General features: G+C 44.2%; 2 protein-coding genes and 2 long non-coding RNA genes across 9 annotated transcripts; 3 read left to right on the top strand and 1 right to left on the bottom strand.

Annotated features, from left to right (window-relative positions):
• The first annotated feature begins 83,118 nt into the window (after positions 1-83,118).
• LOC136568494 (protein ARK2N-like) lies at positions 83,119-182,637 on the top strand. 6 transcript variants are annotated; one of them, XM_066568496.1, is made up of 6 exons: positions 83,119-83,227; positions 101,767-102,574; positions 127,278-127,394; positions 129,359-129,541; positions 174,158-174,284; positions 182,363-182,637. In XM_066568496.1, exons 2-6 carry the CDS (start codon positions 101,860-101,862, stop codon positions 182,439-182,441), a joined length of 1,221 nt encoding a protein of 406 aa, XP_066424593.1. In that variant the 5' UTR covers positions 83,119-83,227; positions 101,767-101,859; the 3' UTR covers positions 182,442-182,637. The 6 variants fall into 6 exon arrangements, with proteins under 6 accessions (XP_066424593.1, XP_066424595.1, XP_066424592.1 ...); XM_066568498.1 differs by lacking the exon at positions 182,363-182,637 and adding an exon at positions 178,810-180,428; XM_066568495.1 differs by lacking the exon at positions 182,363-182,637 and adding an exon at positions 177,488-180,428.
• Positions 182,638-186,123: 3,486 nt separating this feature from the next.
• LOC136568547 (uncharacterized) lies at positions 186,124-198,003 on the top strand. The gene is made up of 3 exons (XM_066568562.1): positions 186,124-186,213; positions 186,670-187,372; positions 195,324-198,003. The coding sequence occupies exons 1-3, from the start codon at positions 186,124-186,126 to the stop codon at positions 195,407-195,409; spliced, it is 879 nt and encodes a 292-aa protein (XP_066424659.1). The 3' UTR covers positions 195,410-198,003.
• Positions 198,004-222,309: 24,306 nt separating this feature from the next.
• On the top strand, positions 222,310-224,465 carry LOC136568567 (uncharacterized). The gene is made up of 2 exons (XR_010785256.1): positions 222,310-222,420; positions 224,189-224,465. It is a non-coding gene; the product is annotated as an uncharacterized lncRNA (long non-coding RNA).
• Positions 224,466-243,843: 19,378 nt separating this feature from the next.
• On the bottom strand, positions 243,844-250,435 carry LOC136568525 (uncharacterized). The gene is made up of 2 exons (XR_010785234.1): positions 250,267-250,435; positions 243,844-246,064 (listed from the first exon to the last, which is right to left on the bottom strand). It is a non-coding gene; the product is annotated as an uncharacterized lncRNA (long non-coding RNA).
• Positions 250,436-288,358: the final 37,923 nt, after the last annotated feature.

The raw sequence follows: 288,358 nt of genomic DNA, 5'->3' as shown, positions 1-288,358 counted from the left end.
TTCTACTAATGTTGCCACCTTAACTGGATTCTCTTTATATTTCCCCACACTAGTCTTCCACTGCTCTAACTTGTTCTGAGTAGAAAAAGCTGCCCATTTTTTTAAAGGTTGCAGAGTTCAAAAGTTAAACCAATTGTTGCCAAGTTCTAACTATTGTTAATAATTTCATGTTGTAATCTCCTGTTAACAGTTTCCTTTTTAATTACCTGCTCTCAATAGTGCCTCAAGCCGGCCCGCCGCTGTTCCGGCGGGGCCCCACCCCTACCTTTTGGCATGGGCCCGCCCATGCCGGGGGTGACCCAGGACTGGCAGGGCACCCTTTCCCTCAGCGCGGGTCCTGGCTGGGCCGGGGGAGCCCCGTGGGTGATGCCCCCAGGGTGCGGACCTTCCCCGAGGAGCAGCGGGGGCGCTCCCCCTGCCTTGGTGCGGGTCCCGGCTGTGACAGGGGTGCTCCGCGGGGACCGGCCCGGGTTGCCGTGTCCCGTGGGGGCAGCTTCTGACCGGCTCCCTTAGTCAGGCGTCGTCCTGCTGCTTCCTGGAAGATGGCACCCAGACAGTGAAGGGGAAGGGACATCGAGTCGGCATGCAAATGACATCGGATCCAGCATTCAATGGGAGGGATCCCTCACCAAACCTAGCCAAAAATCCCTAAAACAATGAGCCAACACAAAATTGATGAATCAAAGCAATGCCTAGATGTGAAGAACAGAATCTAGTATCCGCCAAGACCTTTTTACCCCTCACCCTAACCTAAAAAGATGTCGGCTAGACAGAGGACCTCGAATGTTGAACCAGAAAGCAAGGGAATTTCCTGATGCTCTTGTGAAGACGGAACCCCCAGCTCTGCCCACAGACCAGTGGACAATGCTGCACTCTTCCTCCTCCTCTGAGTCACGCCTGGGACCAGTGGCGGCATGAGCGAGGACCCGTCGGTTCTCCCCACCCGAGCTGATCACTTTTAATAAAGGCATTAAAAAGGAGAAAGGTGTCCTGCCCGTGTTTATTTCAGCTGGGGACTCGTCTGGGATAGCCACGCCCAAAGAGGACACCAGGACTGGCCATCTTGGACCTCCAGGACAGCTGGCTATCAGGACCAGAGAAAATTGGCTTGGGACCAGTGATGCGGAGGAGCGTCGGACTGGTGAGAAGTATCCGGTGGCGAGAGTAAGGGGCAAGCAAGTGTGTGTGAGTGAGACGGGGGCTGGCAGCTCGGACCCTCGGAGCGAGAGTGGACCTCCTAGTACCGCGGTTCCAATCCCCTGCAAGGGGGCCAGCCGGGAACGGGGGGGAAGCGCGTGGAATTAGCGTGAGTGAGTCGCCTCCTAAGGGGTAAAGAGGGCCCCCCTCCGGGCATGTGGAGGAAATAGTGTATGAGTGGCACGCACCCCCAGAAGTCCTGACAGAGGGAAGTCAGGCAGATTGCAAGTCCCGAGAAGGATTCGGGCAAGCTCACAAGCCCTGCAGGCAAATTAAGTCCTGACAAAGGGGTCAGGCACGAATCCCAGTGAAGAAGGCCAGGGTTTGTTTTTAAGTCCTGATGGGTAAGTTAGGCAAACTAGAAATCAGGCAGTGGTTTTTCCTGACCAAGGAAGTCAGGCACGAATCCCGGCGAAGGAGGCCGGGGTCTCGTGTTTTTAAGTCCTGATACGTAAGTCCTAGCATTTGGGGAAGTTAGGCAAATGAGAGATCAGGCAGTGTTTTTTTTTTTAAGTCCTGAGGGGTCAGGAAAATCTGAAGTGCAGTGGAGGAGTCTGGAACTCCTCAAATAGGATTTTTTCTTGAGATTACCTGCCAGTACATTTTTTTTGAGCAAAGGCACCTTTGTGATTGTTTTTCTGTTGAGACCTGAAAAAATGGGAGGATGTAATAGTAAGAAGAGAGGCGAGAGATTGAAGAATATACCCCCCCCCACAGTCCCTTAGGTGAACTGCTAGAGAGATGGGATTCTATAGAGGCCACGGAGGGATTGGATAAGGTTAAGATGATTCACTACTGTGTAGAAGTCTGGCCAGAGTTAGATGTGCAAGGAGGATGGCCGTGGTGTGGGACAAAAGACAAGTGGATGTGTCAACAATTGAGCCACTGTCTGACAGCTCGAGGAGATACCGATCCCGAGCAACTATTATATGCAGCTTGTTGGTTAAAGAGTGCTATTGGAGATGAAGGTGTGTGAATTTGTAAGGTGCAGAGGAAGAAAGAGGGGAATGAAGGAGGGGATGCTAGAGTTAGAGAGAGTAGTAAAAGGTGGGACCCCCTAGACTATTTGCCTCCTGCTGCCCCTCCAACTTTTAATCCTCTTCCTCAGGCACCTCAAATGGCAGATCTGGCTTTTCCCCTGGCTGCCAACCCATTACTGCCCCCCTCTAATTCCTTCTACCTCTTTGGCTTCCTCTACCGTAGACCTGGTATCTACCCTAGTAGCCATTCCCTCACTACCCCCTTCGGCTCCTCCAGTTGCTTCTGCACCCCCACAAATGCCTACTCCACCTGTTGCACTCTCCACCCCTTCTCCAGCTCCAATTAACATGCACCCAGGCTCCTCTCTCCCTCCTATTGCTGTCCCCTTACCCCCTCCTAGCTGGGACACAAATGCCTCCTTACCTGGCAAACTCTTATCACCAAATACAGCTGTTGACCTACAGAAAGTCCAGGGTAATGCTAATACCCCTCAAATGAGTAGTTTTGGGTCAGAGGATGGGCCATACTGAGGTATCTGATCCAAGACCTCCAGGGTAGAGACACTTTTTCCCCTCAGGGAAGTTCCTAGGGGAGGAGTAGTGGGAGGTGTTTGCTTTGTGAATGCTCCTCTAACCGCTTCTGAGATGAGAGGATTCAAGAAAGAGTTAGGGAATTTAGTTGAGGACCCAGTGGGCATAGCCAATCAAGTGGATCAATTCTTAGGTCCAAATATCTACACTTGGGGGGAGATGAATTCTATTTTAAATATATTATTTTCCCCAGAAGAGGTCCGAATGATTAGAGCTGCTAGCATAGGAATTTGGGAGAAAGAGAACCGTCCAGAACCCCAAGTGCCATCAGGTGAACAGAAATTGCCACTAACGGATCCCAATTGGAACCCTAATCAGGAGGAAGGGAGGAAGGCCATGATAGAATATAGGTCTTTGGTAATTCAGGGGATTAAAGAGTCAGTTCCCAAAAGAACTAATACCAAATTGGCATTTGAGGGTGCACAAGAAAAGGATGAAGCTCCTGCTACTTGGCTTAATCACCTAAAGCAGAACTTCCAATTGTACTCTAGAATAGACCCAGACACCACAGAAGGTCAAGTGTTACTAAAAGTCCAATTTGTTATCAAATCTTGGCCTGATATACGGAGAAAACTGGAAAAGATTGAAGATTGGCAAGAGAAAGATATTAATGAGTTATTGAGAGAAGCATTGAAAGTGCATTTAAGGAGGGAAGAAGAAAGAGCAAAGGCCAAGGCTAGGATCATGGTTGCGGTATTTAGAGAAAGTGTGGGGGCAAGCAACTCTATCCCACAATCCAAGGTAACAAAAGAGTGGGTGGGTCCACTACCAGGAGGAGGCAAGGATAGGCCAGTTCTGTCAGGTACAAGAGGGATGGAGAGACCTCAAGTCCCTTTGAGTGAAAGGCGCTGCTATTATTGTGGAGAAACTGGACACGTTAGGAGGGTTTGTAAAAAGCTCAGTCTCTATGAGGCAATAGCCAGGGAACAAGAAGCCTTAGAAAGGGTTCTTAGAGGTGACAATTAGGGGTGTCAGGGGCTTTACACTTTAGGGGACCCGATGCAACATCTAGAGGAGCCCTGTGGTAAACTTTGAGGTGGGACCTCTAAATGAATTTGAATTTTTGGTTGATACAGGAGCAGATAAGTCCTGTCTCAACAAAGTACCAGAAGGCATGGTAATTGGTAGAAAATTTTGTGAGGTATTAGGGGCTGAAGGGAAACCATTTAGAGCCTCAGTGATTGAAGATGTAAAAATAATTGGAAACTCAAGACAGTGTAAAGCTAATTTTATTTACCTACCTAAACTAGAAAAAAGTTTGTTAGGAAGAGATTTACAGGTCCATTTGGGGGTTGAGATTGTCCCAAGAGAAGGGAGGATGGTGGTACAAATAATGAAGTTATCCCAAGGAGATGTCACAGAGATAAACCCTGAGGTATGGGCTGAAGGGGGAAAGCAAGGCCTATTAGACATTCTGCCGATGACAATAAAAATGCAAGATGATACGTCACCCATACGGGTTAAACAGTATCCGATTTCCCTAGAAGGAAAGAAGGGGCTTGCCATAGTTATTGAACAACTGTTACAAGAAGGAATTTTGGAACCCTGTATGTCACCGCACAATACCCCTATACTGGCAGTTAAGATAGTTGAAGGGAAATATAGGCTGGTGCAAGATCTGAGAGGTCAACAAAAGGACCATTGCTAGACATCCAGTTGTGCCCAACTCATATAGTCTTCTAAGCCAAATTCCAAGAGAACATGCTTGGTTCACTGCTATAGATTTGAAGGACGCTTTCTGGGCGTGTCCCCCGGCAATGGAATGTAGAGATTGGTTTGCCTTTGAATGGGAGGACCCAAGCACAAAAAGGAGACACCAGCTAAGATGGACCCGATTACCACAAGGGTTCACTGAATCCCCCAACCTCTTTGGACAAGCCCTGGAAGGTTTGCTAGAACAGTTTGTTCCTGAAGAGGAAGAACATTCTGCAATATGTTGATGACCTGATGGTGTCAGGGAAGAGAAAAGATCAGGTCAGAACAACTAGTATTAAGCTTTTAAATTTTTTGGGGGGAAAAAGGACTAAAGGTTTCCCAAGAGAAGCTACAGTTCGTACAATCAGAAGTAACATACCTGGGGCACATAATAGGGGAGGGATATAAGAAATTAAGCCCTGACAGAATTTCGGGTATTTTATCTCTCCCAGCTCCAAAAACAAAAAGGGATGTGAGAAAACTCCTGGGCCTGTTTGGATATTCCAAGTTATGGTTGGATCAATACTCGCAAAGTGTAAAATTTTTATACAATAAGTTAGTAGCTCCTGATCCCATAATTTGGGCAGCAGAAGATGATCAACAACTGAAGAGCTTAAAAGACAAGTTGTCTTCTGTCCTGGTCCTAAGCTTACCAGACCTCAGGAAGGGCTTTGATTTTTTTGTGAGTGCAGAAGGGGGTATAGCCTACGGTGTACTAACTCAAGAGTGGGAAGGCTGCAGGAAACCCGTGACTTATATCTCCAAATTGTTAGATCCAGTGGCTAGAGGCTGGCCAGTTTGTATACAAGCAGTAGCAGCTACTGCTATCTTGATAGAAGAGACCCAAAAATTGACCTTACAAGGAAAAATTAAAGTACACACTCCTCATGATCTTAAAACAGTGCTGAACCAGAGAGCTCAGCAGTGGCTAACCGATGCAAGAATATTAAAATATTAAATAATACTAATGAACACAGATGATTTAGAATTCATCACGTCAAATGCCCTCAATCCAGGACAGTTCCTTATGGGAGAGCCTATAGAAAATTTAGAACATAATTGTCTTGAATTGATTAACCTTCAAACAAAAGTTAGAGAAGATTTAGAAGATCAGCCTCCAGCAACTGGAAGAATCTTGTTCATAGATGGCTCTTTGAGGGTAGTAGATGGAAAAAGAGCTTCAGGTTATGCCATCATAGATGGAAAAACTTTACAAATTAAAGAAAAAGGGAAATTACCCCCAAACTGGTCAGCCCAAAGTTGTGAAATATATGCCCTGAAAAGAGGATTAGACTTACTGGAGGGAGACTGGGGAACTATTTTTACAGATTCCCAATATGCATTTGGGATAGTTCACACATTTGGGAAAATATGGGAGGAGCATGGATATCTAAGCTCAAAAGGAAAAAGCTTAGCTCATAAGAACCTGGTCAAGTTTGTATTAGAATCTTTACAGAAACCAACAGAAATAGCAGTAGTCCATATAAAAGGGCACCAAAAAGGAGACAGTCTTGAAGTTAGAGGAAACCGACTGGCTGATCAGATAGCAAAGGAAGCAGCTTTAGAACCAGGAGATCCAGTGAAAGTTTTTAAAGCAGAAACCACACCTGAGGGGGGAGAAAGAAGAGAGGAACCCATATTTAGTGAAAAAGAATTGGAAGTTATAAAAGATTTAAAGTTACACCAAGGGCAACGAGGGGAGTGGTTAACCTCGGATGGACGGGTGTTTTTAAACAAAGCACTTGCTCGGACAGTGCTAACAGAACTACATAAATTGACCCATTGGGGAGTCCAAGGATTATGTGATCATTTCTTAAGAAACAACCTATGCATAGGCATATATGGCCTGGCAAAAGCAATTACAAAAGGGTGTTTAATTTGTCAAAAAATAAACCAGAAGGTTATGAGAAACGTAGCACCCAGAGGGAGAGAATTAGCCCTAAGACCTTTCCAGAGCATACAGATAGATTTCACTGTGATGCCCCCAGTGCAGGGATACAAATATTTACTGGTTATAGTAGATCATCTCATCCACTGGGTGGAAGCCCTCCCAACTAAAAGGGAAACAGCCCAAGTTGTGGCAAGAGTAGTCCTGGAGAACATTATCCCCAGATATGGAATGGTGAACACCATAGACTCAGACTGAGGTCCACATTTCGTGGCCCGAACATTGCAAAATATAATCGAAACTTTAGGAATGGAATGGAAATTACATACTCCGTGGCACCCCCAGAGTTCTGGGAGGGTAGAGCGGATGAACAAAACTCTCAAAAATGTATTGACTAAATTGATCGAAGAAACAAAAATGAATTGGCTAAAGTGTTTGCCCCTAGCACTTTTGAGCATCAGAACAAGATCCCGGTCTGATATAGGGATTTCACCCTATGAAATGATGTTTGGACTGCCATTCTTGTTAACACCCTATAGCACAGGAGACTATTTGGAAGGAGAAGAAGCTACCAGAAAATATTTAGAAGTCATTGGAAGAACCCTGGAAGGACTTAGAAAAAGAGGATACCTCCCCCAAACTTCCCCTCTGGACACAAAAGTACATAACATTAATGCAGGAGATGGGGTTTTGAAAAAATCCTGGAATAGTGGACCATTAATGCCTAAATTTGAAGGCCCCTTTCAGGTACTCTTCATCACTAATTCAGCTGTGTGGACCAGAGAAAAGGGTTGGACCCACATCACAAGAATAAAAGGACCAGTCTCATCTCCGGGCACTGGACAGGACTCAACATCTGTTTCTCCCTCTGGCATTGGGCCAGAGTCCACACCACTCTCACCCCCTAACTCAGGACAAGATTCAACCACATCACGAGTTAATTCACGTGAGTATACCATTATAAAAGGACCAAAAGACTTAAAGCTGACTCTCAAAAGGAAGAGCCAAAAAGACTGATAAACTGAATAAGAAAAGAATTTAGTATCAGAACCATACCATATCTTAAAGTGTTATAAGACAGTTCTGTGCTTAAAATAAGTTTGTAAAAAAGTTAAAGACTGTTAATAAGTAATTCTGTTTAAGTTCCCCTAATTTAGTACCAAAGACTCCAGGTTAATCCTCTACAGAGCACTCTCCTAGGAGAAACAAAAATTAGTAAGGACGGACCAAGAGAGGTTTAACCAGAGTGTTAGCGTTCAGAAACATATAATAACGAAAACGATCATATGTCGGTGCTTCATTGAAGAGCTCTGGGTGTCAGGGGTATTCAACCCAAATCTGACTCCGACCATACATTCAAGATGAACATGTTTTTATATTCTATCATTATATAACTTTCATGTTAATTATTAAAGTTATCTTGTTCTATTTTATACATAGATTTCAGCCAAGCATGGCTTCTCATGGCCCCCTTAAATTTCTAACATAGTTTCTCATGATTCTTCTTAGGATTATATAATAATTATATTTAATTACTAAACAATCATCACATCTAACAATTATATCATTTATCATACTGCTTACACAGGTGCAATGATCTGGGAAAACACAAAGCCTAATATTTTCAGAGTCTATTTTTAACATTTTCCAGGGCCCCACTATCATTGTCCCCCCTTTGAAAGCATTTTCACTTTACTATAGGTGTAAATGTTTTCACTTGATACACTTGATACAGTCCTTTATTTCTCAATTTATACTTGACATTCTTCAAATCCATGGTTGATGTAAACGTTGTCGTGGATGCTATCACGAACTGGAGAACTAGAAGATGGTGGGCGTGGATCTCATGTCAGTGCCTTTATTATTTTCTGGTTCCAGGACGTTTTCTTCTGCATCTCTCCTTTTAAGATGCTGTAAACTGACCAAATTGCTAAGAATACAATTAGTAAGATTATCACACTCTCAAGAACAGATTTAATCCATGAACTCACATTCCACCCTAACCCTTTAAAGACTTTTTTCCCTAACCAGCTTGTAGTCAAGTCCTTTTGCTCTTCTTGTGCTTCATGCTCTATTTGTTTCAATTGATCGATGTCATATTCTACATCTGCAGTTACATTTGGGATGTGGACGCAGCAATGATCAATCCGTCCCTTTAAAAATCCACATACTCCATGCTCTTTCAGGAGTAACAAATCTAAGGCTAATTGATTTTGTAAAGTCATTTTTGTGGTGGCCTGTAATTGTGCGTTTAATTCTTTAAATCCTTCCCGGGTGACTCTTGCCAGTCTATCTACCTGACCTGTAAGTTTGTACAGCATCTCCCTACTCTGATAGTTTGCTATAGGACCAAGTAATGACTCCAGGGCCCACCCAAATTTCACTCCACCAGAGGGTTCTTGCCAAGTGTCATCTGGATTTTCATTGTCTAGAACTTCTCGTCTTTCTCTTATCTGCAGAAGTTCATGTTTTCCGTTAAATGGGGACTTTTTCTAAATTGGACATGAGGTTGGAAGGCCTAAAGTAATCTCCTTTACCTGACACCCATCTACAGGCAGATGTGTTGTCCAGGTGCCATCGCTTCTTGCCCATACAAATTGTCCTGGACTTCAGACTGTACTCCTGGTACATCCTACAACTACTTTATAATTCACTCTGCCTTGTTTATGTTTGATCCCTCTGCAAGCACAACCAATTTGTAGGGCTATTGCCAGGGGTGGCATCTGTTTTATTTCTGCATCATCAGAAGTGCAGTCATAAGTTTTATTACATGCCCACCAACTTACTTTGTCTGCCCTTGTTCTGCTACTAGTGGCAGTGTACATTACTGTTAGATCTGTTTCATTCTCGGAGCCTTCCCACTTTATACACCAAGGGGTGTTTGCCATATATTGGTGTCGCAGACATCTTTCATGAAAAATCCTTTCTTAGGATTTTTCCTTGTGAGAAGCTGCAGTTTCAGCAACCAAAAGTAAACAATAGTTATCTGCTGCTGTGGAATGCAACAGGTAGACCCGTGATTGGTCTCCTGTGGATGTTTGGATTTCCTGACAACTCATGGCAGAGCTGGCTCTTGCTCTGTCTGAGACACAGATCTTTGTTATTCATTCTTTTCTATTCTTAGCTTAGCTAGCTTCTGAAGAAACCTTTTCCTTTCTATTTCTTTTTAGTATAGTCTTAATGTAACATATATCATAAAATAATAAATCAAGCCTTCTGATCATGGAGTCAACATTCTCGTCTCTTCTTCATCCTGAAAACCCTTGTGACCACGGTCACATATTGGAATCTTTGAAGAATACTCACAGACCACACACTGTCCCAAGGCTCTATCTGATCTTTCTGATCCTTGGCCTCACACTTCCATACCAGAGTGGTTTCTGTAACATTTTCTATGATCTTTTTATAGTGTGGCAAATAGCATTGCCATTGTGTGACGCCTCCCAACTCTCCCATAGGGGTTCCTAGTATGCCGTCACTTAGAATACAGACTTTCTGGCCCATGGGTCTCATCCATGGTCCTATTTTCTCCCAAGTTGCCTCGACTTGCCTCGACTCAGGTACCTGTTTGCATGCAATTGTTTTGTTCTTTTGTATTTCAGGTAGTTTTGATGTTATGATTCCCCAATTTACTGGGTCTCCTGCTGCCTTTGGTATTGGCAGACAGGCAGTTATTCTACTGGTGTTTTGCATTTTGGCAAAATCTTTGACTAATCCAATCATTACATTCTCAGCCCGAACTCCATTAGAAACTTTTATCACCTCTGTTTCTGCTTGTACCTCTGTCTTCATTCTAGAATGAAGAGTGATTAGTTGATCATTTTGCATTCCACATCCCAAAGACATTAATGACCATAACGTTAGCACAATTTCTGATAGCATTCTCAAAGTAATTAAACACATCTTATCTGCAGCCTTGTTGGTTCCACAGTTTACACAGTCCGTGATTCAGGATGGATTTTCTTCACCTTGGTATAGCGAATCCAGGGGTCCACGCCGGCTACTTTGACTGCTGTAAAGGTGGTCAGCAGTACCTGATGGGGTCCACTCCACTTTTCTTTCAGCGGTTCTTCGTTCCAGTTCTTGATGTACACCTCGTCTCCTAGATGTATGTTACGAACTGGGTTCTCGAGAGTCAGCAGTCTATTCCACACGAGGATGCTCCGGAGCCAAGTAAAGTTTTCCCGAGAGACAGAACATAATTATACACTTCCTGCTTTCCTGTGACGTGTAAATTAGGGTTAGGCTCAGGAGATTCAAATGGTTTCCCATATAATATCTCATAAGGACTGACTGACATCCCACTCCTAGGCTTTATCCGAATCCTCAACAGTGCTATTGGCAAAGCCTGCGGCCACTGCAATTTGGCTTCTTGGCATATTTTACTGATTTGCCTTTTTAGAGTTTGATTCATCTTTTCTGCCTATCCACTTGACTGGGGTCTCCACAGTGTGTGGAGGTCCCAGGTTATCCCCAGCAATCTACTTACCTCTCTTACTATTGTAGCTATGAAATGGGGCCCCCTATCTGATGATACCCCTAGGGGTGCTGTCACAGACATCTTTTTGTGAAAATCTTTTCTTAGGGTTTTTTCTCTTCTGAGAAGCTGAGGCCTCAGAAACAAAATGTAAACAATGGTTATCTGCGGCTGTGGAATGCAACAGGTGTATCCGTGATTGGTCCTCTCTGGATGTTTGGATTTACTGACCAGTCACAGCAGAGCTGGCTCTCGTGCTCTGTCCGAGCCAGCTGCTTTAGTTATCATTCTCTCCTTTCTATTCTTAGCTAGCCTTCTGAGGAAACCTTTCCTTCTATTCTTTCAGTATAGCTATAATGTAATATATATATATCATAAAATAATAAATCAAGCCTTCTGAACATGGAGTCAACATTCTCATCTCTTGCCTCATCCAAGAACCCCTGTGAACACTGTCACAGGGTACCTCGAACCTGGGAATAATCTCCTGTAGGAACCACTTAACTGTTTCCTTTGCTTGGTTTGTGCGACAGGGAAGGGTTCTGGCCACACAGAGAATGTGTCAACCCCCACCAACAGGGATTTGTATCCTCGAGTTCTTGGCAGTTCTACAAAATCTACCTGCCAGTAGTCTCCTGGCTCTATTCCTATCCGAATTCTTCCTAGCTGTGCCTGTCGCCTAGCCACTGGGTTGTTTTTCAAGCAGATATCACATTTTGACATTACTGATTGTCCCATTGTTAACATCCGGACCGAAATTAAACTCTGCTTTAGCAATTTTACCAATGCCTCTGCACCTCAATGACGTTCGCTATGTTTAATTTGTAGAACTTCTCTCATTATCAAGGGGGGTACCACTATTTGTCCTTGTGCAGTCACATACCATCGCTTTTGAATTCTTTTGTGCATTTAGCAAACGTGCCAGTCTTTCATCTTCTACTGAATATTTTGGTTTTGGAGGCAAATTGAATTGGGATACATTAAGCTTTAAAGGTATCATTGCCATTGTTGTTTGCATCTCTCGAGCAACCTGTCGGGCTGCCCAGTCTGCCTTTCGATTTCCCTCACAGATTTTGGAGTATCCTGATTGGTGTGCTTTACAGTGTATAATTGCCACTTGTTCAGGTTTTTGTACTGCTTTTATCAATTGCAGGACTGCATCCTGATGTTTAATGTGCGTACCTTGAGAAGACAATAGTCCTCTTTCTTTCCACAGTGCTCCGTGTACATGCACCACTCCAAAAGCATATTTTGAGTCAGTCCAGATATTTACCTTTTTTGCTTCACTTAATTCTAGTGCCCTGGTTAAAGCAACCAGTTCTGCCTTCTGGGCAGATGTATTTGGTGGTAATGCCTTTGCCTCCACTACTGTACTGATTGTTGTTACCCCATATCCAGCGTATCTGGTTCTGTTTTCCACGAAGCTGCTCCCATCTGTAAACATCTCCCACTCTGGCTGCTCTAGTGGGACGTCTTTCAGATCTTCTCTTGCTGAGTAGGTGTACTCTATTACCTCTACACAGATGGTGCTCTAATGGGCCTTCTTCAGTCGTGGTACCTAGGAACAAAGCTGGATTCAAAAGGTTAGTTGTTTTTAATGTGACATCATCCTGCTCAGTCAGGACTACCTGGAATTTCATCATCCTGCTTGGAGATAGCCAATGGCCCCCCTTCTGTTCTAAGACAGTGGTTACCATGTGTGGTACACAGATATCCATGTGCCTTCCCATAGTAAGATTCCTGGGTTCTTGTATCAGCATCACAGTGGCTGCGTCTACCCGCAGACATGGAGGCCACCCGGCACTTATGTTGTCAAGTTGTTTGGAAAAGTAGCCCACCGGCCTTTTCCAGCTTCCCAGATGTTGGGTCAGGACTCCTAGTGCTAGGCACAGCCTTTCATGTACAAACAGCTGAAAATCTTTAGACAGATCAGGTAACCCTAAGGCTGGAGCAGTTGTCAGTGCTTTCTTTAATTTTAGGGAGGCTTCTATTCTGTGGCTTGCCCCAGGTGAATGGCTGCGTCTTCTGAGCTTTATACAGGGGCTTTGCAATCAGTCCATTGTCCATGATCCACAGGCGACACCATCCTGCCATCCCGAGGAAGACTCGCAGCTCATGTAAATTCTGGGGCTCTGGAATAGCACAAATAGCTTGGATACGGTTAGTACCTAGTTTTCATTGCCCTTGTGAAATTTCACATCCCAGGTAGATCCCAGTCTGTTGGGCAATTTGTGCCTTTCCTCTGGATACTTTGTAACCTCCCATTCCCAGTAAATTTAAAATCTCAATGGTTACCTTTATGCAGGTTGCTTTTTCTTCTGTAGCTATTAGTATATCATCAACATATTGCAACAACAGGTATTGGTCTCTTGGTACTTGCCCATTTTCGGTCCAAATCTCCAGCTCCTTTGCCAGTTGGTTTCCGAATAGGGTCGGCGAGTTCTTGTTGTGTCCTGGTGAGCTGGGTCTTTCTTCCATTTCCTGGGTTTTTCCAGTCACAGGCAAACAGTTTCCTCCTTTCTTTGTCAAGGGGTATGCAGAAAAGGCATCTTTTAAATCAATTACAGTAAACCATTTATATATCTCTTTTACAGATGTCAGCAATGTGTAAGGATTTGTTACCACTGGATAAATGTCCTTTGTTATTTTATTTATTGCTCTCAAATCCTGCACTAATCTAAATTCCCCATTTGGTTTCTTTACTGGAAATATTGGTGTATTAAATTCTACTGTATAATTATGACAGATTCTTGAACCTGTTTTACAGATTCCATGTCTAGTCTGCTTTTATATTCGCCTAAGACCATCGCCTTGGCAACGTTTTCCTGCTGGAACTGATTGCCCTGGTGAAAACCGGTTGTTCAAGTTGCTTGGGCATTCCCTTTTCCAATGTCCCTCCTGTTTGCAATACACACATTGATTTAGGCTTAACCCTTGCATAACTGGTCTTCTACCACTACTACCTCTGCCACGTCCCCTGAAATTTGGGTTCCCTTTTCCTTGTATTTACTGCCAAAAGATTTTGCTGCTGCCTTTTACTAGCTTCTCTTTCGTGATTATTATATACCTTCCAGGCTACCTCAAGTAGTTTATCCAAATTCCGTAATTCCTCCCCTTCTAATTTTTGAAATTTCCTTTGGATATCGTCCTGTGACTGGCCCAAGAATATGAGAGCGAGCTGAACCTTTGCTTGTTCTGTGTCTATTTGGAGATCTGTATATTTCCTTGCTACCTCCTTAAGCGTCTCCAAAAACGCAGAGGGAGAGTCTTTCTTTTCCTGTCGAACCTCATATAGTTTAGATCAATTCATAGTTTTGGGTACAGCATTCTGAACTCCTATTTGGATCCACTCCTGATATTTCCGTAGTCTCCTCATACCCCAAGGTAAATTAGGGTCCCATTTTGGATCTTCAATTGGGAAATTCTCATCTAAAGTTCCTGTTACGAGTCTGTTTCTGATGTCCTCCCTTGCCCTTTCTTTGGCTGCCTTAAGTACCAACTCTTTCTCAGTAGAATCCATCAAAGTATCTAATATTACTTGTATGTCATCCCAGTCAGGATTCTGAGTTTTTATAACCATTTTTACTACTTGTGCCACCTTATCAGGATTTTCTCTATAAGTTCCAGCTGATTGTTTCCAAATAACTAAATCTGCAGGAGAAAAAGGCACCTTTACAAACACTGGCCCTTCCACTCCTACACCTTGTCACAAGGAGAGCAATCACTGTCCGTTTTTGTTTGCCTGTGTGTTTTCTACCCATGACCGGGGCAAGCTTTGACCAATTTCGAGTTCTGTGGGATATCGGTGTCACTGATTCATTACTATTGCTATCTTTTTCACTTGCATCCTTCCCCTTCCTTTCTATCACAGTTAGGTTTTGCTCATCTTCCAAGGAAGAGGGATCAGGTGACGGTGGGAGAGGAGGATAAAGAGAGAAAGGTGTACTAGATGAGACAGGTTCAGGGTTAGGTGAGGTAGGGGCAGACGATGGGATAGGGAAAGGTGAAGCAGGTGGAATAGGGCTAGGTTCTCTTGGTCTTATTGGAGCTACCTGTAAAACAATATCTGTATAATTTTCCCTACTCAGACTTTCTTTCAACGCAAAGTGTTGTAGACAATGTTTCTCACAAACCCTACACTTATCACTTGCAGATGCTCTAACCACCATTAATCCACATTCATCTTGCCATTCTGGCTTTCCCCGTAAATAGAAAAACAAATCAACATACGGAACTTCATCCCATTTTCCTTCTTGTTTACAAAACGACATTAACTGCAAAATAGTGTTATATTGTAGAGTCCTGTATTTTGGCCATTTTCGCCATTCTCCAAGACATATTCTGGCCACCATGTATTACAATAATCAATCAACTTAGCTTTACATAATTCTTCCCCAAAATTACCCTGTTTCCAATGTGCTAATAAGCACCCCAAAGGAGAACTTTGCGGAATAGAGGCATTTCTGCCCAAAATCCCTTTAAGCTTCTCCATCCAAATATACCACAAATGCCGTACCTGTAACGCTTACGGAACAGCGCCTAGGCTTGTACCACCAGGAATTCCTTTAGCCCAACCAAGTGTAGCTTTTGCTACATCTTATTGGCAGGCACCCAAACCAATGTAAAAGCACTTTACCTCTCTCCCGGGGACGTTGTGAGCGGCAGAGGCGGGTCGCGGCCGATTAGCCCCCCCAAGAATCCCTCGGTGCTGGCTTGGAACGTGATCAAGTCGTGAACTCGCTCAGCAACACTCACAAGGTCCCATCTGGGTCGCCAAAATGTTAGCGTTCAGAAACACATAATCATGATTATATGTAGGTGCTTTATTGAAGAGCTCTGGGTGTCAGGGGTAACAACCCAAATCTGACTCCGATATGCATTCAGGATGAACATGTTTTTATATTCTATTGTTATATAACTTTCATGTTAATTATTAAACTTATCTTGTTCTATTGTATACATAGATTTCAGCCAAGCATGGCTACTCGTGTCCCCCCTTTAAATTTCCAACATAGTTTCTCATGATTCTTCTTATGATTATACAATAATTACATTTAATTACTAAACAATCATCGCATCTAACAATTATATCATTTATCATACTGCTTACGCAGGTGCAATGATCTGGGAAAACACAAAGCCTAACATTTTCAGAGTCTATTTTTAACATTTTCCAGGGCCCCACTACCAATAGCATCCACTTGAATATTTGCAAAAGCCAAAACTATGCGTTTATCACAATTCCTTTTTCATTTTCTATCATTGCATGAATTGTTAGATTGAAATCTAAAGTTAATATTCCCCATTCCAAAGGTTCTTCTACTGATTTTGGTAACAGTAGGCATGTGTATTGGGTCTGGTTGAGATAGAGTTCATTTTCCCTTAGCAGCCCTCACAGTGCTGTGCTTTCTATCATGTGAGAAATGGCTGATCACTTTTAAAATTTCAAAGGTTTCTTAAACTTTAACAAAAAATACAACAAAAGGACTAAATACGGAAAAATTACAGTCCTGGGTGCAAGGATTAAAGCACCATGTGCTCATCTACAAAATGGATGCTCCGCCTTTTATATCTCTTGCCCCTCCCAAAGTCTTGACAGTCAACTACTTCCTTGTCGTCCAGTGGTGGAGATCATTTTCTTACATCTTGATTGGAGGTCAGGGGCTACCATAGTGTGAAAAATGCCAATCCTTTGTTTTAAAATTTTAAAATATTAATAGTAATAAAATGGTTATAAAGATAGTAATGCAAATTAGAGCAATAAGAATTTGGACAATCAGAGTTAGGACAATAAAGAACAATAAAATCCAAAGAATAACAAACATTTGGATGCTTTCCTCAGAAAAGCATGTCCGCTAACAAAGGATTAACCCTTAAAAGCAATAGCCTGTTGCATATTCATTTATCTCATACATGATCCAAACATTCCTTTCAAACTAGGGATTTTTCTGTTTATTGTCAACTTCTCCCTCTTCATCTTGTAAATCATGGTTTGGCTCCATGGAGTCTGAAAGGAAGTAGAAAAAGTCTGGTTCTTCCTGATAAGGAGGCAATAATTCTTCTCTTTGGGATTTTAGTGTCTTGTTCCTGTTATCTCTGTGCGAAGAATTTCTTGATTATCTTATCTATTCCTTGAGCTAGTTAGAAAAGTATCTTACATAGCATAATTTCTATTTTAATATTATGTTGTAGCTTAAAACTATATTTAACACACTACTTAAAAGGATTCATACAACATTACTTTCTAACATAACACATATAATATTCATTTTAATATTTGCAAAAAGCCAGTCGTATAATACGCATTTTTCACACATAGTAACAAGCCAACCCTCCCCAAATGCCTCAACTACCAAGGCCATCCTGTGATAACAATGCAAGGGGGAGGACATATTACAGTAACATAACTATACATCTACAAAACTCCTCTTAACATACACATAATGTTCACCCCTTAATTGTGAGAGCCAATCATCTCATTACTCATCTGTAACAATTAGTAGCTAGAAATGTGTTGCTAACACACCAGTGTTTTGGCTACTGCTGAGCAGAACTAGCACACCATCAGTTTTGGCTCTCAACATCCCCCTGTCAGAGACTGAAATAGTTCATGCCTCAAACATTGATATAAAGTTTTGCTTATTATAACAAAAGCTGTATAAAGAAGCTACAACTAAAGAAGCCTTCCTGAAAATACCTGACTGGGACTTTGGACTGTACGTTAAACCACTAAGCTTAGATACAGGGAAAACCCATTCTTTAATCATCTCAGGCCTAGGAAAAAACAAACAAAGCTGAAGGAGAGGAATGTATCCACAAGAAAGCCAAACACAACAGAGATTCTTCTCTGGCTGAGTCTAGGATGGGGGAGACCACAGCCCACAGAAGCCAGGTTTACACAGACTCCCCCCCTCTGGAAATGAGGTTGCGGGGGAGGAGGTTAAAGGTGTAACCTCTGGTCAGAGACAGTGAACACCCATTCTCCCTTACACAAACTGGCCCAGCTGTGGAACCCCCAACCCCACAGGCCACATACACAGGACATTCATGTGAAAGACAGCTGAGGGTATATCATAATCCATCAAAGACCCTCTGAAGTGGGCCCCCCTGCGAGTCATTCCTGAGGCCTTGCACCACAGGACTGCATGTGATGCAACAAAACCCAGAGTCTGTTGTAAGAGACAATGGAAATTTCTCCCCCCCCCCCCCCCCCCCCCCAGAGTTCCCTGGATTTTCATACCTTCATCCCTGGCCTGAGCATGTATTAACCCATCGGATTCTAAGTTTTTGGGAGGACCTTCACCACAAAGACCAGGAAGTGGCCAGATATTGCTTGCTGATGGGAAGTAGTGAATAAAATTATTGTCTTTTCTCTTTGTGTGAAAAATGCATATTATATGATTGGCTCTTTGCAAATATTAAAATGAATACTATATGTGTTATGTTGGAAAGTTATGTTGTATTAATTTTAGTAGTGCTGTATTAATCTTTTTAAGTAGTGTGGTAAATATAGTTTTCAGGCTATAGCATAATATTAAAATAAAAACTATGTCATGTAAGATACTTTTTGTAACTGACTCAAGGAATGGAAAAGATAACCAAGAAATTCTTCTCATTATCCTTTCTGGATGGAGATACAACAGAATTCCAAGAAAAGAATTATTGCTTCCTTGTCAGGAAGGCCCAGACACCGAGGAACCAGAGAAGATTGATTTACAAGAGGGGAGGGGAAGCTGAAGTTAAGCAGAAAACATCCTATGTTTGAAAAGAATTTTTGAATCATGTACGAGATGTATGAATATGCAACAGGCTATTGCTTTTAAGGGGAAATCCTTTGTTAACGAGCCATGCTTTTTGGGGCTTAATTCTTTGTTTTTATTGTCCTTTATTGTCCTAACTCTGATTGTCCAAATTCTTATTGCTCTAATTTTTATTACTAATTTTATAACTATTTAATTATTATTAAACTTTTAAAATTTTAAAACAAGTGATTGGCATTTTTCACACTTTGCTTGTGTGTGTGCCACCTTTTGCTTCAGTAAAATGCCTTATTTCAACCTCTGAGTTGTTTTCAATTTAATTTCTCTCCCATCCTGATGGAAAGGGGAGTGATAGAGCGGCTTAGTGAGTGCTTAGCATTCAGCCAAGGTCAACCCACCACAGTTCTTCTCATAGGGAAAATCACACTATGAAAAACCAGCGTCCATAAAGGAGACAGAGGAGTCCTGCAACTTTATTCAAATGAAGGGAGTCCACTGGGGCACATGCCCACAGGGTTTTCTCTCTCGAGGTTTTGGACGATGCAGCCTGCTTTTATCCTAAACTCCCGGCCACATGTTGCACTCTCCCTTTCCCCATTGGCTGAGGTACTAGGAAGGTATAGCGTTCCTGAACCGCCTACCACGTCCCCCTTTGAACCTGGCATTTTACACCAAAGTTCAGACACTCAAGTTTGCGTAGACCCACTTGTCTGTTTCAGGAGCCAAGCTGTCTGGGTTCTGTAACAAACCTGCTGCTTGAAGTTAATAGAGACATTAAGACCCATTTCAAAGATGTTAACACCCATACCCTCACTCATAGAATTGTTTGTAAAGACATAGAACACACCTTCCCTATCATTTTTGATGCCCAATGTGGGAAAAGACAAAGGTAGTTTTATACATATATATATATATATTGCATGCTATAGTAAACAGTAGTTACTGAGTACAAGCTCCTGTGTAGGACATGGAGTGTGTAAACTGCACTGCTTATCTTTTGCTGAGTTTGGGAACATGTTAGTACAAACAGTAGTTCTGGGCTTTGCCATTACGCTGATGGCCTTGTCATGTTGGGGGAATTATCCTCTGTGAACGATGAGGGAATACACCTCCCTCTGCCTGCCTGAGATTGATGTAGATGCTTTTATAATGCAGGCTTCCATGGTCATTTCTCATCCTTACTGTCTTAGTTTAAGACAATTTAAAGGAGAACACTCTGAAATTAGGTGCCTCCCTTTATAGCTTTGAAGCCCAAAACTGGGCAAGAAAATAAAACTTTATAGTCAGATGGCTACAGAGCAGATATTGGTTTATTTAGCACTGGGAGTGAGGGGGATCTCTCAGCCACACACTCAGTCTTCTTTAGCCTTCAGTTACATTTTAAAAGTCCTTCTGTGCAACGTCACAATTACAACATATAATTAGCATACTCATATTTGCATAAAGCTGTGTCATGGTTTTACAAGTTTGTTGCTTTCACACACACATCAGTTCCTTCTGTGGTGGTCTTTTGATGAAGGCTTCTGTAGTCTTCCTCACGTTTCAACTTTTTATCTCTATCTTCAGCGCGTGCTGGGTGCTTCTTGTTTTTCAGTCTAATCTGTTTTAGCTAATTTTGCAGTTTACAAGTTCCATTAAAACTTGCTATCTTGCTCTTGATGGTGTTTGTTATCTCACTGGCTTTGCTATCTTGCTTTCTTTGCTATCTTGCTTGCTTTACCTGCACATCTTGTTACAATAGTACTTGTGGTTAACCTTTTGGTACATAGCACTTAGGATTCAGGTTCAACCAATCCCTTTCAACCAATAAGGAACGAATACGAGTAGATTTAAGTGAAAAAATCCCAGTTTGTTAACAAGCAGAACAGCAACAGTCAAGAAATAACAGTGAATAACTACCCGATTTAAAAAGGGCTATATCTCGCGACTCCCCTGAACAAAGAGACACCTAAAAATGCTGGAGGCACCCCTCCCACCAAGATGGCGCTCTGCAGCCGAGCATGTGGTTAGAAAGACAAAGGGAAAGGCAGTGTTAGTCTTCCCCCCACCATCCTGCTTATCTCTCTGGTAGCAAAGTTCTGCTGAGAAAAGACAGCTGGCACCTCAGTCAGGGCCCGAACCTGGGGAGGGACTTCACCCTTCTCTCATCAGGAGACAACAGGGGCAGTCAAGGCAAGGCAGCTGGGCTGAGGTGACTAGTCTTCTCAGCTGGGCACCTTGGTGAGCTAGATTGGCTTGCTGGAACAGGTTTGCTGAAGCGAGGGCCATTGGTGAGTTGGGCGATGCCAGTGGAATTCATCTCCAGGCAGCTCAAAACCACTAAGTGCAGTCTCTCCTAGATGAGAAAAAAACTGAAAAGAGAATCCAAAAAGGAATGTGAGAAACAAGGCTCACTCTTTAAAATTTTAAAAAGTTTAATAAGGGATAAAAGGGACAGTAAACAGTGTGCTGGGTGCTTGGCAACTGCTAGAGGCATGTCACTTGGCTTAAAAGAACTTTCTTATATACTTTTTCATTACATTGGTCAAATGCATATTCATGAGGATTATACATATTCAAACATTCCTTTGAGTTTACATGTTCTGGGAATTCTTTTGCTTGGTTCAAGCCTAGACCCATCTTCTTAAAGTACATGCCATACTGCAAATGAAATTTGTATCTTTTATTTCCCCTGCTTTGTGGTTTGACAGTTCTTGATAACTGAAGGATCAGTTGTAAATTCTTCCTTGCATTCTTTCTTTTGATGTCTAATTACTTGGTTCTTTTCAGTGTTATCTTATTATACAGAAAAGATACCCCACAAGTACATTAAATCAACATGAGCCATTTCAAGAAAAATTATCCGAGTTATTCTCAATATTGTCAGTTAGTTACACAAACAATAGCATTAACTACTTCTGCAAAAGTTAACATTACAATGCTCAAAACATAGTCTCTATTTTAATATTTTGCGAAAGCCCAAACTATAATATATATGTCTAGCCCACTAATATATATAAGCTACACAGGGCATTGGCCACAAAAGCTGACAAATTATACTATATTAAAGCAGTTAAAAGTGATTATAAACTGTACTATATCAAAATCGTTGTGATTAATAATTATTTTCAAAAGCCAATACATAATAGCAAAAACCAACAACTGCATAGTTATTTATAACAGGAAGAACCTCTGCCTAAGGCAAAGAAACCAAGAAGCCGGCGAGGCAAAAACCACGCTACAAAAAAGCATGAGCTACCTTCCTGAGTTGACTTTAAAAGCACCTGTGGTACCATCCTACCCCCAGTTACCTTGCTGCATGGTCTTAAAGACACAGTAACAATTTTTGGCACACATACATATGGAATACAATAACCTTTTGGGTTACCCACAACACTTTTGCAAGTTGTTTAATACTGTTAATAATATTAACTAATATTGTTGGCACACTATGGGATTTGCGTAATCTGGTCTCATTGTGGTGTAAGAGAAAACAAACTTTAGGTGAGGAGATATTGAAATATGCCCTGAGGTGTCCAGTTCCTGGGCGGCAGGGTGTGTAGAAGGATTGGGGCAGGTTTCTAGGGCAGTTATCACCTCCCATAGCCTGAGACTTTACACCTGAACAGGTAATCAATCCTGACAAACTGATGGATCACCTGATAGAAGGCTGCCTTGCCTACCACAATGAAAACCAGAAGCTTCTCACCTTGTACTAGGGCCTGGTCTGTGCCTATCAAGCCACAGTTCAGTACTCTCAGAGGACTGTGGCTGAGGCAGGGACCCAAACTGCATTTGAGGACACTGTGGCTGAGATAGGGATTCAAACCATAGCTACAGTAATTGCCCAAGTAGTGAAAAAGAGAAAAAATGGATAAATCATAGAATATACTGAGTTGGAAGGGACCCATCAGTATGACTGAAGTCCAACTCCTGACCCTGCACAGGACACTCCAAAAACCACACCATGTGACTGAGAGCATTGTCCAAATGCTTCTTGAACTCAGACAGACTTGGTGCTGTGACCACTTCCCTGGGGAGCCTGTTCCAGCACTCAACCACCCTCTGGATGAAAAACCTTTTCCTGACATCTAACCTGAACCTCCCCTGACTCAGCTTCATGCTGTTTTCTCCAGTCCTGTCACTGGTCACAAGAGTGAAGAGATTGGTACCTGCCTCTCTGCTTCCCCTTGTGAGGATGTTGAAGACTGCAATGAGGTCTGACCTCAGTCTCCTCATCTCCAGGCTGAACAGACCAAGTGACCTCAGCCACTCCTCATAAGGCTTCCCTGCCAGACCTTTCACTGTAGAAGCAGCAGCCTGCTCAGGGCATCCTGACCATTTTTAACAGCTCTTCTCTCATGGGAAGGTGCATACCAAAGGATCAAGTCCAGCTATAAATACCTGTGCTTTGACATACAACCCAGAAAAGTGGGCTGTGAATGTGTGTGGGATGAATTATAAGAGGCAGAAACATCGGCTCTACTCTTCTTGTTTTTGTGTGATTGGTCTCTCTTCTACTGGCTGGCTGTGTAGTTGATCCTAAAACTTGTACACAGAAGAAACATATAAATACTCATGTGTGTTTAATAAAGATGATTCTGCTAGATGACAAAGTGGTGGTCTGTTATCCTCAATTGCTACAAAATGGCACCCTCACAAGTATCGGATTTACAAGGCGACCCCGAGCAGGAAGAATGATGTGCAGAACTCCATGATATCAGAAGGCTAATTAATTACTTTATTATGCTATATTTTACTATGAATACTTTACACTGTATTACACTAACAAGAACTATATTAAACTGAAGAACTTGTGACTGTCTGCTGACCAGTCGACACAGCCTGGACCTGATAGGCTAATTAACATAAACAATGTCCACCAGAATCCAATCAAGCAATCACCTTCAGGTAAATAATCTTCCAACACGTTCAAAAACACAGGAGCAGCAAATGAGATAAGAATTGTTTTGATCATTCTTTTCTCTGCTTCTCTCTGTTCAGAGGGCATGTGAATACCACACACAAGGGACTCAGGTAATGAAGGGACACAAACAGTGAAGGGACTTAGAGTGAATCTCCAGGAGCAATGCCCTGTTTGAACTGAGCTGTGTGGCAGGGGATCCCTGACCCTTGTGTCTACCCACTGGACAGGTGAGACTGCGAACGAGGAACTATGGGACAGTGTATGTCTCCCGAACAGAAGCGTTATTTAGAAATTTTGCATAGAATTTTAAAAGAACAGGGATTTAAACCCCCAGCAGTTAAGTTAGCTGCTTTATTAATATGGCTGAATAGCAATTCTAATGTATTCCCCCTGCCATGGTTCCTACAATGCTAAAGTGTGGGAAAAGGTGGGAGCTGAGTTAGAGACACAGAAAAAACAAGGGCAACTGATCACTAACTATATGTTAGTTACAAAGAAGACTGCATATACTCGTCTAAAAACTTTGCAGCCTGCTGAGCAAGTTTGTGAGTGCCCTGTCACAGATATTTTAAATTAGGAGACTGCTTCAAGTGTTAGCAATGTTCATGCAGAAGTGCCTGCTGAATTGGGCGATGAGTATTCTCAGAGGCATGATGATCCTTTTGATCCTGGCCCTATTAATACTGAGAAAAAGCCTGATCTTTATCATCCTTTAACTCCCGTAAAAAATTCGGCTGCTGTGCTTCCTGCTACAGCTCAAGTGTTAGCTAATTCTTATCCCACTCCTCCACTACCCCCATACCTGGTTTACCGCTGCAATCTCATTCACCCTGACATTTACAGAAAAATGCAGGGAAGAAGACCTAAAAAACAGGAGGTATTTCCATGTTCCTAGCCATGTGTCTCAATTATCAGCCTAAGAAATCTGCTCAGTATGTACAACCTCTGTTTGAATTATTAAAAGAAGTTTGTAAAGCTGTCCGAGATTATGGACTGCAAATGCAATATACTATGGGATTGATTGACTCTATTAACCAAGGGAACACTATGGCTCCTAACGATTAGCGAATGCATTTTAAACTTATACTAACATCAGCACAATATATGTTTTGGCTGGCAGAATGGAAAGATCTTCCTACTGTACAAATTATGGATAATATTGCATATTTAGAAGCAGGTGGTCTTGATGAACTGCCAAGACAAGGCGCATATGGTGACCCTGCAGCCCAAGATAATTTGTCTTGCGCAATAATACAGCAGAGTTCTGAGCTAGCCATAAAGGCTCCTAAAAGAGTCCCAGAGATGGGACAAAAGGACTCTTCATTTGCATCCATTTGGCAAGGCCCTCAAGAATCATATGTAACACTCATTAATAGGTTGCAGACAGCCATTAGTAGGCAAATAAAAAATGAAGAAGCAGCCACTATATTGTTATTACAACTAGTCTTTGAAAATGCTAATGTGGATTATCAGAAAGCACTGCTCTCAGTAAGGAATGAGCATGCTAATTCACCCGTGCTAATTCACTTGCCTGACGCTGCGTTCTGATCGCGGGAGGAGGGGGTGGCGCCAGTCTCCCATGTGCTCTGATCTCCTTTCCCTCGGCGCACGTCAGGAGTGGCCGCACCCTGCCTCAGCCACCAGCAGGCAGGAGGTCAAGGTTTGGCCACAAGCTGGGGTCCCGGACCAACAGAAGTGGCCGATAAATGTGGACCCACGTCGAAGGATCAGGGTAAAGGAATGAAGGAAGGACTCCTTGTTTGCGTCTTTGAACTGTCTTTATTCTTTCCCTTGACGGGAATGGTGCAGGTGCCGCAGCACCGCAGCTCGAAGGGGAGGCAGAGGCAAAAGACCGCGAAACAAAGAAAAACGGCAGCTTTTAAGGGGAGGGCTGCCTCCTGGGGGGAGACTGACTAACAATGAATAAAAGGCTAAATAGGAGGGGTATGGGGGGGATAAATGTAAACATAAAACCAATAGAGAAGAGGAAGGGAATGGTGCATACCAATGAGTGAAGGGAAATATCATAACTGACAACAAAGCTTCTAGATAAATGGGTATAGCAAATTATGACAGACAAGCTGCAGGGGCAGGATTTTTGAGGATTGACAGGGAAGGATCTGGAAATATCATAACTGCCGTGAAGAAAAGGTGGGAAGACAGGTGGTAAATAACTTTAGGGAGAGACCATTAGGAAAGCTGAACAGGGTTGAATAGGAACAAACCATTACAACATTTTAAACAATTTCTTGAACAAATAAACTTCAAAACCCCACTGCCACATTTGCCTACATCAAAGTCTGTCAGAATGTGGGGACAGAGGAGCACAGAGCATGTGTTTTAGCTGCTCACTTACAGCGAGCCTCTAATACACATAAGAAAATGGGCCCCTGCTGTTTGAATTGCCACCAAGAAGGCCATTTACAAAGTTGTTCCACTTGAGGGAAGGGAAAGGAGGGCTTCTGCCCTGCCCTTCCCCCCCATTCCCCCCCGTGTGTCTGTGATGCAAAAAAGGTTATCACTGGAGTAGAGGTTTGGACTTACCCCTCTCAGACGATGCCCTAATTATAGATTCAGCTGTTCATGTGCTAAATGCAGGGGTTTATGGACCTTTAGAAGAAGGATTATTTGGACTTTAATTGGTAGATCCTCCACCGCAAAGAGCAGTCTCACAATACATGTTGGTGCAATTGATTCAGACTATTTAGGGAAAATTAAAGTGATGGTTTTAACTAACACCCTACCTTGTTTTATCTCAAAACCTTAAAAAATTGCACTGTTGCTATTACTTCCATTTTTTGTTCTGGCAGTCCAAGGGGCCGGTGGGTTCAGTAGCATCAATGTCGTCCATGTCCAGTGGATCCAGCAAATTACAAGTGAAAAGCCCTCACTAACTTTACAATTAAATTACATATCTTTTACAGACTTATTTGACACCAGTGCAAATGTTTCCATCATTTTGGCATCTTCATGGCCCCCACAGTGGCCTCTTAAAACAGCAGATGCCTTAGTGAAAGGCATTGGAGGCCATACAGCCCCTAAACAAAGTGCACTTATTCTTACAGTCACAGGGTTGAATGGATGCCAAGCAACTTTACAGCCATTTGTTTTGCCTTCTCAATTTACGCTGTGGGGCCGTGATTTACTTTCTCAATGGAATATTACTCTTGCGGTGAATGTGGCAAATTTAGCAAATCGGTAACTGATGTAAATCCCCCGCTCAAATTGAGGTGGAAGACAGACACTCCCAGTTTGGTCGACCAGTGGCCATTGAAAGGGGAAAAATTGACAGAAGCTGAAAAGTTTGTTGGTGAACAATCAAAATTAGGACACATTGTACGGTCTGCGTCTCCGTGGAACACCTCCATATTTGTGATACTGAAAAAATCAGGCAACTGGACTGCTTCAAGATGTCAGAGCAATAAATTGAGTGATAGAACCTATGGGTGCCTTGCAACCAGGGTTAACCACCCCTTCAGTGATTCCCTGGGATTGGTCAATTGTTGTAATTGATCTTAAGGATTGCTTTTGTATGATTGCATTGCATTCAGAGGATTGTTATTGCTTTGCATTCTCTTTACCCAGCGTAAACTGTGAGACACCTATGAAAAGGTATAATTGGGTTGTTTTGCCACAAGGTATGAAAAATAGTCTGATAATTTGCCAGCTTTTTGTAGCCAATACCTTGGAACTGATCAGACTGAAGTTTCGTAATCCTTTGATATATCACTATATGGATGATATTTTAATTGCTTCACAACATCAACCTGAGCTTGACACCATCCTTTCACATATGATTCCGAGGCTGGAATTTTGGGACTTACAAATACCTCCTGAAAAAGTACAAAATATGGCACCTTGGAAATACCTTGCATGGTATATAGGTGAGAAATCTATTTGCCCACAGTCCCTGAAATTGGTGCCTTCTGTAAAACATTACATGATTTGCAAAAGTTTTTGAGCACAATAAATTGGGTTAGGCCTATGCTCAGCATCACAAATGAAGAAATGAGCCCTCTGTTCAAATTGATGAAAGGTGATGCTGAATTGTTGTCTGCATGAACACTTACAAACAAGGCACATCTTGCCCTTGAGATAATTGCTGACAAAATCAGCTCCTATAATGGGGCTCATTATGTTGAGGATTTACCTGTGACTCTTTTTGTAATTAATAACACTTTTCAGCATTTTGCCATTCTTGGTCAGATAGCCACAGGCAGCAAAGATATTTATTTTTTAGAATAGATATTCCTCCCCCATACTTCTAAGTGAACAATAACCACTTGTTTAGAAATGTGCCTTGATGCTGTTACCAGAGGCAGACAATGCACCAGTCAAATATTAGGGCGAGATCCTGATATCATTGTCATTCCTTTACAGAGGCACAAATTTGATTCTTTACTGAGACTCAGTAGCTTGTGTTGTCTCTTTTGTTTGATTTCCTAGGGAAAATTTAATTTAATTTACCATCTCACAAACTCCTTCAGTCTCTAAACTCTCTTCCATTAAGCATTAACTCCTTTGTCACCTCAGCCCCAATCCCTAATACCTTAACTGTGTTTATAGATGGATCAGGAAAAACTCACAAAGCTGCAGTGACTTGGCATGATGGAGTCTGTGGCAGCTGTGACTTTAAAGGTCCGCCTGAGCCCATCGTCCCCGCCAGCCAGCAGACGGAGCGGGAGGAGTGCGCAGTTTCTCGGCGCGGCACGCGGGAGCCGCTCCGCTGACAGGGGCGCGCCAGCTCGGCAGTCAGCTCTGCCAGAGGCGGACAAAAAGGCACGGGACCACAGACAGGGAATGGGAGAGCGTCCCCCCGACCGGGGCAAGTCCAGGTTTTATTCCAGAACGCGGAGTAACACCCAGGGGAAGCTGCCGGACCGAAGGGTGGCGGGGGGAGGGAATACACGTGTTATATAGGAGAAACAGGAGGGGGAGAGCTCAGACAGGCAGCGAATGGGGGCCCATGGTGAGCGCGGCCTTTATTAGAGTGACAGAACGGGTAGCCAACCGAGGGAGCTCAAAGGTGGGACCCCGGTCCCCGGCCCAATAATTCCATGTATAGCACCGAAGATGCTGGATAAAAGGGGGGTATTTGGGGGTGACAGAAAGGGCGCGAGTTTCCAGGGTAACCGGTGATGGACAGATAACTGGGAAAGAGGAGGAATTCCAGACAGAACCACTATACAGAAAAAGGGGGTAACAGAACATTCCAGCTTAAACCGGGGGAGCATAATAACACAACACAACATCTCCCCGTTTTTTGTTTTAAAAAAAATAAATAAATAAAAACTTAAAATGAGGTGAACTGAGTCTGACTAAGGCAGCCTGAGTCTGGGATGGAATCTCCGAACCAGGGGTGGCTGAAAGGTGCAGAAGCCCATTGGTCGTCATCCACGGCTGAGGAGGCCTCCGATCGATCCGATTCCGAAGCTTCTGCTTCGCTGTATGGTCCCGGAGCCACCACCTGGTTTACCTCGAGGGTAGGAACAATCCTACCCAGCAGTCTCTTCATCAGACTCCAAATTATAGAACAAGCAACTAAAACAACAACTAAAATAAAAAGAACCAGCAGAACAGTTTTTAGAATTGGCCTCATCCAGGCTGAAAAGCCCCATCCTGAAAAGATGTCCCCCAGCCAGTCTGATGTTTCTTTGGGCTGAGGGACAATCCAGGTGCCTGAAGGTGGAAAGTGGGACCCGAGTGCTGTCACCAGCAGCAGGATGGTAGATGGAGAAAAGGCCATTTGAATGGGTGTCACTGAAACATCAAAGAAAACAGGGTGAAAAGGTGAACTTAAAATTTTGGTTCTGCCCAGAGGGAAACTTAGAGGACATCAAAGTCAAGGGAAAAGGGTTTCTGCCTCCTCCTCCAACAAGCCTCCTCAACCTGTGCCATGCCTCCAACCTTTGGTGCCTTTTTCGGAAGGAAGGGCCTGACCCACTTAGATGGTACCCACTAAAGCCCTGAGGGAGTGGACACGCAAGCGTATCCCCTCCCCCAGGTGACCAGGTCAAAAGGCCCTTCTGTTTTCCAGGTCTCCGGGTCCTTAACTAGGACCGGAGGCCTGGCTTTCAGCTGCAGCTGGTTGTGTTGCCCGAAGTGTCGCACTATTGGAGGATTTAAATTCTCAAAGGAACAGTTTAGAAAATTCATAGTAAAAAGTGCTTTTGCGAGACGGACATGGGGAGATTCTACCTTCACAGCCGTATGTTGTTGCTCTAAAACCCTCTTAAGGCTCCGGTGGGTCCTCTCCACCACGGCTTGGCCTGTTGGGGAATAGGGGATGCCTGTTTTGTGCTCTATTCCCCATTGCTGCAGGAAACTTCACAGTTCCCTGGACTTGTATGCTGGGCTGTTGTCGGTTTTGATGACCTTGGGGATGCCCAGGACAGCAAACGCCTGCACAAGATGTTTTTTGGCGTCAGCTGCCTTCTCACCTGTGTGGGCAGAGGCGTAGACTGCACTGGAGAAAGTGTCCACTGAAACGTGTATGTAACTCAACCGGCCAAAAGAAGGGATATGTGTAACATCCATTTGCCACACCTCGCAGCTAGAAAGACCTCGGGGGTTAGCCCCGGAGCTGAGTGATGGGAGCTGATGGGACTGGCACTGGGGACATGTAGCCACGATCGCCTTGGCCTGTTCGCGTGTGAGCTGGAACCGACGAACCAGGCCAGGGGCGTTCTGATGGAACTGCTGGTGGCTGATCTTAGCTTGACCAAACAGATCTGGGAGCAGGGCCATCTGAACAGGAGCAGCCAGGGCATCAGCTCTTCGACTGCCCTCTGCAATGAACCCCGGCAGATCAGTGTGTGACCTGACATGCATCACAAAGAAAGGTTGCTCTCGGTGGGAGATCAGTTTTACCAATTTTGAGAGCAAGTTAAATAGGGGAATGTTGGACACCTCTTGAAGAACTGCTTCTTCAGCTCTGGACACTACACCAGTGACATATGCTGAATCAGTTACAAGATTGAATGGTTCGGAGAACCTCTCGAAGGCCCTGACGACAGCGTCCAACTCAGCTACTTGTGGAGAACCTTCTACCTTGGCAACATCGGCCTCCCACCGCTGAGTTTGAGGATCCTTCCAAGTCATTACTGACTTGTGGGATGCTCCAGACGTGTCGGTAAACACAGTCAGTGCCTCCAAAGGGGTTCAGCTCTGAATTCTTTTTAATGATAATGAAAATTCTTGATTAAACAATTTGTGGGCTGGCCGATCAACTGCAATTTGGCCGGTGTAACTGTCCAGTGCAAATTGCAACATTTCATTAATCTTGAGCAGTTCATCAAAGGTTTTCTTTTTGAATTGGCCCGACTCTAATTTAATTGGAATGTGGATGCATTCAAAGTCACACCCCGCCAACTCCCTGATCCGCGATCTTGCTTTTCTGATCAATTCTGCCATCAGCTCTGATGGCCGTGTCATCCTTTTGGACCTGTGGTGGCTGAGGAAAACCTACTCTATGATCAAGAGGCGGTCCTCCGAGCCTAGGTCTTTGCCTTTGATAGAATCGTCCCATTGAAAAATCACCCCATGGAGGTGTGGCAATTTCCCTAAGATGATAAATTTGAACGGCCAGACCCGGTTGGTATCTGTGGGCCTGCCTGGCCAAAATGGATTGCTGGATTTTTTCCAGTGCTGCCTGAGCCTCTGGAGTAAGGGCCCTAGGAGAACTAAGCTCCTCTCCCCCTTTCAATAAATTGAAAAGAGGGGCTAGGACATCAGTAGGAATGCCCAGCCAAGGCCTTACCCAGTTCAAAGACCCACACAGCTGATGGGCATCTGCCAAGGTCTTGATATTTGTACGAATAACCAATTTTTGCGGAACAGTGGTCCGCTTATTTATCTCCAAACCCAGATACTTCCAGGGTGGCATCCTTTGAATCTTGTCCTGCTGAAGCTCGAACCCTGCAGCAATCAATGCATTGATTGTCAGGTCAAGCGCGTGTGTGAGTATGTCGTCGGTCGGAGCACAAACGAGGATGTCATCCATATAATGATATATTATTGCATCCTCAGCAGCTGCACGAATGGGGGACAGCAAGGAAGCGACATACCACTGGCAAATCACAGGGCTGTTCTTTACTCCCTGAGGGAGAATACGCCAATGGTAGCGCTTGCTTGGGGCCTCATGGTTGATGGCAGGAACCGTGAACGCAAAATGCGGGGCATCGTCCGGGTGAAGTGGAATATGGAAAAAACAATCTTTGATATCTATAATTGCCAGATTCCAATTTTGAGGGAGCATCGTCGGGGACGGCATCCCAGGTTGGAGGGGACCCATATCTTCAATAATATTATTAATTTGTCGGAGGTCGTGAAGGAGCCGCCACTTATCTTTGTTTGGCTTTTTGATGACAAACACTGGGGCGTTCCACTCTGACATGGTCTCCACCAGGTTGCCTTTAAGTAACTGCTCCTTGACGAGCTCATTGAGCGCCTTCAATTTTTGTATATTGAGCGGCCACTGCGCTACCCGTACTGGTTTGTCCAATTTCCAATTCAGTTGCCAGGTAGAGCGCTCAGCAGCGACCGCTAATTGAAAAACCTGAGGAGCCACTGGTAGGTCAATTCGGGCTCCCCACTGGGCAAGGAGGTCCCTCCCCCACAGGGGTTCCGTATAATCCAAAATGAATGGGCGTATAGACGCCAATTGCCCATCTGGCCCCTTAATTAGCACAGTGCTCTTTGATTGTTTGGCCAATTGAAGACCCCCAACACCACGGACATGACCAGCCACGTCCTGCAATTCCCAATGCGACGGCCATTCCCGAGAAGGAATGATCGTCACATCTGCCCCTGTGTCCAAAAGACCCTTAAGGGGTATTTGGTCTCCTCCCCTCGAGAGTTGACAAGTAATTTTTGGTTTCTCCCGCCCAAGGATCTGAGCCCAGGCCACCGTAGGATGTTCGTCTTGTGGTGGTGTAGAGGGTGGCCTTGGAACCCAGGTTAGCTCAGGCACTGGAATGGCCTGAGCAATAATCTGTCCCTTGGGCAGGAAGAGGGGAGGGCGGACACAGTACAGCCCCATTGAGAATTGCCCCCGGTCTGATGTCAAGAGACCCGGGACAATGTTTACCTCTGATGGTGTGAATTTTGTGTCTCCAACAACTACATACCCACAGTTGATCCATCCCCAGTTACCTGGGCACTCTGGGCACACAGTCACAAGATGAAAATCGGAGTCCTTCAGATGGAGTGGCCCCGTCAGCTGCAGCCTGAAAGGTTCAATTTTGGAAAAGGTGGTTAGAATAGGCATAGGTCGGAGGCATGATAAGCATGACAAGTCCGGTAAAAAAAAGTCACATTTGGTTGAGGTGGCAGGCGGTTTTCCCTTTTTCCCCTCCCTGCATAATGTGTTGAACCCACCTTATTTATTTCTGCACACAAGGGGGAACTGCGCTCAGTTCCTAGTTTTTTGGCGGGGGGTTCCCTCAAAGTCCCTGCCCCCTTTTAAACTCATAAAACTGCTTCCGCAGGGGGCAGTCAGGCATCCAATGCCCTAACTGTCCACACAGATGGCAGGGGGAAGTACCCCTGAGGACCAGCCCAGGGATACTGGATGGTGGTGGATGGCTCATCTGGGAAGCAGGAGCAGGGTCAACTGGAGTGGCATCCCAGGTATCAGCAGCAGCGACGCGTCTGGGCGGTGGTCGGGCCCTTGGGTCAAGGTCCCCGGAAGCCAAGGAGACTGCGGGTGCAGATCTCCAGCATCCGCTGCAGGGTTGGAGGAGGGTCCAGTGGCAGGCTCAAGATAGCATCCCTGCAGGCTGGATTGGCATTGGTGGAGGCCACTTCCTTTAGGAGTTCTTTCCTGGTCTCCTCCCCCTGCACCTGCGATTCAATGGCTTTCCGGAGACTCTCAACAAAAAGAATGAATGGCTCGTCAGCTTGCTGCATGATCTTTGAATAGGAAATTTGGGGCACCCCTGATGGCAACCTTAAAAAAGCCCTCTCTGCTGCTCTCCGGCTCTCCCTTAATACTTCAGGTGGGATGATTCTGGCCTGGAACTGCCCATCAGCAAAAATTCTCTCCCTACACAGGTGTTCAAGCGAGATGCCTTCACCATTACGATCGAGCCCCATGTGGGGGTTCACCCACAAAGAGGGAAGGATCCCCACCACCTCCCTTCTCCATGCCGCCTCCCACATCTCACATTCAGTGGGGTTGAGGAGGCATGAGAAAAGGTTTCAGAGGTCATAGGGAGTGACTTCCGTTCCTGCTAAAGTGGCCCTTAGAATCCCCTGGAAGTATTCACTCTCCCAGGAGAAATCCTTTTGGGCCTTGCAGAATTCTTTAATTTGGTGGTGGGGAAAGGGAGTCCACTGGGCCTGGGTTCCCCCCGCCCCCTCAGGGTGGTATGAGACTGGAGCCACTGATGAGATAGAAACCGGCTCCGGATCCCGGGTCCCTTCCCCCCCTCCCCCGGATGCCGAAGAGTGGGAACCAGAAGGGGGAGCATGGGAACCGGAAAGGGGAGGGGAGGGGGAGTGGCTGGAGGACTTGTCGGAGGACTGGGCAGGGGCATCAGATGACGAAGGTGCCGCCCCAAGGGAGGAGTCAGTGGTCGTGGTTTGCTGGTAGAGAGTGGGAGGAGAAAGGGGAGGTGCTGATGGAGGGGGGGGGAGGGAAGTTGGGAGGAGTCTGGAGAGAGGAAAGGGGTTTTTTTTGACCGAAAAGGATTGTGGGGAGAAGATGGAAAAAGGGCAGGAAAAGCCATGTGGCCCCCTCCATCTTGTGCTCCACAGGAGCCATCTTGGGAGGGGAGCTGAAAACGAACTTGAGAGGATTTAACTGGGGATTTGGGAACCGGGAGAAAGGGAGAAGGAAAAGATCCCCTAAGAGTCTGGCCAGGACTCCTAGGCCGGGGGGATTGGGATTTCTGAGAAGAGCCAGGGGAAAGATGACCACCCTGCGCCCTGCTGGAGCAAGCTGCTCTTCTCAGAATCCCAGTATTAGGACAGGCAGGGGAGGGAAAAGGGCTAGGATCAGGGTTAGAGGGAGAACTGGGTTGCAAACTCGAAGAGGACTGTTTTCTCAATTTAGAACCTGATTTTAACGTTTTAACTTGGGAGGACCAAAAGCTGATTTTTGCCAGTTTTGTCTCTCCATTTTTTACAGAGTCGTGCAATTTCTTAGTTATAAGATCCCAAAAACTTTATCTAATTGGTCAGTGGAAACTTCAGGAAATTGAGAAAACAGCCACTTTATTAATTTTTTGGACTCCTTTTTTGGAATATGAACCCCCCCCCCCCCCCCAGCAAGGATATCCCCAACTTGGATAAAGGCTCTCTCTTGAGCTGCTGACTTCTTTGCACCCATTGCAGAGATGTTAAGAGCAGCTCAAACCACCCACCACTTCAGGAAAAGGAAAAAGAAATCAAGAATAGCTCCACGCTGGCCCCTGTTTGAAAAGGGAGTGGCTGCGCAGCCGAGGAAAGAGGAAAATTGCCTCTGCCCACCCAGGGCAACGAGGAATAAAAGGGTTAAAAGGACAGGGGGGAGAAAAAGACTCATGGAATTCCAGTGAGGGCGAAAAAAAAACGTCTGGAGTGGTGTCCTGTCCCGGGACAACTCCTGAGGTGCTTCAGAGCTGCCGTCCCGTCCCCGGGGAGTACAGCGTGCTAAAACGCCGCCGCATTCACCCCCGGGGGGATTTCGCGACCAATTGAGACTGTTTGTCTCGGTACGTGGGTCCCACGATTCTCTTCGGCGAGGCGCTTACCGGCGCTGCGAGTGCCGAGAGAACACAAAGGGGCCCCACGTTTGGGCGCCAAAATCTATGGCAGCCGTGACTTTAAAAGTTCCGCCTGAGCCCATCATCCCCGCCTGCCAGCAGACGGAGCGGGAGGAGTGCGCAGTTTCTCGGCGCGGCGCGCAGGAGCCACTCCGCTGACAGGGGCGCGCCGGCTCGGTGGTCAGCTCTGCCAGAGGCGGACAAAAAGGCACGGGACCACAGACAGGGAATGGGAGAGCGTCCCCCCGACCGGGGCAAGTCCAGGTTTTATTCCAGAACGCGGAGTAACACCCAGGGGAAGCCGCCAGACCGAAGGGCCCGCGGGGGGAGGGAATACACGTATTATATAGGAGAAACGGGAGGGGCAGAGCTCAGACAGGCAGCGAATGGGGGCCCACGGTGAGCGCGGGCTTTATCAGAGTGACAGAACGGGTAGCCAACCGAGGGAGCTCAAAGGTGGGACCCCGGTCCCCGGCCCAATAATTCCATGTATAGTACCGAAGATGCTGGATAAAAGGGGGGTATTTGGGGGTGACAGAAAGGGCGCGAGTTTCCAGGGTAACCGGTGATGGACAGATAACTGGGAAAGAGGAGGAATTCCAGACAGAACCATTATACAGAAAAAGGGGGTAACAGAACATTCCAGCTTAAACCGGGGGAGCATAATAACACAACAGGAGTCGAGTGGAAGGATCATAATACACAGACAGGCTCTGCACAAGTAGTTGAGCTCAGAGCTGCAGTGGAGGTGTTCCATCTTTTTCCTAACTCACCTTTTAATCTCATAGCAGATAGTGCATATATTACTGGAATACTTCTGCAAATGCCTGATGTTTCTCTGCACTTTATAAATACTGCTGATATAACCCTATTACTTGTTGATTTAATACCTCTCATTCATTCTTGTTGTACACCATTTTTTATCATGTGTATTCGCTCTCATACTAACTTACCAGGTGCCCTAACAGAGGGGAACACTCATGCTGACCGTTTCATGATGACAGTCACATCTAATCAGACATTTATAGCTGATTCAGAATCTCATGCCTTTTTAAATCAAAACACTACTGCTTTATCTAAAGATTATAGTATTTCAATGTCCCAGGCACACATGATTGTTAAGGCTTGTCCTGACTGCCAGCGTTTTTCTTCTCCTAATGTGCCCAATGGAGTAGTACATACAGGGCTTGCAGCCTACTAGTTATGGCAAACTGATGTTACACACATTCTGTCTTTTGGTCAGCAGAAATGTGTTCATTGTTCTATTGACTTATTTCCAGGCTTTTTAGTTGCCACCACACATACAAGTGAATCTGCAAAGGATGTTTGTCACCACCTTCTCTGTGCATTTGCGGCAATGGGCTGGCCACAGGAAATTCACACTAATAATGATGTAGTTTGGTTTTTGCCTTTTTTTCTTTTATATATTCCCTGTATTCTTCACACATATATTTGTAGCTCTGCAGCCTATTGTATTAGTGGCTAGTTTTCCCAGTACTTTTCCATGGCCTTTCCCTAGGCAGAAACACAAATTCCAGAGCTCCAAGCCCCGGGGGGTACAAGGCCCCTATGCTATCTTGGTTCTTCCTGGGAACCAAGGTTGAGAAAAACTCTTCAAGATACATTTTCATGGACAAAGTACAGCTAGTGGTGAAGAGGAGGGACTCCAGAGAAGGGGCTTGACCTGGGGGGAAATTGCATCACCACTTGTCCTCCTAACTGTTGCTTTTTATCAATTATGCTAATTTCCTAAAACCTATAAAAATGTACTCACCCGTAGGGGAGTGGGCTTTTGTAGACATCTTTCCATAAGTGCCACTGAAGGCCTTCAAATAAAGATCCGCTCTTATATTACCTCCTTACTAAAATTATCTCGAGTTTCATTTCCAGGTTGGGAAAAAGGCAACAATGATGGCCCTGCTTATCAATCCAATTCTGTTGCTATGTTTTTACAGGCCTGGGGTATTCACCACTCCTTTGGAATTGCCTGCAACTCCTCAGGGGGTTGTGGAATGGATGAATTGCACACTCAAAAATCTCCTTGTCAAACAGAAAAGGGAGAACTCTGGAGTGGCACTGCAGGATGAACTGGATTTTGCTTCTTTTACTTTAAATTTTTTTAATCCTTTTATTGACCCTTTTGCCCTTACAGCTGCAGAATGTCACTTTAAAATCCCCAAAGATAGGCTGCAGCATCCTAAGGTATTATATAAATTGCTTCCTGATACAACCATCTGGCACAGACCCATTGATCTATTAACATGGGGCCTGGAACATGCTTGAGTTCTATCCCCTACAGGTCCATTGTGGGTACCGACTAAAGCTGTCAAACCGTACCATGAGCTGGAAGGACGCCCAAGAGAATCCTGTACAGGAGATGATCAAATTGAAGCTGACCAGCTCCTCAACAGGGAAGAAGAGTAATAGAAGTGAAAACATAACATGGGGTGATCTCAAGGTTCTGGATGCTGAGACGTCAAGAATGATGCAGCATGTGGGGGCAGAACCCAGTGCTGCAAATACCTTCTTGGCCTATCTGGCCATTGTATTGGCTAACTAGAAAGTAAGACAGTAAGAACTTTGCTTTATGTTTTGCTGTTTAGCTCTTGTGTTATGGGGGTCAACACACAAATTTACTGGGCTCATGTTTATGACCCTCTGGTGTTTCATCCAGTAACCTGGTGGGACGTGGAAATTCACATTTCTAATTACAACTCTAAAATGCTAGGAGGGGCATGGCTCCCTCCATCTGGGTCATTAACTAACAGGACAGATTGGCTATTAGTTGAAGGAAATCAAACTTTTGTAGCAGACTCTTATCCCCTATGCTTAACTCCTCACAGTGACAGCACTTGCACCCCTTTCACATTACACATGAATTTGATAAAAAATTACACTGGCAAAAAGACCACCCTACAAGCAATTGAAATTGCAGGGGTTAATACATCACATAACCCTATAAACACCACCATAGCTCTGAATAATATTCCCATATGTCATCCTAAAGTTGTCTCATCCTCAGTGCATATTTCATGGTCTCCATGCAGGATGGAAAAACCTGAGCAACATCAGATACACTCCCTTAATATATCAGTATCAGAACGGGGCCCAAAAGGTTATTTTTTATGTAACAATGCCAGACTTGATGTGAATAGCTCCTGCTCAGGAAACTTTGGCTGGAGGAATGGAGGATTCTCAGGGTCTGTCACACAGATCTGTGATGCCAATGGTGAATTCCTCCCTCATACAGTTCATTGGGAATTAATGTTCCCCTTCCTGCCTCCATGAATATGGGCTTTGTGTTATTCTTGTGTGTCATCTACATACTGGATGAATGCCACATATCAAAACTCTTGATACCATGATCCACACAACACATCATTATGCATTCTTATTAACAACAAGCATGACAGTTGAGCCTTGTAATCAATCATTTTGCATCACAGCTGTTAATCTTATGTACATTTCCTGCATGACCCCTGAAAATGTAGTGAAAAAGAATTTTACTTCTCTTGTAGTGTCTCAATGTGAGACTCAAAAGCTGAGAGCAAATGAATCTGTTTATTGCAGAGGTAAGACAGCACATATACTCTTAGTGTGAGAATCTCTGTTCAGTTCTTTGCACACAACCCAGTTGCAGGCCTATAATAAATCCATCAGCCTGGCAGTTTGTTTTTTTTTCTCAAGGTTTGCAGGCTTTGAAGAAACAAGATGCCTTTCCTGTTTGTCCTGGTTTAGGGCAAATTTGGGAGAAAACCTCCAAAGGGGCCCCCTCCAGAAAGCAAATCCACACAGCCCCTCCCCCCAACCAGTTCAGGAAGGATTCCTCGGAGAGAAGTGGAAAGAACCTGTTTATTTAATAGGCAAAGCACCCCCCAGCACACAAAATGAACAATACCGGATGACAAAACTCTTTCAACTCTCTGAAAAAGATGACAAATTCAGAAAGTCTCTCCTGGGAGTGGTCGCTCTTTTATCGGTCCCTCTGGTGCTGGGAATAGCTGCTGCAGGCCACAAGGTGCAAACTCAGTGTTTCCCAGGTCCCAGTCTGGAGCAGGTTCGAGTGGTTCCAAGAAAGGGAAAGAAAAACAGTCCAGGGAAAATTCGGACTGCCTAGCTAAGCTAACTAACAAGCAGAAGCAAAAGCAAGAGCAAAGCAGGAACAAGAGCAAAGCAGGAAAAAGAGCAAAACAGAAAAGCCGCACTATGTACTGCCCCATCTGTGTACCGCCGACTTTTGGGGGAGCAAGCAGACTGATAACAAAACAAAACAAAGCTTCGCTCTTCAGAGCCAGTCTTGAAGGCACAGAACATAATATCCAGCATAAACAGAACACACAAATGGGGATACAAGCATCATAACGTCACCCTAGGACACTTTTAAGATTTTGCATATTCTGCTTTCTTCTGTGTTTCCCAGGGTTTTTCTGCAGCGCCAGGCTTCCTGTACCTCCACATGTCCTCCCTTTCATTTTTATTGGGGTCATAGATTAAGATAACCATGAATTGTTTTTGCATGCTTTTAAAAGCTCTGATTATGTTAAAAAGGTCAAGACAGAATATTAAAAAGGATATAATTGCCAGACCACCCAGTGCAATAAAAACCCAAACTCGTAAATTTATCCCAGAAAACCAGTTTTTCAGATGTATCCAAGAAAGATAATTTTTCAGATATGTCAACACCTTCTGTTCCTGCAGAGTTTGTAAAGTTCTGAGTTGATCTTTTAATTGAGTGTGAAGTGACTATATTCTGTCGTAAGGTTTTTTCAAAGGCCACTTGGAGGTGGTTTTTAACTGCCTCCCAATTCTGTTCCGTGCCATTCCATAGAAGAGGAGTGACACATAAAGAATTATGGGTATGTTCCCAATCACAATGCAGGGATAGACGAGTTTTTTGGGCCTCAACTCTCTCACCTACCCATAAAGGAGCACTTTCCAAGGTGTCTAATCCACCCATTAGTTCTTTATCAGTTTTCTTGTGTTTGTTATTCTTTTGTGATATTAGTTAAAGCCTGTCCCACGGTATGGGCAGTTTAACTGAAATTAGTTAAGGCAGAGACAGACACAGAGGCTGCAGTTAATGGTATTGTGGCAGAAACAATAGCAAAGATTGACCAACCCAGAAATTTGCAAACTCTTTTCTTACTCATTTGGATTTCCTCTTGGACTATTCGAGCCAATAGCGAGGGACCATCTTGGCCTTCCCAAGTCTGAGTCAGATTTGCAGGTATCCAAATTTTAGATCTTCTTTTAAATGGAAGAACAGAATAGTTATGCATATCTTCATAGGTTATGCATGATTTGAAAATAAAAAAATCAGTAGATAAAAAATACAAACCATTTCTATAATCTATCAAAAAAATCATTAGCCAAAGCAAAACCATCTGGGTGTGAAGTACAAGTCATTAGTAATTGCTCCTCCAGCAGTGTTACATTAGAAATTGTAGCATTCTTATCTAATTTGATTTGGTATATACTATTGCCAAAAGCAGTTAATGATATTTCTCACAAATGTTTTTGCACATGGGACTGATTATTACATAAATAATACCTGAATTAATGATCTGGCCATCCCACCATCACGCCAAACAATACTGCGGTTTGCCTTTTGGGACAAGAGGATGGTTGTATCGGTCCCACTTTCTCTAAGGATACCATGTGGTCCCCAATCAGTTACCCTCCCATACTGTAAGAATTGTTGTTGTGGCCGTTGTCCTATACATGATTTCCATTCCAAATGCTGTATATTGGACATGGGTGTAAAACAACATTTGGGGAAATGAGGTGGAGTGGCATCCACAGATTTGCTGAAGATAGAATGGCCGGCAATGTAATAGCATTCAATTTTCTTGCATTCTCTGAGTGTACATTTATTAAATGCAATTGCATAGAAAACTTAGCACAAGGTAAAGAGGTACTTGTTTGATTCCATGTTAAGCATATAGGTGGTAAATCATTAACAAAAGTAGTGTTAATACTATATGTATCTACAATATACTGATCTAGGGGTGGAAACCAAGTTCCACCTACATATTTTGTTCCATTGTTGCTTAGGGAAGGCTCTGGATCCCACCAAGTCCGAGGCTGAAACAGCAGAGGTTGAATCATGTGGGCCCAGTAGATTCCTCCTTCTGCCACTTGAAAGCAGTATAGCAGTAGAAAGAAAACAAGATTGATTGTTGTCGTCCTTAGCTGGGTTTGATGTATCTTGCTGGCAGCCAATATGGTCCTGTAGGTAAAGAAACATCCATAACCTCTTCTGCAAGCTAAGAGTAAAAGTGGACCTTTCCACTGACCACTATGTACATCTCTGTATGTAATTCTGGGTAAACTCCTTCTCCATCAGCAGTCTGACCTAGGAGCCTTTTACGTGCAGTTAAGTCGTCTCTAGTGGAGAGATTAAAAAAATTTAAAACATAGGGTGCTTTGTCAAGCTGCTTTTGAGGGAGCATACCTGATAGTGGAGCCCTGGAAAATGTTAAAAATAGTCTTTGAAAATATTTGGCTTTGTGTTTTCTCAGATCACTGCACCTGCGTAAGCAGTATGATAAAAGATATAATTGTTAGATGTGCTGATTGTTTAGTAATTAAATATAATTATTATATAACCATAAGAAGAATCGTGAGAAACTATGTTGGAAATTTAAAGGGGGCTATGTTTAGCTGAAATCTGTGTATACAATAGAACAATATAAGTTTAATAATTAACATGAAAGTTATATAATGATAGAGTATAAAACACATTCACATCGAATGTATGGTCAGAGTCAGATTTGAGTTGAATACTCCTGACACCCAGAGCTCTTGAATAAAAAGCACCGCATATAATCACTTATGTGAGTATGTGTTTTTGAACGCTACATTTTGGCGACCCAGATGGGACCCTGCGGGTGCTGCTGAAGCGAGTTTCGCAACTAGACCATGCTCCAGCCGGCACCGAGGGATTCTCGGGGAGCTCGATCCGCTGCAACAGCTTCTGCCGCTCGCAACGTCCCCGGGAGAAAGGTAAGGTGCTTTTTACTTTGGTTTGGGTGCCTGCCAATAAGACGCAGCGAAAGCTATGCTTGGTTGGGCTAAAGGAATTCCTGGTGGTACAAGCCTAGGCGCCGTTCCATAAGACAATTGCGAAAGCGTTATGGGTTAGGCAATTTGTGGTATATTTGGAATGGAGAAACTGAAAGGGATTTTGGGCGGCAACACCTCTATCCCGCAAAGTTCTCCTTTGGGGTGCTTATTAGCACATTGGAAACAGGGTAATTTTGGGGAAGAATTACGTAAAGCTGATTGATTATTGTAATTCATGGTGGCCAGGATATGCCTTGGAGAATGGCGAAAACTGGCCAAAATATGGGACTCTGCAGTATAACACTATTTCACAGTTAATATAGTTTTGTAAACAAGAAGGAAATGGGATGAGGTTCCGTATGTTGATTTGTTTTTCTATTTACAGGGAAAGCCAGAAAGCTTGCCCCAGTTGTGGATAGAAAAGACATAAACAGACAAAAACGGACTGTAATTGCCCCATTGCGACAAAGTGTAGGAGTGGAAGGGCCAGTATATGTAAAAAAGCCTTTCTCTACTGCAGATTTAGTTATTTGGAAACAAACAGCCGGAACTTATAGAGAAAATCCTGATAAAATGGCACGAGTAGTAAAAATGGTTATAAAAACTCAAAATCCTGACTAGGATGACATACAAGTAATATTAGATACTTTGATGGATTCTACTGAGAAAGAGTTGGTACTTAAGGCAGCCAAAGAAAGGGCAAGGGAGGACATCAGAAACAGACTCGTAACAGGAACTTTAGATGAGAATTTCCCAATTGAGGATCCAAATTGGGACCCTAATTTATTTTGCAATACAGGGGGACTACGGAAATATCAAGAGTGGATCCAAATAGGAGTTCAGAATGCTGTGCCCAAAACTATGAATTGGTCTAAACTATATGAGATCCGACAGGAAAAGAAAGACTCTCCCTCTGCGTTTTTGGAGACGCTTAAGGAGGTAGCAAGAAAATATACAGATCTCCAAATAGACACAGAACAAGCAAAGTTTCAGCTCGCTCTCATATTCTTGGGCCAGTCACAGGACAATATTCGTAGAAAAATTGCAAAAATTAGAAGGGTAAGAACTGAGGAATTTGGATAAGCTACTTGAGGTAGCCTGGAAGGTATATAACAATCGCAAAAGAGAAGCTAGTAAAAGGCAGCAGCAGAATCTTTTGGCAGTAAATACAAGGAAAAGGGAACCCAAATTTCAGGGGACGAAACAGGAATGGTCAAGGTAGGAGACCAGTTACACAGGGGTTAAACCTAAATCAATGTGCATATTGCAAGCGGGAGGGCCATTGGAAGGGACAATGTCCAGACATGAACAACCAGTTTGGCCAGGGCAATCAGTTCCAGCAGGTTACCAAGAAGATCGTTTTGGGGGAGTATACCAGCTGACTAGACATAGAACCAGCAAAACAAGTTCAAGAGCCTGTTATAAATATACAGTTAGGGCATAAGGAGGTCAGATTTCTAATAGATACAGGAGCTACTTACTCGGTATTGAATGATTTGCAAGGACAAATTGGGGACAAGGAAACAACAATAGTCGGCACTACAGGGGAAGAGGAAAAACGGCCATTCTTGCAACCCCTAGATTTGTGTTTTGGAAACAAGGTTATAAAACATGAATTCTTATATGTACCTGAGTGTCCAATTCCACTTTTAGGGAGAGATTTGCTAGCGAAACTTGATGCGGTAATAACCTTTGAAAATGGGGAGCTTATAATGAAAATACCTGAATCAAAGACGGGACAGATATTAATGATCAAAGAAAAACCTGTTCCCTCTATCCCTAGGGAGGTTGAAGATGCAGTGATTCCCTCTGTATGGGAGACAGATATACCAGGGAAATCTAAATTGGCACAACCAGTGCATGTAGATTTAAAAGAAGGGGCGAGGGCTGTACAAGTCAAACAGTATCCCATAAAACCAGAAGCATGGCAAGAATAGTAAAATTATTGAGAAATTCTTGAAATACTGAAATTTAGAAGAATGTGAATCAGAATTTAATACACCAATATTTCCAGTAAATAAGCCAAATGGTGAATATAGATTAGTGCAGGATTTGAGAGCAATAAATAAAATAACAAAGGACATTTATCCAGTGGTAACAAATCCCTACACAATGCTGATATCCGTAAAGGAGATATCTAAATGGTTTACTGTAATTGATTTAAAAGATGCCTTTTCCGCATACCCCTTGACAAAGAAAGTAGGAAACTGTTTGCCTGTGACTGGGAAAACCCAGGAAATGGAAGAAAGACCCAGCTCACCTAGACATGATATGAGAACTCGCCGACCCTATTCGGAAACCAACTGGCAAAGGAGCTGGAGATTTGGACTGAGAATGGGCAAGTACCAAGAGACCAATACCTGGTGTTGCAGTATGTTGATGATATACTAATAGCTACAGAAGAAAAGCAACCTGCATAAAGGTAACCATTGAGATTTTAAATTTACTGGGAATGGGAGGTTAAAAAGTATCCAGAGGAAAGGCACAAATTGCCCAACAGACTGTGATCTACCTGGGATGTGAAATTTCACAAGGGCAACGAAAACTAGGTACTAACCGCATCCAAGCTATTTGTGCTATTCCAGAGCCCCAGAATTTACATGAGCTGCGAGTCTTCCTCAGGATGGCAGGATGGTGTCGCCTGTGGATCATGGACCATGGACTGATTGCGAAGCCCCCATATGAAGCTCAGAAGACGCAGCCATTCACCTGGGGCAAGCCACAAAAAGAAGCCTCCCTAAAATTAAAGGAAGCACTGACAACTGATCCAGCATTAGGATTACCTGATCTGTCTAAAGATTTTCAGCTGTTTGTACATGAAAGGCTGTGCCTAGCACTAGGTGTCCTGACCCAACATCTGGGAAGCTGGAAAAGGCCGGTGGGCTACTTTTCCAAACAACTTGACAACATAAGTGCCGGGTGGCCTCCATGTCTGCGGGTAGACGCAGCCACTGTGATGCTGATACAAGAAGCCAGGAATCTTACTATGGGAAGGCACATGGATGTCTGTGTACCACACATGGTAACCACTGTCTTAGAACAGAAGAGGGGCCTTTGGCTATCTCCAAGCAGGATGATGAAATTCCAGGTAGTCCTGACTGAACAGGATGATGTCACATTAAAAACAACTAACCTTTTGAATCCAGCTTTGTTCCTAGGTACCACGACTGAAGAAGGACCATTAGAGCACCATCTGTGTAGAGGTAATAGAGTACACCTACTCAGCAAGAGAAGACCTGAAAGACGTCCCACTAGAGCAACCGGAGTGGGAGCTGTTTACAGATGGGAGGAGCTTCGTGGAAAACGGAACCAGATACGCTGGATATGGGGTAACAACAATCAGTACAGTAGTGGAGGCAAAGGCATTACCACCAAATACATCTGCCCACAAGGCAGAACTGGTTGCTTTAACCAGAGCGCTAGAATTAAGTGAAGGGAAAAAGGTAAATATCTGGACTGACTCAAAATATGCTTTTGGAGTGGTGCATGTACACGGAGCACTGTGGAAAGAAAGAGTATTATTATCTTCCCGAGGTATGCACATTAAACATCAGGATGCAGACCTGCAATTGATAAAAGCAGTACAAAAACCTGAACAAGTGGCAATTATACACTGTAAAGCACACCAATCAGGAAACTCCAAAATCTGTGAGGGAAATCGAAAGGCAGACTGGGCAGTCCGACAGGTTGCTCGAGAGATGCAAACAACAATGGCATTGATACCTTTAAAGCTTAATGTATCCCAATTCAATTTGCCTCCAAAACCAAAATATTCAGTAGAAGATGAAAGACTGGCACGTTTGCTAAATGCACAAAAGAATTCAAAAGCGATGGTATGTGACTGCACAAGGACAAATAGTGGTACCCCCCTTGATAATGAGAGAAGTTCTACAAATTAAACATAGCGAACGTCATTGAGGTGCAGAGGCATTGGTAAAATTGCTAAAGCAGAGTTTAATTTCGGTCCGGATGTTAACAATGGGACAATCAGTAATGTCAAAATGTGATGTCTGCTTGAAAAACAACCCAGTGGCTAGGCGACAGGCACAGCTAGGAAGAATTCGGATAGGAATAGAGCCAGGAGACTACTGGCAGGTAGATTTTGTAGAACTGCCAAGAACTCGAGGATACAAATACCTGTTAGTGAGGGTTGACAAATTCTCTGTGTGGCCAGAACCCTTCCCTGTCGCACAAACCAAGCAAAGGAAACAGTTAAGTGGTTCCTACAGGAGATTATTCCCAGATTTGGGGTACCCCTAGGGGTATCATCAGATAGGGGGCCCCATTTCATAGCTACAATAGTAAGAGAGGTAAGTAGATTGCTGGGGATAACCTGGGACCTCCACACACCGTGGAGACCCCAGTCAAGTGGACAGGTAGAAAAGATTAATCAGACACTAAAAAGGAAAATCAGTAAAATATGCTAAGAAGCCAAATTGCAGTGGCTGCAGGCTTTGCCAATAGCACTGTTGAGGATTCGGATAAAGCCTAGGAGTGGGATGTCAGTCAGTCCTTATGAGATATTGTATGGGAAACCATATGAATCTCCTGAGCCTAACCCTAATGTACACGTCACAGGAAAGCAGGAAGTGTATAATTATATTCTGTCTCTCGGGAAAACTTTAGCTTGGCTCCAGAGCATCCTCGTGTGGAATAGACTGCTGACTCTCGAGAACCCAGTTCGTAACATACATCCAGGAGACGAGGTGTACATCAAGAACTGGAACGAAGAACCGCTGAAAGAAAAGTGGAGTGGACCCCATCAGGTACTACTGACCACCTTTACAGCAGTCAAAGTAGCCGGCGTGGACCCCTGGATTCATTACACCCGAGTGAAGAAAATCCATCCTGAATCACGGACTGTGTAAACTGTGGAACCAACAAGGCTGCAGATAAGATGTGTTTAATTACTTTGAGAATGCTATCAGAAATTGTGCTAACGTTATGGTCATTAATGTCTTTGGGATGTGGAATGCAAAATGATCAACTAATCACTCTTCATTCTAGAATGAAGACAGAGGTACAAGCAGAAACAGAGGTGATAAAAGTTTCTAATGGAGTTCGGGCTGAGAATGTAATGATTGGATTAGTCAAAGATTTTGCCAAAATGCAAAACACCAGTAGAATAACTGCCTGTCTGCCAATACCAAAGGCAGCAGGAGACCCAGTAAATTGGGGAATCATAACATCAAAACTACCTGAAATACAAAAGAACAAAACAATTGCATGCAAACAGGTACCTGAGTCGAGGCAAGTCGAGGCAACTTGGGAGAAAATAGGAACATGGATGAGACCCATGAGCCAGAAAGTCTGTATTCTAAGTGATGGCATACTAGGAACCCCTATGGGAGAGTTGGGAGGCGTCACACAATGGCAATGCTTTTACCACACTACAAAAAGGTTATAGAAAATGTTACAGAAACCACTCTGGCATGGAAGTGTGAGGCCAAGGATCAGAAAGATCAGATAGAGCCTTGGGACAGTGTGTGGTCTGTGAGTATTCTTCAAAGATTCCAATATATGGCAAACACCCCTTGGTGTATAAAGTGGGAAGGCTCCGAGAATGAAACAGATCTAACAGTAATGTACACTGCCACTAGTAGCAGAACAAGGGCAGACAAAGTAAGTTGGTGGGCATGTAATAAAACTTATGACTGCACTTCTGATGATGCAGAGATAAAACAGATGCCACCCCTGGCAATAGCCCTACAAATTGGTTGTGCTTGCAGAGGGATCGAACATAAACAAGGCAGAGTGAATTATAAAGTAGTTGTAGGATGTACCAGGAGTACAGTCTGAAGTCCAGGACAATTTGTATGGGCAAGAAGCGATGGCACCTGGACAACACATCTGCCTGTAGATGGGTGTCAGGTAAAGGAGATTACTTTAGGCCTTCCAACCTCATGTCCAATTTAGAAAAAGTCCCCATTTAACGGAAAACATGAACTTCTGCAGATAAGAGAAAGACGAGAAGTTCTAGACAATGAAAATCCAGATGACACTTGGCAAGAACCCTCTGGTGGAGTGAAATTTGGGTGGGCCCTAGAGTCATTACTTGGTCCTATAGCAAACTATCAGAGTAGGGAGATGCTGTACAAACTTACAGGTCAGGTAGATAGACTGGCAAGAGTCACCCGGGAAGGATTTAAAGAATTAAACGCACAATTACAGGCCACCACAAAAATCACTTTACAAAATCGATTAGCTTTAGATTTGTTACTCCTGAAAGAGCATGGAGTATGTGGATTTTTAAAGGGACAAGTTGATCATTGCTGCGTTCATATCCCAAATGTAACTGCAGATGTAGAATATGACATCAATCAGTTGAAACAAATAGAGCATGAAGCACAAGAAGAGCAAAAGGACTTGACTACAAGCTGGCTAGGAAAAATCTTTAAAGGGTTAGGGTGGAATGTGAGTTCATGGATTAAATCTATCATTGAGAGTGTGATAATCTTACTTGTTATAGTGTGTTTTTATATTTTGTAATACTTTGAAGTAGTTTTGTTTTGTATTCCCATATTTTTCCCAAATGGTTTATCCCAAACTGTACCCCCCTCCCTTTACCTGTGTTATCCCTCTCCCGGGATGAGATCATCCCCAAACCCCAACCCTGCCTCTCTGTCAATCACTCAGCATCCCATCCCTCCATCCAGAAGTTTCGGTCCAAGTCGTCGAGTGATTAGCCAGAGGCTAGGAGTCAGCCCCCCCAAGCCTTGCCCCATACGCTGTCCTAAATGTCTATCCCCCAGTACCCATCCCTTAGGGTCACTTATTGGTTGGTAAAATGTTATCTACTTTTGGTTTCCACCTCCCTTTAAATGTAACCTTGGCACGTCTCCCGGGGCTCTTGGCAGGAGGCCCCCTGAGGTGCAGGAGCTCCTTTGGGACTCCTAGAATAAAACCTTGGATTAACCCTTGCTCAGAGTCGTCCCTTTTCTCTTCTACTGATGACTCTGGTGTCTCTTCTGCTGCAAAGGCGTCCAGCCTAGGTGCCCTCAGTACCCTCGGGGCACAGAGAGTGTCTCCCCGCTGTCGGCCGTGTCGGGGCTGCCCCCCGGTGTCTGCCGACTCGGGACTGGCCCAGGGTTCCTGAGAGGCTCTCAGAGGGACCGAGACACTTACTAATTGTATTCTTAGCAATTTGGTTAGTTTACAGCATCTTAAAGGGAGAGATATAGAAGAAAACATCCTGGAACCAGAAAATAATAAAGGCACTGACACGAGATCCATGCCCACCATCTACTGGTTCTCCAGTTCGTGATAGCATCCACATCAACCCTGGATTTGAAGAACGCCAATTATAAATTCAGGAATAAAGGACTGTATCAAGTGAAAACATTTACACCTATAGTGAAGTGAAAATGCTTTCAAAGCAGGGAGAATGATAGTGGAGCCCTGGAAAATGTTAAAGATAGGCTTTGAAAATGTTAGGCTTTGTGTTTTCTCAGATCACTGCACCTGTGTAAGCAGTATGATAAATGATATAATTGTTAGATGTGATGATTGTTTAGTAACTAAATATAATTATTGTATAATCATAAGAAGAATCATGAGAAACTATGTTAGAAATTTAATGGGGGAACCATGAGAAGCTATGTTTAGCTGAAATCTGTGTATACAATAGAACAATATAAGTTTAATAATTAACATGAAAGTTATATAATGATAGAGTATAAAACACATTCACGTCGAATGTATGGTCGGAGTCAGATTTGAGTTGAATACTCCTGACACCCAGAGCTCTTAATAAAAAGCACCGCATATAATCGCTTATGTGAGTATGTGTTTTTGAACACTAACATACTTACTGAGTTCCCCTTTTTTATTTTTGCTGCATGTTTTTCAGTGTATCATGTGCCCTTTCCACTGCAGCTTGCTCTGTTGGGGAATGGGCAATACCTGCGACATGTTTGATCCTCCAAGTGTGGAAGAATTCTTGTGTTTTATGAGATGCATGTGCAGGTCCCTTTTCTGTTTTTATCTGTTGGGGCACTCCTATCATGCTGAAGGCATGGAGCCAGTGTCAGGTGGCATCTCTTGATTTCTCACCTTTGTGTTCTGTTGCTACTATAAATCCTGAAAAGGTATCAATGGAAACATGGACATATTTAAAAATCCCAAAGCTCGATATCTGTGTTACATGTTTGCCAGATGTCATTAGGTTTCTATCCTCGTGGATCTGTACCTAACATTTATGGCAAAGAAAGAGTCCGCTGACATTGTGAGCAAGTGTTCACTACATCCCGTGCTTGTGGCAAAGTTAGATTGAATAGTTTAGCTAGCGCTTGGGCATTTTGATGGTAGAAATAATGAGAAAGTTTTGCCTATCCTAACTTTTGTGGTATAATGACTGCCACGGTGAGGGCATCCACCCTCGCATTGCCTTCCACTATAGGTCTAGGCAGAGTGGTGTGTGACCTAAGGTGCAGAATGTAATATTCATGAGACCTGTGAAGTAAAAAGTTGTAGAGAGTGGTTAATAATACAAAAAGAAAAGATCTTTGTTAGATACTTCCATCAGGTATGAATGCTCAATTCTCTCAATGATTCCTGTAACAGGTTGAAAGGTTATAGAATGTTCCCACTGTCCCTTACCATTTTTCTACAGGGTGACAGCTCTGTGTCTTTCCTGATCCATCAGTGAAAGCAGTCTTTGCATCAGGGATTGGAGTTTTCATTTGCAGTTGCCGTTGTTGAAAGGCAAGTTCCATGAAGGATTGTAGCAGGACATGTTGAGACATCGTGTGAAAAAATTGTCCATTATAGTCCGCAAGGGTAATTTGAAATGACAGTGAATCCCTGAATAGATTCTCTAATTCTGCTGCAGTAATAGGGACATGTATTACTGCTGGATCATATCCTGTCAGGCTCTGACATTGGAGTCGTCCCACCGACAGCAGTCGAATAAGTATCTCAAGTTGAGTGGTTATAGTTTTTGAAAAGACATGTGGCAGAAAAACCCATTCTAATAGCCAGAGATGATGTTCCTGTTCATCACATTGACCAATAAGAGCATAGGGTTGGAAAGATTGCAGAATCACGAACAGCCGCTAAGGCAAATCTGGGTTTCAACGTGTGGCAAAGGACTTATTGATTTTATCACTTACGGTCTCTAAAGCCTTTTGGGCAGTTTTTGTCAACTGCCATGGGGAAGAGACGTCTGGGTCCCCTTTTAACAATTGAAATAAGGGGGATAATCCCTCTGTGGTGATTCCTAATAAAGGGTGAATTCAATTAATAGTGCCTAATAGCTTTTGCAAATCGTTCAATGTGTGTATGTTGGCTTTTAGGGTTACTGGCTGTCAGGTGACTGTTGTCTCTAATAATTTGAAACCAAGGTATTTCCAGGGAGGTTTTGTTTGGATTTTTTCTGTGGCTATGCACAAGCCTCTTCTGGCAAGGGTTACCTTTAAAGCAGCAAGACAGTCATGCAATAATGGAGGATTGTCAGAAGCAATTAAAATATTGTCCATGTAGTGATACATCAAAACAGACAGATATTTTTGCCATACTGGTCATATCACTGAGTGAACAACGAATTGACAGATAGTAGGACTGTTCTTTTACTCTGAGGTAGCATGACCCAGTGTTATCATTCCATGGAGGTTTCATGATTGACAGATGGTAAAGAAAAGGCAAATTCAGGTGCATTGTCAGGATGCAAAGGAATTGTTAAAAAGCAGTCTTTTAAGTCAATTATCACTAATTCCCAATGTTCTGGAATCATTGTGGGGTTAGGTATTCCTGGTTAAAATGCCCCCATAGGTGAAATGACTGCGTTGACTGCCCTGAGATTCTGTAAAAGTTTCCACTTTCCCAATTTCTTAGGAATAACAAAAATAGGTGCATTCCATGGGCTGGTGGAAGGGACTATGTTACCCAAATGCAATTGTTCTTGCACAAGGATCTGGGCTTGCTGAAGCCGCTCATTTTTCAGGGGCCATTGGTATATCTGTTTGAAAGCCAAGTCAGTATAAGAAGCGGCTTTTCATCAATGACCCCTATCAAAAATGTGTTAAAATGATTGAACCCCATTGCATCATCAGGTCTCACCCCCACAGAGTGTCTGGGATCGGGAGTACATACATTTGCAAGGTGGCAGTCTTGCCCTACAGTCCAATGATTTTCAGTTTCTTTGTGGATTGCCAAGGAATCTGCTGACCTCTGACACCTGCTTTGATCACAGTTGAGGGTACCAGAAGCCACTCTGAGGGCCAGTTCTTTGGGGATATGATGGAAACATCTGCTCCGGTGTCGACCAAACCTGTACAAGACTTAGATTCTATTTGACAAGTGAGTAATGGTTGTTTTATCGCTATAATTTTTGACCAAAATATTTGTGGGGTGCCTGTGCTCCCAAATCCTCCTGCATCTCGTTGTTGCAAAATCTGTGCTGAACAGGGAATTGCTGACAGAAGTATTAATTGTGCCAGTCAGCTCCCCTGTGCCACAGTACAGGGAGGATTAGGTGTCCAAGAAATGATTTTAATTTCCCCTTTACAGTCAGCATCAATAATTCCTGGTAATATAAGTAGTCCTTTGTGGGTGGTAGAGGAGTGACCCAGGAGTAAAGCATGTGTTTGAAAAGGCAGTGGCCTGCACACAGAGGTGGGCAGCAGGTGAACTGAGGTATCATTCAGGGTTGTGGTAGCGCTGATGGCCACGTCCAGGCTGGCACTCCCAGGGGTGCCCCTTGCAAGGCTTGTGCTTGTATTGGTATCTGATTGAGTGTGGTCCCGTTGGACTGAGGGGCACCAGACCCTGTACCCCCCTTCAAGTTTCCCTGCTATGGGTGAAGGTTGCCATGTTTGTCATATTTAGACTGGCATTAATTGCTCCAATGAAACCCCTTTTGGCAGCGAGGACAAGGTTTACTGGGCTTTTTATTGTCTCTTTGTCCCTTTGGACATTACTTCCTCATATCTCCTAGTTCCCTGAATTTAAAGCACTTAATAGCTGCCCTGGACATTTGCAGTTGTTGGGTTCTTGCAGTACCAATTTGTTCTGCTTTAAATTGTTCTGAGGCAATATTAGTGCATGCCTCGATATAATCAGAAAGTTCAACATCAGCAGGATTACGAATCGAGTCCAGGGCTTTTTCTGCAGTCATTTTTATCATTTTCATAAGCAAAATATTTTAAGACAGCATCAGCTGCTTCCTGCATATAAGTTTGCCGTCTAACGGCGGATTGTAATTGATTGATAAAGGTAATATATGGTTCCTGAGGCCCCTGCCTCGCAGCAGAAAAACTAGACTCCAATTTTTTTTTTCAGGTACCTTTTGTAGTGCCCGTATGGCAATAACAGTAGACTGATCCCATGCTTGGGGGAGGGGGGGGGGGGGGGGGGAGTCTTAATTGAGCCCAAACAGTAGTGTACACACCTGTGCCAGAGAGTTGCGATGCAGTGATATTCATCGGCTGTTGTGGATTACTGTTATTCAATGCCCAAGTTTGAGCCAAATCTACAAATTCCATCCACCAGAGTACTGTCCTCTAGGAGAATAGGAATGGGGCTGCAAGCATCCTCGCCTTAATGAGTTACAGCTGTGTCTTTGAACAAGACAGGTAAACAACTTTGAGGGAGAAGCAGAATAGAATGCAGATGTGTGTTGACATTTACAACGAGAAACAGAGAAATTTATGACCAATTACAAAAGGGTAGAAGGTGCATGCCCATAGTTTGTTAGCCAATTATAATGCAAAAAGGAGCGCATGTTATGCGTGTGATATAGAGAAAAAGTATAAAAAGTTGTACTGTGGGATAATAAACTGCTGATGTGTCACCATGATATTTTCTGAAAAATCCCTTCGCCAGGATTTCTTGTCCTGGGAAGCTGGGAAGCTTCAGCTTCTCCATGTTTTGCTGCTCTGGCATGTTGTCTGGAGATTGTTTATCCAAACATGTGAATTGTTTTTAATTAATGACCAATCACAGCCAGCTGTGTCGGACTTGCTGAGTCAGTCACGTGCTTTCATTATCATTCTTGTTAAGCTTTCTGATGTATCCTTTCTCTATAGTTTAGTATAGTTTTAGTTTATAATTTCTTTTAATATAATATAGCATCATAATATAATAAATCAGCCTTCTGAGAACTTGGAGTCAGATTCTCATCTCTCACCTCGTCCTGGGGACCCTCACAAACACCACACTGATGCTTGCCACCATCATCAGCAGTAAGGATGGGTTTACATTCTCCATTTCAGGGGAGGCTCCTGCCTTCCTTAGCAGACTCCTGTCTTTCCAAACCAATTAAGATCATAGGAAACATCTGATGGGTACCAGGGTGTCGTGGTTTGACACTGGCCCAACACCAGGCACCCACGAGAGTTGCTTGCTCACTCTCTCCTGCCACAGCTGGGCAGAAGAGGGAAAAAAAGAACACTTCATGAGTGATATAAGGACCAGGAGAAATATTTCAAGGGCAAAACAGGCTTAAGTTGCAAAGTGAATTTATTACTAACAGAATCAGAGGAGGATAATGAGAATTTAAATAAGCCCTTAAAACACCTTCTCCTCCCCAGCCCCTCCCTCCTTCCCACTGACACTGGAGGGAGACAGGGCATGGGAGTTTTGGTCAGGTCATCAACAAGATTTTCTTCTGCTGCACCGGGAGACAAGTCCTTCCCCTTTGAGATGATGGGGTCCCTTCCCATGGGAGACAGTTCTCTGTGAACTTCTCTGACATGGGTCCACTCTCATGAGCAGCAGCCTTACCACACCTGCTGCAATGTGAGCCTCTCCCACAGGCACACAGTCCACCCAAAACTGCTGCGAAGTGGGTGTCTCTTTCAATGGGGTGCAGTCCTCCAAGGACAGGCTGCTCCAGCTTGGAAGCAGGGGTCCTCTCTCTCCACCTGTTCTTCCACTGGATCACAGCCTCCTCCAGGCATCCAACCTCTCAGCATGGGCACCTCCCCCACAGGCTTTGGATGGATCTCTGCATTCCCTGTGGATCCATGGGCTGCAGGGGAACAGCCTGCTTCACCACGATCTTCTCCACAGCCTGCAGAGGAATCTCAGCTCCGGTGCCTGGAGCACCACCTCCTCCCACTCTGTCCTGGGTTGTAAGATATGTGTGTGTTCTATTGGCCATCTGTTAGAGGTGGGGCAGTTATCTTCTGTTAATTGGGCAGTTTTCATTATCTCTTCCACAACCAATCCTCCCTCTGGAGAGATATCTTCTGTTAATGGACCACTGAGTCTCACTTCATGACTGATAAAATTACATCATCCCATTGTGAGAAGCTCCGCCCAGGGGGAGGACCCAAGCATTCCGACCTGGATAGAATCTGAGATTTAGAACACCAGAAGCAGCCTTTCCCCACTGGATTCCAAGAGAAGCAGCTTTCTTTTCCACTGGATTCCTAGAGGAAGGCCAGGCCCATCTAAAACACCACTGGACCTTCAGAGGAAATCCACACCCTTCTACAGGATCACTGCTTCAACTGAACCACACCTGTCACTACAGGAGGAATGCAGCCACCATTCAATCAGACTGCTACCAACACCCTGACCAACAGGGTGTCAGGTTGTATTCTTACTCTGTCAGAGGTTTCTTTTTTGTTTGTATTATTGCAGTTGTATTTTTAATTTTCCCAGTAAAGAACTGTTATTCCTATTTCCATATCTTTGCCTGAGAGCCCTTTAATTTCAAAGTTATAATAATTCAGAGGGAGGGGGTTTACATTCTCCATTTCGAGGAAGTCTCCTGCCTTCCTTAGCAGACACCTGTCTTTTCAAACCAAGACACCCTCCTTCTCCACTGACCTTGGTGTCACCATGTTGTTTTCCCTCACATGTTCTCATCTCCACCTCTTCTTTGACTAGAAGCAAACCCCATGACATTTGCTTTGATTTTCTTCTTAAACATGTAATCGCAGAGGCATTACCAACCTCTCTCTTTGGCCCAGTTTTCGCCAGCAGCATGTCCATCTTCAGAGCCATCAGCCATTAGCTCTGCTGGACATGGTGGGAAGCTTCCAGCACCTTCTCAGAGGAGCCACCTCTGTGGCCCCCCCGCTACCAAAAACCAATATACAGGGACAAAATTGTCTGACCCATAATTATCTGGGTGAGGCTTTGGGGTTGGAATTTATATCTCTGTTCCCTGGTGATGTGCAACAGACAGTCTTTAAGCAGTTTTTGGGATTTCGTTGTGACTTGCCCCATTATAAGAAATGCTTCCTGACGGCTCACAAAGGCTAACCTGTTCTATAGCCAGTGATGAAAGGTGCTCCTTGGTGATCAGCTGAACACACACATGCTTGGTTTGGTCAGGCTATGCCACCGGACTGGAAGACATCCGTAGTAATGATGTCCCTGTGTCAAGGTTTAGGGCAAATTTGGAGGAGAATTTCTAAATTAGGGCTCCTCCAGTAAGCAAACCCACACAGCCCCTCCCCCCAACCGGTTCGGGAAGGATTTCTCGGAGAGGAGTGGAAAGAACCTGTTTATTTAACAAGCACAGCACCCCCCAGCACACAAAATGAACAATACCGGATGACACCACTCTGCAAAAGATGACAAATTCAGAAAGTCTCTCTGGGGGTAGTCACTGTGTTCTCAGTCCCTCCGGTGCTGGGGCTGCTGCTGCAGGCCACAAGGTGCAGGATCTTGGTGTTTCTCAGGTCCCAGTCCGGAGCAGGTTCGAAATGATCAGAAAAAGGAAAGGAGAAACCGTCCAGGAAGAAATTGGACAGTTTAGCTGAACTAGCTAAAGAGCAAAAGCAAGCAGAAGCAAAGCAAGCAAGAGCGAGAGAGCAAAAGCCAAAAGCAAAAAAAACTGCAGTCTCTGTGTCCCGCCAGGCTGATAAGAAAACCAAAACAAAACTTTCCCTCTTCAGAGCCGGTCTTAAAGGTACAGAACATAATATCCAACATTAACAGAACACATGAATGGGGATACAAGCATCCTAACGTCACCCTAGGACATTCCACCCCTTATCCCCATATCATCAACATACTACCACACATATCATTCTCACCCCACAATCAGATCTCCCTGTGGTACACATCGTGTTGTTCCATCTCTTTGCATTATCCACCATGTGCAACCTGGTCCCTGAGCAAAGACAACCCCACGAATGGGTTTGTCTGTACTCAAGGCAGAATTGACCCACACATTCTTCCCTAACAAACCTCTAACACGTACCACTGGGACTTTATCTCCATCTGTTACATTCAGGGACTCAGACTGGGCAGGACCTGCTCGGTTGGTGGAACCTCGGGTGTTAACTAACCAGGTGGCCTTTGCTAAATGCTGCTCCCAATTTTTGAAAGATCCCCCACCCAAAGCTTTTAGCTGGGTTTTTAGTAGTCCATTGTACCGCTCCACTTTGCCTGCAGCTGGTGCATGGTAGGGGATATGGTACACCCACTCAATGCCATGTTCCCTAGCCCAGGTGTTGATAAGGCTGTTCTTGAAATGAGTCCCATTGTCTGACTCAATCCTCTCAGGGGTACCATGTCTCCACAGGATTTGGTTTTCCAGGCCCAGAATGGTGTTCCGGGCAGTAGCATGAGACACAGGGTAGGTTTCCAACCATCCAGTGGTGGCTTCCACCATGGTCAGCACGTAGCGCTTGCCCTGGCGTGTCTGGGGCAGTGTGATGTAGTCAATCTGCCAGGCCTCCCCATACTTGTACTTGGACCACCGCCCGCCATACCATAGGGGCTTCACCCGCTTGGCCTGCTTGATGGCAGCACACGTCTCACAGTCATGGATAACCTGTGAAATACTGTCCATGGTTAGATCCACCCCTCGGTCTCGTGCCCACTTATAGGTGGCATCTCTGCCCTGATGGCCTGAGGCATCATGGGCCCATCGAGCTAGGAATAACTCTCCCTTGTGTTCCCAATCTAGGTCTATCTTTGACACCCCTATCTTTGCTGCCTGGTCTACCTGCTCATTGTTTTGGTGCTCCTCATTGGCTCTACTCTTGGGGACATGGGCATCTACATGGCGGACTTTCACAGGTAGCCTCCCTACCCTGGTGGCAATATCTTTCCACTCATCAGCAGCCCAAATTGGTTTTCCTCTACGCTGCCAGTTAGACTTTTTCCACCTCTCCAGCCATCCCCACAGAGCATTGGCTACCATCCATGAATCAGTGTAGAGGTAGAGCTTTGGCCATTTCTCTCTTTCTGCAATGTCCAGGGCCAGTTGAACGGCTTTGAGTTCTGCAAGTTGACTGGATCCACCTTCTCCTTCAGTAGCTTGTGCAACCTGTCGTGTGGGGCTCCATACGGCTGCTTTCCACTTCCGGTTCATCCCTAAGATGCGACAGGAACCGTCAGTGAAAAGAGCATAGCGTGTTTCCTCTGGGGGCAGTTGGTTATATGGAGGGGCCTCTTCAGCCCGTGTCACTGGTTCTTGTTCTTCATCTGTGACACCAAAATTCTCACCTTCGGGCCAATTTGTAATTACCTCCAAAATCCCAGGGCGATTCAGTTTACCTATATGGGCGCGCTGAGTGATAAGAGCAATCCACTTGCTCCAGGTGGCACTGGTGGCATGGTGAGTGGAAGGAACCTTGCCTTTGAACATCCACCCCAGCACCGGTAGTCGGGGTGCCAGGAGGAGTTGCGCTTCTGTACCAATCACCTCTGAGGCGGCTTGGACTCCTTCATAGGCTGCCAAGATTTCCTTCTCTGTGGGAGTGTAGTTGGCCTCAGAGCCTCTGTAGCCTCGACTCCAAAATCCCAGTGGTCGACCCCGAGTCTCCCCAGGCACCTTCTGCCAAAGGCTCCAGGACAAGCCATGGTTCCCGGCTGCAGAATAGAGCATGTTCTTCACATCTGGTCCCGTCCTAACTGGGCCAAGAGCTACTGCATGAGCGATCTCCTGCTTGATCTGGACAAAGGCCTGTTGCTGCTCAGGGCCCCAGTGGAAAGTGTTCTTCTTGCGGGTGACCAGGTAAAGAGGGCTCACGATCTGACTATACTCAGGAATGTGCATCCTCCAAAAGCCTATGGCACCTAGGAAAGCTTGTGTCTCTTTCTTATTGGTGGGTGGAGACATTGCTGTGATCTTGTTGATGACGTCTGTAGGAATCTGACGCTGTCCATCTTGCCACTTCACTCCCAGGAACTGAATCTCACGAGCTGGTCCCTTTACTTTGCTCTTTTTAATGGCGAAACCAGCTCCCAGGAGGATTTGGATGACTTCCTTCCCTTTCTCAAACACTTCCGCAGCTGTGTTCCCCCACACAATGATGTCATCAATATATTGCAGATGTTCTGGAGCCTCACCCCTTTCTAGTGCAGTCTGGATCAGTCCATGGCAGATGGTAGGACTGTGCTTCCACCCCTGGGGCAGTCGGTTCCAGGTATACTGCACTCCCCTCCACGTGAAAGCAAACTGAGGCCTGCATTCTGCTGCCAGAGGAATGGAGAAAAATGCATTGGCAATGTCTATAGTGGCGTACCACCTAGCTGCCTTGGACTCAAGCTCGTACTGGAGCTCTAATATGTCTGGCACGGCAGCACTCAGTGGTGGAGTTACCTCATTCAATGCGCGGTAGTCCACAGTCAATCTCCATTCTCCTTCAGATTTTCGCACAGGCCAAATGGGGCTGTTGAAGGGTGAGTGGGTCTTGCTGACCACCCCTTGGCTCTCCAGCTCTCGGATCATCTTATGGATGGGGATCACAGCATCTCGAGTGGTTCTATACTGTCGTCGATGCACTATGGAGGTGGCAATTGGCACTCGTTGCTCTTCTCCCATCAGACATCCTACTGCAGATGGATTCTCAGACAGCCCAGGCAAGGTGTTCAATTGCTGGATGCCCTCTGTCTCTACAGCAGCTATCCCAAATGCCCACTTGAGTCCTTTTGGGTCTTTGAAATACCCACTTCGAAGGTAGTCTATGCCCAAAATACATGGGGCCTCTGGGCCAGTCACAATAGGATGTTTCTTCCACTCATTCCCAGTCAGGCTCACATCAGCTTCCACCAAAGTGAAATCCTGGGATCCCCCTGTCACGCCAGCAATAGAAACAGACTCTGTCCCCACATGTCTCGATGGAATTAATGTACATTGCGCGCCAGTATCAACCAAAGCTTTATATTCTTGTGGTTCCGATGTGCCAGGCCAACGAATCCACACAGACCAGAAAACACGATTTTCCCTGGCCTCTACCTGGCTAGGGGCAGGGCCCCTCTAAGCCTGGTTATCCTTCTTTCCCTGGGCATATGTCTTGGATGTTCCTTCAAGGGGATCAGACGTGGCATCATCAGCATCATACCTGGTGGTTCGGCTACGGGCAACTGGAGCTGCTTTCTTCCTGGTGGCTTCCTTCAATTCACGCACCCGTCGTGCCAGAACAGCAGTAGGTTTTCCATCCCACCTCCTCATGTTTTCTCCACAGTCACGCAGGTAGAACCACAGCTCTGTTCGTGGGGTGTACCTTCTCTGGCCATCTGGGGAACGTCTGCCTTGGATACCAGAACCTCTGATCTGTACTGCCGAGATTTGGAGAAGGTCTTCTTTAATCTCCTCTCTGAGCTTCTTATGATTCTCCTCTATCTTATCCTCTAAGTTCTGCAGACGTGTTTCTACCGCTGCAATTCTGGCATGTGTTGGGCCATGCACAGCATCTGCATATGCTCGGAGCTTCCTTGCCATATCCAGCACAGTCTCATCCCTCTCATCCCGCTTCATTATGGCTAGGGCAGAAGCATATTCGTGTGGCCCAAGTCACACAAGTTTCCGCCACATCACAGACGTGCATGGCACCAAGTCTGGGTTCCTAGTTGTCACATCATCTGAGAAGATAATCTCTGCCACTGCCATCTCTCTCAGGCGTTGGATCCCTTGCTCTATGGTCTTCCACTGTGTCTGTTGCATATAAAGATCATCTGGACACAGGTATCTTTGTGCAACACTTTCCAAGACCCGTGCCCAGAGGCTCTGAGGGTTTGCCCCCCTCATCATTCCTTGGTCAATGACAGGATCATGTGATAGGGATCCCAAATGCCTCGCTTCTGTGCCATCCAGAATTGTAGCCTCGCCTGCAGCATCCCAGAGACGGACTAACCAACTAATTATAGATTCATCAGGTCGTCGGGTGTAATCCTTCCGTAAGCCACGAAGGTCCTTCAGGGAAAAGGACTCAATATTTGCATCTGGTCTTGCACCTGCTGCTTTGACTCCTGATTTTATGTCAGGAGGCATTGAGGTTCCTTCTGCTGCATCATCATCGTCATCATCATCCACTGGTCGATTGGTCTTGTCCGTGCATTTCCCACTTCTGGTACTGGTAGCAACAGCCATTGGTTTAGCTGCTGGCTTAGGCTCACTATCTGGTTTGGCTGCTGGCTTTGAGCCTGTGGTGTTGGCTGCAGTCTGAGTGACTGGGATAGCTGATTTATCTCCCTGCCCCCCTGCCTCCGTCTGCTGTCCTACAGTCTCCAACAGAGTGCGATAAGCATATGCCAGGGCCCAGCTCACTGCAATGACCTTTCTCTCCTTAGGCTCATCCTGGTATTTCTCTTTCAGATATTTCCCCACCTCAGCTGGGTTCTGAATTTGTTTATGGGGAAAATCCCAGACTATAGGGTCGGAGAATTCCTTCAGGATGTGGCCCATTTCCTCCCATTTCCCACACCACTCAGGATGTTTCACACCTGGGTCTACTCCTGAGTCAGGGGTCTCATCAGCCCGTCTAGAAATCTCAGCCCTCATTCTGGAGAGACAGCAGACTGTATAGAAGAAGGTTACCAGATTGAATACAAGAAAGATGGTTTCTCTAACATTCAGGGGAAACTGAACATCCTTCACTACTGATGCAACCGATTCATAGGAGAAGAAGGAAAGCAAAGGCTGAAAAGCCTCATTCCCTACTGCTCCTCCTCTAACAAACTGGACGAATAACCATAACCAAGAACCATTCATACCTGGAGCAGACCCCAACATGTTTATAAACTTCTTGCACATCATTGCCATCAAGCCCAGCAGGATAGCTATTCTGGTCACTGCCCCTCTGCTGTAAAAACTACGTATGAGGGACAATACTAGAACTATTTCAGGATAGGAAAATAAACCTAGGGACCACAGAGGTATTAAAATCTCGAAAAACCCTAGGGACCAGAAGCACATGCAAGCCTTCACCCCAACACTCATCATGAATTCAAAAAGCATGGCTATTAACTGCTTCAAACAAACAGAGTAATGGCAACCAAAATACCCTCAAAACAGGGTTTTTCCACTCACTCTCTCAAGCCCAGCGTTGGGCGCCAAAATTTTGTCGAGGTTTAGGGCAAATTTGGAGGAGAATTTCTAAATTAGGGCTCCTCCAGTAAGCAAACCCACACAGCCCCTCCCCCCAACCGGTTCGGGAAGGATTTCTCGGAGAGGAGTGGAAAGAACCTGTTTATTTAACAAGCACAGCACCCCTCAGCACACAAAATGAACAATACCGGATGACACCACTCTGCAAAAGATGACAAATTCAGAAAGTCTCTCTGGGGGTAGTCACTGTGTTCTCAGTCCCTCCGGCGCTGGGGCTGCTACTGCAGGCCAGAAGGTGCAGGATCTTGGTGTTTCTCAGGTCCCAGTCCAGAGCAGGTTCGAAATGATCAGAAAAAGGAAAGGAGAAACCGTCCAGGAAGAAATTGGACAGTTTAGCTGAACTAGCTAAAGAGCAAAAGCAAGCAGAAGCAAAGCAAGCAAGAGCGAGAGAGCAAAAGCCAAAAGCAAAAAAACTGCAGTCTCTGTGTCCCGCCAGGCTGATAAGAAAACCAAAACAAAACTTTCCCTCTTCAGAGCCGGTCTTAAAGGTACAGAACATAATATCCAACATTAACAGAACACATGAATGGGGATACAAGCATCCTAACGTCACCCTAGGACACCCTGTTAATCAGGAGGCCATTTGTAGGGTATCAGTGCAAGACTCAGAAGCTAAGAGTAAATGAATCTGTTTATTGCAGTTAAGACAATACTTACACTCTTAGTGTGAGAGTCTCTGTTTAGTTCGTCACATGCAACCCAATTGCAGGCCTGTAATAAATCTGACGGCCTAACAGTCTGTTATTTTTCTCAAGGTTTGCAGGCTTTGAAGAAACAGGATGACTTTCCTGTTTTTAGATCATGTGTAATCTTCTTTCTTCTGTGCTTCCCAGGGTTTTTCAGGCCAGCAGTTTCCTCACAATCTCTTACCCCTACATAAACATGAGGAACTATGGATTCCTGTGAATCTTTGTCCTGGATTGCCAAGCAAATTGTATTCTATTTGCCATCTCTATGGCAGTTGTCTTCTGGTAGGTGGGCTGTTTTCCTTATCTCTTCCACAACCAATCCTCCCTCCGGGGAGACATCTGCTGATAATAGGCTATTGAATGTCACTGCATGACTGATAATAACTATAGCATCCCATTGTGAGATGCTCCACCCAGAGGGAGGAGCCAAGCATTCCTACCCAGATATAATCTTGAGTTTCTGGAACACCAGGACTTCTTCTCCACTGGATTTCCCAGAGGAACAGCTGCCTCTTCCACTGGATCTTCAGAGGAAGACTACACCCTTTCTACAGGATCCCTGCTCCAACAGAACCACAGCTGACACTCCAGGAGGACTGCAGCCACAATCCCAATTGGACTGCTACCAACACCCTGACCAACAGGGTGTCAGGTTGAGTTCTGACTCTGTCAGTGTTGGTTTGGTTTACTGCATTGTTTATATTATTTTTTTGTTTTCTTCCCTAATAAAGAACTGTTATTCCTGCTCCCATATTTTTTGCCTGAGAGCCCTTAATTTAAAATTTATAGCAATTCGGAGGGAGGGGGTTTACATTTTTCCATTTCAGGGGAGGCTTCTAGCTTCCTTGGCAGACACCTGTCTTTTGAAACCGAGACAATCTTAAAGCAGAATGGGAAGGAGAATCAGAAGTTGTCTATCTAAAGTGTTTGTTTTCAAAGGAATTCAAACAAAAGAAGAGATTTATTGTTTGTTTGGTTGTTTTTATTGTATCTGCTATTGCTATTTAATTTTGTCTGCTATTGTTATTGCTGCCTTTACAGAATCAGTAAAAACAGCTCATGAAGTTAGTTCTTTAAGGAGTAATTTCACAGAGGGAATACAAATGCAAACAGTAATTGATCAACAAATATTGGCACGCTTAGATTCCCTTGAGGCTGCTCTGCTATGGGTAGGAGAAAAACAAGATGTCCTAAATACTTGCTTGTGTCTTCATTGTGATTGGCAGCATACTGATGCTAGTGTGTGTTACCCTTGTAGAGTGGAACAGTTCTGAAACTTCCTGGGATAAGGTGAAGCCTCATCTAAAAGGGAAATTCTCTATAAATATGGATAAAAACATTAATGCATTAAGAGATAGCATTAGGAAACAACCTCAAAAACTTGAAACCATGTTTGCACAGAGTTTCTATGATACACTTGCTAACAGCTTTGCCTGGCTTAACCTGAAATCTTGGTTTAAGAGTCTGAATTAATGCATATGGCTGTTTGGCGCTTTGGGGACAGGTCTCTTTCCTTTTTTTATTGCAGGATTTCTTTTACTCTGGAGACTGTATTCAATCAGCAAAAAGCCAGAAGTAGATGCAATGGATGCCTTTGTGATCAGTTCCTCCTTAAACAAATGAATTGCAGAAAAAGAAAACAAGCTCCACAACTTTGTCAAAGTTGTAAAGCTGGTATGTTTATTAGAGTGCTGGACGCATGTGGGGATCACTCCCCTTAAAAAGATGTGTACCTCTGGGAACTCCAGATCCTTTTTTTATCTCCCTTACTAATCCATTTGCATGGAATTTGACAATAGGTTCATACATATTCATTTTACTGATTTTGCCTTACACTTGCAGCTAGTTACCCTTGCAGCTAGTTTTTTATCAGAAAGTACAGAAAGAACTCCTGGGTCACCCTGCCCTGCCTCCCGCAGTCTCTTCGTCTGTTTGTCCTTCAGCTGAAGCAGTTTCTTCGAGCATAGGTTTTTGCGAGAACAGGCAGTCAGACCAAACAGCTGTGTTTGCAAGCTACCGACTTCAAAGTTCAAGGGACCCCCCCTTTATCTCCAATTCAAAGATGTACATTTTACTTAAATTGAAATGGATTTTAACTCTGGATAATTTCCACTCTGTCTCACAAAGAAGGGGGAGATGTAGAAGTAGTGGCCTTCTAGGGCCATCCTGACTTGGATTAACAGCTCTTCTCCCATGGGAAAGCACATACCAAAGGATCAAGTCCAGCCATAAATACCTATGCTTTGACATTTAACCCAGAAAACTGGGCTTTGAATTTGTGTGGGATGAATGATAAAAGCTAGAAACATTGGCTCTACTCTTCCTGTTTTTGTGTGGTTGTTTTCTCTCTCCTACTGCCTGGCTGTGTAGTTGGTCCTAAAACTTGTTCAAAGAAGAAACATATAAAAATCATGTGTGTTTATTAAAGATAATCCTGCTAGATTACAAATTGGTATTCTGTTATCCTCAATTGCTACACTTCACCATCCTCATGACCCTCCTTTGGACCTTTTCTAATAGCCTAATGTCTTTTTTATATTGTAGTGCTGAAAACTGCCCCCAGCACTCAAGGTAAGGCTGCCCCAGTGCAGAGCAGAACAGGACAATCAGCTTTGACTGGCTGGCAAAAATTAGTTAGTGCACCAGCACTGTCTTCCTGCCTTAGATAAACCCTTCTATCTGTTTGTAGATGTAGAAAGAGGGGTAGCTCATGGAGTACTTGCCCAGGACTGGGGAGGATCCAGGAAACCGGTGGGCTATTTATCAAAACTACTAGACCCTGTCAGCCGGGGATGACCGACTTGCATTCAGGCAGTGGCAGCGACTGCCATACTCATAGAGGAAAGCAAAAAATTAACCTTTGGGGGAAAACTGAAAGTATATACCCTGCACTCAGTTAGAAGTATCCTAAGCCAAAAGGCTGAGAAATAGCTCACTGATTCCCGAATGCTCAAGTATGAAGCCATCTTAATAAATAGTGATTTAGCACTATCGTGAGTAACCAACTCAACCCTGCCCAGTTTTTATATGGAGAACCAGGTGAGGAATTAATACATAATTGTCTAGAAGTTATAAACTATCAAACTAGAGTAGGAGAGAACCTAACAGATCAACCACTCCAAGGTGGAAAACGATTGTACATCAATGATCTTCATGGGTAATAAAGGGGCACAGGGTATCAGGGTACACTATAGTGGATGAAAGGTTAGTAGCCATAGAAAAGGGAAAGTTATCTTCCAACTGGTCAGCCCAATTGTGTAAGTTGTATGCCCTAAAATGAGCTCTGGAAATATTATCACAGAAAAGGGGAACAATATATACAGACTCAAAATATGCTTTTGGTGTAGTGCATACCTTTGGAAAAATTTGGGAAGAGAGGAGGCTATTAAATTCAAAGGGAAAGGGACTGATTCACGAAAAACTTGTTTTAGAAGTGTTAGAAACCTTACAATTACCAGAAGAAGTAGCAGTGGTATATGTTAAAGGGCATCAAAACGACTATGTCTAAGCTTAATTAATCACAGAAATAAAAACTATATCTTTATAACAAAGTTACTTTAACATCACACATATAAAATCCATTTTTACATTTGCGAAAAGCCAATATTATAATATGTATCTATAACAAAACCTTTGTAAATTTTTGGAAGTGAGCAGCATTTCTCACAGCAAACAATTTAACAATTAGCTCTAGCTTAAGCATCTAATATTCATTAACCTATCATCTGCCTAAATTACATCCTGATCAGTATGAATTGCTTCTAACCCTCAGCTGAAATCTTAACTCTTTAAAATCATGATTCAGTAAGCGAGATATATGAGAAACTTTGCAGCTGTAGCTGGAACCACGGAGTGTCCCAGAAGGTAGGGGGTGCGGGGCTACATTGTAGCAAAAACCTGGAGCAGTGGCAAAGAAACGGCGGGGGCTGGGCAGTGACAGCCCAGCTCCCGAACACAGATGGGAGAAGCTCCCTTGAAGGGGAAAAGGGCTTGGGGTCCTGGGATTTCCCCTGAGGCACCTGAACAGATGGTGAAAGTCCTTTTTTTAGTGAGGTAGAGTGTTAGCAAGGTCCCAGTTCAGTGGCTGCTCTTATGAGCAAAGGCTTACCCACGACAGAAGCAGGATAGGGATGAGCTCCAGTGGTGCCAGAGAATTTTCCCCCAGGAAGCAGCAACCTGACTGTCCTCCTCTGAAGCAGAGAGACCAAGAGAGCTAGGAGCTGTGCCCAGCCCCCTTTTTCCCAGCCCAATTCTTGTGGTATCTGTGCCCTTCCAGGAGAAACCCCCTGCTAAGAGAGTTAGCCAGCTGCACCCTTCCCGTGGCAACTTCTTTTGTCTCTCCTAAGTACCAGTAGCTATGGTTTCTGTTATAGATAAATATTATAATATTGGCTTTTCGCAAAAGTTAAAATGGATTTTATATGTGTGATGTTAAAGTAACTTTGTTATAAAGATATAGTTTTTATTTCTGTTGTTAATTAAGCTTAGACATAGTAGTGAAATAGCTATGCTTGTGTTAAAATGCCTGGTTGGATGGGATAACATCCAATGAACATAGGATGAGGGCACCTGCTACAGATATGCTAACTATCAGCACTCACTGTCTGAAGAAAGCATGGACCAAGGCCGGAACTGGAAGTGATAAAGAGAAGGAGCCTAAACCACAGCCAAGAAACATGCATGCTCTAAAAAGGCAGACCCGAGGAGGGGCCATGTCAAATGGTTCCTGGAAAATGTGAACTAGTTTATGGATATACATAAGCGTCTAGGAATATGCAATGGGCTGATGTAAGGGAAAAAGTATTTAAGGGGTATCCCCAATGGTAACAGCGTGGTTTTGACTGAGTGCCAAGATGCACCCAGCTGTAATAACTTTTGCTCTATGGTCCTTGTCTCCTATTGTCCTTTAATAAACTGTTTAAATTTTCACAGGAGCGTGAATGTGTTTTTCACAAATGGGCACTCGTCCCAGATGTAACACCTCTCTCCCAAGACCACCAGGAGATCCTGAGCGAGGAAGGCGCGCCCTGCCAGGTTTAGGCAGCCTCACTCTGTTTCTCCTGGTGTGATCGGCGGTTGCAGGTAGAACACCCAGTGGACAAGAGGAGACACATAAAGCAAAGGAAAAGGGAAGAAAAGGCTCCCTAAAACCACAGTAGCCCCATAAATTCTTGTGCACGAAGACTCGAAGAAGAAAAGGGGATTGTAAGTACTCTTTGGGGGGGCTGGTACAGGGGGATGAATGTGTCTGTGAATGAGACGCGGGCTGGTTATTCCAGACCTGCAAAGTGAGTGATGAGTCTCGCAGACTGCAGTTCCCTTCTTTCACAAGAAAAACCAGCCAGTAAAGAGATGAAGCGAAAGATAAAAGTAGTGAGAGAATCCCCAGGGGTAACTGGGACTGGGTCTCAGGGAAGGGGTGGGACCCTTTAGAGAGAGAGAGCGGAGGGTTTTCCTGGCACAATCCACTGGGAAAGTGGGATAAAAACTGGAGGGGGCCCCTAAACACTCTGCTGGGTTGAGGGCTAAATATGCCCAAGGGCATCCAGGGTTGAACGACACAGCTGGATTGAGGGATACCCAAGAGCATCCAGGGTTGGCCAATAACATTTTGAGATTTTATCATACCTGTGGGTGGATATTAACAAGCGACTTGAGAACAAAGGTACATTATTTTTGTGTTGTCCTGTTGTGAGTGGGAGTGAGCGAGTCATATTAAAGAAATAAAAGTGAGTGAGTGTGAATGAATGAAAGCATATATGATATGGATTGTGGATTTAAAGTTTAACTTTTCTGGAAGAAGGTGGATTGTATTTTTCTGTGCTGTGAAGAGTGGGAGGTGTTCAAGTTGTCTGGGGAATGGATTGGATGTCAGGGGAATGGATTTCTCACAGGCAAATGAGACGGGGAGCCAGAGAAAGGGGCTGGGACCTCCTGGAAATGTTGCCTCTCCCTGTCTCCAGTTTCTCTGCTCATGCCAGGAGCTCCAGTCTCTCTACCCGTATCAGCTTCTCTGCCTGTGTCAGGAGTTTCAGCCCTCCCCGCCCATACTGACCGTGATCACTCCTGTCCCTGCCGTGACTCTGGAGCCGCTTGCTCCTACCTTTGTTTCTTTGTTGATTCCAGCTTTCCTGCTGACTTCTGCTCCTAATTCCATCCCATTTTTGGTTCCAACTTCACTGCCGACCCCCACTCTTGTCTCTGCTCCCTCGGTGATTCCAGCTCCTGCTGTATCTATGGGAGGGGTTCAGGAGGGGGGCAGAGCCCTGGTGTGGTCAGGGTCCCAGGGAGGGACTAGGGATGCCTGTTTCTGCTGCAGTGGGGGAGGGCACCCACACTTAGAGGTAGACTTGGAAGTACTTCAGGGGAAGTGCCCAGTTAAGGTGTGGGAAGATCATGGGCCCCGTTTTCTGGGGAATTAATGCCGTCTGGAGCCTTTGATAACTTGGGAAGCAGGACCCCAAGAGGAATAATTGGAATTTGTGGTTGATTCTGGGGCAGAGAGAACTTGTGTTGGGGAGATTCCAGGGAGATGTGATATGGGTGGTGACACGGTGGAAGTGGCAGGGGCAGAAGGAGAAAGGTTTAAAATCCCTGTCGTTGAAGATGGAGTAATTAGGAGAGAGACTGGCATGGGGATAGGAGATGTCTTGTTGATTCCTGGGGCAGGCATCAACTTGTTGGTGTGGGAAAGACATTTCTGTGCTGTTCTTGTGAGCCAGCAAAGGCTTCTTGATGAGGCAGAATAGAAATTTTCCAGGGTAGAAATCTGTGACGGTGTTCACAGGGGTCTTATGTTGAGGGAAGAGACTAGGATCTGACTCCATATTTCAGAAGGCTTGATTTATTATCTTATGATATATATTACATTAAAACTATACTAAAAGAATAGAAGAAAAGGTTTCATCAGAAGGCTAGGAAAGAATAGAAAGGAATGAATAACAAAGGTTTGTGGCTCGGACAGAGAGCCGAGCTAGCTGGGCTGTGATTGGCCATTAATTACAAACATCCATCATGAGCCAATCACAGATCCACCTGTTGCATTCCACAGCAGCAGATAACCATTGTTTACATTTTGTTCCTGAGGCTTCTCAGCTTCTCAGAAGGAAAAAATCCTAAGGAAAGGATTTTTTATAAAAGTTGTCTGCCACAGAAATCCATTTTGATTCAAGTGAAATGTACATTTTTGAATTGAGTCTGTGCTTAGAAAACATAGCTATTTAGCCTGACTGCAAAAGCCTAGGCTCAGAAAAACTGCTTCAGTGAAGGACAGAGACTGAGGGTGATAAAGAGAGACAGAAAGAGTGCTGTGAGAGCAAGTCAACCTGACCTAAGAATTCTTTCTGATAAAGAAGAACTAGCGGCAAATGTCACGCTAAATTCGTAAAAATGAATATGTATGAACCTATTGTAAAATTGTATGCATATGTATTGGGGAGGAAGATAAAAAAGGACCTGAAGTTCCCAGAAGTACGCATGTCATTTTAAGAGAACAATTCCCACATCCAGTCCAGTGCTGTAATAAATATACCAGCTTTACAACTTTCACAAAAGTTGTAGAGTTTTGTTTATCTCCGCAAAACATTGAAGATAAGGAAAGCCTCATATTTCTCTCAAAGAATTTACCAAGGCTATCACCATGACAACGCGAAGAAAGAGAGAAGAAAAAAGTATAAGCAAGAAGATCTGGACTTTGGTTGGCTTACACAGTGGTGTGGCTCCTTTCACCTTCTGAAAGCTTTGGTTTTTCTTTATGACCAATGGGCAGTGTATGTGTTCGTTAAGTAAATGTAAGCATCTTGTGAAACTATAAAAGCAACATGCTGCTTTAATCAATAAGTCTAAACAGCCTTCTGAGTGACTTCTGGTGCTTTGTGCTGCATGGGGCTCTATAGCAACATGTTGGGGAGAGACTTCCAGATGCAACTGGAAGTGGGGGTTGTACCAGAAGAGGAGAAAGCTGTGGACTTACTTTTAGAGATAAACTATTTGTGCATACACCGTGTGCTGTCCAAAGTGTGTTAAATCAATGGGAAAAAAAGAGGGGAAAAAAAGGGGGGAAAAAAAGAAAAAAGAAGAAAAAGAGAGGTTTGATTTGCGGAAGCAAACAAACTCCACAACTTTTTTGAAAGTTGTAAAGCCGGTATGTTTATTACAGCGCTGGATGCATGTGGGGATTGTTCCCCTTAAAATGACATGCGTACCTCTGGGAACTCCAGATCTCTTTTTATCTTCCTTACTAATCCATGTGCATGGAATTTCACAACAGGTTCATAAATATTCATTTTACTGATTTTGCATTATACTTGCAGCTAGTTTTTTTATCAGAAAGTACAGAAAGAACTCCTGGGTCATCCTGCCCTGTCTTCTGCAGCAGCCTCTCCGTCTGTTTCAGAGTTCAAGGGGCCCTTCCTTATCTCTGTCCTTCAGCTGAAGCAGTTTCTTTGAGCATAGTGTTTTTGTGAGAACAGGCAGTCAGACCAAACAGTTATGTTTGCAACTACAGACTTAATTCAAAGATGTACATTTCACCTAAATCAAAATGGATTTCTACTCTGGAAAATTTCCACTCTGTTTCAGGTTGAATGTTGAAAAAGAAGAGTCGTTAACAGACTCTAGGATGTTGGAATGTGGGATAATGATATCTTGGTACTGGAGGAGGACAGGAGTTTGAATATAATTTCTGTATGAAGGGCAGGGAAGTGCCTTAACACATGGATGTTTGGAGGTTTTTCAGTGCCGAACTGGGGTTCGGGAAGGTTTAGCAGAACAAGCCCTCCTTGAAGGGAAAAGAAAATATGTCGATGGTTTGTCCAGATGCTTACTAAGGAGAAAGAATGTCAGGAGCACCTGGGGATGCCAGGTTGGGGGTTGTCAAGGTTAGGATGTGTTTGGCTGCTCTCGTGCAAGCGGCAAGGTCTTGGGGGCTGAGGCAGGGGCCAATTTATGGGGGCGACCCAGGGTGGCAACTCCCAGTGTTTGCCCACCCAGTGAAGGCGGCGCAGGGCGTGGTTTGCATGGGACGCCACTGGGGGTTGGGGGCTGGCTTGGTTGTGTCAGGGTCCTGGAGGATGTGGGGTTGATGGATGCGCTCGCCAGCCCGGCAGTGGTGCTGGGTGCGGATAGTGCGGGTTTGCTCATGAGGAGCTGGCTGGCTCAGTGACGGAGCTACCGGGGGTGGCTCCCAGCCTGCCGAGGTCCCGAGTCCAGGATGGCAGCCTCGGCAACGGCAAGTGGGTCGAGGGAGAGAGAGAGAAGGAGGGGGTGAAAGGGAGGCAAGGCACGGCCCCAGGGTCCCCACGCAGGTGGCTGTCTGTGAGTTCCCCCCTGCTCCCGGAGCGAGCTGCTAGGGCAGGGTTTGCCTGGGCCAGGGCCGCTGGGATGCAGTGGTGGCAGCGGGGCAAGGGTGAGGGACTACGTTGAAAGGGCTGCTGTGAAAAGAGGGAGAGAACGGCCAGAGCTAGAGATAAGACCAAGGCAGAGATATCCTTAATCTCTTGCTAATTCTCCAAAACTTGCAAAGTTCGTTTATTTTTAAAGCAAGATTTCTTTTTTCTTTCTGTTTCTTTCTTTTCTTTTTTCTTGCTGTTAGGAGAGGGGCTTTTCTTCTGAGGAATGGGTCTGTGATGCTAAAACAGTTAAATATTGCCCAGAGGGTAAAAAGCAATAGATGTGATTCATCTCAGGACTGTTTTGGTCAGAGAGTTCTCATATTCTGGCCTTAGCCTGTGACTTATACAAAAAAGAGGGGGAATTACAATTTCCATCAGTGCCATACTGTATACTCTGTTTTATTCATCCCAATACTGGACACCCTAGCTGGGTTATAAGTAAATGCTTGAATTGTGGGAATAATTGGTATTGTAGTTCACACAATCGATGCTCTCGTTGCAGGAAGTGTTGAGAACTAAATCTATCCCCTATCCAGATAGAACTCAAAACAACTGAAATAATAACTTTGTTTTGTGGATGGAAATTATTAGTGCCTGTTGAATGAGAGATACCTGAGGAATGGTGGGAAACCACAGTTAAGGAGTGTAAAAAATTATTTGCCTGGAAATTAGTAAAAAGGAAGTGACAAGAGAAAAAGAGAGCAAGCCTGGATTGACCACTGTACTCACCACTGAGAAGATCATATACACCTGCTATGGGTTGCAATCCCATAGGCAGGGAAGGTGGGGGTATAAGCCATGCCAGACCTCTGTTATTCCTTTTTCTTTCACTCATTTGTTTTCTTTTACCTTTCGGGATATCGGCAAGATCGTGTCACAAATGCTACCGAAAGCATTACATGGAAAGAAATCAAAGTTCCTCTTTTATTACACACACCCATGTCAACAGTGACTGTTATAACCCATCCAAATAAAGTACCTGCAGGAAAAACAGGGAAAAATATTGGATTACAAGAAACTTAGGAAAAAGTGGTAATAGATTTGGAATTGAATGTCCAAAAGGAGAGAGATGGATTATAGTCCAAGATCCGGTAAAAGAACAATTAGTAAACAAAAAGGTAAAATCAGCACAGCAATCTAACTCTGTATTGACCCCAAATTATATGCTGAATTGTATTATAAGACTCCAAGCAGTTATAGAGATGATAACAAATAAAGCTGCTCAGGCATTGGAATTAATATCAAGTCAGCAAAGCCAAACAAAAACTTTACTGTATCAGAATAGGTTGGCTTTAAACTATTTATTGTCTAAATTTGGGGGTGTTTGTGGAAAGTTTAATGTATCATATTGTTGAAAGTAGATGACAATGGGGATGTCATTCTGGAAAAAGCAAAAGGTATCAGAAAAATAACCCAGGTACCCATCCAAAATTGGGAAACAATATTAAAAAGTGGCTGGTGGGGTAGTGTATTGGGGATAGAATGGTGGAAGAAATTAGGCTTCTTCATTTTATGTGTTACAATTGTTTTGATATTTGTTCCTTGTTTAATCCCGTTTTATTTGATTACCAGCATAGTCCAAAGAATGCAAGTGGACAAGAAATATTTCTCAAGCCAAATGATTTATAAAGAAAAAGAGGGGGGATTGTTATAGATAAATATTATAATATTGGCTTTTCGCAAAAGTTAAAATGGATTTTATATGTGTGATGTTAAAGTAACTTTGTTATAAAGATATAGTTTTTATTTCTGTTGTTAATTAAGCTTAGACATAGTAGTGAAATAGCTATGCTTGTGTTAAAATGCCTGGTTGGATGGGATAACATCCAATGAACATAGGATGAGGGCACCTGCTACAGATATGCTAACTATCAGCACTCACTGTCTGAAGAAAGCATGGACCAAGGCCGGAACTGGAAGTGATAAAGAGAAGGAGCCTAAACCACAGCCAAGAAACATGCATGCTCTAAAAAGGCAGACCCGAGGAGGGGCCATGTCAAATGGTTCCTGGAAAATGTGAACTAGTTTATGGATATACATAAGCGTCTAGGAATATGCAATGGGCTGATGTAAGGGAAAAAGTATTTAAGGGGTATCCCCAATGGTAACAGCGTGGTTTTGACTGAGTGCCAAGATGCACCCAGCTGTAATAACTTTTGCTCTATGGTCCTTGTCTCCTATTGTCCTTTAATAAACTGTTTAAATTTTCACAGGAGCGTGAATGTGTTTTTCACAGTTTCTTAGTTTTGCAGTGTGTTTTTATTTTGCAGGTTATTGTTTGATTTGTGTTTTGGTAGTCCTTTTGGGTTTTTCCCCCCCCCCTGTTTTAGAGGGACACAGACCTGCCTTTGTTATTCAATTGAGCCAGGTGTTGGTTTATCTGTTGTTACTTAGCTACTTTCCTGCCAAGTTTCAAACCCCTTCCTCCCACATCCAGTTGTTAACCCCTCCTGTCCCAAGCAGTTTTCCTCCCTTGTATTCCCTGCCTTGTGTCTCACTTACAGTTCTCTTGATTAGTTGAACATTGTATCCTCCCTTGAGACCTGCCCCCCTTTATAAGTTGTTGTTTGGTCCCAGTTCTATCACCTGGGACCTCGGTACTTGGGGAATTTACCATCAAATAAAGTAACCCCAGTGCTACCCAGGCCCGTGCTGTGCCTTTTTGTTCCGCGTTGCGCCTCCACTGGTAGCTGGGATTCTGTGGAGCCCCGAAAGAGGGGGACTGTTGCCCCCCCCCACTGTCACTATCTAGCTGGGACATGCAACATTTGGCGCCCAATGTGGGGCTCTACTTGTGACTCTAAGAGGAGCTGCTGTGAGGAAATTTTAAAGCTCCTGGACTCTCTCCCACCCTTTCCGGTTTTCGGATGCTTACCCAGAGGCAGAGAGAGAAAGCTTGCCAGAAGGCCTTGAGCAGACAGCAGCGGGGAGCTGTGTGGCAGCTGCAGGCAAGGCAAAGTGCCTGCACTGGGATGGGCACACCGGGAACCTACAGTGGCCGTGCCCAGGGCTTCAGGGACAAGTCCTGAAGCACCGGGAACACCCAAGTCCCTGGCACTGGTGAGCCGAGAAAGAAAAAGTCCCCAGCCTACCAGCAACCATCAGATTTATTTGGCGAATCCTGGTAAAGAGAGGGACAGGCGCAGGCAGATTTCCAGTCAGTTGGAAGACCAGACACCCGAACTTGGAGGGTAAGCGAGTCAGAGCGGGGTTTTCTTTGTTTTCTTTGGTTTTTTTTCTCCGGCGGGTGGGATCTGTCCCTGAAGGCTGTTGGCCAAGCCCACAGGGACCTCCACATCTGGTTCATTCCCCTCTCTCACTTATCAGAGAGGTGTTCTGTCTGCTTTCTGGTTTTTCCTCCCTCAATTCAGGGCTCTCCCCCAGGGACCTGGGGCATCCCTTGAGAGGGAGACAGCAGAGAACACCAAGGCAGGGCAAAAAAAATTTTTCATCAAGCAGCAGCACGTCTAAATTCCTGTACCCTCTGTCCCTTAGACTTCCTGAAGCCCTTCCCTGTCCTCACTTGGAGCTAGTGTTGGCTGAGCTGCTCCGAGTGCCCAGCCGGACAGTGTTCAGACCTCACTAGGGAACTGCAATGTACCAAGCCCCCCCCCCCCGCCTTTTTTGTCCAATATGGCGATGGCCACGTCGCTTGGACCATGCTTTCCCTCACAGCCCTTCTTTTCCAGTCCCGATCTTGCCCCCAGCCCACCCCTTCTGCAAGGGCCACCCCCCCCCCCCCGTCGCAGACATTTTTCATGAAAAATCCTTTCTTAGGATTTTTCCTTGTGACAAGCTGCAGTTCAGCAACCAAAGTAAACAATGGTTATCTGCTGCTGTGGAATGCAACAGGTGATTGGTCTCCTGTGGGTGTTTGGATTTCTTGACCACTCATGGCAGAGCTGGCTCTTGCTCTGTCTGAGACACAGATCTTTGTTATTCTTTCTTTTCTATTCTTAGCTTAGCTAGCTGCTGAAGAAACTTTTCCTTTCTATTGCTTTTTAGTATAGTCTTAATGTAACATATATCATAAAATAATAAATCAAGCCTTCTGATCATGGAGTCAACATTCTCGTCTCTTCTTCATCCTGAAAACCCTTGTGACCACAGTCACACCCCCCCCCCACAGTATGGGTTGTAGGCCAGTCCCCTTTGCAGGGGAGGAGTGGGACTGAAGCAATCCTAATCCTTCTTCCAGTCCCTCCTCTGGGGAGAGTGTGTCCAGTGGGACCACCCCTCCTCCAGGAGGGGCTCTCTCTCCCTTGTGGGAGGGGGGCAGGAAACCCAAATCCAGAAAATCCAGAAACTGCCATCTTGCCCCCCTCCCCCAAGATGGCAGTGCCCGGATCCACCTCCCTATCTACTCCCTTTGTTACCTGAGCAGCCATCAAATTTGTTGTAGCATTTCCTGTGAATTAGAACAAATTCAAATTCAATTGGCATTTAATTTTTATAAAGATTTTCCTTGAAAGATTAGACTCTTTTAAACCCCTGAAAAAGCCCTTTTAAATTATAGATTTGCAAGCTTTGATTAAAATAAAAGAGAGACAGTCTAAACAAAATAATGTTTATAATCTTTTTGGTGATTTTTTACATGTTTTTAATAATTTAAGTGTTTTAAACTTTTAATTGTAAAGGTGACTGCTCAGGTTCCCTGTCCATCTCCCTACTCATTCCATACCCAGTTTCCCTTTTAATTTTTATATTATTATGAATTGGCAAAGACATTAATATTGATTTGGTTTATATTTATACAACTTTGATGAGTTCAAAAATTAGGTTATAGAATTACCTTTTATACCCTGAGCATTTCCTTGCTTGCAAAGGGCCCTGCAGAAAGGCCATTCTCACGGTTGTGATAATAAAAGGTGAACTTAAAAATCAAGTGTTACAATTTTAAATTGAACATAAATTTTTTAAGAGTTAATCCCTTCAGTAAAAATTTCTTAACTTGAAGAGATGTCTTCAATTTCATTTTAAGTTACAATATGCTTTTTTAAGATTTTGGGAACAACATGTTTTTATAAAAATAAAATTGTTAATTTGATTAAATTTATAAAAAGTTTAATTATTGAACATGTTTTAAATTTTGAAAAAATATATATTCCCTTAATTCCAAAATTAAAATGTTAGATGCTTTGTTGAATTTGATTTAGTTATTAATTAAGCAGATTTTTTATCCCAAACGTATGTTCTTATATTGTTTTAAAAATAATTGCCTGTCATATTTGGAGTAATTTTGAAATTAACCCAGTTGTTAAGTTTTATATTATAGAAAGAAGATTGTAATCTCACCAAAGTTTACTATGCTATACTCAATCGTGACCATTCGCTGAACTGAACTCTTTGAAGAAAAAGACCTTCAAACTCGATGTTCTCCCATGAATGAAGAAGATAACTGAAGTTTTTTAAGTGCAAATTAAGATAATTGTCCAGAAAATCAGCCAATAAAGATCAGCCAAATTAATGTGATGAACACCTCACTGTTTTACGTTGTATTAAAAAATAATTTGTAATTGTATTAACAATAAGAAAAGTTAAGTTGTTAAAAAATAGTAACCAGGAGCCAGTTTATTTTTAGTCAATTTAATACTACATTTTTTAGTTTTAAATCATAAATTGAAGTAAAAATTAAAAGAAAATTAGGAACTGTTTAGTATGAAATGAATTTTTTTTTATACATTTAACTCCTGGATACTATGAAAGATTAAGTCATTTTAAGTTTACTGTTTTTAGACTTTTTAGAGCCCATTTTTTTTAAGCTAACTGTAAGAATAATTGACTCCCCAAAGCAGATTCAAGTTTCAGAAAAATTTCAATTAGTTTTCTTTTGTAATCAGTTACCTGGAAATTCTACTTTGTTTTGTAAAAGGTTCATTGAACAATTAATCCAGCAGTTATCAAAATTGGACACATTTAAATCATTTGTTCCTTTTTCAATAGTTTTAAAATTTTTTACTTGTTTGTATCCTATGTTGTGAAGTATTTACCTTTTGCAAGTCCATTTAAACTTTGACACTTTTTCCCTTGCTTTTGTAAAAAAACCCAAAACTGGCAGATGTTGCAGTGTGTTTTTATTTTGCAGGTTATTGTTTGTGTTTTGGTAGTCCTTTTGGGTTTTTTTCTCCCCCTGTTTTAGAGGGACACAGACCCGCCTTTGTTATTCAATTGAGCCAGGTGTCGGTTTATCTGTTGTTACTTAGCTACTTTCCTGCCAAGTTTCAAACCCCTTCCTGTTGCCCCCCCCACTGTCACCATCTAGCTGGGACGTGCGACATCTTAGCAACAGATGGGACAAAATTCCATGAGAGAAATAAACAAAGGGGAAAATCCTAAACTGCAACACAATGATAGCCAGCCATAGATTTATAGGGGCCCCTCTGGAGCAGCAGAGGAGAGCTACAGGTCTCTATCATTGATTAGAAAGGGGGGAAATGGTGCCTTAAATTTTAGCTTTCATATTTTTCAGATTCTGTTCTTCCTAGTCGTGTAGTTCTGAGCTTCATATTGTGTTGGTAAGCTCTCTTCATAGACTAGGTAGACAATTCCTTTTCTAGCTTGGGGCCAAGGACAACCATTACAAGTTTCAGGCCTAAGAGCATAAACAACAGTGGACTGAAGAGAGAAAACAAGAAGGATGGAACTTCATAATCTGAAGCTGTAATTGGACAATTAACTCCAATATGCTAATGGACAAAAAATTATAAAAGTGTGAGACCTCATGACCAGTCGTCCACTTTGTGACCATTTTGGGTTCATCTTGGGTGTAGCCCTGTCCAGGCTCTTGTACTGCCCAAGATGTATTCATTAAGGCCTTTTAATAAATACCAACTTTATTCTTTAACTCAGTCTGGCCTCTGTTCTAGGTCAGCCTTCTCAAGGCATCAGTTCAAGAAGAAGCAGGAGAATCAGGAAAGGAGAGGTTGCGGTAACCGTGACTTTAAAAATCCCGCCTGCACCGCCGTTCCCGCCTGCCAGCCGACGGAGCGGGAGGGGAGGCGGGGGTTGCGCGCTCCGTCGTCAGGCGCGCGCTGGATCGGCGTTCAGCTCTGCCAGAGGCGGACAACAGGCACGGCACCAACAGACAGGGATGGGAGAGTGTCCCTCCGACCAGGGCCAGTCCAGGTTTTATTCCAGAATGCGGAGTAACACCCAGGGGAAGCCGCCAGACCGAAGGGCGGTGGGGGGAGGGAATACACGTGTTATATAGGAGAAACGGGAGGGGGAGAGCTCAGACAGGCAGCGAATGGGAGCCCACGGTGAGCGCGGGCTTTTCAGAGTGACAGGACGGGTGGCCAAACGAGAGAGCTCAAAGGTGGGACCCCGGTCCCCGGCCCAATAATTCCATGTATAACACCGAAGCTTCTGGATAAAAGGGGGGTATTTGGGGGTGACAGAAAGGGCGCGAGTTTCCAGGGTAACTGGTGATTGACAGATAACTGGGAAAGAGGGGGAATTCCAGACAGAACCATTATACAGAAAAAGGGGGTAACGGAACATTCCAGCTTAAACCTGGGGAGCATAATAACACAACACAACAAGAGGTCATTTTTTAATGCCTCCAGCCTGCTAATTCTTTCAGTTGTTCTTTGCAAAAAATGTGATAAATGGAAAGGAGCTCAAATATGAGATGAATGCTCTCACCCTGATCTGTGTCACTATGCTTTTCTGTATGCCATCTAAAACTGCATTGCCTGTTCCTGACTGCTGTGTCCTAACATCTGTGCAACAGTATGCACTCCTCCAGGTGTCTTTCAGGAGTTTTGCCTCCAAAGCAAATCCTCCCATGTAAATGCAGATTCTGGATATTTTTTTCCCCAAAAATAGCCAGCTGGGTTGTGGAGGTTGATGTAATTTGTTGGCAGTGCATAACTAAACCTACCTAAGAAAGCAGAGCAGCAGGCTTACAGCCCCCAGGAGCCTGGTGCAGGGCAGGTTTTATCTTTTCTTAAGTGGAGATTTCATTAGCACCCTGAGTGTTCCTACTTATGCTGATACTGCCAATATTGCTTGCACAACTGATGCTGATTGTTGTAGTGCGTTTTTATACTTTGTAATATTTTGAAGTAGTTTTGTTTTGTATCCCCATATTTTTCCCAAATGGTTTATCCCAAACTGTACCCCCCTCCCTTTACCTGTGTTATCCCTCTCCTGGGATGAGATCATCCCCAAACCCCCACCCTGCCTCTCTGTCAATCACTCAGCATCCCATCCCTCCATCCAGAAGTTTCGGTCCAAGTTGTCGAGTGATTAGCCAGAGGCTAGGAGTCAGCCCCCCAAGCCTTGCCCCATACACTGTCCTAAATGTCTATCCCCCAGTACCCATCCCTTAGGGTCACTTATTGGTTGGTAAAATGTTATCTACTTTTGGTTTCCACCTCCCTTTAAATGTAACCTTGGCACATTTCCCGGGGCGCTCTCGGCGGGAGGCCCCCTGAGGTGCAGGAGCTCCTTTGGGACTCCTAGAATAAAACCTTGTATTAACCCCTGCTAAGAGTCGGCCCTTTATCTTCTACCGATGTCTCTGGTGTCTCTTCTGCTGCAAAGGCGACCAGCCTAGGTGCCCTCAGTACCCTCAGGGCACGGGAGAGTGTCTCCCCACTGTTGGCCGTGTCGAGGCTGCCCCCCAGTGTCTGCCGACTCGGGACTGGCCGAGGGTTCCTGAGAGGCTCGCAGAGGGACCGAGACAGCTGATGCTCTTGCAAAGGAAGTTTTTACATGTTTGGTGAGAAGTATCTTACAAAGTAGTTTTAAAAAAGAATCATTAATTCCTGACTACGTAGCTCTACTTTTACTTTAATCTGTCTCTTATTTCTCCTAATATGATCAATTCTTTTGAGGTAGTATGTGGTGTCTGTGTTTTCTAAGTCAACGTATATGATTTGGATGGTGATGCAGGTAGATGCATGCACATGTTTCTATACTACCAACCCTATGACTGATTTTGTGCCAGAAGCAGTGGCTGTGGAGGATCAGGATCCTCCAAGGGTACCTCTGTTGTATGATGCATGTTTAACACTTGAATTTCCCAGGCATTTGTAGGTCCAGATCAGGAATTAGGAACTATACTGAACTGATTGCTGCCATATGTTTTCAAATTGCAGAGCACTACCTGCAATGTATTGTGCAGTTGTGCAGCATATATACCCCAGGGATGCAAAACTAAATACCCTGATTAAGAAACATCAGAAGGATGTTTAATGTATGCATTACAATGTCACCCTAATGGCACATCACCTTCCCCTGCCCAGTCCCCGGGTCTCTGATCTCAGGGAGTGCAGAGGCAGGATCACCAGGATGTTATAAATAACAAATATGGTTATTGGCTTTCGCATTTATGTATTAGCTTTTGCAAGTTATTATTGATCACAAAGCTTTTGATATAGTACAATTTGTAATTCCTTTTAACTGCTTTTTGGTATAGTATAATCTAACAGCTTATGTATGCACGGTATAGCTTATATTAGTGTAAGAAACATATCTTAGGCCTTAGCATAATATTAAAATAGACACTATGTAATGTTAAAATGCTTTTATTCATGTAACTAACTCAGAGAATGGTGTAAAATAATTATGTGGTTTCTCACATTTGTGGACTATCTTATCATTCAGATAAGATAGTAGTGACAAAAACCAGAACACCGAGGGAAGAATTTATTAACTCTTACTCTTATCAGGGAGTACAATAACAACAGGATAGAACTACGAGAAGAAATAAAATATATTGATTTAATCTACAAGATGGCATGAAGACAAGTCAAGGATTAAAACCAAGCAGAATTCCGAGAACATCTAAACTCACAGGAATGTTTGAATATGTATAAACTCTCATGAATATGCATGTAACTCACGTAACCATATACAAGAACATTGTTTTAAGCTAACCGTGTGTTTTTGGAGTATTGCCAAACATCACAGAGCTGGATATTAAACTTTTATCCCTTATTAAACTTTTATTAAAAAAAAAAAATTAAATAGTGATCTCTGTTTCTCACAAGGATCAGTGTCGTAAGAAGATGGAGCGTTGGACAAGGGACCGGGGAGAGCGTTTGCGGTGCCGGGATCCTGACGCCTTCACCTGCGTCTCTCCCGAGCTCAGCCCTCTTCGTCGCCCGGCCCCTGCGCCAGGGAAAGACGTTTCTTTCTTCTTGTTTCCTTCAGCTTCCTCCTCAGCTCTTTTCCTTTGGTGAGTCGCTCCGACTACTGTGCTTGCTTTACACACTCTACTTCGCCACTGGCGAACCACCACCCTCCGCTCCCCTTAGGGCTTGAGGGCAGGGGAAGGAGGGGACGGGGCTTCGGCCGCTCTGCGCCGTGGAGTGGTGCTCGTGGGCTCGGCGGCCGTTCTGCGCGGTGCTCAGTTGTTCCGGCGGTGGCGGAAAAAGGAAGTGACGCCACATGCAGAGCCTTGCGGCCTCCGGTGACATTCTGGCGCTGGGGACGCGGAGTGGCGTCCGCGCGGCTAAGACCCAGCTCCTTCCGGCCACCCATGCCCCAGCTGTTACCCCCCTGGTGGAGGCTAGGACGAGCCTTGCGGTGTGCAGGTGAGTGAGGCTGGCGCGGCCAGGGCTCACCCACTGCCCGCTTCTGTAGGGCCGGGCCACCGTGCCCCAGCCGCGGGGGCGCCGGAGCCGTTGCCGTTAGCCCGGCTGCGCGTGGGCGAGAGACGGCGAGGCGCCGTGGGAGAGGCGGATACTGGCCTCTCACTCCCCCAACCTTCCCCCGGGACTGGCGGAGGCGGGAGGGCACACTCCAGGGGCCCGGTCCCATCAGGGTCGGGAAGGCCCGCGCCGGCCGAGGGCTTTTCAGGGAAACATGGGAGTCTGTTGGGAGCTTTCAGTACTGACTGCTTCGGTAATAGTGATCTCCATCGCGGCCCGGCCCGGTACTGGGACCGCGGGATCCAGCCTAGCCGCCTCTTTTCAGCTCTAACCTTGCCTGGAGTCAGCGGATGAAAGCCTCACCACATCTCCTGGAAGCAATTTTGGCCACTTAGTCTTTCCTGGGACATCTGTAAAGTGCTGTGAGATCGTGTTAGCTCTTTCGAAAAAACCCTTTGAAAAACAAGGGGTGTAAACTGCTTCAGTTTTATGCTTCTCTAGTTGTTTTGCTTCTTTGTTCACCTTGTGGGAAGCTATATTTTATGTGGAAAAAAGTTCCAAATTGTTCGTTGCTTATGTAGCCTGAGTTCTCCTTGAACTCCTAATATCTAGGTTGCTGCTGAGGCTTTGAGCAACACAGGCATCCGTAAAGAATGTAAAATTTAACTGCTACCTTTTTCTTTTTAGAAGGAAAAAGGTAGTCTGAGGAGACTTTGAATAATTTAACTATTACCACAATTCCAATATTGAAACTTTCTTTGCCTTTATTTTTAATTGTATTTTTGTATTAGTTTGTTAATAGCAGAATAAGGCAACTTGTTTTAAAGTTTGTAGGTACTTTTGTGAAACCATAACTGTAATAATTTAGTTAAACAAGGTCTTGGTTGTAACTAGTTGCACACTTTAAACCAGCACAAAGTACCTAACTGTTTCAAAGGCTGGGAAAAAATCTTGTCTATAGAGATTCTATGGCATAACTCAGTCCTGGTTGGTATTGTGGTTTGGTTTTTTTTCACTGTCAGGTAATTCTAGCTTTTAAAAACAAATAATTAGTAAATATTTGGACCTTTGAGCATCTCTTTAAAAATGTAAAATTTTTCTTAATTCCCACTCCCAAGAATTTTTTTCATTTTAAGTCTCCTCTGGTACTTTTCAAGACCATAAGACCAAATAATAGTTTCACTTATAGGCAAGGGCTAGCCTATTTTCAGTTTTCAAGCTAATGTTTTAAGTCCAAACAGTAATAGCTCTCCCCTTAGAACAGCAAACAAACATTAAATTTAAAAGGTTTCTCTTAAAGTATCCTACATTGCTTAAGTCTATTAAAAATGTGATGTTTGACCTTGAGATGGATACTGAGTATGGTACTCTTTTGCGGTCTTCATCTTGTGGTTCTCCTGCTTTAGTTAGCACCTGTAATGACCATTTCTATGATATAAGAGCCGAAAGTCAGGCAGTCACAACAGCACAGCTTCTCCGCTACTCTGGAAGAGGGTAACATTGCTTTTGCAGAGCAAATAGGTTTGTAACAAGCTCTAAGGAGTCATTAAGTTACTTGTTATGTGTTTTCTAAGCCCAAATAACTTTCCCCCCCATCCTTCATGTATGGTACAAAAACAGTGAGATGAAATGTGGAGAACTCAGCTGTCTGACAGCAATCATTTTTAAGCATAATTTTCTGAATATTTCTTACCTTTACTGACCTAGCATAGTTTGATGCTGGCAAAAGAAGCTCCAAAGGGGGTGATTATGTGGCTGCTAAAGGCTTATAAAATAGTGCTTTTTGTGGTTCATATATACCAGTAATGCTAGTATTCTGTGTAGGGACTTAGGAGGAGGGACTGTGGGGGTAATGGAAGATAGTACATGAGTTTGGGCAGCTGGTATTTATGCCCAAGTATGAGGATAACACTTTTGACTCATTTTTAAGCACTTTATTTTTTAATTATAATGTGTCGACTATTTCTGTTTGCTCTTTAGCCTAATTGCTGGTTGACATGAAGAGGTGCAATGAGATTCCTGAGAAATCAGGAAGAGGAAAGTGACCGTAGTCTTACGCACGATGTGTATTGCAGTACAGCCTGGGCATTTATGCTTTCGCTTGATAAGTGCATGCAGTCTGCCTGCCTGGTAGAAATTAAAGTGCACAAACAACCTGGGAAATGAGTGTATACATTAAACTGGGTACTGTGAAGGGAGGGGAAAAGGTAAGGAACCTGATGCCAACCACAAGGCAGTTGAGAAAGGTCGATAGAGTGATCACAACACAGAAACTAAGCCCTGCTCTAACTGATAAAAGAGAAATAGGAAGGATGTTTGTGTACATTTCACAAATGAGCAGATCACACTGGCAGCTGACAGTGTGGAGGAGGTGGGGATTAATCAGGTAAAATAAGATTGAATTACCAAGAGTAAATATGGAGAATCATGAGAAGCTTTGGACACTAAATGTTAGGGAGATAAGTGGATACAACTTGATCTTGTTATAATGAGACCAAGTTATATACCGAGAATTTGGATGCTTTTGTGTATGGATTCACTGTGATCTGAAAGATTCATGCAACACGTGCCCTTGAAGTCTTTGCAACCATGTCCTTGTGATAACAGCAGGAAGTCAGTTGCAGCTCTATTTTGCAGGGTAACATGTCTGATACTGTCAACGTCTGTTAGTAGCTCACTTAGTACCTGAGACATGGCATTGGTTTGCCTACTCAGCCAACGTCCTAGATTGCCTAACATTTTCAAAGCTTTTGCTGCAGCAACTCCAGGTGCCAATAGTGAGGCTGCTATTCTTTTTCCTTTACTCCAAAAATTAATTAAGCCTTTGAAATCTAGTTCAAATTGCTGGATAAATCTTTTACGCCTAATTTTTTGATCACGAATTAAGGCAATCTCAGGTGCTAGCACAGTAAACATCCCCAAGCTACATTGTCTGCCAGTCTTGGTTTGAAAAGGTAGGTGTCCGCTAAGGAAGGCAGGAGCCTTCCTTGAAATGGAAAATGTAAACCCCCTCCCTCCGAATTATTATAATTTTGAAATTAAGGGGCTCTCAGGCAAAGATATGGGAGCAGGAATAACAGTTCTTTACTGGGAAAATTAAAAATACAACTGCAATAGTACAAACAAAAAAGAAAAACCACTGACAGAATCAGAATATGACCCGACACCCTGTGGGTCAGGCTGTTGGTAGCAGTCCAATTGAATGGTGGCTGCAGTCCTCCGGGAGTGACAGGTATAGTTCTGTTGAAGCAGTGATCCTGTGCAAGGGTGTAGTTTTCCTCTGAAGGTCCAGTGGTGGTGTAGATGGGCCTGGCCTTCCTCTAGGAATCCAGTGGAGAAGACAGCTGCTCCTCTTGGAATCCAGTGGGAAAAAACTGCTCTGGTGTTCTAAATCTCAGATTTTATCTAGGTAGGAATGCTTGGCTCCTCCCCCTGAGCAAAGCATCTCACAATGGGATGATGTAATTTTATCAGTCATGCAGTGAGACTCAATGTCCCATTAACAGAAGATATTTCCCAGAGGGAGGATTGGTTGGAAGAGATAAAGAAAACTGCCCAATTAACAGAAGATAACTGCCTCACCTCTAACAGATGGTAAATAGAATGCACACCTCCAGCTAAATCTTTCAACCTAAGACACCTCCTCTGATGCAAGATGGAATGTCAGGCCATGCTTTGTTTCCACAAATGAGAAACATCCCAGATCATAACTGTAACTGGGAATCACTGGACCAGGAAAAGATGGGTGAGGTGTAGTTACACCACATCCTTTCATTTTTATAGAGTGGGTTATGTGGGGAAACATCCCACCATGTATTTGATTGCTTTCTTATAGCCTGGACATCAGTGATACTTCATATTAATTTGGGAGTCTTTTTAATATAATGAAATCTAACACAAAAATCCATTTTTACAGAGCTCAGAATTTCCAATTCTTGGGATTCTAGTGGTGCATGTGGTAATTTCCCGGCCCAGTAATCCCTGTTATCAATGGGATTGTGAATCCATTCATTGCGGGGACACAACACACGGATGGCGTACTTGGTTAGTGGCCACACATCCATTGGTAACCCAACTAAACAGGTGGAAAAGGGGTTGTCACAGGTGGCTACTGACAGACACAGGGTTTGCTGCTTAGTGTTGTTAGCTAATGTAACCCAGACATTTTTCTTTGACTGCGGAACTTTCCAGGTCTTAGCAAGGAGTATGGCATCGATCAGAATGGGAGTAGCATGTAGGAGTCCTTTAGGAGTCATGTCTGGTGGTACAATCTGTGGATTAAACTTAAAAATTAATAATGCTTAAGGAGTTAAGAAACCAGTGGTATTAATCAGTAATGGGTAGGAGGTGAGGGATGGTTATTTGCAAGCCTCAAGGTGTCTTTTCTGTAGGTTCTTCCTGGGGTTCTGATGGGTTTTCTCCTCGAGCCAGGTCTTATGAGCTTTCAGAGGACCTATCACACCCGAGATAGCCCAGCTACCTCAAATGGCATAAAATTAGCAGGATGACTTCTGAGGTAGTGTTGGAAACAGAAAAGGTTTTAATAAAAGGCAAAATAACAAAGCTCTTGCAGAGAAAACCCGAGCCAGGGTCAAGAGGTTCTTGTTCCTGCTAAAACACCCCACAAAAGCAATTATTTCCTTTTTTCTCTTCTTTTTCTAGTGAATTACTTAAGCAGGACTTTTTGGCTTCTGTCCAATTGGGTAGCCTTAGGTTTGAGATGAAGTCTCAAAGGTCCTATGAGGTGTCTTTTTACCAAATTGAGGAGAGAAACTTCTGGGCTTTTTTCCTTTTTAAGGAGACAAAGGATAATTTGGTCACTCTGTCAACAGGGGGCACATTCCTATAGGGTTCCTCCTGTTGAGCTTCTTGATGATCTTGTAGAGGCTGCAGATATAGCTTAATGTTCTTTGCTGGAACCCACCAAGGTCCTTTACCTGTAGAAAAACACAAGTATACCCTTTCCTCCAAGTAATTAGAGGAAAGGGTCCTATAATTTGGCCTGTTTCAAGATCTTTGATTAACACTGGGGGGGGGTCTCTCTTTTAATTGTGCCTGCATTGTATTAGAAAAGTGCCTGATAATTGGGGGATTTGGTTCCATAAAGGAATTCTTAAAAAATTAAATACAAATGTGGCCTTAGCAAGTCTTTCTACTGTGGATAATGTCTCTATTCCTCCTTTTTGTTGTTCTAGCAGGTGTTTAAGAGACCCACGTGTTCTTTCAATAATTGATTGGCCTTTGAGAGAGTGTGGAGTGCCTGTGATATGTTTGATTCCCCACAGATTAAGAAATGGCTGTGTTTTCTGGGAGACATAGGCAGGCCCATTATCTGTTTTTATTTCTTGTGGGATGCCTAGAGTTGAAAATGCTTGTAGGAAATGTTTAATAACATCTTTTGCCGTTTCACCTATGTGAGCAGAGGCAGAGATTGCTCCTGAGAAAGTGTCTATTGAAATATTTATTATATTTAAAGCAACCAAAAGATGCATAATGGGTAACATCATTTTGTCAAATTTGTAAACTGTGAAGCCCTCTAGGATTTACTCCTGCCTCCATAGACAGCAGAGAATATTTTTAGCAGTCAGGGCATGTAGTGACAATGGCTCTAGCTTGGTCTCTGGTGATATTAAACATGCGTGTTAGTGCAAGTGCATTTTTGTGGAAGAATGCATGGTTGAGCCATGCCTGCTTGAAGATGTTTGGAAGTGTGGTTTGTATGGTCATCACAAGGATATCAGCTTGTCTATTGCCTTCTTCTAGGAATCCTGGCAAAGAAGTGTGAGAATGTATGTGCATGACAAAATAGGGATGCTGTCTCTGAGAAAGAGTAAAAATTATAGTTTTGAACAAAGAGTATAACTGATCGTTAGAAACTGTTTTTAGGAATGAATTTTCAGCTCTCTCAACTGTTATGTTGGTGTTCCTATGTCTGAGACATAACATAAGACAGACCATGTGTGTTTCCTCAGAAAAAACAGCCTGGTTTATTGTCCGGAGCTTTCTTTTATAGCCCATTCAAAACTCCCAGGTTGAAACAGGTCATTGGTCTATCTGTGTGCCCCCAGACTCTGAACCAATAAAATGCCTGCACCCTAGGAGAGCTCCCATTGGATGTGAGCTTCTGTCAGTCAGCCCACAGGCTGGTTCATGGAGCTGAGCTGGACTGCTTATTTATAACTTGATTAATGCTAACTACAGATCAGCTTTCAACGCAACACTCAACGATACCTACAACGTAAACAGAATCAGTTACCAAATTAAAAGGGTGTATAAACTTAGAAAAAGCTCTAACAACTGCAGCTAATTCAACTATTAGGGTTGAACCTTCTACTGTTTCAATGTCAGATTCCCAATCGTGTTACAGGGTTTTGCCAGGTTATAACCAATTTATGGGACCATCCTGATCCATCGGTGAAGATGGTTAGGGCATTAAGGGGTACATCACTTTTTAAAGGTTTAGGAATTAAGCTAAGAGAGGAATGTAACAGCCTATGTTTAGGGTGATGAATTGAAATTTGCCCAGTAAAATTTTCATGTGTAATTTGCAAGCATTATGATTGTTGTAATAGCCAATCTAAATATACAGTAGTTGTAGGTAAGAATATAGTAGAGAAATCTTTCCAAGCAAGAGAAAATAAATGTGACCTGGCTCTTATAACAAGCTGAGCCATCATCTCTGGCTTTGTTGTTATGGTTTTGCCAGGCTGGTGGGGTACAAAAACCCATTCTAAAATTAACAAAGGATCAGACGCCTCGGGGTCCCACTGAAAAATTAAAACATAGGGTTAGGGTCCTTTTTCCAAAATAGCTAGCAGGAATGGTAAGTTTGGATTTATTCTGTGTGCCTGATGCGTTTGAATGGCATAGGATACCTTATCTAAGGCATCCCTTGCCTTGTCAATTAGCTGCCTAGGTGAATTTAACTCAGAATCCCCCCTTAACAAAACAAACAATGGAACAAAATCTTCGTTAGTAATTCCAAGCAGAGACCTAACACAATTAATAGTTCCTAACAGTTTTTGTAAATCGTATAGTGTTTCTGGTGTCTCATTTAGTTGCAATGGCTGGTGCTGTACAGTTTGAGAGAGAATTTTAAGTCCCAAATATTTCCAAAGTGATGTCATATTTTTTCTTCTGTGATGGTAAGTCCTGCTTGTTGGATGGCTGTGACAGTGGCTTTTAAAGTTGTATCTAAAGATGAATCATTTTCAACTGCAATAAGTATATAATTCATATAATGGTAAATAATCGCTTGTGGATGGTCTTGGCGAACCGGAGCCAAAACTTTAACCACCAACCATTGGCATATGGTCAGGGAATTTTTCATGCCTTGGGGTAGTACCATCCAGTGGTACCTCTGGAGAGGTGCCTGTCTGTTGAGGCTTGGTATTGAAAAAGCAAATCGAGGGGCGTCATCAGGATGAACGGGAATGTCAAAGAAACAGTCTTTTAAATCTATAACAGTCAATTTCCATTCCTTAGGAATCATGGCAGGGGATGGTAAACCAGGTTGTAGTGTGCCCATGTCTTCAGTGACCTCATTGATTTTACTTAGGTCTTGTAGGAGTCACCATTTATCACTGTTTTGCTTTTGATTGAGAAAGATGGGTGTATTCCATGGGCTTGTGGCCAGTATAATGTGACCCTTTTGGAGTTGTTCTTGTATTAAAGACTTAAGCGTGATGAGTTTTGCTTCAGGGAGGGGCCACTGATCAATTCACATGGGTTTATCAGTTTTCCAGATTAATTTAAGGACGTCACACTGCTCAATGGCTCCAATTAAAAATTTGTCTCTAGGCGCATTCCCCACTGGGAGAAAATGTGTCTTCCCCACAAAATTATGGGGGCTTTTACCATGAAGGGTCTGGTGGTGGTGATATGGCCTTTGGGTCCCTCAAACCTAATCAACTGCATACTTCTCAGGCTGTCGCTGGTACCTCCAATCCCTGATAGCGTTCCTGAAGCAGGTGTAAGAGCCCAGTCGGGAGGCCACTTGGGCTGTGAGATGACTGTCACATCCGCACCTATGTCAACGAGTCCTGAGAGAACAATCTTTTTGGTGTTAAGTTCTAGAGTGCAGATTAGTTGAGGCCGATTGCGGCTTATTATCCTAGTCCACATTACTAAGGATTCTGATGTGTTGTTAGAGTCCTGTTCGGGGAGCAAAATCAATTACCAGTCCCTGGGGGATAAAGCAAGGTGGGTCAGGGCACATAGCTAACACAGTGATTTCTTGTTGGAATGTCACTGATAACACAGAGGGCAACACAAAAAATCCCTCAGTTCTTGATCTACACATCCCCAAAATTAACAGTTCACAGGGCCAATCTTCAGGCCCAAGTTGACCTGTTCATATGGTGTGTGTAAAATAATCGGTCAGTGTTACTGGGTTGGCACTTGCCAGCTCCAATCTGGAACCTGGGGGCAAGGCTGCTCGTAGCCCCGGGAGGAGGTGTTGAAGCTCTGAGCTACCTGGCTTCCAGTGGTCATGGGCAGAAATGGCTGAGGCATTTGTGTCATGGCGCAGGGCCATTCTGCATTCTGCTGGAAGTTTCTCTAGGCCAGCTTGCCATAACCCCCCTGTTTTGGGTGACATTGGTTAGTGTGAGAGTAACTCCTTTTACGTTTGGAGCAGGCAGGAGCCTTGGCCCTTGCTCCTTGTTGGGGACAGTCACTTTTGAAATGTCTGTGTTTGCCTTATTCAAAACATGGGCCAGGACCTTGTTGTTGTGGTCCTTGGGTGACAGTTTGTGTGGCAGAGCTAGGACCTGACTGTTGTTGAAGTCCTTGAGGAATAATCTGCATTGCTGCCAGAGCCTCTGCTATGCTTTGCCCTACTGCCTGAGCCTTTAGGGTATCCAAGTGTTCCGGTGTTCCAAGGCGATAACAGGCCTCAATCATTTGCAATAAAGTTGGCTCAGGCTCAAGAGGAAGGACACATCATACTTTCTTGCCCTCGGGATTTGCATTTGACATGCCTAATTTTTTAGTAATTTGTCTTTAGCTTTCTCTTCTATGATTTGTTTTTCAATGGTTTGCTTAAGGTGGTCAATGAATTTCATGTATGATTCACCAGGCCCTTGCTTTGTATCTACAAAATCATGTGTAGGTGTGTTACCATCTGGCACTTGCATGAGTGCTTTCTTTGCTGAGTTTTTAATATCATCAAGCACTGCCCTTGGGAGGTTTGTGGCTTGCTCACTGGGCTGGGAGTATGCCCCTTCTCCAGTTAAATGTTCTAGTGTTAGCATTGCCCGTGTTTGGTCCTTAGCACAGTCAAGCAACAATTGTTATAACAGTCTTTTTCACCCCCCTTCCCACAGAGTGAATTCAGTGGAGGATAGCAGCACAGTCATCATATGTTTTAAGTCATGGGGAGTTAATACGTGTGCAGTAAAAGTAGCCCGTATTAGATTGTTAAAAAAAGGAGAATCCCTTCCATGGTCTTTGGCAGCTTTGCACAGTTCTTTTATTTCCCCATAGGCTAGAGTTTCTCATTTAGGCCTAGTTCTCCCCCTTCTCTACTGCACTGGAAAAGCAGTGATTTTTTAAACCATTTCCCAATTCCTATCCTTTACCACATTTGTCTGTATCCTTTCCTATGGATCGATGGAATCACTGGATCCAGAAGAGGTTAGGTCTTCTTCCGAGGAGGAAGGGGAGGATGCAAGCACAGTGTTTTTATTGCTGGATGGGTAAAGGCAGAGCTTGTTCTCCAGCACAGTCACCGACATGAGTGCCACCATGTTGGAGAGCAGCACTTCTGGGACCATGGTGGGCATGGTTCTGGTTTTCCCAGGAGGGGTGTGGCCCAAGGCATGCTGGGAGTTGTAGTCTGAAGCGGGAGCGGTGGGACCCGGAGCGACAGGGGTGGAGCTGAGGGAGGAACCTTGAGGCAACATGGCGACTCGAGTGGCATAGACGTCAGAAGGGTGTTTAGCAGGTAATACAACAGGATATTTGGATGAATAGGAGGGAGGTTGGGATGGTGAAGGAACAGGAAAGGCGGGGGAGGAGGATCCAAGACAGCATGGCCACTGTTGTCTCGGATCCCAAGTGGAGGAATTGGAGGTGGACATGGGTTGGCGAAGTAACGGGGCGGACTGATGTTTCCTTTGAGCATGCTGGCAATGTTGGCCCCATGTCCCAATCTGGAGTAGAGAGAAGGGCGAGAAAGGGAGGGGTACGAAGAGGCAGGAGTTACAATTTGTATGGGCTGCTGTGTCTGGGACGGGCTCCGCCCTCGTATCATATCCTATCCTCCCCCAGGGTTAGAAGGGTTAAAAGCAGTCTCGGTTTGGGAAGGAATCGTGTGTGGTGGGACGGCCCTGGACCTCTCAGGAGCGGTGGTGGCTCTGTGGGGAGAGTCCAAACTAGATTCACACTGCGATGGCGAAGTGGGGGTGGGGCTCAGCGATGGGAGTCGCTCCTCTTCAGCTTTTAGTGTTTTGGAAATCAGGCAACAGACGCGCTGCGAGGGGGTCCCCCCTAGTAGCTAGGTCATAAAGCATGACCCCTACCAAGTCCCAAAAGCCCACGGAAAAAATTTTACAGTTTGTGCTGTTTTCCGAAGCACCATGTGGGGCCAAGCTGGCAGCAGGTGTGGCTGTCCTGCAGGCTGCGGCTGCTGGGCTGGCAGCAGGTGCGGCTGTCCCATGGGCCATGGCTGCCAAGGCAGAAGTGGCGGTGCCGGCAAGCAGGGCTGGGGTGGAGCAGAGCCTGGTGGGCAGACGAGCACGGGGGGTGGCAGCACTGATGGCTACAGTTGCTGAGAAGTTGCAAAATACCCACTTTAGAAGATTTCTTTAACTTACGCTTTTCAACCTTTCTTCTGTGGACTGCTAACAAAAGTTCAAAACGTCCATATACGTCCCTTTCTAATCTTGACAGTCTTATTCCAATCCTGTAGAGTAATTGGGATTAAATGGGGTATGCCCACCTGGTTGGGGTAGGTGCAACAAGAATAAGTGTCCCTTTTCTCCGCTTACTTGCTTTTTGGGCAGGCATCTGAAGGAACCGAGCCAACTCTGAGGGTAGCTCATAACCACATCAGGCCTGATGATTTAATCCACAGAAAAGAAAAAAAAGTCCTACCGGTTGGCCAAGACCCAGACAAACTGAACTGAGAAGGTCCCTCAATATGATGTCCCTGTTCTTGCATGCCAACTGTTGCAGTCTTCGCTCACTGCGACCCCTAGTCCGGCTTGGCTGGGGGGAACATGGCAAAATGAAGGAATGGGCGCGATGGACTTGCCTGAAAATAAAGACTTTAATAGCAAAATAACAAATGTAGAAACCGCATGATTAAGGGTCAAGATCCAAAGATGGGAAGGATGTGGCAAAGGCAACAAGGTATATGAGTAATCTGAGAGCAATCATGAACGTGAACTTGGAACATGACCTTATTTGTTACGGGTTCCGAACCAACTGAGAACAAGAACCAGAAACCTGACCAAGTATAGAATAGTTCCATTAACATTGATTCCCATGACCACACTCTTCTCGCCATGACCTGACTAGATGTCCCTTTTTCAGTATCCTGTTTCCCATGGTCTTCGGTTGATGCCTCCTGTATATGCTTCTGAGACTAAACCACTATTTATCCCAGCCAGCCCTGTTTCCATATACTTCTTGCTTACTGAGTCCCGGGACCACTGTCACAAGTGTTTTCTTCTTTAGGAGCATTTCGGACATGTAAAGATTGTGGTATTGATTGTTATCAATCTGGTGGGTGCTGAAATCAATTGGTACCTCTTAATACTGGTCAGAAAAGATCAAGGTTTGGTGGCAAGAGCAGCCCAACAGCAGTTGGTATCTTACTGTCAAATTTTCATAATTTGAATGCAACATGACTTTACCTTTAGTGTATTGATACCATTTATTTTTCAGTAGTATGCCTACTGCAAATCCACGTTGCAATATTTAGATTTTATTCTATGAGCTTAATAATTAAATAAACAAATAATATTAGTGGCTTGTGGCTGAGAAAATTACTTGAGGTGAGGGATTGGTTGGCTTACAGCTCCTTTCCAGCCTTTCTGTAGAATTTGGGCATGTCACCTGTTCTCTCAGTTGGCCAGACCATATGTCCTGGTTTCAGTAGTGATAAAGTTAATTTCTTCTCAGTAGCTGTTATAGTGTCGTGTTTTGGATTCAGTATGAGAATAATGTTGCTAACACAGTGATGTTTTGGTTGTTGCTGAGTGTCACAGCTATAGCTGGTCTGTAACCTGAACAGATGAAATAGGCCATAACAGACCCCAACTCCCAGCTTAGTTTGTTAGAGAATAGAAGTAAACAAGTCCCCAGGTAAGACGATAGGTTGGATTCAAACTCAAACAGGGGACCCCAGCCAATCCCATTCAATCCTGAATGCAGAAATCTAATTGGCCAGTGAGCTGGGCAGTGTTAAGATCTCAACCAATCAGGTGTTTGGGAATGGGAATTTTGAACCCCCTCACTAAAAGTTGGCTGTTGTCGCATGATCTCGGCATGTTCAGTTGTGTGCCTGTCTCCAAAATTGCAACAAATGTAACAGCTGAGTAGTGCTTACCCAGGTCAAGGACTTTTCAGTGTCTCATGCTCTGCCAGTGAGGAGGTGCACAAAAAGCTGGGAGCCTAGCTGGGACAGGTGACCCAAACTGGCCAAAGAGATTCTGCACCATAGAATGTCATGTCCAGTATATAAACTGAGGCAGTTACCTGGAAGGGAGGCTAATCACAGCTTGAGGATGGGGTTTGGCATCAGTCAGTGGGTGGTAACTGTATTGTGCATCACTTGTTTTTCTTGGGTTTTCTCTTTTTTATTTACTATTATTATTCTTATATTTAACTTTGTTTCAATTATTAAACTTTTCTTATTTCAACCCACAAGTTTTACTTTGTTTGACTTAAACTGTTGCCTTTTTCCCAACTTGGAAATGAAACTCGAGATAATTTTAGTAAGGAGGTAATATTAAAGTGGATATTTATTTGAAGGCCTTCAGGAGCAGTTATGGAAAGATGTCCACAAAAGCCCGCCCACACAGGGTGAATACAGTTTTTATAAGTTCACCAAATCAGCATAATTGACAAAAAAGCACCAATTAGGAGGACAAGGTCAAGCCCCCCCTTCTCTGGAGCCCCCCCTTCAGCAGTAGCTGTACTTTGTCCATTAAAATGTATCTCAAAGAGTTGTTCTCAACCTTGGTAGCCAAGAACTAAGATAGCATAGGGGTCTTGTACCCCCCAGGGCTTGGAGCTCTGGAATTTGTTTTGTGTTTCTGCCTAGGGAAAGGCCATGGAAAAGTACTGGGAAAACTCATCACTAATACAATAGACTAAAGAGCTACAAAAATATGTGCAAAAAATACAGAGAGCATTTAAAAGAAAAAGATGAAAACCAAAACGGGGCATCAAAACCTCACACCATAAAATGAGTGAGTTACTGCTCCATGCCAGGAAGATACTGGCTGAAAGTAAAGACATTAATTGGAATTGAATGAAAGTATTTAAGCTTTAAATTACCTGAGAGTTGGCTTTGTTTATTTCCTGTGCTTATACGCGTAAAAAGGTCTGTCCTGGGTTGTAAGATGCATGTGTGTTCTATTTCCCATCTGTCAGAGGTGAGGCAGTTATCTTCTGTTAATTGGGAAGTTTACTTTATTTCTTCCACAACCAATCCTCCCTCTGGGGAGATATCTTCTGTTAATGGGACATTGAGTCTCACTGCATGACTGATAAAATTACATCATCCCATTGTGAGATGCTTTGCTCAGGGGGAGGAGCCAAGCATTCCTACCTAGATAAAATCTGAGATTTAGAACACCAGAGCAGTTTTTTCCCACTGGATTCCAAGAGGAGCAGCTGTCTTCTCCACTGGATTCCTAGAGGAAGGCCAGGCCCATCTACACCACCACTGGACCTTCAGAGGAAAACTACACCCTTGCACAGGATCACTGCTTCAACAGAACTATACCTGTCACTCCCGGAGGACTGCAGCCACCATTCAATTGGACTGCTACCAACAGCCTGACCCACAGGGTGTCGGGTCATATTCTGATTCTGTCAGTGGTTTTTCTTTTTTGTTTGTACTATTGCAGTTGTATTTTTAATTTTCCCAGTAAAGAACTGTTATTCCTGCTCCCATATCTTTGCCTGAGAGCCCCTTAATTTCAAAATTATAATAATTCAGAGGGAGGGGGGTTTACATTTTCCATTTCAAGGAAGGCTCCTGCCTTCCTTAGCGGACACCTTTCTTTTCAAACCAAGACAAGGTCTGATCATAAAAAATTTACAAACTGTAGTGGCTTAATATCTTATAACTCATCTTCACCAAATAGGCTGTCATAAGTCCAAACCACTTCTAGTTCAGTGCCTTCAGCTCTTAGATAGCTGTAAGAGATGGAGAGATGCTGGTGAGTTGCTGAGTGAGCTACGGAAGTGCCCATAAGACAGCCAGGCTGGTTGTAGTGTCAGTTAAGTAGGCAGCACTGTTACTGGAAAGGAACATCGCAGAGAACTCGAGAAAACAGCTCTCTTATCTGCTGAGAGTCAGATGTCAAGGGTTGTGCAATTTTGGAGCACTGTTTTGCAAGATCAGGTGAATCTCCAATGCTCTCCCTTGCTCCAGGCCCATGGCTGCTGTCAGGCAAAATACTCACCTTGCTGTCCTTCTGGACTCTGACTGATCTCATTAAGTCAACTATCCAAGGTGCATAGCTTTCTTCTGTGAAGTTGAATAACAAAAGGAGTTGATGGGGGCTCACTGCCCCAGCATGTAGGCAGTTCTGTCTCTTAACAGCCCGTGCCTCATGGCACTCATTTCTGCTTCAATATTTCCAAATATCAGCAATAGCAAGGTACATTTGTGCCTATCTGTGCTGGACCAGATTTGATTTTTTTGAGAGACAACACAAGACCTTCTCAAATGAATACTGCTGTACTGAGATAGGTTTACTACTTTGAAGTTACATTGCAGTTGTCCTGATCTGCTAACAAGTTATAAGTGAATAATTCAGTGTTTGATTACTTTCAGGATATTTGAGGTAAATGTTCTTAATCTGAAAAGCATGATTAATTTACTACTATTATGCGCAAGCAATTTAAAATGTGGCTTTTTTGGTGAGCATTACTTTATTGACCATGGTAGAACAATAGATAAACATTTGTTGGAAAGAGGAGATTTATTTATATAGAACAGCATGAACCAGCAGAGGAAACACAGAATACATTTCCTTTGAGTAACAGAAATGGATAGGTAAAGTGGGAAAATTTGTTAAAATCTTATAAAAACATGGCACATCCTTTCCCAGATAGGGGTGGTTAGATGTTTAATGGCTTCTGCATACTGATGTGTTCTATGTGTGCCTGGAAAATAAAATAATTTCGGATGGAAAAATCTAGCACAGACGTTTTTACGGAATTGCCTTTTCAAATAAGTGCAGTATTGGTGCATCAATGAAAGGAGAATAATATTTCTAAGCAATGTCTGATTAAGTATCCATCTGTGTCAGTAAGCATCACAACATTTTTCAGTGCTGTGTTCTCATTTAAGTAAAAAAACTGGTCTTTCTCTAGCATCACCTCAAGATTACTTTTTCTAGTACTGTTACTAGAAAAGTGAGTGGCAAGAAAAGAATGTGATTTTTTCAGTATAGCCTCTTCCTCTCTCTGATCTATAAATTTCTCAAGTAGAACTAAATAAGGACATTAGTTTTTCTTTCTTTGAGACAAGGCTTTCCTTGGCATAAACATTTTCCCCTGAACTTTGTTCTTCCCTGCATCAAACTCTGAGTCACAGTAGACTTTTTTTCCACTGAGATAAAGACAAAGTTATATTTTATTTACATACTAATACTTGCTCAAATTTTTGATGTCTAAATAGCCAGCTCAGGGGACCTAGAGAGTACAAACCTCACCAGAGCAAGTATTTTTTCCACGTATGCAGGAACACAGATTGATGTTGACCAGATGTAGTGTTGTGAGATTACTAGTCTCTGTGCTGTCATCTCACTGAAAATATAATTCACTGATCACTGTATGAGGGATCAAACCAGCATGGTTTGAGTAGTGTGAAAAACGCTAATCACTTGTTTTAAAATTTTTAAAGTTGAATAGTAATAAAATGGTTATAAAAATAGTAATACAAATTAAAGCAAAAAGAATTTGGACAATCAGAGTTAGGACAATAAAGGACAATAAAAAAGCAAAGAATTGCGAATGTTTGGATGCTTTCCTCTGGAAAGCATGGGTCGCTAACCAAAGATTAACTCTTAAAAGCAATAGCCTGTTGCATATTCATATATCTCATACATGATTCAAAAATTCTCTTCAAACAAAGGGTGTTTTCTGGTTATTGTCAGCTTTCCCCCTCATCTTGTAAAGCAGTCATCTTTGTCCCCACCAAGTCTGGTTCTTCCCGACAAGGAGGCAATAATTCTTCTCTTTGGGATTTTAGTGTCTTGTTGCTGTTATCTCTGTGTGAGGAATTTCTTGAGCTAGCTAGAAAAAGTATCTTACATTGCATAGTTTCTATTTTAATATTATGTTATAGCCTATAACTATATTTAACACACTACTGAAAAGGATTAATACAGTATAACTTTCTAACATAACACATATAATATTCATTTTAATATTTATGAAAAGCCAATCATATAATATGCATTTTTCACAAGTAGTTAAAGTTCCTATTTAATGATGAAAAAAATCTTATAAAAACATTGTAATTAGACTGTTAGCAAGGTGGCAACATGTAGATGAAACATTTTTTTTTTTTCTGGCTCATAGTCCAGAGAGATGGAAAAGCAAGTACAGGTGTTCTTATAGTCCCTTTGGAAGCTGCCATGTAGATGATATTTCCAAGTAGGATATTTGTGGAAAGTCTCTAGTTCATTTTGGCTGCCCTTTAGATTCTTGTCAAGCTCTCTTCTTTGTTCTCTGGGCTAAAAGGCTGAATAGTGCAGAAGCTGTTCTGCACTTATTAGTATGAATATTTAAATATATTCATTTTGGCCAGACTGGTACTCTTTTGATATGTGTTTGAACAACCAAATTTTTCCTTGCATATACATTTAAAAATTCTTAGAAAAGCTGGGAGTTGCTCTAGCAGGTACAATACAAATCCCACTGTGTATAACACTTGGTTAGTCATTCAGTCATCAAATCTATGTTTTACTTACCCATGTAATAGAAGAATTATTTGATAATGAAGATTTGTGGGTGAAATAGATAGAAATAGTGATTTTATTACAGTATAGGGATGTATTTGTGTCTCAACATGTATACTCATTTGGGTTTGTTGATGTTGTGCTGTGGCCTTGGAAATAAATTGGTACCTACATTAAATTACACTTTCTGAAAATTCTTATTTTAAGTTGCTTTTAAGAGAGTTTTACTCAGTATTGACAAACATTTTTCCTTTATATGTATGTTCTTGTATTTTCTGGTATGTATTTTATTCCTCTTTTTGTTTTTTGGGAAGTAAAATGCTTTGCTGTGTGTTTGGGGTTTTTCTTTCTCATTTAGCAGATGTGAACTTATCTTTCTTTTGTTGTCTGAGATTAACTAACCTTTCTTTCCTTAACACTGGTGTTTCTCTCCCATAAGTATTTTCATCATTCCCTTGCACCATACAGCATTTCATTCATTAGCCCAAAGGAAGCATGAACTCTCTTTTAATTTTCTTTAAAAATGAAGTTTCAAAGTGGGTTAGGGTGGGCAGAACAACACTGAGCTTTTCACAGCACTTTTTAGAATTGTGGAAGTAGCCTCATGTTGTGCTGCAGATGGGGGGGGGGGAACAGCATGCAATTACAAACATACAGGAAGCTTGGGATGGATCAGGAATCTGATGAAGGATTGTCCAGGTACTGAAAAATCTTTCTGAGCCATCCATGCTTTCTCGGGCTCTTCAAGTACTAATTGCCCTTGTCTGCAAAAATGCATTTTTTAAAAGCAGTAAATTAAAAATTCTACTGATTTTTCTCATCTACACTTTTTAAAGTGCTGTAAATTTATTGTTTCTATACTTCTAAACCCATAAATTATTTGTTCCATACCATTCATCTGTAAGCAAATGTGTTGAATGAAAGATCTTTATTATATGTTGAATTACAAGTGGAGAGGGACTTCGGCAAGGGGGAATGGCTTCAAACTGACAGAGAGCAGGTTTAGATTAGATATTGGGAAGAAATTTTTGACTGAGAGTGGTGAGGCACTTGGAACAGGTTGCCCAAGGAAGTTGTTGATGTCCCATCTCTGGAAGTATTCAAGGCCAGGATGGGATTTTGAGCAACTTGGTCTAGTGGAAGGTATCCCTGCCCATGGCAGGGGGTTTAGAATGAGATGATCTTGAAGGTCCCTTCCAACCCAAACCATTCTAGGATTCTATGAACATACTGTCTGTAACTGAAAGCAATGTCTTGTTTAGGTAATACTGTGAAGAGCAGGACTGAGTTATTTGGGTAAATTATTCTTCCTCTTCTGTTCTTGTTTAGGCTGCTGTATTGCTGAAGACCTTATCTAGTTCACCCAATCTTCCAGACCATGTGCTCCATGCTTTGAGATCAGGAGGACCTTAGTGTTCTGAAATGAAGATGGAGACAGTGGGAAAAGCAGAACTTGTTGATTCAGTTCCACCAAAGACTTCTGAAAAGCAAGAAACTGATCCTGATGAACATGGACCTATAGAACTTGAGACACAAACTCAGAAAGACAACATGCGTGCTGCAGCAGACTCAGCGGTGCTTTCTTCAATGCCTTGCTTACTGATGGAACTGAGGCGAGACTCTTCAGAGTCTCAGTTGGCATCTACAGAGAGCGATAGGCCAATGGGTGGTCGAGTTTATGAGAGCGACTCTTCTAATCACTGCATGCTTTCCCCTTCCTCCAGCGGGCATTTGGCTGACTCAGACACGTCTTCTGCAGAAGAGAATGAGCCCTGTCAAGCTGAAGGTACTGTAGAGGGAGACCTTTCTGCGGTGTCTGGGGCTGCAGTTGGGAGGAAATCCAGGAGATCCCGGTCTGAAAGTGAAACTTCAACAATGGCTGCCAAGAAAAACCGACAGTCTAGTGATAAGCAGAATGGTCGAGCTACCAAGGTAAAAGGTCATAGAAGTCAAAAGCACAAAGAAAGAATCCGTCTCTTGAGACAGAAGCGGGAGGCAGCTGCTCGCAAGAAGTACAACCTGCTTCAGGACAGCAGTACCAGCGACAGTGACCTGACGTGTGACTCAAGCACAAGCTCATCAGATGATGATGAAGAGGTTTCAGGGAGCAGCAAGACAATCACTGCAGAGATACCAGGTAGAGGATGTTTTTTAAACTGAACTGTAACACATCTGACATAATTTTTCAGCTGTCATGCTAAATTAGATGAGTCACACTTAAGAAAAACCAGAACTGCAGCTCTGTGTAAATTTGAAGACTGCAGTGTATTAAGACATGGGCAAATTTTAAAATCTGTCCTGAGGTTTCAGATCACTTTTGCACACCAACAAAGCATAGAAATGGTAAATTGGAGGAAGGACTATCTTTGAATTCTGGAATTTTTAGATATTTTCATTTATAAGCCTAGATAAGCTCTTGTTAGTGCTGTCAAATCCCATTAGATGGTGATAATCTAATAAATACCTTCTGAAGATAAATAGCCAGCTTTGCTTTAATATCTTAAGACCACAGATTGGCAGCTGTGTTAAAAATAATACAGCATACCTCTTGCCTGTGTTACAGTAAGGCCCTGTTCATTACTGCACTGTCCTTTCAGCTCTATGTTTCAGTGCATGACAAACCTGCTTAGCCTTATTGTAAGTTCTTGCAGATTGCAGCTGGTCACCTATTTTAGGATATAAATATGAATTTGTTTACTCAGGTGCCCAAGCTATATCCACACCTAAATTTTCAACATCTTAGACAAAGCTGTTACCATTTTCCTATGTCATAAGGATCTATAATTTCTATATTTTTAATTTTCTGACACATCTGTGTTAAGATTATAGGCAGCAAATTATAGGGGCCTTCTCATAATTTTATTAGCAAAAGAAACATTAATTCTTCAAGTTTTTTGTCTGCTGAGTCTTTGTTATTAGCTCAAGTGCTGTGGACAGGATTTTGTGTCAAAAATTATTTCAGCATATTATACCACAGAACCATCATCATATGGCAATCAAAAATAAAATCACATAAAAAGAAACTTTTTGGCTTGCCAATTTTTACTAGATTACATGCTTTTATGCCTCTTGTGTTAGAAGTTGGGTGTTATGGCTTTTTTTTGAGATAAATATCAGCTTGCATAGGGCAAGAAGATTTAAAGGAAAACTGCAATAATTAGTCTTGAGTTGCTGAACTAATGTTTGCTAGATGAATTAAAATATTTGCAGCAGATTTTGCAAATAACTGTTTTAACTGACTTGGTTATGGTGAATAATTCTGTCATCATGAGAACTGGGATTTTTCCCACATATTGCTAGGAAGCAGGTTGCGCAAAGTAAATATTTATTATTAGAAAGTCTGTGAAAGGCATAGTCTATAATTATTGTGTAGTAAACTCTTAATAGAGATCTAAAAATATTTGCCAATTTAATAGTTACTCAGACTTCTAGCTTTTATAATTTTATGCCTTTTTCTTTGCTATATTTATACTTTGCTGGGCAATTAAAGCCTCATTTAAAGCCTGTTGAAGAAGACTACTTCATTGAGTTTTGGGACAGGTTTCTCGCCACCTCACAAACCCCACCAAACTTACACAATAAGTCCCCCAGGTTATATTCTTTTTTTTTTAAAGTCATTAAAGGATCTTGTGACCCAGGAAGGCACCACAGGGTATTTTCACATCTGCTTAGATTTCTGACTTCCATTGGAGAGACCTGAAACCACTCTAGTGTACGTTGTGTCACTAGGCTTTTCTGTATTTGAGTTCTTGGTCTTAACCATGAGATGTTTGCAGTGAAGAGTTCCCATTGCAGTACACAGAAAAACTTGATTATTTAATGATGATTATACTAAGGCCCAGTTTTGCCTGTGATGCAAGATATGAGAGTGCACAAACCATCCTGAGGAACAATGATGCTTATTCATAGCACATATCATTTGCTTTATGCTAAATTCCACTTATGACATTCAAATGTTTGAGCTGTCCTTTTGCTGCAATTAGGTGCAATATGTACCTGCCACATTGTGGTTTTCCTTTAAATAGAAATGACTTTGGTTTGTGGGAAATGTTTTCCAAGTACAAGTGAAAAACATTCTCTTTAGACATAAGGACAAGGTTGTCCAAAAATGCATCCTATGCTACTTGTGGTTAATGAAATATTGTGGTCTTAACAGATGCAGTGGAGTTGTGAGTCTGAGTAGGACTTAGAGCTCTCCATTGCAGTGGTAGTTTCACATGCCATTTGCAATCCCTCTTATTGGAACTGGCAAAGTACTTAAATTCTTTTTCTTGACTAGAAAGCTGCTTTAGTGCACTTGGTATTACACTGTGAATTACTTAAAAATTTAGGGAATGAACACATAGAAATTATTATAAGGTATCAAAAACATTACTGGAAATTCAGTGCATGAATGTCCTCTGCACGCAGGTTTAAAGAGGTTTAACTTGATGCTTGAACTTTAGTATCAGGACATAAGCATGAAAAACCTTTTGCAGTTACTTTTGAAAAAGTCTGTATGCATTGATGCATAAGAGTCTTACAGGTAGTCTGTGTTCCCCTCAGTTTTAGTGTATTTGGACATTTCAGCTGTAGTGCTGGTTACTGTCTCAACATCGCTTATTATTGGGACTGATTTTCAACCACTCTGAAAAATAGCTTTGCCAACAGAGATGCTCTAAAATTTTCAGTGACAGTTAATGTGGCCTTCATGTATGAAGGTTATGCATACTCTGGCTCTTAACCTTCTCTCAGTGCATGTATTGTAACAGCCAACAGTTTGCTTGTGTGTGGTCTGAAAATTGAAGTGCCACATTTGAGAATACAGTAGTCTTTCATGTTGTGTAACTAAATTTTGTCCATTTAAATAGCGTGGGTTTGGCTAAACTAGTAAGGTAAGGAAAATGTTTAGTGAATACATAATGCCATGAAGTTACAAACAGAGCAGTTATGCTGTAGAGAGTCAGTTCTCGCTGCTGAACTCAAATGTCCTGTGCATTAAAATACTGTCAGGCTTGGTTTTCTTCTCAAGAAAGATTGAAGAGTAAAGAGTTGAGATCTTACTGGTGATACTTCAATACAAGTATTGTGAGCTCCATAGGACCTAAGCACAATATAAGTTATTTTATTCTGAATGCTTTCTGTGGTGTTAATTTACACCTGAAAATACAGGTTCAATCTAAACTTCAAGGGTGTTACTTAGAATCTTCTCACTGAAGTGAGCAGTCATAAGCTCAGACTCTTTAATTCAAGGGAATGCCAGGATGTTTGAGTTACTGCAGACGAAGAGCAATTTCTTATCTTTTAATGACTGAGCCTCTCTTTTGGCATTTAAGATTTTGCCATTCTTAAACACTAGATAGCATTCACAGCCTAAGAGGATGATCTTTGAATCCTTGAATAGGTTCTGCTAGATCTGCTGCTGTTAAAAGTTTTTCCTTTAAACAATTTTGAATTTGACCATACAAATTAACTCTGAATAAAATTGGCATGAGAGCAAGTTGGGGAATCAATATTTATTTCTATGCAAACACTTTTTTTTGAAAGAACAAAAAGGTTTTTAAAAATTCAAATATAATAGAAAAATATTGGCATTTCACCATTATTGTGCTTTTTACAGCTCAGAAAACTCTGAAGTGAAATAAGGGTGACTCATGTTTCAGGCTTTCAGAAGAATCTGTTGAAAAGTTTGAGTGTTGACATTGAAAATGTGTTGCAGCTCACTTTGTTAAAAAAAAAAGGAAAAAAAAAGATTTTTTTTAATATTAAGAAATCCAAAGGGGAGGGCACAGTGTGTATGTATGAGGGACTCTCAAGCAGGTTACTTCCTCTCAAGAACTGTACATAGACCTTGGAAAAAGCATCTTGCAAGGGATAAATTTGGTTCAAGTAACTCAGGATGACGCTTATAAGAACAGGGAGGAAAAAAGAATCCATTAAGGAGGATTTGCTGTAAGATACTCATTTGCAAATGTCAGTAAGCATAACAACATGGAGGAATAGACCATTGCTAGTTAGAATGAAGATGTAACATATCTCCTTAAATTGTTGTCTTGTCAGAGTTCCTATATTAAATAACTGTAGATTTGGTTATTATTTAGATGATACTTAATAGATCACATAGTGTCGATGCATTTCTTAAGTGCTGTTTTGCAGGAGGTAGTGTTTTGTGGAGATAAACAAAACTCCACAACTTTTGTGAAAGTTGTAAAGCTGGTATGTTTATTACAGCACTGGACGCATGTGGGAATCATTCCCCTAAAATGAAATGACATGCGTACCTCTGGGAACTCTAGGTCCCTTTTTATCCCTCTCTCGAATCCATATGCATGCAATTTCACAATAGGTTCATACATATTCATTTTTACAAATTTCGTGTGAAATTTGCTGCTAGTTCTTTATCAGAAAGAATTCCTAGGTCAGGTTGACCTGCTCTCACAGCAGTTTCTCTGTCTCTCTCTGTCTCCCTCCCCTTATCTCTGTCCTTCACTGAAGCAGTTTCTCTGAGCCTAGGCTTTTTACAAGAACAGGCAGTCAGACTAAATAGCTATGTTTTCAAACTACATACTTAACTCAAAGATGTACATTTCACCTAAGTCAAAATGGATTTCTACTCTGGAGAATTTCTACTCTGTCTCAGTAGTTTTGAAAATATTATACGAATCTTGGCTTCTGACCCCTTTTGTAATTGCAAATTTCTCTGTGTTTTAACTTGGCATAATTAAAAAAACCAAACTATAGAGTTGTAAGTTTACAGATAGCAAAGAGACCAGTTAGATAAATGCTAATATTTTTAATATGAAATGCATTTTTATTAGGCTTGATTTTTTTTAACCCTGAAAGCTACAAATAAAGATTGAATAAGGCTTGTTATAAGACCTGCAAGGGGAGCATTTGAAACACTGATTTGCTGCTACTGTATATTGTAGATGTACTATGAATGATGCCTTTTGAAAATAGTATTGTAGGGTACTATACATTTCAATACCTAGTTTCTTCAGTTTGCAAAACAATTTTATCAACTTTGACCATGATAGTTCATTCTTAACTTTAAAAACCTGGCTAGGTTGTCTCACATACTATCATAAATAGTTTTTATTTAAATTGCAATTAAAACTTACTCAATGTTACTCAGAGGTGTCTGTTCATAAGCCTGTGGAAATCAGAAAGACTGTCATTTAGTTATTTGATTTTAGGATAAGATCCCTGACTAAAGATGATCAGTATCATATTGGATGTTCAATACTAGGAGTATATGAATGGAATGAATATTTTTTTTCAGGGAGGAAAAAGACATTGAATATATAAAAGGAACCACATTTTAGGAAAAAGGTACCATTTTACGTAATTAGTTAAAATGCAGTCAGAGGAATGTTAATTAGTTACTATATAGTCTATATTTATTTTTGAGTAGAAGACATGAATGCTAAATTTCCAGCTTGTCTGATAGGTAAACAGATGGGGGTTTAATAGAATATTTTTAGCCCCTGATGGGTAGTGTTGCTGCTGCTCAGAAAAAAGATGATAATCCTGGGCTTTGTTTAGCTGTTACTGAAGGTCTTATATATACCTCATTTATATAGCTCCAAAAAAAGAATGTGTTGTTTAAGCAATACTGTAATTTAATGTACACACTGAAATCCAAAAAAAAAGATTTAGTGCCTTATATTTTTATTAGTAAATATTTGGTTAGGTTGTGCAATGATTTCTCTCATTCTTAGGATATTTTCTATTATTCTTAAGCTAGAGGATCCCACAAGTTTCATATTTACATATTAAATTGTCAGGTTCTGTTGCTGCTTTTTGTATTGTAATATGATGCTTGTCTTGTTTCAGAATTACCTTAGGTAATGTTTGTGTGTTTGGATGGCATGCACATATTGTTTATTATTCCTCAAACAGGTACAAAGTCTCAGGGTTTTTTTGGTTTTATTGCTTCCTAGATGATTCCTCTAAACATAAAAATATAGATACTGCTGCCTTTTTTATTGATATGTAGAGTAAGGTAATAAGGATGGCCTTTTCTTCTTGCTGCTAAAGTTCTTTCTGATAATCCCAAAGCCAGTCATTTTAACCATCATTTTGATGGATAGAAGGAAGGAGAACAATTTCCTTCGAACTATGCCCTGTTTTCTGCCTTGCCTAGGATTAATGCTAGGAGTGCTGCACAGATGGTGGCTCATGTGAGGAAAGGCACATTTCTAGTTGTTGTGAGGTTGATCACTCCTACATGTCATGTGTATTAACCCTGTGATGGAGCTGTGTCCATCAGACCTAAGAGAGGTTGCTTTTACCTCATATATTAGCATAGCATTCACATATCTTTTCATGCTTGTGTGTTTTTGTTATCTTCTTCATTGGTGTTTGTGTTTTCCAAAATTAGACCAAGAGCTTTGGGCTTAGCTACTTTGGATGCTGCAGTCACTATATCAGCCTTTATCTCTCTCTCATGTAGAATTTTGTCTGTGTTTAACAGTCTGTTATAAAAGGGTTCAAGTGTGTAAGTACAATATGCATAATTATTCACATTTAAAGTTAATAGTATTTTGGATCACAGCTTAACAGAACTAAACATGTTATTGTATGATGTTTTTTGACACCTTCAGTTGAATTAAAAACAGAAATTGCAAGGGAATTGGACTAATTTAGTTTATTTATAAAATAAAACCTTAGACAGAATTGTCTGAGAATTCTAGAATAAAAATAATTTTGAAGCCAAAATGTCTATTATAACCTAAGTGGGTGTAATTTTTTTTTTTACAGTAATACTGTTGGCTGATATTTTCTAATTCCTCCCCAATTGTCATATCTAAGGGACAGCATTAGAAAAGCTGTTTTCTTGACTTAGCATGCCTTAATAAGCAATAATATGTTCTTACTTAATGATATCTTATCAAATGGCCTCAATGTCTTTAAAGCTGGCTTCAGTCGTGCTGGGGGATCTGGAGAAACGACCAGGGAAATTCCAGGATTGCTTGACAGGGGCACTAGGTGGGATAGGAACTGCATAGGCAATGTCCTGGAAGAGGCCATGAACTGCTTTGCCAAGATGCAGAGGCAGACATGTGACGGTGTTCACAGGGGTTTTCAGATGAGGGAAGAGACGAGGATTTGACTCCATATTTCAGAAGGCTTGATTTATTATTTTATGATATATATTACATTAAAACTATACTAAAATAATAGAAGAAAAGGTTTCATCTCAGAAGGCTAGCTAAACTAAGAAAAGAAAAGAAAAGAAAAGAAAAGAAAAGAAAAGAAAAGAAAAGAAAAGAAAAGAAAAGAAAAGAAAAGAAAAGAAAAGAAAAGAAAAGAAAAGAAAAGAAAAGAAAAATGATAACAAAGGTTTGTGGCTTGGACACTGTGTCCAAGCCAGCTGGGCTGTGATTGGCCATTAATTCCAAACATTCACATGAGACCAATCACAGACCCGCCTGTTGCATTCCATAGCAGCAGATAACCATTGTTTACATTTTGTTCCTGAGGCCTCTCAGCTTCTCAGGAGGAAAAAACCCCAAGGAAGGATTTTCATAAAAAGATGTCTGCGACAAGACAGAGGAGAAATTTCGCATGTGGATAGAAAAGCTTACTCGTCTTGACATGGAAAAAGAAAGCAAGCAACAACTGGAGCCCAGAGAACCTAAAATTCAACTAGTTGTCCAAAGAACCCCCCCTACCACACAGTCAGGGGCTTTCATACAGATGCCTGATAGCCAAGTACTTCCACAGCAGTTGTTTAATTTTTACATGGGCTATCAAAATGTCAATGCTACGTTAGAGTTTCCAGTGATTTTTAATAACAGTTTTCTACCTATCTTTTCAGAGAATGGGAATATTGCAGAGCCTGATCTGAATCAATAATAAACTGAAAAAAAAAAAAAAATCTCATCTTTGCAATTTTGATGTTACTTTGGATTATGCTAAAAACAAGGTTTCCTTTTCTCTCCATATGTTTGTTTTGTTTTCTCTTTTGGGTTTTAATACCATTGTGGTTTTTTTTTTTTTTTTTTGGTTTTTCATTTTATAGCGAATATATATGTTGCTTATGCATGTGTCAGCACACACATATAAACACCTTTAAAGATTTGTAGGGGAAACTACCCTAAGCTTTCATCACCAAACTTGAGAAAATAAAATCCTTGTTTAGATAACCCAAAATCAGTAGAGGTATGTTTGCTACAGTAGGAGCATTCATCCAGATGCTCTTTTTGCATGTTAAAACATTTATATAAGTACCAGACTAGATACAAACTCATAGCATTTTCTTAACTATGTTTACTTCTGAGTTTTTCAGCTTGAACATGTCATACATTAGTGTTCTTTTTCATTTTAGGCAGAAATAAGCTTACCTTTAAGATTTAGTTATACATAACAAATGTGCACAACTGATTTTTTTTTGTCTCCCAATTAGTGGTTAATTTTCTGTCTAGAGTTTTTATTAATGTCTCTGCTGTGTTGCACATGGCATATTTATGGAAGCAGCTGTCTTATATTGTGTGCACAAATAGGCACGTGTACAAATATATATATGTTTGGTTTGGGTGGAAGTAATCTCTCATTTTAGGTGTTTAGTTTGCTGCTCCCTGGATCTCCTGAGTCAATGGGAAGAGAGAAGCACCTACAGAGGATACCTTCTGGCAGTCTTTCTCTTGTATTAGTTGTCTAAACCTTCCTTATCAACAGTTTAGAATAGATAACTTCTGGCTGAAATGAGGTGAGATAAATTACACCCAACTGCATGTGCATGCATGACCTGTGTCCACAAATGACTTCTGCTTTCTTTCTGTTTATGCAATCAAACTGCATTCTTCATGATGGAATAAAAATAGTCTTGTCAGTCCCTAAGATAAGCAGCTGTCAATGGATGGATTGAGCCTTGACACAGGATGTTAGAGTAAGGCCTGACAGTCAGGTAAATAAACTGCAGTGGTCTGGAGATTGCTGCTCTGGGTCAGACAGCAAGAGCTTCTTCTGAACCATGTTTGAATGCTACTGAAATAATTATTTATTTGTGATGGGGAATGCCAGAACATTAGTTTCATTTAATTAATGCAAAAACTTGCTATTGTATGGATCTTTTTATACTAATAGTTATCCTGAATAGACAGGCTTGAAACTGTGATATTTAAAGTTGGATTAATTTAAACTATATATTAGAATTCTCTATTTAATTCTTACTATTATCACTATACACTGGAATTTTATTGGTTACCTTTCCATTGAGACCTATCTTCATGTCAAATAACTTCTCTGTAGCTGCCAAAAATGTATATTTTTCATCAGTTAAACTTGCTAAAAGTTTCTAATGCAAATTAAATCAGAATTTTAGTAATGGAAATTGAAAGTCTTTATAGAAATAGTTTAAGAGAATGCTATATGTCTCCATAAGCTCTGTTATTTTGCTTTTTGAAAGAGACATTTTTTTCCTAATTATTTTAGTGTAATTCCTTTTCTTTCTATGGGAAATATCCACTGTATCTTCTGTAAGTCTGATTTTTTTTTTAAATCTCCCTGAAGTCAGTGGGAGTTTTTTCATCAATTTTTATTGGGGTTTGGATCAAACATGTAACAGAAACTCAAGAAATTATTGTTTTTAATCAGTATATTAACACTGGTGGTTTTACATTATTCTTGGCCTAGACTTACTTTTATTTTAAGTATATGATGCCTTCATTAAAAAAAATTAGATTAGAGAGCTGTATTATTTTCAGAGTAACTGTTGGAAAGACTCTGCAGGAGATCATTTTAAGTACTGGAATGATTTCTTTCCAGATTACCTTCATGTATAATTTTGATAAAGATTTTGATATGAGTTTTTATCTTGGTTTGAAAAGGCAGGTGAGGCAGGAGCCTCCCCTGAAATGGAAAATGTAAACCCCCTCCCTCCAAATTGTTATAATTTTGAAATTAAGGGGCTCTCAGGCAAAGATATGGGAGTAGGAACAACAGTTCTTTATTAGGGAAGAAAATAAAAAAATTAAATAAACAATGCAGTAATACAAAACAACACTGATATAGTCAGAATACAACCTGACACCCTGTGGGTCAGGATGTTGGTAGCAGTCCAATTGAAATGGTGGCTGCAGTCCTCCTGGAGTGACAGATGTGGTTCTGTTGAAGCAGTGATCCTGTAGAAGGGTGTAGTCTTTCTCTGAAGGTCCAGTGGTGGTGTAGATGGGCCTTGTCTTCCTCTGGGAATCCAGTGGAGAAGGCTGCCCTGGTGTCCCAAAATCTCAGATTATATCCAGTTAGGAATGCTTGGCTCCTCCCCCTGGGTGGAGCATCTCACAATGGGATGATGTAATTTTTATCAGTCATGCAGTGAGACTCAATGGCCCATTAACAGAAGATATTTCACAGAGGGAGGATTGATTTGTGGAAGAGATAATGAAAACTGCCCAATTAGCAGAAAATAACTGCACCACCTCTAACAGATGGCCAATAGAATACACACTTATCTTACAATCCAGGACAGCTTGTTAGAAAAATCCCTTATCTAAAACTGTGTGCATTTCAGGTAAAAGTTAAACAAGTTATTCTATGTTTGATTGTAATTTAATAAACTTGTTCTCATCTCTTTAGCATTTAATATCCTTCAGGGTAGATTATTTGCTGATATATATGGGAAAAAATAATCAAATGCTTCTGGTGTTCAAAGATTAAATATATATAAATATATAAATACCTTTATGATGATGATAAGAGCAGCATATTTTAAAGCATGACAACTTTACAAGTGTTCCCATGCATGTAGAACCACCTTTTTGCTGTGACTGCTTTCTTTCAATGTGTAAGAGTCCCTGTACTGGCTTAAGAATGGTATTCTCCAATTTAGTGTTCACACTGAAACCACTCCAAACTATTTGCCGCTTGCTCACAGAGAATTGGAGGCACAAAAGGTAAAGATCATGGGTTGAGATAAGAACAATTTCCTGGAAACAGCAATGAGATAAGAAAAGAAACAGTAACAGCTATGATACTAATACCAAAAGTGTACAAGAGAGGTGAGCAATTCACTGTGCAAATGCTCACCACTGTACCACCAACCACAACATGCAACTGCTGCCACATTACCTTAGCCCAAAAGGGACCCCTTTCCCCATTCCCAAAAAAACTTGTGTGAAGGAGTATGGAATAACCTCCTGGTCCTAGCCATGACCCATCCTGGCTACTGTAAAAATTAACCCTGTCCTGGACAGAACCAGGACATGATCCAGTACTTATTCTACACCATCTATGTTATGCCCAGATCCTACACCTTCCAACTATATACATATGCGCACATGTATACATATATATACATATACAAGCACAGGTGACATTTCCATAGTCAATGGCTGTTCCCTCCAAGATGTTTGTTGAGTTTATTTAGTCCATGACTGTGGGTTTTATCCATCCTAGATGTCTTTGTGGACAGAAGGGCTTGTGAGTTGTTAGCTGGTTACTGTATCACGAGCTCATGACTGGTGTATCTGGAGCAGTCCCTCCCCATTGTCCATGGTAGTTATGGCATACAGTGGCAGTGTCATTCTTCAACCAATATTATACAGTTCAATATTGGTGACTGTTCTCACCCAAAAATCAAATCCCCTTAAGATATACATTGTGTTTCCCTATCCCTCTGCATTACCCACCCAGGCCCTTGAGCAAAAACAATCCCACAGATGGGTTTGCCTTTGCTTGAGGCAGGACTAATCCAAACTGTCTTCCCTAACACATTCCTCATATATACCATGGGGGACTTTATCCCCTCCTATGGCACGTGGTGGTTTTGATTGGGCCGGGCCAGCTCAATTGGCAGCACCTCTAGTGTTAACTGACCAGGTGGCCTTTGCTATATGTAGATCCCAATGTTTGAAGGTTCCCTCACCCATTGCTTTTAGTGTGGTTTTTAACAGTCCATTGTACTGTTCAGTTTTCCCAGAGGCTGGTGCATGACAGGGAATATGATACACCCACTCAATCCTGTGCTTTCTGGCCCAGGTGTTTATGAGGTTGTTTTTGAAATTAGTCCTATCATCCAACTCAATTATTTCTGGAGTGCTATGTCACTGCAGGACTTGCATTTCAAGGCCCAAGATGGTGTTTTGGGCAGTTGTGTGAGTCACAGGATGTGTGTCCAGCCATCCAGTGTTTGTTTCCAACAATGTCAGCACATAGTGCTTGCCTTGGCAGGTTTGTGGGAGTGTTATATAATGTATCTGACAGGCTTCCCCATATTTATATTTTAACTATTGTCCCCCCCATACCACAGAGGCTATACCTGCTTGGCCTGCTTGATTGCAGTGCATGGTTTACAGTTATGGATAACCTGGGAGATAGTCTCCATGGTTAAGTCCACCCCTTGGTCACAAGCCCATCTGTATGTTACATCTCTTCCCTGAAGACCTGAGGAGTCATGGGCCTACTGAGCCAGAAATAATTCAACCTTATGGTGCCAGTCCAGATCTACCTGAGACACTTTATTCTTGGCAGCTAGATCTACCCGTCTGTTGTTGCGATGCTCCTCATTAGCCCAACCCTTAGGTACGTGTGCATCTACATTATGGACTTTGACAGCCAACTTCTCTACTCAGGCAGTGATCTCTTGCCACAGCTCAGCAGCCCAGATGAGTTTTCTTCTGCACTGACTATTGGTCTTTTTCCATCGGTCCACCCACCACTACAGAGCATTTGATACCATCAACAAGTCAGTGCAGAGATGTAGTGTTGGCCATTTCACTCATTCAGCTGGAGCCAGCTGGATATCTTTCAGCTCTGCAACCCGACCTGATCTGCCTTTGGGACAGTTTGTGATGATCTCCAAGATCCCAAGGCAGTTAGGATTTCCTATCTGAGATTACTGTGTAATCAGTGATCCACTTAATCCACAAAGCACCAGTGGCATGATGTGTGGAAGGGACTTCCCCTTTAAACACCCAGCCCAGCACTGCCAGTCAGGGTGCCAGGGGGAGCTGTGCTTTGGTGTCAATCACTTCTGAAGCAGTGTGAACCCCTTCATAAACTGCCAGTATCTCTTTTTCAGCTGGGGTTTAACAGGCCTTGGATTCATTGTATCCCTGACTCCAGAATCTGAGGCCATGTTCAAGTCTCCCTGGGTACTTCTTTTCAGAGACTCCAGGAAGGACCATTCTTCCCAGCTGTGGAGTAAAGCATGTGCCTCACATCCTGTCCTGACTGGCCCAAGGGCTACTGCATGAACGATTTCCTGTTTAATTTGTCCAAAAGCTTGTTGCTGTTCAGGATCCCACTTGCAATCATTCTTATTCTGGGCCACATGATAGACAGGTCTGTTCTTACTGAAGTTCCAGCATGTCCAGCACAGCGGCACTCAGTGATGGTGTGACTTTGATCAGGCCACGATAGTCCACTGTCAGCCTCCACTCTCCATTGTACTTATGCGCTGGCCATATAGAACTATTAAAAGGTGAATGAGTCTTGCTGACCAATCCCTGGCTCTCCAGTTCACAAATCATCTCATGGATGAGAGTCCAAGTTAGTGTGGTGTTGTCAACAGTGTAGTGTTGTGGTAGTGATTGGTACCTGTTGTTTTTGGAGCCTCAGCAGTCCCACAGCAGAAGGGTCCTCTGAGAGACCAGGCAAGGTATTAAGCTCTCTAATTTCCACTGCCTCCACAGCAGCTATCCCAAAAGCCCCACAATACCCTTTTGCGTCTTTGAAATACACTCTCCTGAGGTAATCTATGCCAAGGATGCATGGAGCCTCTGTGCCAGTCACAATGGGGTGGTTTTGCCATTCGTTCCCTGGTCAGGCTTACTTCAGTTCCAGTACAGTCAGCTGTTGGAATCCCCCTGTCACCCCTGAAAGAGAAATAAACTCTGTCCCTACATGTTTCAGTGGCTTAGGGTACATTGTGCACCAGTGTCAACTGAAGCCTTATACTCCTGTTGGTCTGATGCGCCAGGCCATCAGATCCACACAGTCCAATAGATCTGACTGTCCCTTTTGTCCACCTGGCCAGAGGCAGGGCCCCTCTTGTTCTGATCTGATATGTGGGGTCATGGTTGGAGAGAGACCCAACACAACACCGGTGGGTCATCAGCAAACAGACACAAGTTTAATATGGCTGCCCCTTTTATAGGGCTTTGGATTTCCCGGGTTTAGAATTGGATGAGACCTCTCTCTGCCCAGCAGTGTATCTGCATCTCAGCTAGAACAGGGTTGGCTGAGGCCTTTGCTTGGGTTTGAATCCAACCCATCCCACCTTATCTGAGGACTTGTTTTCTTCTCGGTTGGTTGAGTTTAGGGGGCCGCTTCAGATCAGCTGCAATGCGACAACACTGGTCATAGTACTTGTTGCTCACTTCATGTAAATATGCATTGGAGGTCCCTTCAAGAGAATCTGAAAAAGCATCAGCCCTTTTTTCTGTCTGAGGACTTGCACACTAGAAACTGGTGTAGCATTTATCCCTGATGAATTTCCTGTGGCGGGTCTTCTTCCTCTCATTTCACATCCCCATGCTGCTAGGCCAGGGGTAGATTTCAATCCCACTTCCTCATGTCTTCTCCATGGACGTGTGTTGTCATTATATTGCAAAGGTTCCATATTGCTAGAATTTCATACCTCCTTAACATTTCTTGTAGGCAGCTCCTCTAAGCACTGACTCCAGTTCCCCTCAGCTAAACCATCCACTCTTTTATAACACTTTTCTTATTGGCTACAGCTGTGGCCTGTTAAAATCAGGCCTGCTCCTAATATTTAATAATTAACCCAGCTGCAACTCTTTAGGGGGTAAGATTACTTTCTATACTACCTTTATTTACTTATATTCTATCCTCCTACAGTCATGCAGGTAAAACCACAGATTACCTGGTGGTGTGTACCCTTTCTAGAAGGGGAGCGCTTGCCCCAATAGCAGAGACTCTGGTCTGTTCTTGCAGGGCATGGGACATTTCCTTCCTAACTTGCTTGAGTCTTTCAAGTCTGTCTGCAGTCTTGGACAGTTGTTACAGAGCTGAGGTGCAGGTGAGTAGGGAGGAAAAAAGATGCGATTGCTGGAGTCAAGTAGTCAACTAAAGCACTGATTGTTCTTCTTTCATTGACATCAATGCTAACGAGTTGGTGTATGATGATGATACACTGTACAAACTTCCATCACACGGACTGTGTACACTGGACCTCATCTGGATCTAGAGGGGACTGCTTGGTATTTGAATCCCTATAGATTACCTCCAGCACAGCTAATTCTCTCAGATACTGGATATCTTGCTCCATGGCATTCCACCTGCTTGGGTGCACTACTGCATCATCCTTGAGAGAATACCTTTCCCTCACGCTTGACAAGTGTCGCTTCCAGAGGCTGAGAGTTCCTGTTCTTTTACCAATCCCCTCATCAATGCCCATGGATGCCAGTTGCTTGGCTTTACTACCATCTAGTTTCATGTTATGAGCCATGATATCACAGCATGGGAGCAGCCAGGTCACCAGGCGCTCACCTGATTGGTGACAAATCTTTTTGCATGTCTTGCAGCTCACTCAGGGATAAGGATCGGACTATTATCTCTGACTCTGCCTCTTCCTCCTGTTGCGAGGGCCCTACTTTCTTTTCATCCCCCACTAAGCAAACTGATTTGGTCTCGGATTTCTTCTGTACAGGAGTGACTGCTACTGGTACAAGTTGTTCCTCTGGTTCAGCTGCAGTTTGAGTTGCCACAGTGACTGTTGGTCTGCTTTTCTCCTCCTCCCTCTGAGGATTCAGTCTAGTATTGAGCCACGTCCAATAAATAGTAGCCAGCGCCCAGCATGTTGCATAACTTCGTGCCTCTCTGGAATTTCCACATCATTTTCCTTTCACATATTTTTTCACTTTAAGAAGGTCCTGTAGTTCAGGGGTGAATTTCCAGACTATCAGAGAAGTCCTCCAAATACTGGCCCATGTCCTCCCACATTCCATACCACCTATGACTATCCACCTTCGAGGCAGATCTTTGAATGGCCTCCCTAGAAATCTCTTTTGTGACTCTAAATGGGGTGTGGACCTTACTGAGGAGACCTGGCAGACTTAGCAACAATAACATGCTTTCCTTAGCATTCAAAGGAAATTGAAAATTCTCAGAACCTTTTCTACCAGGCCTGAAGGAGGAAAAGGGGGTGAAAGGCTGGGGAAAGTCATCCTCCCCTGTTCCCTCCACAGACTGGGTATGATTATTAGTGCACTCCCAAAAGTAGTGCCTGAAGTAAGGGTAGGAGAGCAGCACTGAATACACATCCCAAATGACACTCATTGCCCTTGATGTTATCATGTCATAAGGTGATATCCCTCAGTACAGCAACAAAGAAATCCTGATCCCTTCTCCCTGCTCTGAAAAAGACCACTGTGATGGGCACATTGCATATACAAAGAATATATACAGGATTAGGTTCCACAATCACATGAATGAACAGAACAAGCAACATTGTGACCAGTGGTTCATTGCCTCATACAACAGATGCTTAGATCAAATTTGTTTCCAACCCGAGATCGAGGCAGATCTGTTGCTATCTCAACCCTTTGTGCCTCACATTGGGCACTAAATAAGACTGTCATGGTTTAGGAATGATATTCTCCAATTTAGTGCTCCCACTTGCTCACTCCACCCTCCCTCTCCTCTGCTGGTCTGGAGAAGAGAATTGGAGAAACAAAAGGTAAAGATTACAGGTTGAGATAACAATTTCCTGGAAACAACATAAGGAACAGTAACAGCAACAATATTAATAACAAAAGTGTTCAAGAGAGGTGAGTGATTCACATGCAAATGCTCACCACTGTACCACCAACAGAGCCTGACAATACCAGACCTTTGTCTGGTCTGGGAAGATCCCTTCCCTCCTTCCCGGAAAATGACCCTGAGGTGGTATAAAGTAACCTCCTGGTCCTAGCCATGCCGATCCTGGCTACTGCAAAAATTAACTCTGCCCTGGCTGGAACTAGGACAGCCACTTAACACAGTATGTGTAAAAGCATGCCTTTAACCTTTTTTATAAAATAGTATATATGGAGCAATTAGGTATTTGTAAACAAATTTTGTAAGGAGATCAGTTTAACTTATTTATCTCTCAGACTGAAACACCTTTATATACAGATCTCATAAATGGATAATAACTTTGTTCGCAATGTAGCCAGTGAAATTTCTGCCAAGCTTAAATGTCTCAGTCAGGTAGTTAAAAAAAATTTGTAATAATTCTGTGTATTAATAGATAAAATTTGGATTTGGTTAGTAAGAGTCAAAATTTAAAACCTTTTAATTTCATCAATTTCAGTTAATTGTTTATTTCAGTGCAAGCAACTTTGAATGTGAAAGAACAAGCAGAGGATGACAGCAGCTGAGCATAGATTTTAAATTTGCGTTCTTTCCAGGATAAAATTATCCCAAGGTACCCAGAAGACTGAGGGAATAGTTCATATAAGATATAATTTAAACCTAATTTCCCCATAAAACCTATCTAGTGTTAAGAACACTTGTGTAAGATCAGTGGTTGTAAATGGTAAATATTAATTTCTTTGGTCACTCTTTTCACTTGCCTCAAAACTGGAGCCAGGTCTTCACCTATCATAAATCAGCTCCTCTGAAATGAAAAGTGTGTGTTGATTTACACAGTTGAATAGCTGGTCCATGAGCTTGTTTTCCATGTGAAGCAGTATGTTTCTCTGTGAACGGAGAGGGGAACCCCGCCTTTCTGTTGTTGTTCTGGTGTAGTATAATCTACCTGATGAAGGATTTGGCAAGCTGTGCCATTAAACAGGAACATCTCTTTTCTTGCTTTGTATTGTGAATTTGAGAGATTCAGAGCCCTGAAGAAACCAATCTTCAGATACCAATAGTAGTGATGAGTCTGCATTTTTAATAAGTGTGCGACAGACTTTGGCATCTCTTTGAGAAAACAGATTCCCAATACATATTTTCAGATTATGTTTTTTTTTCTTCTGGGAATTCTTTTGCTATATTAAATGCAGCCATATGTTTGTCATGATTTCCATTATAAGGTCTTATTTTTAAAGGACATTGACTACGAATTTTTGGGAAGTTAAAATTGCTTCAGCTGAAATTTTCATATAAATTTTAACCTCATCCATTCTGTATTTCATTAAATCAGTCTGACTTATTTTAAGATTATCAGAAGGAAACTCCTACTTTCCAACTCAGTTACATTTTGAATGTATGTTTATGCTCACATCTCAAGAAATTACTTGAAAACCACCAAATGTAACAAGTAGAGGAGAAATCAGTAGTTTTTCACAGATGTGGAGAATCACAGATGATAAGGTTTCTCTAATTTCCCTAAGTTTTATACTTCATAATGGAGTAAAGAAACACTTCATTTTCTTTAAAGAATTTTTCTTATGGTTTCAAAGATTAAATACATTGAGTCAGATTACCTGGTGTAAACTGGTGTAATTCTGGTGTATATTCCTAGAGGTCAGAGAATCATAGAATAGCTTGGGTTGGAAGGGACCTTAAAGACCATCCATTTCCAACCTCCCTGCCATGGACAGGGATACTTTCCACTAGACCAGGTGGCTCCAAGCCCCATCCAACCTGGACTTGAATACTTCCTGGGATGAGGATTCACAACTTCTCTGAGCAACCTGTTCCTATATTGTAATTTTTAATATTGAATTACATGTTTTCTAATGTGGCAGCTGTTCCAGCATAGGAGTAATGGGACACCCGTACCACTGTGGAGTTAGGATTTAGCAGCAGGTGAAACACAGCTTCCTTTGCAAAAGAAAAAAAGTTTGTATAAAGGCTTCATTTAAATGTCTCTAAATGTCAAACTGAGAGCTCAGTAAATGAAAAATTAAAGGATTTTCTCCTAGAATTTGACTATTTTTAGGAATCCTTGAAAGTCCAGGTGTTAGCGTTCAGAAACACATAATCACATAAGCGATTATATGCAGGTGCTTTTATTAAGAGCTCTGGGTGTCAGGAGTATTCAACTCAAATCTCACTCCGACTATACATTTGAGATGATCGTGTTTTTATATTCTATCGTTATATAACTTTCATGTTAATTATTAAACTTATATTGTTCTATTGTATACATAGATTTCAGTCAAGCATGGCTTCTCATTGTTCCCCCTTAAATTTCTAACATAGTTTCTCATGATTCTTCTTATGATTATACAGTAATTATATTTAATTACTAAACAATCATCACATCTAACAATTATATCATTTATCATACTGCTTATGCAGATGCAGTGATCTGAGAAAACACAAAGCCTAACATTTTCAAAGTCTGTCTTTAACATTTTCCAGGGCTCCACTATCACAGGGGCTTTAATGTGCAGTGGTTTTACCGACTTATCTGCACGTTCTTTCCCAGGCATCTGTGCTGCTTCCCTCCCTCAAGTGGGGTTTGGCAAGCAAGGTCTTTAGGAAGTTCTACCCTTCACACTTTTTAAAAATCTGAATATCTGAGATTTTGCTTCAAACATCTGAATTCTCCATTTTTATTTAGAAAAAAACATTGAAGTAAAGGCAGTGAAACTTTTTTCAGTTTTTCCATTGCAAAACTTAACTGAGCAAGGAAAAAAAGAAGTCTTCAACCTTTCATATATACTAGACTTTAGTATAATTTTTAACAGTATTTTGATAAAATAATTCAGGCAGAAATATACATCTCTATTTTTTTAGTTCACAGTGTCTTTTGGTGTTTTTGCAGAATAGTTAGGTTATTTTATCTGAGCTGCCAGAGTTAAGACTGGATGACCAATTTTAACTTCAATGAAACAGGATTATATTTGGTAGTTATTTTACAAATTGAAATGTGTTTACTTTCGCTCATTTCTCTTGTTAATATATTTTGCCTCTTCCTGTATCCACATACTGTAAATCTCTTTTCTTTATAAAGTAATATTTTGAGTGTGTTAAGAAATTAAATTCTAGCCCTATTGATATTAGTAGAAGTTTGCTATTGGTTTTAATGGAGCTAGCATTTAATCTCATTAGAAATTAAATTATTCTGTAGTTTTTGGTCAGATCCTTCAGATGAATTTCAGGGGAGTCTTTGCCTGATGAGGGTGTATAAATCAGACCAGTTGAGTAGATATTTCTAAAATAATTAGAGTCTGCACTGTGACCACTGCAGTTACATTTGGAAACAGTAGAACAAATGCACTTTTTAATTTGTACTGTAAAAGCTAAAATATTTGGGCTGATTGATAGAAATAGTACCTTGAAAACATGAAGCTAGAAACCAGTCTTTCTCACAAATTTTGTTAGTTTCATAGTGTTAGATCATCAAAATGAAGGCATGTGAAAAATAGGCTTATTAAGTTAGAAGGAATTTCAAGCACTCTGTTAAATCTCACCAACTGATGGGAGCAATGGATTAGTCTGGAACATCAAAAGCTTTGCATCAAGGCTGTATCAGTCCTTTTTTGGGAAAGTGCAGTTTGTACTTGCAAAAATGTGATGTTTTCTGGAGGGGTATGTAGGGGGTGTGTGTTTGCTGCCTTTTCCTAATGTAAGTGGTATTTACACCCGGAATTTTTTTTTTATTAACTGTCATGGCTATGTAAGAGTGTAGGTTGTGATGGTTTCCAAAAGCCTCCTGATAGACTTTTGCAAGTAAAACTGGGGAAGAGATCTGTCTAATATATCTGTTTCCATAATTAATGAATCAGTAGATGGCATCAGGGTAAATAAATCCTGTAATGAGAAATAGAGGCCACTTCCCAATAATTTCAATGCACAGCCATATTCCATGTGCCTTTGCTTAACACACAATGAAAAAGACTTTATTATATCTTTATATGTAATTTGATTAAACAAATCCAAGATATTTTCCATCTAGTCATCAAAAAGCCTGAAAGAATGAATTTTGATCAGCAAGAGTTGAATTTTTTGAGATCTCTTTTGATGTGATATATTAAAAATGATCCAGTCTGAGAACAGATACTCATTTGATAATGTTGTTTTGATTTTATTATTTTATTATGGTTAAAAAAACAAACACAAACCCTTTGCTTTGTGAAATTAAGGAAAATTGGAGGAAAGTGGGTTCACCAATAAAGTTCACTTTATGATTTTGGAAGGAATGCTGTTACACTATTTTTTAATGCATTTACAGTGTATTCTTTGCCTAACTCTGTACATTTTGAAATGTAAATACTGTAACCTCAAATAAATAAATAAATAAATAATCATCATAATGAAGTGTTTCATGTTGCTAAACAGCATTAAAAAAAGCACAGATCCTGCCCCCCATCCCCTCATGGGAATTGTTTTAGGGTCTAGCTAGTTTATGCCATTTGAACTGTGCATACTTTATGAAACAGTAGCTCTGGGTCACATTTGAAATAAACAGGGTTGTATTGCTTATCTAAACAAAAAGGCTGTTAGCCTGTAGTCTTTTATATGAAGCCTTTCTGTTTGGATCAAAGTTACTGATGTGTCTACTGTAAAATATTTTAACAAATTTAAGATGAATCCTCTAGGTTTTGACACACAAAAGATTTCAATTACTGTAATGATCATCTGATCTTAAAATTTATATAGGTCTAAGACTCCATTACATGTTTTGTGTAATCTTGAAGTAAATGGCGTTATTGCTTAAATTTAAATGTCAAGTGTAATTGAGGGCATTCTTAACTCCTATTATTTTAAAATGTTTCAGTATTTCCTTTTGTTATATAAAAATACATCCAATTGAGTTTGAGAGATTGAGACAATGCAGTACCTATATTTACAATAAAGATGTAGAGGTGAGGCTGGAAGAAGCTGTGTCTCTTTTGGCTTTCAATTACTTAGGTGCCTCTGTGTGTCACCGTTTTAGCTTTTGCACATTTCATGAAAGCATTCCTAGATACTATTTTTAAGCTCCTCAGTAATTTGAGGGGACTATTGCTTTCACCAGAGCTGAGCTCTTCTGACTGTTAGCCTTGAGCAAGCTGCAAATCTCTGCTTGCCTCAATTTCCCCCATAGGCAAAAGGAGGTTAATAAGCACCTCAGAGTTCTTTGAGATCCTCTAATGGAAAGCTTTCTGTGAGAGTTAAGTGCTGTAATTATTATTGCTTATATTATTGTACCTGTTATGTGTGTTTTAAAGCTTAGTGTGATATTTACACCTAAATAAGGCTCCACGTCTCCTTCATTGTAAACACACTGATGACTCCAGAGTGCAATTCAGACCACCAAAATTAGACTTTTAATTCTGAAATTATTTTAATCGGAATAGCCTTCTGGAGATATAAGTCTTTTTCCTCTACTTCTAGAGAAAACAGCAAAGTTTAAATCCCATTCCTAAAGCTGGAATTAATCTTGCTGAACTTCAGAGATGTAAAAGTTAGGTGCCTTGGCTAAGGTGGCTGCCTAAGGTCTTTGTGTTTACTAGGGAAGGAAGGGAGATGGTGATGCTCCAGGCTGCAATTTCCAGACTGGGATTACCTTACTCTGAACAACTTGTCTCTGGCTACAGTGGTAGGGAGTTTAGGTGATGATGAGCTTGGAAGAACTTGCCTAAATTTAGGAAAGCTAAAGTAATGATTTAGAGTCAGTCTCATGGAATGGTTTGGGTTGGAAGGGACCTTAAAGACTCCCTAGTTCCAACCTCTCTGCCATGGGCAGGGACACCTTCCAATAGACCAGGTTGTTCAAAGCCCCATCCAACCTGACCTTGAACACTGCCAGGGATGGGGAATTCACAGCTTCCCTGAGCAACCTGTTCCACTGCCTCACCACTCTCAAAGTCAGTTCCTGTCCAATATCTAATCTAACTCTGCCCTCTGTAATTTTTAAGCCATTCCCCCTTTTCTTATCCCTGCATGCCCTTGTCTAAAGTCCCTCTCCAGCTCTCTTGTAGCCCCTTTAGGTACTGGAAGGTGCTCCAAGGTCTCCCCGGAGCCTTTTCCAGGCTGAACAACCCCAACTCTCTCAGCCTGTCTACATAGATTTAAAGGTCTAAATTCCCCATTCAGGTTCTGCTAGCTAATATCTTTTTGTTTCCTGTGCATTGGTACACAGTGGTTGCAGTGCAAAAGTATGGTGCTTCTTATAGAATCACTGCTTTTAACCTATAGCTGAGATTTTACTGTTGATTCTCCCATTTTACTTGTGCTGCCATTATAATGAAATAAGGGATAATAGGAGCATGGATCTTACAACACAGTTTAGACCACTGAATGTCGAGATGTGGCTCTATGAAAAACATGGGAGCAGATAGCAGATAAGAAATTACTGACTTTTCTATGTTGCAAGCTTAAAATGAAGGTTGATATGTGTAGACATGGATTTTTGTGCATGTGACTTCTGATTTAGTTGTCCTGTGGAGTTAGTTTTAATGTGTAAAATAAGGGAGAATTGGACACTTGGGAACATTGACCCCAAACTGACCTCTGCTTCTGAATTCTTTAAAAATAAAAAATGCAGTCTTTCCCTCCTCCTATTAATATTAAATGTAAACAGCTGGATTTTTCTGCTGGTATTTACTAACTTTCATCTTTGCCTTTTTCAAGCATTTATTGCTTTAGAAGTGAATTATAGCTTATCACCAGGGGATATGTACATCTTCCAGCTACCTTTGTTGCCTTTTTCCCAACCTGGAAATTAAACTCGAGATAATTTTAGTAAGGAGATAATATAAGAGCGGATCTTTATTTGAAGGCCTTCAGTGGCACTTATGGAAAGATGTCCACAAAAGCCCACCCCCTCCAGGGATGAGTACATATTTATAGGCTTTAGGAAATTAGCATAATTGATAAAAGGCACCAATTAGGAGGACAAGTGGTGATGCAATTCCCCCCCAGGTCAAGCCCCTTCTCTGGAGTGTCCTCTTCGGCAGTAGCTGTACTTCGTCCATGAAAATGTATCTTGAAGACTTGTTTTCAACCTTGTTTCTCAGGAAGAACCAAGATAGCATAGGGGCCTTGTACCCCCCGGGGCTTGGAGCTCTGGAATTTGTGTTTCTGCCTAGGGAAAGGCCATGGAAAAGTACTGGGAAAACTAGTCACTAATACAATAGACTACAGAGCTACAAATATATGTGCAAAGAATATAGAAAACATAGGAAAAAAAGGCAAAACCCAAGCTGGCATCACCTTGGCTTCTCAAAAGACACGATTTTTCTTAAACAGATTGTTTAAATTACTGATAAGGGAACCTCCTAATTGTGTTACATTGTTTTGATTCTGGCATGGTTTGTTTTGGTCTGTTTTTCTATCTGTTGAAATCCCATTACAGTAAGTAATTGCAAGAAGTGGCTCTATTGCAAAGAAAATATTATAAAGTTCCATTTTGCTTGTAGTTAATCCTTTTACCTTTTCAACCTGAAAGCATTTTTTCACTTTATTTCCAAGCTGAAGCCAATCTTCTTTATTACTTGGTACTACACATAAACTTTGCATCATGTCACAAGATGATCACATAGTTGGCTAGGGAAGTATTATTTATTTCCAAATTTAAGTGCTCCTGTCCCATCCTTATAGCACTGAAAAGGAAACAGGCTTTTGGGAACAGAGGATTTTTTTATATGCCTTTTCTGCAACTTTTATCTAGTTGTAGTTCTCTGCAACTTATTGTTTGGGCATTTTTAAACACACATAGGCACTTATTGCTTATTTCTTCTTTTATACATGCTGAGAATCCCGGAACTTGCAGCATTGTGGCTATTGTCTTTGTTGGTCGTTTACTTGTGATAGATATGGTTAAAACTGGTGTTGGGCCCTTATGTTTTCAAATGTGATTCTGAAAGACAAGGTTGAGAAAAAAATAGATCTCTGGTGTGATTGCTTTGTAAATAAGCAGCTTGTTTTTTTCCAGATTGGTAAATTGGTGGCTCTTACACTGACAGATGTAATGACAGTATTTAAATGATATTGAAAATATTTTTGTCTATTTGATGTATACTAAATTGAAGTGGAGTTATACGGTGTTCTGTTTGGAAGTGTGGAAGATACAAGAGTGGAGCTACAGATAACAAGTTTATGCTTGTATTTCCTACTGATGAAGACTTTCACACAAGTTATTTCTATGGGTAGGTGATGAGAATATCACTCTGCATGTATATATATTTATAATACATTTTTGCATGATTATACATGTAGGAGTGGTACAATTTTGACTTGAGACTATTGGTGCCTTTTGTCCCAATGCAATTTTATTTGTGTAGACATGTCTATCTAAAAATAAAATTTCACTTCTGCTTTTGGAGATCTGAATAAGAAGTGAGACAAAGACCTGAAGGAACAGTACGTAGCTCCTGAAATTTTAGATAACCTATTGAAAAAATGGGCAAATAGTCAATATTGTACTTGACCCTCGTATCTTCTCCACTTGACTGTTTATTTTTATAGCTCATGTTATATATGTTCACACTGAACTGTAATGATAATACTGAAAGACAACATGCCTCTCTGATTCTATCCAGTTTTAGCTTATGCATGTAATTTAATCATCGGCTGTCACAAATAATTAACTGAACATCAGCCAGCTTAATTTTGAACTTGGTCTTCCGTTATTTTGTAAGTCTTTTAAAAAGACAAAGATTGCCTTTCAGTTAATTATCATTACTTATTTTCCAGTCATAATCATCAGTTTTTCATGTTGCAAGCAGTTTGACCTTTAATACATTGTCATTTAACTGCCCATTTATTTTTGTGAGGTCTGTTTTAAGTTTCTAATATAACATCATTTTATGAAATTGTTGATTTGGAGGCAGGTCTGATTTGAAATATTTTGTGAATTTCTTCATACCTTGTTGCCATACTGACCTTTAGTATGACTTAAGTGATATGGTCACTCTTCAACGAAGTGTGTTGCTGATCACAAAATAGGCGCTTCTGAAAATAGTGAGTTGAATTATGTTTCAGGCACCAAGTTACAAAAACCCAAACTAAACACAACCAAAACAAAAGAAACCCCACCCTAAAAACCTCAGGAGAAACAGCTTTTAAGAGAATTAAATTTGAAACTTTTTTCTATTTAATCCTTGATTTTGTTGATGAAGCCTTGGCGGAAAGAGTTTTGATTGCCTCATTTGGAGAGTGGGAACTCCAGCCACTTTCATCCACTATGAGTCAAGCTGTAGCTGGGGTGAACCATTTAAGTTAAACTGCACATCCTTTCAGAATTATTTTTGCATTCTCTCTGCTTCTACATTAATCTTTGTCTTGAATTTGACTTTTTTTCTGAGCCTCTTCTGTTTCTAGCATGTTTTCCAATTATAAGTGATTTTCATTCATTACAAAGAATATAGTTGGTCCTAACAAAATAGCTTTTTGTTATTCCTCAAGAACAGATTTCAGAATCTAATAAGCTATTTTCTCTCCCTCTTACCTTCTTCACTTTGGTGACCAAAAATGCATATGGTAATCATATTGAATTAAAAGCACATTTATCACTGCATATGATAGTTTTGTTTCTTGTTATCCTTGATTTTAAAAAAACATCACCAAAAAACATTGCTACTTTGAAAAATTCCCTGCCCTTGACAGGTAAATGTTATGAAAGGAAAGTTGCCTAATGTTAAATTTATTGTCACTGGATCAGTTATATCAAAAAGTTAGTCTTATTCAATCAACCATAATGTAATGTAAACTCTCACTTGACTTTTGTAAAATTCTCTAGATATTTTGTCTTGCCAAATTTAATGTCCTGTATCTTATTATTTTTATTTGAAACTGAATTTTTTTAAGATTGTAAATATAATGTCATCAGATATGGAGATGTTGATGCGTTAATGTAAAAGATAATACACAAATAAGTGATAATTTCATAAATGAGTTTTTCTGTGTATGCAAAGGTTAAAATGTCTCTGTAATCTCAGACTATGTTCATTAACTGAAGTTTAATGATTCATATAATGAATGTATCACTATAAACCATAAGCTGCACGTAGGAGATGGTATTAATCCTTAAATTATTGTTCTTTGTACTTTTAGAGGGGGTTTTCACAGTATGCAGACTTCTAATCTGTGTTGTTTTTCTCTACTTCTGCAGATGGACCTCCAGTTATAGCTCACTATGATATATCAGACACAAACTCAGATCCAGAAGTGGTAAATGTGGACAATCTGTTGGCAGCTGCAGTAGTTCAAGAGCACAATAATTCTTTAGGAAATCAAGACTCAGGATCTACCTGGAGAACCAGAGGGCCGCTAGATGAACTGAGTGCTGATACAGGTTTGGTTAAATTCTCTTCCTCTGACATTTGTTCCAACATCTCAGTAGGTATCTCTCTCTTTCTTGGTTTCAGTATTTTTATAGTTTATACAGCTTTAAAAGCTCCCTAAGTGGATTTTTAAATAAAAAAAAAAAACAGTACTGGCGCTTATTAAAAAGGTCTGACATTTATTCCAAAATATAACTCATAAAAATTGACAGATTCCTGCAATGTATTTTTGACACTAATTTTCTTATTTATTTTTTCTCCTTTGTTTCCTTCTAATTACTGTTTGGAACTTAGGTCTGGGGTTTTGGTGTTGTTTTTGGTTTTTTTTAATGAAAATGAGCTAAGCTTGTTACTGAATGATTGATTATGATGACCCATGCCACCAGCTGTTAAACTTGTCTGCTAAAGAAGAGGTTGGAGCCTAGGTTCTAAGGCAGAGTTAGTTTATTTCAGCTCAAGCTGGGTGCCTCCAGAGATAGACCCTGAACAAAGAAATTCCTGGACCTTTATACCCTTACAGTCTGTGCACCTGATCTTCACACACCCTGCACGCATCTCTTGGTCCAATGGTGATTTATAGTCTGGGGTCTTCTAACACATCATTGGATTCTTTCCCCATGTCCACATGGGCAGGCCATTAACTGCTCTTACCTTCCAGCTTGGGTCAGCCTTGGGGGCTTCCAGGGTCTCAACCCTTATCTGAACATATTCAGCCTTTCTGTTTTCTCCTCTGTTTAGCCATCCATGCTAACAGAGTTCATTTAAAGTTCACTGTTCCTAAGCTTTAAGCAGGGTCCACTCATGCCAAGCTGTAAGCAAGTTACAATTAAACTTAAACCTATACAATTAATTTCTGATATTTCATATTTAAATGTAAGCTTAATTTGATCCCCAACAGGTGATAATCTAAGTATTGGAATTGTCTTTATCTTTTTTTTCTTTCTCTCTTCATTTCTTTAAAATACAAGCAGTAAATCTTCCCATATACCTTCTGCACCTTAGAAAATCGGACTGACCAGCATCAGATAAACCTGAAGGGTAAAAAGGTGCTGGTAAGTGAGCTTAGCATTTTATTGGGTTTGCATAGCCTGGTTTAGGTAGTGAGGGGGCTACAGGGATGACTTCTGTGAGAAGCTGCTAGAAGCTTTCTCATTGTCTGGCAGTCAATCCCTGGCATCTCCAAAGATGGATGTGCTGCTGGTCAAGACTGGGCCAATTAGAAATGTTGGTAGCACCTCTGTGATAACATGTTTAAGAAGAAAAAAAAAAAGTTATCATGCAGTGGTAATTGGGGCCAGAGAGGAGCGGAGTGAAAATATGTGAGAGGAGCAACTATGCAGACACCAAGGTCAGAGGAAAAGGAGGGAGAGCAGCTGCTCTAGGCACTGGAGCTGAGATTGCCCTGTAGCCTGTGGCAAAGACCATGGTGAAGTAGCTGTCACCCTGCAGCCCATGGAGGAGACCCACGCCAGAGCAGGTGGATGCCTGAGAGGAGGTTGGGACCCCGTGGGAGGCCCGTGGAGAGAGGAGACCCCTCTGGAGCAGTCTGTTCTTGATGAACTGCACCCTGTGGAAGAGTGATCCATGCTGCAGCAGTTTGAGGAGTACTGTTGTCCGTGGGATGGACTCATTGTTGCAGCCTGAATTGCTGCTAGTAAAGTCCAGGGTAAAGAAACAAAAAGGGCCTTTGCATAATATCCATAGATGTTTAATTCAGCTGTGCCATGAGATGTTCAGGTCCCAGGCGCACCCACACCCCGAGGGTCCAGCTCTCCCCCCCAGGGGCCTCCCGGGCTGACCTTGGTCTTCGGGCAGTATCAAGGTGAAGGCCAATCAGGGAAATGGGAGGGAGTGGCTCAGGAACACCTATGTTCAGACATAGGAACAGGGGAAGGAGCCAATGGGGTGTAACTTAGGGGATGCCCCCTCAGGGCTTCCACAGCTCCCAATTTTTTATATTATTAAGAAAGCTTCTCTGAAGGATTAACTGAATCAACACAAAATGACAAAAACAATCAAAAGCGCCCATAAGACAATTTTCAAAATGCAAACAATTCTGAGTCCTCAATGTCCAAAAAGATTTTCTGGAGTGTCTTAGAGCTGGCAGGAGGGATGCGGGGTTTTCTTAGCACGGTTTATCAGGAAACTGAGTCAGGAGAAAGTTTCTTTAGCAGGGGCTTTGTCTCCTGTGGTAAAGTGGTTGGCTGTGATAGACTCTGTACAAGGTAGCGTAGGTGGTGGTGTGCCTGTTGGAAACTCCAAATAGAAATCATTACTTTAGGAAAAAGATGGTTACTTTAGGGAAACTTTCCTTTCTTTCCCTTCTAATCACGCTCTCTCTGGTATTCTGAAGGAACTCTGGGGAAAGGGATTAGTGGAGGGAGACCATGGGAGAGGGGAAAGGGTGGTAGGAATTTGTGGGAACATAAAAAAGGGGTAATAGGACAATGGAAAGGAAAAGAGGAAAGTGGGAGGGGGGCAGGAAGGCCACAGGAACTGGGGAAGGGTATTAGAAGAAGTGGGACTTATTGGACTGGAAGGTTCTTTCATTATCGACATGGGCCTTTGGATGCAGGACAGCTTGCCAGTATTCTGTGCTCTTCTTGCTTTTAGGCTGTTGCTGGTGTTTGATGGTTGTTGGTTTTGGGTTCTATTTCCTTGGTAGGTGTGTGGAGGACTTCTATGATGTGGATAATATTTTGCAGGTTTGTAGTCTGGTGCATGTTTACTGCCTTGCACTGGAACTCCACCAGGTCCTGTCACATTGGCTGCTTGGGGGCCTTTTCTTCCTTGTATTATATTAAATTCCACAATTTCTCCATCTCCTAGACTGTGGAGGTATTTCTTGGGATTATTCTTTTTTATAGCAGTCTGATGAACAAACACATCTTCTTTGTTATCATTCTGGGTTATGAAACCGTATGTTTTATACATTGAACCATTTTACTGTCCCCAAAACGTTCATGGCAAGGATTTTTTTACCTTTGCCAATGGGTTTGTGTTGGTGTTGCTGGACATGTTGCTGGTGCTGGTGCGCTGCTGTGCAAAGTTTGTTCTGCTCCCGGTGCTGGTGGCCGTGCTCAGGCTCGGCCCCCTCTCGGGGGTCTGTCTCACCTGGTGCTTGCAGGCACTGCCAGTGCGGGGCTCTCAGAGCAGTGACGGTGGGCGGGGGGCTGTGGTTTTGCTGCCAGGGCTGCAGCTCTGAGCCATCCCCCAACGCGGCTGTCTGCCTGCCCCGTGACAGCGGCGCCCCAGGTCCGCCGGTCTCGCCCGCCTGCCCTCGGCCCCTGAGCAGCAGGCTGCTGCGGGGTGGGCTGGACAGCGAGTATCGGCCGGCTCGCTCTGGCCTTGCTGACCGCCGGCGGGGCGGCTGCGGGTTTTCTGCAGGGGGGAGAGCCGCAGTGGGGCACGGAGCGGGGGCAGCCCTGTGCAAGGGGATACGGCTCTTGCCACCCCTGCCACGTCTTGCGGTGCTATAGCAACTGAGGTAAACACGTCCATAGGAGGAGGCGTGGGGACCAGAGGGCAGAACGGGAGACCCTGCGGCCCCTGCCATGCGGTCTCCACCATCTTGGGCAGCAGGAGTAGAGATGGGAGAACCTGGGGGAGTCTTTCCTTGTGACAAGGGAGGGGATGCAGGGGCACGAAGAGGGGAACACGGAGGAGGGGTTTTCAGCTGGTGTTCATCCTCAAGATTCAGAACACATTTCATCATCATACTAAATAAAGGATGGAATTCTGTGTTAGTTTTTAACCTTTCCCAAAGTACTTCCAATAATTCATCGGTTAGGACTAAGTTCTGCGAAATATAAGGAAAATGCTTAAATAACCACTGCACAAAATACTTCAACTCCTCCTCTGAAAAGCAAAAATTTTCTTGAAGAAAAGACTTTTTAAGGTAAACTTCTTGTTGTGTGTGGGTGAGTGTTGTCTCCATCTTAGCCCAGTCTCTTTCCAACACCCGAGAGTACCAGGAGGAAGGAACCAAAATTTCAAACTCACCACACTGGAGTAAGGAAATTCTCAGGGTGGTCTAGTGCAGATGTTTTCCAGGAGAAGAGGTCTCAGACTAATCCAGAGGCCCTACGTTGGGCGCCATTTGTTGCAGCCTGAATTGCTGCTAGTAAAGTCCAGGGTAAAGAAACAAAAAGGGCCTTTGCATAATATCCATAGATGTTTAATTCAGCCATGCCGTGAGATGTTCAGGTCCCAGGCGCACCCACACCCCGAGGGTCCAGCTCTCCCCCCCAGGGGCCTCCCGGGCTGACCTTGGTCTTCGGGCAGTATCAAGGTGAAGGCCAATCAGGGAAATGGGAGGGAGTGGCTCAGGAACACCTATGTTCAGACATGGGAACAGCGGAAGGAGCCAATGGGGTGTAGATGCCCCCTCAGGGCTTCCACACTCATGTTGCAGCAGTTCACAAAGAGCTGTTGCTCGTGAGATGGAGCCATGTCGGAGAAGTTCACAGAAAGCTGTCTCCTGTGGGAAGGACCCTAGAGTGGAGCAGGTAAACAACTCCTCTCCCTGAGCAGCGGGAGAAGCCACAAGTGATGAAATGACCATAACCCCCATTCCCTGTCTCCCTGCATCACTGGGGTAGGAGGTAGAGCCAGGAAGGAGGGAGGGGTGATGTCACTGTTGAGCAAGAAATGACACAGATTCACAAGAAGGCTGGTTGGCACAACAACAGCTTTAATATGAAAAACTCTCTTCTTTTATAGACAGCTTTGACACATTCTACTTGATTGGCTAATTAACAAAAACATCTTTCTCACAGTCATTGAGAGGACCAGAAAAACAGAGTAGGAAAACACTACCTGCAGGTTGTTTATACTAACAAGTTATCATCGTTTCTCTACAACTCCCTAAAAAGTCTCACAAGTCCACTGTGAGAAAAGGAATTTAGTTTTCTTGCTGTCTGACCAGGCTGTCACATCCACAGGATGAGGGGAAGGTGCTTTTAAGGTTTTATTTTACTTCTCATTATCCTGCTCTGATTTTGTTAGTAATAAATTCAATTAATATCTCCAATTCTAGCCTGTTTTGCCTGTGACAGTATTTGGCGAATGATCTCTCCTGGTCCCTATCTCAACATATGAACCTTTTGTTATATTTTCTCTCCCCTGTCCAGTTGCGACAGGGAGTGATAGAGAGCAGTGATTCGCAGAAAGACTCCACAACTCATAAAGTTGTAAATTAAGCATGTATTTATTTGGCGCTGGGCGCATGGGGGATAGTTCCTCCAAAAGCACTCGTGCCTCCCAAGAAACCTAACCCTCTTTTTATTTTATAAAATACTACATATGCATTAAGTTTCACAATAGTTTCATGCATATTAATTGCCTAGCCCCGCTTTGTATTTGAATTAGCTTATCAGTCCTTCTGCGCTTACGCAGTGCTCTGGTGGTCGTCTGGTGGTCGCAGGAGGAAGGGCAAATGAGTCTTCATCAATGTGAACTTTTCCCCTTTTCTTCCTGGTGCATGCTCTTTAGTATCTTGGCTGTAGCCCTAACTACAGTGCTGGTCTAAGCTGGTTTAGAGTCCAAGGAGCCTCTCTTATCTCCAACAGCTTTCAGGCTCTCCCATTCCTTATACCTTGTTTTGGGTAAGGAGCTCTTCTTATCAGGATCCCTGCATTCCTTCCTGTCTCATATTCACAGGCCTTGCAAGCAAGTTAATCAAGTTAAGCAACATACATCGTCTAAAACAGCTATCCTGAATCCTAAATTAATTTCTAACCTAAATAATTTTCTAACCCCCATGTCTCAGCAGCTTTGGTGGGTGCTTGGAATCCAGCCAGCATCAACCCACTCTTCCGTAGGGTGCAGTCCTTCAAGGACAGGCTGCTCCAGTGAGGGTTCCTCTCTCCACAGGCCTCCCACAGGGTCACAGCCTCCTCTCAGGCATACACCTGCTTCAGGGTGGGTGTCCTCCATAGGCTGCAGGTTTATCTCTGCATCCCCCGTGGACCTCCATGGGCTGCTTCACCATGGTCTTCACCACAGGCTGCAAGGCAATCTCAGCTCTGATGCCTGGAGCACCTTCTCTCCCTCCTTCTTCACTGACCTTGGTATCTGCATAGTTGTTCCTCTCACATATTCATGTATTCTCACTCCGCTCTTCTCTGGCCACAATTACAACTGTGCAATAACTTTTTTTTTCTTTCTTCTTAAATATGTTATCACAGAGGGGTTACCACCATTTCTAATTGGCCCTGTGAAAAACACGTTCACTCTCCTGTTAAAATTTAAAAAGTTTAATAAAGGACAATAGGAGACAAGGACCATAGAGCAAAGGTTATTACAGCCAGGTGCATCTTGGAACTCAGCTAAAACTTTCAGGGATACCCCTTAAATACCTTTCCAATTACATCAGCCCTTTGCATATTCCTAGACCCTTATGCATATCCATACACTAGTTTACATTTTCCAGGAACTGTTTTACATGGCCCCTCCTCGGGTCTGCCTTTTTAGAGCATGCATGTTTCTTGGCTGTGGTTTAGGCTCCTTCTCCTTATCACTTCCAGTTCTGGCCTTGGTCCATGCTTTCTTCAGACGGTGAGTGCTGATAATTGGCATATCTGTAGCAGGTGTCCTCATCCTATGTTCATTGGATGTTATCCCATCCAAGCAGGCATTTTACACTTGCATAGCTATTTCACTACTATGTCTAAGATTAATTAACAGCAGAAATTAAAGATATATATTTATAACAAAGTTACTTTAATATCACACATATAAAATCCATTTTAATATTTGCAAAAAGCCAATATTATAATATGTATCTATAACAGCCCAGCCTTGACCAGAGGCACATCTGTCTTTGGAGCCACCAGGGATTGGGTCTCCCAGACATGGAGGAAGCTTCCAGCAGCTCCTCACAGAAGCCACCCCTGTAGGCCTCAGCTACCAAAGCTTGGTCATGCAAACCCAATACATTCTACCCTTTGCCTGTGTGAATCACATATTTAAAAATTATCATTAAAATTTGGCCGGCTAGCTCAGTCAGTAGATGATAAGACCCATAGGGTCATGGATTCGGGCTCCACATTGAGTGCCAAAAAGGACTGTACAGGGTTCACCTTGACTGGACACCAGCTGCCCACCAAGCCACTATCACTCCCCTTCCCAGTGAGGCAGGGGATAGAAAATAAGATAGAAAACAGCTAGTAGATTGAGGTAAGGCAGTTTACTAAAGAAAAACAAATTGCCCTCGCGTAAGCAAAGGGGAAAAAAAATTATTCTCCACTTCCCATTGGCAAGCATTGTTCAGCCACTTCCCAGGAAGAAGGGCTTCAGCATGCATAGCAGTGGCTCTGGAATGCAAACATTGTAAATAACAAATGCCCTCCCTGTCTATCCTCCCTTCCTTAGCTTTTATATCTAAGCTGATATCCTATGGTATGGAATACCCCATTTGGTCTATTTAGGTCAGCTGGCCTAGTTATGTCCCCTCCCAGGGTCTTGCCCACTCCTGGCCCCTTGATGGACAGGGGGGGGAGTAATGTTGAGAGACAGCACTGATGCTGTGACAGCCCTGCTCAGCAGTAGCCAAAACACTGGTGTGTTATCACTACCTTTCCAGCTGCCAATAGAAAGCACAGCACTGTGAGGGCTGCTATGGGAAAATGAACTCTATCTCAACCAGACCCAATACATCTTGGTATACTTCTAAGTGCATGTTTGTCAGTACTGGCCTTTTCTTACAGTCTCTAGGATTGCACATTTGGAAAGCAAAATTTTCAAATCTTTCATCTTGTTCACAAATTTCATCTTCAGCCAGTATCTAGTTTAACAGACATTAAAGGATGGGCACCCATGGGAGAATAACAACATAAACTTTATCTAAGTGAAAAATCTTATTATGACTGTATGGTCGGGCATCCCCATCATCTGTAATTTTGGTCCAGATATAAGTCTTGTGCCTTTAAGAGTGAAAGGGGAGGAGAAGTGGTGGAATGCTTTTTCTTCACTTCCTCCCCCGAATTCCTTTCTCTTGGCATGTGTTTCTTGTGGGCTTAAGAAAGTGGGCCCAGCTAGCTCAGTCAGTAGAGCATGAGACTCTTAATGTCAGGATTGTGGGCTCGAGAAAGTGGAAAGGAGCAAGTCAAAGCTCCCATAGCAGTCAGTAGCGGGATCACACCTTTTAGCCACTGCAGCATAGCCTGGCTAACTCAAAGACACGTAGGCTTCCCTTTTTTTAATTCATGAAGCAGTTGGGGAGGGACTTCTGGAATCTGCCTTTTCAGAGGAGACACCTTTTGGACGTTTCCTCCCAAATTTATTTCAAACCAGGACAAAAGGCAAATATTTTAGACTGTTTTGCAAGCCTTTATGTTGTAGGACAGACAAAACACATTGGACATCATCCTAATGTTCATGAAAAGAAATTAACAGCATAGGCATGTTACTAGGCATGAAATTAATATGGCCAGAGGCTGTAAATTTATCTGTATGTTATAATCTTGATTGACACTCAGCTATGCTTACAGTATTTACTCTGCTAAGCATGGTTTCTCTACTGCTATTTATTTTTTGTCTGAACTTAAAACTATGGTAAGATATGGACGCTCTTTTGGAGCTCCCCTTTATATATCTGGGGATTAATTTGGGGGCTATTTAAGACTCAGCTTGCTTTACTCCTTTGCCAGGCATTACACTGTCAAGCAAAAGGTGCAGAATGGTGATATGTCATCAATACATTAATACAACATAATAAAGTGGGTTGATATCCACACCAGTTTGTGTGAATCAATGGCCAAGGATTATGTTGCTCTTCTGCTGCCTGTATTACCAAAAATTCAGAAAAAAAGCCCCAACTCCTTAACACCAATGTAGCATTAAGAAGCAGGCATTCTTTTTTTGGCCAGATGCACAAGGGGATATGTCCTCCAAAAATTGTGCATGCTGAATACAGGAAAGTTTCTGTATTTTACATACATATTCATTGATTGTCCTAGAATAAACATATGTATGATAATCATTTCCCCAAAACTGTTAACATATTTTCTCTCCCCTTTACGCATGCATTCTTAGTGGTCAGGGACTCCAGCATTATAGCTGACCTGGTAAAGCTGGCAGAACACTAGAGCTGGTGAACTTCCAGTTCTTCTTATGCAATGGGCATTGTGCAGTTCCATATGCCTGTGGTTTTTGAAGAATAAGCATTGTGTTATCTCACCAGGTGTAGACAATTTATCATCTGGTAACATCCCTCCCCTTTGAGACTTGTGAAGCTTGTCTTCCCTTCAAGCCTTCATAAGCCTCACTTTGCTTTTTTACTAACATCATATAAGTTCCTTGTCTTGCATTAGCAATCATGTTTTTTATGCAGCTTAAGGCAAGTAACATAATCACAATTATTACTATGATCACAATTATACTTTGCAAATGTGAGGCCAACCAACCAGTTAGAGGAAATTCAAATCCTTGAAATATTTTACTTAACCAGCTGCTTTCTAATCCTGCCCTTAATTCTCTGATAGATGCAGCAACTGATTTTATTCTCTCTACCTGATCATCCAATTTAGCAGTCACATTCAGAATGTGCACACAAGTATTGTTTAAATTCAAGTATCTACATACTCCATGTTCATGCAACAGTAATAAGTCTGAAGCCAATCTGTTTTTTAAGGTCATTTTAGTCATGGTTTGCAATTGTTCATCTATTTCAGTAAACCCCAACTGAGTTGCATTTGCTAAAATTTCCATTTGCAGAGTCAAATTGTGTATAGCTAGTCTGTTCCTAAAGGTAGATATTTGAGGAGTAAAGATGGATTCTTATATCCATCCCACTATTGTTCCCTTTATCTTTCCCATTTGTGTTACCAGATTTTTGTCAAATTGCTGACTAAAGCTCCCCACAGAACTGGATTTTCTGCAGAGGTTGGTGTTAGCAAACAAGCTGTTATAGAAGTTAAATTCTGTAATCTGCCAAAATCTTGCACTAACTTGAAGACCACATTCCCCTTCCCAGAAGATAAGAATGTAGTTTCTATTATTATAAGTATGCAATTATTTATCATCTTCATCTAGATCCAATAAATAGTATCCTCTTAGAAGATCATATTCTTTACCTAAAACAACAGAATTTATATATTAAAAAACCTACACAGTGTTAGTCAGTCTTGTTTCTGCTGTGTTTGATGTGTGGTTGCTGGTTTTACCTGCATGTGATGAACCCAGTGTTTGATTCCTTCTACCTTGAGTGCAGTGTAGGTTACCAGGAAGACTTGATATGGTCCCTTCCACTTCTCCTGGATTGATCCAAAGTTCCAGGTTCTGATGCACACCATATCTTCTGGTTGGAAAGGATGTACATACAAGTGCAACCCCACTTATCTGTTGATAATGATGTACCTTTTAAGACTTGAAAGAGTTAGTCCCAATGCTATTAAATATTAATTTTAGAAAAACTTTTGACATTTCCCTTGCCTTGTTGGTGTGACATGGAAAAGTTTCTGGCCATCTAGAAAAAGTACCAAAATACTAAAAGTACTAATTCCCATTCTTCCCGGGCAGTTCTTCAAAATGAATTTGCCAAGAATCACCTGGTGAATTCCCCTGTTTTACTAGCCCTGGAGGTGGCCTTCTTCCTTCCTTGAGATTATTAGGCAAAACAAATCACATATTTTGCAACAACTGATCTATGAATTTCTGCCATCTTTGTGCTTACTATATTCCTTTGTAAACTAGTTACCATGTTGTCTATTTCCTAATGTGTTTTGATTTTATTATCTTATACATTAATTGTGGAGGTGCAATTATCTGCCTGCATGAGATTACCAATCACCTTCTAATGATGGGGCTGCCTGTCCTGATTACTATAATTTGGTTTTTGTTCCAGGACATTCAACTTTTGCTAGGTATTAGTGCAAGGATACCTTTTTCAGCAATGTCTTTAGCATTTTTGTCAGTTGAGTCCCTATATTAACTGGAGAGTCTCCAAACTGATGAGCTTTACAAGGGCACCATGGCCACTTCTTTTGACTTTTACTTTTGCATACTGTAGTAGTTGACTAACTTCTTCTTTGTACTTAATAGGAGACATCTGTGCCAATAACAATCTTCTTCCATATGGTTTCATGGGGGAGTGTATTATTTCAAAAATATATTTTAAATCAGTCCATATGTTTACTCTTTTTCCTTCAGTGATTTCTAGCACTCACTGTAAAGTCATTAATTCTGCTTTTTGTGCTGAAGTGTTAAAAGGTAAAGCCTGGGCTTCTATTACCTGGGTCAAGGTTCCCACTGCATACCCAGCTACCCATTTTCCATTTCATACCGTGCTGTTCCTACCAGTGTGCACATCCAGTTCTGGCTCCCAGATGGAATCACTATTGAGATCCAGTATGCCAGAACATACTTGTTCAATAGTTACCATGAAGTCATGGCACAAAAGTATCTGGGCTTCTTCTGAAGCTTGGAGAAACATGGCTGGATTCAAAGCAGTGGTTACCTTAAGTTCAACATTGTCCTGCTCCAGTAGGGCAACTTGGTATTTCAGCATTCTGCTGGCGATATCCAATGTCCTCCTTTTTGTTCCAAACCAGCTATTATTATGTGGGGCACATATCAGCTTTTGTGTGATTTGTGGAAGCAAACAAACTCCACAACTTTTGTGAAAGTTGTAAAGCCGGTATGTTTATTACAGCGTTGGACGCATGTGGGAATCGCTGGATGAATGTGGGAATCGTTCCTCTTAAATTGACATGAGTACCTCTGGGAACTCCAGATCCTTTTTTATCTTCCTCTCAAATACATATGCATGCAATTTCACAATAGGTTCATACATATTCATTCTACTGATTTCATGTGACATTTGACGCTAATTTTTCTTTATCAGAAAGAACTCCTGGGTCATCCTGCCCTGTTTCCCCACAGCAGCCTCTCCGTCTGTTTCAGAGTTCAAGGCCCCCCCCCCTTATCTCTGTCCTTCAGCTGAAGCAGTTTCTTCGAGCACAGGCTTTTTGCGAGAACAGGCAGTCAGACTAAACATCTATGTTTGCAAGCTACAGACTTAATTCAAAGATGTACATTTCACCTAAATCAAAATGGATTTCTACTCTGGAAAATTTCCACTCTGTCTCATGTGCTTCTCTGCAGCTACCACTTCTCTCAAGCATCTGGGTCATGTTTTACTCACATTATCCAATTGTTTGGACAGGCTTCTTCCATGATCCCAAATGCTGTGCCAGTACCCCTAGTGCCAGGTGGATCCTTTCACACACAGATAACTAAAGTGATTTGGTTGTGTAGGAATCCCAATGCAAGGGTTGGCGTTAGGGCTTTTGTAGGGCTTGAAAGGCCCTCTGACTCTCAGGAGTCCATACCAAGTAATTTTTCATTGGACAACCATAGAAAGGTTTTGCCAGTACCCCATAACTGACACCATCCAGCCATACCTAAGAAGGCTTGTAGACCTTGGCTCTGGAATCTGGCAAAAGGCTTTTTTTCAGCTGCTTCCCAAGATTCTTTCTTCCTGCAAGATCTCAAAACCAAGATATATTACTGTTTTTCTGCCTATTTTGTGCCATTTTCTTTGACACCCTGTATCCAGATTGTCCCAAGAAATTTAACAGATTTACAGTAACATCAAGGCACTTTCTTTCAGTCTTGGCAGACTATCATCTACACATTGTAGTAAAGTTCTTTCCAGATTTTCTCTTTCCAGGTTTCCAATTTTTTTTTTTTTTTGCTAACTGATTATCAAATATAGTGGGGTTCTTTTGAAGCCCTGGGGTAGCACAGTCCATGCTATCTGCTCCTTCCACCCAGTGTTTGGATTCTCCCACTCAAAAGCAAACAATTTCTATCTGGGTCAAGAGGTATTGCAGCAAAAGGCATCCTTAAGATTGAGCACTGTGAACCATTTGTATTCCTTTTTCAGTGCCACCAAGAGTGTTTATGGTTTCGCTACTACTAGATAAATATCAGGTACTTTTTATTAATGGCCCTTAAATGTTGTATTAATCTATGTTCCCCATTTTGCTTTTTAACTCATAATATCGGGGTGTTATACTCTGACTCATACCCTTTCAAAACCCATATTCTAAAAATTTGTCTATAAGCTTTTCCAACCCCTTCCTTGCCTCCCACTTAATAAGATAGTGTTTTTGCTTTACCAGTCTGGCTTCAGGTTTGAGAGTAATTCTCACTGGTGTGGCCACCTTTGATCATCCAGGCACCTCAGTTGCCTATACCAACATGGTTACAGCATTCTTTACCTCCTCTGGGATTTGTTCCAACTCTTTTCATTCCTGCGACATAAAATCTTTGTCTCAACAGCTTTTTATTTGGGTATTTGAATTTGTATTTCCCCATCCCAGAAAGTTATTTGAATAACCAGTTTTCCCAATAAATCTCTCCCCTAACAAGGGGATTGGGCATTCAGGCATATACAAATTGCTGTGGTCCCCCCACTGTTTTCTTAATTTAAATAGTAATAGTTGTAAAAAAGGCCTGTTCTCTTTCCTCCCTTAGAGAGTATTAACCCCGATGTTTCTGGGTGTGGGGTGCCTGGCTTCATCTGGCCCTTGCTGCTGGACCAAAGGCTGCAGCTGTGGTGTTTTCACCGCAGAGATACCTTTGGCCGGCTGGGCGCTGCAGCTGGGCTCTCGGAACAAATCCAGGCAAGGTAGGAACTCAGTTTACCTTTGGTGGAAAAGGTTCTGGCGACAGTGAAGAGAAAAGGAGCGGGTTCTATCATAGAGTCTTAATCCAGAGTTTTACTTCAGCATAGTAGACCTCTGAATGTGGTAACAGCTCACCGATAGACAACGGCCACATGGTCTCGTGTCCTTTTAAGCCCCGGGGACAGGGGGAGGGGAGGGACAGGTGAGGGCCAACCAGGTGGGAGGAGGGGAAGGCTCAAGGGATACAGACACTTGGACAGGCCAATGAGCCCAGACCTGAGGAGCATCTGCCAACCACACGACGCCTTACTGGAATGTTAAGATTGATGGACAGCTCTTAGGCAGGAGGGCAAAAGGGGGAGGGGGAAGGTTGGCACACCTGGGGGGGTTGGGATAGGTGAAACAGGAAATCACACTGCAACATCTCCCCCTAGTTTTGTTTAAAAAGAAGAGGACTGGGTTTGTGGTGCAGAATGCTTGCCAAACCATGGTTGGTAAATCGGTTCCTCCTCTACAGGAGGTTCAGTGCTTTCTACTGAGGGTTCTATGTCATTCATTGGAGCACTAAAGGCTTCCAAATGGTAAACTTCAGGAGGGGGAGATGAGCTTGAAATCAACTTGAGAACCATGCGTTTGACTAGTCCAAAAACAATGCTAACAACTACAACAACAATAACTAATACAAACAATACTAAAAACACAGTTTTCAGAATAGATCCCAACCAGCCCGAGAGTCCCCAGCCTTTGAACAGTCCACTCAGTCAGTCATCAGTTTCTCTCTTGATGTCCGAGGTCTTTTGCCAAGGTAGTCCATGCGTGCTTTGGGCTGAGGGACTATCCAGGAGATCGCAGATGGGATGATCACAAGTAGGACGAGGAGCAGGCTTGGTCTCATGGCATCTTGAGGCTACACACGAACCATGGGATCTAAACTGGTACAAGGAACTTAAGACAAACATATTACAAGCTATTCCAGATAGGAGGCTTACATGGAATTTCCTCCAGAGAACGCGTGCGGCGTTTCCTTCTCCAGGCAGCATTGGCAACCTGGGGCGCTTCTGTCGATTTCTCTGAGACCTTGGGAACATAGAGCCTTACCCATTTGGAAGGAACCCACTTTAACCCAGAGGGGGTGGACACACAGGTGTATCCACATCCCCAAGTAACCAATTTGTAAGGTCCCACTGTCTTCCAAGTCTCAGGGTCCTTTACTAAAACCGGAGGCTTTTCTTTCAACATACAACTGCTCCCCGCAAAGTGGCGTAAGATGGGCGGGTTCAGGCTGTCAAAGGAACAATTCAGAAAATTTATTGTGAACAACGCCCTGGACAACCGGCTGTGGGGGGGTTCCACCTTCAGAACCTGTTGTTGCTGGTCCAGGACTCTTTTAATATTGCAGTGAGTCCTTTCTACAATGGCTTGACCTGTAGGGGAGTAGGGGATGCCAGTTTTGTGCTCTACTCCCCATTGCTGCAGGAAGCTCCCGAATTCCTTGGATTTATAGGCAGGCCCATTATCAGTTTTCAACTCCTTGGGGATGCCCATGAAAGAAAAAGCCTGTAAGAGGTGCTTAATGGCATCATTAGATGACTCTCCTGTGTGGGCAGAAGCATAGACCGCTCCAGAAAAGGTATCTACACTAACATGAACGTATTTCTGCCATCCAAATGACTGTATGTGTGTAACATCTGTTTGCCACAGTTCACAACTGTTCAACCCCCTAGGGTTTGTTCCTGCACTCACTGTAGGGAGTGCATGTTGTTGGCAATTTGGGCATGTGTCCACAATCGCTTTGGCCTGTTCTCGAGTGATGTGAAACTGACGAACCAGGCCAGGTGCATTTTGGTGGAAAAGCTGTTTTTGCCTGTTCAAAAACTTTTGGAAGAGTGGCCATCACTGCAGGTGCAGCAAGAGCATCTGCCCTTCTGTTGCCTTCAGCGATAAACCCTGGCAAGTCGGTGTGTGACCTGACGTGCATCACATAAAATGGTTGCTCTCGGTGAGCGACTAACTTTACAAGTTTTGAGAGCAATTCAAAAAGTGCGATGTTAGACACTTCTTGCAGTATTGCTTGATCTGCCCTGGACACTACTCCTGCCACATATGCAGAACCCGTAATCAGATTGAATGGTTCTGAGAACTTTTCAAAAGCCCTAACAACAGCAGCCAATTCAGCAACCTGAGGTGAACCTTCCACCTCAGCAATGTCTGTCTCCCACTGCTGGGTTTGAGGATCCTTCCAAGTCATAACAGACTTGTGGGACCTCCCGGACGCATCTGTAAAGACACTCAGAGCGTTTTTTAAACGTCTCCTACTCTAAGCACTTCTTAATTTCAGAGTAAATTGGACATATTTTTCGAACATTTTGTGGGCAGGCCGGTGGACAGAAATTTGTCCTGAGTAGGAATCCAGAGCAAACTGACACTTCATTTTCTCGAAACAATTGTTCCAATATTTGCATAGAATTTTGACCTGATTTTAACTCAATTGGCATGTGAATGCACTTAAAGTCACATCCTGCTAACTCCCTGATTCGGGTCCTTGCTTTCTGGATCAGTTCTGCTACCAGCTCCTGAGGCTTTGTCATTCTCTTGGACCTTTTGTGACTGAGGAAAACCCATTCTATGATCAAGAGAGGGTCCCTCTGGTCCTGGCCCTTTTTTGGTGTGCCCTTTGCCTTAGGTGTTTGTTTTTCCTCCCACTGGAAAATGATTCCATGGAGGTGTGGCAACTTACCTAAGATGATAAATTTGAATGGCAGGTCAGGCCGGCATCGGTTGGCCTGTTTTGTGGACATGGCAATCTGAACCTTTTCTAGAGCTTTCCGTGCCTCTGGGGTAATAGACCTAAGAGCACCTGGGTCCTCTCCCCCTTTCAAATAATTGAAAAGAGGGGCAAGGTCTTCGTTAGTCAGACCGAGCCATGGTCTTACCCAATTCAAAGACCCACACAAATGTGGACATCCACAAGGGTCTTGATCCTTGGATTGATTTCTAGTTTTTGAGGAACAATGGTCCTATTTCCAATTTCTAGGCCTAAATATTTCCAAGGTGGCATCTTTTGAATTTTCTTTTCCTGGAGCTCGAACCCTGCAACAATCAATGCATTGATCGTTAGGTCAAGCGCATGTGTGAGTAAATCATCATTGGGGGCACACACAAGGATATCATCCATATAATGATAGATGATGGCCTTTTCTGCAGCTGCACGCACTGGGGAAAGCAGGGAAGAGACATACCACTGCCAGATCGCTGGCGAGACCTTAAGGCCCTGAGGGAGAGCTGTCCAATGGTACCTTTTCATAGGGGCTTCCATGTTGATGGTGGGGACCAAGAATGCGAAATGCGGTGCATCGTCAGGGTGGAGGGGAATATTGAAAAAACAATCTTTTATATCAGTAACAGCTAATTTCCAATCCTGGGGAAGCATTGTAGGGGATGGCATACCAGGCTGGGGAGAGCCCATATCTTCAATGACATTATTAATTTGTCGGAGGTCATGGAGGAGCCGCCATCTCTTTTTGTCAGCTTTCTGAATGACAAACACTGGAGAGTTCCACGGGGACGTGGTCTCCACAATGTGACCCTTTTTCAGTTGCTCTTCCACTAGCTCCTCAAGCGCCTTTATTTTTTGTTTACTGAGCGGCCACTGTTTCACCTCAACTGGTTTGTCTGTTTTCCACTTCAGTTTTTTGTGACCATGGTCACAAGGGTTTTCAGGATGAAGAAGAGACGAGAATGTTGACTCCATGATCAGAAGGCTTGATTTATTATTTTATGATATATGTTACATTAAGACTATACTAAAAAGAAATAGAAAGGAAAAGGTTTCTTCAGAAGCTAGCTAAGCTAAGAATAGACAAGAATGAATAACAAAGATCTGTGTCTCAGACAGAGAGCAAGAGCCAGCTCTGCCATGAGTGGTCAGGAAATCCAAACATCCACAGGAGACCAATCACAGGTCTACCTGTTGCATTCCACAGCAGCAGATAACCATTGTTTACTTTTGGTTGCTGAAACTGCAGCTTCTCACAAGGAAAAATCCTAAGAAAGGATTTTTCATGAAAGATGTCTGTGACAGTTTTTGAGTGGGGCGCTCTTGTTCAATGGCTGCTGTACAAAAATCCTGTGGAGAGTCTGGAATATCAATTGTGACACCCCACTGGGCCATTAAATCTCTCCCTAACAAAGGTGCCAAATAATCTAACACAAATCGACGGATATTTGCCAATTGTCCGTTTGGTCCCTCGATTTAGATGATGCTTTTGGATTGTCTTGCCAATTGCAGGCCTCCTACACCTTGAACGTTACCAGCAACGTTTTGCAAAGGCCAATGTGCTGGCCAGTCTTGTACTGGGATCACTGTGCAGTCTGCACCCGTGTCTACAAGCATCTCAATGCGTTTTGACTCCCCACCCCCACTGACATTACACCATAATTTGGGTTTGTCTTTCCCAATAACTTGGACCCGGGCAACTGTGGGCCCTTGTTTTTCGGTGCCTTCAGGCAAAAACGGTACAGGGATAGCTTGTGCAACAATTTGTCCTTTGGGAAGAAACAGGGGTGGGTGGAAACAGTGCAGCCCGAGAACGAATTGCTCAGGATGTGATGCTGTCATTCCTGGAGCAATTTCGATCTCTTGTGGTGTGTGTTTGGTGTCCCCAATGACGATGTACTTACAGCGAATTCGGTGCCAAGTACCCTTCTGTTCTGGGTTGACAGAGACAACATGCCAGTCCGTGTCTTTCAGGTGGAGTGGTTCTGTCAGCTGCAACCTGTAAGGCTCATTGACAGAAGACATGGTTAACATAGGTTCACCTAAATCATAACAAAGGTTATTTTGTTGCACTTTCAACAGTGGACCAGCAGACCTGTTCTTTGAAGCATCTGCTTCACTTACAGAAATAGTAACATTACCGTGCATTTGGTTTGTTTTGGTTCCCTTATTCCCTTGGCCTGTTCTTTTTATGTCTGCACACCTGGCAGGCCGGTGCTCCCCTTCTGGGTTTTTTTGTTGCTGTTGACCCCCTGGAGTGCTTGTAATTTTCCTCCTGTGCCATTTCTAAATTCATCAAATTGCTTTTTCAGGGGGCACTGGTTACTCCAATGCCCAAGGTTATTGCAAAGCAGGCATGGCTTTGTGGGGTCAACCATTGGTGGTCTTCGCTGCTGCCCAGGGTACTGCTGTGCTGAGGGAATGGGCGCAGGGCTGGCAACGGCGACACGCTGAGGTGGTCTTGGCAGCAGCCTTGGTCTGGTGTCTTCAGCAACACTCATCAGAGGCACTTTCCTGTTACAGACTAGAAGCATATCTTTTAGTGTAGGGGGAGGTTCTAGAGGGAGACTCAAAATTGCCGCTCGACACTGTTCATTTGCATTTGTAAATGCCATTTCCTCTAAAACCTCTTCCCTTGCATTCTCTTTTTTAACTTGGATTTCAATGGCTCTACTTAACCTTTCTACAAATTTCAGAAAGGGCTCTGATGGCAGCTGCTTGATCTTACTGTAGGGCTCAAAAGGCCCCTCAGGTTGGAGGGAAAATAATGCTTTTTCAGCTGCTTCTTTTACTTTCTCGAGTGCTACTGCAGGAATTACAGTAGCTTGGATTGAGGGTGCAGACCACTGCCCTTCACCAGAGAGATGCTCAATGGTAATTGGCATGCCATTGCTATCTTTCGCTGTGTTTGGATCAGCATGCAAGCCTGGGAGAGCCTCCTTTAACAGTTGTTTCCATGCTAATTCCCATAATTTGAATTCTGTAGAGGACATGAGGCATGAGAAAAGCTGTTTTAAATCATGCAGGATTACCACAGTCCTGCTCAATTCGGAATTTAAAAGGCCACGGAAGTATGGACTGTGTGGGCCATACTCCTTGTGAGATTTACAGATCTCTTTAATCAATTGTCGTCCGAAAGAGCTCCAATTAGCAGTTTGGGCTGCTCCTCCTTGGGCTGCAGGCTGATACGAAACAGGGGCGAATGACAAAGTGGGACCCTGTATTGGGTCTGCCGTTTCCTGCCCTGTATCCCTTGCATTGGAAGCATTGGGATAACAGAAGCAGGTTTGGGGACATGCAGTGGGCGTGCCCCCACCGTGGGAACCTGGGGAGGGGGCGGGGATGCAATGGGAACAGGGGGCAGAGACAGGGGGAAGGCAGGGGGCGGGGATACCATGGGAACAGAGGGCGGGGAGACCTGGTGACATCACATCGGCAGACGCCCCCTGGGAGGAGTAGAGGGGCGGAGCTGAGGGTACAGCAGGTAAGGGAGGGGGAGGGAAGGTGTCACGAGGAACAGGAGGGGAGGGGGATGGGGAAGGAATCCTGCTCTGGGAGTCGACTTCCCAGCGCATGAGCAGGATTTGCTCTCTTTAAAATACCAAGTTTTGGGGTAGGAGGTTTAGGGCTGGAAGGGGGCAAACAGAGAGAGCAGAGGTACATGGCTTGATATTTGGCTTTTTCTCCAATTCCCTTTGTTTGAGCAAGGCTGTCCGCATTTGTAGACTCCAGAACACAAATTTAGCTGAGGATGTATTCCCAGACTGTCCCAAGGTTATCAATTCATGCCCTACTTTATCCCAAAATTGAATATTGTGGACTTCCTCAGGAGAAGTTTGTGGGAAGTGTAGAAAAAGCCACCTTATAAACCGTTTCAATTTTCCTTTAGAGAATTTTACATTTGCACTAACTAAAATTCCAATAATGTGATAATACACTCCTTTTTGTGCTGTGCTTAACTTCGAGCCCATGTTAGATGTAAATGGCACAGAACACAGTCCCGCCGACCGAATAGAAAACCAAAATCAGCTACCGATTTCTAAAAAGACCACAGTTAAAAAGCTATATCAGATGAAAGCTTTTACAATGCAGCTGTATTGCTTTTAAAAGTGCCGCGGCAGCAGCAGCAGGGAAACGGGACCCACCCCGGCCGCGTGGAGACAGACAAAGCCTCCCCCGCTCGGGAATGCAGCCCCCCCCTCGCCACGTGGCGAGCCGAAACCGGGGCCACCCCACACCACACTGAGAGCCAAGGGAGCGCCCCTCCCACACGCCACATGGCGAGCCGAAACCGGGGCCGCCCCGCGCACGTGTAGAGACAGACAAAGCTTCCCCCGCGCCAAGAGAGCTACCCCCCCGCACCGAGAGAGAGCACGCTGTGCTGCCGAGCCGGGGGGAGGGGCAGGCAGAGCCATCCTGCTCCTCCGAGCCGGCATGAATTCTAAAAACCGTGAAAACACACCACAGAGTTAAAGCTTTACAGGGAATCGTGGTCGCTCAGCAGGGCTGCGCAGCCTAAATACAAGAGCAAAAAAGGAACACGTCTCACGGCAGAGACGGATTTTTGAGCTTCTACACCCCCAAGGAGCAGAAATACCGAAATCGAAGCTGTTGCTGGCAAAGTCAGGCAGGCTGGTCCCATCACTGAATAGGACCCCTTGGGCAGGAGGGGCTCCCCTATTCTCCCCTGGAAAATTCGCTCACCAGAAAGGAGCTGTTTTTTCCAGAGGTGCAATGCGTTCCTCGAGGCTTCTTGTGGGATCAGTCCCAAAGTCTCTCTGGAGAGCTGTGCCACCACAGCTCTTCCAGCGGAAGCAAAAGCTGCTGTAATGCTTTTCCAAGGTTCTGAGGTTCCTTTTGGGGCTGCAGATTCGAGCAGCCTGACGTTGGATGCCACTATATAGAGTATTAAGCCCGATGTTTCCGGGTGTGGGGTGCCTGGCTTCATCTAGCTCTCACTGCTGGACCAAAGGCTGCAGCTGTGATGTTTTCACCGCAGAGATACCTTTGGCCGGCTGGGCGCTGCAGCTGGGCTCTCGGAACAAATCCAGGCAAGGTAGGAACTCAGTTTACCTTTGGTGGAAAAGGTTCTGGCGACAGTGAAGAGAAAAGGAGCGGGTTCTATCATAGAGTCTTAATCCAGAGTTTTACTTCAGCATAGTAGACCTCTGAATGTGGTAACAGCTCACCGAAAGACAACGGCCGCATGGTCTCGTGTCCTTTTAAGCCCCAGGGACAGGGGGAGGGGAGGGACAGGTGAGGGCCAACCAGGTGGGAGGAGGGGAAGGCTCAAGGGATACAGACACTTGGACAGGCCAATGAGCCCAGACCTGAGGAGCATCTGCCAACCACACGACGCCTTGCTGGAATGTTAAGATTGATGGACAGCTCTTAGGCAGGAGGGCAAAAGGGGGAGGGGGAAGGTTGGCACACCTGGGGGGGTTGGGATAGGTGAAACAGGAAATCACAATGCAACACTCCCTGTCATACCCACAGTGCTTACAGCTTTCAAACTAAGTTTTCCCTCTGCACATATTCAGTACTGAATAAGTTGCTTCTGTATCAATTTAAAAATTTACCTTTTCATTCCCCAGCAATAATGTAACCAGGTGCTCAGCTAAAGATGATTCCCCTGGTTCCCTTTCAGGGTAATTCTTCATCTTCACTTAGGGTCTTGAACTTGATGGCTTAAAGAGTTGGGTTTAGTTTTTATGTCTGAATGCCCCTACCTTGGGGACACTCCCTTTTTCAATGTCCCCTTTCTTTACAAATTGCCAAAATATACTTCAGCCACCAATCATTACAATACAAATTGCCAAATGTAGTTCAACCACTAATTTTTACAATAACCAAAGTATACTTCAGCCACCAACTATTAAAATATTCAACCAATTGTTTTCAAGTGAGGCCCTCCTGAGTCCTAATTATGGTTTCAAATACTTTAGCAACTCTAACTGGATCTTCCCTATAAACTCCTGCCATTTTTCTCCATGACATTAAATCCACTATTAAAAATGGGTTTTTTACTGTTACGGAACCATGATTCCTGACCACCTCCTGGAAGGGAACCATTAGAACTTTCCCAGCATCTCCCCCATCATCTCCTTTCTGCCTTGTGGTGCATCCCACAATCAGACTAAAATCCTCCGATCCCCTAAAAAATTGTCTACATTCCAGTCCACTTTCCCACAACCTCCTCATACATCTAAACGTATTCCTGGGTGATTGATCATTTCCCCTCCCATTCTTTGCTGAGGAGCAACCATCAGCTCTAAATCCTCCTCCTCTACTCACCTGCACTTTAAGCACCTCTGTCCTATTCTACACGCAGAACAACATATCTTCAACTATTTGCCTTTCTTTTCCTTTTCAAGGGCTATAATGAATGGATCTTGTGGGGTTGTCCTGCATTCCTTTTGCCATTCTGGATGATTTCTTAGGGTGAAAATACAAGTGAACATAAAGAACTTCATCCCACTTATTCTCCCTTCTACAAAAGAGCATTACTTGCAATATGGTATTATACTGTAAGGTTCCATCCTTAGGCCACTTTTCTTATCTTCCAGTATGTAAAGTGGCCATCACTGATTACAAAATTTTATATGTTTTATTGTGTAAGGGGATCACCTCCAATTTGTTTCCAAAGTTTCAAGATACAGTGCAATGGAGATACCTGTTAAACTCCTTTTGAAGTTTTGTTTCCCATTACAACCAATTACCATTTAGGAGCTCCTAGAAGGGACTCTAACCCTTCCCTGTTCCCTCCTACCTTAGGTACCTTCAAACCCAACCCTGCAAAGGTTTTGCTGGGCCTAACAGGCAGATTAACAGTCAACACCTTTAAAGTAAAGTAAAGAATGCCTCTATCTGACCAGGGGTCTTGCTTTGATTTTCTATGGACTGGGGCTTGAACGTTCTCCCTGAGAATCCCTTGATGCTTACTGGAGGTCCTGTGATCCCTCAGATCTGTTGAAATTCAGGAGTGTGTTCCACCTGGGTTGCCAAAATTGTTACCTAAAATTCGGTAAAATAAAAAAAAACTCCTTAACACCAATGTAGCATTAAAAAGCAGGTATTCTTTACTTGGCTAGATGCACAAGGGGATATCTCCTCCAAAAATCATGCTGTAGCAGCAGTGACATTCAGAAGAGGGGAGATGAGAATCTCTGAGATGGTGATCATAAACGCATCAAATGGTTTAGGTTGAAAGCGACACTAACAGTCATCTCATTCCAACCCTCCTGCCATGGGCAAGGGCCCCTTCCACTAGACCAGGATGCCCAAAGCCCCATCCAACCTGGCCTTGAACACCCAGGGACGGGGCAGCCACAGTTTCTTTGGGCAACCTGTTCCAGTGCCTCACCACCTTCTCAGGAAAGATTTTCTTCCTAATATCTAATCTAAACCTGCCCTCTGTCAGTTTGAAGCCACCAGCACATGAATCAAAGCCTCTGAAGACATCAAAGTCAGTAAAGAAGTCCCAGATAAGAGAGGTTAAGAAATATCTTGTTTTTAGAGCTGAAATCCTCTTGTAAGCTATAGAAAAAAGACTCTTTTTCCTTAAAACACATGAAACTATAAAGAAATAAAAGTGTTCAAATTGATATGGAGTAAAAGCCTCCATGTTAAAGTAAGCAGATGTTAAAATGGCTGTGATCCCATGAGAAGTTTGAACAAAAAAAGAAAGAAATCCTGTACTTCCAAAAGAAAAAAAAGGTCTCTGTTCCCAAAAACAAAAATTATTTTAGAAATAGATAATAAGAACTTTTACGTTTAAACAGCTCATCTTTAAAACAATACCCCATAAGTTGACATGGCCCATTTACAAGCTATTAGTAGACTTGTAGAAATGAGAAAAACTTCGCAATAGCAGGGTTCCCCAAGCGGCTGCTATTTGTGACAAAATTAATAGCCACAAGAGAACTGTTTTTTCCTCTTGTAGAGAAGTCTCCATAACCTTAACAAAAGAGACTTCTCTCCCTAAATAAACTGAAAAAATACTATTTTAGAAGTAATAAACTAAAAATCTAAAGTTTAATTTCTTTACATTGTCAATAAGAAAGAAAAAGCTATGAGGGGAAGGGAAGTGTTCTAAAAAGTTTATTTTAATTCTTACTACTTTTTTTCCTTTTAATTACTTTTAATAAAATCTTCTTAATACCCTTTTAAAGTTTTAAACCTGCTTTACCTTTCTCTTAATCCTATCGCACAACAAGAAGTACCTTAGTGATTAGCCAACACTAAAGCCCACCACACTCATTAGTTAAGAAATCTCAAAATTAAAAAAATCTAAAATTAGTAAACCAAAACCACTAAGCAAAATTGGTGTTTCTGCCCGGTTCCAAACTAAAGCCGCCACATCTTTTAATAGAAAATACAAACAATTAATAAACACTGTAAAATAGAGAATTTATTAAAAGAAATTAATAGCAAGACATGTATTAGATCATAAAAGTAAGTAAAATGATAGTTAAAAAGTTTTATTGTAATTATAGTAAAAGTCTAAGAGTGAAAGTTGAAGTTTTTTTCCCCTTCTGTTTAATTTAGTAAGTTTTATTATTCTAAGTTGTATAAGGAATGTAATTTTGATAGTAGTTCTTTAACATGTGTATTTTGCAGAGGCAAGGGGTAGAGTGTCATGGTTTAGAATGGGCAGAAATTCAGGGAAGTGATGCAAAGCTTTTTGTGCAATTGACACTCTGTTGAACCACTGAGAAGCTAGACACGCCTCTGTAAAACACACGTGTTAAAGACAAAAAAACCCAGGAACTCTCCCTTTCCAGTCGGCAAGGAGGTAGCGGGCCCCTTCCCCCCTCCCCGGGCCGCCTGCTGGACCTCCCACCATCAGGCCCCATTCTGGCCGGGCCAGACCCCATCAGCTACCCGGCAAGAAGACAGGGGAGGCTGCAGAGCCTTGGCTGGAGCAGGGCTAGCCACAGCTGTAAAGATCATGCCATCAGGTTCCTCCTCCCAGCGTGGCTGAGACCAGAGACCCCTACAACCCATACAAAAAAACCAAAAACCAACCATGAGGCCCATCCTAACACAACCCAACCGCAGCCCCTCGCCACAAGTTACCAGCAGGTCAAGTAAGCCTCAAATGTAATGTTAACCCTTTCAGTACTTCAATCAAAATGGCTGTAATCCCATAAAAAGCTTGAACAGAAAAAGAGACAAGAGTAGTCCTGTACTTCCAAGAGAAAAAAAAAACAGCTCTGTTCCCAAAAATGAAAATTATTTTAGAAATAAATAATAAGAACTTTTACCTTTAAACAGCTCATCTTTAAAACAATACCCCATAAGTCAACATAGCCCATCAACAAGCTATAAGAAGACTTATAGAAATGAAAAAAACTTCACAATAGCAGAGTTCCCCAAGCAGCTACTATTAGTAACAAAATTAAAAACCACAAGGAAACTGTTTTTCCCTCTTGTAAAAAAGTCTCCATAACCTTAGCAAAAGACATTTCTCTCCTTAAACGAACTAAAGAAAAACAATTTTAAAAGTAATAAACTGACTAAAAATCTTAATTTCTTTACATCTTCAATAAGAAAAAAAAGTTATAAGAAGAAAAGTATTCTAAAATGTTTATTTTAATTTTTACTACTTTTTTCCTTTTAGTTACTTTTAATAAAATTTTCCTTATACTCTTTTAAAGTTTTAAACCTGCTTTACCTTTCTCCTAGTTAGTCTGCTCAAAGAACTGGCAGTCTAACTTGGCAACACTCACTACTCCAGAAACAAAGGAAAAGATGGAATGCTCATTCTCTACTCAGCCTTGTGAAGGCTGACCTAGAACAGAGACTAGACAGAGCTAAAGAATAAAGTAGGTATTTATTAAGAGATCTCAAATAGATCCACCTGGGGCAGCACAACCCAAAATGGCCACAAAAAATGGATGATTGGTCACGAGGTTTCACACTTTCATAAGTTTTGGTCCATTCGCATATTGGAGCTAATTGTCCAATTACAGCTTTAGCCCATGAAGTCCCATCCTTCCTGTTTTCTCTCTTCGGTCCACCATTGTTTATGCTTTTGGGCCTGAGATCTGGATCGGCTTTCCTTGGGTCCCCAGCTACAGAAGGAATTGTTTTGTCTACCTATTCTGTGGAGAGAGCTTACTATCCCCTAATATGAAGCCTAGACTTATACACTAAAGCAGAATATAATCTGAAAAATATAAAAGCTAAAACCTGAGGCATCAATAGAAGGACCATCCGATTGATGATCAGCATCCTGATCATCATTTGATGGTTGCCTGTTGGCCACATTCTGCTTTTGGTGTCGCAAGTCAGGGCAAACACACCTTGCAGGTTTCCACTGTACCCCAGAATCTGTGGAAACGCATGCATACCCACAACCCCAAGTGATAAGCTCACATGGGCCCTCACACTTATTATTGGTTAGATCCCATACCCAGACTTTTGCTAGAGGCAGGTGCGTCTCACCTGAAGACTGCAACGAAAGAAAGTGATTTAAAATTACAGGATTGTTTGAATTCTGTGGCCCTGTAAGGTGATTAATTATATATAGAGCCTTTTCCAATCGACTGTGTGGGGTTTCTCCAGGCATTCCCCCTTTTTGTTTTTCAAGAACATGCTTTAAAGTGCCATGAGCACATTTAACAATAGCTTGACCAGTTGGAGAATGTGGAATACCAAATTCATGTGACATTCCCAATAAAAGTAAAAACTTCCACGTCTTCTGTGAGAAAGGCGGGGCGATTTTCAGTTTTCACAGAATAAGGTATTCCCAAGACTGCAAAAGCCATCCTCCAATGGGCAAATAACATCACGACCCTTTTCTCCAGTATGAGCAAATGCCCACATAGCAGAGGAGAAGGTGTCAATAGACATGTGCACATTCTTAAGTCGGCCAAATTCAGTGATGTGAGTGACATCTGTTTGCCAAAGCTGCAAGGCCTTTAGGCCTCTGGGGTTTACCCCTGCTGGTAAAGGTGCAGCAAGTGTATGACAGTCAGCACAAGAACTGACAAAGTCATGAGCCTCAGTTGGGGTCAAATGAAACCGTTTTTGCAAAGTATGTGCACTTTGATGGAAAAAATCATGCGATGCTTTGGCTTGCGCAGTTTTGTCAGGCTGAGCTGCTACCCATGCAGGGTTAGCTAACCTATCAGCCCTGGCATTACCTTCTGTTATGAAACCTGGTAAATTGGTGTGACTCTGAATGTGAAGAATGTAATATGGATGAACTCGGGCCTGAATTGCACACCACAACTGAAACGTTGCATTATTGACTTCCTTCGGAAATGAAAAATCCAAACGTTTGGTTATGTCTGGTATATGACCAGAATCAGAGGTACCTGAGAAAATTGCTGGAATGCCATGGCAACAGCCTTTGATTCAACCAACTGGGCCAAGCCTGACTCTTGGCCTTCTAGCACCTGCCACCCAGATTCATCCTTCCAAGCAACAATGACTTTCCCTGTTTTCCTGAGCCGTCAGTGAAGATGGTGGGTCCTTGCACTGAAACTGGGCTATTTTTTGGCTGCAAAGACAAATTAGTTGATTTTGCCAACTGCAATAACTTATGACTGGGCAGAGGATAGGCAATCTGCCCTGAAAAGTTCTGCAGCACACTTTGTAAAGGAGCGCTGTTAGCAAAGCTCCATTCAAAGTCTTCCCGCTCTACTGGAAGAATAATTTTTGCAGGATCAGCTTCCATTAACTGCAAACACTGTTGACGGCATTTGATTATCAAACGAGCAATCAATTCAAACAATGTGGGTGCTGTCTTTTTTGGTTGATGGGGCAAGAAGACCCATTCCAAAATGTGCAAAGGATCGTACCATTTTTCACTCATTTGGCCAATGATACCTGTAGGATGAGAATCTGGATTGGTAATGAAAACAGTGATATCAATGGAGGGATCTACTTGATAAACCTGATGAGCCGAAATAGCTTGTTGAAATTCCTCCAGAACTCGTTGCGCCTCAGGAGTCAATTTCCAGGGTGAATTCAGATGAGGGTCCCCCTTTAAAATGTTAAACAACAGGGACAATTGTGTTGTGGAAAGCCCCAAATAAAGACGTAACCAAGTGATGGTACCCAGCAATTTCTGGGCATCATTCAGAGTATTAATAGAATCCATGAATTGCACCTCCTGATGTTGAATGACTTGATTGAAAATTTTGACTCCAAAGTATTTCCAAGGAGGATGCTGTTGAACCTTCTCCAGAGCTACTTGCAGCTCATAAGAATGCAGAGCAGTGAACAGCTGAGGCTGTATCCTCAGCAGCTCATCCTGGGTGGATGCCGCCTCCAGGATATCGTCCATATAGTGATAGCAGTATGCATCAGGAAACTGCTCACAGACTGGGGACAAGGCCTGAACCACATACCATTGACAAATAGTCGGGCTGTTCTTACAGCCCTGCAGCAAAACTCTCCATTGATACCTCTGCACAGGTTCAGCATCATTAATTGCAGTAAAGGCAAATTTTGGCTTGTCATCAGGATGCAAAGGAATTGTGAAAAAAAATCCTTCAAATCAATGATCAAAATTTTCCACCCCATAGGGATCATGGTGCATGAGGGCATACCAGGCTTCAACGCCCCCATGCTTTCCATCACTGCATTGATTTTCCAGAGGTCCTGTAACAGCCTTAATTTCCCAGATTTTTTTCTTAATTACAAAGATAGGAGTATTCCAGAGACTCGTGGAAGACTCAATGTGTCCCTGCTGCAATTGTTCCTTAACCAATTCACGAAGGGCGACCAATTTTTCTTTTGTCAGGGGCCACTGGTTTTGCCAGATGAGTTTGTTTACTAGCCACCACAAAGGCAGCATAGGGTACTGTGCACCCTTCAGCACAGTGGCCACCATCAAAAATATGTCCCAATCCGTACCCCCCAGGCTGCCAATACATTCCGCCCCCAGAGGTTGAGTGGAGCTGCAGTGACATAAGGCAGAACTCTAGCCATCTGCCCCTCTGCGTTTTTGACCAACACAGACTGTTGGCTTACAAAGGTCCGTGGTTGTACCTCCCAACCCTTCGATGGCCGAACCTATGGAAGCCAAGGGCCACATAAGAGGCCACACAGAGAAGGAAATGATTATCATGTCAGCCCCTGTGTCGATCAAACCTTGAAGCTGGATCTGAGACAGGCTGGCATCCAGTAGAATCAGGGTACACGTCATCTGTGGTCGCTGAGTAGAAATATCTGCAGTCCAGAAAACTTGCCGCAATCCTGTAGATCCAAAGCCGCCATCCCGATGACTCTGCTGATCAGTCCTGGGGACACATGACTGAAAAGACACAAGTTGAGCAATGCGAGTCCCTGCAGGGATAGTGACGAGGGGGTGGGTGTGGAAACCATGGTACAAATTTGGCCTGTAAATTCAGCGTCAATGACTCCTGGATGCACAAAGATTCCTTGAAGGGTCACACTAGATCTCCCTACAAGCAGTGCACTCAATCCCCAACCCAAAGGTCCAAATGCATCCAGAGGAACTTTATACACATGACAAGATTCTAAGATGACTGTTGCTGCAGTGTGTACATCCACCCTGGCTGCTCCTTGGGTACTGCCCCTAAGCTGGCTGAGTAAGCCTGTGCTGATACCATGCCCTGGGGAATCACTTGTGTCAGAGCACAGTTCCCCTTTGCGCTTTTTCTCCTGTTTCCCGAGCCTGATGCAAAAAGCTGGCCATTGGCATGGTATTTAGACTTACATTGGTTTGTATAATGACCTGGCCTCTCACATCTAGCACACAAAAAATGACCCTTATTTCCTTTCTGCTTCTCTGTTACCTGTTTTTGCTTGCACTTATTTTTCACATCTCTGTTGTCCACACCCACAGGATGCCCAGGCTGGCTGTAAAGCAACAGCCAAAGCAGACATTTTATAGTCTACAGAACCCACTTTAGAGCATGCTTGGACCATATCCGTTCATGTTGGGTCACCCAGAAGAGCCTCTATGATCTTTCTACAATCTTCATTGGCATTATCCTTTGCTAATTGCTTACATAAAATCTGTCTCAAGTTGTCATCCTCAACCTGCTTTTCTAAGGCTGCTGCAATTTTCTCAACAAAGGGCAGAAGTGGTTCCTTTATTCCTTATTTTCACATATCGTGGCTTGGAAGCAGCTGTTTCTATAGTTTTTAACAGTGCCCCAATGCCTATCTTTTGACCCTGCCCAAGAATCCGAGGGTCCCAGGTAGCCTGAACATCAGGATTAGAAAAGATACCCTTCCCCATAAGAGCATCTACTCCAATGGCATATCTGGGATCATCCTGAGGCAATCACATGTTATCTGCTGTAGTCTTATCAGGCACCTGCCTCCAGTTGTCCTCAAAAACTCTAAATTGCACAAGTTGGAACAACACTTGACATAGATGTTTAATATCAAATGGAGCAAGCAGATCAGTGTTTAACACCCTAATAACTTGCATAACTTCTGAAGAACCAAGCCCATATTTTGCTACTTTATCTCGCAAATCCTGTACAACTTTCCATGCTATGACATGCCTGTCGACTTGTCCCATATTTGGAACAGCCTTAAACACAGGAAAGGCTTGGACACCCCCCCTGTGGGGCTACACTGCCTCCCTGATCCACCTGCATCCCTTCTTCAGATGCTGGAACAACTACTTGACTTTCCCCTGTGTCTCTTCCCCCTGCATCTACGGTCTTGATAATTCTGCCCTTGGGCATCGCCATCTTCTCTAGCAAGTCCCAATTCCTGATTTCCAGAGCTCGCAATTTGACCAATTCCCAAAAACGTCTCGGGTGCTTTGGTCGCACAGTCACCTGACACGGTACCAGTGTCTACAGGTGGCTCTGGGGTGGTCTCACAACATGTCGCTGCCAGCACTCAGCTGCCGGGCCACTCCCCTGCTGCAGGACAAGCTGTCGATCTTTATCAGTGTCACTGTCTGCAGCACGTGGGACAGCCTGAAGGAAGTGGAGGAGGGCAGGCCGGCTGGAAGCGCCGAGGCGGGGGGGCAACCAACTATGGCGGGCGCTGTGGGCAGTGGTGCCGAAACAGCAGAAGGCACCGTGCCCGCAGTTCCACATACAGCAGGGGGAGGAGGTGGTGCGGACGCTTGGGCTGACCCTTCAGATGGGAAAGGAGGGGCTGAAGGGACAACAGCTCCAGCCGCGTCACCTGTCTGCAGTGGAGGCACTCCCACCGCTGCTTGCTATGCAGAGAAAGGAGGGGCTGGAGAGGGGGAATGGAACTGGCTGCAGCAAAGGCTCCCCTGCAGCCGTTTGCAGTGCAGAGAGGAGGGGCTGAAGGGGGCAACCATAGGGGGACACTCGGCAATTTCTGGCAGGGACTCAGCTAACGAAGCCTTTGCAAGCTGTGTCACGGGTGACAGATACTTTGGCATTACAAAATCACAGGGAGCAGGGTACTTTGGGGGAACATAATCTTGTGGCAATGGATAGATTTTACGAGCAATTTCTGTGTCTCTCAGGGGTCCAGGCAGAGCCGAAGGAAGGCCGCTAGCAGCCCCCTCAGCCCCCTCGCCTTCTGGCATGTCAGTGTCCATAGAAGGATTGTCCTCACCCTCTGAGTCTGCCGCATCTGTATTGCCCTCCTCCAATGTCCAGCACTGCAATGCTTTAGAGAGAATGCCCCATGTAACTGCTAATTCAAATGCGTCCTTATCTCTGCTGGAGATTTCCTGCCACAGCCAGTCTCCTAGTAACTGCCAAGTGTCCAGGCTAAAAGTGGTCTCAGCATCTACCAAAAATCCATGAGCCTTTGCCCAACAGAGAAGGGCACACAGGGAATGATCTGATACAGCAATTCCCATGTGTGGTAATGCACCCTTCTACACAGAAAGGATGATTTGTTCCTCTGTACAGGTTTGATTCCCCATATTGTAGGGAACCCTTCCCCATCAGCCCACCTAAGCAGTGGTTTGCTCCAGAACACAAACTCTTTGCTGGGGCCCATCCCAACCAGCTCTCAGGCCGGTTCCAGTACCCTTGGTCACAAAAGACCAGCCCCCTCTAAGAGGGCGCAGGGAAAATACTGCCATACCTCTCTCTACGGAGTAGGGAGGGTGACCCCGGTCCTTCAGTCTTGGCTGCAATGAACGTCAGCAGTCACCAGATGTCGCTCTTGTATTAGGGACGGCTGAATGAGACTCCAAGGTCTCAGAAGGCAAATAGTGAAGTTTATTACACATCACATTCTTTTATAGACTGTTCCAAGAAAGCTGGATCTGATTGGTCCTCAATCAACACCCCTCACATCATTGGCCAATTAGGAACAACACCCTTCTTGTAAACATAAGTAAACAATATGTTCAAAACACCAGCTGCAACAGTTAAAGATTATTTTAATTCTTATTCTAATTCTTTCTCTAAGCTTTCTCAAGCTCCCCCAGAGTAATGCCTGGGAAAGTTTATCTGACTTTTTCTCTGACCAGACTGTCAGCATTCACACCTCTGGATGTTAAGGAAAGCATAATTTTGTTGCTAGCTCTGCTATGTCTCCTCTGTACAGTCTGCATTGTGTTTAGAGACAAGACAAAGATTTATAGGGAAGCTGTCCAGAGATCTGCCCATGGGGTGGATAGCCATGAGTGTGGGAGGACGTGAGCAAGTATTTGGAGGGTTTGGAAGTTCACCCCTGAACAACTACAGGACCCTGTTAAACAGATTAAATGTCTGAAGGGAAAATGATGTGGCAGCTCCAGAGAGGGGCGGCTTACTGCAGCGTTCTGGGCACTGACCACTGTCTACTGGATACTGCTCATAATGGTACAGCACTTTCCAAGGGAAGGAAAACAAATCAATGGGCACCGTGGCCACACAAATGGCAACCCAACCAGACAGACAGCCCAAGCCAGTAGCAGTCACCCCTGTTCAGAAGAGGAAATCCAAGACCAAATCAGTTTGCTTAGTGAGTGATGAAGGGGAGGCGTGACCCTCACAACCAGCAAAAGAGACAGAGCCAGAGATAATCATGCAATCCATCTCCATGGGTGAGCTGCATGAGCTGCAGAGAGAGTTCTCCTGCCAGACAGATGAGTCCATATTGACCTGGCTGTTTCACCTCTGGAATGTCACAACTGAAGACATGAACCTAGATGGTAGTGAAGCCAGGCAATTAGGATCCCTGTCCCCGGATGTGTTTATTGATAAGGGGATCGGAAAAAAGCAAAAAAAATCTCAGCCTTTGGAGGTGACTCCTATCAAGTGTCAGGGAAAGATACCTTCACTGTTGTATTGGGTTTGCATGGCCTGGTTTTTGGTAGCTGGGGGCTACAGGGGTGGCTCCTGTAAGGAGCTGCTAGAAGTTTCCTCAGTGTCCAGCAGAACCAGTCCCTGGTGGCTCCAAAGATGGATGTGCCGCTGATCAAGGCTGGGCCAATTAGAAATGGTGGTAACACCACTGTGATAACATATTTAAGAAAAAATCAAAACAAAAAGTGGTGATGCAGTTTTAATTTCAGCCAGAGAAGAGTGAGAATATGTGAGAAGAAAAACTATGCAGACACCAAGGTCAGTGGAGAAGGAGGGGGAGGAGATGCTCCAGATGCCAGAGCTGAGATTCCTCTGCAAACCATGGTGAAACAGGCTTTCCACCTGCAGCCCATGGAGGAGACCCACACTGGAGCAGGTGGATGCCTGGCTGTGACCCCATGGGAGACCTATGGAAAGAGAAGCCCTGTTCCCATGCTAGAGCAGCCCGTCCTTGAATGACTGCACCCTGTGGAAGAGTGATCCATGCTGCAGCAGTTTGAGGAGTACTGTTGCCTGTAGGATGGATTCATGTTGCAGCAGTTTGCCGATCTTTTATTTTGTGAGATGGACTCACATCAGAAAAGTTCACGGAGAACTGTCTCCCATGGGAGGGACCCCATGGTGCAGCAGGGGAATAACTCCTCTCTCTGAGAAGCGGGAGAAGCCACAAGTGATGAACTGACCATAACCTCCATTCCCTGGCTCCCTGAGCTGCTGGGGTAGGAGGTAGAGCTGGGAAGGAGGGAGACATGGGGGTAAGGTGTTTTTAAGGTTTTCTTTTACTTCTCATTATCCTGCTCTGATTTTGTTAGCAATAAATTCACTTACTATCTATAAGTTGAGCCTGTTTTGTCCATGATGGTATTTGGTGAGGGATCTTTCCAGGTCTTTATCTCAACCCCTGAATCCTTTCTTAAATTTTCTGTCCTCTGTCCACCTGTGGAGGGGAGTGAGTGAGCAGCTTTGGTGGGTGCCTGGCATCCAGCCAGCAACAACCCATGACAGCAGGGAAGACCAAGACCTCTATGAGCAGCAAGGCCAGTGAAGCAGCATAGAGAAAGGTAGCCGGTGCCTGAGAGAAATAGCTGAGATGGAGATAATTTTTTCAGATGATGAACAATTCCCTAAAAGTCCAGACTGTGTCCAGTGTACATCACAGATGTGGATGAAATTCATATGGCTCAGGTCGAGCATATATTCCTACTACTTAGCACCCCTGCAATGAAAGGAGAGAGAAGACACAGTGGGTACTTTGACTACCAAACTTTGGAGATAAAGACACTATCGTCCTGTTTGAGGCCCACATCTTGGCCATGGAAACAGAACTGGACAAGCATACCCAGAAATTGGAAGAGAAAAATTGAAGAGGGCCATCAGAAACTCAGAGAGTAGCTTAGGGAAAGAATGTTCCATGTGTCATCAGTACAGACCAGAGCCCCTGCTATTAGGAGCAGGCATCCCCCAGATGGGAAGAAAGAAGGTGCACACCACGAGGTAATCTGTGGTTTTACCTGTATGACCATGGAGAAGACACAGAGATGGGATGGAAAACCCACCTCTGCCCTAGTAGCACAGTTACTGGAGTTGAGAGGAAGAACAACTGCCACAAGAAACTCATCAAGGATAAATGCTTCTCTGGTCTCTCGTGGGCAAGCCCCTAGGTAGAATAGAAGAGATGATGCTGTCTGATCCTCTGGAAGGGACTTCCAGTTCATACTTACAGGGAGGAAGCAACAAGCACTGTGAATAGAACTAGAGGGGCCCTGCCTCTGGCCAGGTAGAGGCAAGGGACAATCAGATCTATTGGACTGTGTGGATCTGATGGCCAGGCCATCAGATCCACAAGAATATAAGGCTCTAGTTGACACTGGTGCACAATGTGCCCTGATGTTCCATCAAGATATGTAGGGATGGAATCTATCCTTATTTCTGGGGTGACAGGGGGGATCCCAACAGCTGACTGTACTGGAAGCTAAAGTCAGCCTGACTGGGGAAGAGTGGCAAAAACACCCCATTGTGACTGGCCCAGAGGCCCCATGCATCCTTGGCATAGATTACCTCAGGAGAGTGTATTTCAAAGACCCAAAAGGGTACTGTTGGCATTCGGGGATAGCTGCTCTGGACACAGAAGAAACAAGACAGCTGAATACTTTGCCTGGTCTCTCAGAGGGGCCTTCTGCTGTGGGACTGATGAGGGTCAAAGAAGAACAGGTATTGATCACCACTGCAACAGTGCATTGTCGCCAACACCACACCAACTGAGACTCCATGATTTCCATCCATCTGTAAACTGGGGAGCCAGGGAGTTGTCAGCAAGACTTGTTCACCCTTTAATAGTCCTATATGGCCAGTGCGTAAGTCCAGTGGAGAGTGGAGGCTGACAGTGGACTGTCATGGCCTGAATGATGTCACACCACTGAGTGCTGCTGTGCTGGACATGCTAGAACTTCAGTACGAGCTGGAGGCCAAGACAGCAAAGTGGTGCTACCATCAACATTGCTAATGCGTTTTTCTCCATTCTTTTAGCAGCAGAGTGCAGGCCACAGTTTGCTTTCCCCTGGAGGGCCATCCAGTACACCTGGAACTGACTGCCCCAGGAGTAGAAACACAACCCAGTCATCTGCCATGAAAAAGGGTGAGGGTCCAGAACACTTGCAGTACATTGATGACATCACTATATGGGGAAACAGAGCAGAGGAAGTTTTTTGAGAAAGGAGAGAAGATAATCCAAATCCTCCTGACATCTGGTTTTGCCATAAAGCAAAGTAAGGTCAAGGGACCTGCCCAGGAAATTCAGTTCTTAGGAGTAAAATTGTCAAGATGAACATTGTGTGGTGGTTTGACAGGAAATGTGTTTTTTGGGATGCTTCGGTCAGGCCAATGGATGTTCAGACTTTAATATTGGCATCTAACCTGGCCATTAGGACATTGGACACGCCTCTGAGAACACGGGGTTAAAAGCAGAGCTCTCCCCTGGGAGGCTCTCTTGGGTTCTGGTGAGGAAAGAGATCAGATCTCTCCCCCGTCCAGCTGCTGCTGCTGGGCAGGAGAGGGGAGCCATGCGGCCGAGTGAGGTAGGCCGAGGCTTGGACCGAGAGGGGAGGTGAAGAGGCCCCCGAGGATGGAAGGGTGGGAGAAGTACCAGGAGGCATCGGGCAGCCCCCCGCCAAGAGAGAGTACAGCCTGTGCCTGAGACTGTAACCTTGAAACTTGATAAACATGGGCCTGTGCCGGCAGCACGGCTGGGAAGGAGAAGAAGGGGGGGGGTGCAGCCGGCCGCTTGTAGGAGCTTTTAACCCCTTTTCGGAGAATGAGAACTTTACAGAACATTGACCTTTCCTAGAAGAGAGATAGAGTGGAAGATGAGGAAGGAAATGTGCAAGTGTGAGAGAGGTCTGGGCGAGTGAGAAATAGTGGAAGAATAGAGAAGAATCCTAGTGGGAAGAGATGATGGAGTGGCTTTTGCTGGACTCTTTTTGTACAGCCATGGACAGAACCATGTTCCTTGTGATACAGAGACTGCATCTAGGGGGAGGCAATGCCTCAGAACCAAGAGGGTTCAGTGTTGGTACCCCTCGGCCCCAGGGGGTGACAAATATGGAGGGGGACAGGTGTCTCAAAGGAGAGACTGTGGGGACAGGTGTTCCAAAGGTGAGACTGTGCTCTTTTTGGAACGGGACAAAGCATCCTTAAAAAGACAACCCTAGAAGCAGCTCTGGTCTGTGTTCAGTGGTGACAGCACTGGACATGAAAGGAAGAGGTCACGATGGCAGATGTACTCTGGGCAGTGCCACGAGTGACACGGAAACACACGAGGCTTCAACTGTGTTTCCAGGGGAAGCCCATGGTACAAGAAGGACTCCTCTCCTCTTGATGAACTGAGGGTTGATTGTCTGAAGGGTGGTGCTGGACCAAGAGTTGGTGATTTGGGGAATAGATGCATTGTATTGGAAATTTGGTGGGGGGAGGAAATGTATTTGTAAGTTTTTCATTTTTCCTGTGTGTGTTCCTTTTTATATATAGTGTAGTGTAGTTAATAAAGTTTTGGTTTTTTTTCTTTCCTAAGTAGGAGCCTGCTTTGCTTATTCCTGGTCACATCTCACAGCAGAAACCAGGGAGAAGGTATCTTCATGGGGGCACTGGCATTGTGCCAGTGTCAAACCACAACACATTGTTAGATTGCAGTGGATGTGATTAACAAAATAGCAGCTATGTCCCCACTGACCAGCAAGAAGAAAACAGGCTTTCTTAGGTACTGTGGGTTTTTGGAAGATGCACATCCCAGAGTAAAGTCAGATTTTAAGCCCTCTCTATCTTGTGACCCAGAAGAAAAATTATTTTAAACGGGGCTATGAACAGCAACAAGGTTTTGAACAGATTAAACAGCAGATTGTTCATGCAGGAGCCCTTGTGTCACAGACATGTTTTATGAAAAATCCTTTCCTTAGAATTTTTTCTCCTGAGAAGCTGAGGCCTCAGGAACAAAATGTAAACAATAATTATCTTCTGCTGTGGAATGCAACAGGTGCATCTTTGATTGGTCTCATGTGGTTGTTTTCTAATTAATGGCCAATCACAGTCCAGCTGTATCGGACTGTCTGGTCAGTCACAAGATTTTATTATCATTCCATTCTTTCTTTTCCTTGCAAGCCTTCTGATGAAATCCTTTCTTCTATTCTTTTAGTGTAGTTTTAATATAATATATATATAATAAAATAATAAATTAGCCTTCTGAAACATGGAGTCAGATCCTCATCTCTTCCCTTGTCCTGGGACCCCTGTGAACACCACCACTTGGGCCAGTCAGGACAAGACAGGATGTGAGGAACATGCTCTACCCTGCAGATTGGAAGAATGGTCCTTCCTGGAGCCTCCGGCAAAAAATACCTGGGGACACTCAAGGACAACCCCTGGGATTCTGGACTTGGGGGTGCAGAGGATCTGAGGCCAGCTACACCCCAACTGAGAAGGAGATCCTAGCAGCTGATGAAGGTTTTCAAGCTGCTTCAAAAGTGATTGGCACTGAAGCACAGTTCCTCCTGGCACTCTGACTGCCAGTGCTGGGCTGGATGTTCAAAGGGAAAGTCCCTTCCACACATCATGCCACTGGTGCTTTGTGGATTAAGTGGATCACTCTGATCACACAGCAAGCTCAGAAAGGAAATCCTAATTTCCCTGGGATCTTAAAGATCGCTGCAAACGGGCCTAAAGGTGAAAATTTTGGACTATCATTAGAAGAGGAGGAGGACAAGGTGAGAGGGGCTAAAGAGGCCCCAGCATATAATCAGCTACCCAAAAGTGAAAAGCAATATGCTCTCTTCACTGATGGGTCCTGACGTATCGCAAGGATTCATCAAAAATGGAAAGCTGCTCTACACAGTCCCACACAATGAGTCACAGAAACTATTGAGGGACAAGGTGGATCAAGTCAGGTTGCAGAGATGAAAGACATCCAGCTGGCTTTATATATGGCTGAAAGAGAGAGATGGCCAACAGTCTACTTCTACACTGACTCCTGGATAATAGCAAGCACCTTGTGGGGATGGGTGGATCAATGGAAGAAGGCCAATTGGCAGCACAGAGGAAAACCCATCTCGACTTCTGAATTGTGGCAAGAGATTGCTGCCTGGGTAGAGAAGTTGACTGTGAAAGTACATCATGTAGATGCACACATACCTAAGAGTTGGGCTAAAAAGGAGCATCACAACAACAGACAGATTGATCAAGTTGCCAAGAATAAAGTGTCTCAGGTAGATCTGGACTGGCAACATAAAGGTGAGTTATTTCTAGCTCAGTGGGCCCATGACGCCTCAGGTCATTGGGGAAGAAATGTAACATACTGATTGGCTCATTACCGAAGGGTGGACTTTACCATGGACATCATCTCCCAGGTTATTCATAACTGTGAAATGTGCTGCAATCAAGCAGGCCAAGCGGGTAAAGCCATTGTGGTATGGGAGATGATGGTCAAAATATAAATATGGGGAGGCCTTTCCGATTCATTACATCACACTCTTGCAAACCTGCCAAGGCAAGTGTTACGTGCTTATCATGGGGGAAGCAATCACTGGATGGCTGGAGACGCACCCTGTGCCTCACGCCACTGCCTGGAACACCATCTTGGGACTTGAAAAGCAAGTCCTGTGGCTTCATGGCACCCCAGAAATAATTGAGTCGAACAATTAGACTAATTTCAAAAACAACCTCATAGACACCTGGGCCAGAGAGCACGTTATTGAGTAGGTGTATCATATTCCCTATCATGCATCAGCCTCTAGGAAATTTCAACAGCAGAATGAACTATCAAAAACCACATTGAAAGCAATGGGTGGTGGGACCTTCAAACACTGGGATCTGCATTTGGCCAAGGCCACCTGGTTAGTTAACATCCAAGGTTCTACCAATCAAGGTGTCCCTGCTCTGTCAGGACCCTTATGTACCACAGAGAAAAAGTCCTTGTGGTACAAATGAGAAATAAAGACAGATTGGATTAGCCCTGCCTTAGGCAAAGACAAACTTATCGGTGGGATTGTTTTTGCTTAAGGATCTGGTTGCACTTGGTGGGTAATGCAGAGGAATGGGGAAGCACAATCCCTCAAGGGGATGTGATTTTTTGGTTAGAACTGTCTGTAATGTTGAATTATATATGTAATATTAGTTGTTGAATGACGCTCCCATTATATATCATAAATACCTGGCCAATGAATTTGGACTACTCAAGTTACACTAGTCATGGACTAAAATTAACAAAATTCTTGGGAGAACTGTCATTGAACACTTAAATAATAACTGTGTTTGTATATAGTTATTTGTATGTGTATGTGTATACATTTTAAAGCTATAAAATCTGGGCATGAGATCCATGGTATAGAATAAGGGGTGACAATGTCTTGGGTACAGAGACAAGGAGGTGGAGCTTTCAGTGCTGTTTATTCAATATTCAATACCATTTTACATCATAACCATGGGCATGTGTTGGGGTTTGACACTGGCTAGAAGCTAGAAGCCAGGCACCCACAAAAAACCATTCACTCATTCTCCTCTGCTATAGTTTAGCAGAGGAGGGGGAAAGAACAATCAAAGGGGCTCATGAGTTGAGGTAAGGATTGGGAAGAAACACTCTAAGGGCAAAACTGGCTCAAAACTTGAAAGCTTTAAAGAAAAATTTATTAACAGAATTAAAAGAGGATAATGTGAACTAAAATAAACTTTTAGAACACCTTTCCCCTCCCCTCCAGCCCTTTCCTTTCTACCGACAATGAAAGGAGACAAAACATGGGGTTTTGAGTCAGTTTGTCACTTCTAAAAAATCTTTTTTCAGTTTGCTTAGGGAGAGGAGTCTCTTTTCCTATGCCGTGGGGTCTTTTCCATGGGAGACAGTTTGCTGCGAACTTTTCCAGCATGGTTCTAATTTTCACAAGTAGCAGTCCCGCCCGACCTGCTGCAACGTGAGTCCCTTCCACAGGCAAACAGTCTTCCCACAACTGTTTTCAGGGGTCATTGGTTCATGGGGTGTAGTCTTTTAAGGATGAGCTGTTCTAGTCTGGAAGCTAGGGTCCTCTTTCTATATCTCAGAAAGCAAGGGTCTTCTCTCCCTGTTCAAGTTTCTCACTATATTACAGCTTTTTAGCATCCATGCCCTCCAGTGTGAGCACTCTTTTTCATGGGCTGCGCGTGAACTCTGCATCTCCCCCATACACTTCATGAATTACAGGGAAACTGTTGTATTATAGTCCTCACCATGGCTTGCAGAAGGATTTCATCTCCAATGCCCAGAGCACCTCCTCCTCTCCCTCCCTCCTTTGCATCAACCTTAGTGTCGTCATGTTGCTCTCCTCATGTGTCTTCACCTTTTCATTGACTTGGGAAAGAATTGGTGTTTGTAGGTTCATTTGTTCTCAAGTTCTATCAATTGAAAAGTTTTTATAGAATTCTGCAGTGCTGAAAGGTTGATCCCATCCGGGTTCTGCATTGGGGAGCTGCTTGCCATGCCCTTCGCTGCTGGCCATGTAGTCCCTGCCAGAACCGAGCAGGTGGTGCCGGCTGCCATTTAGGGCTTCTGTTCATGCAGGGCATCGAAAAGGAGAAGCTATTGTCACTGCCCCTGCTCTTCTGTCCACAGCACAGCTGGTTAAAAGTAGCTAAGCAAGTAAAGTTCATTGCGAGCCATGCTGTGCCACCCCGACTGCACCGCCCCAGCTGTGCCGCCACTCCCAGCTCTGCGATGGCGGCGGCCGTGTGCCTGCTCCTGGCCCTGGCCACCCCCAGTGCCAGCCACAAGGCTGCTCTCAGTGCTAGGAGGGCACTGGCACCTACCCACCCCTCTGAGGAAGAAAGAGAGCTTCCCATGGCTTTTTTCTTTCTTAAATATGCTATGACAGAGGCATTCCCAACTTCTCTAATTGGGTCAGCCAATATGTCCATTATCAGCGCCTTCAGGGATTGGCTCTGCTGGACATAGTAGAAGTTTCTAGGAGTTTCTCTCTCAGAGGCAGCTTCTGTGGCTTCCTCCACCTCCACTAAAAGCCAGGTTGTGTTAAACTAACACAGCACACTTTTGGCAGGGAAAATGCCATGGCCAGAAATGGAAAGGGGGCCATTTTTGTTTGGCTCACTCCAGCTAAAGGACCTGCAGATCCCAGCACCCCATGCCCCACCATTTCCCCCCATTTCCCATCCGTCCAGGATGTTTTTGCAGAACAAGGGGCTGAGGAGAGACATCGGCACCACTCCAGGGGGATGGTGCTGAAGTGACAGCTCTGTTATGCAGCTGAGACCAGTGGAGCCAGGGCTGCACAGCTTTCAGTTCACCATGGGACCAGTTCTTCCCCCCCTTCGGGGTAGCAAAGTGACCTGGAGCAAGGGCACTGATTATAACTGAGTCTGGCCAAGCCAAGAGGGAGTCCAGCTGAGCCGAAAAGGAGCCCAGTGAGGTGGTAAGAAGAGGCAGTAAGGTGGCAGAACCAACCTCCTCACACACCCCCAGTGGTAGTGGCAGTGCAGGAACCTGGTGTCAAAGTGAACTCAGCAGGGAGAGATACTCACTGCCACCACCACTGCCACTGCTGCAGTGCCTGGGCAGGAAACCCTCCACTCCAAATCTGGAGCTGCTCCAGGCAGCACCAGCACCTCCCATCCCCCATTGGAATTGCTCCCTAAGTCCCTGCCATCTTTTCTTTGTTCCAGAGAGGCCACATGATATTGTTGACTTTTTCTGAGTGTGGAAATGAAACTGGAGATAATTTTAGTAAGGAGGTAATATATAAGAGCAGATCTTTATTTGAAGGCCTTTGGGGGCAGTTATGGAAAGATGTGAACAAAAGCCCACCTCCACAGGGGTGAGTACATTTTTATAGGTTTTAGGAAATCAGCATAATTGATAAAAAGCAACAGTTAGGAGGACAAGTGGTGATGCAATTTCCCCCTAGGTCAAGCCCCTTCTCTGGAGTCCCTCCTCTTCACCACTAGCTGTACTTTGTCCATGAAAATGTATCTTGAAGAGTTGTTCTCAACCTTGGTTCCCAGGAAGAACAAAGATAGCATAGGGGCCTTGTACCCCCCGGGGCTTAGAGATCTGGAATTTGTTTTGTGTTTCTGCCTAGGGAAAGGCCATGGAAAAGTACTGGGAAAACTAGCCACTAATACAATAGACTACAGAGCTACAAATATATGTGCGAAGAATACCAAAAACGTATAAAAGAAGAAAAGGCAAACCCCAAAACATCATCAACACCTTGCTTTTGTTGGTTAAACCACTCTTTTGTACAATTTTCTTTTTTATTGTTGTGTTTATTGCTATTTTATTTACTAAAAATGTGTCTCTAACCTTTTTTAACCTCTTGTAGTTTCATTTTTTGGTATTTTTCTTCCCTCCACTGTCATGAGGAAGGGAAGGGGGAAAGGGCTCATTCAATCTTAAACTTTTCATCACTGTAAAACTGTTACATCCTCTCATCTTTGAAGACATGCCTACTCAAGCTAGATATACATAATATATTCACCTCCTCTCAAATTTCCTGCTTGACTACTGATTCTTCCCTTGTGTAATACAGATGAGTGAGTGGTTCCCAAGGAGTAGGTAGTGTCATCTGCTTCAAGGCTGCCCAGTATACCCCAGGTTACTGCTAAAGAGACAGTAGAAATAATTGTCTTTTTTTGTTCCCTAAAACAACATTTTTAAAAATAAAAATTATCTTTTTCAATTTAAATCTTATTTTTAATTGATTTTTAAAATAATGTATTTACTGTAAAAGAAATAATTTGGTCTGGTTTGTGTTTTCTATACAAATATTATTTAATATGTCCAAACAAAGCTTCACTAATTGGGGTTAAGAACCTTCTTAGTGTTTAGAGAGGACAGACTGAGGAACTAGATATCATTGAGGAACTGTAATTAAAAAAAACACTGCTGTATATGGGACTTGAGAAAAACAGAAGGTTTTTTTACAAGTCTTTGCAATAATGTTAGAGCAGATGTGTGAAGCAGCATGGCCAGAAACTGATGGGTTTATTGTTTTTTATTTCATTGACTGGCTTCCCCTATTTAAAAAAAAAAATTCCTCAGTGTGTGATATTTATGTCCAGCCTATAGGCTTTATTTTTCACAGTATCAAGTTTTATTTATTTGCATTAGATGGTCTTGTTTCTTTATTTAACAGGGGTTTAGGCAGTCTAACTCAGCATTGTCATAAAAGAACAGCTGGAAATCCTAATTACATTGAATGTTCTTGATGCAACAATCAGACTTGGTTCACATTTGTGTGATAACACTATCACTGGAGCTATTGAGACTGGATAAATCCAGCGGTCATCTTGTATTGGGTGATAAACAGAAAGTTGGATAACTTAATCTAAAACTATTTCCATTTGCAGTGTTTCAGTATTTTGGTTTCTTTTTTGTTCACTTGGGAAATTCCTTTTTCAGCTGATTTTTGAGTTATGTAAGTTGTTAAACATTGGCTGTATTTGCATTTTCCCCATCTATAGGTCATTTGGATCCAGGCTTCCTTGCAGGTGACAAAATATCTTTAAGTAATGTCCAGATCAATAATGAAATTAATATCGCCTCTTCTGATAGTGAAGTAGAGATTGTTGGAGTTCAGGAACATGCCAGGTATGAATTCCTTTTTCTTGTTCTAATATTTATTTCATTTTATCAGAATATCTGTATTGCCAAAATTAATAAAGAAAAAAAATGCTGACTTTCACTGCTTTAGTTATCCATCCATGACTGATGTCCAAAAGGTAGCAAATGTTGCACTCGTTTTTTCTGTTCCACTGGTCACGGTGATATCAGAATGTATTTTTCTTTAGAACATTACCAACTTGATAAGTATTCATATTAAGCTTGTGATTTGATATCAAACATTAACAGGCTAAAGATATGTACTATTAAAGTACCAAATATTGAAATACCAAATGTATAGACATCAGGACTTCAGATTTTAAAGGCATAGTGTGAATATGCAAATAATGAAACTAAAATATTTATATAGGTTCTTGTTTCCTTTCAAAATATTAGCTTTAAGCATTTAATCAGCTTCCACTTTAATTAATCAGTAGTTGTAAAAATGCTATTAACTTTTCAATAGCTTATATCTTAAGATAACCCCTTTAGATTGAAAATCATATCTTCATGAATCTTGGTTTTATTTCAGGATACAAGAGAGTTCAAATCCCCAAAGTAAAGGAGGGTACAGAAACCAGAGGTTTCAAGCTCAGATAGAAAGCTGTCCAGCTGTGCTTCAGGTGTTATTCTTACTAGGCATTTTTTAATGTTACTCTTCATCTTTAATCTATGATCTTTCTTTGCCTTAAGATATCATGAAGCAGTTGAACAAGACTGGCATTTGCATATAGTATGGAGTGTCAATTTGGTGGAATAAAAGCAAGTTAAAACACTATACGGACAAGGTCTCTCTAAAACTAGTCTGCTGCCTGGTGGATGTGGTGGATGCTTGGAGTCAGAAAAGGCACGTGAGGGGCAAAGCAGAGCTGTTCCTTGTTGTCCCTTCACCACATCTTTCTTTGTGAAAGGAAGAAGGAAGGTGTGTAGGACCCAGTTTCCCAGGCAGGAAACTGTCTTTGCTTTTAGAATAATGAAAGTCCTTGAGTGGCTAACTCTTTTGGAAGATACTAATTCCTTAAGAAGTAGCTGTCCTGACTGTTTATCCAGCAGACCCAGGGCTTGGAGTATCTTTGTGCCAATAATAAGCAGTGTGGACTTGTCCTACAATACTAGTTTGTGTAAATCTGTCTAGCACTATGCATGCACAACCCTTCTGTTTGAGGTCCCCTATTCAAAAACTTTCCATGCCGCTTCCCTCAATAATATTTACTGTGTACAAGAAGGGAAATGTGAAGTAAATGCAGAACTGCCGTTTAAAATCAGTTTTAGTAGATATGGACTGAAATAATTTCAACAAAGGCAGACTTCACACTTTTGTGCTTTCCTTTGTTCATGTAACTATCTATCATCTCCCACAGACTAGTTTTTACTGGCTCTGTTAAATACTCACGTGTTTCAGTTGTTCAAATCCTATTTAGAATTGTATTTCTCTTGCAGGTCTAGGCTTGCAGTTATGAAATATTGGTGGGCTTCTTTCAGGGTTGTCTTTTGGAAAAGGTTTAGGTTTTTGATCAGTATTTTTACATGCTTAGCATGGTGTTTGGATTCTGTTCTCTTGCTCACACTGTTTTTTATCATGCTCCATATTCCATGTCATTATTGGACTGGTGTGAGTCATGACACCCTGGAGTTTGTCCATCATTTGTAGTTTTTCAGATTATGAACGTATTGGTGCAGTTTTTCATCATTAGAATATTACTTGGCATCTACTTAAGACACAAAGACTATTTTTTTTTAGTTTGTTTAATTTTTTCCAGTTATGCTTAAAAATATTTCTTCTTAAAAGAAAGAAATCAGATACATTTGTTAGAGTTCCGGTCTCTTATTGCTAATTCTTTGTAGATACATACTTTAAGTATGTATTTTTAACACTGAAGAAGTAATGAAAAAGTCATTTTAAACATCAAAACATCACATCCAAAAGTAAATAGTGTATCTGAGAAGGCAATGAGACATTTATATTCAGAGAAGTTACAGCTCAGAGAATGAGATTTTTCATTCTATTTAATGAAATTATAACAAGAACTAAGAGAGATGAGCATAACCTAAGTAGTTCTGGAGAAAATAAATTGCATTGCCTCAAAAAAAAAAAAAATTAAAAAAAAATGCCTGGGATATTTGAGCAACTCATAAAATTTAGGTTCCTGAAATACAGTACATGCACATTCACAAAGAAATGGGAAAAGCTTACCCCAGCAGCCAAAACACCTCCTACTTATGTGTGCAGCCACCATCAGTGCTTATAAGAGGCAAACCAATTTTTGGAGCACCAGATAGCAAGTTTTCCTAGTGTTTGTTTAAAAATTACAGGTGGAAATTATAATCTTAAATGCTCCAGTAAATTCTTGTCATCACTTTATCATATAACAAAATTGGTCTTTCATTGTGTTGTGTTTTTTTACTAATTATTATTATCTTGTACTTCAATCATATCTACTATGAATGTAATAAGTAAAAATACTATGCAAATAAGTAGATATGTACCTTGCTTCAGCAAGGCACTTGAGTGTGTGTTTATCTATCTTTAAATATATTATTTAGTCTCATTGACTATAATCACTGAAAGATTCATTGTTTTGCTGAAGTTGGGCTGTACTGTTATCAGTGAGCATTTCTCAGCATTATTGTAATTTTAGTTAAGAAGACCAAAATAAATATCAAATGCAATGACTGTAATAATGGAATTGACAAGCTTTCTTTTTTAAATATTGTAATTAAAGTATCATTGCCTCCTTATATTAACATGGGTTTGATTTCATATAGAAAGATAGCTTTTCTTTGTCACATCCAACCTCACTTAAAATTTTTCTCTTTTTAAGTCCAGCGGGTAAAAGTGCTATCAAGAAACTATGCTTCTCAATAGTGCATGGTATTACACATAATAGGGTAGACTTCTTCAAGATCCTTGGGATCCGTGCACATATTTTATAAGGAATATCACTTTATACCCACTGGCAGAATTCAGTTCTTAAAAATAATTTTATCACCACCACCAAGTTTAAATTTAGTCTCAGCTTTGTTTACTGGGTATTTAAGATGTGATTGACTCTACAAATGGAAAATCCATGAGGACATTTTAGAGAGGGGCATGTTAACAAGATGCCTATGTGATAAAACACTGCAGCTAAGAATTTTGCTCCTCAATTCAATAGTAGATTTATTCCTTTGTGGTTTTTGCCTTGCTACAGGTATGTGCATCCCAGGGGAGGTGTGATTCAGAGTGTGTCATCTTGGAAGCGTGGCTCAAGCTCACAATATATTAACACTCAGCAAACACAATCATGGACAGCAGTGACTCCCCAACAGAACTGGTCTTCACCCCCAGAAGTAGTAGACCTCACTTTGGATGAGGATACAAGACGCAAATATCTACTGTAATGCAGTGTCCCTTTGTTTCTGTCCCCACCCCTTCTCCCCTTTGTGGCACAGAAGTTCATTGTTAAAGCTTCAACTTTAGAAGCTCCCTTCTTGGCTTTAAGAAATTCAAACTCATGATCTTTTTCATTCCCATAAGAATGTAGTATGATTTCAATATAATTTAAAATGGTTTTGCCTTTTCAAAGAAGGATTCCTCCCACAATTAAAACCTAATAGCACCAAATTTAAAACACATCTACAGTTTCTAACATGTGTATGTTAATCTGAAGAAATAACTGTGTGCAGACTTATGTCCACCCACCCTTTCTCAGCTCCAATTTCAGAACATTTTTAATTTATCAGTATATTGAGTTGGTTAGTAGAAGTTAGTGTTTTGCTGTGTGAGCATCAGTGATTTTGAAAAATGCTGTGTCCTCACTGATTTCAGTGGAACTGAGGGGTATTCAATACTTCTGAAAATTGGGCCAAGAGTATTTTTACCCAAGCTGATTTGGATATTTTACCAGCAAGAGGGACTGTCTTTAATGCAAACGGCCCATAACATATGCACTGAACAGCTTTTATTTTAAGAATTTTTATTTTCAATATAATTTATAGTTTGCACTCTTCAGTTGTATTTTATCTGACTACTGTGTTTCACTGATCATTTATCATGTCTTCTTATGGTTTAAAATAGTAATAGTAGTGACTTAGTAGCAGATGATTATGGCAAAAGCACAGGAAAAAGAAAAGTAATAAAAAGGCCCAGCATCCCTCTCTTTTTTAAATAGAGCTCTTTTTTTTTCCTAAATGAATCTTGCCTGGAGTAGGAGAGAAATGAAACATTTTGCTTGCAGTCCTCATTTCTACTGTTGCTTATTTGCGTCATTCACCATCTCAAAAAAAACCCAACCCCAAACAAGTTCCAAAATCCTAGTCTGGCAAAGCACTTTAGCAGCTGTGTAACATTCAGCAAGGACAGTTTGCTGAAACTAGATGGACCATTCAAGTGCTTAAAACTCTGTCCTAAAAGGTGTTGCAGGATAAGAACTTAAGGTTGTGATTTTTAAATTTATTTTTTTTAATAGATCTGGACTATTTTCCTGGCTTTAGGTCATGTCTCTTATACTAATTTTGGAATTGTTTTTTTCAGATATGATTCAGGAAACACTTTCTACCAGAATATTTACTGAAATCAGCGAAACTACTTACTTTAGCAGGCTGTAGTTTCTGTAGTGTATATGGAAATTCTTGTCACTCACCTGTCATTTTTAGCCTTTCTCAAGGCAAAAACCAAAGATTAGACTTTACAAGATTATATTCATTTTAAATGTCTATTGTGCAATTACAACATTTCTTTGTATTCCTGTTGTTTCTAGTGGGAATTTTGTACAGCTCTATCATCAGATTTTCTGCCATTTGAGGCTGAACAGGCAGTAATGAGGACATGGGAAGTTCTGTTTTCTTTTTGTGTTGGCTGGTTTATAAATTTTATTTGGCTTCCAATCATTTTATCTGCAGGCAAAAACAAAAACAAAAAAAAACAGAACAGCTCAGACTGCACTTTAAAGAACAATTAGATAAGGGATTGATATTCCAATTTCAAGCTTTCTAAAACATTGAATATAAGTATATTGCATGCCCAGAAAAATGTATGTGGTGCTTCTAGTGACTGATTTCTTTCTCTGGGGGAAGGAAAGAGGTAGGGAGGGGAGTGTGGATGGAGCCCATTCACACTGTAGTAGGGAAAAGCCCCATGCTATTTGGTCACTATAATCAATAGTGGCCGTCAATCTTTTCTCCTTGCATTTTAATCACACAACTCAGCCATTATTTTAGTGAGCTAGCACACATTTTGCAACAGTAACTTAAACAGTGACATACTGTGGCTGCTTTTTCCTGTTCCACAAAGTCTTTTGAACATCAATTGTGAAGAAAGTTGCAGAAATCCATTCGTAGTCCTTCTATTAAAAATGCAAGCTAATGCTCTTGTTTTTCAGTTTGTATATGATGTGAGTTCCATGTATATATAAAAACAACTGCATCCTAACCAAGCTTACTCCAATTGTGCACTGTGTTTGTTTAAACAATTTATGTATTGTAGTCTGATGCAAGTTTTCTTTTATTTAAAACACTAAATGCTACATTTTTTTTCTTATTCTTAACAAATTTGAAAGGGTGATGAGTAATCTGAAAACTGCAATCACTGTATAGCTAGGAAGTTGTTTGGTTTTCTTTTTTTTTTTCCTTTTTTTTTTCTTTTAATAAGAGCAAAAGGTGCCTGTGTGATTTTGCTCTTCTCAACAGGAAACAGAAATGATAGCCATTGTATGGCTAAGAACCAATGCACTTGGGCCTGATCCAAAACCCATTGGAGTTGATGGGGGACTTTCCATGAACTTATGAACTTTAGTATGCATTGCCTCAAGCCCTTCAGGGTTTAGCAGTTCCTGAATTGCTGGAGTGTGAACTTGGAATCTTCTTTAGTGAAAACAAAGCATTGCTTAGAATATAAATGTTTAAAACGTGGAACCCTAGTTAAAAATTCTAAATTGTTCTCAACAGTCATTATTTAGTTCTCATTTTCCATCTAGTATTTAATGGTCTTTGAAGAAAAAATAATAATAAAACAGAGTGGTTTATATATATATTTTTTTTTTTTGTGCAAGATAAGACCTTCTGTTTTTTGAATCAAGTCCGTAGCATAAAGGTTAAACTATTTAAAGACAAAATAAAATGGTGTATTATTTAAATAATATAAATTTGTTTGGGATTTCTTTCCACTTGCATCAATCTGCTTTGTCACATCGCCAAACTAAAGCCCTAAGGTCCGGGTTACAACTGTCCAAATTAGCACTTTTCCCCACTCTAATGTGTTTAATTTTGCACATTTAGAATGTAAAAGTGATTTCCTGACTGTAAAAGCTTGCTTTTATCTGTCAGACTAGAGCAGGACCATCACTTCTCCCTGTAACACTGGTGGGGGGTGTCAGGGAATGTCCAGGTACCAGTAACAAGCAGCTGCTGCCCATCATAGAACCATACAATGATGTGGGTTGAAAGGGGCCTTAAAGACAGTTGGCAGGGACACCTTCCACTAGATCAGGTGGCTTCATGCCCCATCCAATCTGGCCTTGAACAGTGCCAGGAATCAAGCAGCCACAGCTTCTCTGGGCAACCTCTGCCAGTGCCTCACCACCCTCACAGTAAAGAATTTCTGTCTAATATCTAATATAAACCTGCTCTTTGTCAGTTTGAAGCCATTTCCCCTTGTCCTATCCCTCCATACTCTTGTCCAAAGTCTCTCTCCAGCTCTCTTGTAGTCCCTTTAGGTACTGGAAAGTGCTCTAAGGTCTTCCCAGACCCACCTTCTCCAGGCTGAACAACCCCAACTCTCTCAGCCTATATCTATAGCAGAAGTGCTCCAGGCCTCTGAGAATCTTTGTGACCTCCTCTGGACTTGCACCAACAGGTCCACATCCTCCTTATGTTGGGAGCTCATTGTGCTCTGCAGGATCCCTTCTAGGCATGTGGTTTCTGCACAGCCTCCATGTCCCCACACACAGCAGTCCTTAAGGTGTCTGAGCAACCTTCACACCAGTATTTCTCTGACTGTATCCCCTTGTCCTATTCTCCCAGCTTTCAATGAGCTCCCAGCTGGTCAATGAGACCAATGTCACACTCAGATTTTCTCACACAGACAGTGCTGACAAGCTCAGACCTACTGCCATTCGAAATAGATGTGTAGACTAGCTATGAAGCTCTGGGCAGGTCCTTGCAGACCACAAGAGGTGGTGCTAGGCTGAACTGCATTTTGTTACCACTAAATTATACCAGGGAATTTACAGCCACAAGTAAAGAGAAGGATAGTAAGAATAACTGCTGTGCTAAACTTGGGGTCCCACTGCCTGCCAGTCTTCTCATAGGCAATATGGAAATAGCAATAATAATAACAATAATAATAACAACTCATTACATTTCCAGCTAAATAGGGAGTTTGCTTCAGTTCCAATGTTTTTATCCTGTGAGAAGGCTCTCAGTGGTGAGAGGAGAGACATTTATCCATGCCTTGTAAATATCAAGAGGGGCGATGAGAGTGAATTGAGTTGGTTTTCAGCCCCACTGAGTTCTTGGCTTTTGTGAAGCTTGAAAATACAAATTCTGGGTCTGGTGGTGGTTGTGGAGGTAGACACCAGACTTGGATTTTATTTCATATATATCACCACTTGAGGGAAAACATTGCTGTGCAGTTTGGTGCAGATGTGGGAAGAGGAGAACTGACACATCTCCTGAATTTTTTTTTTCCACCAGCAAGACATACTCATTGTCTTTAGACTTAAGGATACATTGAATGGAAAGCTTCAAATTCCTTGTGCGGTACTTGGCACCTTGTGGCTCAGGCCACTTTGCTTTTATGTAGGAGCCACATGGCTCTGGGGGAATTGTCATTTCAGGGGCAAAATAAAAACTGATGAAAACTACCCAAAGAGGTTAGATTTTGTATTGTTTTCTCCAGTGAATTTGTTGCAATGCAGATTAATTTTGTGGCTGAAAATTTAGTTTATCTGCCTTGAAATGGGGACTGAAAGCTTTTTATTAATTGAATTAGTTCCCCAGTTCCCTGGAGAATCTGTAAATGGTGTGCTTCGCTGAGTGCATCACCTCCATTTGCTGAAATACTACTTCGTTTTGCCTCTCCTTTTTAGGGTCTTAATCTATGAATGTCAACTGCTGTGGCTTTCTCTCCAGAGCATCCCAGGGACACAGTTTCCCTTCTGTCTGTAAAGGAAAGGAGCAGCATGCCTGCAAAATGCAAACTTGTGATGGACAAACCCTGCATTACTTTTGTCATTTGGTGCAAAGAAGGTGAATGTCTTCCTTTTACTAAAACTGAACAGCAGATGAGGATCCAGCCCTCCCTGGTCTATATTTTGATACCAAGAACTACGTGAAAAGTAAATGAGTCCTTACAACTACTGATTCATAAATGCCCCTTGGAAGTTTTTTCTTGGAACTGGTTAGTCTTCTGGATTTGTAATTCAGTTTAAAATTAAAATTGAGTGACAGCTTCTGGGAAGGAAGCATTTTTCAGACAGTAAATCTCAGGGCAAAGCTGGAGTGGACAAGGGAAATCTGTCTGCAAGTTTAATTTCAAATAATTTTCTACATTTATTATCTGCATTGGCAGCTTTGTGTGAATCCAGAGCAACCACATCAGAGCTGGGAAAAGAAACAAGTAAGAGTCTCCTGTCAAAATAATTTTTCAGTGCTGTAGGCCACACAAATTGAATGTTGAACTCATGGATCCTGACTAGTGCCTTTTACAGGGGGGTTTCTACATGAGCCTCTGACAAAATGCCATCTTGTACATCTGAGGATCGCATTTGCTTTATCCATGGCTTAATAGCATTGACAGCTTCTGGCTGGCCCATGATCACGGACACCCAAATCTCCCATTTCCATTCTGCCAGGTCTTTGTGTGTCTACCTCAGACTTGACATCACTGAACTCCAGCATCATGCCCATCATTCCAGTTCATCCAACCTCATACACATCTTCCAGTATTGACAGTACTGTTACACTGTATTGCAGTTGAGACAGACATAACAAAACACTCCAAGGTTCATGAGGCAATAGCAAACTTTATTATTCAGCACTTGCTTTTATATGGTTGACCCCAATTGGCTAGAATCTTGGTGCCACCCAGTTCACTGACCAATAGCTGCCTGCGTACGTGCTCGTCAGGGATTGACTGGCGTCTGTTCTCTGCAGCCAAGTCCCTCCACCTCTCAGTGCCCTCTCTCACAAAGACATTTCTATCATAGGTATAGGCTGATCAAGTTAAGGTCAGGGTTACTTGTGCCTGTGAGGCTTTCAGGCCAGTTGTTTAACATCACAACACTGCTCAGTATGATCAGCAGTTTTTAGTAGAAATCTCAGTTGAAATCCTGGATGCTGAGAATTTTAGACTTTCTGTGCTTAAAGGCACAGACCCACAAGAGAACACTGCATTTGACCTGAGGCTGTGAAGAAGGCTTCCAAAATTGATTGTAGTACTGGGATTACGGGTGTGTAGTTGGTTAGAAGTGTGCAATATCACAGAGTAGAAAACTTAGAGTTTGGGATTTTAGAATATAGTAATAAATATGAAGCAAGATGGAGGTTTTAGGGTGGAGACAGGTTGTTCTTCTTTACCTTCTTCTTCCTGGGTTTGGGTGATGTTTTGTAATTGGACAGAAAAGTCCACATTGCAGGCTTCCAGGGATCAGTTATTGGGTTAAAAGGGAAAATAATTTAGGTGTCCTTTCTTAATTGGATAGTTTAGTCTTAAAAGACCTTGTAACAAGAGATAGTTAGCCATTTTGTGCCTTCTAATGAAAAGCTGCCGAACTCATGGTTGTGAGACTGTTTTACTGATAAGAAATAATAAACACTTAAGTCCGAACATGAACTACCATCTCAAGTGCCTTCAATCCAGACCCAAATAAACCAATAATCTCCAACTCTATATGCCTAAATCACAGATCACAGAATATTCTGAGTTGAAAGGGACCTACAAGGATCATCAAGTCACTCATAAAAATAGTGAATTGCCATTGCTTCCTTGGAAATGCATATTTTAGAATGTTACCACTGGAAAATTTAGCTATTTACATCCTAAAATACTCTTTATTCCCCCTCATCATTAAAACTATAGCCCTCTGGATGCCCCACTGTATGGCCACATGGACCTCGAAGAGAGGCTGCCATCTCAAATCAAGGGATATTCAAATCCTCCCTCTTAGATTGTAGATACATAGGAAATATTTATCCATGTTGTTATGAGCTGTGTTATAGATACATATTATAATATTGGCTTTTCTCAAATATTAAAATGGATTTTATATGTGTGGTGTTAAAATAACTTTGTCATAAAGATATAGTTTTTATTTCTGTTATTAATTAAGCTTAGACATAGTAGTGAAATAGCTGATATAAGTATACTTGTGTTAAAATGCCTGCTTGGATGGGATAACATCCAATGAACATATGAAGAGGAAACCTGCTACAGATATGCCAACTATCAGCACTCACCATCTGAAGACAATGTGCGCCGGGGCCCAAAACTGAAGGTGATGATAAAAAAGGACTAAAACCACAACCAAGGAATATGCATACTCTAAAAAGGTGGACCCAAGGAGGAGCCATGCTAAACAGTTCTTGGAATATGTAAACTAGTTTGGGAAAAAAGTTTACTATGCATAAGGGTCTATGAATATGCAACAGGCTGATGGAAGGAAAAAAGTATTCAAGGGGTATCTCCGAAGATAACAGTGTGCTCTTGTCTGAGTGCCAAGATGCACCCGGCCGTAATAACTTTTGCTCTATGGTCCTTATCTCCTACTGTCCTTTATTAAACTTTTTTTTAATTTTCACAGGAGAGTGAATGTGTTTTTCACAGCTGGTAGTGTTCCTGTAAATCCCAAGAGGAGCTTTCATGTTTGAGGTGGTTGAGCTGAAGTGATGCTTCTAAGATCCTAATGGGAAATGTGTCACTTGTGTTATGGATTTTTGCTCAAAAATCATCTTACCTGGCACAGAATATGATAGATTCATGACAGGGCAATTTTTTTTGCTTTTCCACATGATTACACTTCCCATTTAAGTCCATTTATCTACACTATCCCTGAACTGCATGTCACAAAACCACTGAATAAAAATACCCCTTGCAAAAGCTCTGCCAGGTTGAAATCACTGGATGAGTGCCTCAGATTTATATTCTGACATTTCACTAACACCTCCCTTCTACTAAAATTTTACGGCTCTAATGGGATCTATCATCTGTACAAAGAGCCAAGGTGAAGATCTCCGTGATGCACTGGAAACCACCTCCCTGGCTGGGCTTTCCTTCTTCTCTTGGTCAGCAGTATGTCTCCAGGTGGAGGTTACCCCCACCTCACCTCTGTATTGCTCAGTGCAGCAAGGGGGGAAGGACACCTTCAGAAAATTGTTTTGCATTTAAATAAAGGGGTGATGTGGTTTAATGAATATATTTGGACAAAGCAGTGGTTCTTCTGAGCATTCGAGGTTGGGTCTTGAAGGTGAAGGACTGTGGATGTGACAGCCTAGTCAGAGAGCAAGAAAACTAGATAAGTTTTCTCACAGCCAACTTGTGAGACTTTTAGGGAGTTGTAGAGAAACTATGATAGCTTGGTATTAGAAACAACCTGCAGGTGGTGTTTTCCTACTCTCTGTATTCCTGTTTGTCTCAAAGATTGTTTGTAAGAAAGGTGCTTTTGTTAATTAGCCAATCAGGTGAAATGTATCAGAACAGTCTATAAAAAGAGAGAGTTTTTTGTATTAAAGCTGCTGCTGTGCAAACCAGCCTTCTGGTGGATCTGTGTTGTTTCTTACTCAATAGCGACATCTGGTGACCACGCTGTTTTTTGCACGGATCAGCCCCTCATGGATCGCGGGATGGACAGAGATGCCCGGGACTCCCACCGGACCTCCGCCGGGACTCCATGGCACCCACGCGGTCCGTCCGCATCCAGACTCCCTCTGTTCCCCCGGAGAGGTAACAACCTTTCCCCGTGTCCTCCTGGAAGGTACTGGGGTCGCGGTTTTACCCTGATAGCTTAGAACAGGGAGCAGGGACAGATCACCCAGAGCAGCGGACAGTCCGTGTTTGTGCTGGGGTTGGGTGCCGGTGTTTCCACGATGGGAAGTCACGCTTCTAAGAAGACGCGATTGTTACTGTGTGGAGGGACATGAATTCCTTTATGGGACTCTCTGTGTCAGATGATTCACTCTGCGCTCTCTTAACATGGGCCAAGTCTCATGACTTTCTGGTGGATGTGGATGCTGCTTTTAGTCCAGTCCTGTAGGAGGCATTGGGCTACCGGCTCACGGAGGAGTTTTCTGGAGGGGATTTTGCTGTGCTTTGACTTATGGTTATATAGAGATACCTGTTCCATGCCATCCCGGCCCTGGACAGTGGATTGGAGATGGGGAGTTCAAAGGGCGGACATAGTGCCAGCACCCCGGGGGAAAGATTGCCGGACCGGGTGGCTGCCAGTTTTTCTCTGGCTCCACACAGGCCGGCAAGAGGCTTGGGGACTCCCCACGGAACCTATCTCTCGTCTGGAGATTATGTTCCGCCGACAAGTCCTGGTTCCTACATCTCTGGGAGGTCACCGTCTCCTCCTTCCGCAATATCAACGCCGCCAAGAGCGATAGCCACCTCTCAGCCGCACCCAGGAGACGGTGCTCCCCCGCTTGGGCAACTTTAGACCCCTCCGTCACCACTGGCGGCACTGGAACTATCGCTGCCACGGCTGACAGGTCAGTTCTCCCCTTTCCTGCAAAGACCGGCTGGCGGGCCGCTGCAGAGCCGGCCCCGCCTTCGCCCTCCCTGCACACCAGGGACCGACACTTTCACGACCAGCAGGAGCTGCAGTTCCTGGCTCAAGATCCCCCCCCCCACATCGCGGGTGAGGGCGGAGTCATCCCCACCATTGGCAGTGGCCACAACCACACTGGCTGCTCCGTCAGCTTCCTTATCATCAGCCACGGAGCCTGCACAGCGGTACCAGCCACACCCATTGTCAACACCTTCCGGCGGGTGTCTGTTCCAGCCGACATCAGGCCCCCAGCTGGCTTCCCCCTCCTTTTCCATGGCGCCTGCGCAGATGACAGTGACCTTGACCGCCGCATCAGCACCGACTCTCCGAACGGTAAATCACACAGCAGGGTCTGTGTCTCCTTTCATTCCCCCATCTATGGTTGCAGAGCAACTGCCTTCTCCTCCTCCCTGTGCTGCGGCTGACTTGGTTGACTTAATGTCTGTGAAAAATGCATATTTTATGATTGGCTTTTCGCAAATATTAAAATGAGTATTATATGTGTTGTGTTAGAAAGTAATGCTGCATTAATTCTCTAAAGTAGTGTGTTAAATATAGTTTTAGGTTATAAGAAATGTTAAAATAGAAACTATGATATGTAGGATACTTTTTTTAAAGAAAGGACTCGCAGTAAGATAGCAGCCACAGGACACCTAAATCTTCCAGAGAAAAAGAATTTATTGCCCTCTTATCAGAAGAAACTAACTTCTTCCCACCTCGAAGGCACTGTTAGGATTCAGAGGAAGAAGTTGACTGATGACCTGACAGAATGCTGTATTTGAATGGAATTTATGCATCATGTATGAGGTGTATGAATATGCATTAGGGTATTGCTTTTAAGGGTCAATCTTTTGTTAACGGGTGTCCTTTTTCGGGCCTGTGCTGCCCAGAAAAAGGTACCTGGACATCTGTAACTCTTTGTTTTTATTGTCTCATATTGTCCTAATTAAAATTGTTCAAATTATTATTACTCCAATTGTATTACTATTTTTATAACCATTTTATTACTATTAAACTTTTAAAATTTTGAAAATAAGTGATTGGCGTTTTTCACAATTATGGTAGCAGAGGATGGTTAACACCTCGCTGCTGGTGCTTCAGGAGAGTCAGAGTGGGGAGGTGCGCCCTGCCCTCTTTGGCAGCCTCACTCTGTCTCCCCTGGGGTGACCGACAGATCGGTGGACAAAAGGAGGTAATAAAACAAAGAGAAGGGAAAAAGGCTCCACGGTAATTTGCCCCCTAAGACTAGCAGTGTGCACAAAGAACCCGGGAAGGGAAAGGGATTGGTAGGTATTTCTCGGGGGGGCAGGTACAGGAGGAAGATGAATGTGTGTGAATGAGAGGCTGGTTACCCCAGACCTGCCAAGTGAGTGCTGGAGTCTCCCATTCTACGTTTCCATCTTTTCACGAGAAAAGCAGCCAGTAAAGAGATGAAGCGAGTGATATAAAAGGAGTGAAAGAATCCCCCGGGGTAACTGGGACTGGGTCTCAAGGAGGGGTTGGACCCCTCGGAGGTAGGGAACAATGTTTCCTAGCCCAATCCACTAGGAAACAGGACAGGAGGGGCCCCTAAAAACCTGCTGGACTGAGGGATTTACATTCCAAGAGCATCCAAGAGCAGGGTTGAGCAGAATTCTGTCGGAGTGAGGATATACCCAAGAACATCCAGGGTTGGACAACACAGTCAAAAAACAAATTAAATGCCCAAGAGCATCTGTAGTTGTACCACACCTCTGGGTTGAGGGACTGAAAAACACCCAAGAGCATCTGGAGTTGAACAACACAGCTGGATTGAGGGAAGAATACCCAAGAAAATCTGGAGTTGGACAACACATCAGGATTGAGGGGAAAATTGCCCAAGAGCATCTGGGGTTGGACAACACAGCTGGGTTGAGGGATATCCAATAGCACCCGGACTGTCCAGTAACACCTAAACTTGTAATGGGTGATGTGAAAGTAAAAGGTACCTTATAATTGTCTTGTTGTGTGTGTGAGAGTGAGTCACACACAAAATCAGCCTCAACTTCCTGGGTGGGTGGGAAGGGGGGGGGCAGTGGAAAGACGAGTGTGTGACCCGCAAACCAGGCTATTGTTCCCGGGTAGGTGGGGGCTGTGGCTGAAGAGTGTGAGTGACCTGCAAACCAGGCTAGTGTTCCCCAGGCATGTGAGGGGGCTGTAGCTGAACAGTGTGAGTGACACACAGACAGACTCACAGGTGAACGGGCACTGGAGGCAGCAAGAGTCAGGGCCCTTCCAGGAGGCCCGGCGAGACTGAGACACGGAGGCCAACCCCAAGGCGAGGGGGGCCACAGGGACCCGTGATTTTCTAGCGACAGGGATACACTTTGTGTCTTGAGGGTGTGAAGGAATGTGTGAAAGTGAATGAGAAATAAAATTGAGTGAATGTAGACGAATGTAAGTATAGGTAATGTGGATTGTGCATTTTAAGCCTTACCATATCTCCTTGGAGGGAGGTGTATTGTATTGAAAAGTAGTGTAAGAAAAAGGTTTTTTGGGTATAAGTAGTTGAAAGAAAAGTGGTATTTAAGCTGTTAGTGAAAGTGAGAAACAGAGGCAGAGGATGAATAGATAAGATCCTGAAGATGGAACAGAAAACCAGTAAGTTAGATACAGGAAAAAAAGGGGAAATAAAAGCATACTAGAAGACATAACCCCAAGGTTGCCCTTTGGGAGTTATGTTAGCTAACAGAAATACAACTCCTTGCAAAATACAGGGTATGCAGAAGTTGATGAGAAAAACATGCAAACTATGGAAAAAGCGAAATTAACCTTAAACTAGAAGGCTCAAACTTGTGAATTATATACTTTAAAAAGAGCACTAGAATATTTAACACAAAAGAAAGGAGTTATATATTGATTCTAAGTATGCCTTTAGAGTAGCACATACCTTAAGAAAAATTTAAAAAGAGAGATTACTTAATTCAAGAGGAAAAGGATTAGTACATAAGAAACTTATTTTAGAGGTTTTAGAGGCATTAAAATTGCCTAAGAGAGATAGCTATAGTACATATTAAGGGACGCCAGAAGGTAAAGACCCCAGAAATAAGAGGAAATAATTTGGCAGATCAGGAAGCTAAAGATGCAGCAGAAAATGGAGCTGAAAGAGTTAATATTAACTCCAAATGAGGAAAAATTGGAAATTCCAAAGTTTAGGGAAGCCAAAAAGGGGAATTAAAACAAGACAGGTGGTGAACAAGATAAATTGGGGAAATAGAAACATCTTGATAGAAGAAAATTAGATAATAAAATGCTTACTAGGGAATATTAGAAGACATGCATCAGAAAACCCAGTGGGATACTCAGGCTTTGTGTGATCTTTTTTTTTTTAAGGATCTATGGGTGCATTGAGATTTTTGGAGTAGAAAAACAAGTAACTGAAAGATGTATAATTTGCCAAAGGATAAATAAAAGGGTGATGAGAAAAACAACATTAAGAGGTCGTGAGTTAGCTCGTCGACCATTTCAAAGTATCCAAGCAGAAGTTTGGATTTGTTAAGCTCTGGATTTATTTGTAAAAAAACGTTTAATCCAGAAGTAAAAGAATATACCACATGCTGGGGGAGGGGGGAGATCGTAAGAAAATAACATCTTTAAAAATATCAAAAACCCCCAAGAAAAAGCAATAAAAGAAAAACGGTGAAAGAAAAAGGCTGGGAACAGAAGATAACCTCCTCCATTCTGTTCGTTCCCACACCCATTCGCGGCTGCACCCCCTAGCCCCTGTGCCGGCTCTGTCCCAGTCCGTCTGCCGCAGTCCCGGCCTCCTGGCCCGCGGCCGCTCCGCTGCCTGTGCCCGCGGGGGTGGGGGTCTGTACTGCCGTGTGGAAACCTGGTCACCACGCCGACCGCACGGAGGCGGAGGGAGGGGGGGGGGGGGTCCCGTCTGTCCCATCTGTCCCATCCCTGGCTGCCCTGATTCTGGTCAGCTACTGCCGCTACAGCCGGGGTGTCTCGCCTGCTTTGTCTCTGCTGGATCAGCCACCATTAGCCATGTGGGGCCTATCCACGCTCCAGCTTGGTCTGCACCGGAAGATCCCCCTCAGGCGATTCTGGCTGCAGACCCCGCCTTCGGAGGACCGAGACTCGGAGCTATGCCGAGTCCCACCCGTCCTGCCCCGAGCTCCGTTCCCTTGGTAACTACAGCTCCGGCTGTTCAGGGGAACTCTCTCTCTCTAAAGGAATCACCTTATCGAAACATTAAAAGTTCAGTTAAAAGAAAGCCCTCTCCTGATTCTTCCTAAAAACACAGGAGAAAGGCTATAGATGATAAAAATCCAAAAAGAATGTGTGACAAACGAGTTCACTGGATTTAAGGATCATACAATTACATTATTATTATTATTATTATTATTATTATTATTATTATTATTATTATTATTATTATTATTATTATTATTATGCAAGCAAGAATAAGCAAAGTTCAGCACTGGGCGGCTGGGAGTCTCCGCTCCTCTAGGCTGGCACCGTTCCTATCCCCAAAGTTCACCTTTTATTGCCTTCTTCTCCCGGGTCCAGGGATGACGTGGTCTGTCTTTTGCGCTTGCTCGTTCAGTTGCTAGGGGGTCTTTTTCTGCCTTCTGGTGGTCGTGGGATGAAGGCTCCAAGTCTTCCTCTTTAACCGCTGAGTGAACTTTTCCTTATAAGGCATACCTATACAGTGGAATTTTCAGAACACTATACGGTTCCTGCAAGCCTAAGCAATTCTTGCGAATTTAGGGATTGTTGTTACAGCCTTCCTCTGTGACCTCTGGGTGAACTTTTCCTTATAAGGTATATCTTTACCATGGAATTCCCAAAGCACTACACGATTCCTGCAAGCCAAGCAACCAGATGTGGCTGCACATTTAAGAATCAAGCGGTTTTAGCTATTTAGTTATTGCTTTTATATTGTATAATTATTTAGTTATTGATTTAATTAATGAACAAACGTATTGCTACTTATTACAGAATGGGATAAAGGGATTGGTCTATTTCCATTAAGAGAGGTTCCCATAGGAGGGGGGGACCGGGGTTTGTAAATGCTCCTTTGACTTCATCTGAGGTCAGAAATTTTAAGAAATAAATAAAAGGGATATTTGGAGGATCCCATAGGTATAGCTGAACAATTAGACCAATTTTTAGGTCCAAACATTTATACTTGAGAAGAGATGCGGTCTATAATGAAAATAATATTTTTCTCAGGAAGAAAGACAATTAATCAGAGCAGCTGTATTAAAAGCTTTGGAAAAAAATATCATCCGCAGGGACCCCCAGAGAAGACAAAATGCCAACTGTACCTCCTGAGTGGGGTCAAAGTAATGAGGAGGGGAGGAAACATATGAATAAATATCGTAATTACATAATCAAGGGAATAAATGCAAAAAAAAAAAGGTTTTTAAGGGACAGATTTTTAGAGGGAAAAGAAGAAACTCCAACTAAATAGATAAACAAACTTAAGAGAAATAGGAAAATGGTCCTAAGCAAGCAGAAGATCTGAAAATCTTTAAAGAGATGGACACAGAGGAGGAATAGGGAGGTCATAGACTCTATTTTGGTTTTTTTAGGGGACAAATACCATCTGGATCCTGTGATAACTTTAAAAGTGGGTCCCCAAGAAGAAGAATTAGAATTTGTAGTAGACACAGGGGCAGAGAGAACCTGCCTGTTAAATATTCCAAAAGGCTATAGTGTGAGCAAACATACAGTGAAAGTAACAGGGGCAAAAGGAGGAAGTTTTACAGTTCCAGTCATTAAAGATGTGGTAATTGAGAGGGAAACTAAAATTTGGATGGGAGATGTCTTATTGGTCCCAGGGGCAGGTAGCAACTTATTGGGAAGAGACATACATGTGCAATTAGGAATAGGAGTTATACCAGAAAATGGGAAAATGACAGCTAGAGTTTAAAAATTAGGCCAAGAGGATGAAGAAAAAATTAACAAGGACGTTTGGGCTGGGGAACGAAATAGGGGAGGATTAAATATCCACCCCATAAGGGTTATGATTGAGAGAGAAGATTGTCCTATACATGTACGTCAACATCCTATAGCCTTAGAAGGAAGGGAAGGTTTGAAGCCAGTAATAGAAGGACTAATAAAGGATGGGACATTAGAACCTTGTATGTCTCCTCATAATACCCCTATTGTCCCAGTAAAGAAGCCCAATGGGAGTTATGGACTAGTACAAGATTTAAGGGAGGTTAATAAAAGAACTCAGACTTGCTACCCAGTGGTACCAAACCCTTATACTCTTCTAAGTAAAGTCCCACCCCAGCATCAGTGGTTTAGTGTGGTGGATCTTAAAGATGTTTTTTGGGCCTGCCCACTAGCCAAGGAGAGCCGAGATATTTTTGCCTTCAAATGGGAGGATCCAAAAACTGGGACAAAGCAGCAACTAAGATGGACAAAATTACCACAGGGGTTTACAGAATCCCCAAACTTATTTGGGCAAGCTTTAGAAACAATACTACAAGATTTCCCTACTCCTCCTGGAATACAAATTATCCAATATGTGGATGATCTTTTACTATCTGGGGAAGCTGAAGTTGAAGTGAGAGACGCTACTATACAACTTTTATATTTTCTCGGGGAAACTGTAATTTGTAGAACCAGAGGTAAAATATCTTAGACACTTAATAAATAAAGGTATCTGGAAACTCAGCCATGAGAGAATTGCAGGAATTTTATCCCTTCTCCCTCCCTCTTCAAAGAGGGAGATCAGAAAATTACTTGGATTATTGAAATATTATAGATTATGGATTGATGGGTACACACAGGCAGTAAAATTTGTGTATGAAAATTTGACAGAGGGAAATTATATAAAACGACCAAGGAAGATACTGTTAAATTAAAAGAGTTGAAGTTAAAACGAGCCTAAGAACCAGCTTTAAGCTTACCCTTGTTAGAAAAATCCTTTATCATTTATACATAAATACAGAAAATGGAGTACCTCATAAAATTTTAATTCAGGAGTGAGGAAGAGTAAAAAAACTAGTAGCATATATATATATCACAAAGATGTTAGACCCAGTAAGCCACAGCTAGACAGTGTGCATTTAAGCTATAACAGCTACTGCAATCCTAGTAAAAGACAGTTGTAAGCTTACTTTTGGAAGTAAACTAGTTGTGTACACCTTGTACCATCTGAGGTGTGTTGAATCAAAGAAAAAAAAAAGTAAGTAAAGAAGAAAGAGACAAGTTGAAGTAGGGGGGTGTTTAGCAAACTCTGGGATGTTGGAATGTGGAGTGATGACATCTTGGTGCTAGAAGAGAGCAGAAGTGTGAATGCCGGGGTTTTTTTAGATGAAAGGCAGGCAAGTGTCTTAACACATGGTTGTTAAGAGCCGAACTGGGGTCCGGAAAAGGGTTTAGCAGAACGGGCCCTCCTTGAAGGGAAAAGAGGATAAGTTGACTATAGAAAGAAAAAGAATGTCAGGAGCACCTGAAGACACCAAGTTTTGGGGTTGTCAAGGTTGGGAGGTGCCTGACCGCTCCCTACGAGCGGCAGGGTCTCGGGGGCTGTGGCAGGGACCGGTTCATGGAGGTGACCCATCGGCGGTCCTAGGAGCAGATTACACAGGTTTGCCGGCCAGGAGCGGGCTAACTCAGTGGCAGAACTGTCGGGGTGGGTCCCAGACTGTCGGGGTCCCGAGTCCAGGATGGCAGCGTCAGCCCTGGTAAGTGGGTCAAGAGAGAGAGAGAAGGAAAGAGAAAGAGAGACAAGAAGAGAGAGAGAAGGGGGCAAAAGAGACCCAAGGCATGCCCCCAGGGTCCCCATGCCCATGGCTGTTCTCCCCTGCTCCAGCTCTGCAGCAAAGTGGCAGCAGCGGGGGAAGGGCAAAGAACAGCATTGACAGCAAGGCTGTGAAAAGAGGGGGAGGGGGTTAGCACTAAAAGATAAAATCAAAGCAGAGATTGCTGACTCTCAAAACTTCACAAAGTGGTTTGTTTTTCTTAAGTAAGAAGTTTTTTGTTTTGTTTACTGTTTAAAAGAAGAAATTTTTTTCCTGAAGAATGGGCGTGTAAGGCTAAAACAATTAAATGTTGCCCAAAAAGTAAAAAGGAATAGATGTGATACATCTTGTGTTAAAATCGACCTGGCCTTTCTTATTTAACTAACTGAAACTCACAGAAAGAAGAATTTGCCTCTGCAGCTATTAGCACAGCTGGATATTAGAAGAAGAGGCTGCTGTGGAGAAAGCTTTTAGCTAAACCCAGAAAGTTTGGAAGAAAAGCAAATGGTAAAAGTTAATGCAGTATTATCTTTCTTTTATTATTATGCTATTAGGAAGTCCTTTCTGGGTACTACTGAAGCAACAGTCTGAATCATGGAAAGAGGATGAATTCATGCCAGCAGAATCAAAGGACTTGTAAAAGAATCTGAAGAATGGACTATCACATTTAAACCGAGTGATACCGAACTGACTTCCCAATAGGGATTGAGTGGTAATAGTTTGGGAAAACCCCAATGATCCAAGAAATGTACAAGGAATAACACCTAATTAAGAAATAAGGCAACGCTTATATCACTGGTTTCAAGCACTGCCTGAATAAAACATCGCCTGGGTGAGGAATACTTCAGACAGAGGGGTCAAGACTGTTTTTGTATTCTGACCTTAGCCTGTGAATTGTACAGGGGAGAGGCCGAATTACCATCTCCATTAGTACCATACGGTAAACTTTATTTGATTCATCCCGATATTGGACATGCTAGCTGGGTTATAAGTAAATGCTTGAATTGTGGGAATAATTAGTATTGTGGTTCACAAAATTTATGCTCTTGTTGCAAGAAGTGTTAAAGTAGAAACTATGTTTTGTGGACGGGAATTATTAGTGCCTGTTGAATGAGAGATACCTGAGGAATGGTGGGAAACCACAGTTAAGGGGTGTCAAAAATGATTTGCCAGGAAATTAGCTAAGACAAAGTGACAAGGAAATACAGAGCAAGACCAGATTGGCCTGTGTATTCGCCACCAAGAAGATCAAATACACCTGCTGTGGGTTGCAACCTCACAGGCATGGGAGGTGGGAGTATAAGCCATACTGGACCTCTGTTATTCCTGTTTCTGCCACTCATTTGTTGTCTTTTCCCTTTCGGGACACCAGCAAGATCATGTCACAAATGCTATAGAAAGCATCGCATAGAGAGAAACCAAAGTTCCTCTTTTATTACACACACTTATTGAGACAGAGTAAAAATTTTCCAGAGTAGAAATCCATTTTGATTTAGGTGAAATGTACATCTTTGAGTTAAGTCTGTAGTTTGAAAACATAGCTGTTTGGTCTGACTGCCTGTTCTCGTAAAAAGCCTAGGCTCAGAGAAACTGCTTCAGTGAAGGACAGAGATAAGGCGGGGGAGACAGAGAGACAGAGAAACTGCTATGGGAGCAGGTCAACCTGACCTAGGAATTCTTTCTGATAAAGAAGAACTAGGGGCAAATGTCACGTGAAATTTGTGAAAATGAATATGTATGAACCTATTGTGAAATTGCATGCATATGTATTTGAGAGGGGGATAAAAAGGGATCTGGAGTTCCCAGAGGTATGCATGTCTTTTAAGGAGAGTAATCTCCACATGCATCCAGCGCTGTAATAAACATCCCGGCTTTACAACTTTCACAAAGTTGTGGAGTTTTGTTTATCTCGGCAAAACACTAGGTCAACAGCCACTGTTATAACCCATCCAAATTAAGAACCTGTATGCAAAATGGAGAAAATTATTGGATTACAGGAAACTTAGGAAAAAGCGGTAATAGATTTGGAATTGAATGTCCAAAAGGAGAGAGATGGATTTGTTTTACATTTAACCTTAAAGATACGGTTCAAGATTCGGTTAAAAAAAAACAAATAGTAAACAAAAAGGTAAAGCCAGTACAGCAATTTAACTCTGTATTGACCCCAAATTATATGTTGAGTCGTATTACAAAACTCCAAGCAGTTATAGAAATGATAACAAATAAAGCCGCCCAGGCATTAGAGTTAAAATCAAGTCATCAAAGCCCAACAAAAACTGTAGTGTATCAGAATAGATTGGCTTTGGACTATTTATTGGCTAAAGAAGGGGGTGTTTGTGGAAAGTTTAATATATCAGATTGTTGAAAATTGATGACCACAGAAAAGTCATTCTAGAAAAAGCAAAAGAAATCAAAGAAAAAAAAATATATATAATAACCCTGGTACCAGTCCAAAAATTAGAAAACACTGTTAAAACCTAGCTAGTGGGGTAATGTATTAGAAGAAATTAAGATTTTTTTATTTTATGTGTTACAACTGTTTTGATATTTCTTCCTTGTGTAATCCCCTGTTTTATTTTGCCAGCATAGTCCAGAAGATGCAAGTAGACAAGAAATATTGCTCAAGCCAAATGATTTACAAAGAATAAGAGTGGGGATTGTGAAAAATGCATATTTTATGATTGGCTTTTTGCAAATATTAACATGAATATAATATGTGTTGTGTTAGAAAGTAATGCTGCAATCATTTTCTTAAGTAGTGTGTTTAATATAGTTTTAAGTTGTAAGAAATGTTAAAATAGCAACTATGCTCTGTAGGATACTTTTTTTAAAGAATGGACTCTCAGTAAGATAGCAGCCACAGGACACCTAAATCTTTGAGAGAAAAAGAATTTATTGCCCTCTTATCAGAAGAAACGAACTTCTTCCCGCCTCGAAGGTGCTGTTAGGATTCAGAGGAAGAAGTTGACGATGACCAGACCGAATCCTGTTGCATCATGTATGAAGTGTACGAATATGCATTGGGGTATTGTTTATAAGGGTTAATCCTTTGTTAATGTGTGTCCTTTGCCGGGCTTGTGCTGCCCAGAAAAAGGTACCCGGACGTCCATAACTCTTTGTTTTTATTGTCTCATATTGTCCTAATTAAAATTGTTCAAATTATCATTACTCCAATTGTATTACTATTTTTATAACCATTTTATTACTATTAAACTTTTAAAATTTTAAAAACAAGTGATTGGCATTTTCACAATGTCTTTTGCACCTTTGCCATTGCAGCCCGCAGCAGCGGCGGTAGTGCTGCCAGCCATGGCCGCGCCATCCGCATCTGGGCCCCTGGCAGCAGCACAGCTGGCGGCCAGCCTTCGTGTGTCTAGGCTTGCAACCAGCCCTTTGGCTTTGCAGTCCACGGCCGGCCCCTTGACTTCAGAGCCTTTGGCCAACCCACCACTCCCTGCTGCTTGCAGGCTGTCCTCCCCATCCCTGGATGGGGACAGCAACAGCGATGAATGCCAGTGGCCAGCCCCCTAGCAGTGGCAGGCCCTGGTGGTGGAATGCCGGCACTGACAGGCGGAATCATCATTCGTGCATAATCTCTGGACTTTGCCTCCCTGTGCGCCCCAAGAACCCTTGCAGCTTTTGTGACGCAGTTAAGATGTGAGTTTCAGAAGCTGGGGATGGGGACCTGTCAGACAGGGCAGGTAGGCCACAGTGTACAGCTGACACCACACTTGATCTGGGGGAAGGGACCACAGATGTTGGTCAGACAGCTTGTCTAGCATCTGTGAGGGGGACACAGGTGGTTTGGGAGGACCATGTTCTGACACAAGGCGAGGTTCAAGCTCTTCCCATGTATAAACCTGTCCCAAATTCAGGACATGCCAACAAGCATGATGTGATTGCCTGGTGGGTGATCCAGGATTTGCAAGAGAAGGTTGCAAAATATGGCCTAGGCTCCCGTGCAAGTTATGCAGACTCCCAGAGTGATAAACTCGGACCTGCTTGCTCCATTTGATATTAAACATATTGCTCAGGCACTGTTCCAGCCTGTGCAATGTGTGGGTTTTTTTGGACAGCTGGAGGCAGACTGCTGAAAAGGTTGCAGCAAGCAAAAGGCTTCTGCCTCCAGAAGACCCTAGGTATTGCGTGGGGGTGGACTGTCTCCTTGGAGAGCAGGCCTTATCCAATCCTGATTTTCAGGCTATCTGGGACTCTACCGTTCTTGAGCAGTGTCAAAGGGTAGGATTTATTGCATTGTTGAAAACTATTGAGACGGCCTCCCCCAGGCCGCAGTTTACATCGATTATTCAAGGAGCAGGTGAGCCTTTTTTGCCATTTGCCAAGAACCTTGCAGCTGCCCTGGAGAAACAGGATGAGGATGATACTTGAAGGTGGATGTTATGCAAGCAGTTAGCTGGGGGCAACTCAAACAGTGAGTGCCAGAAGATCATAGATGCTCTTCCAGGCAACCTGATGCTAGCAGACATGGTCAATGCATGTGCCAAGACAGGTTCTGTAGAACACAGGGTGTCTGCTCTGGCCGCTGCTTTGCAGCCAGGCCAGACACCATTGGGGGATGGACAACAGAAGAAGAGCAAAAATAAGGGCAAGACAAAGCAAGGAAGATGCAAACCGACAGGGCCAGGTGCCACCTTCTTGTGCTCTAGATGCCTAAGGGCAGGTCATTGTTCAAATCAATGCAAGGCTAAATTTCATGCCAATGGCCAGTCTTTAGCAGGCCCAAGAAACGGGAAGACGAGCACAGAGAGGAATTGCGCCCTGACACAAGTGATTCCTTAGAGCATGGTGCCGGCTCAGGTCTGCCCAGCCAGCTCGGAGGCATCACCCATAGCTCTGCGGGTGTGAATGTATGTTCCACCAATGCAGTCATCTTAGAAACCTGTCGTGAACATAAGGACCTTTGGGACACGGACTAGGAGCACTGCTTGTGGGAAAATCTAGTGTCACCTACCAAGGAATCTTTGTTCACCCAGGAGTCATTTGCTCTGATTGTTCAGGTCAGATTTCTGCCACGGTTTTCATGCCCACCCCCCCCGTCACTATTCTGACAGGGACTCTGATTGCTCAACTTGTGCTTTTTCAGCCATGTGTCCCCAGGACTGACCAGCAGATTCGTGGGAGTGGTGGCTTCGGATCCACGGGACTGTCACAAGCCCTCTAGTCTGCGGACATTTCTGGTCAGTGACCTGAGATGGTGTGTACCCTGACCCTACTGGGTGCCCACCCGCCAAAGATCGGGCTTCAAGGTTTGATCGACACAGGGGCAGATGCGATAGTCATCTCCTTCTCTGCATGGCCTCCTACGTGGCCTTTGGCCCCCATGAGGTCACCTGTCGTAGGGGTGGGAGGTGCGGCACGTACCCATATGAGCCAATGGTTCGTGCTGATCAGTAACGTGAATGGGCAGACAGCAGCAGTTTGGCCCTATGTCATTCCAACTCCGATCAGTCTTTGGGGGCAGGATGTATTGGCTGCCTGGGGAGTGCAAATTGGGAAGGATTTTTAATTGGGGCCACTGTGTTGAAGGGTGAAAATATCCTATGCTGCTTTACGGTGGCTGGTGGACAAACCCATTTGGGTTTACCAGTGGTCCCTGACAAAAGAAAAATTGGTCGCCCTTTGTGAATTGGTTCAGAAGCAACTTCAACGGGGACACACTGAGCCTCCTACTAGTCCCTGGAATACTCCTGTCTTTGTGATAAAGAAAAACTCTGGGAAATGGAGGTTGTTACAGGACCTCTGGAAAATTATTGCAGTGATGGAAAGCATGGGGGCGTTGCAGCCTGGTATGTCCTCACCCACCATGATCCCTGCGGGATGGGAGATCTTGATCATTGATTTGAAGGATTGTTTTTTCACGATTCCTTTGCATCCTGATGACAAAACAAAGAAACAAAGTTTGCCTTCACAGTGCCTTCAGTCAACAATGCTGAACCTGTGCAGAGATAACAATCGAAAGTTTTGCCACAGGGCGGCTCAATAGCCCAACTATTTGTCAGTGGTATGTGGCTCAGGCCTTGTCCGGAGTTCACAAGCAGTTTCCTGACGCATGTTATCATTGCATGGATGACATCCTGGCAGCAGCACGCACCCAGGATGAGTTGCTGAGGATACAGCCTCAGCTGTTCGCTGCTCTGCATGCTTATGGGCTGCAAGTAGCCCCGGAGAAAGTTCAACAGCACCCTCCTTGGAAGTATCTGGGGGGCAAAATTCTGGACCAAACTATTCAGCATCAGGAGGTGCAATTCTCAGATTCTATTAAGACCTCGAATGATGCCCAGAAATTGATGGGTGTCATCAGCTGGTTGTGTTCCTACTTGGGACTAACCGGAAAACAATTGTCCCTCTTGTATGATACCCTTAAAAGGGGACCCTGACCTGAGATCACCTCGGGAATTGACTCCTGCGGCGTGACAAACACTGGAGGAGGTCCAAAAGGCTGTTTCTGCTTGTTAGGCTCATAGAATAGATATTTCGATTGATATCACTGTTTTCATTACCAATCCAGATTTTTGTCCTATGGGTATCATTGGCCAATGGAGTGCCAAGTGGTCTGATCCCTTGCACGTTTTGGAATGGTTCTTCTTGCCCCATCAGCCAAAAAAGTCGGCACCCTCATTGTTTGAGCTGAATGCTCGTTTGATAATCAAATGCCGTCAACGGTGTTTGCAATTGATGGCAGCTGATCCAACGACAATCATTCTTACAGTAGAATGGGAAGACTTTGAATGGAGCTTTGCTAACAGCGCTCCTTTATAAAGTGCACTGCAGAACTTTTCAGGGCAGATTGCCTATCACATGCCCAGTCATAAGTTACTGCAGTTGGCAAAAACAACCAATTTGTCATTGCAGCCAAAAAGCAGCCGGGTGCCAGTGCAAGGACCCACTGTCTTCATTGACTGTTCTGGAAAAACGGGGAAAGCCATTGTTATTTGGAAGGATGAATCTGGATGGCAAATGTTGGAGGGCCATGAGTCAGGCTCGGCCCAACTGGTTGAGTTAAAGGCCATTGCCATGGCATTTCAGGAATTTTCTCAGGTGCCTCTGAACTTGGTTACTGATTCTGCCTATATTGCAGACATAACCAAACGTTTGGATTGTTCACTTCTGAAGGGAGTCAATAACGCAGTTTTGTTTTGGTTATTGAAAGTCTTGTGGAGTGCAATTCAAGCCTGAGTCCATCCGTATTACATCTTGCGCATTCGGAGTCACACCAATTTACCAGGTTTCATAGGAGAAGGCAATGCCAGGGCTGACAGGCTGACAGGTTGGCTAACGCTGCGTGGGTAGCGCCTCAGCCTGATGAGATTGCGCAAGCCACGGCGTCTCATGAGTTTTTCCATCAAAGTGCACCATACCCTGCAGAAACAGTTTCATTTGACGCCAACTGAGGCGCATGACATTGTCAATTCTTGCACTGACTGTCATGGACTTGCTGCACCTTTACCAGCGGGGGTGAACCCCAGAGGCCTAAAGGCCTTGCAGCTTTGGCAAACAGATGTCACTCACATCGCTGAATTTGGCCGACTTAAGAATGTGCATGTGTCTATTGACACCTTCTCGTCCGCCATGTGGGCCACTGCTCACACTATAGAAAAGGGTCCCGATGTGATTGCCCATTGGAGGATGGCTTTTGCAGTCTTGGGAATACCTTATTCTGTGAAAACTGACAATGGCCCCGCCTATGTCTCACAGAAGACATGGTAGTTTCTGCACCTATGGGGAGTGTCACACAAGCTTGGTATCTTGCACTCTCCAATGGGCCAGGCCCTTGTTGAACGTGCTCATGGTACCTTGAAGTGTGTTCTGGACAAACAAAAAAGGGGAATGCCTGGAAAAACACCACACAGTCAACTAGACAAAGCTCTATATACAATCAACCATCTTACAGTGCCACAGAATTCAGAGAATCCTGTCATTCTAAATAATTTTTTCTCATTGCATTCTTCAGGTGAGACGCACTTGCTTCGAGCAAAGGTCCGAATATGGGACCTAACCACTAATAAGTGGGAGGGCCCATACAACCTTATCACTTGAGGCCACTAGTATGCATGTGTTTCCACAGATACTGGAGTGCTATGGGTACCTGCAATGCGTGTCCGCCCTGATTTGTGACACCAAAAAGAGAATGTGGCCAACAGGCAACCTCTGAACGATGATCAAGATGATGACCATCAATCAGATGGCCCCTCCACGAGTGGGGAATGAACATTCCATCCTTTCTTTGCTTCTGAAAAAGGACTGTTGACAGGCTAAGACTGTCAGTTCTTTGAACAAAATGATAAGTTGTTATTATATTAGACTTAGTATTGAGATTCTATTAGAAGAAGTAAATGATTTTATGATTAAGAGTGCATTTCTTGTAAGAGAGAATCACAAGATCCAGTCTCTCTGACCATTTTAAATTGGTGTCCAATTGAGGTTCTGATTGATAACTAGCAACTGTTAGAGGAAACTCTGGAGCTGTGTTTGTTCCCCTTTATGCAAGGGGCCTCGCAGAGGATTACAAACACCACCTCCTCCTTTAAACAAAAAGGGTGACCTGTGGATGTGACAGCCTGGTCAGAGAGTGAGAAAACCAGGTAAGTTTTCTCACGGCCGACTTGTGAGACTTTTAGGGAGTTGTAGAGAAACAATGATAGCTTGTTATTATAAACAACCTGCAGGTGGTGTTTTCCTACTGTCTGTTTTCCTGTTTTTCTCAAAGATTGTTTATAAGAAAGGTGTTTTTTGGTAATTAGCCAATCAGGTGAAATGTATTGTAATAGTCTATAAAAAGTGAGAATTTTTTGTATTAAAGCTGCTGCTGTGCAAACCAGCCTTCTGGTGGGTCTGTGTTGTTTCTTACTCAATAGCGACAAAGCTTGCTCAGCTTCCTATCTTGGTTGCATGGGACTTGGGAATAATGAAGGCGTCCTCACAACCCAGGGTACCAATAAGGATGAGACCCACCAGAGTGGGATGTCATCAAGGGTAGCTGCTGAGTGACTCCTTAACAGCTCCTCCAGCTTTGCCTCTTGCTTCAGGAGAAAATTCCCAATCTCTGGACAGAAAAGTCATCTCCAGCACGATGGAAAGATGTGACCAAAACTTCAGCTTCTAAACACATCCCTGGTGGTGATACAAGGGAGTTAGGGGTTAAAGAGTGATTGATTAGGGGTAGCTAACTAGACAATGCTTAACATTTACTGTGCTTGCAAAAGCAGGATGAAAGAATGCAAGGCTACTTTGATAAGAAAGACTGTTTGAACCCCTAAACTGGCCAAAACCAGTCTTGCAGTTTGAACTGCGACCAAGAGACCGGAGAACATGCGCAAGGAGATGAGGTGAAAAGTTCACCCCTGAGGAAGATGTTGGAAAGCTTGTTTACTTCCTCCCTATGACTACCAGACAACCACCAGAGAGCGGTGCGCAAGCGCAGAAGGATGGCCCCTTAGTGGAGATAGCCCCTGGAGGGAGTTATCAGGGCTAAGTCATGGAGAATATAAAGAACACTGCCCCGCATATCTTAACAGCTTATGTAGATGGTAACAGAATGCATACTTTAGTTACAACTTACATTGTAACCTAAGACAGAGGCATAAAAGGTAAAGATCATGGGTTGAGATAAAAATTATTTACTGTAAACAGCAATGAAATATGAAAATTAATAGTAACAGCAACAATATTAATAACAGAAGTCTACAAGAAGAGAAATATTATTGCTCTCCCCTCTAAGGAAACTCCTGACAATAGCCAACCATTCACTTTAACATGCTACCCCAACCTGGAAGTGAGCCATTCTCCCCTTCCTGGAAAATGACACGAGGTGGTTTAGAATAACCTATGGGTCCTAGCCTTGCTCCCTTCTGGCTACTGCGAAAAATAACCCTGTCCTGGACAGAACCAGGATGTTATCCACTGTGGTTGTGACAGCCTGGTCAGAGAGAGAAAGCCAGATAAACTTTCCCTGGAATTGTTCTGGGGAGTTTCAGAAGGCTGCGACAAAGAATTAAAAACAATCTTGCAGCTGGTGTTTTGAACAGTTTTCTGGTAAGGTGTTTACCAAAGGGTGGTTTCTTAATTAGCCACTGGTGACGGTGTGTTGATTAAAGGACCAATCAGGTCCACCTGTATTGGAATAGTGTATAAAAAGGAATGGGTTTCTAATAAACTGGATTATTAGCCTTCTGGAGACCTAGAGTCTATGTGTCACTTCTTCACCCGTTCCTGACTCAACAGTGACAATCCCCCCCGTCTTAGGTTGCAAATGGGAGTGTGTATTCTATTGCCATCTATTAGAGGTAGGACAGTTATTTTCTATTAATCGGGCCACGTCTTAAAACCAGATGAGGCAGTTTTCTTTATCTCTTCTACAACCAATACTCCCTCTGGGAAATATCTTTTTGTAATGGGCCATTGAGTCTCACTGCATGACTGATAAAATTACATCATCCCATTGTGAGATGCTCCACCTGGAGGAGAAGGCAAGCATTCCTACCTGGCTATAATTTGAGATTTAGAACACCACTGGCAGCCTTTTCCACTGAATTCTCAGATGAGCAGCTTTCTTTCCCACTGGATTACTAGAGCAAGAACAGGCCCATCTACACCACTACTAGACCTTCAGAGGACAACTACACCCTTCTACAGGATCACTGCTTCAACAGAACCACATCTGTCACTCCAGGAAGACTGCAGCCACTATTTAATAGGACTGCTACCAACACCCTGACCAACAGGGTGTCAAGTATATTCTGATTCTGTCAGTGTTGTTTTGTATTACAGCATTTTTATTTTATTTTTATTTTTTCCCTAATAAAGAACTGTTATTCCTACTCCCATATCTTTGCCTGAGAGCCCCTTAATTTCAAAATTATAAAAATTCAGAGGGGAGAGGGTTTACATTCTCCATTTCAAGGGAGGCTCCTACCTTCCTTAGCAGACACCTGTCTTTTCAAACCAAGACAACCCCTTATACTATACCATCCATGTCATGCCCAAATCTTACACCTCCCAACTATATATATATAAAAACTATATATATATAAAAGCATATGTATCATTCCCATAGTCAGTGACCATCCCTCCAAGATGTCCGTTGCGTTTATTTAGACCATTACTGTGGATTCTATCCAACCTAGATGTCTTCAAGACCAGGAGGGCTGGTGTGCTGTCAGGTTTCAATGAGCTTCTTAACAGTTCATTGTACCATTCAATTTTCTCAGAGGCTGGTACATAATAGGGAATATGATATATCCACTCAATACCATGCTCTCTGCCTCAGGTGTCTATGAGGCTATTTCTGAAATGAGTCTCGTTGTCTGACTCAAATTTTTCTGGGGTGCCATGAAGCCACGGGAACTTTGCAAGGTTTGCAAGAGTGTGATGTAATGAATCGGAAAGGCCTCCCCATATTTATATTTGAACCATTGTTCCCCATACCACAATGGCTTTACCCGCTTGGCCTGCTTGATTGCAGCACATTTCACAGTTATGAATAACCTGGGAGATGATGTCCATGGTAAAGTCCACCCTTCGGTAATGAGCCAATCAGTATGTTACATTTCTTCCCCAATGACCTGAGGCGTCATGGGCCCACTGAGCTAGAAATAACTCACCTTTATGTTGCCAGTCCAGATCTACCTGAGACACTTTATTCTTGGCAACTTGATCAATCTGTCTGTTGTTGTGATGCTCCTTTTTAGCCCAACTCTTAGGTATGTGTGCATCTACATGATGTACTTTCACAGTCAACTTCTCTACCCAGGCAGCAACCTCTTGCCACAATTCAGAAGTCGAGATGGGTTTTCCTCTGTGCTGCCAATTGGCCTTCTTCCATTGGTCCACCCATCCCCACAAGGTGCTTGCTATTATCCAGGAGTCAGTGTAGAAGTAGACTGTTGGCCATCTCTCTCTTTCAGCCATATATAAAGCCAGCTGGATGTCTTTCATCTCTGCAACCTGACTTGATCCACCTTGTCCCTCAATAGTTTCTGTGACTCATTGTGTGGGACTGTGTAGAGCAGCTTTCCATTTTTGATGAATCCTTGTGATACGTCAGGACCCATCAGTGAAAAGAGCATATTGCTTTTCACTTTTGGGTAGCTGATTATATGCTGGGGCCTCTTTAGCCCCTCTCACCTTGTCCTCCTCCTCTTCTGATGTTAATTTGAAATTATCATCTTTGGGACAGTTTGTGATGACTTCCAAAACTCCTCAGTGATTGGTGTTTCCTATTCAAGCTCGCTGTGTGATCAGAGTGATCCACTTAATCCACAAAGCACCAGTGGCATGATGTGTGGAAGGGACTTTCCCTTTGAACATCCAGCCCAGCACTGGCAGTCAGAGTGCCAGGAGGAACTGTGCTTCAGTGCCAATCACTTTTGAAGCAGCTTGAAAACCTTCATCAGCTGCTAGGATCTCCTTCTCAGTTGGGGTGTAGCTGGCCTCAGATCCTCTGCACCCCCAAGTCCAGAATCCCAAGGGTTGTCCTTGAGTCTTCCCAAGTACTTTATGCTAGAGGATTCAGGAAGGACCATTCCCCCCAGCTGTGGAGTAAAGCATGTGCCTCACATCCTGTCCTGACTGGCCCAAGGGCCTATGCGTGAACAATTTCCTGTTTAATTTGTCCAAAATCTTGTTGCTGTTCGGGATCCCACTTGCAATCATTCTTATTCTGGGTCACATGATAGACAGGTCTGTTCTTACTGAAGTTCCAGCATGTCCAGCACAGTGGCACTCAGTGATGGTGTGACTTTGTTCAGGCCACGATAGTCCACTGTCAGCCTCCACTCTCCATTGTACTTATGCGCTGGCCATATAGAACTATTAAAGGGTGAATGAGTCTTGCTGACCAATCCCTGGCTCTCCAGTTCACAAATCATCTCATGGATGAGAGTCCAAGTTAGTGTGGTGTTGTCAACAGTGTAGTGTTGTGGTAGTGATTGGTACCTGTTGTTTTTGGAGCCTCAGCAGTCCCACAGCAGAAGGGTCCTCTGAGAGACCAGGCAAGGTATTAAGCTCTCTAATTTCCACTGCCTCCACAGCAGCTATCCCAAAAGCCGCACAATACCCTTTTGCGTCTTTGAAATACACTCTCCTGAGGTAATCTATGCCAAGGATGCATGAGCCAGTCACAATGGGGTGGTTTTGCCATTCGTTCCCTGGTCAGGCTTACTTCAGTTCCAGTACAGTCAGCTGTTGGGATCCCCCTGTCACCTCAGAAATGGAGATGGATTCTGTCCCTACATATCTCAATGATATCAGCGTACACTGTGCACCAGTGTCAACTGAAGCCTTATACTCCTGCTGCTCTGATGTGCCAAGCCATCAGATCCACACAGTCCAATAGATCTGACTGTCCCTTTTGTCCACCTGGCCAGAGGCAGGGCCCCTCTAGTTCTGGTCATCGTACTCGTTGCTCACTTCATGTAACTATGCACTGAAGGTCCCTTCAAGAGTGTCTGAAGTAACATCAGCCCTTTTTTCTGTCTGAGGACTTGCCCACTGGAAACTGGAATAGCATTTGTCCTTGAAGAATTTCCTGTGGTGGTTGTTATTCCTCTCATTTCACATCCCTGTGCTGCTAGGCCAGAGGTGGGTTTTCTATCTCACTTCTTCATGTCCTCTCCATGGCCATGCCAGTAAAACCACAGGTTACCTCGTGGTGTGTACCTTCTTTCTCAAGCAGGGGGCAGTTGCCCCCGATAGCAGAGACTCTGGTCTGTACTGGCAGGGCATGGGACATTTCCTCTCTAACTTGTCTGAGTCTTTCAAGTCTGTCTGCAGTCTTGGACAGTTGGTACAGAGCTGAAGTGCAGATCGGTAGGGATGAAAAACAGTGATATTGCCAGAGTCAAGTAGTCAGCTGAAACACTGATTGTTCTCTTTCTTTCATTGACATCAATGCTAATGAGTTGGCATACAATGATGACACACTGCGTACAAACTTCCATCACATGGATTGTGTATACTAGACCTCATCTGGATCTAGAGGGGACTGCTCTTTGCTCGAATCCTGTTATGAACAGAGACGAGATCTTAGACAAGTCTTGACTTTGACTCAGATTTCTGGCAGTAGCTCTGTTTGAGGTGGCCTGCACCCCAAATGTCTCTCATTCACAAGTTCTTAAGAATGGCCAATTAGGTCTATTACAAAATGAATTATTTATTGAATAGACGCAAGATTAACAGACATAAGACTTTAAACAGACTACTTACTACACAGGAATAAAACAAAAAAACTACTAGTAGATAAAATACAGTGCACAATAAATGTACCTATGTTACAGCTAGCAAATAAATAGTATAGATTAGAATTCAATGTAACTTAGCACCAAATTAATGATGGAGTACTCATAGAATTCTTTCACTCAATTCCCAGGAAAGTATCTGTGGAATTTGCATCCAAACTCTGTGGGAGAAGTTCTACATGTTTCCAAGGTGGATGTAGGAGGCTTCTGCCCCCATGAAAGCTTGTATAGCTTTTATAGTTTGTAAAGTAGTGTCTCAGTCAAGAATTCCAGCTTATGTCCCCCCATCCTGTTCTCATGTCTAGTTGTTTATTGGGAATTCTACCCCTGGTGCCAGAGAGAGAAATAACTCACTTGCCAGTGAGGACTTACTAGTCAGACAAACTGGCCTGGGTTATCTCATCAATTCATGTGAGGGGGAGAACATCTGGAGCTATACACCAGCTGATGGACAAAGCAGATAAGCTCTTCTGTGATAGGGGTGTGAGAGATGCAACTCACTTCCAAATATTTAGAAAAGTTTATTAAACCTTATCAAAAATACAACAGAAGACTGAATAGAGAAAATATTACGTCGCCGGGAGCAAAGGATTTTTCCTACCGTATGCTCATCTACATAATGGAGGTTTTGCCTTTTAACCCTTTTGCCCCTCTTAAAGTTCTGTCCATCGACTCCTTCTCTGTCCAGTGGTGGAGTTTACTTCCTTAAATCTTGATTGGAGGTCAGGTGTTGCCATAGTGACAAGCTGACCCGCTCTAATGTCCTAAACCCAGGCCATCCCCTGATAAAAATGCAAGGGGGTAAAACATAACTATTAATCTATTAAACTTCTCTTAACATATATACATGATATTTGCCTTTTAATTGTGAGAGTCAATCATCGCATTACTCATCTATCACAAGGGGAATGTCCTGCCACAGTAGGGGGATCGTAGGGGTGGTTGGGTATTGTCAGGCTCTATTGGTGGTACAGTGGTGAACATTTGCATGTGAATCACTCACCTCTCTTGAACACTTTTGTTATTAATATTGTTGCTGCTACTGTTCATTTTCTTATCTCATTGCTGTTTCCAGGAAATTCTTCTTATCTCAACCTGTGATCTTTACCTTTTATGCCTCCAATTCTCTTCTCCTGACTGCAGCAGGGAAGGGGGAGGGGGAGTGAGCAGCACATGGCTTGGAGTGATTTCAGTGGGAACTGGAGAATACCATTCCTAAACCATAACAACCTTATTTAGTGCCCAAAGCGTAGCACAAAGGGTTGAGATAACAGATATGCCCAGAGTGGATTGGAAACAAATTTGATCTAAGTGTTTGTTGTAGTAGGTATGTGTTGCCTTCTTGTGAAGGTCGCGGTGACCTGGTTTCGGAGTCCAGCACGGCGATCCCCTCCTTGGGATCCCTCGGGGCCAATAACGGACGCTGACACCAATGTGGTGGACGGTTAAAGGCATTTATTGAGGGGTCTCGAGGGTATTTATGGACTAAGGGGCTTCTCTACGTCAGACAGGGGTTTGGCTATACTTTCTAGGGTTAGTATGGAGTGGAAAGTTACTGGCATGCATAGGTTAGGGGGGCTACACATCTGGCTACATTCCAAGGGTGATCTTTATCTATGGGGAGAGGGGTAGAAGGATTCCTGTAATTTTCCGTCACAGCCCGAAATCTTCCGAACGCCTGTCCCTATGCCTACTACACTTCCCCCCCCTCTTTCACAAATGAACGAGGTAGTCTTATACATAGGTACTGAAATGAGGTAGGAGGTTGAGATCTGGCTAGGGAAAAGGGTCTTGGGAAACCTGAGTAAGTTTCTGCCAGGCAAGTCTCTCGTGACTGGCAGTGTTCCCTGTTGAGTTCACAGTAATTGTTGCTGTCCCACGAACAGGATGTTAGTCCATTCTAGGCGGGCCTGAACGAATGAGACTAGCTTGTTCAGCAGGCATGGCCCGAAGGTAATAGCTAAAAGCAGCATTGCCAATGGACCTATTAGGGTAGAAATCAGGGTGGTTAACCATGGCGATTGATTGAACCAGGATTCGAACCAGCCCTGTTGGGCTTCCCTGTCTTTCTGTCTCTGAGCCAGTCTGTTTCGGAGTTCTGCCATGGAGTCTCTAACGACTCCTGTGTGGTCAGCGTAGAAACAACATTCTTCTTTCAAGGCGGCACACAGGCCCCCTTGCTGCATGAACAGGAGATCCAGTCCTCGCCTGTTCTGCAGGACCACTTCCGAGAGCGAGGAGACTGACTTTTCTAGAAAGGAAATGGATTTTTCGATCCTCTGCAGGTCCTCATCGATGGTCATCTGCAGCTGAGACAGTCCTTGGTGTTGAGTTGCTAGGGCTGAGACACCTGTTGCCGTTCCAGCCGCTCCTAGGCCGAGCAGCATTGCGATAGTTATACCTGTTAATATCTCTCTCTTGTGGAGCCGGCTGTTTTCCTCGAGAAGGTGGTACACCTCCTCGTCTGAGTGGTACAGGATCCTAGGGATGATCAGAACTTGAACACAAAAGTCGTTAGAGTTATCGAATTTGGCAAGAGACACGCAGGGACTCACTCCAGATCTCTGGCAAACCCACATTCCGGATGCGGATGGGACTACCCACTTATTATTCTTCCTGTCAGGCTCAACTACTTCGGTGCAGACGTCGCCTTTCCGCTTAGCTAGGGTTGCATTGCCAAAGCATCTGCCCTGACCTGTGACTTGACTCAGGGTAATTCCTTTGCGGGGTGTGTCCCATCTGCACTGGCGAGGGGCATCGGCTGTGGAATAGCTGAAGGGGGTATCTAAAGTGATTCCTTCGTAAAAGGGGGGTTTAACATCGTAACAAAGCCAGCAGGAGTCGGTTAGGTTAGGGTTAGATTCATTCAGGGATAGAAAGGTAGCTTCTAACATGCGAAGGATTGGGTCCGGGTCCGACCTGGCTGAGCGGCCTATCTGGAAGGCTTCCTCATCGCCAGTCGGGACCTCGGTGACCCTTGTGGGCAAGGGTTTGGGGTAGGTCATGTTTCTCCCTTTCTGTGTGCTTTTGATCACTTTGTTGGGTCCAACTGCTCTGGGTGCTGACGGTTGGAGTCTGATAATTCGCACATTCACCCATTTTCCTGACCCTTGAAGGACTACTGTCCACGTTTTGCCTACGGCCCAGCTAGGGTGATTTGGCTGCAAGACTGTCATGTTATAGTGAGTGCATTTCCGGAATTTGGGGATTTTATGGTGGTTTCGATAGAAACTGCCTTGAAGGAAGACGGGTGTTTTGCAACCTGAGGGTGTCCAGGTGAACTGTAAGAATCTGTCGGGCTCTTGTGGGTCCCACCCAGGTCCTGATGGCCTGGCATCTGTAACTATTGTTTCGCAGCCCCAGTGCCCACAGTATCCCCACCCTGGGCGATTGCAATAACTTTTTCCTGGGTTTGATGCTGGGCACCAGTAAGTTAGGTACATGTGTGTGGCGTGTGAAGAATGGGGGTCTACCTTTGGCTGTTCCGGAAACAGACTGGTGATGCTAAGCACGAAGGACGGGGCGTTTGGCGTGGTGATGTCTCTGAGCATCTTGTCACCATCAAGATGCTGCATGACCCACCTGAAGGGCTGGTGAGGGTAGTGGTCTGGGCTGGCTTGTCCTCTGGCAACAGGCCCCAATAGCATAATCACACAGAAACACCGTTGTAGCTTGGGTCTCGCCCATGTGGGTCTCTCGGGTGCTGTCCGGCGGCTCGGTGGACTGTCACTTTCCTCTGGGAGGGGAACATACGCATCCCGGGGACGACCCATAAGCATGTCCTGTAAATAGAAACTCATAATTCTCATCAATCTTGTCCCGCCCAGTGTGAAGGTCGGGCTTGATTGACCTAAGCGGACACCACCTAATTTCGCCGTCCTTTTTGACAGCTGCGTACCCTCGTCCCGTGAGCATCAACCTCCAGCCCTGTTCCCATTCGCCTAGCTCATTTCTAATTGCAACCTGTGGGCCTTCCTCTAACGCCTTGGTGGCCCAGTGTTTCTGGATGGGGCTGTTTGTTTCATCCCCCCTAGGGAATTGATTCAGTGCTAGCAAGGCGGTTGCTAGTATGTGTGCCTGATCTCCCGGGGGAATAGAATTGGCAAAACCCTCTGCTTTTGCCAACACCTCCAGCCTGGTTTTCAGGGTTTGATTCGCCCGCTCGACTATGGCCTGCCCGGTACTGTTGTACGGGATACCCTGTACTAATGTGATGCCCCATTTCGAGGCGAATTCTTGTACTGGTTTGGAGGTGAAATTGGAACCGTTGTCAGTTTTGATCTGTTTGGGGATGCCAAGCCACGCCATGGCCGTCAGCCAGTGCTGAATTGTGGCTTTAGAGTTAGTTTTGGGGTGCTGTGTGGCCACGATCATTCCGCTGAAAGTGTCCACCGTCACGGCAAGCCACGCTCGGGGCTTCAGCAGTTGACACAAGGTGAAGTCTGACTGCCAGATTTGTGAAGGCTTGAGACCTCTCGGGTTGACTCCACTGGTCCACAGGGGTGATTTCTGGCAGTAAGGACAGGTCGCCACCACATGTCTTGCGTCTGCTGTAGAAATCCCACACCTCTTCGCCAGGGCCTTGGCCCCGATATGGAGTGATTCATGCAGCTGACGAGCTTCCTGCAACGTCCATACGCCTTTTGCTGCGGCGTCCGCCTTGTCGTTGCCTATCTGGAAGTAACCTTTGATTGGGTCGTGGCTGTTGGCGTGAATGATGGACACAGTGCCCTGTCGTGAGGAGAGCGCTTCTTCCAGCATTAGGGCTGCTGTAGATGTTGACACACCTGGTCCTGCCATGGCTAGGCAAAGCCTCGCCACGAATATAGAGTCCGTTACTATATTGAGGTGTTCATCTTTGAAAAGTCCGCACGCTAAGACCACTGCTGTCGCTTCCAGTTGCTGCACTGACAGTGTGGGGTCACACGCTTTAATGCAATGCCATCGTTCCCCTGCCTGCCACACTGCCGTCGCAGTAGAAGTCGTGGAGGAAGCGTCCGTGAAGACCGTTGGTCCTGGCTGCGGTCGGTCCTTGACCTTTAGTGGTATGTCTATGTCGACGATGCTCAGCAGCCGAGTCCAGGGTGGTTTTGCAGAGTAGGAGATTTCTCCTCCGAAGCCGGTGAGAGCAAGGGCTAGGTGTTCCGAAATTGCGGGTGACTCCACAGACGGTTGCTTGCGAAAGGGAAGGTGTATTCTCGTTGGCTCAGTTCCTAGGTGTCTCAAGGCCAGTTTCCTGCCTTTTCTGATGAGGTTGGCGACGCATTCGATTCCCGGGGAGAATGCACGAGCAGGTCTCCCGAGAACTACCCATTGGATCGGTCGGGATTTTTCGGAAGGTCCTTGTGCTAGTGCTCCCACTCCGCCCTTTGGTGTGAAGTGAACGTATAAGTCCAGGGGCATGGCCGGGTTCCACCTGGCTAGCGTGCTAGTGGACATCTGCTGGTCGATGAAATCGAGGGAGCTCGCCGCTTGTGGTGTCAGTTCCTTGGGTTCCCAGGGGTGTTGTCCCTTCAGGAGGTCATATAAAGGGTCCATGACCTCGGGGGGGATCAGGACGACGTTGCGGACCCACTGCAGCGATCCCACCAGGCGTTGCACATCGTGAAGTGTCTTGATATCCCGGTTGATCTTTACCTTGGGAGGAGTCACGTAGGAACTCGTGATTCCCACTCCTAGGAAGGTCACGCAGGGTCCTCTCTTGACCTTTGCGCTTGCGATCTCGAAGCCGTTGGCCCGGAGGGTTTCTGTGATTGTAGACACCAGGTGGTCCACCTGGCTTGTCGATGGTGCAGCGACTAGGATGTCGTCCATGTATTGGATGATGGTTGCGGCAGGGTAGGAATGTCGGACCGGCATCAGTGCTCTGTCCACGGTGATCTGGCAGATAACAGGACTGTCCACTAGGCCCTGTGGAAGCACCCTCCATTGGAAACGGAGGTTAGGCCGATTACTGTTCGGAAATGCCACGGAAAAGGCAAAGAGTTCTCTGTCGTCCGGATGCAGGGGTATCGAGAAGAAACAGTCTTTGATGTCCAGCACTGCGCACGGCTGTCCTTCAGGGATAGCTGAATTCATGGGTAGCAGTGTCTGGACTGGACCCATGGGTCGAATCGTCTTGTTCACTTCTCTCAGGTCGTGGACGAGACGATAACCCTCTCCGGACCTTTTGGGGATTACAAACACAGGGGTGTTCCACGGACTGGTGGAGGGTTCTATGTGACCCTTTTGTAGTTTGCGGTTGACCAGTTCCAGCAAAGCTGCCACTCGAGGCTCTGACAAAGGCCACTGCTCCCTCCAAATAGGATCTGACGATTTCCAAGTCAATTTGATTGGCAGCTGAGGGTGTACAGCAGTGGCCCCTATGATAAATTTGTAATCTCGACTCCTAGCATAGCAAGGACGTCCCTCCCTATTAGTGGCGGAGAGTTTTGCAAAATGTAGGGGTAAATTGCTACTGTCTGTTCTGGTCCCTTGTTCGTGTGAAGTGTTATAGCCACCAGCTGGGTGCTTTTCCACGCCCGGGTTTGTCCCCCCACCCCGTTCACTGGAGGGACTTCCTTAAACTGCCAATGTCTGGGCCAATGCGATTGGGGGAGAATCGTGCAGTCTGATCCCGTGTCTACCCAAAACTGAAGTCCTATGATGTGGGGGTCCCGACTGCCATAGAGGCGGCATGTCCCCCACACCCTCGGGGGTTCCTTCCCTATTTTCATGGCCAGGGCCACCCAGGGGTCCCGGTTTGGGGCGTCCCCTGCTGGTCCTGTAGCGCTTGCTTGGCTTGTGATGATGGGTGGTGTGAGGGCACGGTTGGTGGTACTGCATAGCTCTGCCATTGTATCGTTGGCGGGGGTGTGATACTGACTGCCTCCTGTGGGAGCATAGGGTATGAAGGTCCCCTGCTCCACTGTGGGTTGGCATAGATGGGCCGCCTCGCATCCATAGCGGGAGGGGGCCAAATATGGCCCGCACGCCCCCCCCTCTCCCGTTTCCCCGGGGCCGGGATCTACAGTCCCTAGCGAGGTGACCTCTCTTCCCACAGTTCCAGCAGGTCCCTTTGGGGCGCTGCTGGGGCGAGGGTGTCGCCTGAGGAAGCTGTGCTGGCTGGGGGCAGCTGGCCGCGACATGACCTGACTGGCCACATCTGAAGCAGGCCATCACACTGGTTAGGGTGTGGACGGCTGCTTGGAGTGGGGTCAGCTGTTCTTCCCTCACAACATGCTTAATCATGTCAGCCAGGCTGGCCCCGGCTGGCAGGGAACGCAATATATCTTTGGTTACGGTGTTACATTGCTGCCGAAGGCAGTCGGTTATCACCGGACCTTTAGCAACAGCGGGTAAGTTAGAAGAGTCCACCGCAGCCTGAAGGCGGTCAACAAATTGTGTAAAGCCTTCACCCTCCCCCTGTTTGATGGTCGACCATGGTGTCGGTCTGTCCACAACCCTGGATGAGGCGCGTATAGCTTCTCTGGCCGCCCGGGAAGTCGCCCTGACTTCCTCAGTCCGAAGCTGCGCAGCTTGCTGCTGGAGTGTGGCTACTTCGTCATGCTTCCCCAACAACCTAGATAAACTCGACCCGTGGAGTGGCTGCCCTTCCCCTGCTGCCTGAGCGAGCATGGCCGTACATCGGTCTGTCCATTCCTGTTTAAATATTATCAAACCCGCCCCATCAAAAAGCATACGGCTTATTTGCACTATATCAAAAGGGAGTAAATCATCATTGCTAAAAAGACCGTCCACGAGAGTGGAAACTACTCCTGAGTTAATTCCCTTTTCCGAAATAGCTTTTACTATTGTTTGAACGTCTTTGGAATTAATGGGAGTATATGTTCTTTGCTGGTTCCCCTGGGGTCCTGTAATTCTCACCGGGAAGGCATGCACCGATGCTGCGGGTGCCCATCCCGCGCATTCGATTTTGATTTTACCCCAGTCGGTGAGTTCGTATTGGGGCTGGTTCTCGATTGTGTTAAAAGTTTCGTTTGGTTTCGTCCGAAACCGCGTTGATTCAGTTTTCTCTGCTTCCGAGTCGCTGCTGGACTCGGTGGGCTCTGTAGAGCAATCCGAGGAGCTGTGGCTCCCTTCAGAGTCGGAAGTCGACTGCCAGTGAACTTCCGGTCTCTGCTGCCGTTTTGTTCAGCTTCGGCCCCGCTCCTCCCCTCGGGGGCGGTGCCGGTGCCGGTGCCGCCCCCTGGGCTCGCCCCGCCTCCCACAGGGAGGGATCTCTCCCATATATGGTGGCATCAGTGGGCGCAGCTCCCGAGTGAGTGTCCACCCTCTGCCGCACCCCCACGCATGTGCGTCTGCTGGGATCCACAGCTCCCGGCTGGGCATGGGCTCAGCGCTGGTTTCCCGCGCATGCGTGTTCGCGGCTGGCCGTGCCTCCGGGTTCTTCCCGCCGCGGGCCGGCGGGCTCCGCCCCTCCTCCCAGCCACCCGCGCCATATTCAAACGGGTAGGGCGGCGGATCCCCTCCGCCGTTCGCCCGCTCGCCAGCCCTCTCGATATTTCGGGCTTCTGCCGCCAATCCCTCCCAAAAGGACCGTGCGAGTCCCTCCGCTTCTTGCGCTAAGTCGGCTATCGGCGGGGAAGGGATGGGCGAGGGGTCCGCGGGCACCCCGGGGGGCTCCGGAGGTGGTCTGGGCCCCGGCGAGTCCCCCGAAGGGGTTCGCGGGTCCCCCGGGGGCTCCGGGGGCTCTGGGCTCGGGGAGGGATGGGATGCGCCCGGCCCCCGCGTTTTCCCGTTTTCAATCGGGTCGCCACCGGGGGGGGTTCGCGTTATCGCCCCCTCCCCCCGCTGTGGCGTGATTAACAGACAGGAGCGCGCAGTGTTCCACGCCTCCTGTTCTTCTAATGCTTTGCGTAGGGCGGCTTCTGCCTTCCCCCACGCTTTCAGGCTTTTGCTGCTGCCTGTGGCTTTTGTGTCCTCTGCTAGCGCGACAGTACATTTCTGCCACACCTCAGAGTGTAATATATCTATGGGTCGCGCAATGACCCGAAGCTCTAAGAGTCTCGTCAATGCGAGATTAAAATTCTTGAGCTCACATTTGATTCCCCATTGCATATGTATCAGACTTACGACCTTCGCTATTGCTTCCATACGAATCGCGATTCTTTGGGGCGTCCCCCTGTTTCGCCACAGTCGTTCCCGCGCTGTGGACGCTGTCCCCTGGCCAGGAGTTCCCCCGTCGCCCGGACTCGTCGCTCCCGGGATTCGACACCACTATGTTGCCTTCTTGTGAAGGTCGCGGTGACCTGGTTTCGGAGTCCAGCACGGCGATCCCCTCCTTGGGATCCCTCGGGGCCAATAACAGACGCTGACACCAATGTGGTGGACGGTTAAAGGCGTTTATTGAGGGGTCTCGAGGGTATTTATGGACTAAGGGGCTTCTCTACGTCAGACAGGGGTTTGGCTATACTTTCTAGGGTTAGTATGGAGTGGAAAGTTACTGGCATGCATAGGTTAGGGGGGCTACACGTCTGGCTACATTCCAAGGGTGATCTTTATCTATGGGGAGAGGGGTAGAAGGATTCCTGTAATTTTCCGTCACAGCCCGAAATCTTCCGAACGCCTGTCCCTATGCCTACTACAGGTATGGACCCACTGGTCATAATGTTGTTTGGTCTGTTTATATGGGTGTGGCATCTATCCCTGTATATGTTTCTGTACATGCACTATGTGCCCATCATGGTAGTCTTTTTCAGAGCAGGGAGAAGGGATCAGGATTGCTTTGTTGCTGTACTGTGTGACATCCCTTTATGACATAATAACATCAAAGGCAATGAAGGTCATTTGGGATGTGTATTCAGTGCTGCTCTCCTACTCCTGCCTCAGGTGCTGCTTTTGGGAGTGCATCAATAACCATACCCAATATATGGAGGGAACAGGGAAGGATGAATTTTCCCTGCTTTTCACACTTTTTTTCCTCCTTCAGGCCTGTTAGAACAGGTTCTGAGAATTTTGAATTTCCTTTAGATATTATGGAAACCACGTTCTTGTTGCTATGCCTCCTCGGCACAGTCTTCACCATGTTAAGAGCCAAAACAGATTTCTAGAAAGGTCATTCAGAGCTCTGCCCCGAGGGTGGATAGTCATGAGTGACATGGAATGTGGGAGGACATGGACTAGTATTTGGAGGATTTCTCTCCTCCAATAATCTGGAAGCTCAGTCCTGAACAGCTACAAGACCCTGTTAAAGGGATTAAAAATGCAAAAGAAAAATCAGTTTCCTTAGTGAGGGATGAAGAGTAAGCAGAGCCCTCACAACAGGAGGAAGAGGTGTAACTGCGCGGCTGCGGTCACAGGGAATATGTTCTCTGGCCAGGTCACTCCCTGAGATCGATGGGCAGTCACAAGAGAGGCCGTCCCCGTATCTCTACGGAGACCTTCCCGGGTGGTGCTGTGTACAGGGGCTCGCAGCTCCCTGCAGCAGACGGTTGTGGTGCAGATGACATAGCAGCAACCCAATATGAGGGACCGAGGCAAAGGAATCAAGAGGGATCACTTGTTTCAGTTCTAAGGAAGGTTTATTTCCCCAGAGGAGTCAGGGACAAGTGACAATAACTGAGGGCAAAAAACTGCTTTTTAAGGAGGGGAGGGAATAAGGGAAGGACACAACTTTTTACCAATAGGAAGGCATTAGGGAAGGAGTGCAGGGTAAGGGCTATCCAATAGAAGGCAACAAGGGGAAGGAGCAAATCTTGCAATCCAATCTTGCTTCGAGGAAGGGATGAAGGACAGGGAACACTCCAGAACAAAAGGCTGTGCTATCTTTGATAGACAGGGGGATTGACATACACTTGGCAGGAAAATCTTTGAGTAAACAACTCAGGACTGAACCATCAGGGAAGCCAAATGGGGAACATGGAATGAACCATTACAAACTTATAACAAGGAATATTTAAAACCTACTACAGAAGAACAAACTGTAAAATAACAGACTACCACAAAGAGGTAGGGCCAGAAAATCACCTGATCCCTATCCCCAGGTGGGCTGTGAGAATATGCAAAAATATTTCAGCTGCCAGTCAAGAGAGCCTCTGGGGAACTGGTTACTCCAATGCTGGGATATCACAGCCCACAATACAAAACTAGATAGTAGTAAAGCCAAGCAACTGAGATCCCTGTCCTGGGATGTGGGCATTGACAAGGGGATTGGGAAGAGAACAGATATTCCCAGTCTCTGAAGGCAACACCTGTCAAGTGTGAGGGAAAGGTATTCTCTCAAGGATAATGTAGTAGTATGCGCAAGCAGGTGGAATGCCATGGAGCAAGGTGCCCAGTACCTGAGATAATTAGCTGTGCTGGAGGCAATCTATAGGGATTTGTGGCTGGATGTTCCCCCTACCACAGAAGAGCTTATCTGTTCTGTCCATCAGCTGGTGCAATGGCTCCGGACATTCTCCCCCCTCACATGAATTGATGAGATAACCCAGGCCAGCCTGTCCGGCTAATGAGTTATCTCTTGCTAGTGAGTGTCTCAGTTTTGAGACAAATTTCAGGAGATAACACCCTGGAATGAATGTTTCCTTTAAGGAAAAAGGGCTTCAATAACTCCCTTTCCTTCTGCCAATGAGAGAAATGGATACCAGGGGGTATAAGTGAAAAAGAAATGTTTATTCGCAAAAACAAACAAACAAACAAACAAAAAAACCCTAGATATTGAAATTGTCTGACCTCTGACCTTACCCCCCAGAAACCCAATAATAGCCTTCTCTTGGCTGCAGGTACTTTCCCCTTTGGTGTAGTTACGGTTGCAGCTGCCAGGGGCACTGGTGGCTCCCCAGCCGGGCAGGGCAGGTGCAATGATTCTCCCGTGGCTGCAGGGGCTGCTGTGGTGAGAGTTTGGCCGTCTTTCTCCACGTGGACAATGGTGGATGTAGCTGGCGGAGAGGGATGGAGAAGGGGCTTCCTTTACATCTCACAGAGGCAGCCAATCCTGGTGCCCCCTCTGGACAGCGAAAGGGACTGTAGCAGGAAACCTCAGAAGCAGCTAAGCCGGAACAGCAGGGCGGGTTCCCCCGGGGCAGCAAGCAAGAGGCATCAGAAACTGCAGCTGTAGCTGGACCAGCAGGCAGGGGTGAAACAGATACAGTGTAGTAAAAAAACCTGGAGCAGCAGTAGAGGCACGGCAGGGGACTGGCAGGCAGCAGCCTGGATCCCAAACACAGCAGAGAGAGAGAGAGAGACTCGCCAGGATTTCTCACTGGCGCTGGCTGGTCCCTGGGGCCAGGCTATGCAGAGGGTGGAGGGACAGCCCCTCGGCGGGGAATGAGGGCGGTCCCAGGATTTGATGGGACATGCTCTGGCTCTGGGCTTCCCTACAGCAGAGCAACAACAGAAGCCAAGCCGGTAAGCTCAGTCACAGTGACAAAGGAAAAAGAAAAAAAGAATCGGGCAAAACCCACAGAAACAACAGGATCCCTGGTCAGACATACTGGCCGCGTGCGTCCAGTTGAGCAGCCTGTGCCAAAAAGAGGAAGGGCTGCCTCTTGCCCTGCCCCCGACTCCCTCTGGATACTCCAGCTTGGCTCCCATTCATCACGATAGCCCCAGAGCCAGGGAGAATGGGGAGTGTGGGGGGTGGGGCAGGGACAGTAGCCACTCTGGGCACAAACAAAACAAAGAAAAAACCCCAAAAATAGTATGGGATAATAAGCCATACTCAAGACAGTGAGTTATCGCTCTCTGGTGCCAGAGGTGCAACTCCCAGTTGACAGTAAACATTTTGTCTTGAGAACAAGATGTAGGGAGATAAGCTGCTGGAATTTCGGATTGACAAACACTTCACTTTACGAACTGTTATAGATGAGTAATGCGATGGTTGACTCTGACAATTAAGGGGTGGATATTAAGTATATGTTAAGAGAAGTTTTGTAGATGTATGGTTATGTTTCCCCTCCCCTTTGCATTGTTATCACGGGATGGCCTTCGTAGTCAGGGCATTTGGGTGGGTTGGCTTGTTACTATGGCAACACCTGACCTCCAATCAAGATGTAAGAAAGTGATCTTCACAATTGGACAGCGAAAAAGGAGTCGATTGACAAGACTTTGGGAGGGTCAAGAGGTAGAAAAGGCAGAACATCCATTTTGTAGATGAGCACATGGTGACTGAATCCTTTGCTCCCAGTGCTGTATTTTTCCTTATTCAGTCTTCTGTTATATTTTGATAAGGGTTTAATAAACATTCTAAATTTTTAAAAGTGAGTATCATTTCTCACAAATGGGGACTTGTCCGGGATATACACCTTGCCTCCGTGACCCAAGGAGTTTTCGATAGAGAGGCGCACCCTGCTAAAAGTTCAGCAGTTTGATCGGACTCTCCCAGGACCACCGATGGTCATAGGTTGAAACCCTGAGGACACCAAGAGACTGAATAATAAAAAAGAAGAAGGGGAAGGTGAGTACCATCCTCATAACTATTTTGGCCAGATTGTTATTCTGTAATCTGGATGTACAAACGTCAGCTTCAGACAAGTGGTTCATGGGACCAGTCCTAGTCTGTTGAAGCTTCAGGATAGTGGATGGTCGGAAATAATGGGCGGGACACGTGGGAGAGAAAAGGGGGGACCCCGTGGCCAAGAGGAAAGTGGGGATCCTGTGGCCAACGGGACGCATGAGATTGAAGGATTTGAGGGGACTTGGGAGCATCAGGGGGTGCTGTGTTGAGAGTCCCCAGGTTTGTGGCGGGGGTCACCCATCAGTGGAGACCGTGCTCATGTTGGGGCAAGGAGTCGCTGCAATTTTTCCAGCCCATTGGCACAAAGGAAGTCAGAGAGCTGCTCCACGTGGAGGAGTGGCATGCACGGCACGCAGAGCTGGAGGGCTTTTAGTGCATGGTCACCGCGATAATTTCCAGAACCCACCAAGCCAGGAGTGAGGTGGAGACAACGCCCACTGAGCCAGGAGCAGGGCAGGGCCGTCACTTGCTGGGTGGGGACTGGGGCAGATGCTGGGCTGTACTGGCTCCCCTGTAATACACACTAGCATAATGCCATGAGACCAAAGCATTGAGCCAATGAGGAGAGGAATGGCAGGGACCAATCTGGTGATACGGGAGTCCCTGGATTGTAGAAGAGTTCTTTTTTTTTACTTTTTGGAAGAAAGGTAAAGGTTTATTTTCTTTTCTTTCTTTCTTACTCTTTCCTCCTTTCCTTGTTTCCTTCCTTTCCTTTCCCCTCTTGGGAAGGTGGGCCTTGTTAGGAGGGCCTGTGGTTATCTGTCGGGATGGGACTGGGAACAAGTAGGGAATCCCCTGGGGAAGAAGGAGGAAGTGAAGAGGTACCAACAGGTATACCCCCAGATAGCCCACTGAGAAGGAAACTAGCCCGGTGGAAATATGACCCCAATACCAGAAATAAGGACGAACTCAAAATGATTTAGTACTGCATGGTAGAATGGACTAAAAGAGAAATTGGGACCAATCATGTATACTGGCCTAGATATGGATCAGACAAAAGATTAATATGTCGGGCATGACACATCTATGTAAGAGCTAAGAAACCATTCAATCAAGAAGACAGTAACTATGCTGCCTGCTGGGAAGGGAAGACTTCAGCCTTGAAGGTGAGCATGTTTAAAGTATCAGAAAATAAAGAATGGGACCTGTTAGACCATTTGCCCCCTCCACCTCCATTAGCATCAACTGCACCTCCCTTGCTCGCTGATAGGCCTAGTCAAAACACTAGAAACAGAGTAGCACAGCAAGAGGAAATCAGATCAGGAGATGGGAGCCAAGCAGTAGGATTATATCCTATGAGAAAAGTACCACTGGGTGGGGTGCAGGGAGGAATTGAATTTGTAACCATACCGCTCAATTCCTCTGACGTGAGGATGTTCAAAAAATAATAAAAAATATTACTAGAGGACCCCATTGGATTAGCAGAACAGTTAGACCAGTTTCTGGGGCCTGTCTTAGATTGCAAGGCAATGTGTATTCTATTTGCCATCTGTTAGAGGGGTGGCAGTTATCTTCTGTTAATTGGGCAGTTTTCTTTATCTCTTCCACAAACCAATCCTCCCTCCAGAGAGACATCTGCTGTTAATGGGCCATTAAATGTCACTTCGTGACTGATAAAAATTACATCATCCCACTGTGAGATGCTTCTCCCAGGGGGAGGAGCCAAGCATTCCTAACTGGATATAATTTGAGATTTTTGGGACACCAGCACAGCCTTTCCACTGGATTCCCAGAGGAACAGCTGCCTTTTCCACTGGATCTTCAGAGGAAGACTACACCCTTCTACAGGATCACTGCTTCAACAGAACCACATCTGCCACTCCAAGAGGACTGCAGCCACCATTCCAATTAGACTGCTACCAACACCCTGACCCACAGGGTGTCAGGTTGTGTTCTGACTCTGTCAGTGTTGTTTTGTTTTACTGCATTGCTTATTTTATTTTTATTTTCTTCCCTAATAAAGAACTGTTATTCCTGGTCCCATATCTTTGCATAAGAGCCCCCCTTAATTTCAAATTTATAACAATTCAGAGAGAGAGAGTTTACATTTTCCATTTTAGGGGAGGCTCCTGCCTTCCTTAGTAGAAACCTGTCTTTTCAAACCAAAACAGGGCCCAATATTTACACATGGGAAAAGATGCAATCAGTAATGACCATATTTACACTGGAGGAAAGACAGATGATCCGGGTGGCTGGAATACAGATAGGGGAAAGAGAACATATGCAGGGACCTCCTGGGGACCTGAAAATGCCCACAGTGCACCCCAATTGGGACCACAAAAGCACCGGGGTAAGGCAAGACATGGAGGAGTATAGAATAATAATTATAAGAGGTATCAAGGAAGCAGCTCCATGAAATCAGAATGCTCATAAGGCTTTTGATGAGCAGCAAAAGAGGGAAGAAACCCCAACAGAGTGGCTAGAAAGATTAAGGAAAAATATGAGGCAATATTCAGAGGTTGACCCTGATACAGTGGCCAGACAGACCTTGCTAAAGATAAATTTCGTCACTCACACTTAGCCGGATATATGGAAAAAGTTAGAAAAGTTAGATGGTTGGCAAGAAAGGAGATTAGAAGATCTTTAAAGAGAAGCACAGAAAGTATATGTGAAGAAAGATAAAGAGAAGGCCAATGTGAAGGCCAGAGTAATGGTAACTGCCATTAGGGAAGGAAACCAACACGTAAAGAACAACCCATGTAAGGGAAGGGGACCCCAAATGCGAGAAGATAGACGTAGGAGGGATGCAGCTCCTTAGCACTAAACACAAAAAGGAGAATTTGGGAAACAAGGGAACCTAGGACCAGTTTGCTTTTACTGTAAAGAGAATGGACATATCAGGAAAAATTGCCCCCCCTAAAAAAAGGACCTGAGGGTCTATGAGACTGAAAAAAGGAGAAGTGGAAGACTAAGGGTGTCAGGGGCTCTACTTCCTGGAGACAGAATACCATCAGAAGCCCTTGATAACTTTAAAAATAGGTCCCCAGGAGAAAGAATTTAAATTCTTAGTAGACATGGGGGCTGAAAGAACTTGTGTTTGTAAAATTCCAAAGGGGTATTAAAAGGGTCAAGATACTGTGCAAGTAGGAGGTGCAAAAGGGGAAGGGTTCAAAGCCTCATTTATAAAGCAAGTAAAGTTTGAAAGGACAAATAAAATAGGAATTGGGGATGTTTTATTAGTTCCAGAAGCAGGGTGCAATTTATTAGGACGTTATTCACAGGTACAGTTGAACACTGGAATACTCCCAGAGGAAGGGAAAATAGTAGTTAAGCTTCTCCAATTAAGGGAAGAAGATGAGGAAGAAATTCATTAAAAAAACCAAGGTAAATTAAAAATGAAACCTATAGTAATAAAAAATAGTTAAATGAGAACCATCCAGTTCAGGTATGACAATACCCACTCTCCCCTGCTTGGGATTGAAGGTACTTGAGACAATAGTTCACGTTCGAACTCAGGTGTTTATTGTTTCTTATCAATGTTACAGACTCACAGCTGTGAGTTCTGCAGCCCTTCATGAACAAGGCGCAAAATGGCTATCTCTTGTTACAAGGTCTTTTAAGGCTAAACTATCCAATTAAGAAAGGACACCTAAATTATTTTCCCTTTTAACCCAATAACTAATCCCTCGAAGTCCGCACTGTGGACTTTTCTGTCCAATTACAAAATACCACCCAAACCCATGAAGAAGAAGGAAGAAGAACGTAAAGAAGAACAACCTGCCTCCACCCTAAAACCTCCATCTTGCTTCATATTTATTACAATAGTCTAAAATCCCAAACTCTATGTTTTTCACCCTGTGATATTACACACTTCTAACCAACTACACACCTGCAGTCCCAGTGCTATTAATCCATTTTGGAAGCCTGTTCCATGGCCTCAGGTCAAATGCAGTGCTCTCCTGGGGGTCAGTGCCCATCAGCACAGAAAGTCTAAAATTCTCAGCATCCAGGATTCCAACAGGAGATGAGGACTGCAGCCAGTGATCCAGGACCTACTTGAAGAGGGGACCTTAGAACCATGTATGTCCCCCCATAATACACCCATGTTGTATTGCACTAAATAATTTCGTTAGCTATTATTTTGCACTGGGTGGTCTTGTTGTTTTGCACCAAATAGTTGATGTTGTACCACATGGTTTGTTCCATTCTCCCCTCTCCCCCAAAGCCCCGTGGTGGTGGTGTCTCCCCAGGTTACTCCTCCCCTCACCCCTCCCATCAGTTGTATCCCATTGGCTGTGGTGCCTCTCCTCTGCCCCCCTCCCCTGGGTTTAAAATCTCCCATGATCAGACACTCGACCTTTTTTTCCCCCTCCTGGACCCCCTGGAGTAGTTCCACAATGAACCGTGGGACATTTCGCCTGAGGAGAAAGAGCGCCTCCCATCTTTTGCTTTTGTCCTTGTTGAATTGAAGCCAGTGGTCCAGAGCTAGCTGAAACGGACTCAAAAAGCCCCTTCAAACTGACACATCCATATTACCAGTCAAGAAGTCAGATGGGACTTACAGGCTTGTCCAAGACTTGAGAGAAGTGAATATAAGAACAGTGAATCGATACCCAGTAGTGCCTAACCCCTATACACTATTGAGTAATATTCCCCCATCACACTTGTGGTTTAGTGTGATAGACCTAAAAGATGCTTTTTGGGCTTGCCCACTGTAGCAGGCCCAGGGCCTGCAAGGCCTCTCTGGAGGTCAGCAGCCTAAGATAGAAAATACCTAGTCGTGATGACTGGACCTTAGAAGCCCTTTTTTCCACCTTCGGAAAGGGCTTATGTCTCTGTAAGACTATAGGTCACATTCCCCTCGACCCCTAATATTGGACAATTTCTAAAACTCCTTGTCCTGGTTCAGGGCAAATTTTGGAGAGAACCCCCCAAAGGGGCTCCTCTAGGAAAGCAGATTCAATCGACCCCTCCCCCCAACCGGTCCGGAAGAAAATACCTCCTTGGAGAAAAGTGGAAAAAAACTGTTTATTAAACAATAAAACCTAAATAACATTAAACAATAAAACCCCTCGCTGCTCCAAAGGAGATGACAAACTCAGAAATTTCCCTCCCCGGGCTGCAGTTCAGCTCAGTCTCTTGTCAGTCCCTCCGGTGCTGGAAATGCTGCGGCCCAGGCCCGGCCTGGTGGGCCACAGATGCGAGCTGCTGGTGCTCTTCTGGGTGTTCAGTCCAGAGCAGGTTTAAACAGGTCCAAAGAAAAGGAAAAAAACCCACAGTCCAGGGAACTTCTTTGCCTCAGCTAGCTAAAGTAACTAAAAACAAAGGAGAGCTGTCCTGCTGCCTGTCCATCCACAGACAACACAGTCCAGGAGCAGGAATGTGGAGGAGTGAGTGCAGTGTCTGAAAACAAACTGCGTGCTTCTTCTCTCTCCCCTTCACTCTCTGGAACAAGTCTTAAAGGTGCAAAACTTATTATTCAGCATAAACAGAACAAGATGATTGGGGATAAAAGCATCATATAGTCAACCTAGGACACTCCTGTATCCTATAAAAACCCCTACTTTTGCCCAGCTTGGCAGAAGAGCTGTCCCTGAGAACCTTCGCAGAAGATTCAATAAAGACACTCCTGTGGAACCTCACACAGTGCTTCTCCTCTCTCTCCCCGCATCTGCCTAAGGCACTTAGCAAGCAAAGAGCTGAAATCACAAAATGAGCTGATAATCACTAAGAGCTGATATCACCTGAGCTTGCTAAGATAGCCTGCAGCGGGGAGCTGCTTGGGAACTCGGACAGGCTGTGCTGAACAAGACTGCACTATCCAGACCCGTTGCAGCCCGCCGGGGATACCCCAAAACCCGGCAGAGGACCCATTACTTGGCGCACCGAACAGAAAGAACTCTGGAGCAGCATTTCTCCTTGAAATTGTTACTGCCCTCACTCACCAAGACCCCCTGAACAAAAGTCCTCCGTTATAGAAGAACAACTCTGAAGGGCATCAGTCGACCCTCACAGCTGACATCTGGACGAGTGTCCGAGGAGACTGACAAGGCAGACCACCTACCGGCAGACCACCTACCAGCAGACCCTTGACCCACATCTTGCTGAAGAACTGTAAGTTTTAAAACAGCCTTTATTGCGTGCATTTACCTTGGGTCCTTGTTTTGCCTTTTTTTCTTTTTTTTCTCTTTTTTACTGCTGGCAGGGAATGGGAAATATGGGATTGAAACAGTACACTAAAGCGATCCCAGAACGAGAGAGACTTATATTTACTAATCCTAGAAATCCTATCTTCTAAGAACTTTTCTTTCTCTAAAGGTAATCTTTTAAAAACTAACCTGAAAAAATTTATAAAATGGATTTTTTTTCCAGTTTCCAGATACTAATACACACACTATCACTCTTAGACTCTTTTTGGGACACAGTTGGGACCAGGATATATACCTTCCAAACTAATCAAGATTTTTCTGTAACTCAGTTTATCCCTATATTTGATTCTATTACCAAAGCTGTAGGGAAAAAAAAATAGAAAATTCAGCCCCTCTGCAATCACCCCCCTGCAGAGAACATTCCAACCTTATCTGTCTCACCAGACACCCTCCCTTCAAATGCTAATCACACTGATAATAATCTTCCCCTCTCAACCCTGGAACCCAGTCCTCCGCTTTCCCTAGGTCCTAATGCCGCCTCTGGTGCTGTCCCACCCCCAACCCCTCTCCCTGTAACGGGGAACACGAAATTCGCGCCCCTCCCACCCACCCCCTCCGAGCCCGTGGGGTTCACGCGGTCCGCCTATTCCCCCCCCACCCAGCCGCGGCAAGCACAAATTCCATTCCACCGATTGCGCAACCTGTGGCATCCTGTGTGTACCCTTCTCCTGCATTAGCCGCCAATGTAACTGCGCCGGTTTCTGTCGGGTCCATGACACCCCCCCACCCCCACCGCTACTCCCTCCCCCCTGTCGTGACCCCCCCCAGTCCCTGCTGCGGTCCCTCCCACCCCTGCCACCGGTCCATCAATCCCAGCTACCACTCCTACTTCTGCCTCCCCCCTCCTCACGTGTCTCCCTACCCCCACTACCATCCCTGCCGCAGTAGGAGGTCTCCCTGTCTGCCCGTTGCAGCCCCAGCAAACCACGCTGTACCCATGGCAACCCATGCCAATCCCAACGCCTCCTCTCCCCTGCTTCTCCCTTGCCCCCATCCCCAGGCTTTCCAGCCGCCCACTCACCCTCAGTGTCCTCCCACGCTAGCACCCCACTTCCCCATGTGCCTCAGTCCTGCGCATGCTGTGCCTCTTGTGGCACTGCCATTCCAGCTCCACTGCTGCCTCCCTCTAGCCAAGCCTTGCCATGTGCCTCCTCACATTCTCTCCAGTCCCATATACCCCTGCAAAATCTCACTCCAAAATGCCATAAAAGGCATAGGGCACAGCCTGCTCGCTCTCACTCCTCCTCTAAGGACAGCAATGACAGTGACTCTAATTTTGATACAGACAACATTGATCCATGGGCTCTAATAAAAATGGAAGCAACTTAGGCAGGGGACTGGGAACTGGCTCAGAAAATCAGTGCCTTCCCAGTAACTTACATAAAGGAAAAAAGAGGTGGGGCTGCTACTAGAAAGATGTGGGAACCTAACACAAATAAAGAACTTATACAACTACGAAATATAGACAAAGAACATGGTAGAAGTTCACATATTTTTAGAAATTTCCTAGAAGCTACGTTCTTAGCACATGTTTTAGTAACCCAAGATATTAAAAATATTGCCCACTTCCTTCTTTCCCCAGCAGAATATATGTTATGGGAAAGGCATTGGAAAAGACAATTAAAAACAGTATCAGACACCTATGCTACAGATGCTTATAAGACAGATTTTACAGTTGAACAGTTGGCTGGGGAGGGGGATTTACAAAAACCCCCTGACCAAGCTGACACCTTACCTAAAGCAGCACTACAAGACTTGGCTATTGCAGCAAAAACCTCCTTACTTCTTACCCCAGATGACTCTATTCCTACCCAACACTTTTCTAATATAAAACAAGGAGTAGATGAAAGCTTTATCAAATTTGTGGACAGAATTAAAGGTGCTCTGGAAAAACAGATAGAGAGCAAAGAGGCAAGAAAAGAACTGTTGTGCAAGCTTGCCATGAGTAACACTAATGAACAGTGTAAAACAATTCTGAGGGCTCTACCCTTGGATACAGAACCTACCATAGAGCAAATGCTGGAAAGCTGTACACATCATTTGTCCACTGAAAATACGGTGGCCCAAGCAGTTGCTAAGGGTATTGCTGAAGGAGTTTCTGGTGCATATGCAGTAATGGCTTCTAAAGACCAGGCCCGCTGCTTTCACTGTGGAGACTGGACATTTTATAAAGGACTGTCCAGACAGGTCACCTACCCAAAACCCCCATAACACCTACCAAAGACCCCAGAATCAACAGCGCTACCAGCAGCATTCGGGAAACCGTCCAGCGGAGCGCGGTGGAGCCCCGCACAAAGACAACAAATCAAAAGCTGTCCAGACCCAACCACGTATCATCCCAGGAGATTCCGGACCACAAGAAGAGGATCCAACACACGGAGCGGTACAGATGGGAACCCGGTGCCAGCTGGTAATTGCTCTGTCCATTGACTTTAATAATGAGAATGTTTATTGTGTTCCCACAGGCAAGCATGATCTAAAAGGTGGTCCTTTTGACATCTTAATTATAGGTGACACTCTCCATGGCCCAGAGGAAATCTTTGTTGTTCTAGAAGTACAAACAGTGCACTCAGGACAAGAAATCTCTGTCCCGGTGTACTGCACAGACTTACCATTTTACCTTTCACAGGGAACTTCGATGGCACAAGCCTTTCTACTCCCAAAGAATCACAGGGAAAAGCTTCCTCTCAACCCTACAGCAATGTGGGCACGAGTTGTGGGACCAAGTAAGCCTACCATCGAGTGTGGTCTTACCTGCAGAGAAGAGAAGATCCACTGACCAGGGATGCTGGACACTGGTGCTGACATGACCATCATCGCTCCCTCAAAATGGCCAGCACACTGGGAACTACAACCAGTAGCAGGCATGATTTCAGGGATTGGTGGAGCCACAGTTTCTATGCAAAGCAAGAACAACATCCTCGTCGAAGGGCCTGAAGGCAAATTGGCAACCATCCACCCATTTGTGGTAAGGGCCCCCATCACCCTTTGGGGCAGGGATGTTCTATCCCAATGGGAGGCTTCCCTACATATTCCCAGTTGGGATTTCTAATTGGGGCCACTGAGGAGCGCACACTGCCAGATACCCCTCAGCTCATTTGGAAATGCCATGACCCGATCTGGATCGAACAGTGGAACCTCTCTAAAGTCAAATTGCACACACTACAAGCCCTTGTGGAAGAACAGCTTGCCAAAGGCCACATCGTCGAGACCACCAGCCCTTGGAACTCTCCAGTCTTCATACTGAAAAAGCATGGAACAGACAGGTGGAGGCCCTCCACGACCTTTGCAAAATCAACGAGGTCATCGAGAACATGGGCCCCCTCCAGCCTGGCCTGCCCTCCCCATTGATGCTGCTTAGAGACTGGACACTTGCTATCACAGATATTAAGGACTGTTTCTTCAGCATTCCCCTGCATCCCCAGGACGCTCCACAGTTTGCTTTCTCTGTTCCCTCTCTTAACAGAGAGGCCCCACTCAAAAGATATAATTCGTGTTTTCTACCTCAAGGACTAAAGAACAGTCACACTAGATGCCAGTGGTATGTTGCTCACATCCTGTCTCCCATTCTGAACCTATTCCCAGATCCAATCATCCACCACTATATGGATGATATCCTGGTTTGTGCATCAAAAAAAGCTTACTTAGACAAAGCAGTTAAAAAGACCATCGAAGCCATATAAAAGGAAGGATTCGAGATCTGTGAGGACAAAATACAGTACACCAACCCATGGACTTACCTTGGAGTCCAGATCTGGGAAAGGACCATCGTACCCCAGCAGCTCACCATCCGAGATGACCCAAAAACCCTGAGAGACACAGTTTGTGCCGATCCATTAACTGGGTACATCCACTGCTAGGAATTACAACAGAGGGCCTTGCTCCCCTGTTCAATCTTCTTTGTGGCAATGAGGACCTGGACTCTCCACGTACTCTCACAACAGAAGCCCGAGATGCCATCAGCAAGGTCCAAGAAGCCCTGTCTTCACGCAAAGCCCATTGCTTCGAGCCTAGCCTGCCTTTCCAGTTCATCATTCTGGGAAAAGCACCCCATGTGACTGTGGTCACAAGGGTTTTCAGGATGAAGAAGAGACGAGAATGTTGACTCCATGATCAGAAGGCTTGATTTATTATTTTATGATATATGTTACATTAAGACTATACTAAAAAGCAATAGAAAGGAAAAGTTTCTTCAGATGCTAGCTAAGCTAAGAATAGAAAAGAATGAATAACAAGGATCTGTGTCTCAGACAGAGCAAGAGCCAGCTCTGCCATGAGTGGTCAAGAAATCCAAACACCCACAGGAGACCAATCACCTGTTGCATTCCACAGCAGCAGATAACCATTGTTTACTTTGGTTGCTGAACTGCAGCTTGTCACAAGGAAAAATCCTAAGAAAGGATTTTTCATGAAAGATGTCTGCGACATGTCACCTTTTTTTATTTAGTTAAATTAAAAGGAAAAAGTGTTTGTAATTTTCTCTGCTGTACTCATGCCGAAGAAAAAGACAAACACTTGACAGGTTATCTGTTGCCAATCAAACTCCACTCAAGTGCTCCTGTGGAATGCACTGGGAATTTCTTCACCTGTAGAACATAAAATTCTATCATATTACTAAAACAATTCTATAATATAAGAAAATGCAAAAACAATGCAAAGAAAATTCAAGTCCAAGCAGCTGAGTTTCAGGAAAAGTCCATGGCTTGAAGATGTTCCTCTTTGCCATATCTGAAAGTTTCTTTTGGTCCTGAAACAGGCTTGCTACAGAAAGGTCCATCAATATTTATCAAAAGTCCATTGACAGTCTTCAAACAATTTTGAGAAAATTAGAAAATTTCTGAAATGTCTTGCCACAGCCCTTCATTGAACAACTTGGGCTGAAGCCAATCCCTGGCTCCTCAATGCCTCTGAGCTGCTGCCAGCTCTTTCACCCTTTTTTATTCAATTTAAATTTTTTTTTTGTTTGTTTTTTTTTTTTTTTTTTTTTTTTTGTTTGTCTTGTCGGAAAGAGCAGCAGCAGCAGCAGAGGAGCCAGAGAGAGGCCCTTGGGGGCCCTGGCCCATGTGGAAGGATCAGGAACCCCAGACCTGGCCCACAGAAAGGTGGCCCAGGACCTGAAGGGGGAAGCAAAGCCCCCAAACCCAACAGGAGGCTGGGAGGTGGCCCTGGCCCAAGCAACCAAGCCAGACAGCCCAGGCCCAGCCCCCGAGGCAGGCTCTGCATTGGCACAGACCCGCACCCTGCTGCCAGTACAACCAAACGCTTCCTTTCCCCAAAATCACCGAGGCATGCCGGCAATGGGAAGACAGAAGCTGTCCCGAGAAACTTCGTCTCGGGTCTGGGGATGTCCTTTCCCCACAGCAGACAAGCGATGCTCGCTTCCTGCTGTGCCCTCTGCCTCTGCAATGCAAATGCACCAGGTGTTCCTCCCATCTGCCTCACGGCACCACCGCCACCCGCTCTGGGCTGGGGACCAGGGGCAGAACTTTCGGGACCCACCTCCCCCTCGCCGCTGGGGCGCGCGAGGGGCGGCAGAGAGATTCGCATCCCCCAGGGGGAAACCCCGGACCAAACACCCCCCAACCCGCCAAGTATGCTGATCTTGAAAACAGGCAGTCGCGCTGCGCCCACAGCCAGCTGTCGGGCCATGCCTCCTCCACGGAAGGACAGGCTGACGCCCTCTTCCCCTGTCCCAGCTCCCCCCGTAGGGGCAGCCCCGGGACAACCCGAAAAACTCGGGGAGGAAGTCACGCTGGATGCAGGAGGCGCCTCTGCTGCTGCCGCCGGCTCCAAGGCAGCCTCTGACGCAGACATGGAGAACGGAGTCCCCGCAGGGGCGGGCAGCGGGGCCGCCTGGGGAGGCGGCGGGGGCGGCGGGGGCGGCACGGGGTCGGCAGCTTCTTCTGCGCCGGACTCTGACATCGGCCGCGGAACCGCAGTCGCAGAAGGCGGCGGGACGGCCGGGGGGAGCGGTGGATCGCCGTTGCCCAGCAACATCGGCGCAGCCGCGGGAAGCGGTGTCTCTGAGATAGATGCAGGCAGGGAAGCCGGCGGAACCGCGGCCGGAGCCCCCACAGGCTCTGCCGGAGGGACGGCCGCGGGACGGGCCGCGCGGGGAACCGCCCGCACCCGCGGGGCGGGTTGGGGCGGCGCCCGCGGCGCTGGCCGGGGCGGTGCCCGTGGCGCTGGCCGGGGCGGCGCCGCCCACTCCCATCCCCCCTGAGAGCAACGGGAGGGGGGAACAAACGGCTCCGTCTGAGCATGCTCCGAAGACGCAGTAAAAAAAACTTCGGCTGCGGGTGAAACTTCGCCCCCCCACTGTGGTTCAGGGGGGCTGGAAAGCAGCAGAGCGTCCCCCTCCAAAGGGTCTTCCCCCGGAATTGGGGGGAACGGGGCTTTGCCCTTGCAGTTAGCAATCCAGGGAAAAACAGCTGCTCTCCGTTTCAAGACTAGAAAGAGCTTCAAAAAGGTTGGATAAATTGAGGGGCATCCGAACCCCCGGTATAAAAAGAATTGGAAAATGGAGCCCATACACTCCCAGACAAACATATCGAGGGCATATAGCACATTCGTAAAAAAACCAAAGAGCTTTGCCCATCGAAAAAACTCATAGAGATCTGCCTCCAACAGGAGAATTCTGTCCTCTTCACCCCATTTTTGCCAGAGGGCAATAAGTTTCTCCTCTGAAGGGGAGAATGGAACTTCATCCTCTAGGGGAGGAGTCCTCCAGATGAGCAGCCACAAACTGCGAATGGCCTCATCTTTAGGAGGGGAAAAACCAACAGTACCTTGTGACAGTGTCCAGGACTCTCTGGCTATCTGCATGGTTCTGCTGAGCTTTCCGAACATCTTCCTGGAGGCTTTTCAGAAGGTTCCCTTTGTGGTCAGCCTTGCTGTGAACTCTGTCCAAATCCGGATCTTCAGTTCTTCAGCTCCTGGCTAGAATCCACTTCTGTGGTCACTTGTGAAGCAACCATCAATGCCACACATTTGAGATTTACCCAGTGCAGCAATGCTCCTCTGGTGGTCTCACCAAGTGATGATTGTCCTCCTCAGTCGGGGGTCACCAATTGTGACTGTGGTCACAAGGGTTTTCAGGATGAAGAAGAGACGAGAATGTTGACTCCATGATCAGAAGGCTTGATTTATTATTTTATGATATATGTTACATTAAGACTATACTAAAAAGCAATAGAAAGGAAAAGTTTCTTCAGATGCTAGCTAAGCTAAGAATAGAAAAGAATGAATAACAAGGATCTGTGTCTCAGACAGAGCAAGAGCCAGCTCTGCCATGAGTGGTCAAGAAATCCAAACACCCACAGGAGACCAATCACCTGTTGCATTCCACAGCAGCAGATAACCATTGTTTACTTTGGTTGCTGAACTGCAGCTTGTCACAAGGAAAAATCCTAAGAAAGGATTTTTCATGAAAGATGTCTGCGACACACCCCAGTTCTATGGACTGATTTTCCAATGGGACACTCAACTTCAAGACCCTTTACTAATACTGGAATGGATCTCTACAAAAAAACAACCTACAAAGACAATTACTACCTTCCAAGAAATCATGGCACATCTAATAAAAAAGGCTAGAACTCGCCTCCACTCTCTTGCAGGGTGTGAGTTAGCATGCATGTACTTGCCACTGACCACTGGGGACCTGGAGCATTTGCTCCAGACCAATGAAAATCTTCAGTTTGCCCTAGATAGTTACACAGGCTAAATTTCAGTTCATATCCCAAAACACAAACTTTTTAATCGTGATGTAACCTTTCATCTGACCCCAAAATTAGTCCAAAGTAAAACACCTCTCAAAGCTCTAACCATTTATACAGACGGCTCAGGGTCATCCCACAAGTCTGTAATGACCTAGAAGGACCCTAAGACCCAAAAATGGGAATCTGACATCCAAATAGTGGAAGGATCTCCACAGATTGCAGAGTTAGCAGCTGTTGTCAGAGCCTTTGAGAAATTCAAAGACAAACCCTTTAATCTGGTCACAGATTCAGCTTATGTTGCTGGTATAGCTATGAGAGCAGAACACGCTCTTCTCAAAGAGGTTTCCAATCCAAAGTTACACCAATTGATTTCTACATTAACACACTTAATCTCCTACAGAAAGCAACCTTACCATATCATGCATGTGAGGTCACACACAGACCTCCCAGGTATTATCACAGAAGGGAACAAGAAAGCGGATGCATTAGCCATGGCATTAGAGACTGCTAATGTCCCTAACATCTTTGCCCAGGCAAAGTTGTCACATGCATTTTTTTGTCAAAATGTGCCTGCCCTTATCAGAATGTTCAAGCTCTCAAAAGATCAAGCAAAAGCTATTGTTGCCACATGTCCAAACTGTCAAAACTACCAGATACCATCTATGGGGACGGGAGTCAATCCCCAAGGTTTGAACTGCTGCCAGCTGTGGCAGACAGATGTGACTCACTTCCCACCTTTTGGGAGGTCAAAATATGTGCACGTGTTGGACGACACATTTTCTGAAGCAGTATTTGCATCTGCACATCTAGGAGAAACTACACAGCACACCATAAAACATTTCCTCCTTGCCTTCGCTACCCTAGGAGTACCAAAGGAGATCAAAACAGATAATGGACCTGCCTATACCTCTTGTAAGTTAAGAGTTCTTCAGCGAGTGGGGAATAGAACAAAAGAAAGGCATACCTGCAAATCCCACAGGACAATCCATTGTAGAAAGGACACATCAAACCCTCAAAAGAGTCCTCAATCAACAGCAAAGAGAAACAAAAATCATATCTGCAGTTGAGAGACTTTGCAAGGCTCTCTATGTCATCAACTTCCTAAATTGTACAACATCAGAGCCTGACCCCCCAATACTTCACCGCTTTGCAAATACCACCCAAGCAAAGCTCACTGAGAAACCACCTGTGCTAGTGAAGGACCCAGAAACACATCAAATTTCTGGGCCTTTTACAATTAATTACTTGGGGGAGAGGGTATGCGTGTGTTCTACTACCATCTGGTCCAAGATGGTACCCAGGAAAAAACATAAAACCATACCTAAGCACTGCAAACACTACTTCCACAAACAAAGACAAGCATTCCCCTGAGTCAAACACAAGACCTCCTCAAAACCAAACCAGTTCTGCCTGGAGACTAAGATGTCGCCGAATGTCCACACACAGAAGAAAAGACCATCCCATCACGCGACAGCAGACAAAATAGAAAGCTGAACAACATAATGCTGCATCAAACCATAAGCCAGACACAGCCTAAACACAAAACTGTTTTCTGAATTATATGTTGTTACCCCTTTTTACGGTAAAAAACACTATTATTCCCTTTTCTCAATTCTTACCAAAACCCCCTAACCTTATACCCACTCCCCCATCCTTAGCTTATAGAGGAAAAAAAAAAAAAAAGGAGGGGGGGAAAGAACGGAGGAAAGGAACAAGGGAGAAAACCGTAACACTCCCCTCTCATCATAAAGATAACAAATTTTGCTTATATTCCCAATCAGAATCCCTATTCCTGTCCAAAGATGAAAAATATCTTCGTTGGTGCTGTCCTCACTGCTGCCTGGATGTTCTTCACTGTACCATATGCCTTTGGCTGGATTAGCCCACAACCTAGCCATAATGTTTGGATAACCTTAGCAAGGACATTAAAACAGGACAATATTGTAATAAAATCCCAATATTACCAGGTGGAACATGCCTGGGCTCGTCTGACCCTTGCTGCTGGGCCAAAGGTGGCAGCTGTGGTATTTCACCTCAGAGACACATTTGGCTGGCTGGAAGTTGCAGTTAGGCACTCGGAACAAGTCCAGGCATGGTAGAAACTCAGTTTACCTCTGATGGAAAGGCTCCAGGCTAGGTGAAGAGGAAAAGGAGATGGATTCTGCAGAGGGTTTAATCCAGAGTTTATTCCAGAGTCACATATGTCTGAATCTTGTAACAGCTCCACAGAATCCCAACCGCATGGCCTCCATGTCTTTTAAGCATGGGGGCAGGGGGAGGGAAGGGACAGGTGAACCACCAACCAGGTGGGAGGGGGGGAAGGCTCAGGGGACAATGACATTTGGACGAGCCAATGACCCCAGGCCTGAGGGGCATCTTTTGAACTTTTGCCAATCACACGACGCCCCTGCTGGAATGATAAGATTGACTGACAGCACTTAGCAAGGAGGCAAGGGGGAGGGGAAGGGAGAGGTTGGCACACCTGGGGGACTGGGATAGGTGAAACAGGAAATGGCATCACACTGCAACAGGAATACATGTGCTTATCTATGAGGAGCACTGTTTACCCACTTTCCACATGTCTGGTAGGAATTCCCTTCATAGCAGATGACTGGCCCGTCTATAACTCAGAGCTCCTCCGCACCACAGCTGAGACCCAACCCGGTAGATACTTGGGACAAGTGGACAAAAATGTTGCCCAATGCTCTAGAAGAACCCCAAGATCTGGACCTGTTGGGGTCCTCCTAGGACACAAACTGTGTCAAATTTTACTTTAGATGTCCGAAAAATAATTGACCAGAAATTGACCAGAAAAAAAACACATACCGAAAAGACATATCACCCATTAACAAAGCCTATAACTATCCTGACTGGTGTAATTACATGACTCGTGTGATCTCTGTGTCCTCGCTCCACCCCAAAGTATTACCCAAGGGAACGTTTCTCATCTGTGGTGACAGAGTATGGGCTGGGATCCCCTCCCAACTCCAGGGAGGTCCCTGTACCCTTGGAAAACTTTCTACCCTCGCTCCAAATATCACCTTGTTATGTAATTGGAGAAAAGAAAGTGAATTTAAACGCCACAAAGATCCTACATGAAATTTGATTAAAGTTGCGATCCCAAATTATATGATTGGAACAAACCAAAAAAGATTGCTGTCTCCCTATTCCTACCATGGGTAGCTGCAGCTAAAGCCCTTGGTGAAATAAATAATCTCGGGTGCTGGCTCAGCAAGCAAGCCAACACTACATCGACTGCCCTGAGCGATCTCTTAAAGGAAGAAGAAATCACAAGACATGCATCACTTCAAAATCGAGCAGCAATTGACTTCCTGCTGCTTGCCCACGGACACGGCTGCCAAGACTTGGAAGGGATATGCTGCTTCAATCTCTCTTCACGCTTGGAATCCATCCATGCAAACATCCAGGAACTGAAGGAACTTGTGAAGGACTTGAAAGTAGAAAACAACCCCGACTGGGTCAATGAACTTTTTGGTCAATGTGGATGAACAGGATGGGTTGCATCTTTGGTTAAGGGAATGTTGTGGATTTTCCTTGTAAATGTCATTGTATTAGCTATGTTCTCATGCCTTGTTCATTGTTTCAAAAGAACTATAGGGAATGCCTTTTTTCTAAGTACAGAAAGTGGAGTTGTAGCAGGCCTAGGGCCTGCAAGTCCACTCTGGTGGCAGCAGCCTAAGATAGGAAATGCCTAGTCATGATGACTGGACCTTAGAAGCCCCTTTTTCCACCTTCAGAAAGGGCTTATGTCTCTGTAAGACTATAGGTCACATTCCCCTCAACCCCTACTATTGGACAATTTCTAAAACTCCTGTATCCTATAAAAACCCCTACTTTTGCCCAGCTCAGCAGAAGAATTGTACTAGAGAACCTTCGCAGAAGATTCAATAAAGACGCTCCTGTGGAACCTCACACAGTGCTTCTCCTCTCTCTCCCCGCATCTGCCTAAGGCACTTAGTAAGCAAAGAGCTGAAATCACAAAATGAGCTGATAATCACTAAGAGCTGATATCACCTAAGGTTGCTAAGGTAGCCTGCAGCTGGGAGCTGCTTGGGAACTCAGGCTGTGCTGAACAGGACTGTGCTATCCAGACCCATTGCAGCCCGCCGGGGATGCCCCAAAACCCGGCAGAGGCCGTTTTAGCCCACAAGCAGGAGAAAGTAGAGATATATTTGCTTTTGAATGGGAGGACCCCGATTCAGGAAGAAAGCAACAGCTTTGGTGGACTAGGTTACCCCAGGGGTTTTCCAAATCCCCAAACCTATTTGGTCAAGCACTAGGAGAAGTACTACAACTTTTCTCCATCAAACCTGAGATAAACCTTATCCAATATGTAGATGATTTGCTTCTCTCAGGAAGGGAAGAAAACAAAGCTCGAGAATCCACCATAGTGCTGTTAGATTTTCTGGGACACCAAGGACTTTGGGTATCAAAAGGGAACCTCCAATTTGTAGAGCATGAAGTAAAATACCTAAGACGTGATTTGTCAAGGCAGACAGTGATTGAACCCTGAGAGAATTACGGGGATAGTCTCACTTCCATGATCAAAAACTAAGAGGGAGGTTAGTAGGCTTTTAGGCTTGTTAAGATATTGTAGGCTATAAATTGAAAGATAGACACAGGCCATCAGGTTCTTGTGTGAAAAACTAGTAGAAGAAGAGGTTAGGTGGGAAGAAGATGGTGAGCAAAAGTTTGAAGCTTTACAGCAAAAATTAGTCAGTGCACCAGCACTGAGTCTCCCTGCCTTAGACAAATCTTTCTATCAGTTTGTAGATATTGAAAAAGGGGTAGCTCATGAAGTACTTGCCCAGGACTGGGGAGGATCCAGTGTTGTAGTGTGTTTTTGTTTTATAATGGTTTTGTCTTTATATTCCCTTCTTTTCCCCAAATGGTTTACCCCAGATTGTATCCCCTCTCTCTACGTGTGTAATCCCTCTCCTTTGCTGAGAACATCCCCAAATCCCCACCCTGGCTCTCTGTCAGTCACTCGGCATCCCATCCCCTCCATCTAGAACTTTCGGTCTAGGACATTGAGTCATTAACCAGAGGCTAGGGGTCAACCGCCCAAGTGTTACCCCATATGCTGTCCTAAGTGTCCATTCCCCCAGTATCCATACCTTAAATTTTCTTATTGGTCAGTAAATGTTATCTACTTTTGGTTTTCACCTCCCTTTAAATGTAACCTTGGCACCTCTCCCAGGGCTGTCAGCAGGAGGCCCCCTGAGGTTGTAAGGGCTCCCCGGAGCTCCTGAAATAAACCTTCGATTAACCTCTGCTAAGAGTCGACCCCTTCATCTTCCACCGTTGTTCCAGCATCTCCTCTGCTGCAGGCGATCAGCCTAGCTGCCTTCCATACCCCCGGGGCATGGGAGAGTGCACCCCCCCCCCCCCCCCCCCCCCCCCCCGCTGTCCACCATGTCAGGGCTGGCCAGGGTTCCCTCAGTGGCATTCAGAGGGACTCTGTAGCACTCAGAGGAACCAGAACATTCCAGGAAACCGGTGGCCTATTTATCAAAACTACTAGACACTGTCAGCCAGGGGTGGCTGACCTGCATTCAGGCGGTGGCAGCGACTGCCGTACTCGTAGAGGAAAGGTAAAAAAAATTACCATTTAGGGGAAAATTGAAGATATATACCCCACACTCAATTAGAAGTATCCTAAGCCAAAAGGCTGAGAAATGGTTCACTGATTCCCGAGTGTTAAAGTATGAAGCCCTCTTAATAGATAATGATTTAGAACTAATAATGAGTAACCAACTCAACCAGCCCAGTTTTTGTAGGAGAACCAGATGAGGGACTACTACATAATTGCCTAAAGGCTATAAACTAATAAACTAAAGAAAGAGAAGACCTAACAGATCAACCACTCCAAGAAGGGAAGCAATTGTACATCGATAGATCTTCAAGGATAATCCAGGGGCACCAGGTATCAGGGTATGCTACAGTAGATGAAGAGTTAGCGGCCATAGAAAAGGGAAAGTTACCTTCCAACTGGTCAGCCCAAGCATGTGAGTTATATGCCCTAAAACAAGCTCTAAATATTAACACAGAAAAGAAGAACAATATATACAGACTCAAAATATGCTTTTGGAGTAGTGCATACCTTTGGAAAAATTTGGGAAGAGAGGGGGCTATTAGATTCAAAGGGAAAGGGACTGATTCAAGAAAAATTTATTTTAGAGGTATTAGAAACCTTACAATTACCAGAAGAAGTAGCAGTAGTATATGTTAAAGGACATTAAAAAGTGGTGACTCATGAGGGACAAGGGAACAATTTAGCAGATTTAGAAGCTAAGAATGCAGCTGAATTTGGGACAGAAAAATTAAAAATAGTATTAACCCCCATGAGAGAAATGCAAAAAGTCCCCATATTCAGTGAGACAGAAGAGAAAGAACTCCTTAAAATAGGAGCCAAGAAAGATAACGAAGGGAAGTGGAGATTAGCAGATGAGAGCCTAGTGTTGAATAAACCCCTTGCCAAGAAAATGCTGGAAGGCATGCATAGTACAACACATTAAGGTACTCAGGTGCTGAGGATCAATTTCTAAGGGACTGGGGCTGCATAGGAATTTTTGGAATAGCTAAACAAGTAACTAAACAGTGTGTATTATGTCAACAACTGAATAGGAAAATCATGAGGAAAACACCCAGAGGAGGGCAAGAACTAGCCTTAAGGCCCTTTCAAAATATCCAAGTAGACTTTACTGAACTTCCCCAGGTACAACAGTTGAAATTTTTGTTAGTGATAGTAGATCACTTGACTCATTGAGTAGAGGCGGTACCCACTGTTAAAGTCAATACCAATATTGTGAGTAAAACCTTTCTAGAATCAATAATTCCCTGATATTGGATAGTAAACAGGTTTGATTCAGATCAGGGAACTCATTTCACATTGAAGATATTGCAGAAAGTTGTTCAAGCCCTGGGAGTGAAATGGGAGTTACATACTCCATGGCATCCACAGAGTGCTGGTCATGTTGAGAGGATGAATAAAATTCTTAAAAGAACCCTAGTTAGGCTGATGATTGAAACCCAAATGTCATAGATAAAATGTCTCCCTTTAGCCTTGTTAAGAATTAGAATCCAACCCCAGTCAGATCTTGGGGTGTCACCCTATGAAATGATGTTTGGGTTACCCTTCCTGACCTCACCCCAGGGAGTTGCCTCCTATGAAGAAGAGGAAGCCAATGCCAAGAAATATGTTACGTCTATAGCACAAACCTTAGAAGGGCTAAGACATAAAGGGGCAATTCCTCAAACTACCATCCTGGATTTCAGAATCCACAATATTAATCCTGGGGATTAGATATTGATCAAATTATGGCGAGATCAGCCTCTAACTCATCAGTGGGAAGGTCCCTTTTAGGTACTGCTTACCACCTGTTGCCGTTACTGCATGGCGACCTGGTTCGGAGGGGTCCGGCACGGTGACCCAAGGCCCAGGGTCACTCGGTCCAATGCTACATACACCAATGTGGTGGACAGCAAATGGCGTTTATTGAGGGGTTTCAGGGGCATTTATGGACTGGGCAGTCTGTGTCATTTCCCTCTGCTCACGTCCGGCCGGGTGCGGCCAGGTACAGAGCAAAGGTCAGACTGCAGGGTGAGGGGGAGCTTCTTATCTACCCGTACAGCCCGAGATCTTCCGCACGCAGGTCCCTAGCTCTCCACATTTCCCCCCCCCTCATGATTAGTAAAAATCTTATAAAATGTAAAGGTTACAAAATTTCATGGGTTAGTAGAATTAGCATAAAATCGTAAGTGTGTTAGTAAGTGGCACACCTTAAAGTAATTGTCGGCGCTCGAGAAACAAAATGTTAGCCGTTTCCAAACGCCTTTTAACAAATAGCACCAGTTTGTTTAATATGCAAGGCCCGAAGATTAGGGTTAGTAAGATTATAGTGACTGGGCCTATTAGGGTAGAAATCAGGGTGGTGAGCCATGGAGACCGGTTGAACCACGACTCGAACCAGCCCTGTTGAGCTTCTCTATCTGCTTTCCTTAGGTTTAGCCGATTTCTCAGTTCGGCCATGGAGTCTCTGACGACTCCGGTGTGGTCTGCATAAAAGCAGCATTCCTCTTTCAAGGCAGCACACAGGCCTCCTTGCTGCATGAGCAAGAGGTCCAGTCCTCTCCTGTTTTGGAGGACAACCTCTGAGAGTGAGGAAAGGGATTTTTCCAGGGAAGAGATGGATTTCTCGATCCTTTGCAAGTCCTCAAGTGTCATCTGCAGTTGTGCCAGTCCCTGATGTTGTGTTGCAAGGGCCGAGATGCCTGTGGCAGCGCCGGTAGCTCCTAGACCGAGGAGCATTGCGATGGTGACGCCTGTTATCACCTCCCATTTGTAGAGCCGGTTGGGTTCCTCGACCAAGCGGTACACCTCTTCTTCTTGGCGATACAGGACTCTGGGGACAATTAGAACTTGGACACAAAAGTCAGTAGAATGGTCGAATTTGTCAAGGAGTACACATGGGCTTACCCCGGATCTGTGACAGACCCACATTCCCAATGCAGCTGGGATCACCCACTGGAACTTCCCTCCCTTAAGTTTGACGAATTCCTTGCAGACGTTGCCCATCTGCTTTGCCAAGGTTGCATTGCCAAAGCATTTGCCCTGGCCCGTAACCTGACTTAGGGTGATACCTCTCCGGGGGGTGTCCCATCTGCATTGGCGTGGATTGTTTGACTTAGAGAAGATGAATGGGAGATCGAAGGCAACACCTTCGTAAAAAGGGGGTTGTGCATCATAGCATAACCAGCATGATTCTGTGAAGTTCGGGTTGGATTGGTTTAACGATAAGAAGGTAGCATTTAACACACTTAAGAATGGACTGGAGAGGGTTGGTTTGGTTAAGAGACCGGATGGGGAGGCTAGTTTCGACCTTTGTGTTTCACGGCTAGAACTACCGTTAGCTGCGATCTCTTCCCCGGGTCTACTTACTACTAGAACCGGATTGGGTCCGACTGATTGGGATACTGAAGCTGGGAGTCTGGCAATTCGCACATTCACCCACTTTTCTGACCCTTGAAGGACTACTGTCCATGCTTTGCCCATGGCCCAGCTAGGGTGATTCGGCTGCAAAACTGTCATGTTATAGTGAGTGCATTTTCGGGATTCAGGGACTTTATGGTGGTTTCGATAGAAACTTCCCTGAAGGAAGACGGGTGTTTTGCAGCCTGCGGGTGCCCAGGTGAACTGTAGGAATCTGTCAGGCTCTTGTGGGTCCCACCCAGGTCCTGATGGCCTGGCATCTGTAACTATTGTTTCACAGCCCCAGTGCCCACAGTATCCCCACCCTGGGCGATTGCAATAACTTTTTCCTGGGTTTGATGCTGGGCACCAGTAAGTTAGGTACATGTGTGTGGCGTGTGAAGAATAGGGGTCTACCTTTGGTTGTCCCGGAAACAGGTCGGTGACGCGAAGCACGAAGGACGGGCGTTCGGCGTGGTGATGTCTCTGAGCATCTTGTCACCAGTAAGATGCTGCATGACCCACCTGAAGGGCTGATGAGGGTAGTAGTCTGGACTGGCTTGCCCTCTGGCGACAAGCCCCAACAGCAAAATCACACAGAAACACCGTTGTTGCTTTAATTTTGATAGCACGAGCTTCTCAGGAGATGTTGGGTTGCTCGTTGGCCTCTCTCTCTTTCCCAGTAGTGGGGCATATGAGTTTCGGGGACGTCCAATGATCCAGTCCTGCAAACAAAGTCTCACAATTATCATGAGTTTCCCTATGAAGGTCTGGTTTGATAGATTTGAGTGGACACCATTTAATGTCCCCGTCCTTTTTAACGGCCGCATATCCCCGCCCCGTGAGCACCAATCTCCAACCCTGTTCCCACTCCCCTAGTTCATTTTTGATCACCACCCGTGGGCCTTCCTCTAGCGCCTGAGTGGCCCAGTGTCTCTGAGCAGGACTGTTTGTTTCGTCCCCCCTAGGGAATTGATTTAACGCTAGCAGCGCAGTTGCCAGCATGCGCGCCTGGTCACCCGGAGGAATGGCATTGGTGAAGCCTTCTGCCTTTGCTAGCACTTCCAGCTTAGTTTTCAGAGTCTGGTTTGCTCTTTCGACGATGGCTTGCCCGGTGCTGTTGTATGGGATGCCATGCACCAAGGCGATGTTCCATTTCGAGGCGAATGCTTGGACTACCTTTGAGATGAAGTTTGGGCCGTTATCTGTTTTGATCTGTTTTGGAACTCCAAGCCATGCCATGGCTGTTAGCCAATGTTGGATGGTCGCTTTGGAATCAGTCTTGAGATGCTGTGTGGCCACAATCATGCCACTGTATGTATCTACGGTAACCGCGAGCCACGCTCGGGGTTTCAACAGCTGGCATTGTGTAAAGTCTGTTTGCCATATTTCTGAGGCTTTGAGGCCTCTGGGGTTGACGCCACTCAACCACAGTGGTGACTTCTGGCAGTGGGGGCACGTAGCGACGACGTGCTTTGCGTCCACGGTAGAAATCCCGCACCTTTTCGCAAGCGCTTTAGCTCCGATGTGAAGGGATTCGTGCAACTGACGAGCTTCTTTCAGTGTCCATACGCCCTTTGCGGCGGCATCAGCCTTGTCGTTGCCTATTTGATAGAATCCTTTGACCAGGTCGTGGCTGTTGATGTGGATGACTGATATGGTGCCTTTCCGTGAATAGAGTGCTTCCTCCAGCATCGTTGCCACTGTGGACACTGACACACCTGGTCCGGACATGGCTAGGCAGAGCTTGGCCACAAATATGGAATCAGTCACAATGTTAAGGTGTTCTTCTGGGAACAGTCCGCACGCTAGCACTACAGCTGCTGCTTCAAGCTGTTGGACCGAAAGCGTGGGGTCGGTTGCCTTGACACATTGCCACTGTTCTCCTGACTGCCATACTGCCGCCACGGTGGAGGTCTGTGATGATGCGTCCATGAAGATGGTTGGTCCCGCCCGCGGTCGGTCAAGTTCTTTTGGTGGGAGGTCGATATCGATGACCATGAGCAGCCGAGTCCAAGGGGGTTTTTCCGCGTAGCGAATCTCTCCTCCAAAGCCTGTAAGGGCCATGGCTAGATATTCCGATATTGTTGTTGACTGCGCAGAGAGCTGTTTGCGGAGAGGCAAGCTTATCCTGGAAGGTTCGATGCCCAGATGTCTTAGGGCAAGTTTCCTGCCTTTCATGATGAGGCTGCAGAGGCACTCTACTCCCGGGGAAAAGGCACGCGACGGTTTCCCCAAGACCACCCATAGTATTGGTTGGGCCTTGTCGGGGGGTCCTTGGGCTAAGGCTCCCACTCCCCCCTTTTTTGTAAAGTGGACATACAGATCGACTGGAGCACTTGAGTCCCATCTGGTGAGCATGCTCTCTGACATCTGACGTTCGATGAAGTCGAGCGAGCCTACCGCTTCCGGTGTCAGGGTTTTTTGCTCCCATGGGTTCTTCCCTTTCAAGAGGTCATTCAGAGGGTCCATGACCTCGGGAGGAATCAGGACGATGTTGCGGAGCCACTGTAAGGACCCTACCAGCTGTTGCATGTCGTGGAGCGTCTTGATGTCTCGGCAGATTTTCATCTGGGGAGGAGTTATGTAGGAGCTTGTGATTCCCACTCCTAGGAAGGTCACGCACGGTCCCTTTTTTATTTTTGCACTCGCTACCTCAAAGCCATTTGTCCTTAAGGTCTCGGAGATGGTAGACACCAGCTGGTCCACTTGTCTCGTGGATGGTGCGGCGATCAGGATGTCGTCCATGTACTGCACAATGGTTACAGTCGGATTGCTCTGCCGGACTGGTGCTAGCGCTCGGTCCATGGTGATCTGGCAGATAGTCGGGGAGTTGAGCATTCCTTGTGGAAGCATCCTCCATTGGAAGCGTAGGTTGGGCCGCTGGCTGTTTGGGAAGACGATGGAGAAGGCGAAACGCTCCTTGTCGTCTTCGTGCAGGGGAATAGAAAAGAAGCAGTCTTTGATGTCGAGCACTGCACAGGGTTGTCCTTTTGGTATCACAGAGTTCATGGGCAGCGAAGTTTGCACAGGGCCCATAGGCTGGATTCTCTTGTTCACTTCCCGCAAGTCGTGCAGGAGACGAAAGCCTTCACCAGACCGCTTAGGTATTACGAAGATCGGAGTGTTCCATGGACTCGTGGAGGGTTCTATATGATTCTTGTGTAATTCACGGCTAACTAACTCAATGAGGGCAGTCATTTGAGGCGTTGACAAGGGCCACTGTTCGACCCACACTGGGTCGGCTGATTTCCAAGTCAGCTTGATGGGCAATGGCGGGTACACGACAGTGGCCCTTAGAATAAATTTGTCACCCTAACATCCAGCAGGGCTAGGGCATCCCTCCCTAGCAAGGGTGGGCAGTCCGACATCACATATGCAGTGAGGGTGATAGTTCTTCCCGGTCCTCTCTCAGTGCAGAGGGTTATTGCCACTGGTTGGGTGCTCTTGTGGGCTCGGGACAGCCCTCCAACTCCGCCCACCATGGAGGCTACTTCTAGCTTCCATGGTCGAGGCCAATGTATGTCTGGGATGACGGTGACATCTGACCCTGTGTCCACCCAAAAGGGAAGGCAGATGGCCGAGTCGTCGGAGCTGTTGTGGAGACAACACATTGCCCACACGATCAGTGGGTGTTTCCCCACCTTCACGGTGAAGGCCACCCATGGGTCCCGTTCCCATGCTTTCATGGCCAAAGCCACCCAGGGGCCTCGACCCCAGGGAGCTGTTCTTGGTATTCCTGAGGTGCAGATGGGTTCGGTTGAGCCTTTGGCTGGGCGACAAAGTTGGTCATTCCCTGAGAGGGTGGAGGTGGTGGGTATGAAAGCCGTGTGCCCCATTGGGGGTTGCTGTAGCTGGGCCGCTGCATGTTCCAGGTGGGAGGAGGCTGGATACGGCCCGGCTGCCCCCTCCCTCTCCCGTTTCCCTGATGCCTGGATCTGCATTCCTTAGCTAAATGCCCTTTCTTTCCACATGCCCAGCATGGTCCCCTAGGTCTCCCCTGGCGTGGTGGAGCAGCTGCTGGTGGGCGCCCTGACTGGGGGCAGTTTGTTGCCACGTGCCCAGCTTGGCCACACTTAAAGCATGCCATGACACTCGTTATTGCAGTGTGAACTGCTGCTTGAATGGGAGCTAGGTGTTCTTCCTTTGCAACGTGTCTGATCATGGCAGCTAGATTAGACCCTTGCGGCAGTGATCTTAAAATGTCTTTGGTGGCTGAGTTGCATTGCTGGCGTAGGCACTCTGCCAGCACAGGACCCTTTGCCTCTGAGGGTAATGTTGAGGAGTCCAAGGCAGCCTGTAAACGATCCACAAACTGAGTGAAGCTTTCACTCTCACTCTGCTTTATTGTGGACCAAGGCGACGGTTTGGCTATTACTTTGGAAGCAACACGGATGGCTTCTCGGGCAGCACGGGTTGTTGTCATAACCTCATGTGCCCGCAAGCCCTCAGCCTGTGCCTGGAGGGTGATCGTTGTAGGGTCTGTGCCCATTAGCCTCTGTATGCTGGAACCGTGCAGTGGATGATCTGCCCCTGTTACCAGGGCTAGCTGCTTAATACAGTTATCCTCCCATTCCTGTTTAAAAACAATCATCCCTGCCCCATCAAAAATCATTCTGCAAGTCTGCTTAATATCAAAAGGTAACATGTCATCCCCTCCAAAAACGCTGTCAATGAGTGTGGAAACCATGGCAGAATTAATTCCCCTATCTGCAATTGCTTTAATAATTGCCTGCACGTCTTTCGGGTTTACCGGGGAATAGGTCCTTTGATTCCCGCCGGCTCCCCCCACCCGAACCGGGAACACCAGTTTCGCCGACGGAGTCCATTCAGCACACGCTATTTTTATTTTCCGCCAGTCTGTAAGCGGAGTTCGATCTTTCTCCGATATCCCCTTCACCCATGCAGGAGCGCTGTGGCTAGTGACCTTGTATGCCGCTGCTCTCCTTCTGTTAAAACCCGAATCCGAGTCGGAACTCCCCGATCCTTTCTCGAGCTCGGAGCTCGGAGCTCGAGTCCGAGTCCAAGTCCGAGTCCGAGTCCGAGTCCGAGTCCGAGTCCGAGTCCGAGTCCGAGTCCGAGTCCGAGTCCGAGCCCGAGCCCGAGCCCGAGCCCGAGCCCGAGCCGGAAGTCGACTGCCCGGACGTTTCCGGGCTGCTCTGCCTTTTTCTCGGGCTCCGATCCCGCCCCTTCTTGCGGGGGTTGGGCCGTTCCCTCCCCCTGGGGTCCCCCCGCCTCCTGCTGGGGGAGGTCCTTGCCCTATAAGGACCTAATGTGAACCGAGCGCTCTGATTGGCCTTACGCTCCTCCGCGGGGGCCGCCCCGTCCCCCCGCTCGCCCGCGCATGCGTTGTTAAGCAGGCTGACTGCATTTCCGCCCGCCGTGTTCTCCTTTCCGCCCTGAACACGCGGTTCGGCGCCATTTTCAAACGCATACGGAGGGGGTGCGCTTTTATCCACCCCTTCGGGGTCCGGCGATTTCGCCGCCTCCCGCGCTTCCTCCGTTAACCCCCGCCAAAACGCCCGCGCGCGTTCCACCCCCTCTGATGGTAAGGCGGTCTGCTCGGGGGAATCCGGCGCTCGCGGTTCCGCGGTGCCGATCTGATCGAAGCCCTCCGCAGTCTGCGTTGCCGCGCTCACCCCCAACTGCGGCGTGGCTAATAGCCAAGCCTGCGCGGCTTTCCAGGTCTCCTGCTCTTCTCTAGCTTTCTGCAGAGCCTGCACGACTCTGCCCCATGACTTTAGAGCTTTCCCTGAGCCTGAGGAAATAGTCTCCTCAGCTAAAACCTTTGTACAAGTATCCCATATCTCCGGATGGAGAATGTCCACCGGGCTGTCTATCGCCCCCAGCTTAATAAGTCTCAGTATAGCAAGACATAAATCTTTTAGCTTACAATCAATCCCCCATTGAGCATGCATCTGAGTTACGACCTTCGCTATGGCTTCCATGGTCCACGCTGGTCCGGGGGCGTCCCCCCCGCTGCACTAGGCCTGCTGTGCAGCCGCTGGTCCCCTGTCCAGGCGAAATCCCGAACTCCGGGCGCTGCGATTGTCCCGGGTCTCGGCACCAGATGTTGCCGTTACGGCGTGGCGACCTGGTTCGGGAGGTCCGGCACGGTGACCCAAGGCCCAGGGTCACTCGGTCCAATGCTACATACACCAATGTGGTGGACAGCAAATGGCGTTTATTGAGGGGTTTCAGGGGCATTTATGGACTGGGCAGTCTGTGTCACTTCCCTCTGCTCACGTCCGGCCGGGTGCGGCCAGGTACAGAGCAAAGGTCAGACTGCAGGGTGAGGGGGAGCTTCTTATCTACCCGTACAGCCCGAGATCTTCCGCACGCAGGTCCCTAGCTCTCCACAACCACCAAATCAGCTATGCGAAATGCAGAGTGGAGATGGACTCATGCTAACAGAGTTAAAAGCCCAGTAGGAGAACCCAAAGAATAGACTATAAAATCCAGACCGGGTGAGATGAGATTGACTCTCAAGCAGAGACTGAGAGACAACCAGAGAAACAACAAGCTGTCCAAAAAGTAGAGTCAAGCTTCTTCCAGCCAGCTCGAGGACTGTCTTCCTGTTTTAATAGATAATTACAAGCATCTGCTGAGGCAAAGTATACAAAGAACCGTAAGAGGTATTCGGGCAGTTTCCTTAAGAACCACAAGCAAAGTAAGACAAGGAATGGAAAGCAAGACTGGGTTGGCCCCTTTGTTCACTATCAAGAAGATTCTATAGCCCTGCTGTGGGTAGCAACCCAGTAGGCATGGCAAGGTAGGAGCAAAAAGGCTGTTTTATTCCTCGATTACCATTTAATACAACAGGGACTAGAGGGCAAGACCGAGTTGGCCTCTGTACTCACCATTAAGATATACCTACTATGGGTAGCAACCCCATAGGCATGGTAGATGGGAGTCAAATGCATACTGGACCTCTGTAATGCCCTTTTGTCCAAATAAGTGTGTCTGGGAAAAACCTAAGATTTTTTTCTTCTCTTCCCACTGTCCTTGCCCACATCAACAGATGCTAGTATGGCTCATTTAAGAGAGAGAAAAAATTTTTGAGTTAATTGTTCGAGCCAAATGACTTATAGAAAAAGAAAAGGGGTTTGTTATAGATGAGTAATGCGATAGTTGAGTCTCACAGTTAAGGGGCGAATATTAAATATATGTTAAGAGAAGTTTTTTAGATGTATAGTTATGTTTCTCCTCCTCCTTGCATTGTTATCATGAGATAGCCTTAGTAATCAGGGCATTTGGAAGGGTTGGCTTGTTACTATGGCAACACCTGACCTCCAATCAAGATGTAAGAAAGTGATCTCCACCACTGGACAGTGAAAAAGGAGTCGATTTGATAGTAAAAGATTTTAAAATCATAGAAAATTCAGGGAGTTAGAAACAAAGTTAGGCTTAGTAGGCCCTGGGAAATGTTAGGCCTTGTATTTGCTAGATCATGTGAAACTGCGCCTGTGTTGTCAGTATATGATAAATGATATAATTGTTAGATGTGATTAGATATAATTATTGTTTAAAGAATAATGAGAAACTATGTTAGGGGTGTGAGGAGGATCACAAGGAATCCATGCTTGGATGAAATCAATGTATACAATAGAACAATATAAGTTTAATAGTTAATATGTAAGTTACATAATGATAGAATATAAAACATGTTCGGCTCGAAACCATGTCGGGTCAGATCTGGGTCTGTGCACCCCTGACACCCAGAGCTCTTCAATAAAAGCACCTGCATATAATCATTCTGTGATTATGTGTTCCTGAATGCTAACAGATTTACAAGACTTTGGGAGGGTCTAGAGGTATAAAAGGCAGAACAGCCATTTTGTAGAAGAGCACATGGTGACTGAATCCTTTGCTCCTGGCCCTGTATTCTTTTTTTTATTCAGTCTTCTGTTGTATTTTTGATAAGGTTTTAATAAACCTTTTAAATATTTTGAAAGTGAGTATAATTTCTCACACTACCAACTCCTGGGTTCCAGCAATGTTCAGCTAATATAAATTCCAAGAGGAGATAGGGTCAAGATGTCTGATTGCCTCATGTCTCTTCGGCCTTAAATACCCCTGGGCCTTCCTGGGCCCTTCCCCCAGGTGGGACTTCTTGTCATCTGGACACTCAGGAGCTGGATTAGGGGCTCCAGAGGTGGGGTGTGGAGCATTGCCTTTGCTGTGCCCATAATTGGCTGCCACTGTTGGGCTGTGATACTGGCTCTACGGCATGGGGATGTACAAGGCAGTGCATTGTCTAGCCAGGGCATGGCCTTACCTGCCCCTTCCCCCACACACATGCACCCCACAATGTCTTGAGACATCAGTCTTTCCAGTCTCTCACGCTGCCGTACAGGAAACACAAAACTGTTGCAGTATCTTGAAGTCTGGCAGAGATTTGTCTCATATGGATATTAAGCAGTTTGCACATGGCTGTGTGTCTTGGTTTGAAAGACAGGTTTCTGGTAAGGAAGGTGGGAACCTGCCTTGGAATGAAAAATGTGACCCTCTTCCCTCTGAATTATTATAACTTTGAAATTATGGGACTTTCAGGCAAAGATATGGGAAGAGGAAGAACATTTCTTTACTAGTATGTACATGGATAACAAGGCAAACAAACAACAACAATGGCAGCAACAACAAACAAAAACAGAAACCCAACAACAGCCTTCTCTCAGCTGTCAAGCACTTTCCTCTTTGGTGTAGTTATGGTCACGGCTGGCGGGGGCACTGCTGGCTCCCGGCCAGGCAGGGCAGGTGCGATGATTCCCTGGGGCTGCAGGGGGCACTGTGGCACAAGCTCAGCCATCCCGCCATGTGGTAATGGCCAGTGACCTGGCAGGAGAGATAGAAAAGGGGCTTCCTTTACAAACCCACAGGGGCAGTCAGTCCCTGTGACCCTCTGGATGGGGAGATGGACTATGGCAGGAACCTTGGAGCAACAGCTGGAACAGCAGAGGTAGGCACACCCAGGGTAGCAAACAAAATGTAGCAGAAACTCCACAACTGCAGCAGGAGCTGCTGGGGCAGGGGAGGAAGAGGGGTCCCGTCCAGCACAGAGTGCCTTGTTAGATTGTAGCGAAAAAAGCCTGAGGCAGAGGCAGAAAACAGCAGGGCTGGGCAGCAACAGCCAGGCTCCCACAAACAGCCCAGAGATGCTCCCTCAGAGGGGAGAGAGGGGAGGGGTCACAGGTTTTCCCCATAGGCACTGGAGTAGATGGTGAGGGTCTTTTCCAGTGAGATTGGGTGTTTGATAAGGTCCCAGTTTACCAGCTGCTCCTACAAGCAAAGCCTCACTCACAGTAGAAGCAGTAAAAGACGGAGCTCTGCAGTGGCAGCGAATTCTTCCCACAGCAACCACAGACCATCTGTCTCCCCTCCGATCCAAGAGTGAGAGAGAGCGAGGAGCTGCGCCCAACCCCTCACCCCTCAGCCAAAAATCTCGCAGTATCTCTGCCCTTCTCAAGAGAAAAGCCCCTGGCTAAGAGGCTGCAAACCCCCACCTTGACCACTTATTTTGTCTCTCTTAAGAACAGGTAGTTATCATCTCTTAGGTAACAGATGGGAGGAAATTCCCAGAGAGAAAGGAAAAAAAAGGAAAAAAATTCAAATCTCCAATACTATGGAAGATAGATAAGCCTTATGTGATGGTGTTCACAGGGGTTTTCAGATGAGGGAAGAGACGAGGATATTGACTCTATATTTCAGAAGGCTTGATTTATTATTTTATTATATATATATTACATTAAAACTATACTAAAAGAATAGAAGAAAAAGTTCTCATCAGAAGGCTAGGCTAAGAATAGAAAGAAAAGAATGATAACAAAAGTCAGCTGTCTCGGACTCTGTCCGAGACAGCTGAGCCTTGATTGGCCATTAATTATTAACATGTAAGATGGGCCAATCAAAAATCCACCTGATGCATTCCACAGCAGCAGACAATCATTGTTTACATTTTGTCTCTGAGGCCTCTCAGCTTCTCAGGAAGAAAAAATCCTAAGGGAAGGATTTTACATGAAAAGATGTCTGCGACAGACTTAATTTACAGTCATTTGATTTAACCTACACTCATTCAATGCAAAATATAACTTGCATATTCAAACTTAGTATTTTATCTGATTAACACTTTAAATTGTTGCCACTCCGACTTTCCAGGATAAACTTGAGCTGTTCTACATACAAAATCAATTTGCCTTGTTATAGATAAAGCTAAAGAACGAGTCATTTCTCCTCCAGCATTTATTCACTCATCCTTGATAGATACTGTGCCTGTTACACATCTACCCACCATAACTTTTAAAAATTTGCTAGTTCAACCACCCTTTCTGAAGCTCAGCTTGAAAACAGTTTAGAGAAAGAATTGGTTTGTGTAAAACCTTTGTCTGGCTTCCTGTCATATCCCCTGCATACCTGCTAGGTCTATTTCTTTGAACTGCTCCTTATTCCAACCTGCCTCCAAGGATGGACTGTGACTAATGCTTTGAAGAATGGTGCCTTTAACTCAGCTGTAGACACCATCAGTTTACAGTCAGGAGAAAGCTCTTCCTGATATTTCATGTTTCACATGAAATCTCAGCCATTCATAAAATAGTCCATATCATCTGTAATTTCACCTTCTTTTATGGAGACGAGAAAAAATTTCATTCCCTCCAAAGCAACAGAACATCAGCAATCTTCCTGACTTTGAAGAGGTTTCCATCTGTTCTAAGTTTGCTTGCAGGTGCCAAGAAGTTGACAGTAACCAGTACTGTGGAGTCTGTCCCTCTTCTGCCACAGCCCATCCCTTCCTGTCAATCAGAAGAGTGCAGCTCTGGGTGAACACAGACAAGCCGCAGCATTGAGCCAAAGTAGTGATGTACTAGTCTGAAAGCAAACCAGTGAGAGATTCCAAGTCAGAACTACGATGTAATAGTAAAATTAAAATAAATGCAATAGTACAGAAACACCGACAGAGTCAGAGTTCAACCTGACACCCTCTCAGTCAGCGTGGTGGTAGCAGTCCAGTTAAATGGCATCTACAATCCTTGTTGGAGTGATGGATGTGGTGCTGTCAAAGTGGTGATCCTGTAGAAAGATCTGGTCTTTCTTCAGTGGTGGTTGGCAAGTTCATATCCTCTGGGAATCCAGTGGTAGATGCTGCCTGTGGTGTTACAAATCTCAGATTATATCCAGGTAGGATTGCTTGGTTCCTCCCCTTGGGCAGAGCATCTCACAATGGGATGATGTAATTTTATGAGTCATGCAGTGAAAGAAGATAGCTCCCGGCAGGAGTTATCAGGGATGAGTCATGGAAGAGATAAAGAACACTGTCCCACCTGTTTTTAACAGATTATGAAAATGGTAATAGAATACATACTTTTGGTTACATCATACATTGTAACCTAAGACAGTGGTGAATGCAGCTGAGATGCAGGCATCAAGCTGAAGCAGTGAACACAGTGAAGCTGAGCAGAGTGGGACCAAGCGGGGTTGAACCCGAATGAAGCCAGGCAGAGAGGTCTGGGAAAGGATGGAGCATCATAATGCAGGCAATACAGCTTTTTGGGGGTTTGTCCATAATTGTTTTTTTTGTCTCAGGCTTGGGGAAAGGAAACACTGGCTGCAGAGACTGTCCGCCATCTTTGTCTCAGCAGCCATGTGGAACTGAGTTGAGGTGGAGAAACCAGGTGCTGGTAATTAACACATATTAATTAAAATATTGACATGACTATGACTTAACAAAATAAAGACTTTCAATTCAGTATACCAGAATAGCTAACAATGGGTAGGAAATTTAGTGAGCAGAATGGGTAAAACAGGAAGAGAAACAGCTGAATGTAATACCTATACCCCTGTGCAGGAAACAGATAAGGAGGACTGGCTGGTTTTGCATGAACAATAGGTTAAACATATAGTAGCTTGATGCAATGTATACCTAACCGCTTGTTTATTTAATATTAACCAAAAAAGGAAATAAGGAATATATCAAAAATGCTATATAAACCCACTGAAATCTATATGGAACAGAGAAGCATTTTGTAGAGCATGGGCCCTAATTCTTTCTCTCATACGGCTTAATAAACACATTCTTAACAGACAAAAATTCTTTGTCTGTCGACCTTTGTTTCAGTGGTGAGCATCTTTTGTGTGTAAATCACCCTCTCTTTTTGATATGTTTGTTCTTAATATTGTTGCTGTTACCGTTAATTTCTTATTCCATTGCTGTTTGTTTTCGGTAAATTGTTACCTCAACCAATAGTCTCCACCTTTTTGTCCCTCTCTCACTGGAGGGGAGGGGGAAGGGAAGTGGTTTGTTTGGAGTTTAATTCCCAGATGGTTTTAAACCACCACATTTACTAGGCACCCAAGTGGGGCCTGAGAGTATTGAGATAACAGATTTGCTGGGAGGGGGTTTGAAACAATTTTGATCTAAGCATTTGTATATTAGGCATGAAACTCCCTGGTTACAATGTTGATCAGTCTGTTCACATGGTTGTATGTTGGGGTTTTAGTTCTTCTCCTTTGGTTTTTTGGGTTCTTTTCTTAAGAAATTTCTCCCATACGTGTTGCTAGGAGAATATAGCAACCAGATACTTAAGAGAGACAAAAGAAGTGGCCACAGCTCAGCGGAGGGGTCCAGCTGGCAACTCTCACTTACCTGGGGGTTTCTCGTGGAGGGCAGATGTGGAAACCCAGGGCAGTGGGAATATTTCTCTGTCTGCTCTGGGGTGCCCTGACCCTCAGGGGAGCACTGACTTTGACCCTCATTCATGGAGAAAGTTTCCTAGACTTCAAGATAGACTAGAATCCACAAAAGTGTGAAATAGATTATAGAGAGTAGTGTAGGTGTATCACTTGGTGAAAAATTTAGGTTTTGGGATTTTTATTATGTTGTGGATGGAAGCAAGATGGAGGGCACAGGGTGTCTTCCTGGGTTTCTTCTTCATGCTTCTTCTTCCTTCTTCTTCATGGGTTTGGGTGGCATTTTGTAATTGGGCAGAAAAGTCTGAATCGCGGGCTCTTTGGGATCAGTTATTGGGTTAAAAGGGAAAATAATCTAGGTGTCAGTTCTTAATTGGATAGTTTAGTCTTAAAAGACCTTGTAACAAGAGATTGTTAGGCATTTTGTGCCTTCTAATGAAAAGCTGCCAAACTCACAGTAATGAGACTGTTTTACTGATAAGAAATAATAAACACTTAAGTCTAAACATGAATTACTGTCTCAAGTGCCTTCAATCCAGACCCAGAGAAACTGACAACTGATACCCCCACTGGCAGAGATACCGCGAGATTTGGGCTGGGGGAAGGGGTTGGGTGCAGCCCCTAACTCTCTCTTGTTCTTGGTTCTGGAGGAGGACAGTCGGAGCTGCTGCCTGGGGGAGGGAATTCGCTGCCACTGCTGGAGCCCAGCCCGGTCCTGCTTCTTCTGCTGTGGGATGAGCCTTTGCTCATGAGAGCAGTCATTGAACTGGGACCTTATTAACACCCTACCTCACTAAAAAGGAATTTCACCATCTGCTCAGGGGGGCCTTTCCCTTGCCCTGCTCGGGGGCCCCCACCATTCTTTTGCCACTGCTCTGAGTTCTGCTACTGTTATAGTTAAATAATGAGATTATTTGTTCTCACAATTAAGGGATGAATATTGTGTAAATATTAAGATAAGCTTTATTGATGTATAGTTATGTTATTGTAGTTTGTTGTTTAAATATCCTCTATTCTCCCCATAGTCCCCTTTCCCCCCCTCTGTATTGATGCCATCAGACAGCCTGGGTTATCTAGGACAAGTAGAAAAGAGGCGTGTACATATACTCCTTGCATGGAGCAGTTGAGAACAGAAAAGCTGGTTGCTAGGGGGGTGCAGCATGACAACACCTGACCCTCCAATCAAGTTGCAAGAAAGTAGTCTCCACCAATAAACAACAAAGAAGAGTTGACTGACAGACTTTAGGAGGGGCCAGGGTTGGCTGATGCAACCCCCCCAGGGGTATAAAAGGCAAAGCATCCATCCTAAAAATGCACATGGCAGGCAGCTACGGGGGGGGGGGGGGGGGTGGTGTCTCAGCACTGTTTTTTCTTATTTAGTCCTTTTGTTGTATTTTTGTTAAGATTTAATAAGCCTTTAAAATTTTAAAAAGTAAGTGGTCATTTCTCACAGCTACATTGTAGCCCTGCACCCCCTGCCTGCCGAGATATCCCATGGTTCCAGCTACAGCTGCAGAGTTTCTGATACATTACTCCACCACCTCGGGATTTTTCCTCATTCCTGCCATTCCAGCTTGCTGCTTCCGAGAATCGTGCTGGGGCACCAGAATCGACTGCCCCATGGGGGTTTGTGAAGCAAGCTCCTTTCCCATCCCTTCCTGTCTTGGTCAAGCTGCCATTAACCGCATAGTCTCCAAACTCGCACCGAAGCGCCTCCTGCAGCCGCAGGGGAGTCACCACACCTGCCCTGCTCTGCCAGGAGCTTGCCAGCATCCCTGCCGGCTGTGGTTGTAACTACACCAAAGGGGAAATTGCTTAAAAAGTAGGATAAGACTGTTTATTGGGTTTTCTGTTCTTGTTTGCTGTTGTTACCATTGTTGTTTGTTTGCCTTGCTATTGAAAGGAATGAGGGACTTGGTTTTACAAACAGTGGGTCTGCTGGTAAATAAAGCTAGATACTGAGAGATAAAAGAAACAATGAGAAGGATTCCACTGACTGATGAATGGAATGAGAGATTTGTCTTTACAAACAAACTTTAGGTCTGCTGATCATTAAAATTGAATACTGAGAGATGAAAGAAACAATGGGAAGAACCATAAATTCCATAAGGAATTCCACTGAGTGACACAAGGAAAAGACAAAGAGGGGGGATATACATTAGAAGGGAGTCTTAGGTATTAGGCGTTTCAGGAAGTCTGTACCTCTCGAGTACTTCAGCCAATGGGGAAAGAGAGAGGGATGTGCAGTCAGAAAATTAGGATAAAAATGAGGCTGTGTCCTACAAAAATTTGAGAGACCTCAGGGAACATTCCCCATGGCCTCTTCCTTTATTCAAATAAAGTTACAGGACTCCTCTGTCTCCTTTTAGGACATAAGCCTCTGATGTTTGGGGATTAATTTTCCTGACACTATACATACACACACTAATAAAAAACTGTTATTCCTTTTCTCAAATCTTTGTCTAAAAGCCCCTTAATTTCAAAATTATGATAATTCGCAGGAGGGGGTCATATTTTCCATTCCAAGAGAGGCTCCTGCCTTCCTTACCAGACACTTGTCTTTCAAACCAACACATTGTGGTACCTAATCCTGTATATACTCCTGTATATGCAATATATGCTCCTCACTATGCTCTTTTTCAGAGCAGAGAGAGGGATCAGAATTGCTTTGTTGCTGTACTGTGGGATATCATTTTATGACATCATAACATCAAGGACAATGAGGGTCATTTGGGATGTGTATTCAGTGATGCTCTCCTTCCCTGGCCTCGGCTGCTATGTCTGGGAATTCATTAATAATTATACCTGGCCTTTGGGGGGAACAGGAGAGGATGATTTTCTCCAGCTTTTCATCCCCTTCTCCTCCTTCAGGTCTGCTACAACAGCTTTTGAGAATTTTTAATTCCCTTTGGATGTTAAGGGCAGCATATCCTTGATGCTAAATCTGTTATGTCTCCTCTGTATGGTCTACGCTGTATTTAGAGGCAGGACAGAGATTTCGAGGGAAGTTGTCCAGAGACCTGCCCCAGGCATGGATAATTCTGATTGGCATGGAATGTGGGAGAAAATGGGCCAGCTTTTGAAGGAGTATTCTGCTCCAATGGTTTGGAAGTTCACCCCTGAACATGTGCAGGACCCTGATAAAGTGGCAGAATATATGAAAGGAATCTGAAGTGGTAGTTCCAGAGAGGAGTGAAGTTATGCAATGTGCTGGGCCCTGGATACTGCCTACCACACACTGTTCATCGTTGTACAACACTTTCAGGGAGCAGAAAAGGAAAACAGATCAAGTCAGGTTGCAGAGATGAAAGCCATACAGCTGGCTTTAGATATCACTTAACAAGAGAAATGGCCAGTGCTCTATCTCCACACTGAGTCTTGGATGGTAGCAAATGCTCTGTGAGGGTGGCTTGATCAATGGAAAAATACCAATTGGCAGCACACAGGTAAACTTATCTGGGCTGCTAAATCATGGTAAAACATCACTGCCCAGGTAGAGAAGTTGGCTGTAAAAGTACGTGATGTAGATGCACAGGTAATCAACAGTCAGGCTACTGAAGAACATTGCAACAATGGCCAGGTGGATCAGACTGCCAAGATTAAAGTGTCTCAGGTGGATCTGGACTGGTGTTGGAACCCAGGACATCCCTCAGGCTGTCCTGGATGGCTCGAGCCCCTGCCAGGGGGCTCAAAGACCTTGGAACAGAGCCCAAGACACCTGTGACTTTGATTTTGACCCATGGACCAAATTACCAGCTTTGTACGAAGAATTACAATCCAGGACAGTTTAAGTAGAATAATAATTAGTTGTCACAGGGTGAAAAAGTAGAATTTTGGGGTTTTTAGAATGGGGGCTTGGGGTCCCAAGATGGAGGAATTTGGGCATGTTTTGTCCTTCTTTCTCCTTCTTCCTTGCCTCCATCTTCTGGGTGATGGTGGCACTTTTGGATTGGTTTAAAGTAGAAACACACTGTCTAACATAGGTGATAGGTATTGGAAAATTATGGTAAATAATGTACATGTAGTTTTTAGTATAAAAGATAACACCACCTCTGAAGGTGGTCAGTGTGCCTCGGACTGACCTGCTGAACGGACCTCAGCAGGCCAGGGAAAGAATGCTATAGATAACAGAAAAATAAACAACCTTGAAAAACACAGCCGAGGAATCCTGACTCCTTCCTCGACTGCCGGGCTGGGAAAAGACTTTTTCTAACGCATCTCGGGGTCATTCTGAACAGCAGAGATTCTGAGAGACTGGCAGCATAAGGGTGAATTATTTCTGTTTGACTGTGTGAATTGAATATATGCAGGTAATACCAAGACAACCATGACTCACAGCTGAAGTGCAAAGAGTAGATTTATTTCATCATCTCGCTGGCTGGAGGATTCCAAAAACAGAGACACTGTGAGAGACTGGAGGAGATTGTTCAATGTTGAGATTGTTAGGAGGTTGTTCAATGTCGAACTGGGGTCTGGAAAAGGTTTAGCCGAACAGGCCCTCCTTAAAGGGAAAAGAGGATATGTTGACTAAGGAAAGAAAAAGAATGTCAGGAGCAGCTGGGGATGCCAAGTTTGGGGTTGTCAAGGTTGGGAGGTGTTTGGCCACTCCCTTATGAGCAGTGGGGTCTCAGGGACTGCGTCAGGGACCGATTCATGGAGGTGACCTGGCAGTGGTGCAGGGGACAGATTACATGGGTTTGCTGGCCAGGAGCGGGCAGGCTCAGTGGCGGAACTGCCAGGTGGCTCCCAGACTGTCAGGGTCCTGAGTCTAAGATGGCAGCATCAGCCCCGGCAAGTGGGTCAAGAGAGAGAGAGAGAGAGAAAGAAAGAGAGAGAAGGAAAGAGAGAGAGAGAAGAAAAGAGAGAGGGGGTGAAAGGGACCCAAGGCATGCCCCCAGGGTCCCCATGCCCATGGCTGTGAGTAAGGGTTTTTTTTTTGTTTTGTTTGCTGTTAAAAAGAAGAAGTTTTTGTTCTGAAGAATGGGTCTGTAAGGCTAAAACAATTAAATGTTGCCCAAAAAGTAAAAAGCAATAGATGTGATTTATCTCGTGTTAAAATTAGCCTGGCCTTTCTTGTTTAACTAACTTTAGCTCACAGAAAGAAGAATTTGCCTCTGCAGCTATTAACACAGCTGGATACAAGAAGAAGAGGCTGCTGTGGAGAAAGCTTTTAGCGAAACCCAGAAAGTTTTGAAGAAAGCTAATGGTAAAAGTTACTGCAGTATTGTCTTTCTTTTATCACTATGCTATTAAGAAGTCCTTTCCAGGTACTACTGAAACAGCAATCCGAAGCATGGAAAGAGGGTGAATTCATGCCAGCAAAATCAAAGGACTTGTGAAGGAATCTCAGGAATGGACTATCACATCTAAACCGGGTGATACCAAATTGACTTTCAAATGGGGACTGAGTGGTAATGGTTCCGGAAAACCTAAATGATCCAAGAAATGTACAAAGAATAACACCTAATTAAGAAATAAGGCAAAGCTTACATCACTGGTTTCAAGCACTGTCTGAATAAAACATCTCCTGGGTGAGGAATACTTCAGACAGAAGGATCAGAACTGTTTTGGTCAAAGAGTTCTTATATTCTGACCTTAGCCTGTGAATTGTACAGGGGAGAGGCCGAATTACCATCTCCATTAGTACCATACGGTAAACTTTATTTGATTCATCCCGATATTGGACATGCTAGCTGGGTTATAAGTAAATGCTTGAATTGTGGGAATAATTAGTATTGTATTTCACAAAATTTATGCTCTTGTTGCAAGAAGTGTTAAAGTAGAAACTATGTTTTGTGGACGGGAATTATTAGTGCCTGTTGAATGAGAGATACCTGAGGAATGGTGGGAAACCACAGTTAAGGGGTGTCAAAAATGATTTGCCAGGAAATTAGCTAAGACAAAGTGACAAGGAAATACAGAGCAAGACCAGATTGGCCTGTGTATTCGCCACCAAGAAGATCAAATACACCTGCTGTGGGTTGCAACCTCACAGGCATGGGAGGTGGGAGTATAAGCCATACTGGACCTCTGTTATTCCTGTTTCTGCCACTCATTTGTTGTCTTTTCCCTTTCAGGATACCAGCAAGATCATGTCACAAATGCTACAGAAAGCATCACATGTAAAGAAACCAAAGTTCCTCTTTTATTACACACACCTATGTCAACAGCCACTGTATAACCCATCCAAATTAAGAACCTGTAGGCAAAACGGAGAAAATTGTTGGATTGCAAGAAACGTAGGAAAAAGTGGTAATAGATTTGGAATTGAATGTCCAAAAGGAGAAAAATTGATTTGTTTTACATTTAATCTTAAAGGTACAGTTCAGGATTCGGTAAAAAACAAATAGTAAACAAAAAGGTAAAACCAGCACAGCAATCTAACACTGTATTGACCCCAAAAATTATATGTTGAATCGTATTACAAGACTCCAAGCAGTTATAGAAATGATAGCAAATAAAACTGCTCAGGCATTGGAATTAATATCCAATCAGCAAAGTCCAACAAAAACTGTAGTGTATCAGAATAGGTTGGCATTGGAATATTTATTGGCTAAAGAAGGGGGTGTTTGTGGAAAGTTTAATATATCAGATTGTTGAAAATTGATGACCACAGAAAAGTCATTCTAGAAAACGCAAACAAAATCAAAGAAAAAAAAAATATAATAGCCCAAGTACCAGTCCAAAAATTAGAAAACAATGTTAAAACCTAGCTGGTGGGGTAATGTATTAGAAGAAATTAAGATTTTTTTATTTTATGTGTTACAACTGTTTTGATATTTCTTCCTTGTGTAATCCCCTGTTTTATTTTGCCAGCATAGTCCAGAAGATGCAAGTAGACAAGAAATATTGCTCAAGCCAAATGATTTACAAAGAATAAGAGTGGGGTTTGTGAAAAATGCATATTTTATTATTGGCTTTTTGCAAATATTAAAATTAATATTATATGTGTTGTGTTAGAAAGTTATGCTGTATTAATTTTCTTAAGTGGTGTGTTAAATATAGTTTTAGGTTATAACATAATGTTAAAATAGAAACTGCTATGTAAGATACTTTTTTTAAAGAAAGGACTCGCACCGAGATAGCAGCCACAGGACACCTAAATTTTTGAGAGAAAAAGAATTTATTGCTCTCTGATCAGAAGAAACTAACTTCCTCCCTCCTCTCTCAGCCCTGAATGAAATAAATAGGGCAGGAGATCTTTCTCCTTTTTAATGCCTTTATTAAAAATCAGCTTGGGTGGGGAGAACCAACGAATCACGCTCACGCCGCCACTGCTCCCAGGGATGGCATGGAGGAGGAGGAAGAGTGCAGCTGTGTCCGCTGGTATGCAGGCAGAGGTGGGGCTTCCATCCTCACGAGAGCACCAGGAGATTCCCAGATTTTCAGTTTGACATTTGAGGTCCTCTTTCTAGCCAACATCTTTTTAGGTTAGGGTGAGGAGTAAAAAGAGTCTTAGCAGACACTGGATTCTGTTCCTCACGTCTAGACATCACTTCAATCTCTTCTTAATTCCATGGTGGCTCGTTGTTTTAAGGTTTTTTTTCTGCTAGATTTGGTGAGGGGTTTCCTCATTTGCATGCCAACCCCGATGTCACCTCCTCCTCACAGTCCTAGGTGCCACCTTCCAAGAAGCAGCAGGGTGATACTCGACAAAGGGGGATTTCTAACCATCAAGAACAAGTAATTAAAGAAAAACTATTAACAACAGGGGATTAAAACATGAAATTATTAACAAAGAATAGTTAGAACTCCAACTTGGCAGCAATTGGTTTAACTTGTGAACTCTGCAACCTTTAAAAAAAATGAAACTCTTTCCTACTCATAACACTGAAGATGCCATCAGGATTAAGAGGAAGAAGATGACACTGACCAGACAGAATCCTTTGTTTGAATAGAATTTATGCATCATGTATGAGGTGTATGAATATGCGACAGGCTATTGTTTTTAAGGGTTAATCCTCTGTTAACGTGTGTCCTTTTTCGGGCTTATTTTGCCCAGAAAGAGGTACCTGGACTGTCGGTAACTCTTTGTTTTTATTGTCTCATATTGTCCTAATCCCAATTGTTCAAATTTTTATTACTGTGATTATATTACTATTTTTATAACCATTTTATTACTATTAAACTTTTAAAATTTTAAAAACAAGTGATTGGCATTTTTCACAGAGTGAACTCTGTTTTTCACTATTTCACAAATAGCCTTATTGACACCTTGTCCAGAGAGCAAGGGATTGAGTGGGTGTATCATATTCCGAGTCATGCATCAGCCTCTGAGAAAATTGAATAGTACAATGGACTGTTAAACAACACATTGAAAGCAATGGGTGGTGGGAACTTCAAACATTGGGATCTACATTTAGAGAAGGCCACCTGGTTAGTTAACTCTAGAGGCTCTACTAGTCCAGCAGGCCCTGCTGTTACAAATGGAGTGAGAGCTTTAGATGAGTCTTGCCTTAGGCTCAGATTTCTGGCAGTAGTTCTATTTGAGATGACCTGCACCACAAATTGATCTCGCTCGCAAGTTCTTAAGAATGTCCAATTAGGTCTATTATAAAATTTATTGAACAGACACAAGATTAACAGACAAGACTTTAAACAGACTACTTACAACACAGGATAAACAAAAGAAATACTAGTAGATACAAATACAGTGCACGATAAGGTACCTATATTGCAGCTAGCAAAGAAATAGTATAGATTAGGAGTCAATGTAACTTACCACCAAATTGACAATGAAGTACACATAGAGCCCTTTCACTCAACTTCCAGAAGAGTAACCATGGAGTTTGCATCCAAACTTGGGGGAAAGCCCTACACATTAGTGTGCAGAAGACTTCTGCTTTGTCAAAGTTTCGTGTAGCTTTTATAGTTTGCAAAGTGAAGTCTGTCAGTCAGAAATTCCATCTTATCTTCCTACATCTTGCTCTCAAGGTGAGATATTATCAGCTGGGGATCCCACCTCCCTGGCACCAGAAATAACTCACTACCAGACAGATGTCTGGCCTGGGTCATCTCACCAATTCATGTGAGGGGAAAAATGCCCTGAGCTATGCACCAGCTGATACGCAGAAGAGATAAGCTCTTCCATGGTGCCTCAGTTTGAGACAAATTTCGGAGGAAAGTTCCAAATGGGTGTCTCTTTTAAAGAGTTTTAGCAACCCTTTCTCCATGGGTATTCACAGGTCTGGAAGAATTTTCTTGGATAAAGTGAAAAAAAGCAAATTGTTTATTTAACAAGCAGGTTGCTCACAGGCATGAAAAAAGAATGAACAGCGTTAAATAATAAAACTTCTTGCTGTGAAGAAGAGATGGTAGATTCAGAGTCTTTCTGTAGGTGTGGCTCAGTCCTTCCAAGTCTGAAGCCGGCCTTCAGGCCGTGGGGGGCCCCCAGGCAATGTTCTGGTGTCTCAGATGGGAGAAAAGCTGAAGAGTTCCAGAAGAAGTCACAGTCCCAGGAAAAACTTCTTGGCTAAGCTAACCAAGAGAAGCTAGCTTAAAAAGAAAAGAAGAAAATTTCTTCCTCTGTCTGTGCTAGACAACACAGCCGAGAGAGAACCCGGGGGAGGAGGTGAGCTTTGCATACAAACTGTGCATCGAAAGAATGCCACCATTTCCCTCCCTTCAATCTTAAAGGCACAGGGCTCATATCTGGCAAAAAGCAGACAATAGGGGATACACAGCATCATAAAGTCACCCTAGGACATTCCACACCTTATCCCATTGTCCTAGGTTACAATATAAAGATGTATTCTATTCCCATCCTCAAGAGCTGTTGAAACCAGGAGGGGCATTGTTTTTTCCTTATCTCCTGTTAATAGGCCCATCAATGCCTTTCCAAATGACTCAGAGATAACTCCCTCCAGGAGCCATTTCTGTTTAATGGACCCACTGCATGACTCATAAAATGATAACAGCACATTGTGAGATGCTCTGCCCAAGGAGGAGGAGCTAAGCATCCCCACCTGGATTTGTAAGGCTGATTTCTGAGGCCGTTTGGGTCCGATACGGCTATAGCTTTGGACCCTGGCCCCTTGCAGCCTTACAAGGACAAAAGTAAAAGACTAGATGTGCTCTCTAATCTTGGGATCAGAGTCCCACTTTATTCGTGGATAGGAGCCACCTGGGAAATCAAGGCGGCATCCCTGGGGGCAAAGAGCAGGAATGCCTGATGGAGGGAGATTTTAAACCCAGGGAAATGGGGGGTGGAGGAAAAGGACCACAGCCAATGGGATACAAGTGATGGGAGGGGCGAGGGGAGGGAGTAACCTGGGGAGACACCACCCCTGGGGCTTTGGGGAGAGGGGTGTGTGTGGAACAAATCATGTGAACTATTCATTGCAAAATAACAAGACCACCCAGTGCAAAACAATAACTAAAGAAACCACTTAGTGCAATACAACAGATATAATCTGGGGTTTGGAACAGAACAAGCAGTCTTTCCACTGGATTCCCAGAGGCATGGCCGCCTTTTCCGCTGGATCTTCAGAAGAAGACTACACCCTTCTACAGGATCACTGCTCCAACAGAACCACATCTGCCACTTCAGGAGGACTGCAGCCACCAATCCAACTGGACTCCTACCAACACCCTGACCAACAGGGTGTCAGGTTGTATTCTGACTCTGTCAGTGGTTTTTCTTTTGTATTATTGCATGTGTTTTTGTTTTTGTTTTCCTTTTCCTAATAAATTGTATTTCTGACTTGGAGTCTCTCACTGGTTTTGCTTTAAAACCAGAACACCCATATTGTTATTGTCCAAAGTAATATATTCTAACTCTATACACAGACATTTATATACATATATATATACACACATATACATATATATATATATATATATATATATATAGCTATATATATATACATATATATAGCTATATACAGATAGTGGCAGTGGCATTCAGTAAGTAGTGGTATTTATACATGGCCAAGGCCCATCTGGAATTAAATCTGGCCAAGGATGTCAAGGCCAACAAGAAGGGCTTTTTTAAATACATCAATAACAAAAGGAGAAAAAAGAATAATGTGAGGCCATTACTAAATGGAGGGGAACCCTGGTAACCGAGTATGCAGAGAAAGCAGAGTTATTGAATACCTTCTTTCCATTGGTGTTCACTGACAAGATCAGCCCTCAGGAATCTCTGACCCAGGAGACCAGGGCAAAGGAATACTGGAAGGAAGACTTTCAATTGGTCAGGGAGGATTGGGTTAGAGAACACCTAGGTAAATTTGACATCCGCAAGTCCATGGGCTCCAACAGGCTGCATTCATGAGTGCTGAGAGAGTTGGCAGACATCATAGCAAGGCTGTTCACAATCATCTTTGAAAGGTTGTGGGAATCAGGAGAGGTGCCTGAGGACTGGAAGAATGCAAATGTCAGCCCAGTCTTCAAAAAGGGCAAGAAGGAGGACCCAGGGAAGTACCAGTGTCCTAGGGTGATGTTATGATGCTTGTATCCCCAGTCATCTGTTCTGTTTATGCTGGATATTATGTTCTGTGCCGTCAAGAATGGCTCTGAAGAACAAAGTTTTGTTTTGCCTTGTTATCAGCCTGCTCACTCCCCCACAGTTGTCGGGACACAGAGTTGGGGCAGTACATAGGGCTGCTTTTGGTTTTTTTTTTTTTTGCACTTGCTTTTGCTTTGTTCTTGCTCCTGCTTCGCTCTTGCTTTTGCTTCTGCTTGTTAGTTAGTTTAGCTAGGCAGTCCAAATTTTCCCTGGACTGTTTTTCTTTCCCTTTTCTTGGAACCACTCAAACCGGCTCTGGACTGGGACCTGGGAAATACCAAGAGTTTGCACCTTGTGGCCTGCAGCAGCTATCCTGAGCACCGGAGCGACTGATAACAGAACGACCACTCCCAGAAGAGACTTTCTGAATTTGTCATCTTTTTCATAGCGGTGAAAGAGTTTTGTCATCCAGTATTGTTCATTTTGTGTGCTAGGGGGTGCTTTGCCTGTTAAATAAACAGGTTCTTTCCACTTCTCTCTGAGGAATCCTTCCTGGACCGGTTATGGGGAGGGGCTGTGTGGGTTTGCTTTCTGGAGGGGGCCCCTTTGGAGGTTTTCTCCCAAATATGCCCTAAACTGGGACAGTCAACCAGTCAGCCTCACCTCAATCCCTGGAAAGGTGATGGAGTACCTCATTCTGGAGGCCATCTCTACCCATGTGGAGGACAAGAAGGTGATCAGGAGTAGCGAGCATGGATTCACTAAAGGTAAATTGTGCTTGACCAACCTGATTGCCTTCTACGATGAAACAACTACTTGGATAGATGAGGAGAGAGCAGTGGATATTGTCTACCTTGATTTCAGCAAAGCTTTTGACACTGTCTCTGAAAACATGCTCCTAGGCAAACTCAGGAAGTGTGAGTTGGATGAGTAGACAGTGATGTGGACTGAGAACTGGCTGAACAGCAGATCCTAGAGGGTTGTAATCAGTGGCACAATGTCCAGTTAGAGGCCTGTCACTAGTCGTGTCCCCCAAGGTTCAATACTGGGCCCAGTATTAACTTGTTCATCAATGACTTGGATGTAGGGGTAAATGCCTTCTCAGCAAGTTCACTGATAACACAAAGCTGGAAGGAGTGGCTGAGACCCCAGAGTGCTGTGCTGCCATTTAGAAGGACCTCAACAGGTTGGAGAGATGGTGTAAGAGACGGTCTGAAGTTTCCCTCATTTGCCTCACAACCGTCGCAAGGACAGAGACCAGGACCCTGAGGACCCTGACTGGAGTTCTGGCCTGGTTGAGGTGGATGCTCACCAAGTGATTGTTCACAGCTGTGTTTACAGTGCTGCCATGGTATACTGCTTCAAGCAGGGGCCTGGCAAAGGAGCGACTCACCCTATAAACTTACACCTGCTTCATGACAATAGCCCATGAATTTCCCCACCTCTTGGCCAAATGAACTTTCTGGGGTAACTTTAGTGGTCCCCCACAGAAAAACCTTCATCTGTTTCACAACCACCGTGATTAATGGAGATTGAAGCCCCCTCCCAAGGACTGAGAATGAGACCCCTATAATTCTGACACAGGGGCGCTGGCCTGACTGAAGCGAGCCAAGTGTCACCTGCAGATGTGTTCGCTGGACCAAGACTGGTTTCCCATAGAAACCAGTCCTGAAACAATGGGTCTTGCTCACTGCTGAGAACATGTACTGTCTGTACCCGTTTTCAATACCTGTTCCCCCCTTGGCGGTTTCAATAGACTTACCTGCTCCCCCCTCGAAGGAGGACTATAATAGACCCCTGCGTTAACCAAGACTTTGAGATTCTCCCCGACGTGACAAGATGGCTCTATTGGCTGGACCACATGAGGATTTAGTCTTTTCATTTGGTAGCTATACCCCATCCCCTCTTTCTCTTTCTCTCTCTGTCCTTTATCTCCTTTTCTAATCCCTCTATCGCATTTGCTGTGGGCGCTCAATAATGGTGCATTTGTTTTGATTAATACTGAAATCCCCTCTGTGTTGTTTTTGCACTCTGAGATCAGTTAACGAATCATCACGACCCCCGCTTATACAAGCAGATCGTGACAGATGGACAGAGAAGAACCTTCTGAAATTCAGGAGAGACAAATGCAGGGTCCTGCACCTAGGGAAGAATAACCCCAGGCACCAGTCCAGGCTGCGGGCTGACCTTCTGGAAAGCAGCTGGGAGTCCTGGTGGACTGTCCTGGTTTTGGAAAAATTAGGAGGAAACGTCCTGAAATGAATGTGTCCTCTAATAGAAGGCAGGTTCCAGCAGCCCCACCCCCCCCCCTTCCCCCCAAGTTCAAAAAATTTTCTTGGAGGAAAGTAAAACAAAAACCGTATATTTAACAAGCAGGGTGCACGCAGGCAAAGGAAAAAAAAAAAGAATAATGTTAGATAATAAACCTTCTCGCTGTGGAGAAAACCTGGTAGATTCAGATCTCTTTCTGTAGGTGTGGCTCAGCTCCCTCCGTGATCTGGAGCTGGCCTCCGGGCTGCGGCGTGGGGGGGTGTCCAGTGATGTTCTGGTGTTTCGGACCAGAGCAAAGCTGAACAGTTCCAGGAGAAGAAGCCACAGTCCTGGGAAAATTTCTTGCCTTAGCTAACAAATGAGAAGCTAGCTAAAAACAAAGCATTTTAACTCTCTGTCTCTGTCCTGAGAAAAAAAGACCCAAAAGGTAGGGAGCTTGAGGCTGAGGCTGGCCCTTCCTTCTGATGGGGGATCGAGGCAGCAGCTGTATGGTTGGCATGGTGAGTGGATCTGATCTGAGATCCTATTGACCTGTAGGGTTTTTTTTTTTTTTTTTTGGTAAAGAACTGTTATTCCTTTTCCCATATCTTTGCCTGAAAGCCCCATAATTTCAATGTTCTAATAATTTGGAGGGAGGGGGTCACCTTTTACATTCCAGGAAGTTTCCTGCCTTCCTTGGCAGACACCAGCCTTGTAAACCAGGACATTACTTCAAAGACCCAAAAGGACTCAGGTGGGCTTTTGGGATAGCTGCTGTGGAGACAGAAGGCATTAGACAGTTGAACACCTTGCCTGGTTTCTCAGAAGACCCCTGTGCAGTAGGAGTCTTGAGGGTACCAATTGCCTCAACAAAAATGCATTGTCGGCAATATCCCACAAACCGAGACGATGATTCCCATCCATAAGATGATTCGTGAACTTGAAAGCCAGGGAGTGATCAGCAAGACTCGCTCCCCCTTTCAATAGCCCTATATGGCCAGTGTGTATGTCTAGTGGGGAATGGAGACTTACAGTGGACTATCATGTGTCATCACAGACCCCCAGCTGGGTAATAATTAGCATTGATTCCATGATTCCAGAAGGCTGATCCATCGCTTTATTTTACTATCCTATACTATTAAGAAACTCATCTCCTCACAGATAGTCTGATACAGCTTTGACCTAATTGGTCAGTCAATCAAAGCACCATCACCAGTGTACAATTAAGAAATCACCCTTTGGTAAACAAATCTCCATAACACATTCCACATGTGCACAACAACAGGTGCAGCAAGTGGAGATAAAACTTGTTTTTCATTCTTTTCTCTGATCTTCTCACAGCCTTCCCCAGGAAAATGCCTGGGAAAGTCATGCCTGCTGCTCTCTATGGAGAGAGCTGTGGCTACAATCATGGCCTGAATGAAATCACAGCATTGAGTGCTGCCCTGCCAGACATGCTTGAAGTTCAGTATGAACACAAGTCCAAGGCAGCAAAATGATACCACCAATGACATTGCTATCGTGTTTTTCTCCATGCCTCTAGCCACACAATTTACTCTCACCTGGAAGGGCATGCAGTATACCTGGAACCAACTGCCCCAGGGGTGGAAGCACAGTCCCACCATTTGCCATGGACTGATCCAGACTGCACTGGAAAAGGAAGAGGCTCCATAACATATGCAATACAGCAGTGACATCATCGTATGAGGGAGCATGGCAGAGGAAGTTTTTGAGAAAGGGGAGAAAATAATCTGGATTTTCCTGAAAGTGAGTTTTGCCATCAAAGTCAAGGGACCGGCCCAGGAAATTCAGTTCTTAGCAGTCAAGTGGCAAGATGGATGTAAACAGATTCCAACAGAGGTAATTAACAAGATAACTGCTATGTCCCCCACCAACCAGCAAGAAGGAAACACAGGCTTTCCTAGGCACCATGGGCTTTTGGAGACCTTATATCCTGGCATATAGCCAGGTTGTAAGTCCTCTTTACTTCACGATGCAAAGGAAAAACAACTTCAAGTGGGGCCCTGAACAACAGCAAGCCTTCAGGCAGCTCAAGCAAGAGATTGCCCACACAGTAGCCCTTAGGCCATTCAGGAAAGGACAGGATGTGAAGAATGTGCTCTACACTGCAACCAAGGAGAATGTTCCTTCCTGGAGCCTCAGGCAGAAGGTACCTGAAGAGACTCAAGGACAATATCTCAGGGTTTTGAGTCAGGCATAGAGAGGATCTGAGGCCAGTTACACCCCAACTGAAAAAGAGTCTTGCAGCCTGTGAAGGGGTTCAAGCTGCCTCAGAAGTGATTGGCACCAAAGCACAGCTTCTCCTGGCACTCCAACTACCAGTGCTGAGTTGGGTGTTTAAAGGAAAAGTTGTCTGCAACATATCATGCCACCAACGCTATCTGGAGTAAGTAGCTCACTCATCACACAGTGAGCTCGAATAGGAAATCCAAATCGCCCTGGGATCTTGGAAGTCATCAATTAATTGGCCTGAAGATGAAAATTTTGGACTGTCATCTGTAGAGGAATGTCGCAGTTGAGACAGACATGACATGACACTCCAAGGTTCATGCGGCAATAGCAAAATTTATTGTTAACAGCTTTCTTTTATATGGTTTTCAAAAACCTTGCATTTGGTCCAGATTGACTATAAATTTGTTACCACCCAGCTCACTGGCAAATAGCTGTCTGCGTACATGTTCGTCAGGGATTGTCTGGCATCCGTTGTTTGCATTTGAATCTTTCGGCCTCTCAGTGTCTTCTTCATAAAGATGTTTACTTCTTTTCCTTTACCAGTATAGGTGATCAAGTTATGGTCAGGGTTACTTATGATTGTGAGGCCTCCAGCCCAGCTGTTAGCCATCACAGAGGAAGAAGAGCAGGTGACACGTGCTGAGGAGGCTCCACCATATAACCAGCTACCAAAGAGTGAGATGCGATACGCTCCATTCACTGAGATCCTGCCGTATCATAGGGACCAGTAGGAAATGGAAAGCAGCTGTGTGGAGCCCTACATGGTGAGTTGCAGAAGCTACTTAAGGACAAGGTGGATCAAGTCAGATCACAGAGTTGAAAGCCATCCAGCTGGCTTTGGACATTGCCAAATGAGAGAAGTGGCCAACACTACCTCTACACTGACTCATGCATGGTAGCAAATGCTCTGTGGAGGTGGCTGGAAAGGTGGAAAAGGGCCAACAGGCAGCATAGAGGAAAACTGATTTCAGCTGCTGAAGAGTGGCAAGACATTGCTACTGAGATAAACTGACTGTGCGCATGTGCCTAAGAGTCGGGCTGATGAGGAGCACTGCAACAACAAACAGGTGGGTTGGGCTGCCAAAATCAAGGTGTCACAGGTATATCTGGACTGACAACATAAGAGTGAGTTATTTTTAGCTTGGTGGGCCCACGATGCCTCAGGTCATCAGGGAAGATACAACAAACTGATGGGCTCATGAAGGAGGGGTGGACTTAACCACAGACACTATATCCCAGGTAATCTGTGATTGTGAAAGGTGTGCTTGTGATCAAGCAGGCCGTTTTGCACAGTCTAGTTTTTGTTAGAGGGAGGAGCCCAGAGGTGGCTTCTGTGAGAAGCTGCTGGAAGCTTCCACCATGTCCAGCAGAGCCAATCCCTGATGGCTCTGAAGATGGACATGCTGCTGGCTAAAAGTGGGCTAATTAGAGAGGTTGGTACCATCTCTGTGATAACATATTTAAGATGAAAATCAAAACAAAGTGCACACAGTTTTTCTTCTAGTCAGAGATGAGAAGGAAGTGAGAACATGTGAGAGAAACAACATGGAAACAACAAGGTCAGTGGAAAAGGAGGGGGAGTAGGTACTCCAGGCGCTGGAGGCAAGATTACTCTGTGTTCTGGTTTAGGGCAAATTTTGGGAGGAAACTTCTGAAGTGGTCTACTCTAAAAAGCAGATTTCAGTGGCCCCTTCCCCAACCGGTTCAGGAGAATAATCTCCTTGGAGAAAAGTGGAAAAAACTGTTTATTTAACAAGCAAAGTATTCACAAACATGAGAAAATGAGTAATATTAAACAATGGAACCTCTCATTGTTTTGAAGAGATGGCAAATTCAGAGAGAGTCCTTTTGTAGTTGAGTCCTTTTCGTGGCTGTGTCCTCGGCTTTCTCTTAGTCTCTCCGGGGCTCAGGTCTGGTGTCCCAGCTGCAGTGCAGCTTGGGGGGACCCTGGATGATAGTCCTGGTGTTCTTGGACCGAAGAATAGCTGAACAGTTCCAAAAAACTGGCCTCAGCTAACTAAAAAAACCCCAACTAACTAAAAGCAAAGGAGACCCCTATCCCACTGTCTGTGCTGCAGACAACACAGTCCATGAGAAGGAATGCTGGGGAGCAAGTGAAGTTTCTACAAACTGCGCACTTCTTCTCCCCCCTTCACTCTCAGAACCAGTCTTAAAGGTGCAAAACTTAATATCCAGCATAAAGGTATACAAGCATCATAAACTCACCCTAGGACATTCTGTAGGCTGTGGTGATGACTATGGTGAAACAGGCTGTCCCCCTGCAGCCCATGGGGATCCACGGGGGATGCAGAGATCCACCTGCAGTCCATAGGGGAGGTGCGAATGCCATAGCAGGTGTATGCCTGGAGGAGGCTATTGTTAGCGTTCAGAAACACATAATCACGAAAATGATTATATGTCGGTGCTTTTATTAAGAGCTCTGGGTGTCAGGGGTATTCAACCCAAATCTGACTCCGACCATACATTCGGGATGAACTTGTTTTTATATTCTATTGTTATATAACTTTCATGTTAATTATTAAACTTATATTGTTCTATTGTATACATAGATTTCAGTCAAGCATGGCTTCTCGTGGCTCCCTCTTAAATTTCTAACATAGTTTCTCATGATTCTTCTTATGATTATACAATTATATTTAATTACTAAACAATCATCACATCTAACAATTATATCTTTTATCATACTGCTTACGCAGGTGCAATGATCTGGCAAAACACAAAGCCTAACATTTTCAGAGTCTATCTTTAACGTTTTCCATGGCTCCACTATCACTATGATGCAGTAGGGAGACCCAGCGGAGAGAGAGGGCACCTGCTTCCAGGCTGGAGCAACCTGTCCTTGGAGGACTGCACCCTGTGGAAAGAGAGACCCATGTCACAGTAGTTTTGGGAGGACTGTTTGCCTGTGGAGGGAATTCACATTGCAGCAGGAGCAGGTATGATAGGACTGCTGCTCATGAGAGTGGACCCACGCTGAAGAAGTTCACAGAGAACTGTCTCCCGTGGAAGGGACCCCATGCTTTAGCAGTGTTAGGAAGGATGAAAGTTTGACAAGAAAGTCTCACAGATATGTATGCTTAGCAGAAAGATTTTTAAATGTAGAGTCTGATGAACGAATAGAGATGGAAGCAAGTTTTGATATAGAAGAAAAGAATTGCTGAGCTAGTTTTACTGGCTAACTAAGGAGGCAAATGGTATGTTGGTTGGAAGGGGTTTTTATGACTTAGAGCAAAGGATAAACTCACCTCAAACAAGATGTTTTTACCAAGCAGAAAGATAGCACAGGCAAACAAGTCAGCAAAGTTGCAAGCAGAAAAAAGATCTCAGAATTTTCCACTGCAAGAAAACCGAAAAACAGCTTCTAGCTTAAACTGTAATGTACTAACTTTTAGTGATTGGAGAATAGTAACATGAATATGGTAATTATAGTAGTTATGATAGACTATAGATAATAGTTAAGGTATAGATTGGTTCTACTGTATTAAGATGCTAAGCAAAGAAAAGTATATAATGCAATGTAACCAAAACCAAAGGGTCTCCAGGCCTGCCTGCAGCTGGAGCTGACAGCTGTAGGCACAGGCTCTGTCGCCCACGACCCTGGACTGCTGTAACCTCTTGGATGGAATAAACTGCATTTTGCATCCCTCATTTCGGCTCTTACATAGCAGGAATGGACTCCTCTCCCGGAGCAGCAGAAGAAAATCTTGGGTGATAAACTGACCAAAATCCCCATGTCCCGTCTCCCTGCATTGTTGGTGGGAAGGAGGGAGGGGTTTGGGGGAAAAAAAGTGTTTTAAGGGCTTCTTTTGCTTCTCATTATCCTCCTCTGACTTTGTTAGCAATAAATTCACTTGTAACTTTAAGTTGAGCCTGTTTTGCCCTTGAAGTGTTTTCTCCTGGTCCATATCTCAACTCATGAACCCTTCATTAATTTTTTTTTTTCTTTCCTCTGCCCAGCTGTGGCAGGGGAGGGTGAGCAAGTGACTCTCGTGGGTGCCTGGCATAGGGCCAGCGTCAAACCACGACACAGTCCAAGTGAGTAAAGCAAAGCCCCTGTGGTATGGGGGTAGATGGTCCAAATATCATTATAGGGAGGCTAAAAATGCGGGTGTTAAAGTGGTAGGTGCTGCTGCCTATCCCTTGTCCCCAGCAAGCCTCTCCTGTCAAAAAGCAAACTGAGTGAACATTCAGGCAACACAGTCAAACCTCCACTCAACATTCACCACAACTGGCTCAGCAATAGAGGCAAGAAAGGCTCTTTTGCAATATTTTATTCCAGCAGAGTAACACAGTCGCTGAAGGACAAACCTGGGGAAAGAAAATGAACCACATGGAGCAGTCAGCTTATAAAGGGGAAGGGGTGGGGGGCAGAGCTAAGGGCTGGGCAGAGGGGACTGGCCTCCAGGGATGCCAAGCCAGTGACAGGGGAAGTAGAAACCAGAGGAAGTTGCGACACTAAGTCCATGGGGGAGTCTGTTTTTCCCTTTGGGAAGGCTAACTCTATGGTAAGTAGTTAATGTTTCCAGGGCTGAGGGATTGGGGATTGACCAAAGGGAGAGAGTTTATAGGATGCTACAGGAGGCCTGGAAGATTGATTACATCACACTTCCATAAATCCACCAAGGCAAGCGTTACATGCACACAGTGGTAGAAGCAAACCACTGGATGGCTGGATATGCACCCCATGCCTCATGCCACTGCCCAGAACACCATCTTGGACCTGGAAAAGCAAGTCCTATAGAGACATGGCACCCTTGAGAGAATTTAGTCAGACAATGGGACTAATTTTAAAAATAGCCTTATAAACACCTGGGCTAGAAAACATGGTATTGAGTGTGTATATCATATTCTATCATGCACCAACCACTGGGAAAATTGAATGGTGCAATGGACTGGTAAAAACCACACTGAAGGCAATGGGGGCGGGGGGGGTAGAACCTTGAACCTTCAAGCAGTGGGATCTGCATTTAGCAAAGGCTGTGTGGTTAGTTAACACCAGAGGTTCTACTTAATGAGCTGGCCCTGCCCAATCCAAACCCCTGAGTACAGCAGACAGGGATAAAATCCCTTTGGTGCATATGAGAGGTATGTTAGACATATGTTAGATGTTTGTTAGACACCCATGCAGTGAAAAAACCTTTCTTCTTATGTTTAAATGGAATTTCAGTTTGAGCCCATTGCCTCTTGTCCTGTCACCAGGCCCTGGTGAGAAGAGTTTGGTTTCAGCTCTCCTAGCATCTCCTCATACAACAGATGCTCCAATTCCTTAATCAACTTTGTGGCCCTTCACTGTAGTCTTTCCAGTGTCCTTGTCTCTCTTGAACTGGAAGGACTGTGTCACGTGCCAATGGCAAGACCTGTGCAAATTCCACAGGTGAAGCAGCCAGGCAGGGGAGTTGGATGCACAACCCAAACATGCAAGATCTCCTCAAGGCTGCAGCAGCAGGACAAAGGTAGTAAGTTGGGCTTTGGGGTTGGGCTGGCATACACAGATCCTCACCAGTTTACTGACTCCTGGGCAGACATTAGCAAGGGCTGGAGCACCTCTCTTATGGCGACAGGCTGAGACAGTTGGGATTGTTCAGTCTGGAAAAGAGAAGGCTCCAGAGAGACCTTAGAGCACCTTCCAGTGTCTAAATGGACTACAAGAGAGTTGGAGAATGACTTTTCACAAGGGCATGTAGTAATAGGAAAAGGGAGAATGGCTTTATACTGAAGGAGGGTAGGTTTAGATTAGATATAAGGAAGAAATTCTTTACTGTGAGGGTACTGAGGCACTGGAATGTGGTAATCACATATCCTTTGAACAGAGAGAGACACAGATTTTCCCAGGATTTTCCTGGGGAAGGCTGTGAAAAAGCTCAGAAAAAGAATTAAAACAGTTCTTATCTTTATTTGCTGCATCTGATGTTGTGCACATGTGGAATGTGTTATGGAGATTGTTTACCAAAGAGGGATTTCCTAATTGGACTCTGGTGATGGTGTTTTGATTGATTGACCAATTAGGTCAAAGCTGTGTTGTGACTGTCTGGCAAGGGCGATGGGTTTTTCTTAATAGTAGTATGTAGTATAGTATAGTAACAATAAAGCATTGATCAGCCTTCTGCAATCACGGAGTCAATGCTCATCATTCCCCACTCAGGGGGCTTGTTGCCACAATACTGGAACAGGTTGCTCAGAGGATTTGTGGATGCCTCATCCCTGGCAGTGTTCAAGGCCAGGTTGGATGGTGCTCTGAGTAACCTGGTCAAGTGGAAGGTGTCCCTGCCCACAGCAGGGGAGTTGGAACAAGATAGTCTTTCAGGTCTCTTCTAACCCAAACCATTCTAGGATTCTATGAAGTTCCCCAGGACTCCCACTGTGCTCTAACTGGAGCAACTTGCTCTTTGGGGCTGTTTGGAAATTGATTCTAAACACGTTGGCAGGATCAGCCATTGATCTTTTGGCAGGCTGATATCCATTATAGTTCAATGATCATCTCTGCAGCATATTCAGGAGGCTGTTCTGCTTCCATCAAAACTTCAGTTTAAACAGTACAGGATGAAAGAAATAAAGCATCCCATCCTTCCCCAGAGAGAGACATCAATGACTGCAGATCAGGATAGAATAAATTGGTGGTCTCAGTGAACAGGATGATGGGAACAGGATCAGTGCTAAGTAACGGCACCAGAAAATAGACGGAATGAGATGCATATATCCTTCTCCCTCTTCTCCAGCCTGGTCCCAGCAGCTGCTCACTGGGAGAGCTGTAACAAAATATTGCACTTTTATCACAGGGAGAGATGGGCCAGAGCTGACTTTCCAACACATGTTAGAATTGATGGCATGTGAAAATATTAAACCCCAATTAAAAGCTGATAAGGAAATTGAGGAGTTGGTTTGGGGCTGAAGAAGATATTCTGCTTTTGTCCAAGTGGACACCATTCCTGACTCTTCTTGACAAGAGTGATGACCACCAACTGAGCTGTTTGAGCTGCAGCACCTCAGTACCTTCCTGCTCACCCTGCCTGCGCCATCTGATGCACCACACTCTGTTCACCGCACTCCCTAGGGGCCCCTCATGAGAGTGGAGGCAGCCGCCGTCCTTGCTGGCCCCGCTCATGCTGAGTCAGCTGCTCAAGAGCATGCTGCCAGCTTCACGTCGATCTTGACACTCTCCTACCTTTGCCCTGGCACTAGAAATTTGCCCTGCTCATTATGATCTCCTGCTCTGCTACAGGACAAGCCTGCACTGGAGCTGTTCATAATAAAGGAAACCACAAGTGCTAAAGGTACAGGCTTTCACTGGACTTAACATTTTGTTTTCTGTTCCTTTCCTAACAGTTACTAAAACTTGATTTCTCCCTTTGCTTCTGAACTAACACTTCTCTACTGCTTACTGTGAAAAACACATTCACTCTCCTGTGAAAATTTAAAAAGTTTAATAAAGGACAATAGGAGACAAAGACAGTAAAGCAAAGATTATGGCCGGGTGCATCTTGGCACTCAGCCAAGAGCACACCTTCACCTTTGGGGATACCCCTTAAATACCTTTTCCATTACATCAGCCTGTTGCATATTCCTAGACCCTTATGCATATCCATACACTAGTTTACATTTTCCAGGAACTATTTTACATGGCCCCTCCTTGGGTCCGCCTTTTTAGAGCATGTGGGTTTCTTGGCTGTGGTTTTGGCTCCTTCTCCTTATCACTTCCAGTTTAGGCCTTGGTCCATACTTTCTTCATATGTTGAGTGCTGATAGTTGGCATATCAATAGCAGGGTCCTCATTACATGTTCATTGGATGTTATCCCGACCAAAGAGACCACTCATAACTATCAGCTACCACTACTACCATGTCTAAGTTTTTGTTAATAGCAGAAATAAAAGCAAAGTTATTTTAACATTATACATATAACATTCATCCTAATATTTACAAAAAGCCAACAACATAATATGTATTTATACCAAACCCTCCTCTTCCCTTTTTACAAATCATTTGACTTGAGCAGTATTTCTTGTTTTCCATCCTCCATTATTTGCTTATTTTTTTCATAAATCAGTTTTACTTCCTCCAAGGGGTCTTCCATATTATTTTGTTTCTTTAACACCATAATCTTTTGTGCAGTCACAGATGTAGTCAATTTTGGGTCTATAGGCATTGTTACCACTTGCATGCCCTGGACTATGCTGGTGATTAGCCGAATAAAGCAGGGGATCAAACAGGGAAGAAATATCGAACCAGCTGTAGCGCATAAAAGGAAGAAGCCTAGTTTGTTCCACCATTCTATTCCCAACACATTATCCCACCAGCTAGTTTTTAGCATTGATTCCCACTTTTGGACCAGTACATGGGCTATTTTTCTATCATTGACTATATCTAGGATGGTATCTCCGTTGTCATCTATTTTCAAACAATCTGATGTATTAAATTTTCCACAAACACCCCCTTCTTCAGCTAATAAATAGTCTAAAGGCAACCTATTTTGATACACTGCAGCTCTTGTTTGAGTTTGTTGCCTTGATATTAATTCTATTGCCCAACCGGTTCTGTTTGTTATCTCTACCACTGCTTGGAGTCTTATTATACAATTCAGCATATAAATTGGGGTTTGATATCCCCAACTCCCATCTTGTGCCCAGGTGGCTGGTCGATATGTTTCCACTCTGCGTTCTGGGGGCCACTCCTCATCTCCCCATTTTTGGGATCCTCCAATCAAGTCCCTTCTATTTCTTTTTAGGTCCTCATAAACTGGTATTCCTAATTCATCTCCATTTGGTCCTGGTAGAAGAAAGAATCCTGGCGGTATAATTCCCAAAGTGCAACTCCCTCTCCAACTAGAGGGGAGTCTTGGGTATGCTCTCTTTCCACATATCCAAAATAAGCCATCTGGTGCCTTCCATTAATAATTTTTCTGTTTATTTATATTTTCCCAAAATTTGGATATTTCTAGGATCCCAGAATAAGGATTTTTGCCTGTATCATTACATTGAAAAAGTCCAATTTTGATATTATATTTACAATTCCTCTTTTTCATTTCTCCTCGAGTCCAACAATGAGTTGGTTCCTCTGGGATCCACCATGTAAAAGTTCCATTGCTAACTTTATATCTCTTACAGGGAGTATTTCCTACTCCATTATGAAAATTTTTCCCAGTGTGCCAGAGACATTCCTCTGCTATCACTGTTGAGCTTAAAATCCACCCTTCTGGTCAGTTTTCCCCCCTTGTATTTGCCTGGTTCCACTTAAGGAGTTCAACTGGGCCTAAGCTACTGCCTTTCCATGGCCATTCCTCTGACATCAAAGCTCCCCCACAGACCCAACAGTTGGTTATGTTAAGTTCCTTATTTATTCTTTCCCCTAAATCCACAAACTGATTTTTACCCAGTCTTGAGATATCTATTTCCTTTTCTAATTGCTGTTCAAATTTTGTATATAAATCTTGTAGTGAAATTGTCACAGATTTTGATTGCTGTACTGGTTTTGCCTTTCTGCTTACCAGTTGTTCTTTAACCAAATCTTGGACTTTACTCCCAGTAACAAAAGTGAAACAAACCCATCTCTCTCCTTCAGGACATTCACTTCCCAACCTGTTACCACTTTTTCCTAAATTTTCCACAATCCAGTATTTTTCCCATTTTGTATACAACTGCCTAATTTGGATGGGTTATAACAATGACTGTTGATATGGGTGTGAGTAATAAAAAAGGAACCTCGGTGTTTTTCCATATACAGCTTTCGGTAACACCTGTGACATGACTTTGCCAGTATCCCAAAAGGGAAAAGACAAAAGATGAGTGACAGAAAAAGGAATAACAGAGGTCTCGTATGCCTTATACCCCCACCTCCCATGCCTATGGGGTTGCTACCCATAGCAGGTGTATATTAGCTTCTTGGTGGCGAGTACAGCTGCCAATCCAGTCTTGCCCTCTTTTTCCTTGTCACTTCCTTTTTGCTAATTTCCAGGCAAATAGTTTTTGACACTCCTTAACTGTAGTTTCCCACCATTCCTCAGGTATTTCCCATTCAACAGGCACTAATAATTTCCATCCACTAAACAAAGTTATTATTTCAGTTGCTTTGAGTTCTACCTGGATAGAGGATAGATTTGGCACTCAACACTTTCTGCAATGAGGGCGTTGATTGTCTGAACTGCAATACCAATTTTCCCCACAATTTAAACACTTACATTTAACCCAGCTAGCATGTCTGGTATTTGGGTGAATCAAACAGGGTATACTATATGGCACTGATGGAAGTTGTAATTCCTCCTCTTCTGTGTACAAGTCACAGGCTAAGGTCAGAATATGAGAACTCTCTGACCAAAACTGTTCTGATCCTCCTGTCTGAAGTGGAAGTATTCCTCACCAAGGGGGGTATCGGAGGTGTCTCAGGACTTGTCCAGGAGGTACTTGAAACCACTGATATAAGCTCGGCCTTATTTCCCAATTAGGTGTAATTCTTTGCACATTCCTTGGATCATTTGGGTCCTCCCAGTTCATTACCACCCGGTCGCTGCTTAAGAGTCAATTTGGTATCACCCCGTTTAGACATTATGGTCCAAGTCCACTCCTTAAAGTTCTTCCACAGGTCCTTTGATTCTACTGGTGTGGATCCATCTTCATTCGCTGGTCTGGATCACTGCCTCAGTCGTCAGTAGTACCTGAAAAGAACCTTTCCATTATGTAGTTTAGGATTGTTCTTTCCACATTTTCACTAGTACCCATTCCCCTGGATGGATATTATGAATTTTAAATTCTAAAGGTGTGGTTTGAGGGATTATCCCTTTCAACCACAAATTTTCAAGAGTTTTTTCAGTTGTGGTGACATATTTTCTAACACTCATTTCCCTTACTTCATAAGTAGCAGTTTCATGTTGGGTGGTCAGAAAAGGAAACCCGAACATCATCTCACAGGGTAACACTCCCAGGTCTGACCTGGGTTGTGTTCGGACCCTCAATAGAGCCAAAGGTAGCCATTTTAGCTTAGCTAGCTTCTGAAGAAACCTTTTCCTTTCTATTTCTTTTTAGTATAGTCTTAATGTAACATATAAAATAATAAATCAAGCCTTCTGATCATGGAGTCAACATTCTCGTCTCTTCTTCATCCTGAAAACCCTTGTGACCATGGTCACAATTGGTGACCCCTCGACTGAGGAGGACAATCATCACTTGGTGAGACCACCAGAGGAGCATTGCTGCACTGGGTAAACCCCGAATGTGTGGCATTGATGGTTGCTTCACAAGTGACCACAGAAGTGGATTCTAGCCAGGAGCTGAAGAACTGAAGATCCGGATTTGGACAGAGTTCACAGCAAGGCTGACCACAAAGAGAACCTTCTGAAAAGCCTCCAGGAAGATGTTCAGAAAGCTCAGCAGCACCATGCAGATAGCCAGAGAGTCCTGGACACTGTCACAAGGTACTGTTGGTTTTTCCCCTCCTAAAGATGAGGCCATTCGCAGTTTGTGGCTGCTCATCTGGAGGACTTCTCCCCTAGAGGATGAGGTTCCATTCTCCCTTTCAGAGGAGAAACTTATTGCCCTCTGGCAAAAATGGGGTGAAGAGGATGGAATTCTCCTGTTGGAGACAGATTTCTATGAGTTTTTTCGATGGGCAAAGCTCTTTGGGTTTTTTACGAATGTGCTATATGCCCTCGATATGTTCGTCTGGGAGTGTATGGGCTCCATTTTCCAATTCTTTTTATACCGTGGGTTCGGATGCCCCTCGATTTATCCAACCTTTTTAAAGCTCTTTCTAGTCTTGAAACGGAGAGCAGCTGTTTTTCCCTGGATTGCTAACTGCAAGGGGAAAGCCCCGTTCCCCCCAATTCCGGGGGAAGACCCTTTGGAGGGGGACGATCTGCTGCTTTCCAGCCCCCCTGAACCACAGCGGGGGGGCGAAGTTTCGCCCGCAGCCGAAGTTTTTTTTACCGCGTCTTCGGAGCATGCTCAGACTGAGCCGTTTTTTCCCCCCTCCCATTGCTCTCAGGGGGGATGGGAGTGGGCGGCGCCGCCCTGGCCAGCACCGCGAGCACCGCCCCGGCCAGCGCCGCGAGCACCGCCCCAACCCGCCCCGCGCGTGCGGGCGCTTCCCCGCGCGGCCCCTCCCGCGGCCGTCCCTCCGGCAGAGCCTGTGGGCGCTCCAGCCGTGGTTCCGCCGGCTTCCCCTCCTGCATCTGAGACCTCAGAAATACTGCTTCCCGTGGCTGCGCCGATGTTGCTAGGCAACAGCAATCCACCGCTCCCCCTGGCCGTCCCGCTGCCTCCTGTGTGGACTCCGCCGCCTTCTGCGACTGCGCTTCTGCGGCCAATGTCAGAGCCCGGCGCAGAAGATGCTGCCGACCCCGTGCCGCCCCCACCGCCCCCGCCGCCTCCCCAGGCGGCCCCGCTGCCCGCCCCGGCAGTTCTGCTGCCTGCGGGGACTCCGTCCTCCGTGTCTGCGTCAGAGGCTGCCCTGGAGCCGGCGGCAGCTGCAGCGGCGCCTCCTGCATCCAGCGTGACTTCCTCCCCGAGTTTTTCGGGTTGTCCCGGGGCTGCCCCTACGGGGGGAGCTGGGACAGGGGAAGAGGGCGTCAGCCTCTCCTTCCGTGGAGGACGCATGGCCTGACAGCTGGCTGTGGGCGCAGCCCGGCTGCCTGTTTTCAAGATCAGCATTTTTGGCGGGTTGGGGGGTGTTTGGTCCGGGGTTTCCCCCTGGGGGATGCGAATCTCTCTGCCGCCCCTCGCGCACCCCAGCGGCGAGGGGGAGGTGGGTCCCGAAAGTTCTGCCTCTGGTCCCCAGCCCAGAGGGGGTGGAGGTGGTGCCGTGAGGCAGATGGGAGGAACACCTGTTGCATTTGCATTGCAGAGGCAGAGGGCACAGCAGGAAGCGAGCATCGCTTGTCTGCTGTGGAGAAAGGACATCCCCAGACCCGAGACGAAGATTCTCGGGACAGCTTCTGTCTTCCCATTGCTGGCATGCCTCAGTGATTTTGGGGAAAGGAAGCGTTTGGTCACCCCTTCTGCCATTGTACTGGCAGCAGGGTGCGGGTCTGTGCCAATGCAGAGCCTGCCTCGGGGGCTGGGCCTGGGCTGTCTGGCTTGGTTGCTTGGGCCAGGGCCACCTCCCGGCCTCCTGTTGGGTTTGGGGGCTTTGCTTCCCCCTTCAGGTCCTGGGCCACCTTTCTGTGGGCCAGGTCTGGGGTTCCTGATCCTTCCACATGGGCCAGGGCCCCCAAGGGCCTCTCTCTGGCTCTGCTGCTGCTGCTGCTCTTTCTGGAAAAAAAAAAAAAAAATTAAATTAAGTAAAAAAGGGTGAAAGAGCTGGCAGCAGCTCGGAGGCATTGAGGAGACAGGGATTTGCTTCAGCCCAAGTTGTTCAATGAAGGGATGTGGCAAGACATTTCAGAAATTTTCTCAAAATTGTTTGAATTGAAGACTGTTAATGGACTTTTGATAACTATTGATGGACTTTTCTGTAGCAAGCCTGTTTCAGGACCAAAAGAAACTTTCAGATATGGCAAAGAGGAACATCTTCAGACCATGGACTTTTCCTGAAGCTCAGCTGCTTGGACTTGAATTTTCTTTGCATTGTTTTTGCATTTTCTTATATTGTAAAATTGTTTTAGTGATATGATAGAATTTTATGTTCTACAGGTGAAGAAATTCCCAGTTCATTCCACAGGAGCACTTGAGTGGAGTTTGATTGGCAACAGATAACCTGTCAAGTGTTTGTCTTTTCCTCGGCATGAGTACAGCAGAGAAAATTACAAACACTTTTTCCTTTTAATTTAACTAAATAAAAAAAGGTGACATGTCGCAGACATCTTTCATGAAAAATCCTTTCTTAGGATTTTTCCTTGTGACAAGCTGCAGTTTCAGCAACCAAAAGTAAACAATGGTTATCTGCTGCTGTGGAATGCAACAGGTAGACCCGTGATTGGTCTCCTGTGGATGTTTGGATTTACTGACCACTCATGGCAGAGCTGGCTCTTGCTCTGTCTGAGACACAGATCTTTGTTATTGATTCTTTTCTACTCTTAGCTTAGCTAGCTTCTAAAGAAACCTTTTCCTTTCTATTTCTTTTTAGTATAGTCTTAATATAACATATATAATAAAATAATAAATCAAGCCTTCTGATCATGGAGTCAACATTCTCGTCTCTTCTTCATCCTGAAAACCCTTGTGACCATGGTGACAACACAATATTGTGAAACCCCAGATGGCAGCAAGGGAAGACCTAATTAGCAAGTGAAAGGACGTAGCCCGTGCAGAGATGGGCCCTTTCCCAGCACTATCCATGAAACATCCAAAAGCGATGAATACTCAATAAGTATCTACAATCAAGATAGCCAGAGTTGTCAGGAACATGCATCCAAATGCCAGGTTCCCATAATGCGACATCAG

The sequence above is a fragment of the Molothrus aeneus genome, chromosome W (assembly GCF_037042795.1).
Source record: "Molothrus aeneus isolate 106 chromosome W, BPBGC_Maene_1.0, whole genome shotgun sequence".
Lineage (NCBI taxonomy): Eukaryota > Metazoa > Chordata > Aves > Passeriformes > Icteridae > Molothrus > Molothrus aeneus.
The sequence above is the reverse complement of the archived record's forward strand: the minus strand, read 5'-3'. Positions and strand labels throughout refer to the sequence as shown.

Bases quoted from the DNA above. Each gene is read 5' to 3' on its own strand.
- LOC136568494 (XM_066568495.1), top strand. From the start codon at position 101,860: ATGAAGATGGAGACAGTGGGAAAAGCAGAACTTGTTGATTCAGTTCCA. The intron at 102,575-127,277 runs GTAGAGGATGTT...ACTAAATTGAAG, and splicing joins AATCACTGCAGAGATACCAG to TGGAGTTATACGGTGTTCTG. The intron at 174,285-177,487 runs GTATGAATTCCT...GCCTTGCTACAG, and splicing joins GGAGTTCAGGAACATGCCAG to GTATGTGCATCCCAGGGGAG.
- LOC136568547 (XM_066568562.1), top strand. From the start codon at position 186,124: ATGCCCGGGACTCCCACCGGACCTCCGCCGGGACTCCATGGCACCCAC. The intron at 186,214-186,669 runs GTAACAACCTTT...GGGCGGACATAG, and splicing joins CCCTCTGTTCCCCCGGAGAG to TGCCAGCACCCCGGGGGAAA. The intron at 187,373-195,323 runs GTAAATCACACA...TTATGCTATTAG, and splicing joins CAGCACCGACTCTCCGAACG to GAAGTCCTTTCTGGGTACTA.